The sequence below is a fragment of the Serinus canaria genome, chromosome 19 (assembly GCF_022539315.1).
Source record: "Serinus canaria isolate serCan28SL12 chromosome 19, serCan2020, whole genome shotgun sequence".
NCBI classification, from domain to species: Eukaryota; Metazoa; Chordata; class Aves; order Passeriformes; family Fringillidae; genus Serinus; species Serinus canaria.
In genome coordinates, this window is record NC_066332.1 from 7,361,834 (window position 1) to 7,595,014 (window position 233,181).

Sequence of the window (233,181 nt, forward strand, 5' to 3'; positions counted from 1 at the left end):
CTACCCTAAAAGATGTATTTAAAGCCCATTAGCTAAAATGCCTTAATTACCATATTAAAGAGGTAGAGCAGGCAGGATGGTGTTTCCTGAGAAGGCTGCAGTGAGTCCTGGCTCTGGGCAATCTCCAGGCTCTGCTTCTGGGTCTGAGGGCCAACAGCTGAAGCAGCCAAGCATCTGGGCTTCACCCAAATCCTGGAGAAATCAAATGACACAGGATCAGCTACAGAGTGCAGCTCTCACTTCACAGCATCAGTTTATAACACAAATAGCTTTTTCACTGTGTACTGTTGCAGGTTGTTAGGTCAACTGGCATTTTATGGCCCTAATGGCTTGTGAGTTTGCTTAATATGTCAGAATTGGTGGAACAGACTGTGTTTAAAATTCAAATAATCCATTTTCCTATGAAATCTGTGTGAGATTTGAGCAGTGGCCCAATTAATGCATGGCACATTTGAATACTGACAAATTAGACTTAACAAATGAGTAAGAATTGAGCACTGGTGAGAACTAAACCTATTAAAGAGACAGAATTTTATTTAAAAAAAAACAACAAACCAAACAGGAGAAAAAAGCCCTGACACTTGATGTTAGTGTTTTCCATGCATAGAGATTTAAAAATGTTGATTAAAACAATGACCTCTGGGATAAACCTTGGCTGTGATATGCAGAGCAGCAAGGTAAAGTCTGAGTGAGAAAATAACAGGATTAAAGTCCTGACTGATACAGCACAAAGCTCAGGTCCTTCTCTGCTGAAGGATTTATTTTCCAGACAGTAGCAAGAGGAATGAAGTAATTGCTTTAAGGACAGACAGATTGTACTATTGATGTTTTAGAGTGGCCCCATCCATCCTTCTAGGGCATAGTGAATATTGGATTCCAAGCTAGAGCTGGCTGTTTTAAACCTCTGAAAGATGTGGTCCAAGGAGTTCCTCTTGGGTTTTCTCAGTGATTTTTGCAGTGCTTAAATGGTCATCTGATAGGAAACACCTTGGGATCTAGGATAAAGTCCTGCAAGGAGAGACCAATGGAAAAAGACTTCAATAAAGCCTCATTTTCTGTCATTAATAATTTTAGAGCTTCTGTCAGAATATGCCTTATACCCTGGACAGGATGTGTCTGAGGCTGATTCACTCAAGGTTGTTGTCTCAGCTTGCATAAGTTCTAGCATCATCATAGCAAACAAAGATTTTGTATTATCAGAGCTTCATACCTTCTTGATGTTCCTCACGGGCAGCTCCTCTACACACTGACTGTTCCAGATCCTCACAGCAATCTGACTCTCCTCACACCTCTTTCCTTACTCTTATCTAGCACTAGTTCTTATTGATTACAGGTGTGGCCTGTTAAGATCAGGCCCACCTCCAATCTTCAGCAACTGACCCAGCTGCAACTCACTGGGGGACAAGATCACCCTCTACAAAGGTTTCTTGGCAGCAGTTCTGCAGGAGGGGTTCCTTCTTTGGAACTGAGCTGCTCCAAACTGTGAACAGGAAATTCTTTATCTAGATATCCTCATTTTCTACCAGTGCCCTGACTTGCAAAGCCCACAAGCAGCAAAGTTCTTCCCTTTCAGCCGCTGCTTCTCTGCCATGATGAGCAATCCCAAACACTTGAGAATATCTGCATTGTGTGTGGAGCTGCAATTGGAGGTGATATTCTCATGCTGCAGAAATTAACTCCCATTGTACTTGTTTTTAAGTTAGACCTTGCTGTCTCCTAAGAGTTTCAGAGCATTAAGTTGTGTCATTAATCTGACAGGCTAAATGTTGTGACACAGAAGCACTTCAGACTTTTACTGACAGCATTACTGTACTGGGAACACCATGTGAGGAGGTTTTGTCTTCCTTTCTGTCACTTCCAACAAAGCATCAGAATGGGGTGAGAGTAAAACACCTTTGCTGTCCCAGGGACATGTCTTTGACTCAGGCTTTCTGGTTTTGTCTGCTTACTGCAGCTTTACATTTTGGCACCCCTGGAGGATCCAATTGGCAGAGGCAAGGCAGGAGATTATTGAGTGGGTCACATTTAAAGCAAAACAGTCTCAGAAGAGACACAGGGGACTCCAGCCAGAGGCTCTCTGGGCTGTCCCTAGGTGTAAATCTGCAATGTTCATGGTTTTCACTGCTCCTGTGAGGTGCAGCCCCATGTGTGTAACACTGTTTGCATCTCCCAGCTTGTTCCAGGCTGGCAGAGAACAGGCTCCACCTGAGTTTTCAGTACTCATAAACATTTAGCATCACATCCTCATGACACTGCAGGACTATGACCCACACATGATATTTCTGTGTGTATTCTAGACTAAGTAGTAAAAACTTACAAACAACTGCACAAAAATGTTTTGGTAAAGAATTTTTCACTTAGAATGTTGTAATTTTCTCTGTGTGTACAATATTAGTTGCAAGTGCATTTATATTTCTGTCCATGTATATAGTGTGTTAAAGCCTATTTGTTGTACACCCACAGGACTAGGGTAAAAATTTGCATAAAATATACAATTCTTCACATTAAATAGGAAAATGAGTGAAAGACATGCACACCTTCCTGGAGCCATTCCTGATTAGTTTTCACTCTGGGTTTTTTTTGCTTCCTATTACAAAGAACTTACTCAGGCTACACCTGGGACTACTTAATTTCCCACTCTGTTCAGTTGCACTGTAAATCTGAGCTATTTCCTTGGAGCTGTTGTTCCATGGTAATGTACCTCCTGCTGCACAATGGCTAATAGACCCTGGATAAAATCCTCTCAGGGGTTTCAGAAATTAGCCTCAGAGCTCAGAAGAGGACTCAGCTGGGCAGCCTGTGCTGAGCTTGTGTTGAAATCTCCCCTAAAACCCAACTTGAGCCAGTACTGATGAACACAAGGCACCTTTTTCATTCAGGTAATGCAGGTTGTGGCTCTGGGTTCAGATGTTTAGGGACAAAGGTGCAAAGAAATAAAATAACCTTGGAACTGGTCCAAATGGGGTGGGAGGGTGAAACAGCTCAAAACACTTGGCATCAGCATCCATGGAAGTCCCAGGTAGCATGGATTCCATGGTAGCAGGATTTCCAAAGCTGAAGGGAAATTCTTCTGCTCTCCATGCCCAGGTATGGAATCAGGACAGCCCCTGTGGGAGGGAGAAATGATGAGGAGGAATCCATGGATATCAGAAGGCTAATTAATTACTTACTCTATATTATTCTGTACTATATTGCACTATATTACATTACATCTAAACTGAATCTGCCAAGCACTCAACCCTGCACACAATCTGGTGATTGTCATCCCACAGTCCTGACACACACACACACCTGGCCCTGACAGGGCAAGGAACCAGAACACCATCACTGTGGGCAAACAATCTCCATGTTGCATTCTGCTTTGGCACAAACACAGGCACTGCAAGTAAGATAAGAATTGTCCTTCCCTTCTCTGAGGTTCAGAGAATGTGAATCCCAGAAATATTCTTGGGAAGATGTGCCTTGCTTTTCTCTGTGAAGAGAAATGTGGTGACACCCAGGTGCTGCTCAGCAATGACCAAGTGACCCCAACCTGGCCAGTTTGGGGCACAAGGTGCCTTTCACCTCCAGTGGGTCCTGCAGGCTGAATGCACCATTTCTGTCTACTCCAGTCCTAAAGCTGTAGTGAGGTCAGTAACACAGGGCTAGCACAGGGCTGACTCAAAGGCTGGAAATGCAGGTTTGTACCCTGGGCTCAGAAGTGTCTGGGGGACACCAGGGAGTTGGGCTGTGGGGTCAGCACAGTCCTGGAAGATGAGCCAAGGTGGCAGGCTGGGTGGGTGCTTCTACCCTAACTTTGGTGTAGCCAGAAGCAATAACAGCAGAGAGGAATTGATTTGGAAATAAAGTCAGTACAGATTTATCTTCATGCTTTAAAGCATGGCAACCAGTTGGCAGGGCTCTAGAATTTAGTTACAATAACAAAAAGAGTTTAGATCATGCCTGCAGAGAAATCAAGGCCAGAGATTCTTCCCTTTATTTATTTAGCAGGAGAGATGAACAAAGGGAGGAGGCATCACAGTCTAGAAGAGACATCAGGTATTGCTAGGGCAGCACTGCCAGCTGTGCTGTGAAGGGCAGTGACCTGACTCTTTCTGTGTTCTCAGGACACATGGTTTATTGTCAAATTTGGGCCTGCCCTGGAGGGGTGTGTGATGTGAGTACTGTGCATCCAGCAGGGAATGGATCTGGCAGCTGGACCAAATGTCAGTGAGTGGCCCTTGGAGTGGTGACATTCCTACCCATCCCTCACTAGAATCACAGATACCAGAAAAGAAATTAAATAACTGATGTTACCTTTAACCCAAACAAATCATTTCAGTTGCTTCAAAGCAGTGTCTTGAGAAAAAAATAGTAGCATAAAGCTGGACACATGTCAAAATCTCATTTGGTCTCAGATAGAAGTCTTTCCTTTCCAAAAAGCACAAATGGCCAAACCAGCCCTGCAACAGCAAACTGGGGCAGGATAAGTTTTAGGAACAGGCAAGTGAACCTCAGAATTTCTGCATGGATACAGGGTAGCTCTGAGGGGGAATGGGGCCTGATGGGCAGCTGCCAATTTCTGTAGATGTGTATCCAAGAGCTTGGGATGGTCACAGCACAAAGAGATCTGAACCATGGCAGCTGAAAATGCCTCAGCAGCTCTGGCTTGGCTTCCACCGAGCAAACCTGGGCTGAGGATCCATTGGTGAGGAAGAAACTTTAGCTCTGAGGAGAATATACTGGATCTCACTCATCTCAATGGGCTGGGATGACAAAGGTTGAAAAAAATCTCTTCTAGGAAAGTTCGTGGATGAAGGCAAACTAATAAAATGCCTTGCTGGAAAACCAACACTTCTCTTTTTGTACTTTCTGTAGGAAAGCTGGAATACTCTGTGCTCCTCCATGCACCCTCTGCCCTCACCTTGGATGGTTTCTTTTTACAGATGTGATGTTCAATGGTACCTGCCAAGTCCTGTGTGACACCTGGATGTTCTGCAGGTGTGTGACTAAGGTGCAGCTCAAAGCAAACTGGAGGTCTGTTGCATCAGCTTCCACCTATGTATCTTTTATTCTGACACCAGAAAATGTATTTTGTAGTGGAAGGTAATTCCTACTTACCTCAAGGAGCCCTGTGTGATGCCAGGAACAGGGAGAGTTTAAAAAACTGATTGCAAAGAAATTCAGGGGAAAATTTTTGTTCTCTTTCCATTCACAAGGAGATCTCAATCCTGCAAATGGTTTTATTCTTACCATTACTGACAAGTGCATGCAGGGACTCCTGCTGACATCTGAATGTTTTAGACATCACCTGGAATGGCTCTGAAGGCAGTCTGGGATCTGCCTTTTTGGCTGAAATTCCAGACTTGAAGCTGGGAAGGAGAGCAGGTCCTTGGAGTTAAAAATACAGAGAACACCTCTTTTGTCTTTTACTGACAATAACAAACCTTTTCTAGATTCCTTTTCCCACTTTTCTCTTGCTATTTACTACATCATATGTGCAAGGAGATTATGGGAAATCCATTTCTAAGTCAATAGCAACTTATGAGCCATTGACTACCTGGAATTATTTCTGGTTAGAAAATGCAGAATCCACTTCTTTTGTAATCTTTCCCACACATTGGCATGTCCATATTTGTGCCACAGAGTTTTGATTGCTAAGGCACAATGACCTTGCAGGTGTATTTATAAGCAGTGCATTAATTCAGCAAAGAAATTGGATATTGGGCATGTTCTGGTTTGAGTCTTAGTACTTTATAAAGTATCCAGACTTATACAGTGTCCTACACAACCCTGCAGAAGCCAACAGGACTTTGTGTGTCCATGGCACCCTCCACCCAAAGCCCAAAATTAAAGCATGCCATGTTTGCACTCATTTACCTGTGCAAGAATATTTCCTAGGCAATCACCTGTGGGTTACAGGAACATGAATGTTTTAACTGTTAAAACTGGCTGTTTTAAATGTTTTAATTGCTGAGCTGCTGCATGTCTCTGTCCCTGTGTTATCTGGGTTTGTAAAGCACCTTCCCTACTCTTTCCCTCCCCTGTTTAGTCTGCAGGAGGAACAGACAAATCCCTTAGAAACCTGCACATGCCTGAGCTTAGGAAGGGCTAAGCCAAGGTTAATATTTCCTGTGAAAAGTCTCCTTTGCTTTCTACAGGAACAGGCTTACAAATAGTAAAAACAAACCAGGCTTGTCTAGTTCAAACTCTGCAAGTTCCAAATGGCTTTTGGAGGTGGTTAGGATCCAGTTCCTTTTTATAAACTTATTCTGAGTAGAGAAAGACTGCATTTTACTGAGCCAGAACTAGCAGAGTCACTTGTCACTTCAGCTTAGTAAGGCTTCTCTTTGAACAGAGCCTGAGCCACTAGAGGTCAGGGGAGGGATGGACAGGGAGAGATTCTGAATAATGAAGGTAGGGATGGAATTTGCCAGGGAATGTATTTTCATCCATGCCAGTATCACCTAGGTGAATTTTTACAGCCTTGATTTTTAGATTATCCTCCGAGGAAAACACAGGAGTGACTGGTATTTGACATCTTTATCCAGTCCTTGGTGTACTACAGACTTAGAGTGACACCTTTAGGATGTCAGCTAATTGCTCTGTGTCACAGCCCCCATCTGCCATGGGAGGATTCCTACTGCACCTTGTGTTTTCTTCTGTTTGAATTCACACAGAGCCACATGTGGCAGTGACAGATTTTCACTATGTGTGTGTGAAGAATGGGGCCCCACCATCCAGCAGGACTGACTGGAAAGCAGATAACTCAGCACCTCCTTTATCTCCAAGCATTTCCTTCACCTAGAAGGAATATTTGTAACCTAATCTGACCTGGTTGAACTGCAGGGTGAGAGCTATCTGGTTTTGATGAAAGATCTAATACATGCTGTTTTCTAATGTTTTCCTATTTTTGCTTTTCATGTGGAGATTGTTGGTTATATGCAGAGAAGTCAGTCTGTGCTTGTCAGATGAGCTCGCACGGGATTGGGAAACTTGGTCCTTATGGAATGCTATCCGTAGGTGAGCTGGAGCTGCAGGTAACCCTTCACCAGGAGAGGGGGCTGCCCGCCCTCGGAAGGAGCAGGCACGGGGCTGGGGTTGTAGGGGAAGGCAGGACCTGGCCGTGCCCTGTCCCACCCCTCCCGGCTCGCTTTGTCACCTGAGCCCTCCAAGGCTGGAAGGAGGCAAAGAGGGAAGGGAAGCAGAGAATGTGAACGGGTCTTGCATTGGCCTCTCTCAAGGACAGATAGGTGTTTGTTCCCACAATTTTCCTGAGAGACAGTGAGGCCCCAGTGGAAGTGACTGATATTCTCTTTGCCTGCCTGGCTGGGATGGCCACCACAAAATCAGTGGGTTCAGCAATCTGCAGGGTATTAGCTTTGGGAACCCAGTAAACATGGGAAAGGAGTGCCAGCATTCACCAGGAAATGCATTTAAACTGCTGTGACTGAGCTGGTGTAATAGGCTTCACTATACAAATACTTTCAAATTTCTTTGTGTATTTTTTCTGTTGTATTTGTTCTGACAGAAGAAACTGGGGCTGATCCAGGAAAACCTTCCTTGTGTTCCATGAGGGCAGTGCATGGCTACACCCAGTGGAACATTCCCCATGAAGGTGTGCTCTGCACCTGCTGCTGCCCTCCCAGGCTGAGCACACCATCCTGGTGGTGTGCTGGGCATCTGCTCTCAGCCTCCAGGGAGCTGGGAAACAAAAGGTGAGGAAGAATCACATGGGATGAGAGATTTGGGACTTCTAATGCATCTGCTTGCTCACACTGTTCTGCAAGAAACAGAGCATTTCCTTTGTCCTGTGAGGTGGTTACAACACTCAAAGCCTTCTCCCCCCCCTTCTCTTGCTTCATGCTAATAGTGCTGTGAGCTGTCCCCTGGGGGTGCAGGAAAATACTTCACATATTTTTCCTCATCAGTGCTCTTATGTTGTAACTCACAGCCCTGGTCTCTCTGAGCTTGTAGCAGCAAGGAGCCCCTTGCAAGTGGCCAGGGAGCACTTGGGAACAGTGTTTTCTGGATTGCTGAGCAAGGGCTCTGGCTCTTGTAGTAGTGATGGCAAGCACACTTCTGTACTGAGAGTAGTGGTTGCTACTCAGAGGAGTATTAGGCATGTGAGAATGATTGCACCCACAGCTCAGCCTTAGTGCTGCTCATTCTCCATCTGCTCCGAGGAAGATCTAGGAAAGATGCCAGGAAAATATAGTGGTAAATAATGTTTCTATTGCACCTGCTATCAGAAACATGCAAAGTGTTTTGCAAGCTATGCCAAAGTCCTGCTGCCACTAGGAAACAGGAGCAAGTTCTTGTGCTTTCTTGTATTGTGCTTCATGGGAGGTGTGAGGAGAAGACTTAACCCTGGGCAGCACAGACCTGGTGGAGTCTAGCTCTGTTTCCAGACTTGCAGAATGAACTCAGTTATGAGAGAAGCATAAAAGATTAGCTGGATGCCTCAGGGCAATTTGAAGAATCTGGAAGTGCTACCAGACTGCTCAGTGAGGTAAAAATGCTGCAACGACAGAAATATTTGTGCTCCTGGGCTTGTTCTACCTCAAACACCCACAGGGCAGGACCTTGCCCCTTCCTCCACATGCCAGGATGATGGCACTCCTCCACTGGGACCCTGGAGCAGCTCATGGATCATTTCCTGAGGGAATGCTTCATCCAAAACATTGTGTGACTCTCCTGCAATTTCTTTTATGAAGCATTCAAATATTTTAACTAAAACTCCTAAGTATTACTATAGTCACAGTCTCCTAATTCCTCACTTTAACTATGACTTCTCTGCATATTTCTTCGCTCCTGCATATAAATCTGTAGCTATAAAATGTTTTGTCCTTGCAACAAGTCTCTTGGAACTGGCTTGCTTTGGTTTGTTCCCAGTGTTTTGCCTCCTCACAGAGTCATTGTTACTAGTTCATTGTGTTTGTTTGAGGCCTGACACTTGATGAGTAGATACATTCCTTTTGCAGAACACCTGACCTGAAGCTCTTTCCCACTCTCAAGGACCAGAAGGAAAAGTCAGGTTGCTGGTATGCCCTTTCTGAAGGGATCCCTTCTTTCTGCATCTACAAACCTCGATGATGATTCTGGAAGAAGTTATCCTCTAGTCTTGGATTTCCTATGTAAGGAGTTAAAATGCCACTGGGATGTCTCCATAGCCATTATATTTGTGGGAACTCCTGTTGTACCCATTTGTGGCAGGAGCTTTCCTAGTCACTTGCCTTCCAGCTGCTCAGACTCACTGCAGCTCAGCAGAGTAACCCACTGCCCACCTAGACTCATACTGGGACTGAGGGGATGCTTGAGCTCTTCTGCATCACTTTAAAGGTGATTACAGGCATTGAGTTCCCTTTGGAAATGCTCAGAGATAAGCTGGAGATTGTCAGTTGTACAGGTATAACCTATAGATGTTTGTTTGGACCTGTAGATGTTTGACCCTTGAAAGGGACACTACTGATTTATTTTTTAAGTGCCTGTGAACAAGAGAGCCTTCCTGTGGGTTTATCTGTGCAAAGCCTTGCACTCACCTGGCCTCATTTTTTGACATGTTTCCACCAAAATGGTCAGTCTGATCTCTTTGAGGGCACCTTGGCTGAGTGTCTATTGAGTGGAGGAACAAAGGAAGTGAAGCAGCTCCTCCAGGGACAGGAATGGAATCTGTCAGAACTGCATTTATTTATCTGGTGTAATTTTCCCCAATGCTGTGCCAAAACCACACCTCTCAGGTGAGCTGGTTGGATGGAGCAGAGCATTCTTACAGCCTGGAGTCAGCAAGGGTTCTGCCTCCTATAAAACTAGTTTTTCTCACCCTCTTGCTGATAGCTGACAAAAGTAAATCAGCTCCTACCTGTGAGACCCAAACAAGCTGTAAATCAGCTCTACCATGTTGCTGTGGCAGGAGGATGGTTCCAAGTGCTTGGGAAGAAAGCTGCAATTCAAGTCAGTTACTTAGCATGTTGTTTTAATGGCACACTTCTCCATGGGCTGGATGCAGAGGGCAGAGCTATTCCCATGGTGTGAGAAAGTTCATTTCATTCCACCACCTATTCCTCAGGGAGTGCAGTCCACCAAAAATCAGGGAAAACCCAAATGCTAAAAATACTTGTATGGAAGAGAAAACCCACAACACATTCATGTGGTATCAAGGGCCAGCTGCTTTGTGGTGATAAAAGTGCTGTGGCTTGTGTATTGTGAAGGACTTCACAGTTCAACAAACTGTGGCTTCTTCAGAGAGAAAGATGTGGCAGCTTTTTTCAACAATAATATTTCCAAGGCCTTGGTTTTGCTCTTATAAGCCAAAGCTGGAAATTCAGATTCAAGAGAATCACTAAGACTATTTTTTCATAATGGTAGAAAATGTTTTGTGAATGAATAATAAAATCAGCTTTCCCAGCTATTCCCTTCTGGCTGAGGCAGAGTCTAGCACTTGTGCAAACAGAACTAATGGCAGGTGCCCTGTTATTTGTTTGTTCTAGCATAAAAGGTTGACTCTGTGGTGAGGTTTCAAACTTCTCAATCTTCCTTGTAACCCAGATTTTGTCTAAATTACTTCTCTGAAATCCATCTGTATTATCCAGAAAATTCAAAACATGACAACTGGTCCCCTTTCTGTCTTTTGCTCAGGACAAGGCACCTGGTAAGGACCCATGGAGGACTGCATGGATAAAACATTCTGCCTGTTGGTGCTAGAAGGCTTCTCTCCTTTAGCAGAATTATATCTGGGTAAAATCTGGTGTTAATAAAGAGCCATATATTCCTGGGGACTGCTGCACAAAGACAAACCTCCCAGATAATAGACTGGAGAGCAAATGCTCATCCATGGGAGGTCAGATAGCCCTGGATGTAATACCTAATAGATCTTCCTCATCAAAATGTGCCTGAATCAACAAAGGAAGGTACGACTTCAAATGTGATTCTTCTAAGTGTTAATGATATGATAAAGAGGTTGCTGAAAAACATGCTAGCTGGGGTAATCATAGATTGATCCTATTTAAATTAACTGTAAGGATAAACAAAAGTCGGTTTGTGATTCAGATTTTCTTCTTTCAAAGGGAGAACTGATTAGGGAAACCAACATAGTTGAATATGGATAAAAGTTTGGAATTTCTTTGTCAGCTGTTGTACAATTATTACCAGGATCTTACCCAAGTATAGGACTTTTCACTCCAGCATTCAGAAAGAACTGGAATATAGCAGCACAAAGGGTTTGAACAGACTTGTCCTCTGAGAACATAGAACCATACAGGTGGAGGAGACAAACCAGGCTGCATGGAAATGAGAGTAATGATGTTCCTAACAATGCACGTGATTTTAATATTTGTATTGGTTTACTTTCATGGAGGATTTTAAAATGCAATGGAATTGAAATGGATACAATTCAGCAAGACAAAACATGTGATTATGAGTCCACAGATCAAGAGAGATTTCTGCTGTACGTGGCAGGTAAGTGTAATCAGATGGGGGAGAAGGATGGGAGGGCCAGTCAAAGTCTGGATCTGACCTGCCAGGTGGGAAAAATGCAATTGCAGACCTGGTAATCTGGGAAGGATGAGGGGTTATTGATGCATTGTACAAAGCAGGAATGAAGTTTTAACTAGCTTTGTAGGTACTTAGCTCTGAAACAAGTGCAGGAAAAGGTTATTAATTTTCCCAGTAACCCTGGAAACCCCCTGGATGAGAGAAGGAAAGAGTCTACCATCTATAAATACACTGCAGGAATGAACAACAGGAAGAGAAACATTTTTAAATCAAAGGATAGCATTAGTCAAGGAGCAAAAGGGTATGACTGGGCCAGGCATAAACTTGGTTTTGAAACAAGATAAATACCTATAACACTCTGAACAGAAAGACTTTAAAAGAATCTACAAACTGATGCTGTGAAGAGAAGAAACTTATTTCAGAAAATGGAGGTCTGGAAGGTCTTTCCAGCCCCATGATTTATGGAAATGATAATGCAGATATAGCTGAACAAGCTGACATTAAAAGCACCAGGTGCCATCAGGAGATAATAATTTTGTTCTAGGTGGCAGGAAACTGAACTATTTTTTTAGAAGTGACATTCAGGTAGAGTCTGGTTATCTCCATCAGTGTTTGCCAAAGGCCATTCACCTCTGCTTTTTGGGACAACAGGGCAAGTTTCAGGCCAATACACATTTTGCCACAATGCTTTCAGACCTGCCTGGGAACCAGTGTTGAACATAAGCATTCTTACTGAACACGTGCCTACATTGTCATGCCCTTGGAGTAGAGAATATGTTTCCTGATTCCACAACCTGGCTCCAATTCAATTAAAGGAACTGCTGATGGCACTTTGTGCAGTTTATGAATGGTAGGAAAACGTGAGCTACAGTTGCATTGAACCAGATCCTCCATTGCAAGACATGGACCTTGCTTGCAAAGGTTTTATTTTTAATGTCCTTTACAACTATAGTGATGAATGTGTGGAATTTGTAAAATAAGCCATAGGATACATCTGTGTGAATACTGATGCTTGAGTCATTTTAGGAAATGATGCAGGTTGGAAACTTTACATTATTCTTCCTGCCAAAGTAGGTATTTCCCAACACACAGCCCAGCCCTCTTTACAGTGAAGTTGTCTGCCAGTCAATGCCCAGTTGTAAACTGCAACAAGGCAAGAACTGATCTGTCAGAGGCTACATTACCTCAACTGTGTCTGGGATCTGTGCTTTGAAGGGAAGGAGGGTTCTTGCAGGTGTTCAGGCAGCTGTCCCTGAACAGCAGGAGAGTGACAGTTTCCAGTGCTACATGTGCAGATATAGTTTACCTTGTTCCTTTTACCTGGCTTGCAGGGTTGTGTGACTGGTCTTGCTGCAGGTTACATTCCAGGATGAGGTTTGAGCCACTCCAGCAGCTCAAATGAGCAGTAGCTACACTGATACACATCTTAGAAGAATTAACTGCTAAAAAGAGCTAGTTTGAAACAGCAGTCCTGAGAGGTTTGTTCTATTCTTGAGAATTAAGCACTTAAGCAATGCCCTCTAGCTTTGTTCTGACTGTAATTCTCTGTAATTCAGCAAAGCTTACAAACCTTGCCCTCTTGCCACTTATCAATTGTGGTTCATTAGGTTTTGCAGCAATGAGCATAGAAATAGACAAGTGATAAGAAGAGTTGGCATTTGTGCTCTTCAGTAGCACCACTTGCCACTGCAGTTAAGCCATTTTTTCCATCTTTACACTTACTCAGAAAGAAAAAAGCATTTGAACAAAGAGAAACACTTGCCCTAAGATTATTTGATATGTATATTACATTCTTATTTATAATGTATATATGTGTATGTACAAATACATATATACATATGCGTATATGTATTTGAATTTGACTCTATTTAAAAACAGATTGTCAGAGCAGATGAGACCATTTCTGCCTACTTAATCTCTATAAATAGATAACCTCTATGTTTTAGCTGTAGACTTCTGTAAATTTTCTTTCTGTTTGAACTACACAGGTTTTCAGAAAAAGATCTAATTTTGAGTTGAATAATTTGTGGTAAAGTAGAATTGCTACAATTGCTGGTGAATTGCTCCAGCTAATTATCCTCATTACTAATAAACATGTGCCTTGTTTGCTGTTTGTATCCAGCTGGTGAGGGCTTTTTTACAGTTTTGTCACACAGACAACTGTAACAATTGAATTGGTCTTCCTATATACATGAACACAACCCTGTGCAAATCAGCCGTTGGCCTAAAGATCCAAAGCCATGTGTGCTTCTTGAATCTGTTGTTATCAAACATCATTCCCAGCCCCTTCATCTTTCTTGCAGCTGTTTCCTGAGTGCTCTTCTGTTTATCAACAGCCTTCCTGAGTGGCAGTCAACAAAGCTGCACTTGCTGTGTCTGGGATAGATGTGACACTGCAATTGAGCAGTGACAGCGCTCGCTGCCTGTTCCACTGCTGAGAGCCCATTTCCCTACAGCTCTGTGCTGGCAGCTCCTGAAGTTTGGGCTTCTTGCTGTCAGCCTAGTCACCCTTCCAAAGAGACTGCTTTCCAAAGCAGGATCCTTTGGCTGTAAGACTCAGATCTATGTTCTTAGACACTAAAACATTCCAACTTGCCAAGCAACCCACATCATTCCAGCAGTGAGCTCTGTTGCCCTCATTTACTAAAAGCTGTAGCATTAGGATGGTGTTGATTGTCCTCCCTTCTTGCTATCAATTAATAAAACAGAGCTGAAATTCCTGAGGAACTCCTTCAGAATCACACTAAGTAAAATATACCCACTTCTTTTGTGTGGCATGTTGTATAGCCAGGTTTAATTCATTTAATGTGTCGTGGTAAGTCTCAGCTGCCATATTTCCCTGATCAGCATGTCACATAATATCAGTGAAGAGTGCAAGAGTCCAGTCCAGTGACACTGTTACCTTTCAACAGGCAAGGAAACTTTTGATCCCTTTAAAATAAAAATCAAATTCATTTGGCAAGTTCTACCTTCTGATAAACACTTCTTTGTTGGTACTAATTATATGACCCCCCCTCTGTTTTTCTATTAATCAAGTCAGCCCTTACACTATTTTACTCAGGACAGGCCAGCATTTCTGTTTAAAATATTGGCACAACATGAGCATCCTTCCAGGCTCCTAGAAGTTCTCTCAGTGAACAGTTATCAGAAAGTCTTGTGTCAGTAGATCAGAGCCCCCTGATCCAGCTCTTTTTACAGCCTGTAAAGTTCTGTCTAGGCCTCCTTAGCTTCAGCCTGCAGCCTGGCCTACTGCTGACAGCTCTATCCCATCAGCTAATGAGGAGGCAGTACGCTGTCAGCACTGCTCTTATGTTAAAACTGACAGGAAAACAAAAATATTGCTTACAGAATATTCTGTGTCCTTTGTTATCAACTTGTTTTATGTTTATAGTCCAAGTTAACAAAATTTGTCCCTTCTATGGTAATAGTATGCTTTTTGTAGCCTCTTTCTCAGTAGATGGCTTTTTATTGTTACTGTTCTCTAGCCCTTCTCTTGGCCAGTTGGACTCATGATTGTTTCAGCTTTGTGAAACAGTCCCTGTTAAAACACCAAGCAGTCAGTGGCTATATTCTGTTTGCATACAAGAAAGATGACCCAAGTAAAAGCACACCTACACAAATCACAACCAACATTTAAATATGTGGTCAGTTCCCTCTGGTGTCAAAAATGAAGCCTAATTTTTAAAGCTTCTCTTATTAGGATACAGAATTATTTGCACTAAAAAATAGAAACTGCAAATAAGGTCCAGAGTAGCAAAGCTGTAATTGGCAGCATACATCCCTTTACTTAGTATCTAATTTTTTTTTCTTTCCCTTATCTCTCCATTCTGTAAGAGGTAAGTTCAAGTGTACCTACCCCTTACCCTATGCTATTTTACCTAGACACTTCATTGAGAACCTCATTCTTTCTCTTTCCTTTTAAGACATGAATGATCTGAGAATAATTTGGATGTTCTTTCTCAAATTGCTCTTAAATTCCTTGATCCTAGCTATATTCAAACTGTGATCCCTTCAAAGCTCCTCACTAGTACCTGCAACCACTGCTACCTTGGGTAGAAACCTAGCTCAGCTTTCTAAATTTGGAGTAGTACTTTGGCTTTGAAGAACAACTGCCTTTCATTTTCTTTCTTTTCTTTTTTTTTTTAATTTTAATGCTCATAGTATAGAATTTGCTGTGATGCACAAAGAGCTCTTTGACAGATGTTCTTGATCTCTTTACAAGCTGGGCAGGGCAACACACCGGTGAAGAAACCCCTGCATGTTCTGTTCTGTTTGATCAAGTGAATCAGTCCCCAGTGTGGACTTCAGAGTTTGAAACTGCAGAACTAAGTGTAGAACCACTAGGAACAGCTGCTGGTTCCTTCCATCCTATCTATGTGGTTGTCAAATCCTGTCCCACAGAATTGCCAGCAGCCATTCAGTCCCAGGATGTAACTGCTGGTCGTCTAGAAGGCTGCATTCCCAATATTCTATTGTAAACCAAATGGCTTCACTGTAAATACTGAAAAGGCATGAAAATTACTAAGTGTGAAATAAAATAATCCCCTCTTCAGAAAACCCAGATTGACTCTTTGGGTGATGAGGTTATAGATGTATTTTGTTTAAATGAAAATGCTTCAGTCTGCTTAGAGCCCTCTAAATTCAAGTGACCCTGATGATGTACTAACATAAAGCACATGATGTTTTGGGACTGGGCTTGCAATTTTTATGACAATGTCTGGGGCAATGAATGCTCAGTCCTAATTAGATCTGTAGTAGTATCTAGTATTAATCCAGAATTTTCCAAGTTGCTTGAGGAAATTTGGCCTTGAAATGAGTTAAGTCAACTCGATTGAGTAAACCACACAGTTAGAGCTGTACAATTCCAGCCTGTTCCAGCCTGTGACTGCATCTTTTACCTGTCCTCACGTGGGCAAAGCAAAGAATGGAGTCATTTCTGTTAATGTTATTGCATCCCCTTCTCATGGCTTGAACCCTTTTGTAAGATGCCAGGAAGCTGTTTATGAATTGGTAACTGCTGGGTCTGTCCTTATTGGTTTAGGATTCCTCTGCTCCCACATGGATCTGGCAGTCTCTTCCTAAAATGCTGGGGTAGTGCAAGAATGCTATTTCTGTAGCTATCCATTCCACACTGGGTTCTTAAATACTAGTTAATCAGACCTCAAGTATTTGGCAGTTCTGAGAAGTGGGGCTAAAGGCAAAGATGCATCTTACCATCTGCAGAATCCGACTGCTCCAGTGGGCGGAGGCAGAAGTTCAGAGTCTACATCCTTCACTCAAACGGAACAAAACTTGCCAAAAATGTGGCACACTAGTAATTGTAGTCCCTGCTGGGACTTGAGGTGACACCACAAACTCCATTTATTTGGAGCATCAGGATTCCTCTGAGTATAATGAAGGCAAGGACTTCTAGAGATGGATCATGTCATCCAACAAACCTGAACATCAAAGGCCATTCACTAAGACATCACAAAGGGCAGTGGCAGTGTTTGCCTTCTGTACCAAGTGCCTCTGGGAATGGAGAGAACAGGGCTGTTTGGAGTGCTTGGGGTTTTTTTGTGGGGGACTTTTTTGGTTTTTTTCCCTTTAATTTGGTTTTGGCTAGCATGAGCTATTCTATTCCAAGCAGCCTGGAACATTATACAAATGTTGTAACTGAAAAAGTCACAAACAAATATTCCAGCATTTATGTAGGATTGTAGTGGAGGGTGAGAGCAGCTGTTTGTATTGTTGCAAAAGCTAAATGTTTTCATGGAAATAGAGCTTCTTCTGCATTCAATTTATCTTTTCAGGCACAACAGTGTGATGATCAGAAAAGAACTGGGCCTGGAGATGCCAGCTCCTGTTCATGGATTTTTCTTTTGATTCACTGTTTTGCCTCCATCATGTTTCTCTTGCCCTCACAGCCTCCATGACCACCTGATGATATGACTTTTCATGGAATTTCATCAGTTTGAGGCTCATATCTGGATAACCCAAAATCTGGGGTTTGTGATCCTGTAGTGTGGTACTCTGTGTAGCTCTTTTTTTTTCTCAAGTGAGAAACTGTGTGTCTCTGTGTGTCTGTATTTGAGTCTTGATTCTGAAGCAGATAAAGCAAAACAGGAAAAGGACAATAATAGCATTGAGTCATAATTATTTACAGTTGGACATGTTAGACTGTTGTATGCAGTTACTGCTCCTGATAATGGTGGGGGTACACGGGTGTACATTTTGGCAAAGCATTACTTCAGGGAAGTAATGCTTTGCCAGTTGGCAGTTCTGGTTTAGAGAATGTTGTGACTTTCTGAAGACAAAAAGGTGGGTTTTTTTCCCCCAAGATTTTTACTAACTGAAGAAGAAAACTGGACTTGAAGCAAGCTAGGCTAATTTACATTATTTCCAAAAGGGCAATATGATGTTCTCATGATGGGCCAGTTCCTCAGCCTCCAGTAACTGCTTAAACTAGGTGAGCTCCAGCCTGGTTATCAATCATCAGGGTTTTGCCTTCCACAGGTGGTCCAGCTCCCCATCCTTCTTTGCAAACAGCCATGTTCCCTTGGGAGAGAAGGTGGAGTCTGCTCACGACCTTCTGCAGGCCAGGAACAGCCCCTGGATCAGCTCCTGGACTATGTCACTGAAGTTAATACTGGTGCACTGGCAAATGTGGGTTTGTTTCCTCAAAGATAAGTTCTGTTGTCAAACAGAAGTACTTCTGCTCATACTGACCCTCTCTAGAACTCTGGAGATGAGGAAAAATCAATAAGTGCAGGCTAGGATAAACTAAAATAAACATTTTCAAGCTTTTAAGATACTAACAAAATACTGAAAGGAAGAAAATAATCCCTGAAGGGATACACTCGGTTGACTGCCCTGGGAGAGAGGAGGGCTACTAACAAGTGAGTCTGTTCTTTCCTCACTGAATATGCAGCCAGATGCCTGCAAGTTTCCTCAGCACAGGACTAGTGCCTGGTTTGCTTTGGTCTCACCCAAACATTGTGTTTGTGTCCACTGGCACCAGACAGGGATGGGGTATGGGCTGAGGGGCTCTCAGAGGCCAGGATGGCTGCTAATTCTATCAGTCCTACTAAGTTCACTTGATTCTGCACGAACTGGCCAGGGCTCATTCTGGGCCAGAGACATGCCTAATGTGGAAGAAGCTGGAAGATGAGCTAGCTGAGTTCAGACTTGCTTTTCAATGTATCCACATATCTCTTGGTAGTGATCCCAGTATGAAGGAGACTCCTAGCTTTTAGACAAAACATAGTATCCCCAGTACCAGGAGGATGCTGTCCATCTTTGTCACCTGGGCTATGTGGACACTCTTGTTGGGCAGTCACCATTTCAAGGCTAGGTTGTTGTCATGTGCTTTCCTAGGGCTGTTCTCAGATCAATCTAATGACTGAGGTAGGTGCAGAAAATGTGTGCTTGGTAAGCAAAGTAAGAACTGGTATCTTCAGGGCTAGGACTTCAACCCACCTAGCCTGAGCTCCTGTATCATCAAATTACAGCCCATTCTCTCTGCAGGGAGTGCAAGAGCTCATCTTGAATTCAATAATGCACTTTCTAGAAAGGCAATCAAACCTGGATCAGAGGACAGAAAGTGACAGAGAATACACTCCTTCTTTAGTATTTTGTTCCAGAGGATAATCACTCTGTAACAAATATGAACCAGATGATTCATTAGAATTTTTCTAACTCCAGCTCTCAGTATTGTTCTGGTTCTTGCTATGCCTTTTCCCCCTTGATTAGAGCTCTTAAAACTGGTGTTTTTCTCCCCATGTTAGAACTTGCACAGTGTAATCAACCTGCCTCTCAATACCCTGTAACAGCCAAGCCCAGCAATGTCTCTGAGCTAGAATCTGTGCTGTTCCTCTTAAAAGCAGTTCAGTTATATGATTCATCCTGCCAGTAAAGACCATTCTACTACACTTCTTCCAGTTCCCTCTGCTTTCTCTTCACATAAATCTCGTGACATGGATTCACTGGCATCATCTGGGTTTGTCTGTGAGTTTTCCATGTACAGTTGAAGGTGTTAGGGTTGGCTGCAAGACTCTGTGCGTCCACATAACTCACTGCCCAGCCAATGTCTTTGTGCTGTATCTGTGGTTGTCTCTGAGCTGAAACTTCTCCCTACATCAGGAATAAAAGGATGCTCTTGCATGTTCCTTCAGATTGGTCCTGCATTGCTCCATGGCCATCAGAAGTCTCCCTAATGTTTGGAACATAAATGTTGACCTTTAATAGTAAGTTGGTGTTTGGGATGATTTTTTTTCTTTTCTTGGGGATTTGCTGGATTGAGGAGATTTGGAGGAGTCCCTCCCTAGTCTTTTAGGCAGTTATTCTAATGTGCATTAAGCCATCATGGCTCCAGTGTTAGCTGTGTTTGTGTTCTTGATACTGGTTAAATGAAAAGGAAAAAATGAAATTAAACACCTGCTCCTTAAGAAAACCGAGCTTTCTTAGCTGCTTTCAGGAGAACCATCTGACTCAAGAGACTAAGATCTTTAATTTTACCCTACCTTTTAATCTCATTGACGTTTTCTGAACATTGCTTTCTGTGTGCAGAGCCTGGAGTAGACCAAGCAGTGTGAAAATAGGCTGTGAGAGTCTAATAGCAAAGAGTAAAATAGACTGTGGAGCAGACCATTTGTATCTGAGGGCTCCTGGACACTTTGGCTGCTCTCTGTGGGACTCCTTGAAGTGGCACTTCATCTGTGTTTAGTGCCTGATAAGTTAAAAAAACCATGAGTTTTGCCTCCACTGCTGAGCAAGCCAAGTGGTCGTTGTGAAGCCATTTCATTTCTTTTTTCCTTTTTCTTATTTTCTTCCTTTTCCTTTTTTTCTTTCTTTTCCTTCTTTTCAGTTCTGCCATTTTCTGTTGGTTTTGGTTGGTTTGTTTGTTTGTGTTTCCTTTTGGACTGTATAACATGTGAGCGCTGTGACTTAACCAAATTAGGTACACCACTAGAATTCTGAAATTAGTGGGGGCATGAATAAGCACTTTTGTCAATATAACTGTTCCCATATACATCTGAACTGCAGATGCTGCTATGGAGCAAAAAACCATCCCCTAGAGTTCAACAAGTCAACTTGAACATTATCATTACACCAGATATGTTGTTTCTTTTACTGAAATGAACTCTGGAACATCTGTGCAGGCCCATTCCCAGTGTTAAATTGTCACCTCTCACAGTTTGGGAGTGTCACCTATCACCGGAAATGGTGTTTGCTCCTTTCCTCAGCAGAGTTGCACAAACAGCCCTGAATTGCAGGTGACTCACCAAAAGTGTCCTTTTCTCTGGTAGCATCCTGAGGGTTATGTATCCCTTATGTATCTTGAGGGTGGTATCTCACCAGATTTCTGGCATAGTCTGAATCTGGTGTCATTGTTGGGCAGGGTGTGACACAGCCAGGTATGCTGAGCACACACACATGGGCTGTGCTGCAAGCAGCTCTGTGTTCCTCAGGGAAAGGCAGGGGGGATTTCTTTAAATACTGAGAGACAAAGGCTTTAATCACAACACATTTTCTTGGGTAATATCAACAAACTGAGAGAAATCTGAAATTGTAACATGCTGGTTTTGGACATGTGTTGGTTCTCCAGCAGTCTTTTTATTTCTCTGGTTTTAGTTACCTTTTGTAGTTTTATGACAGGTATGACAGGCTGGAGCCACTCTGCTTGTGAACACTTTTATCTCTTTGAAGATTCTCCTTTTGAAATGAAATGTTTCTTGGCCGTTCTTTGCTCAAAGGTGGAACTTTATAGGGAGCGGGATGGAACTGTTTGCAGTGGGGGGAACTCCAGAGCAATTTTACTTCCTTTGAAGATGTGTGTTGTTCCTGAAGCTACTTTTGTGCAGTAGGAAAATCATCTGGGGCCAAGCAGGAAGTTGTGAGGTCTGTGGCACATCCCAGTGAGCCGAGCCCTCGCCCTGTGCCGCACTGTCCCTTCTCTGCCCAGGAGACAGCTCTGGGCACTCAGGACAGGCAAGGAGAACTTTTGGACAGATTTATTCTTAAAATCCACATCTGAGGGTGGGCCTGCACCTCCCACAGGGAGTTCATTGTTGGGTACAAGCTGGTAGCGCTGGAGCCATTGGCTTTGTTTGGTGGGTTTGTTTTTCTTCGAGCTACCTGCACACTTCCACCCACCCGTGTGTTTGAAGCTCGTTGTGCAGTGCTGAAGAATAATAAAGGTACATAAAGGAAATCAATTACATGACCCACTGGTCTGGTGATACTGGGTAGGTAAGAGCCGGCCTCTCCCGGCCTGAGGGGCGCGGCTGAGGTGAGCTGAGGTAGAATCCCCTCACAGCCGGGCTGAGGGGGATCCCCTCAGGGCCGAGCTGAGCTTTCTGAGGAACCGCCCGTCATGGCCAGGCTGAGGCGAGCTGAGGGAGGACCCGCTCCTGGCTGGGCTGAGGGATTCCCTCAGGGCACCTGGGGCGTACTGGAGGACACCCTCATGGCCACACTGGAAACAGATGAAGTGCCAACCTAAAGCGGCTGACGGACCGCTCGGGGCCGGTCTGAGGAGAGATGAGGAGGCGCCCCGAGGCGGGCTGAGGGGATACCCCTATGGGCTGCTGCGCGGACGGCTGAAGGGCCGGTGCAGAGCACGGCTGAGGGAGGCACCTGTTCGGGCCGGTTCAAGGGCGGCTGAGGCGCCGCCCCGCTGCGCCGCCCCGGGCCGGCCGCACGGACCCCTCGGGGCCGCTGGGGCGGGGCGCGCACGGCCGGCGAGGCGGGGCGGGGCGCGGGGCAGGGGCGGAGCCTCTCCCCGTCCCCGCCCCGCCGGCCCCGGCCCCGCCGGGCTGTCAGAGCCGGCCTGTCCCGGGCAGGCTCGGGGCGACCGCGGGATGCGGCGCTGAGCGCGCTCCGCTCGCTTTCTCCGTCCGTGTATCCGTCCGTCCATCGGTCTCCCCGCCCGGGCTCCCGCACGCCGAGATTCTCTCCCGCAGCCCATGATGTGCCTGGAAAGCGACGGCTCCTCCGGCAGCAGCCCGGTCTGCGGCGGGCGGCTCCGAGCTGGCGACGAGGAGGAGGAGGAGGACGGCGAGCGGGGCTGCTGCGGCCGGGGTGCCGAGGGCGAGGTGCAGACCCTGTCGGGCAGGATGAACCCCCCGGCAGCCGGCAAGCACCCCGACCGCCCCGCCGCCCTCCGCAAAGCGCCGACCCTCGGCCGGGCCCGGGTAGCGGCCGCCGGCATCCTCAGTGTGGGCAACGTGCTCAACTACCTGGACCGGTACACCGTGGCAGGTGAGCGCACCCCGCGGCTGTGAGGGCATCCCCCGCTGTCCAGGGACAGCCCTTCCCGGGCACGGTGCAGCCGCCGCCGTCCCCGGGGTTGTCCCGGACTCGGGTCAGCGGGGCTCGCCCGCCGTGCCGGGGCTGGAGAGGAGAGATGGCGTGAGGGATGCGGCGCGGCCGGTGCCCATTGTGCGGCCCCTCCGGTATTGTTCTCTAGTTTGTGTGAATTTTATCGAAAATAAGGGGAGCGCCCTTTGTTTGTCTGGGCTCGATGGCGGAATCGGTGCTCGCTGGGATTCGGGAGGGACCGGTGTCTGCAGCGCGGTGAGAGCGGAGGGCGCTCGGCGAGGCTCGGGGTGATGGCAGACGCGTTATCGATCCCGGCACAGGGTGAGCGCTGCGGGCGACAGGTGCAGCTGCGGCCGGAGAGACACACACAGCCTGCTGCCGCACGGGGGGAGACAGCGAGCGAGGTGTCCTTGGGTGAAAATCGCAGCGAAGCAAATCCCCTTTGCTTTGTTTCTGCGGAGCGCGTCCAGCCTGGAGCAGCCGGCTGCCCTTCAGCCCTGTGCCAAGGAGGGTCCCTTCCCTGCAGAACTCCCGAGCAGGTGACAGCAGAGCTGGCAGGAGCGGGCGCAGGAGGAGCGGCTAGGCAGCTGCAATGCACTTTGCAAAGCTCGGTTTTCTTAAAGTAAACACTTAAAATCATGCGCTGGTGGATGTGTGACCAGCCGTAGTGTGTGAACCACTATGTTCCTCAGTACTTACTACTACTGTGGAGCTCAGCTCCAAAGCAAATGCCTGTTTGGATGTTTACTGTGCCATCCCTAGAGAGGACTCCTTGTTTATTCTTGTCAGGCAATAACAGCAGGGAAGAAGATCATCACTGAACTTTTTCTAATTAGAAATGAAGTAGGCTTGTTGGTAATCAACTGTCTCATGTCATTAGAATATAATACATATTCTCTGTTTGGCAATACTGATAATTTTATCTTCAGAGCTTACAAAGGGGTTTGTGCATGTATAAATTTTTCTCTATGCATATATATGTTTTAATCACTAGGACTCAATGTGGTGTTAAGCAAATCCAATATTTGTTTATACTACATTAAAATAATATATGTTTGTAGGGCAGTGATAGAGAGCAAGGGACATAAATCTAAGTCACTGTTGTTAGAATAAATTGGCTAGGTTGTATTTATTTTGTCTGGAGTAGGGAGATGGGGAGGATTAGAAGGAGAATTTAGCTGGCACCATTGTGGCTTTTTTGTTTTTCTTTTTAGATGTGTCTTGTTCCTTCAGGAAATATAAAGGCCAGTATTGGAAGATGCTAAGTACTCAGCTGGTAGTCAGTCTGTTACAGAAGGAAGCTTGAAGATAGAAGGTTAACTTGTTATTATTGAAGGAAATAGTAGTGTGCTCCCTTGCCCTCAAATAGGGACCTCTCTAAGTGGAGTTTTTCTACAAAGCACCTTTAATGCATGGGAAGTTTCCTTTTTAGGAGGCTATTCCCCCCATCATGCAATCTTTAAAAAAAAAAACAAAAAACCCACATCTATTTCACTCTTTTGCTCTAGCACTTCCACCAAGACCTTTGCCATCTGATTTTTCTGCCTGCAAGAACTGAAAGCATCTTCTTTTCTGGAAAGGCTGGAAGGTTCCTGACCAAGCAGAAGTTAAAAATGACTTCTTAGTGTAATGTGGCATTGCCAAACCCAGTGCTGTGATTGCTGGTATTCCTAGGACAAGCTCTGGTATTACTGTGCTCAATAACTGCCCTGTGGAACTTATCTATTAACATTCAGCTTGATATCAAAGGTTTAAGATCTCAGACATCAGACTTGCCTTTGGGGACAGAATCAAACTTTGCATGGGCTTTTTGTCTTCTGTCAATTGGTATTTACTTTTCAAACTGGTGTAATATAAAGTGCTAATCTAAAACATGAAATAATTTAAATCCAGTGTAATGGAAGAGTTGTGGTAATAAAAATTATATGTTTTGAGCTCAAAACAGACTTGATTATAAAGTCTTCTCTAAAAGTAATCTTTACTTTTGTATTTTGAGTCTTAGTGCATACCACATGCTTATGTGATGTGCACTTGCAGATGAATCAAGCTAGCACTTTGAATATGCAGCTCATGTCTCAAGACAGGTAATAATTAGTAAATACAACTCTCCAGACCTTCAAAGTACATTTCAAATATGAATTGTTGCAGCAACGTAATAAGGGATTTTAACACCAGCCACGTTATGGCAGGGGAAGCAGCATCAGAAGTTATGATTTACCTAAGGCCAGTGGACTGTTGTGAGAACTGGAATTAATTTCTGGTTCCAGCTCTATTTGAAACAAGTGTTAGAAGAGCAGCAGTACCAATGGAAACTGGTTCCTGAGGATTTGTCTCCAGGGTGATCCCTGCTGTGGATTCTCTGATGTCAAATAAGTTGACCTTTGTCATTAGCCTTTCTCTTCTTGTCTCATAAGAGTCTTGCATCTCCCCAACCATTTTTTTAAATGAAAGTGGTGGAAGCTTTGGGACTTCTTCCTGCTGTCAGATTTAGTCAAAGGCAGGTCAGTGGCCTCAAAAGCAATTAGCAGGAAGCTGACAGACAGACATAAGCAAACAGAGTATCCAGCTGTATGGGCACAGGAACATCTTCTGTCTTACTTGGGAACTTAGTTGCAATCATTTTGGTTGGCCAAAAAGTATAAGAAAAAGCAAGTATATATTTAGGATATATATTTAGTGTATATATATATATATATATATATATATATATAAAAAATATATATATAATAAATATAAATGTAAATATAAAAATAAAATATATATATATATAAAACAAGTATATATTTCTTTACTGGGGGTAAAAATAATATGCAGAGTTATTTCCATTTGTAATTTCCTGAGTATCTTCCACTATTTTCTAACATAGCCTCACAGAAGCTGGATAGCATGTATCCAGTCAATGTAAGAGCATCTTATGTAATAGAAAGAACTAGGCTGACCTGTCCTGTAGTATATCTTGTCTTTAAAAGAAAAAGCTTTTGCATTTCTACAAAGCAAACAGCAAATGTGTTATTTCTTGGTGTTTACACTCTGGACAAATAAACATTGTGAATAATGAGTTGGTTTTGGGTAATCCTTTTTTTCAAGTGCAACACACAAGGAAGTAGCTGGCTGTTTTCCTGGTTTTGGTTTAATGACTTCCCAGTATGGACTAAATGAGTTTATGATGGGATATGCCTTTTTGGTATCTGGGACAGAGCTTGAGTGCAGTTTCCAAGATAGAGGGCATACACAGCTTCACACCTGACACTAAGTTTACAGCTTTTTTGGGAATGCATGATGAAAATGGGCCTCCACTGAGGACTGGCCTGTTTCTTAAGGCTTCAGAATAACTTTCTTCCAGTATTAAAAAAAAAAGAGTCTGCACAGCAGTAGCATGTATTTCAATAAGGTCCTTGTGTTTACAAAGAGTTGGAAATTTCCAGCATGTGTGGAGGATGCTGGAACATACTGATACTTGGGAGAAGCTGTCCCAGACAAAAAGTGCCAGTGCCTTTACTGTGCCTCTTGTAAAGAAAAGATTGAAAACTCAATCAATGCTGAGCATTACCAACTTGAAGGGAAATGATCCTCTGCAATTTTCTTAATAGGTCTTTGACCATTCTGATAACAGCTGCCTGTGGAGAAAGCATTCTTTCAAAAGCTGCGATATTTTGCTGCTATTGGGATAGCAAACAAGTGAAAAACAAAAGTAATGAAACCATTGCAGATTTCCTGTGAAACTGCAGGATTTCAGCCATCCCATGATGCTAGGACATATCTTCTTCCTTAATGAAGTTTTGGGAAAAGTCATCTTGCCTTCAGAAGCTTGGAATGTGGTTTCACAATTATACCATGGGTGACCTTTTACTGTGCCTGCTGTTGACGATGAAAATAGTCTTGCTTCATTAGGGTGTCACCTCCACCTTCTAATTCAGATGCTACTTCCTGGCATTTCTGTAGTGCTTTAATTTAAAGGTAACGATTTAATTAAGCTGGAGAACTACCCAGCAAAGTGAATGAGTCTCACTATCCCCCTACAGAAGGGGAAACCAAGTTGCAGAATGTCGGTGATTTGCCTGTGGTACTGGAGTTAGTGGCAGAGCCCTGGCTGGTATCAGTTCATCCTTGAGGTTCTCCATCCCTGTCACACAGTACGTCACAGACTTTGGTCTGCTGGTTTTGTCCTTTAAATGTCTGCAACTTGCTAGTAACTGTATTTGTGTTAATTAGCCTCTCATTACAACACATAGTTGCAAATCAAATGCCATTCTTTGAAGATACACACATGCAAATGATCGCTGAAAGTTGAAAGTCAAGTTTACAACTATGTAGTACAGACTCCAGCTGAAGGGTTAGGAAAGGTTCAGCACTAACTCTCAAGTGCAAAGACATTCAAGAGGTTGTGAGCCAAAACTGCTGCTTTTTACTTGTGAGCTCACATTTCTGATAGTAACATAGTGCCCCACTGAGTGTCTCTTAGTGAATGTAGTCAGAGAATTCACATGGAATGGGATAAAAAGAGCCCCTTCTCCCCTTGTAACAAGACTATGCTCAGTGCTCATAGCTTCAGGGAGGGAAGTATTAAGAGGCAGTGCAAGCACCCAGGACACAGCTCTGGAAGGACTGTAATGCTGGAAAATATTAGAAAATTATACTGACAGAATGCACTTGAGGCAGCAGTGCTGCCTGCTCACACATGTGAGAGTTTGTGAAAGGATGACAGTGTTTTACTTGGGCAGCAGGGACCTGCTACTGACTCAAATTCAACAAGTCCTGCTTTGGGAGCAGAAGTTAGACTTGAACCTCTTGCACTTCAAAAGCAGGAGACAGAAAGTGCTCTGCAACACGGTGATGGGGACTGTGCCATAGCATCTTGTTCTCTAGTGTTGTTTTCCCTGTGTGATGGACTTTATTGCAAAGGCTGCTGCTTCCTGTTTGCTGATTCTTATGCGAGTTGGCAGGATTTGTTCCAGAGTATTTTACATTTCAAGTGAAGTCTTATTATGTTTAATCATAGTATTTTTTTCTTCCTTGTGCTGTAGGTTTGCCAGATACTAACTATCTTTGTTATTATGTGCAGATTTTCCTGTTTGACTCTGAGATCCTCTTTCATGCATGTTGATTAATTTTATCCCCAAAGCATCCAAGGCATCACAGCCAGAGAATGTGGCCTTTATTACATGGAGTTAATATACTCATAAATATTGAGTGTGTTCTTAAGAATAAAGTAATGATCTTACTAGTCCCTTGATCTCTGTGACTGTCAACACCAGAAGCTTTTTGATAAAGCTTCTCTGGTCAAAAGTGTGGGAAATCTGTAATCATTCCTTCAGACTTTTCAAATACCACACCACACTGCAAGAGGGTTAAATTCTAATAAATGGGACTAACTGAGAACATTTACTCTTCATTTTTTCTGGTACACTGTGCATGAGAAGCAAATGAGCTGCTGATGACATAGCATGATGGGTTATAAATTTGAACAGATATTGTTAAAAACTTGTGACTTTTCCTGTAATACAAAATCCCATAGCTCTTGCTTGGTATTTCAATTGCTGAGGAACTTGTGGTTGAAAGGTGTTTTAATGTATCACTTACATCAAATAAGATTTGTAAAGGTCTTGAGGTTCCTCATAACTATCAGAAGTTTCTGGTACCTCTTCAGGAGATTCAATGGGAAACCATGACTTTATTTGACAGATAAAAATTAGGAATGCAGAGATCAGAACTCTTCTGAGTTGCTTGTTTGCATCATCATTGCTTGATGTGTATCATAGACCAGGACATTGTTGTACAGCTTCTGTGGAATCAGGTGGTGCCCCCAAAGTGCTTACAGTCCACATCTATCTCCATGTCTCCAAGATATATCAGAGAGTTTCAGGCCAAGGGTGGAGAGTTAGAGGGACACAAGAGACAGCACTGGTCAGTGGGAGGGGTCCCAGAAGATAAGCAGATGTGGCTTTTTGGTAGGCCAAGGGGTGAGGAGGGATTTGAGGGAAGAAAAGGGCAGCTTTCAACAAGAATTTACAAACAGCATCTTCCAAAAATGATGAACTTCACAGGAGAAAGGATGAAGTCTTTTGGAAATGGATAAAGGAGGATGATGCCCTTCTGGCTGAGGGAGTTTTGTGGAAATTGGCACTATGGATGTAGGGTGATGAGTGTTCTAGAAAAAATGTGTGTGTGCAAAATGAGTTCTACAAAGAACCTGTGAGGTGCCTAAGGGGCCAGGGAAGTTAATGGGAGCTGAGCAAAATGGGCTTGGGCTCAGAGCCCAGAGAGGTGTAAGTGAGGTGAACAACATCTCATGGTTTCCAGAGAATATACTTCTCTGGAGTACACACCTTGGCATGGACCTCTCCTTGAATTTTTGGTGAACTGGTCTGAAAATCAAGAGGCAAATCTGAGACAGGTAAGAGCAAAATAAGAGGAAGAAACTCCCAAACAACCTGAACCAAACAACAATCCCTCAGTCATCACTACTGAGTTCTTAAGTACTAGATGCCCCCTTGGACTTGGGTGCTGTAAAACCTCTCACCCTGCAATTCATCAACTGAACAAGTAGCCCACCTAGAACTGCTGAACTGCTGAGCACAGCAGGCATCTCATGCATGGCTTTTCTTTTCTTGACACATCTGTTTTCATTGTTATTTTGAGTGTGTTTTTGTCTGATGTAACCCAGCTATTTCTGTAGGGTTGCAGGGAAAGGAAGTGAAAGGGAGGGAGCACTAATATCCATGCTCCTGGTTTTACAACAGGATGTAAAAAATCAGGACGATGAGAATGTAAGGGATCCTGGCTGACTGAAGGGATGTGGAATCCTTCCCACTTGTGGTCATGATTTTGGACCTGTCACCAGTCAGGAGTGGCTGAAGGTTTCTTTTGGAAGGCTCCTGAATGAGCTGTTCAGGATGCTCTGGTGGCTCTTTCCACTCTTCACAGTGCTCTGTGTTTCAGGGAAGCTTCTGCACAAGGCATGGCTGGAACCACCACATTATCTCTCACTATGTAAAATTACAGAATTCTTCTGTCAGGCTGAACTTTCTAGACAGCAATGGAGCATGTTGTGAGAGCAACATCTCACCTATTCTATACTTCTGGTTTTGAGGAAATAGGTATCAATCAATCCTCCTTCTCCAGCACTGATCTCCTGCCACGACTGAAATCATAGAGCAATTTTAGCTTTAGAGAAGAGAGAGAAATACAGAAGAAATACAGAAGAAAAACTAGGCTTTATGCCTTGCCTTTCCTAAGTTCAGGCTTGAGCAATATGAACATACCAGGGTTATGTTGTTGGTGAGCAATATTATCTCCCATCGAGATTTTTTGTTTGGTTTGTTTTTTTTTTTTTTTTAATATATTTCTTATGCTTCTGCTGGTGGCCAGCAACTGCAGTAGCTGAACAGAAGAGCAGGGGGGAAAGACCAGTGTTTATCTGGAGAATAGCTGCAGTAACAGCTTGGAGTTTGGCTGGCAGAGTGAGAGAACCCCATGCTGGAATGAAAATCCTTTCAGCCTTGGCATGTGATTATTTTTTGTTTAATTTTTTTATTTTAAGGCTGCACTGAACCAAAACTGCAGTAATCCATCTTACTCCTTGTTCAGGCTTCTGCCAATAATTATGTAAATAACAGATCACAGTTAATTATTTGTTTCATAGCTTCCTATTTTCCCTATTTGTATTAGCAACATATCATTATTGTCTTAGAATACAGCTCTGTGTCCTTGGCAACATGGAAAACAACAAAAATGGGTGAACTGACATTGGCAACAGGACTGGTGTCTGTGTGAAGTCTGCAGGGCCTGAACTAAACCTGCCTGAAGGTTACCTCTGATTCCCATGGCTGTCCTGGGATTTGCTGATCTGTGCTCTCTGCATATTCTCATTTCAGAGACGTTATCCCTCAGGAGGGTTTGCCAACAAAGCAGTATGGAGCTGAAAGGTGTGGGGGGGTCTTGCCCTGCTGTTGATTTGCGATTTTCACTTCTCTCTGCCTGTCACGTTTGCATTTCATGATTTGTGCCTGTGTGGTGGTGATGACCTTGGAAGTTTTGCTTTTAATTCTGGCTTAGGCAGCTGCTTTAGTACAGCTTTCCTACCAGGTGGGCAGTTTGGGAAGTTCACAAATCACTGTGTGCTCTTGCTCTGTTCCTCTTCAGGGAGACTTTTCATTTGAAAATGGGAGACTATGACAGGATTTATTTTCTAATAATTTTGCATAAGATACTGCATTCTCATTTTCACATTGCCTTTAGTGTTGGGCGGTTTTTTCCATCAGACTGGTGCTTGTAAACTTTGCCTCAGCCAGACCCACTGGGGCTTGGCTGTCCCAAGCTGTAGGATGTGAATAATTTGATGTGACATCAGCTGACCAAGTGCCACTGCTGTCCAGGCCTCAGTCCCTGAGCAGGTTGGTGGATGAAATGTTGCTTATGGGATGCTGAATCAGAGATGCTTAAGCACTTTGGGCCAGGCACTAATTTTGTGCAGTTTCAGGCGTGTTCTCAGTGCTAAATAATAATTAATACAGAATTGCAACACTATTAATAAATACCAACAGTGCAAACTATGCAATAAGGAGAAATTATTTCTATTGCACTAGTGTGGCTCATAAAAAGGGGTCATTGCCTGTGTTGTGTTGGTGTGCCGAGCTATTAGAACTCAAATTCTGCTGCAGTTATGCCAGTGTTAAAACATTTCTAATAGTCTTGTTATTTCCGTCCAGCAGCCAGAAATGCTGACTAACTTTCAGGATAACAATCTTTTATATATTCAGGAAACAAAATACCCAAGGGCCACTGGTGACTGACAGCTACAGTGCTCTGATTAAAACTGACAGTTCCTGATCAGCTCTGTCTTGGATGTGTTAGTTCCTTTTCTCATGGGGAAGAGAAGACAGAGGACAAAAATTATTTAATGTAATAGTATTAGGATATGAGACTATTTTTTTTTTCCTTTGCAATTTTCCAGGAATTTATAACTCAGAAGTACCAAAGTGCCTGAGTAATAGTGCTTGGAAGGGCCAACATTAATCTCTCCATGATGACTTTCCTATAGCAAGGCACAGAAAATGCCAAGTGTTGGCTTCTAGTCATTGATTTTTGACTGTAAGAACAATGTGCTGATCAGTTAATATCTGGTGTTTGCCTGTTTTATTCCCAGCTGGTATTAAGACAAGGAAGATTTTTTTTCCTCGAAATGAGAGGAATTGTGATGCTTGTGCTCATCTGCACTTTCATACAGACTGCACAAGCAATTACTCAATCCTAATGAAAAACCTTGAGTCACTGGTCAGCACATGAGCTTGTTGGGAGCCACTGCTGCCCCACATAGTGAGTACATCTCCTGCTCTCCTCCCTTGCCCTTCTCTCCAACAGCATTTCTTAGTATATTGAGGAAATAACTATATTTCCTTTACCTCTATGTTTATTTAATCTCCTTTTTCCAGGGACAGAGGTGCTGGATGCTCAGGAGCAGTTAGCAGCACCTTCCCACCATTTGTTGCCGTGTGCTTTTCAGCTCTGGGGTGTACCTTGAACTGTACAGAAGAGCTGCAAAAGCAATAAAATTAATGATTTCTCTTCATTACTTCATTATAGAAGGGTCTTGGCAGATCTGCTAAAGTTTAGGGTCACTTTCTATTTCCTTCATGAAACATATTTTTAAGTAGTCAAAATTTTCACCTTTTCAATGTTGGCAATTCCAGCTGTTTAAGGTGCAGTGGCAGTACTTTATGTTACTACAAAGCTATCAAAATTTTCGGGGTTTTGGACTGTGTATCAAGAGAGTTTCAACAGTTGCTGAAGAAAAGAGAGATAAATCACTTTTGGCCTGCATTTCATTGTGCTTTTTAAACTTCTATCTGGAAGTGGCCAACATTAGTAATGTTTCTGTAGTCATATTATGATCAAAAATATGTAATGGTTTAAATGTCAAACTGCACCTTATTGAAGCTTACATTTGCCTCTCAAGTGTGCATTTAAATCACTTGCATTGCTGAAAGCCACTTAACAAGAATAAATCAGAAGTGGAGCTGATGTTTGAATAAAACCAGAAGTTATGTGAGTGGCTGGAGAAAGGTCTCTGTCTGTAAGCAGATGCAATCAAATCTGAATCAGGATTTAACATTTTTGATTTAAATATTTAGTCAAGCTCTATTATACCATCCCTTCTCATTTTCTACATGAATGGGAAACACGTTCATCACCATTTAGAAATTACTGGGCTTTGTAACCTGATTATGTTTGGTTTTATTCACTCAGACTTGTGCAACTGAAGCACAAACCACTTCAGTCCCGAGTGGGAGAGATTTCCTGGGCCACTGCTGCCTGCAGAAGAGGTTTGTGTGCACGGCATGAGCCCAGCAGCAGGAGACTCCCATTATCCAGGCAGTCATAGATGTTCCACCTGTGGTCTCTGTCCAGAGACTGCCAGAAAACAACAGGCAGGCTCAGCCATGGAGTGGACACCACTAGTTAGTAGATTTGTATCACTGATCTGATAATTAAGATGTTTGTAAATTCCATTAATCACCCTCTTGGCTGGCAAGATCTCTATTTCTCAATGCTCCAGTTCTCTTTGTAGATTAAAACAAATGCGTAAAAGTTTTTGCTTTAATGAAGGAAGCTGCTAAGAAGAAAATTTATTGTTATATATTTTTTATTTTATTTTATTTCTCCACCGTTTTCAGGTGTTTCTTTTATTCTGCAGCAGCAAGGTTTTGGTGGTTTTTTTGGTCAATGCCTTTGACATAATATAGAAGATCCCTATTTGCAGCTTCCATTCAAACATGTGGACTCCAGTTGCTTCTGCTAGTATTGAGTCATCAAGACAGAAGAACTAAAATACAGATCTTAAAGTCATGCAGGAAGTTTCTATTTAAAAAAAAAAGGTTTATAAGTATGGTGTTTCTAAAATATATTGGCTCCTTTGTAATTACACACTTTAGATATTAATACATATAATTATGAAAGTATAATTAGACTCTGGTAGGTAGTGTCATAACAATTTTTAGGTAGATTTAAAAATATCTTGTATCTAAATATCCCAACAAGAGCAATTTTTCTTTAGTGATATTCTTGGGCTTAGTCTGGAGGATCTGATTCTAGACTCTGGGTTTTTTGCTTTGGGTTTTTTTCCTTTTAACCCAGAATTCAGTAGAGTTTGAATTATTCTGTATTTTAATGGAACAGTCCCAGGCTTCTTCTATAAGATTTCAGGGCTAGAGGGAAGCAAGAGCACACTTTGGATAATTTTAGGTTAGAGATTATCGTTACCAAAGAGTCTTTTGGCAGTTCTTAGAAAGCCAGGTAGTAGAAGACGTGGTTGGTGGGAAGCTGGAAGAATGTAGCACCCAGAAGTATTGGGGACCAAGTGTCACAGTGTGTGTGAGGGGTGTTCACCCAGCCACTGCAGACCCTCCTGCTCCAGGATCTGTTTCTTTCAGCAGATTCCTTTCCCTTTAAATCCAGAATAGCATCTTTCCAGTCCAAATTGCTATGTGGCATGTGGTTTGCTGAGGGGAAAGCAAGTCATTTTGTGTCTCCCAGAGGCTCGTGCCGTGTCAGCTGCCTGGTGCCCCTGTAATTTCACGGGGATCCTGCTCAGAGCCTGCGCTCAGTCCGCAGCTGCGGGCGCCCAGTGCCTTCCGCATGGGTGCCCAGAGGGTCCTGCTCCTGTCCTTGCTTCCCTCCCCTCCCTCCCCCCGGCTCTCACTTGTGTGTAATCAAATTAAGCAGCGGCAGCAGCCAGAGCAAAGAAGAGCAGCTCTGTTTGAAGCTGTCCCTCCAGAATGTGCACACAGATTTCATCGCTTGCACCTGCCGTGTCTGGCTGCCGCTGTGACCTCCTGTGCCAGCAGCCTGTACTGATGAGTGTTCCCTGTTCCTTCCATCCCAATTAATAGTTTAAGGACACTTAATTCCTTGCCAGCCTTCTAAAGCTTGTCTTTGTCCATAAACACTCTGCATTATTTTTGTAAGGGTCCAGTAGAAGAGTACTTTCAGAGCATAGAATGAAAGCTAGAGCAGGCAGTGTTAGGAGGTTTCTGTTAAAGACATAAAGGCAGCACTTGCTGGGCAGTGATGACTGTGTGAGGATGCTGTGTCATTGGAGCTGGAGCAGTCACTCATGCAACACTGCAGACTTCTCTTTGAAACCCTTTGTAGGTCGGCAAAGCCTTTCTTGCTGTTTCTATTGAGGTCCTTGGCCGTTGTGCCTTCCCTGAGCACAAGACTGCTGCCCTTTCCCTGCGCAGGACCCTGTGCCAGCCGCAGCAGCTGCTGTCTGGGAGGGTGGAGATGCAGCAGCACAGGAGTGTGGAACAGGCACCAGGCTGTGAGACTTGCCAGGCCTGTGCAAGTCCTTCCTCTGTGCTCTTCACTGCCTGATGAACTCCTTGGAGTCAAAACAGTCCAAAACCACCATCTCCATCACTACCTACAGGGTATTTCCTTATGTCACAAAGCCATCTCATTGAAATATTTTATGTTCCAAAGTACTGACTGGTTTCAATCCAGAATTCTTTCGTTCCATACAGATGTGTATCCACTCCCTTTCTACCACTGAAGACACCAGTGAGACAGGATGAGCACAGGGGATCTATATAAGAGCCCTGCTGAGACTAACACTAAATTGGTGGTGTTTGGCTTCCTTTGGAGTTCATTGCTGCAGCCCCCCCACTGAGGATAACTTCTCCTGTGATGGGAAATTTTCATTTGTGCAGCAGAAGATGCACATCCCATGAGTGAGTGTTACAGGTAACAGTACCCATGGAAAGGTGTCTCTCTGCTGGAATTGGAGAACATTAGTGGAACTGAACAGGGTGTAGCCTCCCGCATTGATTCTGCTGTTGCATTGTTAAAAACCTGATAATCTTTTTAGCTGCTCAGTCTCTCCCATTGGTAATTGCTAAATGTAGTTGCTTATGTACAAGCAAGCTCAAACAATGGAAAATATATGAAATATGAACCCTTTCTTTGTGGGGTGGGAACATTTATCTTGCTGTGGTGAGGAATGTTCACCTCACATTTCCGAACATTGTGTTCAGCAGATGAGCTGTTTCCTCCTTCACTTTCAGGTTTTGGTCTCTCCATTGGAGACAGGGCTGAGGCCATGCTTAGATGGGCTGTTAGAGTAATTATCCAAATGAACAGGCATGGCTTTAAAGATGCTGTTGTGTGATTTTATTGTTAGTGAGCGGAGAGGGTGGAAATTGGCTCTGGCTCGGTTCTTGTTTTGTTTTTCCATAGTTCAGTCTATTGACTTGTAGATGAGTGAGAATCTCATTGGGAAAGAGCTGCCTTTTGATTCTGGTATTGCCTCCAGTTGGGAGAAGACTGAAGAATATAAGGGAACCTAAAAAAAAATCCAGAGTTGATAGCCTCCAGTCAAGCAGCATATTTGAAATTTTCATGTGGCTACTGAATTTTATCTTTGCTGAGTGACTCTGTCACTGTTCAATGGCTGAGAGAAACCTCCTTGTACAGGCATGGACACAATTTTACACATCCTAAGGTAAAGAGAGTAAATGATGGAGGAACATTGTTCTTAAATAGTCTCAGCCCAATTTCATGGAAACCTTAACAACAAAATAAATACAAACCCTCTTTTTTTTTTAAAAAAAAAAAAAAGCTCTTAAAATAGAGATGGGGTTAAAAGGAGACTATGTCTAACTTTGTTAGCGTTGTGGTCCTAATTTGTCGCTCCTGGTGACTTGAATTCCTCACAAATTGCTGGTTTGCCTGCAGATCTGTAATTCCCACATGCTGTAATTTTGCCTTTAGAAATGTTGACCATGGGCAGCTCTCTCTTTCTGAGCTGGAATTTTGAGCTCTTTAAACTCTTCAGCCTGTTTTTTCTCTGTTTGGTGGAGGGGGAGACTCCTGCCTTGCAGGGAGAATGAGCAGCTCTGGGTTTGCTGAGACAGAAAGCCCTGGGAAGGCAGTGAAGATGAGCAGGGGTGCAGGAGGTGCCTGCTGTGAGTATGGAGGCAGCACCTGGGTTGTGTGTTAGCTGTAGGTTTGTACCCTCTGGAAAGCAGTGTAACCATCCAGCAGGAGGGTGTGCTGGAGAAACAGGCTGTCCTCTTCTGCAATACTTCAGTATGCGAGATCAAGATACTGTGGGAACAATTCTAAAGCATTTGTTATGGAAAATCCAAGAATTTTCCAAATAATGTGCCCTGCTGTATAATTCCTATCAGCTGCTGGAAGGATCAGCTATTGCTCTGAGCCTTTGGCTGGTTTGAAATCATTAGCTACATGCTTTGAGGTTCAGCTAGCACCCAGTCTCTTCGTTTTATGCCATATGTTTAACTGTTCTGTCATAAACTGAAAGAATATATTATTTTTTATCTTATCTCAGAACTTGAAATGCTGAGATGAAAGGAGAGATGGATGTGAGTTGCACTTTGATCTGGTTTTCATCATTTCAGTTGGGTTTCATCTCGGTTTTGTTGGGTTTGGGGTTTTTTTAGGAGTCCAAAGAAATTTAACCTTACTCTTTGTTGTTTGCTTTTTACATCAGTTTTATCCTCTTGGCATCTGCTGTTGTGACTGTTACTGCTCTCATAGCCTCAGTATGGATCTCTCAAAAAAGAGGACATGACAAGTAAATGCAATTAAGCAACTATTCAGATCTTCAGGGGCTTATGAGGTAACTGAGGTTGTGGATGGAGGTCAGTCTCGAAGTACAAAGGTACTTTCAGCTCTTGGTATTCTTACTTTTCTGCTCAGCTCAAAAATTTATTGAAATCTTGATGCTTACTAAAGCAGTCATGGATGCACCTTGAATCTGAAATGCCTGGGGAAGGCTCTTTGGTTACACAGCAATTATGGACTGTTTCCATTTACACTCAGGAATTGCAGTTAAGGGCTCTGTCAGGAGTCTGGAGCTCTGCTTAGCACGTAGATCACCTGTGCCCTAGCCAGAGGCATGGATTCCTTCACTGTCTTTTCCTTACCTCCATCTCTCTGCCCTTGGCAGCCCTTAATGATAAGGCTGACCATCTTTATCTGCTCCTCAACACACTAATGGGTTTTATGTTGATTAACATGACGCAGAATATGGGCCTGCAGTGTTCTCTTGTGCAGGCCCAGAGATGTAGAAGGCAAAACCACCTGCTGGAATTTCATAAAAGAGAGTGTGTAATATAAGCAAAATGCTTTACTTGATAGGCTGCAAGCATCTATTTTTCAAATGTGTTGTGAAATGTTAGTAGTGGGTTTTCTATAAAGCCATTAAATTGTGAAAGAGGAATGTTTATTTTGGGTTGAAAAAGTTTCAGAAAGGAAAGGATATGCATATCTTGATCAAAGTTGAGTAATGTATAGTTTGGAAGGAAAATAGCTGGGCTCAAGTCTCTTCATGTTAGTGTGAATAGAGGGCAGTTGCAGAGTGTTTATATTGTACCACTGAGATCTGGATTTCACTACTTTATTTCCTTGTGTTAGGATAAATGGGCGAAGGGACAGAGAGCTCAGGCTTGGTTTTGGGCACTGTCACAAAGTGTTGCTGTTTGTATTAGCCCAGAGCCCACAGGTCCACAGGGGCAGATCCTGTTGCAGAAGTCTCTGTGCTCTCCAGCTGCTGCACCCTGGCAGTGGTCCTGGCAGCAGGACAGCAAGGGTAAAAAGGAGAGAGGGAAGGCTCAGTCATGTCAAAGTCCTTCAGCAGGCACACAAGGAATGGCCCTTCTTCCAGGGACACCATTCTTCAGGGCTGCTGTATGCCCTGGGATAACTCAGCACAGCCTCTCTGTGCTTTCCCACCAAGCACAGCAAGGCTCTCTAGCACATAAAAACTCCTCCCAAATAATCAGTACTCACAGTGGCCCTGGAAATCAGTTGTTTGTCATTAATACTGTGGTGTTGGTGATGATGCTGATGTCTGCCTTGGAAACTGGGAACAGCAACCAGGAGGAGTTGATCGTGAAATGGCTTCTCAGAGAAATGGAGGTATCTGTCATCTACCTGCTCCAGTTGTTTCCAGGCTGTTAGAAAAGCACTGCTGCTCACCTCCTGTTATTTGGCAGGGCCTTCCAGTGCTCCTGCAAATGAATAGGCACTTGATTTGTGAATGAGCTGACTTGCATGCCTAATTTCCTTTCACACCTCTTGTTTGCAACTGATGGAAGTGTGCATTAAAACAGGAAGCTTTCCCTGCTTATTCTGAGAGTGTATGTGTGTGAAAGGGAGAAAGAGGGCAAGGGCTGTAAGTAAAAATAGGTTGATGGAGGGCTTTTAAATACCTGTACTGTGACAGAAATGGATGTGCTTCAGAACATTTCAGTTGGTATAAAGGACTTGGAAATTGATGCAACTCAGAGCACTTTAGGAGGCTCTGGGACCAGTCTGTATCTACCTGGAGCAATGGAGGTGAGGATTAGGACATGCTTCAGCTGGAATAATGTGTTTGGTCATTTCTGAAGGCTTTCTGGAATTTTTTTTGGCAGGAGCATTGTTAGTTTTGTCTTATAAGGCAAATCAGTAATTGTTTTCTGCAGGGAGGGGAAAGTAATGCAATAACATACCTCCCCCTCTCCCTTCCCTTTCCCTTCCAGGTGATTTTGCTCCCTCTCTGCTCTGGGCATGGCCACACAAGTAGTTGCTTTGGCAGGTGACTTGGGGAGCAGCAGTAAGAGGATCAGGGCAGGGCAGGTTTCTGGGAATAAGCAGATGATAAGCAAAGTACTGGGACACTGCTGATTGGATAGGAAAGATTAGGCAATTAAATTTTTGTGGGGGCAAAAACCCCAGACAACATCCTTAAGGCATGGAAGTATTTTGTTAACAAAGCAAAAGGCAGAGGATTTTATTTACTTGCAGCTCTACGGCTGCAGAGTTTGTTTTGCAGCAGTTATATTGTAAAAAAAAAGCCCTGAATTGATCAACATAGAATCATAGATTCCTTCAGGTTGGGAAAGATCTCCAAGGTCCAGTCCAGCCATTCCCCCAGCACTGCCAAAGACGCCACTGCCACATGTCCCCAAGTGCCATATCCTCACAGCTGTTACATCCCTCTGGGGATGGTGCCTCCACCACTGCCCTGGGCAGCTGTGCCAGGGCTGGACAACCCTTTCATGAAGACATTTTTCCTAATATCCAACCTAAACCTCTGGATACCTGTCAGAGGGACAGAAACATGCATTGTTTTCTTGTGTTCTCCTTTCATTTGTGTTTATATTAATCTGTGGCCTTGTTGTCTCATATCTGAGCAAGATTTTTGTGTCAGGAGTCATCATTTGTCTGTTTACAAAAAAATAAAAGATATGGTGCTGAAGTCTGATTTACATCCTACAGATAGTAATTGCCACAACTGTGGCCACTGTAATGAGGAGACCTTTCAATTTTGCTGTGGAACTTAGAGATAAATAGCTTTTGGATGTGACAGAGTTGTATTCTGGATTTGGAGCCTGTTTTTTTCCTGTTTGGAGGATTTTTTTTTGTACAACCATGTGGGTTTGTAGAGCTCAGTCCTATAGTATTCAGTAACAGCTGTTTTAAGGAGAATGCCAAATCTCATAGGAGATGGCATTTCTTAAATCCTACTTCTCTAAAAATTTGGTTTGATTCTGTAAGTGCTTCCTTGGAAAGCCATGGCATGAGGCAGAGCGTGTGCTGCTGTCAGATGGAAATTAAACACAACAAATGTTTGCTGGTGACTTAGGGAAGATTTGCCTTGTGTGGAACTTCTGTGAAGCTTCTGCTTTCCTTGCTGCAGTGGGGAGGTTTTTCAGGGAATCAAAGAATTGTTTAGATTGGAAAATACCTTTAAGACCTTTAAGTCTCACTGTATTTCCAGCACTGCCAAGGTCACCATGTCCCCAGTTGCCACATCTACAGATTACTCCATCTACCTTTATTAACCTCCTTCCTCCAGTTCTACTTGCAAACTCATCTTACCCTGAGTTGGCATATTTTCCTAAAATTTGCTGTAAAAATAAGTACTTAAAAATTATATAAGCATGAAGTTTACTTACAGAAAATATGTAGCAGGGAATCAAGAAATCCTTTGCATATGTTTAAGTAGTGCTTGCAGTGTGACTGCCATTAGGCTTAGACTATTTTGTTGATGCTGTTGCTCCACCACAGCAGAAATCTCATTCCAGCTGCATATATGAAGGGTGTAAATATCAGAACTAGCAATTTTCCTCAAGCATTTTCTTTGCATTTGAATGGAGCATAGAAAAAAAAGCATCCAATCTGACAAGGGAACCTGATGATAGCTCCAGGAAAGCAGTTTTTTGTTTTTGTTTTCAAAGCAATTTCTGTAGTTTTTCTCCACTTCTCTATTGCACCATTTAGCTGAATGGTGATATACTCTGCCTCCAGCACACAGCAGGAACCTTATGTCTATAGATGTTTTATGCAGTCTTTTCTTTTTCATGTATCCTGGGGAGGTGTGCTTGAAGTGAATATTTTTTCCTCCTTTCTCCCCAAAACCAGCATTAATAACAATATAAAAAGGAAGAAATTATACAAAAAGAAGGTAGGAGGAGGATGGAGTGTGTCTGCATTTGATAAATGTCTTTTTCATTTCTAACACTTGAATTTTTAACATCTAATGTCTATTGTCCCTCAATATCTGCAGTCCTCCTCTGGGGCCTTAGTGTATCAGAAGAGAGGGAAGAGCAGTTTGTGACCATACATGAGAGGAGGTGAATTAATGGTGTTCTCTGAAATTACAGGTCATTTAAAATGCATTAATTACAAGAGATTTCTCAGTCTCTGCCACTGAAGATATCAAGCTGTATTTTCTTACCTGTAGCAGACACTAATAGGGACACAGCTAAGTCAAAAAAGGAACTGAAAGTCAGTTCCAGGTTGGAAAAGGCTGTGTTTGTGTTTTTAAATAATGGCCATATAAAAGTCAAAGTGCTGATCATGTTTCTGAATACAGAAGGAAAGCCTGCTCTCTTTTGGTTTCAGTGTGTCAGGAGCAGCTCTGATTCCTCAGTGTCAGTTCCATCACAAAGAAAAATGAGCAGGAGAAAAAACAAAAATGAAACCCATTGCATGGGAATTGGAGTTGACATGAAAGTCAAGTTTCTTCATTTTGGTAGGAGCACCCCAGGTTTCTAGTAGCAGGGAAAGAAAAAACTTAAACTGATTTAGGGTATAATTTTTCTGAATATATAATATATTTCCTACAGTCCGAATAAATATAGGATTTTAGGATTTGATTATACTCACATGTAGAAATTTCTCATGGTTAAAACAGAGTCTCAAGGAAAGATGGATGGTAACTCTTTCCCAGCCCAACTTCTGCTCTGATTAAATGGGTGACTGTGATACTTCTGGCTACTAGTTCTATTTATTAAGAGGCTGATAACTTTCCATGTGTTTGCTACATCTCAGATTTCATGCAACAAGTGCAGCACGGTGATAAGGATTTAAAAGCAGTAGATCCATGTTAGGCACTTCTCCAACCATTTTTGTTCTCTGTCCAACTTTTCCAGATCAACTAGCTGTATGACAGGTCCTCAAAATTGCATCAATTTCCTTGAGGATCAGCAGATGCCCTCCAAGCATGCCATGGGTATTTCAAGCAAGGTGTTAATAACACTAATTTCCTAGGCAGATTGCTGTTCCAGGTTTATATATGCATTAGCACAAATTATTTCCCCCTTCCCCCTAGGTAACTTCTAGTTTTCTATACATATTTTTGATCCTTATTAAATTTAAGTCTGTGGTTGGGGATTGCAGGAGTCTGAAGAAGTATGAACAAGACTTTCAAGGTGATCTACTTGTGAGTTTGTGTTCCTTATTACCATTGCTGTAATGAATGAACAGGTGCCTCACAGAATGAGAAGTTGCACAAAGAGCCGTTTTTCATTTTTCTAAGATTGCATGGAAGATAAAGAAAGCCTATTGGTTTGTTTCCTTTCCCAAACCACTTGCATTTGGTCCTTCCTTACTTCCACTTTCTCTTCCCTACCAAACCAGGTGGAGTAGAGGGAATGTGCAGTTTCTCAGTCATGCACAAAGCACTTCCAGGCTTGCCAGAGGAAGAAATTGGATGACATAGATGGAATTCTCTTTTGTTTGATTTCCTTCCTCTCATTGCTGCTGTCATGAACATGTGAAAATTACCTCTAGCAAAACACTTAAGCTGAGATATAATCTGCCAAGGGAATTTGGGCATACAGTACCTGCTTAAAATAACAATAAATTAGACAGTTGGATGCCTTATTCTCAGTGCAGCTTTGAAAGTCTCTGGCTTTAAGTATAATTACAAATAAGATTTAAACAATGTCATTATTTATACAAGCTGGCTATGAGTCATGAATTGCATCTTTCTAAATTAATGAAAAGATTAATTTTCTCTTGTTTTCATTTCCATCATCCCCAATACCTTGCGGGGAAGAGCTTAAGGAATAAACTGCTTCTGGGGCCCCAGCTGAAAACCATGGCAGTGCGGAGGCTGCTGAGGAATGCTGCACTCCCTTGGTGGAGTGCATCCCTCCTGGGGGCACCTGGCTGCCTGTTCAGACCTGCACAGGGATCTGCTGGCTTTGGGTGGCACTCACAGCAGGGTTTGGACTGAGTTGAAAGCACCCTCGCTAGCTTGGCTTTGGCCTGTTTGAAAACAGCTCTTTATGCTGGGGCAGCTCACCTGTGTCTCTTGTCAGGTCCTGGTGGATTTACCTGCTGCCCTTATGTGCTCAAACATGTTCAGTGGCACCTGTGTCTGCACCACAGTGTGTTCTGTACTTCCCTCTAGAGCAACCTCCTCTTTCTCCACAGAGGGACTGATGGGAGCAGTGGTCAGCAGCTGCTCTACAGCCCAGCAAACCCCTCATGCAGGGGAGGAACTGATGGGAGCAGTGGTCAGCATCTCCTCTACAGCCCAGCAAACCCCTCATGCACCAGGAGGGACTGATGGGAGCAGTGGTCAGCAGCTGCTCTACAGCCCAGCAAACCCCTCATGCACCAGGAGGGTGCTTGGAGCCAGACATGATTCCAGCCAGTGGCAGGAGCAGGATAAAGTCAGTGGGACACACCACCCTTAGGTGAGGTCTTAAGCCTGCTCTCCACCTCCAGCATGCCCCACAGCTTGGCATAGAGTTTCTTATATCCAACAATCACTTCTTCTGATGGTATCAATCTCAGTGCTCAGAATTTGCAGTACTTCCTGAATCCTCATTTACTGTAAATTTACTGGCCACACAAGCATTTTGCTGTACTGTGCATTGCCTTCAACACCCAAACAGCACTGAGGCTGCTTTTCCCTTTGCTTCAGACTGGCACTGTTTTTATTTCCTCCCCTACATATTATGCAGCATTCTAACAGGCATACAGCTCAGGTGTTTCATTTTCTGCTTACTGTCTAACTCAAGAATAAATGAACAAAAGGATTGACATTTTCCCTGAAAGAAGTGCCTTTGATACCAGTGGTTGAAGTGCAGGACCAGTGTGTGGATTACTGACTGTCCAGATTTAGGACTGAGTTGCCTTTTACTTTTGAAATAGATCTTTTCTTATTCTTCTCTCAGTGAGAAAGCAAGTTCACAGGACACCAACAGGGCTTCTTCATCAAAGCTCTGCCTTTTGTGTTCCATTTGGTGGCTAAGCAGATTCTTCCTGACCCCATGTCTTCAGCTGTTTAGGTATTTCTGTGCAAAAGAAGGGTGTAGGGAAAGATTCTGTTTGCTTTATTTCAGTGTTAGTCCCTTGTTTGCTTTATTTCAGTGTTAGTCCCTTGTGTGCAGCACCTGTGACTGATCTCGATTATCTTTAAATTTTTAACAGCTTTCTACTTCTTACATAACATCCTGAGATAAGGAATGGGAGCTAGGGACTACCCCAAAAACCAACCACCATCAAAGTTATGTGGTGTTTATCTTACTAAATGACTGACAGTGTTGATTAACAGAAGAGAGAGTTGTAAGAGACAAGGCCTAATGCACACATTTCCAAGTTTAGAGATGCAGTGGAATAATACTGCTTCTGTATGGAGAGGAGGAGCTGCTGTGGCTGACTCTGGACCTGTAAAGCAGATGGCTGTTCTGAAACAGGAAAGTCACTATGGGAGAGAATGGGTAATAGAAAATAAAAGAACTACAGCAATTCCATTAAATGGGGACATGAATTGCAATGGAAGCAGTTTCTTTTAAACAGAGAGTATTTTGTAAGTTGGTTTCTCTCTGGATTATTCATTATTTCCCTCCTCCCTAACTGTTTTAATCCATTGGCAATTTTGGCCACACTAGAAGGAAGATTTCTGCATGATACAATACTGCTGGAGGTTTCACAGACACTTGGAGCCAGGGAAAGGAGGGAGTCCCTGGAAGATGAGCTTAATGTTTATGAGATGTGAAAGAAACCACAAAGGCAAAAGATTTTAAATATCCACCACCTCTGAAAAAGCTTGGAGATTGCTGTCTCAAGCATAAAGCCATAGAAAACCAGGGATCATTAGTTCTGCTTTTAGGAAATAACCTTTTGCTATAAACTTGCTGTGAACTGGCTTGTGGGACCTTGCCAAGGCTTTCTTTGAAAAAGATGTGGGCTTCTCTGGGCCCTGTAAAGTGGTTAACTCCTGATCTAGTGATTAGCTGTCCTGACTCCAAGGTTCACCTGTCATTAAGGAATTAATGCACATTTCATGAGCAGAACAAATTAGAGCCTTTTGCTGTTTATAGTTAAGGGGTGAAACTCCTTCTTTAGCTGTATTGCAGTGTCTCCTGAAACAAGTGGAGGCTATGTACTTTATTTCTTCTACTGCATTGTTAATTACCACAAATTAAGGTGTAGGTGACTTGCTGACAGCAATTTTCAAAAATCTGACTCTTGAGAAATCAAGGGTTCAATACCACCCTGGTTTTTTTAAATCTGAAAACTTTCTGTGCAATGTGAAAGCAAGGAGTTTGTGTGTCCTGGAAACTATGTGCAATTATTAATTTTTCCCAGGTTCCTGTACTCATCTATTTTTTAAGCAATTCATTACTGAATACCCCAAGGGATATGTAATGAAATTTGGTATCACAGTGAAGTTAGAGTTGGAGCTGTATTTGTCACTGGATGATGCTGAATTTATGTTTGGTATTCATTGAGGGGCTACAGTGTGTCCAGAGAAGGGCAATGGAGCTGGGGAAGAGTCTGGAGAGTCAGTTATATGAGGAATGGCTGAAGGAGCTGGAAAGGGGCTCAGCCTGGAGAAAAGGAGGCTCAGGGGGGACCTTCTGGCTCTGCACAACTCCTGACAGGAGGGGACAGCTGGGGGGAGTCAGGCTCTGCTCCCAGGGAACAGGGACAGGAGGAGAGGGAGCAGCCCCTTGCACCAGGGGGTGTTCAGGCTGGACATCAGGAGGAACTTCCCCATGGAAAGGGTGCTCAGGTGTTGGAAGGAGCTGCCCAGGGAGGTAATGGAGTCCCCATCCCTGGAGGTGGGGTCCAAGGACTGACTGGATGTGTCAGTCAGTGCTCTGGGCTGGGTGACAAGGTGGGAATCAAGCACAGGTTGGATTCCATGATCTGGGACATCTTTTCCATCCTCAGTGATTCTGGGGTGTCTGGGATGCTCTCAGCAGGCTGCAGGAGGAACAGGGGTTGATCTCTGGCAGAGGAGGAAGGCACCTCCAGGGGAGAGCAGCCCAGGCTGAGGCTTGGGGAAACTCTTGGGTCTTTCTGGGCTGTGCTGCTCAGTTAGATGTGAGCTCAGATGTATCACTGTGCCTTTCCCTGTGTCCCTTTCCCATGTTGAAACAGGCAAAGATAATAACCTAAATGAGAAATACTTGGTACTTCCTGAGACAAAATCATTGTAGGAGGGATGTTTCCCTTTGCACAAGTTTTTATTAAATACCCAAGTGCTTGTTAATATAATTTCTGTGTAATGTTTCTCACTATGACTGTGCTCACTATGGTGTGTTTAGCCACAGGAAATGCTTCCTTTTCTTCAATCCCAGTCTTTCCTTCAGAGTGGCAGTAAACTTTTGGTTCCTTGTTTTTCCTCACAACAGTAAAAACACAGGCAGGTCTGTTATATCACAGACAGTGGTTACTGTGAAATCAGACCTTCAGCAAAGGCTTTTATGTCTGCAGTATCAGAAGCTCAGCAGCCTTTATCACTTACCCACCATCTACAAATAAAATTTGAACGTGGAAAGGGATTAAAATGGGTCTCCTTTACCAAGAGAGAAGTAAAAGCTGGCCTAAATAAGACAGACTCTCCACTAATAACAGCAACAACAATGTTCCTGTCTGGTTTTTATTTGGGATGCACATCTTATAATTAATCTTCCTTCTCCTAATTTCCCTTTCATCTGGGGCTCTTCCAAGCACTTCATGAGAACATAATAACCAAGCCCAACTGTATCTGTGACACACATGATTATTGTTATTATCTTCATTAGGCTAATGCAGACTCTGAAATTCTGCATGATCAAGTAACATGCCCAAGGTTAAATAGTGATGTAGTGTCAGGATTGAGAACAGAGCAGCCCTGTCTCCTAATTCAGGGTTGAATTCAGGTTTTGCTCTGTCACCTAGGAGTGTGCATCACTGTCCTGTTACCATGGCCCTTCTCATGGAGGTCCTGTGGCAGTGCAGCTTGGCAGAATCAGAAACCTTCCTGTGAAGAGTGATTTAGCTCCAGAAACCACTGCAACTTGCACTGAATAAACACTGAATAAAACACTCTATTAAAAAAAAAAAAAAAAAAAAAAAGGACAAGCCCTTTTTGTGAGGACTTCTGGTCTATAGCCACATGCAGACACCGTGAGTCCTGGCAGGTCTGGAGAAGCCTTCCCTGTCATGCTTATTTTAGTGTCCCCTGTTCTCATCTGAGTACACACTCTCATGCAGGTACAAGGTGTTATCCACAGGCTTTTGCTCTATCAGCCATGGATCTATTGTGGAACATAGTAAATTCTTTACTAGGTCATTTAAAGAAGTTAGACCAAGGCATTTAAATATCTCCTGTGATAACTCCAGAGCTGGTTTCTTTTCTCTAATAGTGCTGTGGGTAAGCTGTGGGTTTCTTAACAAGCTTTTGTGCCCTACACAGATCTTTGAAGACCTGTGTGCTCTTACTAATTACCTGTACAAAGGCACTTGCTTTGTCAGTGAGATGAATTTAAAGCCACTTTGCTTAGAATAACTAATGGACAGTTGGGCACCATACTCAGCTGTGACCTAACACAGTTTGACCCGGACCCAGAATGAAATAAAAACACTTAGTGTGTTTCTGTGGGAGATAAATGCCTGTGAGGAGTGTCACATTGCTCTGTGTTCAGGGAAAGGTGTTTTAATCTGAGGGAGATGTTGGAATGGGCAGTGACAGGAGGGCATTTCCACTCATACATAAATTAAAATAGGCCCATGGTTAGAGCTCTGCAGTGGCTGCTTTAAACACTTGTGACAGAAAGCTCAAGGTGGTTCCAGGAACCAAACATGGGCAGTGTGTAGGAATGTACCCCCATTCAGTCTCACCTGTGGGAAAAACATCTCCCTCAGAGCATGTGAGGATTAATCAGGACCTTTTTGATTTATTTACATCATGCAGATAGTGGGATTCTTACAGATCAGTGCACTTGTGATGGGAGAGTTCCCAGCTGAATACCAGGATGGAGAGAAGGAACAGGAGGAAGGGAATGTGTGTTGGATATGAGAAGCTGCTGTAGGGATCACAGTGCCCTCCAGATGAGGGTGGGCAAGGGGTCCCCAAAAGTCCTAACTATGGTGCTCTAGAGAGAACAGGGAAAAGAGGTGGATGAAAGGAAGCATTGTGTTATGATGGCCCTGGAGCAGCTTTATCCTCCCTTCTTAGCCTGCCTCTTGTGAACACAGGCTGAGAGAGTTGGGCTTGTTGAGCCTGAAGCAGGCTCAGGGCAGTCCTCAGTGCCCCTTCCAGGACCTACAGGGGCTCCAAGAGAGCTGGAGAGGGATTGGGGACAAGGGCCTGGAGTGCCAGGACAAGGGGGAATGGCTTCCCACTGCTAGAGGGCAGGGATAGATGGGATGTTGTGAAGGAATTCTCCCCTGTGAGGGTGCTGAGGCCCTGGCACAGGTTGCCCAGAGCAGCTGTGGCTGCCCCATCCCTGGAAGTGTCCAAGGCCAGCTTGGATGGGGCTTGGAGCAGCCTGGGACAGTGGGAGGTGTTCCTGCCCATGGCAGGGGGTGGAACAAGATGAGCTTTAACATCCATTCCAACCTAAACCATTCCATGATTCTTTATGCAGGATGACAGATTCATGAACCTACCTGCCATGTTCAGCAGCAGTAACAGGGGTGTTTAAATTATATGTCTAAGAGTAAAAGGCTATTCTGCATTACTAAAGTTAGGGTTAGTATGTTTAGCTGAGTCCAAAACTTCTTCATCTGGAATTTTAAACAAGGTTTAGGTAGATACTTGAAATAGTGGGGGTTTGGGTTCTTTTACAGATTTCATGTTGTCTTAAAAGAGGGTGGCAGCACCAAGTTTGTATCACAGTTTTATCCAGGTTTTAATCTGTGGATGAGATGCTGTGGACAATTCCAGCTTTTCCTGCTTGTGCACTTAAAGCCTCATGAGCCTGTCCAGATCTAGGTCACAGAGGGACATTTGTGTGGTGGACATTAGCACTTCACAGTCACTTGTGAAAATCAGTGTGCAGGAGCACTGGAGATGTGCTCTTACACCCCTGTACTGACATGAAGTTGATGACAAGAGCTCTTTGTTAGCCCAGGACGATGACAGTGGATGTTTCATTCCTTGATTGAGAAATCTGACAGTCATGCACTGCAGACACCTGCCTGGAATGTGCCTGACATTCCCTCATGGGCTGCTTTGCTCCTGTCTACTGCTCTTCTGCAGATCACTCTGTACAAGTCACCTCTGCATCTGGCATCTCTCTTGCATTCTGTAAAACATTCTTTGTGATAAAAAAGAATAGCAAGCTCCTTACAATTACATACAATATACCAATGTGCCCTGGCCAGCTTGTGATGTTCTGAAATAGCTGCAAGGCACTGCCAAGCAGGAGCAAAATGCAAATGAGAGATGAGATGCAGTCACTTGGAAGTATGTCCAATCTGAGTGCACATTTCTACAGATTTGATAGAAATCTTTTTAACTGGAGAAATTAGCTGTCATCTGCTGTAAATCATCAGTCACTAATTACCCCAGGTCATTCAGTCTCCTGTGTCACAGAAATGTGCATAGCTGTAGGAGAAAAGGAAGTGGGTAAAGAGTGCTGGAGTGGGGAACTAGAGAACATTGAGGATTTCTTCCTTTCACCTTCACAACTTTGAAATTTACATTTTTTTGTCTCTCTAATTTTTTTTTTAGTTTAACAGTTTGAATTTAATTTTATTATTTTGAAATAAAATCAATTAGCTCCGGAGACACCGCTGAACATAGAAGTGCACAAAATACCCCAGGCTTTTTGGTGGGATTTGTGTTCCCAACCTGCCTGAAAACCTCAAATCCAACAGGTGGTGTGTCAGAAGGTGTAACAGAGCAAGTTCTCATGGTCTGTGTGAGTGAGGTGGCAGCAAAGTGGTTGTGCTGGCATAGACTTGGTTTAGAACTGTTAACCTCATGCCATGCACGCTATCAGTTCCCAGTTTAGTGCTGTTAAAATATTTGCATGTGTTTTGACTGGTTCCAAGTGATTAATACCCACCTATTTACTTGATAAGGTTGTATCAAGCATTCAGTAAAATATGGTAATATGCTTCAAATGTATTTGGTTAAAATATTTACTTTTATAAAAGTAAAGGCATCAAACTGATTCTGAGAACAAGAGCCTGATCATTATGTATTGTCTCTGGAACTCATAAATGCCTCTTTCTTGATTTAATCTAGTCAGAAAACCATGAGGTTCCAACTGTGAAGTCTATAACCACATCCATACAAAGACAGCAAAAATCTCCAAAATCTCTCCAGAAAAGAGATTTTGTAGATACTTGTTTTAATTTCCTTGTAATTTGTGGCTCATGCCAGTTTCCTGACTCATCGTCACCCCGGTGTAGTGATAAGCCAAGTTTTCCAATAAGGAAAACAAGGGAGCAGTGAGTCACTGACTGAATTCATATGCACTTGATTTGCTCTATCATTATCCATACTGGTTTTATTTATTTTAATTAGTTCATATACAAAGTCTCAGATATGTTTCACTGCATGCATTAGCTCAACTTGTTCGTCTTGTCTAAAGATTAGAAAGGCAGAAGACAGGTAGAGCTTCTGGTGGCAGGCCCAATTTTTTCTGCTACAGAGTACACGAGGAGAATGTGAATTGGGGAGTATCTGAATTTTCTGAGATTTGAATAATTGAAATAATAACATTAGTTTTTGAGGCTCTCCTCTTTGATGTGAAGATCTGGTGAGGCTGCTGCTTAGATCTAAAATGTCCCAAGGGTAGTTTTTTTTCCTCTGGTAAAAAATTGTGTTTCATTCTGTGTTTGCATGAGATAAAAACCCCCAGAAATTTGGTCTAAACTGAGTCCTGAGCTAGAGATGCTGGGTGTGGGAGAAAGCATTGTCTGAAAGCTGGTAATGGTTCCTATCCTTTCAGATGACTAATATAAACCTCAGCTACTACTTCAGTTTTCTGTTGGTTTTTCACATTTGTAAGAGGTTCTGATTTTTCCCATTCCACATAAAGGAACTGTTCCAAGTCTCAATGAATAAGTTTGGTTTTAAGTTCAGGTCTAGGTGCCAATTCATTTTAGTCTGTCCTTTGAGCCAAATCCTGTCACTTATCTCTAATTGAAGTCTTCCCTTGGCTTGTGGGAGCTGCCAGGCTGATTATATAGGCTAAGCAGGAGTCTGCAAGTGAGATGAGGCAGGGGTGAAATGAGGGATCTCCTTGTAGGGAGCTGTGTCCCAGGTGGAGAGGACAGTGAAGTGACACTGTGAGCTTCTCCTCTGATTTGGCCCATGTCATTTTAAAGTCTTACTGCTGAGAGCTTTTGTTGAAATGGGTCATAAATGGAAAATGTTCCATGTTTTGGAAATTATTTAAGCTGTTTGTTTCATGCTGTTTGTTTCAAGTATCCCATGTTGCCTATTTGACAAGGACCTCCTTCCCAGCCATAGTCCTGGGAACAGACATGCACTGTAATTAAGGAGATGAAGGATTTGATTAGGGTGTGGGTTTACCAATGAGGCACCCAGCATTTGGCAGCCATGGTTGCATTCAAACTCCTATTTGTTTTGTTTTGTTTTTTTTTTCCCAACAAGACTGGCTGTCCTGTGCTGCCTTCCCCAGACGCCCTGACCCTGTGTTAATTATGCCTTGTGCTAATCGATTCTACACCTGATGAACTTTTTTATCTCCTCCCAGTCTTCCAGGCAATTTTGTGCCCAGACTTTGCATACCACATTACAGTGGAGTTTGAGCTGTGTTAGAGAAGCCATCATTTATTACTGCCAGAGCAAGAAGTTGCTTTTTTAATGTACTTCTCCTCCATGTTCTTGATTAATCACATTCCTTATTTTTTTCCCCTGATGCTTAATTACTTGTTACATACTATGCAGGTAAGCCAGTAGTAGCCTTTGGGAACGAATGAATAAATGAATAGCTCAGATACTTCCCTGCTGATACTATAATAATGACAAAAACAGTGAATGGAAAAAGTGGCTGTGACAGGTGGTGTGAGTCTCTGAGGATAACATTGGTTTTGATTCAGAATAGGAATGTCACCTCAGACAGGCATTTCTATTTCATTTCCCAAGTAGTAGTGTCTGCTTTGCAGAGCTCACAGCACCTGTCCTTCCAAAAACCCACTGCAAATGCTCCTTGGAGTGAACAGCAATTCCTCTGCTGTGTCCTGACAGTCCAGTACCATCATCTCAGACAGGCCTCCACCTCATCACCTTCTGCAGGTGTGGGAAGATCTCAGTGCCTGTGAAGGCTGTGAACTCTCACACTTCCCTGGAGTTTTTTTAGGAAATGGTTGGAGCTTTGTCAGGGGAGATTTATGCTGGATATCAGGAGAACTTTCTTCCCCCTGAGGGTGCTGGCACTGCCCAGGCCCTGAGGAATGGAATGGTCGTGGCCCTGAGGCTGCCAGAGCTCCAGGAGAGTTTGGACAATGCTCCAGGGATGCACAGGGTGGGATTGCTGTGTGTCTGTGCAGGGCCAGGAGCTGGACTGGATGATCCCTGTGGGTTCCTTCCAGCTCAGGATATTCTCTGATTCTATTCTGTGATTTTTAAGCAACTGTTTCATGTCCTGTGAATGACATCAGGATCCTGGCTCACTCTGATCTTCCGCTCAAGCTGCTGTGATTGTCTCTTCCCAGCACTCTGCTCTATTACTCAGGGAAGCCCCTTCCAAAGGACGCTGCTGTGGGTGTTGGCAGGTGCTTTTCAGTGCTTTCTAGGTCACAAGTTTCATGCATACCAGTGTGAGCAGATCTTAGGAAACCCTTGTTTTGATTTGTCTAATTGCTGGGTTTGTTTTGTTTGTTTCTTTTTAATCCTGCAGCATTATTTCGAAACCAAAGACTGTTTCACCAGTGTGTATTGTCATGTCATGCAACAGTGGAAACTAGTTTTGCAGAAGGAAAGTTGGTGTCTATGTCCTAAGGAAGCTCCTGTCAATGTTTTCAAGCCAGATGTCACCAGGCATTTATCAGTACTTAAAGAGCAGGCAGGGAATGCTTTCATGGCAATCCAAAGAAGGTAATACTGCATTTATATTCTAGACTTGCTAGTTCTGGCAGCAGTGGGAATTTATCTTGAGGTACAAATATCAGTAGGGCTACCACGGTGGTTTTCTGCAGCTGAACATTTAAATAGGACTCAAATTGTGACGCTGGTGTTTAATAGCTGGTGGGTGGCTGAGCTGAAGCAGCTCGTTTGAAGCTCAGGGATCAGTGTGTGAACTGCTGCTACACCTTGGGGTTGCAGTGAAGATACAATCACAGAGGCTTCAGAATAAACTTCTCTCCACCTAATCTTTTCACATGTCTCTGAAGAGACAGGTGTGTTGCACCACCCCTCTGCCTCCTTAATGCTTTATTTGAAGGAGGTTGAATATGGCTGCAGGCATGAGGAGGAGCCTGATGGGAGGAAGGTGGTTTGTGTCTTTAATGGATAGAAGGCCAGGGCTTGGCTATCCCTGCTTAGCTACCTCCCTCTGAGGAGGATGGTCCTGGAAGTATCAGGGACCACAGTCTGGGAAGAAAATACCTTTGTAAGGAAGAGAGGGAAGAGGGAGGCAGCAAGAGGTAATAAACAGTATTGTCAGTACAGAGTCTGCACTGGCTCTCAGGGAATTGAGAGTGTGAATCTGGGTTCCATGAAGAGAGGTCCAGACCTGCAGTGGGGCAGGAGGGAGGATGCTAGGGGGACAGATCCTGTATCCTGTGGAAAACCATGTGCTGGTTCATTTCAAGCACCATCCTTTGTCCCCATTCAAAAATGCCTTTAAAAATGCTTTCTTAAGTAAGTAGTCATGTTGGCCAGTGGTGTTGCAGCACACACACAGTATTAAAGAATGTGAGCTGCAAACCTGTGCCTGTACTTCTATAGCTCTGCACTCTATGCACAGGCCAGCTCTACATTTTGCACTTGCCTTGGAAGCAGTTTGAAAGCAAATCATGATGTTTTGGTGACTAGAAAATGGGAATGTCTCAGGGAAGCTCTAATGTGTATTTGCTTTGAAATTGTCATTTCACTGTGGTTTGGCTAATGGACACTGTTTCTTATCACTGCAATGTATACAGGCAGAAGTATTTGGTGAAGAGCTCACATGCCATCCTGCAGCTTTTGATGTGTTGTAGCTCAGATCTGGGACACAGAACCTATTAAGTTCAGGGACACAAAACCTATCTAGGCAAGCAGCTTGCCTCATGTCTCATCTGGACCACTCACCTCCCTGTTTGAAGTGTGAACCACAGGCTTCCAGGAAAATTCGGCTTTCCCAAAGTATTTCCCCTAAAACAGAGATAACCTGGGCCATTAAATGTGGATTTGCATTCCAAAAGCCTCAGAGTCAGGTCGTTTACAATCACTGTTTGTGAAATGATCAATAAAAATACCAGCAGTACCCTAGAAACCCTCTGACCCTGTGAGTGGATGAGGTCAGGCATGTCCCTCCCTATCTGTAGCACTCCATGACCTTTCATCCTCCAAATTGCTCCTCAAAGTCCTGTTCATGCCCAGTGCCCACAAAGTCTCATAGCTGCCTTGGTGTCTGTCAGGTTCTTAGACATTAGGCCTGGTAAAAGTCCCCTGGAGATGGCTGCAGTAACCAGTCTATGCTCTTCTGTCTGGCTTCCCAGTAACTCCTGTCCCTGTGCCCATCTTGATCAGCACTCCTTGGCTGGGTGCTGCCTGTGTTTCATCTCACTGAGTTCCAAATCTACATCAGCATTAACAGTGTCTGGTTCAGCTGCTGAGATGCTTTGGGAGATTGGCACCATGTTTCCTGTATGTTTGCTCAGCCCTGAAAAAGTAGAATGTGCTTAAGAAATAATAGGTGGGAGAACACAAGCTGCCATGTCATACAGACATCCCAAATGGCCAGCAGCCCTCCAGAGAGGTTCTCAGGAAGACTGGTGCCTGCTGGCTGCTCTTGGCTATTTTGAGATCCTCCTGGGTCATAGGTATGAGCTTTAATCCAAGGAAGACCTTGCCAGCCACGTGTGGTGGCTTCACCTCTTGGATTGCATCAGGTGCTGTGAGACACAGCACTGCAAGCAATGTGGTCATTTTCTGGAGCCTGGCTCCAGCTCCCTCCCTTCCCATCATCTAGAAGCAGAAGGGAAAGTCAAAATCTCTATCATTTTCCTGTATTCTCCCCTGGTCTATCATTGCTTAATTGTATCCCTAAATCTTATTAAATTCTGAGGTGAGTCATTGCCACAGCGAGGTGGAAACAGAGCTGAGTGAATTCAAGAGAGGAGGAGTGTCTTCCCAGGTGAGTGGCTGAGCAGGAAAACTCCCACAGCAGACAGCTACCATCACTTCACGGGTGTGTTGCATCATCTGCCCACTGTTGCCTTTAATTTAATGCTCTAAACCCAAATCAAAACACCTGTAGTCCAAAGAGAATATAAAATAACTTGGAGTAGGAAATCCATGCCATTTAGACATGCAGATCTCTCTTAATTATCTGAGACCTTCTTCCAAGGCCACACAGGGCTTATAATTGTGGTTCTGTATTGTCCTGTTGCATTGACTCCCCACAGAACCCACTTTCCACCACCAGGATAAAATTGTAGGATTAATCCAAGTGTCTGCACTATGTACAAAATGTATTTAATTTGTGGCTACAGGAGTTCAAGCTTGTAAAACTCATTATGGTCTGTAGGATGGCAAAACCACTGTCACTGGACAAATAACTTGTCACAAACTGGAAACTCTCCCCTGGTTTTTTGTGCAGGCACCATTATACTCCCCTCTACTTTCTCTTCTGGTTTGTCATGCAAATCCACAGAAGTCTGTTTTCCATCACATCCCAGGCTCCTGCTTCTCATAGCTTTAGAAGTTTAATGTGCCTCTTTGGCATTCTGTCATGGCTGGGAATATGTTGCTGAAGGTAGGAGAGGCACCTTTCAGGGTGCTGGATGGAGCTCTTGACATGTGAGTGTATTCCCTTGTTGGAATATATTCCATCTAGTCCAACCCCCCGCTCAGCTGCAAGCAATGAGTAGGATATTTGATTTCTATGCAGCACAACTGAGTGATGACAGGAGAGCATGAGAAAATATTGTACTTGGCATTTCCTCTCTTCTTCCACATTGTTCTTGGGGATGTTAATGAGTTCAATGTCTCTAAAATTGGGATTATAGTGCCCAGGAGTTGTTTTGACTTGTTGAGCTTTGCCTGATGTGGCAGTCTGGGACCAAGCAACCCAAAGTGCTCAGAGCTGATTAAGCTCAGTGAGGTTTCTACGTTGGGTGGCATGAGAAACATTTTTTTTGTGGAAGGATGGAACACTAAGGGGAGCAGGTAAGTCAGCTACACCACTGGGGGGCTTGCTAGCAAATGCAAATTTGTTTTTGCTCATCAATTGCTGCCTGGATAATGGTATCTCAGTTGTTAATGGAGCAAACTAGGGAAGCAGAGTCAAGAAATGCCAGAGCACTTTGTAAATGGAGTTAAATCTACCATCCAAGAAAAAGCAGAGAAATTCCTACTACAAATTGAAATTGTAGTAGACAGCAATGTTGCAAAGGAAAGGAAAGGCCAGGGGAACACTGTGTCAGGATGGATGTAAGCAGGCACTTAATACTTCAGAAAAATATAGAATCACAGAATAATTGAGGTCAGAAGTGACTTCTGGAGATCAACTAATCCAAGCCCCCTGCTAAGAGCAGGGTCAGCTAGAGCAGGGTGCACAGGAGTGTGTCCTGTTGGGTTTTGAATATCTCCAGGGATGGGGAACTCACAACCTCTCTGAATGTCCAAGCTTGACCTCTCTGACAGTAAAAATTCATTTCCTTATGTTTACCTGGACTTTCCCAGATTTCAGATGTTGCCCTTTGCCTCTTTAACTGGGCACCAGTGTGAAGAGCCTGGCTGTGCATCTACCCACTTTTATCAGTAATGTCATACATTAATTAGGTGCACACCCTTCCCCACCCTCAGCCTTCTTGTTTGGGGCTAAACAGTCTGATGAGAGAATAGGGAAGTGGGAGTTGTTGCAGGAGGTTGAACTAATGTTTCTGGGCAGATACTGAGGCCTAAAGGCCACCTGAATGCTGTCCTGAGTAAACAGTGATATACAAATAGTACAGAATAGCTCAAATGAGCTTTCTTGCTCTTTCTTTCCTTCTCTCCATCTTCTTCTTTTCCTTTAGTATCTTTAATTTATGACTGTTCCCTTGGCATTGTCCCAGATGTCTTCTGGGAATAGTTATCTCTGGGTCTTTTATCTCTCTGTGTTTGTCATTTAGTGTGATCTTGGCAGTCCCAAAAGCTGGGACCTTTATGGTGAGTGATTCAGGTTGGTGCTCAGCTGATTTCTGTAACCTGCAGAGATGAGAAGAATGACTTTGGATGAAGCCTTGGATCAGAGTTTGAGCTGGAGGTGAACTTCTATGGATGTTCAGTGTGGTTAGAGAATGGTTTTCTTGTTTTTAGAAAATAAACTGGCATATCCTCAGGTTTGGGGAAGACAGTGGTCGAAATAGGGAAGTCCCAGATCTAAAGAGAGCAACAGCCTCAATTCCAGACCCAGGCAGTCAGATGCTGGTTATTTGGACCACTGACAAATATTCAGGCCTGTGGATTTGCATCTGAGACCACTGGACCATGTAGAGCTTGGCAAACCTCTGTGTCCCCAAATGAGCTATTAAAGCTCTGCTCTGGGTTTTCCTGTTGGTTTGCTGGTTACAAAAACATGGCTGTCCCACATACCTGATGTTACGTGTGTCAAAATGTTTGGTACAAAAATGTTAAATCTAGTTGAATGTGTAAATACTTCAAAACCTGTTAATTTTGCTTGCCTGTGCCAATTAATATATTGAGGTTCAAGGAGGAAAGAGGATTTGGTTTGGTTCTGCTTGTAGTTGCTTTAAACCTGAGCATCTGGTCACTTACCCATCTTTACTAAGGTATTTTAAATATATTTGTTATATTGGCTTTGAAAGTAGAAACTCCCCAGAACTAGTTAAATATGAAACCTTTCATCATTGCTATCAATCTGTCATATCTCCTCCCAGCAGAGATTTGTTAAAACTTGTCTTGGATTCAGTCTGTCTTGTCAAACCATTAGAAGCACCTTAGGTGCAGAATCAGTTTCCCTGTATTTCTGTGAAATAACAGAAGTAAGAGGTTTGGATTATTAAAAAAAAAAAAAAAAAACCCACAAAAAGAAAAGCCTGATCTTATTTAAGTAGGAAGAAAAGACCAGGTTCCATTCATGAGGATTTAATTCCCAGGCTCATTGTGTGGTATTGCATCTGCCCACCTCTGCTTTTGTTATAGTAGCCCAAAATTACTGAGAGTGCATGTATAGGGGAAAAAAAAAGTACAGCCTGTAGAAGTTATGTGTCTAAACTGGAATTTGAAGCTTTGCTGATGCATCACAAAAGGTTTGAGTTGAATGCTGGTCAAAGGCTGGAGGCACTGAGCATATTCTCTGTTTTCCTTGTAGGTGTGTTACTAGACATCCAGCAGCACTTTGGAGTCAAAGACAGTGGGGCTGGCTTGCTGCAGACAGGTAAGAAAGTGTTTCTTGTCTCACTGCTCTTTGTAACATTCCATTTGTCTGATGGGTGCCTACAGATTTCTTCATTCTGATGCATGGGCATACTGGTTGTGAAATCTACTCTTAGAAAGGTGAATAAATACACTCCTACTGGGAAGTTAAATGAACATGAGGGAGTTTTCTTGGCCTTGATTTGCTGTTGGGCAGGAGGTTGGGTCTCAGAATTACCTGAGTGTAGAATGGACCAATAATTATTTTATTTACAAGAACTAAATTCAAACAGGAGATGGTTCCTTCCCCTAGATTAGAAAACTCATGATAAACCAACACTAGGATCCAGTTCACTTCTTTAAGTTGGTAATAAGTGTGATGTACTTTGCCCTTCAAGTGCTTGACAGAGAATGTGCTGAATGGACAGTCCCTGGGCATGGTGTGGCATGAAAATGTAAAACTCACTGGGGCAAGAACCTGAGGATGAAAGCTGTAGCAAGGCTGACAGCCACTGCATCCATGAGAACTCATGGATTAACAACAGCCCTGGAATTCTGCTGTTAGCTTCCAGCATTTCTCTTGTGTAAGGAAGGATCATTGCAATTCTGATGTCTTTTGAATGGAGCAGGCATTTTCATGTCTCAGACATCTTTAGGCAGGGCTGTACAACCCCAGGAGAACCTCAGCTTCTCTGGCCTCTAGTCCTGAGGGGGCTTAGAGGAGGGCCTGTGTCAGTGAGCTGCACAGGGTGACATTGAGCCAGTCTCCTGCAGACACCACAGCACAGTTTGATCCTCGTGGAGAGCAGAAAGGAGTAGCAGGCTTTTTAAGAAATGCAGTATATTAAGAAAACAGTGTGCTTTGAGAAGCTCCTACAGAACTATTAATTAGAGTCACGGATTTGTGGTGCTGTAGCTGTCTTGTCACTGTCATCTGTCTGAGGGAGCCACGCTGGAACAATTATATCTCTGAAAAAGTGAGAATTCTGTTAGGTTTTGAAATAGTGTGCCAGCATGAAATGTTTTCCTGTGCTATCATGGTGGGTACCAAACAACTGTCAGGAGCTTGTCTGTGAAATTGTGGCCAGCACTGAATTGTATAAAATCATTCACTCTTTATGATCTCACTAAAGGTGAGACTGTTCTGGAGCTCCATCAATTGGTCTTTGATTTCAAATGATGTGAACCACTGCAATATCCCCTCTTTTTTTATTCCTGCAGCCTGTGGCACAGCAGGGTCCTCATCTGTGGTTGCAGCTTCTTGGGAATGTTATAATGCAAACAATTAATAACAATTTATATTAAATGTTTAAAAAATGCTGTCCTTGTGGGACAGCAGAGCTCAGCTCATCTGATGTGAGCAGCATGCGTCCAGAACAGAAGGTTTCAGCTTTACAAGTGTCACTGATTATACATAGCATCAATCAGTCATGCCCAAAATGGCACTGCCTGTCTGTCAGATTCTCTTCTACAGCAATTATTTGTATTTATTTATTGTACTCAGGGGAACAGGTCCTCAGTGTATCATTAGACACAAAGTGCTTTCAAGAAAATATTCTGGTGGAAAAGGACACTTGCCAAAGCATGTATTTAATCTTCATTCACTTCAGTGGATGAAATCCTTCTGAAGATTATTCATTGGCAGCAAGTAAAAGCTAACTTCAGCAGGATAGTCATTTGTTAATTGCGAGATATGTTATTTATTTCTCTAGCAAACACACAGGGCATCTGAAAGCAGCATCCCTGAGATATTGCAGGATTTCTCTTGAGTGTGTCAAGTTTTCTAACAGGTAATTGTTGCTTTGAGAAAAGCAGCATTTTCTCTTGGTTTTTTTTTCTTCTCTGAAAACTGAGGACTTGACTTGGCTTCTGTGATGTAGATAATAATGTACTAATCACAATGCTAACAGAGGAAAAGAGTGCTCAGAAAATAAAACACCATTTCATGTAAATAAGAATAGAGGCATGTAACTGAAGGCTTATTAAATCTGTTCCTCCAGTTTACCAAGTTTCTGTGTTGGCAGGTGGCCCATGGCCCAGGTATCCTTAATCCTGCTTAAAAGATGCTGCCCTAGACCACCACAAACATTGCTTCTAATCTTTTGTCTTTTCTCTAGACCAGACTTCTCAATGTTAAAATCAGGGGAAATGGTGCAGTGTAAAAGCACTTGCCCAGGGTGCAGAAGAAACCTGGAGCAAAGCTGGGGCCAGGCCAGGTGTCTCCCACTCTTCTGCCCTAACCCTGAACAGTTCCTTTGCCAGCAGACATACAAATATTGTTTGCTTCCCATGAGATGGTCCTGCTAACTAATTGAGTGATGTGAGACGAGAGACTGTTCATCCTGATTATGCCCTCTGAATAGAGAGTGGATTAGTCCTCAGGTTGTTAATCCTGCATCTAAATCAGTCCTAAATTAATTTACAACACTAATGAGAGGGAGCAAAATGTAGTATATATGCAGTTCATATCACTCATCAAAAAGGCAATAAAATAAAAAACTTTAAAAAATTTTAAAAGTCTTTTAACTGAGAAACAAGGTTGCACAAAATTTTAGGGGGAAATGGTTCAGAAAATCCAAACAGAAAGCGGGGAAAAGAAATCTAGCAAGGATAATGTTTGACCCTGTGTTCATCCCACAGCCCACTCTTTGCAGGCAGGGAGAGATCTGGTATCTCTCTCCCTCTGATCATTCCAAACCAGTCCATACTCTCAGCTTCTGATGCTGTCTGGAAAGCAAAGGTGACTTGTTCCTTAGGAATTGCAGACACAAACAGAATTTTTGTCTTCATTTATATTAATCCTGACATTCAAGCTGCTCTTTAACCAAGAGAAAATGTAAACTGGTTAGAGAGACACTGTAACTCCCTGTACAGAAAAATCACATCACAATCCAGCCTCATCCATAATGGAAAGTAGCAGACCATGGTCTGCTCTTCAGCAAGCATCCTGTGACAGCAGAGGACACACTGACAGATGGAGCACAACTGCTGCTTGCTCAGTAGCATTCTAGAGTAGCACACATAAAACTGGTGATCTGAGCTTCACTTAGCTCCAGATGATGCTGTAACTGTCTGCTGATCTTCCCTTTTAAAGCACTACATATGCAGTTGTGTAAATATTGGTTTAGTTGACCATCCCACAGGTCTGCATCCAAGCTTTCTTGTGCATTTCAGTTCTTACTGGCTGCTTTTCCCAGCCAGAGAAAGGATAAACCTGGCTGAACTCAGAAGGTGGTAGAGCATCTCGTGCCTACTTGAGCTATACAGCTGTAGCCAGTCAATATGTTTATAAACCAAACCATACAAAAAGTCTTATCTCTGTGTGGAATTAGGTAGGAGCAGCTACAGAACTACAGGCCACTAGGAACACAAAGACTAAGAAGATGTACAACTGGATTTGTACTGCTTCAGCTGGATTTTAAACTGCTTCAGAATAGTGTTATCCTTCCATATACACTATACCATGGCAGTAATGCCCCAGTGCTGTGCTCTGGTTTTCACTAGATTATTTTCTCTTCCTTCTACAATTTTTGTGCTTTATTGCTCTGTCTGCTCTCTGTGCCCTTGAATTTATTTTGCTTTTGTGTCTCTGTAGCACACAAGAGCTCTAATAATAGCAGTGGTTGGCTCATGACACAGTTTGTTGTCCAAAGATCTCAGGATGTTTTATATCAGGAGGGCTTATAAGGCTGGGCCTTATAGATGGAGAAACCAAGAAAGCCAAATGGGAAAAATTACCTGCCCAAAGTAGCACATCAGAGCCAGGATGAGAACTACAGTTCAGTTCCTGAACATGCAGCACTAGTGTTATGAGTGAATGAATTAATGAGGTTAATGTTTAGACCCAGAGATTTGGTCCTTGTTACTGGGCACCTGAATCCTCCAACCCAGACAGCTCCAGCTCAGGGATTTCTGCAGGTGGAAACTGAGAAGTATCAAATGGAGGTTATTGCAAGGGTTCCATGGAAATGCAGAGGGGGAAAGTGTCTGTCTTCAGGGACAGCAGAGAGATGTCATTAGAGGAAACCCTGGCAGGCAGAAGTGAATGGTGTAAGGTCACAAGCCAGGAAATGTAAGGAGGTGAGAGATCATCAAGGACTCATTGAAGGTGACTAATCATACATAACTGGGGCTCTGAAGGAACTTATCTTTCCTCATGTGCAGAGGGATGGGCATTCCCCCAGATGCCTTTCAGCCTCTGGTTTCCCAGAAAGCCAAGCAAAGCCAGATACTTCTTTTGTAAATCTTGTTGTGAGCTCACTTTTCCTGTAAGGGTCAATTCCAACTACAATCTCTGTTCATTTGAATAGTGGAACTTTTATCTACCTGTGTTGCCCTGCCTCTTGAGCTGACATAGTGTAACCTTTCAGTAGGTTGCAACCTTACAAATACACAATCAGCTCTCTTGTGCTGTGATTGTTCCCACCAAGCTAGAAACACATGCACTGAGAAGGGGTCTTGACATAGTGGATGCAGCAAAATGCTGGGATAAAACAGACTTGATGAAATTCGGTTCCCTTTGACTCCCATCTTCTTGTCATTGGCTTATGGTGGCAGCTGTACCTCTCTAACATTTTTATTTATTCCATGCAGAAACCACATTCTGCAGGTGCTACCCCTGAATATGTGTATATTACATGAGTTGCAGGTGCTGCTTTTTTATTTTTTACCATCTGCTTCTCCCTAAATCGACACTGCCTTTCTCCCCAGCTGTGCTCTGCAGAATTGAACTACATCTTCACATTTTGCTTCCTACTCCACCACTTACCTGTTCTTCTTGCTAGAACAGAGAAAATCATAATCTAAACACTTTCTGTTTTCTATTTCAAGTTTTTGGGCTTTCCTTTTGGGTGAATGGCTTCCAGCACCTGAGCACTTCCCAAGGAGGTTGTTCCTCTGGTGTCCAAGTCAGGACAAGGTGGACCTCTCTTTCTGCCAGGAGATCCTCCAAGGCCTTTCAACAATGAGCAAGACCTTTCTTCCCATTTCCCCCTCCATACCTGACTTTGTGTCCTTTTCTCTGACATTTTTCCACCTTCTGTCGGATTCTGCTGATGTAGGGATTAAGCAAGGTCAGTTTAAGCAATGAAGAGGGAAAAGCAGGGCTCTTTCAATATGCCTTGATTAATGTTGTGACAAGGGTTGGTCATATTTTACTGGACTGAGTTGACAAAGTCCAGAGCTTGATAATTTCCTACTTACATCCTTTGCTCAGACAGTCTTTTTTTCCTGTGTGCTAGAACAGTCTGATTTCCTGAGAAGTCATGGCAGTCTGAGGGTCAGATTCATGAAAGCAGTTAAACCTATTTGGAAATGCCTCTGCAATCAAGAAGGAGAGTATTGTCTTGAATCAGTGAGCAGGTTAGAGGAAAACATGGTTGTGCCCTGGCCCAGTGCCCGCGCACCAAGCACCAAAGTATAAAAATGCCATTTACAGCCTGTGTTCTCACTGGACAGCCCTGGATTGCAAAGTAAATCTTCTTTGGGAGGGATGAAATGGTCAGGGTGGGAAGTGAAGGTGTCCTTGCTTCCTGCTGAGAGGAGGGAAGTGCTTCAGCTGGTGTTGTATTTTCTCTCTCTGCTGTTCGTGTCAGCAAGGGAGTGCAGGCTACTAGAGCAGGGAAACTCTCCAGACTGCCTTGTCTCCATTAATATCTTCACTTTATGATAATGCATGGCCAGTAGCACAAGATAACAACTCATTCCCTCATCCTGTCTTTCTGCTCTGCACAAGGAAAGTTTGTCCTCACTATTGGCCTTTCAGGTGCTTGGGCTGGGTGTTGCAAGGGAAACTTGCACTTTTGCTGCCTGTGGCACATCTGTTCTACTAGTAGAAATTGGCCTATTTTCCCTCAGGCTGTAGTTCAGACACCTCTTGCCAAGGTTGTCTTCGCTTCTGCAATTTATTATAATAATGAGGGGAAAGATTTCCCACAGATTTTAGAGAAGTAGTTATTATTCCACCCAAAGTCCCCACAGCTTTTAACACAGCCTGTCCATCCCCCCACGAATGTTCCTCGGACCTCAGAATTTCATTCAAGCACTGTAAAGTGGAAGACAGTATTTTTGTTGGTACTGTGTAATACTTTCAAACAACATTTTCCTCTTAGTACCAGCAGTGCAGTCTCATGTAACTGCTATCTGCACTGTTTGGTGCACAGATAGTTCAGAAGGGCTGGTCTGGCTCCATTGACTTTTTTTCATTACCACCATAGCTGTAATTTTGAAAGAGGGAGATGAACATTTACATTATCAGTTATTATGTATTTAAAGGCTACCAGTTGCTGGAAGGGAAGCATGGACTTATATTCAAAAACTTTTAAGTAGGTTACTTTTTTCCCTCCCCTTCTTCAGCGGAACTAAAAGCTTTTGGTATTAACTGGAAAAGCTGCTTATCTTTAATTCTTGCTTTCACTCTGCCTATAAATTTAATTTTCATGTGTGATGACCAGGGGAGTGTTTGATTGTGGCCTGAGTATCGTATCAGTTGCTGTTGATACATCTTGGGCCCAATGTAAAGGTAAGTGTTAGCTCAGAAGGGAAAGGTTTTTTTGCCTTGACCTTAAGTAAAATTGGATTAGGGTCTTCTATTAACTGAGAATGAGAAAATAGACCTAATTTTTATAGTACATTTTATATATTTATAGTACATTTTATATATTTAACATGCTTCATCCCAGGGGAGCCTCAAGTGCTCTCTCTGAAAAGATTTATTTTAAGGTTGTTTTGGTTTTGTCTTGTCTCCTACACCTGGAGAACTCTCACTTTTTTTTGGAGCATAGACCTGCAGTTCTGCAGGGTGACAGATCAGGTATGGTGTGGTGAGGATGTGAACAGCAGGGAGAGATCAGGTGATACAGGCTTGGTCTGTGCCCACTGGGAGATCCCCAAGGTGATACAGCACTGCTGGATCTGAGAGAGATCACTTGGGTAACCCAAATACTCTTGACAGAGTGTGAATGACTCTGGAGCACTGAAGGTGCTGGTTGGGAGTGAAGAGCACTCAGGTTGGTTCCTGCTACACAGCAGGCATCCAGAAGACTCTGGAAGTGCAGGGCTGTGTTTGCAGTACTGGGAATGTTGGGGTCCTGGACCAGTCCATGCCATCATTTTCCTTCTCTAATGTCCTATCTGGAGTTCCAGGTGATTTTTCCTCCAAACCAGTGCTTCTGAAACCTTTTGGGCTGTGTACCACACCACTCTGCATCCTTACAGTCAAATTTCTGTAGTGATTTATCACTATAAAAGTAGCATTGCTGTCATGTCTGGCTGGAAAAAACATGCTGTTATGTTGTGGGCTGCAGTTTTGGGAACTGCAGCCATGGCAGAAGCAAGACCAGGTCAGCAGGGCTGCAGTGATTCCCATAAAAAGACCCAAATGCACCTGAGGAGGAGTGACTCATTCATAGGCACTTGTACCTGGCTTTGAAAATGAATTCCAGGGCATCACTTACATAAAAAGTGAACATTCCTCATGGTATTGGGTAGTGTTAGCAGCCTGCAGAACTAGATTCCAATTAACACAAGTAAGCCTGACTTGCATGAATGGTGTATTGTTGTATCAATCTCCCCATGCTCTCCCCTTGCCCCCAGTACATGCACATATTTGGGGATGTTTCCTGTATGCTGATGTAAGATTATAGAGCAAAGACCCATTTTCTGCTTGCATTATGTGGGGAACCTAGTTTTGTAGAGAAAATATTACTAATCATACACCATTACTTACCCTAATTCTCTGTACATTTACAGTTATGTAAATGTTTATAAAAAATTTTTGCTAAAACTCTCTTCAGTTCTTGTCAAGGTAGTCAAATGACTGTGGAAGGCTCAGGTTTTTAAATAAAGGTGAAAAACAAACAGTTCTTTGATGGGATGAGTAGTAGAAGGAGGGGTTCACACACATTCTTGTGGTCTTTGCTGCTGCAAGCAGGGAAGTGCTTTGGTTTTCAGTGGAAAGGACATTTCTAGGGAAAGTTCAGTTCTGATGTCTTTTATTCCCCCACTCAGTTATCCATTAGGTTGTTAGCAATTAAACATTTGAACAGTTTTAACCATTTGCTCCTTCCAAACTTTTCATCCACTAATGTTTACAGAAGACTTACTTTACATATTCTCCTACTGCATCATTCCCCTTGTTCTTTGTAGGTCAGCTGAGTTGGAGATGAGGCACCTCTAATTTATTTCCTTGTGGGACAGTGGTGTTGAAGAGAGAACATTGACAGTAATACACCTTTCCTGCAAAGAGTTGCCCTAAAGAGGCAAGGAATTACAAAACATGCTTCTTTGGGGCTGCACTAACTTTAAATGGTTGGTTACAATAAATTACTGGAAGTGAATTAGGGAGGCAGTACAGGTAAAACAGTTTGAGCTTTGATTTCTTTGTTGTAAATTCTATGAATTTACAATTCAAAGAATCATAGAGAGTTCTGAGTTGGCAAAGACCCAAAAGGATCACGAAGTCCAACTCCTGGCCCTGCACAGGACGCCCCAACAATCCCACCCTGTGTCTGAGATCATTCCAGTGACAGTGGTGGCCAAGGTGCTCTCTTCTCTGTGTCATTTGCCTGTTTCCTTCTTTGTCTGGATCATCAGTTTGTGGAGGCAGGATGATGCCCTGTCAGCCTCTGATGAATGCCTGTTAAAACTGACCTTGCTAAGAGTCACACATTGACATTTTCAGTAGAGGATTTGAATCTCTGGGGTTGGGCTGGATTTGTTTTGTTTTCCTTGAAAGATGTTTGAAATATGTTCTGAATTCTTTGTTTTTAATTCTGCCTTAGTCACAATTACTGTATTTTTCCTTGGCTCTGCCTCACCCTGGGATGTGAGTGGTCCTGGTCACCCCAGCAATTGATGGTATCAGTTGTCAGCGCTGTGTTTGTGTCTTCAGCATCCTGTGGTTTTGTCCAACCTACCTGGCAGTACAAATAACAATAAAATTATTGTAGTGCCCTTGGCCACACCTCTTGAGCACTGGAAATCATTGACAAAGTCTGACAAAGAAAGGAATTGTTTCGTGAGAGCCTTTGTGATAGAATGAGTCATGTTAAGAAAGATGGGTGAGTTAAGGAACAACTTTACCACCAATTAAAAAAAGGAAAGAAAAGAAAAAGAAAAAAAGTCTTTACTGATTTGCATTCAATTTAACCCTATGGGCTTTTTTGAAAAGCAGCCTTCCATTTTCCAGGTGTAGTTTAGGATATAGAAATGCTTAACTTACTAATTGTGCCCACAAATCAAAAAGAAGTGGCACTAATTCCACCTGAAAAATTGCTCCCAGGGTAAATTAAAAGCTCAAAATTAGTGATTGAGCTAAGAATCTTTTAAAAGCCTGATACTAAAAATAGATATTAGTTCAGAAGAGCTGATGTAAACAGTTATTACAGTGAGAACCATGCAGTATTTCACTAGATCAATCCATCTCCTTTATCTGTCTTCTTGAAAATAAAACTACAGAACAGGAGCGTGAAAATGTCTCATGATTTTTGCTGGTTTAGTTCTCACCATCTCCTGCTTTATTTTTAAATTGGCATCTCCCACCATCACGTTGGAGCAGCAGTGAGGTACCACTGCTGTTATAGCTCAGGGAGCTGAGACTGCCTCAGCTCTGTGGCTTAGTCATGGGGGCCTGGAGAGAGGCTCTTTCTCCAAAGTTATTGGGTTGAATTTCTTATAAAATTCTTATAAAAGTGTAGGTGGATTCATTCCTGCTTTACCCACCCAGAGCCATCAGTGACTTCTAGCTTTTGGCTGATGTAGCAGCCCTGCTGCCTGCCAACTGCTTTGAAACCCATGGATGTGATAATGGGGAAAATTATTAGCAAGTGTGACAGCAAATATGTCATATTGAGGGGGAGGGAGGCAAAAGAAAGAGAAAAAATCAAAAGAAAATATCTCTGGGGGGAAAAAAAACCCCCAAAAAACATGAAGAGAGCAAACATTTTCCTTAAAAGCAAGTTGTCCAAAGTTGTCCTAGTTCTCATAGAGGATGTTTCATGGCAGAAGAGGTATAATATAGAATATTATACAATGGATATTGAATTTTCACTAAAAGTTCCCCAGTGATTTATTTGTACCAGCTGCTAATATTGCACCTTCCAGAGACTTGGACAGTGTATGACACACTGAGCAGAGAAAATATTTGCATTGTATATAAAAGATGTGTTAAATTTGTACTTACTGAACTTATTCTTTCTGGATTCATAATCCAGAAATTGGTTTCTTGTCTAGTCACCAGACAAATAAACTTCAGGCATGCCAAGTTTTCCCCCAAGGTTCGGTTCCAGCTGAATTAGGACTGTGATAGCAGAGCTCAGCCGGTGCCTCAGGGCATTTCTGGTCTCCTGGGAGGGGAGTGGAACAGGCACTGAACACAAACCAACACCAGATGGGCCACTGGTCTCTCCTCAGGCCCACCTTCTACATTTTTAGACCTAATTGAAATGGGCTTCTTTAATACCTTGACAATCCCTGGATTTACCCAATATTGCCTTTCCTTTTTTCCATTAATGTAATTGATGATGCATGAAGGAATTGCATTTGCAAACCTTGCGCATTGCAGTATTTGTTTCAGGATGGTTTTTTCCCAGTGGTACTTGTTCTCCCAGAAAGATACTGGTCCAAAGAAACTTAAACTGAGAGATTATTTAAAACAGGGTCCAGTCACACTCCATGGCTATTCACACTGGGATTAACCCTGGAGTCTTCCACAGATACCATGTTCTTGTATCCATAGGAGCAAGTTCAGTTGCAAAGCTTACTCCTGGAACTGCAGCTCAGCTTGGCATTAGAATATTTTTCCGTGTCAGGAATGACACATGGGTGATAATCCTAGAAATAATAACTGTAAAACAGAGATTTTGTAAGACTCACAGAGATTCATTCTCCAGTGTAGCTGTGATCCTTTTCCAAACCGTGGCAAGTTAAACATGGGATATGCCAGTATTTAAACAATTTCCTTAAACTAATTTGTCCCTTTTTGAAGGCCCCCCAGCCACTGTGAAACACTTGCTCTTTGTCTAAATTGTCATTTATAACAGCAAGAGGCAGGAGCTTTTCTAAACACTGCACACAACATTGACTTAGCAAATAATTCTGTTGCATAGCACCTACAGTGGTGTGACAGGTTTCCCTGCATCCTGGGACATCTCTTCACTGTGGGATGAAGGCTGCTGTCACTGTAGGTGTTTATTTGTGGCCTGCTGGTTGTTCAGCTCTTGTCCTAGTCCTCAATATACAGTTGCAAATGGCAGTCAATGATGATATTTCTTTGAATTTACTTTGTGATACAAAAGCCTTTTGAAATGTTACTGGCATCTGGAATAATAGATGGATCAGCCCATGGAAGTGCTGATGGGCATCGTGTGGCATTGGATAGGAAGCAGGAAATATTTATGGTCCCTGGGCTGTTCTCAGACCACTGGTGCTTGAATGATGAGTCTCTCTATTGCTTATTGGACATAAAAAACTGTGGGAGATGAGGGTATTCTGGATGTCCTAAGGTCATCTTCAAAATGCCTCTGGCTCTCTTGTGGATCTTGTTACTTGGGGTTTGGTGGTTGTCTGGAAAGCCTGTTATATTTTAAAGTAAATATATGTCTTTATTTATATATCTATATCTAGATAGATGAATCAGTAGATAGTTTTTGATATCTGTGTTGTAGTTTAGGTGCCAGACTCTCAGAGGTTGAGAGTCAACTCAGGTTGAGTTACCTGGTGTGCTTTAACACAGGAGAAAGCAGCTTGACAACTGCTGAGGGGCTGGAGCCTTGTTTTCTGCCAAAGGGAGATCTTGCTGTCTGGTGGCTCAGAATCCTCCCTGACCCTCACAATGCTGCTAATCAGACCAGGAAATGGTTCAGCATTTTATTACCTGTCTCTTGCAGCTCATGCTGATTGTTTGTGCACACGGTTTCTGTGGCTGGGTGAGTTTAATGATGGGTGATAAATGAGAATCAGCTCAGGGTTCAGGGTAAGTGAGAGCAAATGGTTTCTTCCTTGCCTGGTAGAGGATTTGTGATTCATAATGAAACCAGACAGTGAGTACATTTACACACAAACCACACTTTGGGCCAATATGTCTGGTCCAGAGCATCTAGCCCTGCTGTACTCTCACGTACACCCTCCACTTCCTTGTGACAGGAGAAGTTTCAAAAATCATTATTTCTATTTTGCTTGTTCTCAAAAATAAGAGGGGGATAATGTAAAATCACATAACATAATGAATGTCCTGAAAAGGATGTGGGCTGTATGTTTTTCTGAGGGGTCAGTTTGCTGGAAAGCATTCCAAAAACTTCTCAAGGAAGAGTGGAAAGCTTGTGGAAATGAATGTCACGAGGAATATTTCAGGACCTGAGCTTAAAAGATCAGATCTTTGTGTGGATAACACATCAAAATTCTTGGGAGTGCTGAAGGCAGCCTCTGAGTAGTGCAGCTGCCTGTGTAGGAATTCTGTGTACTTTCCTCGGAAGGATCTGATTGCTGTCCCTGCCACAGACAGGATGCAAGACTACATGGTTTTCTGATCTGTTGTCATTGTTCCTGTGTTCTTGTGAAGTGGTCTCCTGAGGTTAAATAAAAGATATCTTACTGGGGGACTTATTTATTTACTGGCAATGCCTCAGGCAGAAGGATGGACACGGCTGCTAGGGAGAAACTGTGAGATTCCACTGTGAGATGAGTTTTTTTTCTCTTTCTGTGTTGATGCTTTGAATTGAAGCCCACTCAGCACTGCAGAAATTTCCCCTCTAAAGTTAGTGTGGTTTTGGGCCAGTCCCTAATGGGTGGTAACTTATATAGAAAGCTGTCATTGCACAAGATAATTTGCATTTTACAGGCAACCCAAAAAAAAGTAGGTAATTGAGCAGGACAAAATACTGAAATTCCCTCTGTGACCAGCAAACAACTCTTTAGAAGTAAGGATTGGCTGGGCAGTGTTATGAAATGTGTGTGTTTCCTCTGCAAAAAAAGGTGAAGCTATCAATAGCACTAATGGCCCTGGGAGGAGGGAAATCTTTGAGGAAAATAAGACAATTCTGAGTTGTTGGATAAGCATCAAACCAAAGCAATTACCCTCAATGGCTTTTATATCCATATCTTGTGTGAATTTTAGCATATTCTCATTCCACAGTGATTTCTATTCCTAAAAAAAGTGAATTAGCATAAGGCTGCAGATGGCAGGATTTAAAGAGCAGCACCCCTTGCTGGCACCACCTACATCTCAAAGCAAGTGAATAAAAATCAGATATTTTAGATGTCCTCTTGAAGTTTTCATGATGAGAAATAATATGTTTTCATCCTTTAGAATTCAGTTTAATTTGACAAATGTTTGCCTTCCTCCAGATATCTAGAGGCAGGCAGTGTGAAACCAGGGTGAAGTCAGTGTGTTTAGAAATTCAGAAAGATGTGAACTGACTCCTGTGAAGGAAGTCAGCTCTAATACAGAGATGAATCTGTATTTTTTCCCCTCAGATTGATAATTTCCTTAGTTATTGAGTTTTACTGATTTTTGAAGATGGCATTTTACTGATCTGCTGTAAGCACTCTAGAAGATGTTTGGCTTGAGTTGGAAAGGGAACAGTTTTGTGAAAAATGGTGTGGAAGAAGTTTGCTACCAAGTTCTGACACACTTTTATCTGCACATGCACAAACACACACTGTGAATGTGATTCCTTGTCCTTCCCTCTCTGGACAGCAGTGCTTTGCCCCTGTGCCTTGGTGATAACACTGGAATGAGATCTGGGGTGTCCTGCATGTCTCTCATTGACCCCAGGGCATTTCCTGCCCACTTGCCTGTGCTTGTGTGCTTTCCTGAGTGAATTCTGAAGCACATAATCTGCAGAAATGTCTTCAGTTGCAACTCTAAGTTGGACAGCTTTGGTGGGTGCCAATGATAGACATTAAAATTGAGAGGAAACTCTCATTTCCTCCTTGTGTCCTACCAGATGAGATGCTGTCCAAGGCTGTGGGTGCTGTGGTAGTTGACAGCCAATTCCATCATTAAAATGCAGCTATGGCCATTTTCCCTTCCAAAGAGGGAGCATGTGTTTTGCCAAGCCCACAATAGATGGTACAACAGCCCCCTAAAGAACTGTAAAAATAATTAAAAACAAATCAATCAGTGCCACTGCCAGCCTGGGGAGAATGTCAGCAAACAGCTGTGTCCCCCTCCCCATTCCCAAAGCACAGCCCTGTGCATTTCAAGGCTTTGATGCAGCTTTTCCTCACTACTCTCAGCATTTGCTTGGCTCCCAGCAGTGCAGCCATCAGGACTGGTAGCTCCAAGATCCCCTGGCTTGTGGCCCTGGTGGAAGGCAGGGGCTGGGGGTCTCCTTCTGGCCCAGACTGCTGGCAAAACCAGCATCCTGTCCCAGCCTTGCCCAAATCCCTCGGGCCATGAGGGACCAGGGAGCTCCTGTGTCGGCTGCCTGGGGCCTGTTTGGGAAGAGAATGTTTGGTTCCTGCAGAGTTTGTAACTCCTTGTAATGCAAGCAGCAGATGTTGAGAGCTGTGTGTGGAGGTAAGTGAGGCATTCCCACCGTGGAATAGTCATTTATTTAGGGTTTTCATTTAAAAAATAAACCCAAACAAACCTTAAGTCTGAAAGATGTGGGATGAGAATATATCAGATGATCTCCCTTAGTAAGTTGTCACAAATACATCAGGAGCTCTTGATTCAACTCTAAAGAGAAGGGGAAGCACTTCCTGTTGCCTTGTTTTTCTTTTCTTTTTTTCCTGAGGAAACTGCTGTTGTTGGTAAATAACAAGTAGCAAGGACTTTATTAGTAATACCCAGTAAAAGTGTCTCCTCTCTATCCTGTTCTCTATTGCTGCAGGAAGTAGGTTTTGAGATTGAGACAGAATAATTCTTATTGCATCCTAGTTAATTATTTGAAATTAAAATGTTCGTTGAAGAAGGATGAAGGATTAGTAGTGCTGTTGTAAAGAAGGATGGCAGAGCTCATTTTACAATGAAAACAGTCTTCCCTCTCTATCTCAAATTAGGAGACAGGAACATTATTTCTCTTTATAGCAGATACAAATGAAGCATCATTCTATTATGAGAATAACAGATTTAAAGTATTTTATTGCTAGTTAAATCTAATTCATGGCACTCAATGCAGATTTCAAGGATCAGGGGATTTAGATTATCCTGCATTACCAGCTTTAGGCTGTCATTTCTTGATGTGTTTAAGTGTCTGCTGTGCTTGAAAAGGCTTTGAGGGCGAAGGTGCACATCCCTGTCCCTGCCCCAAGGGACTCGCTGTAGTTCCAGCCACCAGCTCGTGCTGCCTCTCTTGGATCAGGGAACTTGCCAGAAAAGAGACAAGATTAGTTCTCAGCCCTCAGCAGGTCCCAGGTTTTGCTCTCCAGATGGTCCCACAAGCTCTGTACTGGCACAAGGGAAAGTCTGAGCAGTTCCTTGAGGAGCTCTCACCTGCGGATGTGGCGCTGTGCGTGTGCCCAGAGTCATAATTGCAATGGCAGAGGAAAGAGCTCTTCAAGTGGAGGAAGGGAACAGAACAAAATAAAGCTCCTTTGGGGTTTGTGGTTATTTAAATGCTTTTTTAAGTCACCTTTCTCTGGCTGTGAGCCCTGGGTGTAGGTGTTTCATCCTTCTGGCAAATAGGAGCAGCCTCTTCCCAGCTGGAGGGTTATTTGTGACTGCAGCTCTCAGAGGGATGGAAAACGGGCAGAACATCCTGGAAAACTGCACAGAAAGGGAAAAGCAAAAGTGCTATTTGTTCAGAGCAGGCTTTGATGAGTGCTAGAGTGATTGCTGGCTGTGTCTGTAACAGCAGCCAAGACTGGTTTAGGTATATTTTGGTCCTGTTGTAGCAGTGTCACTCATGATGCTGCAGTGCTGCACAGCTATTGACCAGTCTCTGCACCTCTGGGATCTCATGTCTAATTCAGGATTGACCAGAATGGATACAAATCCATCCTAATTGGCTAACTGAGTTAATGAACTTTCCCTGCAGCTGATTGCACAAAGGCAAACCGACCCTGTCACGCACTGGGTGAGCACTGCAGCTGGGCAGGGCTGACACATCCTGCTGCCCTGTGCAACCAGAAAGTTCTCAAACTTAGAGCTGGTTAAGCCAAAGGGAGGAGAAACTGCAACAGGACAAAGCTCTGATTGGGAACTTCAGAACTGTGTATATACAGGGTCAAAGTAACTTGTGCTTTTAGAAATGTGACTGTGAGCCACGTTCCAGCTTTTAGAAATAAGTTAGGTGCAGCTCAGAGATCTGTTAATAAGTTATTGCCTGATCAAGCATGTGGAAATGATGCAGATGCAGTTTTGTCCTCCTAAGTTTTGTTTTTTTTTGTTTTGGTGTTTTTTTTCAGAATACTGTGGGAATAGTTGTAATTTCCATGACCACACGTCCTTTTGGTGTATTAGCCAGTCTTTTGTTGTTATCACATATGTAGGGAAGAAAAAGATGAACAGGACAAGATTATGGTGGTAGTTCCTGGGTATACCAAATCAACTGGCTAGCTGAGGATGTCCTGAACAAGAGGAGCTACCTTTAGCAGCCTTTCAGTTAGTATTCCTACTATTCCTATTTTGTTCCATCCTGTTTTGTAAAAACATAAACTCTTAGCTCCTGGGCATCCTGTGAAAAAATTCCCGTGTTTAGTTAAGTTTGGTGAATTAAGATCTTTGATTTGTATTTTTCAGCTACCGGTCTTATTTGATGCCAGCTGGCTGGTCCATCTTCTAAGATAGGATGTGATTCAGTTTTCCCCTTTTCCTTGCCACTCCTGGTGTTAGATCTCCTCCATATCCCACACTGGTGGTTCCTTTTCCAGTTGTTTCATGTTTTACTGTAGAAGGACTTGGTTTGCCCTTTTGGCAATTCTTTTTGATGCCCGCTGTGCCTTTCTCAGCAATAACCTTAAATATTACAGTGATGCAGTAAACTTACTAGTGCAGAAGTGTTTTTACTGGCACAGAGGTTCTGATCTCTGCTGCCATTAGAAGCCATAAGCAGTTCTATCTAAATAAAATTCTCAGCTGTAATGCCCACTGAATCAAGGAGTCTTCCATCAGCTTTGGTCAGGAGTCTAAATGAAACCACACTGAAAGCATTTTGCAGGAAAACAACTCAAAGTGGAAGTAGCTGTAAAACAGAATTGGCCTTGGCTTATTTAATCCATCACTTCTGAGCAGTGAGAAATGCAAAAGCAGAGTTTAAACACTGCCAGGAAAGCACGTTTTCTGGGCTCTGCTGTCAAATGCCAGCAATCTAATGCTGTTTTAGGCAATAATCTGCATGGCTTTGTATGGCACTGCCATGGAAACCCAGCTGTGCCACAGCCTCCTCCTCCCCCTTCATGCAATGAACCAGATTGTGGAACTGACCCCACTGTGAATATTATTTTTTTAATTGATGAGGAGAGGTGGTGTCTGCTCCTCCTCAAGTGTTCTCATAGCCACAGAAGACGTTCTGCTACTGTTATTTCTTTGGAAAAGCTGCTCCTCAGGGCTGGATGGCTGCTGCTCTCCCACTGCAGGGTCAGGCAAGCACCAGTTCAGGCACAAGGAAAGTGATGGACTGGGTGCTGGATGCTGGAACCATCCCTTGAGGTACCAGTTTTATTGATGTTCAGGTTGCCCAAATCCCCTTAAAACAGTGCTAATGTGATCACTGTAATTCCCACAATGAAAAGCAGAAGCAGAGGGTTTCCTCTTTTCTATTTAAATGATGCTGTCTCTGTACAGCTGTTCAAAATTTATTCTTGTAGCATGTTAGCTCCTGCTCCAAGTAAATTGGCTGGACATCCAGAGAGATAAAACAGTACAGTAGAATTCTGGTTTTTCTACTGTACACTTAGGTAAAAATTTTGAAGTACAGCAGGATGGAATTGAACCTCAGATGTATAAAAGGGTTGTGAATTGATAACTGTGAGTAATTATGTCCTTATGACTTCAGCAGTGAGGAAGATATGAATGGTTGAATCTTTAAGTGCAGCTTCAATGGACATAATGTAGGAAACGAATAAAAAAGCAGTTAAAAATTTGAGTGCTGGGTTTCTGGATAGTCTTATCTTACTTTCTGTTTCCAAGGAGTGGATTTCCCAGCAATTCCCACTGAAGCAATTATTCTGGTTAGTTAAGGTGAACAAAGCAAACTTCAGGATATCCTTTGCTGGGAACATAGGGGCTAACCCTTGGAAGAACCTGGTTTCTGCAGTGAGGAAAAGGAGGAGAATTATCAGTACTGAACTCTTCCAAGCACTGCATCTTGTGTATTATTGAGTGAATTGTGAACTTGCCAGACAAGCTGTGTTCAGGCCTTGTCTGGGTTCTGAAGTGGTTTTGTAACCAGGTTCTGACCCTGTCTCAGCAAATGGAACTGAGTGGTGTTGTACCACAGCCTCCTTCTCTGTGTAAATGTGTGTGTCAACTGTGTGTACATATACTCATCCTAAACATGTTGTTTACATTTTGCATCAGCTTGTGCTAAGGAAAAAACTGGCACCTCATGGTGCAATGTTCTCCCTATGGAAAAGACAAGACTGGAGCTTGAATACTGATGAGTGGCATTTGCAGTGAGGGAAACGTGGTCTAGAGGGTCCTGGGAAACAGAAACACACTCTGGAAAACACAGACTGTGTGAATAGTTACAGCCACACCTTCAAAACACATTCTCCTCTCTTTCCAACTTCTGATCCATTCCCACCTTGTCACCCAGCCTAGAGCACCGAGTGCCACGTCCAGTTGATCCTTGAACATCTTCAGGGAAGGGACTCCTCCACCTCCCTGAGAAGCCCCTTCCAAGGCCTGACCAACCTTTCAGTGAAGAATTTCCTCCTGAAGTCCAGCCTGAGTCTTCCCTTGCACAGCTTGGGGCTGTTTCTTCATGTCCTGTCCCTTGTTCCCTGGGAGCACAATCCAAACACCATGGGCTGCACCCTGTCAGGGAGTTGTGGAGAACCAGGAGGTCCCCCCTGAACCTCCTTTTCTCCAGGCTGAGCCCTCCCCCAGCTCCCTCAGCTGCTTCTTATCATCCTTGTGCTGCAGACCCTTGCCCAGCTCTGCTGCCCTTCCCTGGGGATGCTCCAGTCCTTCCATGCTGTTCTATCAGTGAGGGTCCCAGAACTGGATGCAGCACTCAAGGTGTGGCCTCACCCATGCTCACTATGGGGAACAGTGTCCCTGCCCCTGCTGGCCCCTTTTCCTGGATGCCATTGGCCCCTTGGCCACCTGGGCACATCTGGGCTCATCTTCTGCCCCTGCTGACCAGCACACCCCGATCCTTTCCCTCTGGGCAGCTTTCTAACCACTCTGTCCCCAGCCTGTGGCACTGTCTTGGGCTGTGACTGAAGTGCAGGACTTCTCACTTTGCCTTGCTGAACAAGCACAAGGACACAATGAGGCATTTATAAAATTCTCCATTTTGTCCTGTGGTCTGTTCTGGGAGAACATTTCAGACCACATCCAACCCAAACCTTCATACACCTTACTCCAATTGATTTGATACATTCTCAAGCTTTTTATTTCATTTTAACGCTCCTATGTTCGACACTGTCAGCGTGTGACAGCTTTGCATGGCATATGGAACTGATGGTGTTTCAAAGCTCCTCACACTTGTCAGAAACTTCTTGTCTGCATGAGTCTGGAACCCGGTGGTCTCGTGTTTTGCACCCGGCAAAGCGCAGTAACACGATCCATCTGTTGGCTGTTGAATTAGCAATGAAGTAAAACAAAGCCCATGTGCAGAGGGATGTAACAGAGCACCTGTAATAATGCCGGCAGGAATGGTTTTCAGGGTGGTATTTTCTGAAATCAATTGTGTTGTATTAATTCATCCTCCCTCAAAGGATGAATGTTTTAAATCATTTTGCTGAGGTTCCTGGGGTCTTGGACTGCCCCACCATTGGGTATCAACTTTACCTTGGTCATATCATACCATACAGGTTGAATCATACAAATAAGGTTGAAGACCTCTAAGATCATCAGGTCCAACCATTGATCCAGCACTGCCAACTCCACCACTAATCCATGCCCCTCAATGCCACAGCTACACAGGTTTTGAGCACTCCACAGATGGTGATTCCATTGGTGCCCTGGGAAGCTTCTTCCAGTGCTTGACCATCACCACATTGTGCCTGAATTGTGGCACAGTTCAGGTTCAGTGGTTAAGTAGCATGAAAGGATCTTTGTTCTTTCTTAGCTTAAATGATGCTGGAAAAAAAATCACTTTAAATTGTGGTTGTAGACCTTCAGAAATCCTTCCAGCATAGAGATAATCATAGAACGAAGACACTGTTGAAGCTGGAAGACCCATGTGGGTTCCAGATGTCTGTAGTTCATCATGCACAGGTCACTTTCCTGTGTCTTAATTTCCTTAGCCATAAAGCAGAAATTGATGTTTAACTTTATTTCTAAATTGTCCCATGCCTCACCATGATTAAATGTGCTGTGTTGTATTTGCTGAGTTTATGCTATTATTACAGCATAAAATCATAGAGAAAATAAAAATGAAAAGAGGGAAGCATTTCAAAAACATGTCTTTGGAGAGAAGCTAGTTGGGATGTTGGAGAGTTTTATTCACCTTTGCAGGTAGATGGTAACTGGTGTCACAAGCAGCTTGAGAAACACGTGCACTCATGACTGAAAGTCCCTGGGGTACAAGTGACTCGACCAAATCCCAGGGTTGCACTTGCACACACCCATAAAGCATCCCATCCAGGGCAAGCTGCCTGTTTAGGTGTTCTCATTGTTTGGAAATTTGTTGTTGGGAAGATGTTATCAAGCTCTCAGCACACAGTTCTCAGCAGTGTCTCAGTTGGTGCCAGTCCCTTGAGGCAGAGGCTGTCTGGGTTTGCCTTCCACAGAGCCAAGCTCACTGTCAGCACTCAATTAGATGTGTACACACAATTTGTGCTGACTCAAAGCTCAAAGATACCCACCAGGGTTTTTTTTGTTGAGCATCCTTGTGTAGAGAAAGCTATTTTCACCTGACCCTGAACCTTTCTAGCATTATTCCTGATAGGAAAAAATAAGCCCTGTGTGCTTAAAGTCAAAACCAAAAGAAGGGACCTCTTTTCAGAGGTGCCTGTGATCTGCTCAGACTTCCAGGAACTGAGGAACAGCAGCCCCTGTGTGTGCCTCTGTCACTGCCTCTCTTCCTTCTTGATTCTACTCTGTGGATGACCTGCTGGCAGGAGAAGCCCCTCTCTGAGGTTATCTCTGGGTTGAGAAGTCCACTAAACAAAAGTCCACTAAAGAAAAGAGCAGTTGAGATGGAGGCAAGTGTCTTTGGAATCACAGGGTGGAGAGCTGGCAGGTCAGAGCCTTTTCAGGGAATAGCTGTAAAGTCAAGCTGGTAAAGTTTTGTTTGGAGAGAAAGAAGAGAAAAATAAAAGTGCTGGCGTCTAGTTCCAGGAGGCAGGAGTTTTTTTGTGACTGTTAAATATAAAATTTACAGTTCCTTCCTCTTCTCTCATCTCCTTTGCTTCCACTGTTGGATTTATTTTTCCCCTGGGTACACAGGCAGCTCTTGAGAGGAGAAAGTGGGTCTGAATAGCAGCTCCTGGCCATAATCCTGAAATAGGACTGAAGCTGCAGCACATGCAGCAGCAATAGGGAGGATGATTTCCTTGTCTGGTGGGTGTTTGGGTGGGACATGTAAGACTTTTTATGCTGCACATTGTTGTAATTCCAGCCATGCACAGAAAAAGCTGGGCAGTGCTGGCTGAGAAAGTGCTTGTGCACCTGTACAGGGTGGGACAGGCATCCACAGGCAGAAATAGACACCAAGCCATCCTGTTTGGGCAATTACACTCTTCCTGCCTTCTCACCACAGGCAGTGTTTCAGTGGCTAAGCCACAAAGGGAGGAATAAAGACAAATGGGTTCTCCTTTTGAAAATACCTGTACTTAAGAGAACCTCCCTCCTTGATGGCATTCCCTGTGTGAATGTTTATTCATCCTTTGCTCACATGATAATTTACTCCTGCAGAAATGTATCTCAGCTCCACCCTGTGCTGGGACTGAGCCACATTTGCTGGCACTGCTGGAGATCATTTACCAGGAGAAATGAGCTGTACACATCCATAATGGGCCTGCCAGAGCTATACCTGCCCACAGCTGCTCCCAGTGCCATCACTGCCTTCACAGTAGCTCATCTTAAATCCCAGTGGGTTTCTGACTCTGCCCTGACTTGCTCTCTATGTCTCTTCAAGAGCTGTAATAGTCTATGATGTCTTTAAGTGAAAATGGGAAGAGGAGCTGTTGATTGGGAAGAGGAAAGTGCAATGCCAACCTCTGTCCCACTGCTGCCCTAATAGAAAAGATTTGTGGCTGTGGTTGAGCTGAAGCAGCAGCTGGTGTGGTGTCACTTCAGTTTTATTAATTTGGGAGTGAGTGAATGCAAGGAACAGAAAATACTGTGGAAGAAGGGGGAGAAGCCAGAGAGGAAGAAGCTGGCACAAGTGCCAGGCTCCTTTACTGGAGTGCAACCCTCTGCCTTCTGCTCAGCCTCTTCCTACAGATGAAACATGTTTCTGCTGCCCCTCTCTCCCACTGAATGTGCAGCAGGTTTGTGTCTTCTGGATGAGGTCTCTCCTTTGTGGTGTTTAGTTGTCACAGAACCTCCTGTTCTAGAGTAACTCAGGTTTCCATCCCACCTGGGGATGGGCCCTACTTTGGTTCACCTCTGTTCTGCCAGCCCAGGCTGGGTTCAGGAGTCTCGGCTGTCACTGGCAGGAGTAATTGCAAAAATTGATTCATGGGAAATGCCTCTAACAGGAAAATCCTTTTGACAGACCACACAGCCATCATACTCTGCATTTATTTGAGTCAATCAATGCTCTGATGCATATTTGGGTCATAAATATTTTGATATAAATTGTGTTTATTCTTGTGACAGCTGTTCCATTACCTGTTATTCATTTGGCTCTGTTGTCCTTTTATTTACACCTTGTGGAGCTGTCAAGTCAGCTGCTTACCACTGACAAAGCTCACAGCTCAGTCTTCCAAAAATAAATCTTCCAAAGGGATTTGAGCAGCAGAAGGATGTGTATTGTTGGAAAGTCATTGGACAATCTTTCTTTTTTTTTTTTTTTTTTTTTTTGGTTTGTTTTATTTGAAAGAGTAGCTTTGTCCATTTTGCCCAGATTCCAGAATTAGACTTTTCATTTATGTTCCAGAGGTCACTGAAGCTAATAATCCCACTGATTAATATGAGTTTTGACTCACACCCTGCATGTCTCAAAGTTGAATTAACCATATTATTTGATATTTGAAATGGTGGGATGCTGACTTGGATGTTTCTCATTTTCCCTTGGAAACTTTTTCAGTTTTGTGTCTTTTTACATCATAAAAATGGCAGAAAATGGGATTCTGAGATGAATGAATTGTAGTGTCCTTCCAAGAGAAAGATCAAACTGCAGTGATCACACTGGTCTGGACGAGTCACAGTCATTTTCTGCTTCTCATTCCCAATGAACAGCCACGTATCCTTGGTGCCAGGTTGTTGCACTAGCTTTGCAAGGTGCCGAGCCCTTGGTGTTAATTCAGGAAAGCACTTAATCATGAAATTGATGACTCTAAAGTGCTTAATATAAGCATGTGCTTAAGTGCCTTGTTGGAGTGGGGCCAGTGCAGATGTGCCCTTGCTGAGCAGAGATTTGTGAGCTACTCTGGTCTAGTTTCTCTGTAAAACAGAGATGAAACACTGCTTGTAGTTTTATTCATAGGTTTTGTTTGCACATGGATTTTGGGATAGATACAGGGACTGAGTTCTGTCTGTAGGGTTTATGTATGAGCTAAACAGCAAAGCTGTTCATAGCATTACTACTGAAGTATGTGTGATGTGTTACATGTGCTGCATTTCAGGCCTTAACATTTCACTATTATCTTGATTTATTTTGCTCTAAATGTAAAAAGAGTAATCCTGTAATTTAGTTCAAATATCACAGTGCAAAATACATACACACTCACATGGGTCACAAAACACAGATGCAAATGAATGTGTATTATTTATAAAGCAGCTTTGACATCTTATTATACTAAAAAAAAGATATTTAGTCATAGTTCAGCATTCTGCACATTTTTGTACTATCTTATATCATCATCTGTGAAAAAGTAATTATTTGGGTCTTAACCATTTTAATCTTATATGCACATTTCACCAAAAAGGGAGTGTGTGCTCTGCTCTTGTCTTTTTTTTTTTTTTTTTGGTATTTTTTAAAATCTATTCTATCCCCCCACCCTATTTTATATAATGAAGAGTAGACAGCTGGGGTTAGGCTGTGCCAAAAGCCCACAGTGCCTTCCAAGACCTACCTGATAACAAATGAGTGTCAGGACTGTGTGACTAAAGAGAGACCTCCAGGTATTCTGGTGTCCTACCCAAATCCTTCTGGATTTGCAGAATCCCAGACAGGCACTTACAGTCAGAGTTCATACTACACACCAGGAAAATCCATGTAATTGCCCTTGTCCAGTTCTATAATGTGGACAGACAAAAGCCAGGTATAAATCAGCTTAAAACATGGTAATTTCTGCCAAAATCCAAATTAATAAGGAACATGGTGTGAATGTCCCATTTCAGGTGTTCTCAGGGGGTTCACAGGCCAGGTTGTTTTGAGATGGGCAGAGGAGTGAACTCTGAATTGAGGTGGTTTTGCAGAAGTTACTCTGTCTAGAGCCTCATTCCTACATGACAGGAGCTCTTAGGTGAATGCTTTGGGGGTTTTGGAGGGAACAAATGGTCAACTTGAAGTCTTCCAGATGAGGACAGTCCTGGCCTGTTTGGACTTTGTAGGTTAAAACTCTTTGTTATAGTGAAGCTGTTGCTCAGTGGTGGGTTTAAATACAAGTTTAGTGATGGTGAAAGGACCTAGTGGGGACACAGGGCTGGTGTCAGTAGGATGAGTGGTGTTTACTGGTGTTCCTCACTGCTTCATAATTTCTTTAAAATTGAAAGGATGGAAGGATGAAAGAACCTCAGCTTCTGTGGCCCATTTCTCTCAGGTCTCTGCTGCAAGAGCCAGCAAGGAGCCCTTGCCTTGTTTTCTGTTTGCTTGAAACTCCTTCCAACCTCCACTTCACCTTCTCAGTAATATTTAATCAGAAGCTCTTAATTTATTCTGCCCATCCCCAGATCTGAGCTCAGCTGACTGTGAGGGGCTGGTGCTTTCAAGTAATATGAGTTCCCTGGTCTGAAGTTTCTCTGGGAGTGCAAAATCTGTTTGATTAAGGAAGCACTGACTTCAGAAAGCCTATTGGCCTGCACAACTCTGCAAGGCAGGGCTGCAGAATGGCTAATTATTTGGAACTGTTCTCTAGAGGATTTGGCTTGCAGAAAATTACTCTTCCTGTTCTTGGTGTGATGTTTATTAAACATTTCTCTCTTTTTTCTCCCCTTTGCAGTTTTTATCTGTAGTTTCATGGTCGCGGCGCCGATCTTTGGTTACCTTGGTGACCGGTTCAACAGAAAGATCATTCTCAGCTGTGGCATCTTCTTTTGGTCAGCTGTCACTTTTTCAAGCTCCTTCATCACTGAACAGGTAAGATCTTTGCAAAGACACTTTGCAGGTTGTCCTGAAAAGATGGGCAATATATTCCTAAATAACTCCCCATTGCAGTGTGCCCAAGGGGAACAGATCCCTCCTGTGTGTATTTAACATTTAGCAGGTTGTATTATCTGACCTTTTGTGGGAGAAGTGTGCTCTGTGTAACTGTGTTTGCTTAACTGTGAAAGCTGTCACCCTTTGATCGTGCATATTCATAAAAGGTAACAGATGAAGCATATCTAAGCAAGGGTTTCTGTTGACATAAGGGCTTTGTTTTGAGGGAGATCCTAAAGAAGCTTTAAAAGGCTTTATAAAAGTCTTGGGAAAATGAATCCATGGCTACACAGTGGTTCTTTTGTCTTCTGATATGTAACTGAAGCCATTGGATTTTGCTGTGAAGGCTGCTCGTGGTATGTGGAATAACAAAATGCATCCTGCAGTGGTTTTACAGACACACTTTGGTTTCTGTCCGCCAAGGCAGAGAAAGTGGATGATAAGACAGAGATCAGACACAGTTTCAGCTCCTTTAACACTTGTCAATAGATTTGTCTGGGGAAACTGGTGGTGGAGTTGTCAGGCTCACCTAATTTTGTCAAGCTCTGCATCCCTCTCCTGCTCCCAGGACAGCTGCAGTGCCCCGTTCTGAGCACTCCTCACTGCATTAATTTTCTTGTCAGAGGCATTTGGAGGAAACAATGATCTGGCAGTTTCTGAGGGGAAATATCCCCTTGTTTAAATCATATTATAGCAGAGATTTAATTGCTGCAGGTGGCAACATTCCTGCAGAGACAAATCACAGCTCCTGGCATCATCAGACTGATTTCCCCAAGGGAGGCAGGGGCATTCCTCATCTTCTCTGTCCAGCTGCGTTCCAGAGATTGCAGCATTGTGGTCACACCTAAAGAATGACAACCAGGGAGTAAACCTCTCCACCCTTCTCCATCCTGCCCACCCACATGCTCTTCAGTTTTTTAAAAAGAGAGTTTCCACTTAAAGCAGGCAGTGGCACTTATGTTAGTGTGGCTTTCACCAGGATTGGTTGTTGCTGCATTTCTAAAGCAAGATGCATATGGCCAAATGTGGAAGCCTTTAACTCAGGAAATTGTTCTGGGTTACCCTAGGCCAGGAAGCACCTTTTCCAGAGAAAGAATGTCTCTCATCTAAAATAAAGAAGGATTTTTTTTTTTTGTTTTCTCTTTATTTTTTTTTCTTTAAATGTTTCTCATAACATTCTGCAAAAGCAGCTTTGATCAGAGCCCAAAGACAGAAGCATTTTGGAGAGAACCAGTGACTTTCTTATAAACACTTCCTGTGTTACAGACATGTATTTATGCTTAGGTTCTCATTGATCTCCCTGCAACTGGGTCCCACAGCTGGAAGCAGGAGAACCCTGGAACTGGACTGATGTTTTCAGAGTTGAATTTCAGTTTAAGGATTTGGGGCTTATTAGCTGAAGTAGTTCAGGGATTAATATATGTGGTTATTTGTACACAGGGGCTCAGAGTGGCAATAGCATATGTCTGGAATCCAAACCCCAATGTTTTGGAAGTCATAAGAGAGACAAGATCAAAATAGCCAGACTTGCATTAAGTCATCCTGGATATGCATCAGTACTAACTTTGGACTCAAGACCATCTTGACAAAAATCACCCTAGTATTTAGAAAAATCCCCTGTCCTAATTTTTATTTTCTAAGTACAAACACCTGCTTAGAGACTTCCCCCCTTAAACCTGACTTTAAATCAGGTCTGCACCTACCAGCACAACTTTTGGCACTTTCACCTACAGAACCCTTTCTTGTGTTGTTTTTGGCTTTTGCCAGGCACTTGGGGAAAACACTTGCTGGTTGTTGGTTCATGAACTATAATAAATCAACAAGAATACAGTAGGCTTTTGTGTGGCATAGAGTCATATCCCAAAGTAATGAACCAAGGGCACTATCTTCATAGAGTTTCTTTACCCAGATGTGTTTCCAACCACACAAAAAGCTAAATATATGTTTGTCTTCCTCTGTATCAATATAAACTCTGATTTAATAAGTAACCAGTTTATTTCCCTAGGCAGCATTTTCATGAGCACAGTGCCTGATTGCCTGTGGTAGCTGATCACCCTGAGGTGGTTTATATTCCAAGATGTCCTTGGGAAGGGTCTGTAATCCCAATTGCACCAGTTCTCTCTTTCTGAACAGTTTAATATGAAGCAACCTGGTTATCAGGAGTGATCATCTATCAGGAGAGTTTGTTTCTGGCTGCTTGGATATCCACATCTATTAGTCATGATAAATGTTCTCAGCTGGTTTGTCTGAGCAGCAGATTGTCTTAGGTGAGCCCTGGGGTTGGTGCTAAACTTCCTGCCCCTCTCAGCACAGCCCTCTGGGACATCAGGACCCCTCTCCCTCGTGGGCAAACACCTCTATCTTAAAGCAAAAAAGAGCTTGGAGGTGAAAATTTGCAGACTGTTCTCTAGTCTTCTAAAATACTGCTATGTCCATGTAAATATCTTGTATCAAGAATATTTCTGTGTAAAAGGCATGCTGGCTTAAAATGAACCAAGGCTTCTGCTCCACCAGGCTGGGAGACCAGCAGTACCTCATAAGCAGCCAGGGCAGGCTGTGCTAATGTGGGTTGGCTGGGAGACACCAGCCAGAAAATTGGGAAATAGAAAAGCAAAGCATTGACAAGGTAAACCAGGAATGTGCTTTTGAATTCTCCAGTTCTGGGTAAATATTTCTGTTCAGACTTTGATATAGCTAACATGATAAAACATTTTTGCTCCCACTGCAATTTACCTCTGGATAGGTATTTTTCTTAGTGTTGTTTTCTTTTTGTTTTATTTTGATTTATCTCAAATTGCTCACGGTGGAGTTCAAGTTAGTCTGCAGTGCTTGCTCAAGTCCTGTCTTTCAGACTTGCCAGATGTATTTTTATTTCCAAAACTTGTCTTTCAAGGAGTTTCTAAAAGAGAAACAACAAATTGTGTGCAGTATGGAACAAATGGTTAGCTGGGTTAATTTTAAAAACATAAATATAATCCAACCACCCCCTACACATGATGATTCACTGTAGGAAAAAAAAGCCTTAGTTTTAAATGCTCCAGCAGAAGTTGTAATATAAAACATACAGCTCCTGTGCCTGTGGTTCCACTGTGCAAGATAAATACACAGCCTGAAAAACATAAACAAACAAAACTGAAATCCCCAGGCCAACATTTTATATGTAAGGAGACTGAGTGTTGTCTTTGAAGTCCCCATGAATGACTGGAATGTTTATATCCTACTGTTCCGGCCTATTATTTCTGAGCAGAACTCTCTTGTAGAATAAAAAGGCAAAAGGGATTCTCCCAGCAGCTTTGGGAGGTCAGCTGCATGTGCAGGCAGTTCCCAGCAGTCCCTGTGGCTGTCCCACAGGTGATGCTGGACTACCTGAAGAGGGTCATGGCCAGAGCTCCTGCCTGGCTCTGCTGTGGCACAGGAGCCCTGCAGATGAGCAAGTGCTGTTGACATTTGGATTTCTGCACACTTGGCCTTTGCTAGACTGCTCAGGAGAAATGCTACCTGCTGTGGACTCTGTTACCAGCATCAGGTGGGTACTGGTGCTCTCTGTGTAGGTGGTATCAGCTCCCAAATCCCTCTGAGCTGCAGTTCTGCCCCTTTGTGCTGCCCCAGTGCCCCTGCACCACAGGATACCCTCAGCCTCCTGTGTGGCTTCTGCTCTCTAAATGAGAGGTGGCAATCTGTGCATCTCCTCTCCTCCCAGCTGTCAGAGCTCCCTCCTCCCCACAGGGCAGCTGCTGTGCCAGGGGCACTGGGGTCACTGGGTGCCAGGTGCAGGAGCTGCTGGGCTTAGGTGGCTCAGAAGTCCCAGTAAGAGAGGGAAAGGATAAGGGCTGTCATCTCTGCCTTCCACTGCAGAGTGGAATTCTGTATGGATGATTCTGCCCCACTGTCCTTCCCTTGTATGTGTGAGAGGAGGTAATTTAAAGAGAGATAATTCCCACATTCCCTTTTAGAATTATACAATTGTTAAGGCTGGAAAAGACCTCTGAGATCATGAAGTCCAGCCATTAACCCAGCACCACCACCATGTGGAAATTGAAAAGCTCCATTTCTTTGACCCCTCACCAGCAAGAAGGCACCTGCTGGTCCTTCCAAGTGCTGTTCCCAGTGCTCTTGAAAGTTTTACTGTCTCACTTCTTTTCATATGGATTATATGAGGGGTACTATAGGAAAAAATACACTATTGCTTATTCCTTTAATAATGGAGCACTGACTGAGCTGGTATTAAGGTATTCTGGGTATCTGTCAAGTCTGCTATCATCTCCAGCACAGCTGATCCAAATACTGTATGAGAAACTGTGTTTCTGGAAGAACATCTTCTCTTGCACAGATAAGTGCAATGATTTGAACTCTTGAATCTTGGGTCCTCACTGTTCCCTCAGATTTTGCTAACCAAGGATGGAAGCATTGGGAAAAGATTTATATAAATGAAATAGTTGTAGAGTGCAGAATTACTGTCATGTGTTTGTCTCCTTTATGTTCTTACCTTGTCCCTTTGTACCTGTCACTCTTCTAAGGGAAACTATAAATGAAAACCAGATTAAGGTGTTCTCAGAGCATCAGACCCAAAAAAAGCCAATCTATGAGAGCAGGAAGCTTTTCAAAGGTGTTATCAGAAATTGAAGTGGATTTTCTGCTCAGTGTTGGGTTTTTCCATCCAGTATCTGTGTCCATGTGTCTGTGAAGCATTTGGGAAGAGTTATTGAAAACACAGCTGGTGATGGCTGCCAGGAGAGAGGCACAGCACAGTTCCAAATAAGAGAGCTTATTCCTGTGATGAGAAAAAGGAACTTCAAGTATTTATCATAAGGAATATCTCTACCACACATTGCATTTCCCATCTGCAGAGTGTCTAGAACAGGAATGGTTTTGTTCTCCCTTCTGGGACCTGTGAGCAATCAAGATGCAACCCCCCATGTCCCACCCTCCCCAGGTGGGGTCAGTCTGGCACCATGTCCTATTCAAATTTCTCCAGTCACCCCAGCTGTGTGTCCACAAATGTGCCTCCTGCACCTCCTTTTAGGTCATTCATTGGTCTGAAATCACAGAGTATCTGAACCAAGCACTGTGGATATGAAAGAAGAGATATTTCCATTGCTTAGCATCAGAACTCATTCACTGTGTGCTGCAGCAGAGGCTGGGATTCCAGTTCAGTGGAACGAGGGCAGTTCCTTGCACTGGAATGTCAGAGCTGCCTCTCAGAGCTCAGGCATTTTCTAGAGCAGGTGGACAGAGGTTTGTGCTGGGAGAGCAGCCAGGAGCAGGCTCAAAGCTCAGTGCTGATGTGCACAGGGTCTCAGGGAGGGCCCTCTGTAATTGCCTGTCCTGTTTCAGAGCACTGTTTGTTATCTGGGTTACTGGAAGATGTTGAAACCTTTATCACAGGGTCTGTGATTGTGGCTCTGATTCAGCTCCTTCTTTGGAAGCCTGTGGGAACCTTTTGTGTGTCTGTGGCAGTTGAGTCAGACCCTACATCATTGGTGCTGCTTCACTGGATCATGCAAATGCCTGGAGACAGCAGCATGGTGCATGAAAGATTTTTGCAGGTCAAAGACCTTTACAGGTTTGTCCCATTTATTTCAGAAAGCTGAATTCATAGTCTCTGTGTTGAAGAATAGGAAGGGTAATCTGCTGTGTCAGCTGATGGATGGTGTGGAAGCAATGTAACATTCCACCTGTCCTGCTTTTGTTGTGCCTGAGCAGGAAATCTCACCTGGGCCAGTTATTTGCAGAGGAGGCAGAGGGAAGAAGGCATGATTGTTTTATTTCCAGGCTGTGTGTGTCTTGGAAACATTCCTTCTTCTTGTGTTGTCTGTTAAAATGTATATTCTGCTTGTCATGCTGCAGCAGAGGCCTAACCCCAGGGCATGATGATGGAACACAAATAATGTCTTATTTCTTAACTGTGTGTGAGTGGAAATCTCTATAATGCTTTAGCATTATGTTTTATAAATAATTATGGCAGTATCTTAAGCTCAACCTTGTTCAAAACATTGAAGGAATGGAAGAAAGGGAAAATGAATGCTTCTTAAATAGACTGGGGTTTAATCAGTTGATGTGGAAAAAAAAGGGGGGGACAAAAAGTAGTAGTGCTGCATGTAAACTTACAAGCAAACATTAAAATATAAAGGAATTGTTAAATTTCCTCTCAGCCTGGCAGGATCCTTGCAGCAGTGCTGTGGCCTGAGGGACACAAGTCATTCCTGGTGTGGGGTCCATGGCTGCTTGCTGGGCTTCCATAGGGGGATGCCAGGCTTGGTCAGACGAGTTCAGAAGGCAAAGCAAGTCACTACTGCAGTGCCTGGGTGGTCCTGTTATTCTGGGAATTAGCTTCCCAGCCAGCTGTGTATTGAGGGTACAGAGAGGGTGCCAAGTTGGTGGTGTAGAATGTGTGTCTTCATGATCCACTGGGATGGTCAGATATGGGTCTGGAGAAATGATGCCATTTTTAAAGGCTGTAAACTGATGTGTGGTTAGCATGGATATATGAGACACAGCTTATGGATGGTGTTCTTGGAGCTTACGCCTTGGGAGGAAGCACAGTGTTTCATTTGAGTTTGGTTAATGATGCCTCACAAAGAAAACAATCCATTCATCCCAGGTTTAGGCTCATTAGGAGGCCTGGAAACAAATCTAAACTTTCTATTAGCAGGATGGTTCCTGAAGGTTGTGTGTATTGTCCTGAAAAACAGGATGCAGGAGAGAGAGAATGTGTTATTCAGGCTGTGGCTTCTGTTCAGATGCAAAAGTATAGATTTGAGCTTTTCTTTGGTTGAGCTCCTGGCTACCTGCTGATCCAAAGGCATCAGTCTCTCCTTGGGAAGTGTAAGTGCTTCCTCAATGGCCACACACCCTTGGCCTCCTGGGTTGTGCATAAAGGCTGAGAAAAGGACCATTTTGTTCTAAGTCATGTGCAAATAGTGGGGAAAATGGAAATGTTTTACAGTACCAGGTGCTAAATTAGTCTTTTGAAGTGTTGACATTTCTTTTAAATGTATAAAGTTCCCAGGCTACACAAAACACTGCATTTGCAATTCAGATAAGTCAAATTAGAGTACTAATCTCAACCCTCCTTAATAGATTTTGAGCTGGAAATCCCTGGGAGTGGTGCTGATCATCAAATCTGAAAACATGAGTGATGAAGCCTCATGAGAAGATAGTCACAAAACATCCAAATGTGTTTAGTGTGGTTTAATAGGCTGTCATTTTGTCAGATAGGCTGGATTTCAAGAATGAAATTAAGCTACAGCACGACAAAACCTTGTCAATTAATAACACTTCAGAAAGGAACATGACAACTGCTCAAGGAAGTTCATGAATAAGAAGCAACTCTGAAGCAGAAGGAATTGGTAGATGCACCACTTTCTCTCTGGAAATCTGATGCTAGAAGAGAGGCATCTCTCAGCTATGGGCCAAACATACTGCAAGGTCAGCCTTCTGCAGGGTTCTTGGAGGCCTCTGGATCTTGATTGAGTCAGCAAGCCCAGGGAAGCGTGAAAACAGAAAGCAGGAGCAAAAATCAGAGTTTGGAATCATTTAAATGGTTCTTAAGCAAAGCTGCTGCAAGAGCTGACCTGCTGGTGTACTTGATTTTTAGCATATGCAAAGCAAAATATGCCAAGAATCAGCAGAACCAAGAGTATGGAAAAAGTTTCAGGGACTGTAACTTTGTGCTAATTTAATTTAAACCTTGAGGGATTCCCTTAAAATGTGTCCTTCATGCACTCTCAAAACTTGTTCTGCACTTGAAAATGTGTCTAGTGCAGGCAGAGTGTTCACACCTGGGTGTCTCAGTCAGTTGGATGAAGCTTATTTCAAAGGGTGCTGAGAAATCAGTTTCTGCAATGGTTTCAGGGATAGGGACATGGGGTTGTGCTCTCCAAGAATCTCCAATCCAACCTGATGCATTTGACTAAATTTTTGCTTAAGAATTGGTCCAAACCAAAGAGTTTGAGCCAAGACAGCCCATCATGTTCAAGGGGTTGGGTCTCACACATTTCTGTAGATATCACTGGAAGTGGAGATGTTCTTAGTGCTAGGTATCAGTGCCTCATAATGTTTGTTCTACAAAATCTGGCATCTCTTTGTTGGAGATTTAGGGTTTAATCTCTTGGATTTAGGCTTTGCTTGTGGCTCATCTGTGGCTGGGACACAGTAGCCCATTACTGCCTGTGAATATCCTTTGGTCAGTGAATGCCACCCCATATTCCAGCTGCATTTGGGAACCTGAGGCTGTCAAAAACCTTGCAGTGTTTCCACAGTTGCAGAAATACATTGTTTTTCTTCCAGTCCCTATTTTAGTGATTCTGGCTGTGTTTGCACATCTCAGGAAGGAAACTGTGATAGTGCCTAATGCCAGAGATATTTGAGGCAAGTGCTAGAGAGTGTGTCCCACCTGACAGATCTGGAACAAAAAGCAGCCATTTGCTTCCGACCCAGAACTATCAAAGTTCTTAGGGGAACAGTTTTGGAAGACACATTCTGGTGTAATGGTTTTGTAACAGGGATAAATGACCACTATTTCAGCCATGTGAAGGGCCATGGGCTCCTCTGGGCCTTACACCACAGCCAAGGATGAAAAGAAATGTTTTAACTCTGTCTTCTACCAGGCACTGGGAACATGGGGCTCTTTATGAACACTGTGATTTATTTGAACATCAGCCTTCTTCTTTAAGGTCTATTTTACAGCAACATTGCATCTGCTCCATGGGGTCTGGTGTGTGAGTAACCTGGTACCTCCCTCCTCATTTCATCCCAGGTCCCTGTCATTAATCCAATATTAATGACCAAGAAACTAAACTGAGTAAATCCCAGCATTTGCATGTTGCAGTATTTTTACCACGGGCAGGTCAATCAAATGAAAAGCCCTTCAGTTAGGCAGTTGAAATGCTGCTTTGTCTTTACTCAGTTTATAGTCAGGATCTGGTGGTGCAGCTTCATCACCCCATGTCTTGTAATTACACTCCCTAATGGGATGGAGAACGGGAATTGGGCTTGCTCTTTTTTATCTTTTTTTTTTTTTTTTTTTTTTTTTTTTCTTTTGTGCTGCCCAAAAATGGCTGAAAATCAACAGAGGATTCCCTCAGGACTGCCACAGCTTTGGAGGGAGGAGAGTGATGGGAACCAGGATTTCAGACACTGCAATTTTAGTGTTGAAAGGGATTTTCACATTCAACATTTGCAAATAGCTCAGAAAACCTTGCCATGGGTTTTTGTCCCAGTGAAGCACAAAGCAACTCTGTGGAAGATGTGCTGTGGAAATCTTGCTACTTCCAGGGTCCTTTGGGTTTGTTTTTTATCTCCAGAGCACTTGATTGGGTGTTTCACTTTAGAGCCTCCCTGTAGGTTTGCAGTTGTTAAACACTTTAGTTGCTGATTGAAGGGTGTGATGACTTGAAAAAGGAGTATCTTCCTGTCCTTATGGGTTATTTTTATATACTAAATAATAACATAAATCTCTTAAAATAGGGATGCTTTAATCAGCCAGAATCTTAAATGCATTCCCAAATAAAACTTTCCAGATTTTTTAAGTGTGCCTGAACAGGCTACCTGGGAGAGCTATCTCTAACAAATACTAGAGACAATCAAAGGAAAGGTGAGTGGACTTTGCTTCATCTCCCTTGCTCATTTTTATATTTAAATACGCATTTTGATCTCTTTCTGCTTGCTGTGGTCTCTTTTCTCCTCTTAGGGCTCTGAGTAGCAGCTGAATTTTCCCAAAAGGGAATTGTTCAAAGGTGAGGTGTTCAGAGCTGAGAATCAGTGAGACACTTAATGCATCCAAATGAGCTGAAGTTTGGAAGTGTTTGACAAAGTGTAAACAGGTGCTGCAGAGGAATCAGACCTGCTTTGGAAGCTGTTGTATAAGTCCATCCTAAATGCAAAGGGTTTCAGTATTGACCCTTGAGCAAATAATTAATCAAATGCATTAAGGTTTCAATAAATCAGTAGCTTGCTGTTAAATCTTGGTGTGTCTCATCTGTAACACAGTTATAAGCTCCAGCCAGCGTATGTGGAATAAATACATGTGAATAAAACTAATGTGAATGTGGGAATAAAACCTGTGAACACTTGAAGGAAGAAAGCCTGGGGCATTTGCACTTGAATTTTAGTGACCTGCTTGTGAGAGTTGAGGGGAAGATCTTTGGGTAAGAGAAGCATCCTTTGCCAGACATAAATATTTAAACTAGTATACTTTCTGTGCCAAGCAGGCTTAAGGGAAAAGGAGTGAAGCAAAACCTGGCTTGCGTGAATGTGGCAGAGACAGCAAATGTGAGATGGTGTCTGCCATATGGATTTAACTGAATTTAAATACTTTACCTTTGTCAAAGTGGCATCCTCACTCTAGAAATGCTCCTGTCCCCACAGAGCTGCTTTGGTGTTATTGATACCTGATGGGAGCTGTAAAGATGCAGCCAGACTGTCTCAAAGGTCCCCAGTGAAAAGATGAGGCAAGGGCACAAACTAAAATACAGAAATTTCACTTAAACATAAGAAGAAGCAATTTTTGAAGATGGTCCAACACTGCAACAGGTTGTCCAGCCTGGCTGTGGCTCCTCCATCTTTGGAGATACTCAAAGCTCAATTGGACATTATCCTGACCAGCCTGTTGTGGATCCTGCTGTGACCAGGGGACAGGGACCAGACTATCTCCAAATTCCTTCCAGTCTCAGGTATTCTCTTATTCTCTGAGTGCTTGCAAAGGAGAAGAGCAGTTAAAAAATGGTGATGGATGATGGACTTGGCATCAAGGGCTCTGTTTGAAGGGAGGAAACTGTAGAACTTAAATAGAATCCAGTGGTGATGGAGGTTCTGGGAAATGTTGTGTGCAGTAATGATTTACAGAGTAGTTGTGATGGAGGAGATGGAGAGTGAGAAGTAGGCATGGGTGAGTGACAACACACACAATGAGGGAAGAAAAGAGGAATCTAAACCCAATCACTTCCCTGCAGTGGGACAAATGGCAGAAGAAGCAGCAGCTGCCCTGGGCTGCCCTGGGTGCAGCACTCAGGGCTGATAAGGGGAGAACTCTTGGTGGAGGTGAGAAGGGCGGTTCATAATTAGATTTATCTGACAGGTAGCTCTAGCATCAACTTCTCAGTGCACTGGTATCTCTACAGCAAACAGATAAACACTGATAACTCTCAGCATTGACTCAGAGCTGATAAGCTGAGCATGTGCCCTGCTGGTCCCTTTGTACCCCCCAGACTGAGCATAACCCACTCCCTTTGGTTGTAGGGAATCCTGAAACCAGTGCCTAGCCAACCCCTGAACAGGGGAGGAAAGCACTGATCAACAAAACTACTCAGTGCACAGTTTTGCCCTCATGCTGGTTTGTATTTTGGTCTCTTGGCTGGAAACTCCCATGAGGGATTAGGTAAGATTATTGTCAATAAAGAAAAAGAAATTCATCTTCCTTTGTTCCTGCTCAAAGATCTCCCAGATGGTAAGACATCAGATGGCCAAAATTTGGAATGAATATTCAGTTACTTAAAAATCTGGGCTGAACTTGACAGGAGGACATGTTCTTCAGGATTGGCATGGAACAATTCACCAGTACTATGCAGTTCCTCTCTGGCTCTTTACAATATTTATTCTGCTTTTATTAGAGAAGAGTTAGAACCATTGATGTTTGAGAAGGTGAGGCATGTAACTTTGAGTTTCATATCTAGATTTGACATAGCATTCCCATCAAGTATTTGTGCCCAGAACTTCTATCCAGCAATGGAAGCCAGGTGCCTTGCTGATATATATGCAAACTTCTTAAAGCTTTAGGGGTGCACAGTGCTGGAAGATGTATTTAAGCTTATCTGTTCTGCTGTGGCCTTTGTCATCCATCCAGGCACAGAATGGAATTTGAAACATCAGCCTCATTGTTTAATGTCAGCTTGTCTCTCATGCTGTGTCAGTGTCCTTGTTTGACTTAGAAACTCTCATATTTTTCAAGGTGAGCCCTCATTCCTGGGAGGGCTGAGAGAATTGGAGCTTTTGGTGTTTAAGCAAATATGTAATGTCATTCCAGTGCTCAGCTCTTCAGTGACTCTCAGCTAAGGAGCTGGAATTTGAGCTGTGACTGTGCAGGAGGCAATGCTCTTAGTCACCACCCCGATACTCAGAGCAGGTTCCTGGTTTGCCTTACCTCACAGTTAATGGTGCATCTTTTGGCAAAAGGTGTGGTGTGTCATCATTCACCATTTCAATCCTGCAGAGTGCTGGGAAAACTTACTGGAGCAGAGGAGGAAGGGGTGTTTGCCTGGCCAGAAAATACAGGGTCTGCTCAAGGAGGGCAAATTCTTGCATGTGAGTGCAGCTGTCAAAGGGAACCACTGTTGTGCAGCCCTTGAATTGATACTTGAGCCCTGTGGGCTTTGCTCTGTTCAAATGGCTCCTGCAGTGTCTCAGATTGATCCAACTGATCACTTGTGACTGCTGTGCTATCCTAGCTGCCTAGTGCAAGGCTCAGCCAGCTGGAGAAAAACAGGAGTGAAACTCAGGGAAATTAGGTCAATCCCAATGCTTTCTCCTTAGTTTATTGTCATTTCACCACATTTTAGGCTCTATGTGGCAACCCCAGCTGCCTGTGGTAGGAATGACTTCATGCCCATCTACTTTCAAAGGATGCAAACCCTGATCCTATATTCTTGATTTTTGCATAATGTTTATAAAAGAAAAGAAAGAAAATATGGCAAAACTCAGCTCAAAGAGGAATTTAATGGTACTGAGTCCTCTTTTACATCAGCTAAATGCATTATCCACAGGAGTTTAACTCAACATCCTCACACAGGGAAGGGTGCAGGTGCAGGTGCTGTAGCAGTATAAAAGATCCTTCCTTTAGACCAGCAACAGCAGTTTTAAACATGGTTTGCGTTGGTGCTGTGCACACACAGGAATTCATGACTCTGGAGTGTCTCTGTCTGTGGGATCTCCTCAGTCCATGTGTCCCTCATCTGAAAAGAGCATGTGTTCAGCTTCTTTTGAGACCCTGACAAGCTATTCCACATTCAAATGCAAATACTTCATAAACAAAGCTTAAGGATCATATGATTCTTTAGACAGTAAATCTCGTGGCTCAGAGTTGTACACATATTTTGCAGATTATAGGTTTACCACTGGCAGATAATCTTTTAAAGAACCAGTGGCTTTACTCCTTTTGTTAACTAATTAAAAAAGGAGAAAGAACTTCAAGCTGTAATTAGACCTCTTAAAACACATCCCTGAATGGTCTATACAGCTAGGATAAATGTATAATTAGGAGGTTTTACCAAACATAATTAAAGCCAGTCATGTGTCCTAGGCTATCAAACATTTATGTGTGCAGGAGACTGAGAGTAAAGTCAGTATGAAGGTGTGAATAGAAACCACATTGTACATTTTATCTGTTGGACCTGATGTTCTTAGAGGTCTTTTCTAACCCAAACAATTCAATGGTTCTGTATCATAAATATTTAACTCCAACCATGAAAGCTTTTTTTCAGATGTAAATTCTGGAAGGACTGTCACATCCATAGCTTCTAGTGTTGGTGACACTGGTGACAGTAATGAGACCAGGTCCCTTGGACCCCATGATCTGCCACTCTTGTTGTCTGTTCTTGCTGATAGTTTAAGAAATGCAGAAGTTTGTAGGTAGAATTTTCTAGTCCTTATTGGCACATCCTCAAGGCATAAAGATTTGTATCCCTTCTGAAACTCACTCCTATTTTGGGGAATTGGATTTCTTTTGCTTAATGGCTAGAGGCTGTTTTTTCCTTCTGTATATCTGGGAGATGGGGAGAAGAGAGCCCATCCATTGACCCTCTGTACCTCCCATTGATAGGTGTGAGTGCTTTCTCCAGGCATTAATTTCTGGTGATGTCATCTCTTGAAGGGAAATTCCCAGAAAGGCTGTGGCAGTTCTGGGTCTCTGCAGCCAACATTTTTTCCCTATGCTGATGGTTTATTGTGTACTGGAATCTTCCCTGGCTTGTGCCTCACCAGCCACACAAGTTGCAGAAAGGGACTGGAAGCCCTGAGCCACACAACCTGCCTGCTATGAGTTCCAGGAGCAAATTTTGCACCCTGACTTGCTCCTGGAACTCATAGCAGCCAGGTTGTGTGGCCCAGGTGTCCCTTCCCAGTGCCACAGCCAGGCTGGTGCCACAGAGCTGCTCTGTGGCTACAGAATCCCAGCACACCAGGGAGCTGCACCTTGGGCTGGCACACAGGCAAGGAGGGGGATTGAGGCTATGAACCCATTCCAAAAAACCCTCTGCATCTCTCCAAACCAGGAGATGTTGGCAGCCCTCATGGAGGTGCAGACAGTCTCTGATGTGGCTGCTTTCCAAAATTAAATACAAATTAATTGCTTGCCCTAATAGCACCTTGTTTCAAAATAACTTCAGTTTCAGGCATTTTATTTTAAGGAAACACTGCTGATAAGTGTTGAGGTTGCTGGGCTTAACCTATGGGGAAGGAATTAGTTCAGGTCCTGAGAGCTGACTCAGATATTTTCAGTTTTCCTGCCAGAAACCTCCTTGCACAGATGAACAAATTACAGCAGAGTTACCAAGTCATAGAGAAAGAAACTAGCTTCTTCAATATATATCAATTTCTGCTTGGGGAACAGTGAAATTCAGTTAAAGTCTGAGCTGCCTGTTCTGCTTTTGAGCACTGGAGAATTGAGCTGGTGTCAGCCCTTTTTCTTTCATTAAACTCCTGAGAACCCTGAGGTAGGACATAGATGGAAAAGCAGTGGGGGGAAAATCCAGAGCAGAGGAAATGGCAGAGGTGTTCTGCTACAGCTGTGGAGGAGAACAGAATTTCCCTCAGCATGTGGAATGTCTGACTGTGCCATGTGCTTGTGCAGGCTGTCATGTCCACATGCACTTGGAGAGGAAAAGGGATGTTCTATGGGTGTATGTGTGTAAATGTACACAACTGGCAGCTGTCTGTATTGCATATGGAGTGGTTTTGGGACCAGTTTCTGAGTGGGTCATGGAATGCCTGTGGTCCAAATGAGCACCAGCATAGGAATTTTAGAGTTGTTTTGTTGTTTGTATTTTTTCCTTCTTTTATGGAAAACAAAAAGACAAGGCCTGTCATGGATGGGACCACTTTTTGACTTGGGGAGCTCCCCAGCTGTCCCTCTTCAGAGACAGCTAAAACATAAATTTTGAGTGACTGATTAGAGGTGGAAGATGGGGGTCCCAGTTCATTTTAGCAAACTAATTTTATCATATGAATTCCAACAGAATGCATGCTAGCCAGAGATCCCAAAGAACTGGTAAGAAGAGGAATGAACTTTTTAATCCTAGATATAGAGCTCCAAAACCAGGCACAGTATAGAACCAACTATAAATAATTCCCTAAATTGTTTTAGATTTTTGTATCCAGATGTCACAACTTAGTGGTTGGATGGTCTGTAGTCTTAAATATCTGATCTCAGAAGGCCAATACCATTCAGGTCTTTATGTGGATTATGCTTTTTAAGACTGCTTTTATTCCCAGATGAAGTAAAAATCTTATTACTTAAGTTTGAATACCACTGCTTCAAAAAACATAGTTTAAACAATAAACAGATATTTGGATTGTTTCAGCATGGGATAAGTCAGGGAGCAGGATTTGCAGAGGGACTGAGAGAAAAGAGAGGATGTGTTGGCATCTGATTCCATGCTATTGATGAAACTGAGTCACTCTACCACAAAAGGAATACTTGGTACAGTTTTCCTGCTTTGCACAAGGATTGTAAGAGGAACCTTCTCACAGCATTGCTAGGAGGAAATTCCTACCCAGTGCATCCACTGGGGGCAATACAGGCTGGTGAGCACAAAATTGTGTCATTTTTCTGTAGGTATTTCAAATTTGAGGAACACCCAGTGCATTTACAAACTTGTCATTCTTCAGCTGTAGGTAACACTGTCCATGCTCATCCCAGGCAGGTGACTACTTTGCCTGTCACCCTCTCTGTGATCCAGATTTAAACTTCCTCAGAAACCACAGCCAGCCTGCAGTTCCCTGCTTTCTAATTCTGCATGACTAAGCCTTTCAGCACGTTATAAATACTGTTGCTCATTCAAAATACATTGGTTACCTGTGCACCAATGACTGCCAGCATATTTCTGCAGTGGAGTGGTTGAGCATTGGGAAATTGACAGAAATTAAATCACTTGAGTCACAGTATTGCCCTTTCTGCTCACACCCACGTGTGTGAGTTAGGTATGTGCAGCTTGTGGGAGATGTATGAATGTGAGCAGCACTGCACACACCCTGCCAGCAAACAAGGAACTTGTATTCCTGCAGAAAATGCATATTGCTCCAGAATTCACACCAAAATATGAGGAAGTGAAGGGTACACGAAAGTATTTTGTTTTTGTGGCTGTTGGAATCCTCAAAATATTCTTTTCAACCAGGGATTACAGTGAGGAAAACAATGCAAATGTGTCAGTGGTAGATTTTTGTCCTCTGATGGATATATTTATGACTGAGGCACGTGGCTTGGAGTCTGCATGGCATTTTCCATGTTTGTGAATGAGACTTGTACTCTAGCTTGGCTTTGCTGTAGGGCACAAATTCAGTCATTTCCCTTGACTTTTTCCTATCTGAGGAAGGAGAATTGATAATTGCTCATTTTTCCCAAAGCACTTAAAGGAACTTTAAGTTCCCAAGGAACTTAAAGTCCATCCCACCCCCTGCCATGGCAGGGACACCTTCCACTATCCCAGGTTGCTCCAAGCCCTATCCAACCTGGCCTTGGACACTTCCAGGGATGGGGCAGCCACAGCTGCTCTAGGCACCCTGTGCCAGGGCTGCACCACCCTCAGGGAAGAATTTCTTCCTAATATCTAATTTAAACCTGCCTTCCTTTAGTTTAAATCCCTGCTGTTCTTCTCACAAATGATCTACAGAATAATGACAGCAAATTGAGGATTTGTAGAGGTTAAATTTGTAGAAATAGATTTCCCTGTGCTTACAACTTTCTGCATTGACTGCTTCATTTCTGTCCCTGCAATTATTTCTGGGTGTAGCTCAAACTGCTTAGATGGCTGAGAGTTTGCTTGTTCTCATGTATCTGGTATTCAGCCATCAAAGCATTGTGTCTTAGCAGCACCCAGAAAACTGCAGGGGCAGTGAAACTTAGGTTGAAAATCAGGTTCTCATAGTTCATGAAAGTGTTGATTGAAATGAGCCATTAAAAATTCTATTGGATAAGCAATTCCTTTCTGACCATTTTAGATTGTGTAGTGCTGAATGTGAAGTGTATCCTTGTGGCATTCACATTCTCTGAACTGAGAGAAGAAAGAGAAAACAATTCTTATCTTTACTTGCTGCTCCTGTTGTTTTTGCACATGTGGAATATGTGAGGAAGATTGTTAGGAAGATGGAACTGATTTGTCAATTGGATTCTACTGAGGATTGTTTTGTTTCCTTGGCCAATTGGAAAAAGCTGTGTACTGACTGGAGACAGAAATGAGTTTTCTTTAGTATGTATCTTTGTATAGTATCCTTTTAGTACTCTTTAATAGGGTATAGTATAATAGTTTTAATAAAGCAATTGTTCAGCATTCTGAATCAATGGAGTCAGATGTGTGCACCAATCATTCCCAGGCCTTGGGGTCGCCTGTTTTTCCATATATCCTTATCCTGTGGGACTGCCCTTCACCCAGAGAGGGAGGTGCTCCCTGGGCAGCTGAATGCCTCCTGCCTGCCCCTGCCCTGTGTGGCTCTGGGTCACTCCCTGCAGGTCCTGCTTACAGAGGACACTGATGTTCCAGGGTTCCCAGTAAAGCTCAGGTCTCCTCTGACAGTTTTGGGGAGGTGCCTGCTGCTGTTCAGGGCAGGTGGAGTGAGATGGGTGATTAGCACCTCTGAAAGATTCTGTTACTCCATAGCTTTTAGTGAAGAAGGACATTTAGTTTGAGGGATTTCAGGTTCCACTCTTTCCCAACTTTGAAGATCCTTTAGGATTTCCCAGTAGAAGCAGTCCTTGGCACACTGGGGAGGATGGGTTGTGCTCAGCAGGAGCTGCTGTTCCTGGATCCCAGAGCAGGGTTTGTTACACTCACCCACCTCCCCCGGCCTTCCCAAAGCAGCAAGAGTGAGCTGGGATCTGGGAACAACCTGGGGGTCTTCTGCCTCTTTTAGGATAAATTCTTGAATGTCCGAGTAATGTTTTATTATTACTTTTCTTTCATGCCTATAAATCTTCACAAAAAATACCGTCCCTTTCTTCTGGGTAAAAGACAAATGAAACAGCTCTGAAGTTCTAAAAATAAATGCATACAGGAGGATCATTTTCCAGTCACATGAATTTGTATTTCCCTGACTGCTATCCATCCTGAAATAAAAAAGCCAAGGGGGGACCTGCTAATGTTTCTATTTCTTTTCTCAGTATTTCTGGCTCCTTGTGCTCTCCCGGGGTTTGGTTGGCATTGGTGAAGCGAGTTATTCTACTATTGCACCAACCATCATTGGAGACCTGTTCACCAAAAACACAAGGACCCTGATGCTCTCTGTTTTCTACTTTGCAATTCCTCTGGGCAGGTAAGTGACACAAAGGTTCTTCTATCTGCTTATGGCTTTCCTCCTAAATAATCCCACATAGATCTGAAATTGCTAATGATGATAGTTCTTGACTTTGGCTGAAATGCAGACAGGAAAATATTGTGAGCAGTGACTAATTAGTTGCAGGAATTAGATTCTTTTGTGGCCCTGTTACTGGTTCATGTGTGACTTTTGGGAACTAATGGGAAGTTTGTTGATGGTTTATTTAGGTTTTTTTCCGACTTTTTTCAGCAATGGGGTGGAAATGGAATAAAAATATTTTATTCTTTTTGGGTGACTGATTTCTTTCAGTGGAATTTCTTTATCAGCCCAACACAGTATCTGATTGTTGGGACAGGAGGGAATCTGTCATTATTTTTATTTTTTAAAATAATTGCTGACCCTCTATTGTGAGATTGTCAGCAAGGTGGCTTTGCATAGTTTGCATACCATTTCCCAGAGCTGGACAACATCCTGGGAAAAAGGGCAATATGGGTTCATTTCCAGCAGGGAATACATGGCCAACATAGTCCAAAACAGAGAAAAACTTCTGGTGGTGCATTTTACAAGCTGGAGCACTTACCTGTGAGATAAAACTCACAAACATCCTTTTGCTCTTGAGGAAAAAGAGAGAAACAGATCCTTAACTGGTGAAAAGAATGTTTTGCCAAGAGGACCAAGAATTCCAAGTATTCACATAGAAAATTCAATGAACTAAAAAAATTACAAATATTCATCCTGTTGAGCCTGATTCTAGGACTTCAATATCTCAATGTCTCAATAACCAGCAGCAGTGTGGATTACAAAGCCATGGAGGATAGAACAAGGGCTGTAAACTGAAAGAGGTTTTGATTGGATGTTAGGAAGAAATTCTTCCCTGTGAAGGTGGTGAAGCCCTGGCACAGATTCCCAGAGCAGCTGTGGCTGCCCCTGGATCCCTGGAAGTGCCCAAGGTTGGACAGGGCTCAGAGCAACCTGGGCAGTGGAAGGTGTCCCTGCCCATGGCAGGGGGTAGAGCTGGATGGATTTTAAGGTCTCTTGCAACCCAAACCAGTCTGTGATGATTCATGGTTTGATTTTGGGGCCTGTCTGGGTAAGATGTCCAGTTCTAGGGAGGTTTTGCTTGGCAACCTCCAAAGCTTAGCAGACCCTTCTATAAAGGAAGGGGGGGTTGGAGAGGGGGGATCACAGTTGCCCCGCTGCAGTCCTGGTGACTTTTAGCCAAGGCGATCTCAGCAACAAATGCAGCAGTTTTGAAAAAGGGTATTTACCTTCAGTTCATGTTGAGAGAAATGTGGCTGTGTTCACCTTTAGTCCCTTGTGATGCACCTTTTGTCATACATGTGGCTGAAGGTCTCCTGTTAAACTTCTTGCATGTTCTTCTTGGTTTTTCTTCCAAGCTAATAGAAAATAGACTCTTCCTGCTTAATTAGAGCCAAGTATTATTTAGTGTCAAGAAGAAAAAAAATCTAATGATGGAATATGACCTGTCCTTGAATGGCACTTTTTAACTTAAAGCTTGAACGTAAAATTGTTTAATATTCATATTAGTACAGAGAAAGGCCTGATGTAGAAGTGAAATTGGAAAATAAATTCTTTTAAAGTCTTTCTTTCCATCCACTGTAGATTGAAAGGTCAGCTATAAACCTCCAAACTTCCATCAGATTTGGACATTTTTAGATCAGCAGTGCTGGGTAGAGTCACATACTAGCCACCATCTGCTTCAATCCCCATATTTCTTCCTGTAGGACCAGAGAGCTGAGGACACACAGTTGGCTGTGCCTCTCTTTGCCTTTGTCCAAGAACAGCTGTGAGTGTGGCACACTTAAAGCTCTGACCAACTCTCTCTTGGCCTTTCTTGCAGTGGCTTGGGGTACATCACTGGCTCGAGTGTGAAGCAGGTTGCTGGGGACTGGCACTGGGCACTGCGGGTAAGTCCCTCCTGATGGCACACCTTAATGAGAATTGGTTGGTTGATTGGTGTTAGGAAGAGTTCCATCACACAATGGCTCCACCTGTTATTGTATCTGAAAGGTGGAGGACTGGAAATGACATCTGTGGGTGTTGAGTGCATGGCAGATACACTCTCTAAGCAGAGATTTGTGGGCTTGGCTTGTGGGACTTGGAGTTTTCCCTGCTTGGAAGCAAGAATTTTCCAATCACTTTGTTATCAATCAATCAATCAATCAATCATGACTTCTTGATGGGGGCAGGAAGAGGAGGCATTGGCCTTAAATCAACTCCACAGTCTTTCAGTCTCCTGCTGTCAAGAAACTCTGAGAATGGCTTCCGGCTTTGAGGAAAAAACACTTTGTTCCAGTTTCCGCTTGTTTTTCTGCCCTGAGACACTCCATTTCCTTCTGTTTTAACCTCTTGGGACCCTGATAAATGGGCTGAAAAGATAATCCACTCCAATCACATGCTCACAAACAGCTTCTGCACACAAAGATGTCTTGAAAGAGCTGAGAGGAAGTGGCCCAGCAGAACTGGTGTCTGACCTTTGGTGCTGTGGGTGGCATGTGAGGTGCAGTCTCTGGCTCTGGCACTTCGTGAAGAGCAGGAATCTCATGAAGCTCAGGCCAGCACTGTTTATAACAGTTGGTGATGAAATGCAATGATTCCCATCTGAAGCAAATATGCCCTCTGTGACACAGGCCGTGCCCAGGGTAAGCCAAGCCAGGAGCATCACCACGAACTGTTCATTTGGGAGAGTGGAGAGGAGCTTCCAGCTGTGCACCTGGAGTGGGAAGTGGAGTAGCCTAAAGCTTCCCACCAGGAGGATGCTGCCTCATTAGCAGAAATATTTAAGAGTAACATGAACTTTTGAGCAGAGGTAAACACAAGGAGTGAAAACCCCAAAGCTGTCCTCTGGTCAGTGGGCTTTAACTGGAGCACTCTTGGAAAACCCAAATCTGTCTGTAAAACCCAAATGGCTAATCTGTGAAAAGAGATCATCACTAGCACTTTTCAGGTGGTGTCTTCATAGTTATTCTGAGAAATCCAGGCTATCTGCAAGACTGTGCTCCTTACAGGTCATGATTTCCGCTATAAATGACACATTGGTGCAGGATTCCCTGGCTGTACCAAAGTTGGGAGATCTGATGAGCTGCACACATTCTGTGGGAGTTGCTTTGAACACCATTGCTCAGTCTTTGTAGTCACACAGCACATATAAAAAGCATCCAGACCTCAGTGCAAAGCAGCTTCCATCCCTATGGCAATTATTGTGCTCTTGCAAGATGGGAATGATTCCCCAAGATGATGCTTCCCTCTGTGATCTCCTGTGGGCTCCAGATAGAGAAGAGGTCAGGAATAATCCACTCTTCAGTGGGCTGAAAAAGACAGAAGGGCCCATGGACAAGTGGCAGCTTTGTCTCTGGATCTAACAATAAAACAAGTGTTTAGCTGCAGCATTACTGAGTGCCCATGGATATTGTCCTGATGGGCACTTAAAGCTTTTAGGAAAAAATCAAAGACACAATCATCTGGCTGTAGAAAAAACAGCATTTCCAATATTTTTTACCAGTTCTGTGTCTTCTGTTCAGCTGTCATAAGGATGGTATATCAGGCTTCAGTGTATTCCTGGATGAGTGATTTTCCTGACTTTTAAGTTCTGAAATACTTTTGTCTTTCCTTCCCTAGAAGGACTGTGAGTTTGTCATTTTTTGGACATGAAACACTGCTCCATGTGTAAAGGCCATACTCAGGTTAATAATGGGAACTTTTTTTTTGTTTTTGGACAGGAATTATTTTTTAACTAGCATGTCTAGATGAGATGATAGTTCAGTGAAATCCATGTTCCTGTTTTCCTGATGGAGCTATTTTCCATTCTGACAATAATGGAATTTCAGTGTCAAAACAAGAATAGCTCTTATAGCTTACAAAATGCTGTGGGATCTTTGTGGTTTTGCCTAGTGCTTGGGAGGAAGGGTTGGATATTGTCAAACCAAGCCCTTGAATGTGTTGTTTCCCTATCTCCCAGCCTGAATTTTCAATGTTTCAATGTCTGTTGTACTGAGGAAGACGCCTAAAACAGGAAGTCATTGTGGGTTAGCTGGAAGAGGGATGTGTATCAAGCAAGGGTTTTCAAAGCCAGCATGTTTCCCACATCCAGAAATCTTTCAGCTGGTCTAATTGCCTTTAAAAAGCCTCTGCACTCACCCAGAAACCAGCTGGTCTCTCATCCCAGCTGGGAGTAGGTTTCCAAATCACTCAAGAATCATGTTTAGATGAATCTTGGTACTTATTAACACAATGGACTGCCTTACTCAGGGTATTTTCAAAGCTGCATGTTTCCAGAGTGAGATAAGAGAGTCCAGGGAATGACATGGAGGAAGGAAAGGAGCAGATACCTCGGTGCTTACAGGTTCTGACTGGCTGTGAGGAGCAGTCACTGAAACCAGAAGGATGTATTCTGCTTCTTCCTGACCAGTCAAAGCAAACCCTCCTGACTCCTGTGCTAATTCCCTGCTCCTTTCTTGCAGGTATCTCCACTCCTAGGAATGATAACAGGGACACTCATCTTGATATTTGTGCCTGCTGCTAAAAGAGGAAATGCTGAACAGCTTGGGGGGCAGCTGAAGGCTCGGACCTCATGGCTGAGAGACATGAAAGCATTGATTAGAAAGTAAGAGCATGAGTAAAAACCATGTTTTGCTTCTAATGCTTAATTGGAACATCCAGTGGTCTGGATCTAGCACAGTGAGACTGGAAAGTGATGACATGCAGGGAGTTGCAGGAAGTTTAGTCTGTGGACCTAGGGAAGAAAATCACAGTTACATGAGGTATTGACTGCTGTGACAATGATGAATTCCAAGTTTTGCTCTAACCTTTCCAAGATTGACATCTAAGAAAAAGCCTGCTTTGTTTGGCTCATACTTCACAGAAATCAGGGCTTTTGAAGTGTAGAAATTGCTGTGTTCCTGTATTAATTGTTGTGCCACTGCTGTTCAGACACTTAGATCCTTTTTCTTCTTTAAAAGAGCTGTTCTGCTGAGGGGAAAAAGAGAGTTTTAGCAATTTAAGATAAAAAACCACACAGAAGCTTGCACTATGGCAAGTTTAAATATATGTGAACAGCCACATGTGGCTGAATCCATGAGAACTGAATATGCTTGGGCACTTTATGTGTGCATAAAGGTTCACATGCTCACAAGTGCTTCAGCAGCTGCACTTCCTTCCAGAAATCTGACCTGTGAATGTGCAAATACTTTCATTTGTGAATTCAGGGTTACCTTGTAGTTCTGATGGGGAACTTGTGATGGAACTGCTGGCTAGAATACCTCCCTGGTGTTGTCATCCAGTGCCAAAGGTCTATGAAAAGTGATGTGAGCTAATGTATCATTATTTCTGTGTTACTGCCTTTGGTAGTTTATGTAAGCAGGAACCATGTGGTGGCATGGATGGGAGGGAGAAGTGAAGCTGCTCCTCCAAGCAAACAGGTGACATTAGGGTGAAAGCCCTGTAAGTCACATAGCATGTCCTAGTGACCAAGTCCTGATTGTCTTCTCAAACAGCCCCTGTGTAACATCTCTGATGAGTTCAGTTTATTATTATCAGTGGAGCATCACACGTGAACCTTCCATGCTTCTTATTCTCCATTCCTTTGTACCTTGTGTTACCTCTGCCCCTTGGCAAAAGGAGGTGGCAAACTGGGGGGACACTGGGCTTTGTCCCTGAAGCCCTGGCTCCTCTATGGGGGTGCTGCTTTTCCATTTTCTTCATTAAACCTTCTCCTGGTTTGTGTCCCCAGCCGCAGCTATGTGTTCTCATCCCTGGCCACCTCAGCTGTCTCCTTTGCCACGGGGGCCCTTGGCATGTGGATCCCTCTGTATCTTCACAGAGCACAGGTTGTGCAGAAGACAGCAGAGACCTGCAGCTCCCAGCCCTGTGGCACCAAAGATAGGTGAGAGCCAGAGTCAGCTGCTTTCCACAGAGGGGGAGGGGGTGGGGGTTATTTACCAGAGGAAACAGGCCAGTCCCACAGAGACAAGGTACTAGAATGTTTGTAATTTCCTCTAGGTCCTTGTAACAATGATAGGAAATGCTGGGATTGTAAACTAGGCTTTATTTCTCTTCTTCATTGCATGAAGTCTAACCAAGGGAGAAGCAATGACCTCAGCTCTGCCTTAGTTCCCAGGCTGTGGTGCAGAGCAGAAAGGAGAAAAGAGAAATCCTCTAAGGAGGGTGTTTGGAGAGCTGAGAGTTTGGTTCCTTAAGACCCATCTGTGATAGCACAGAATAAGCTGGCAGGTTAGGAACCCCAGTGGTGCCTGTAATTCAGAGGTTGGAATGGTTTCCCTAAAGCTGCAGGGACTAATCCTGCAGGCTTTTGTTTCTGAGTGAGGCAGGACTTCCCTGTTTTATTGCTCTGTAAAATGCTGTGTGTGCTGAGTTTTGCTGAAGAATGTCCCAGAGATCTGGGACACTTTGGGCTGGAGTTTTTGATGTTTTACAGTGGTTTTGTTTTCACTCCTGGTTATGGAATATCACTTGCAACACATAAGCTGTGAAAAGTAATTCTTCATTTTGTGATTTACAGTGGTGGCACAAACTATAAAAGCATTCCTCGAGGTAAATAAAAGATACTGCAAGAGCCTTTTGTCAGATCTTCTGCTTTTTAGCTCATGAGGGAAAATAATCTTAGGGAAACCTTCTTGCCATAACAGACATAATCCCATCTCAATTAAAGTAGTTAGTGGTGTGGAGTCCAACAAGTAGAGTGTCCAGCAGGCAGGCTCAGGCTGTTCCACAAAAATGCAGTGAGCAAAACACACAGCTCCAGCCTGGCTGCCTAGCTGCTGTTTGCAAAGAGAAGCTCCCCCTCCTTGGTGACACCTCAGTTTTGAACTGTCCTCAAGCTGCTCTAATGTGGTTGCCCAAGACCCTGTAATACGAGTCCTGCTCCTATCATATGGAGAATCCTCCTGGCTCTTTAAATTGAAATTAACTCATTTCAAATGTGTAACCTAACAGCAAAAAGCTTCTTTGAAGTGGCCTGAAAGGAGTTATAAAGTTAAAGTATGTTGGAATCACTGGTGTTTAAGAGTCTTGTTAGGTTTCCTTGCCCTGAAGCTTCCTGGTACCTGTCATGATTTCCCCTCACATGATCAATATACAGGTTATTAATTAGTTTTGTGCATACATAATTAGCTGTCCAGGGCTCTTCCTAGGAATCTCAGTTCTACCCAAGGAAGCAGCATGAGCCCTTTGCACCCCTTTGCCCATGGATCAAAACCTGTTTACAATGATAAATTTCATAAGCTGTGTTTTTCTTAATTGCTGAGGAAGATAGCTAAAATCACAAGCATTTATTTTATTTAAAATTTGTAAATCCATTATGCAAATTGTGCAACTTTCCAGTAGTCAGTTTACCCTAATAATTATATTATTAATAAAAAATAATAATACCTAATAAAATAATAATATCTAATGCCTAATAAAATAGTAGTACCTAATAAAATAATAATACCCAAAGACTATGCCAATTTTGGGGAAAAAAAAAAAATCCTCCCACCTTTTTCTTATTTTCTTTCTTTCTTTCCTTTTTTTTCATTTTTTATTTTTGGACAGTTTGATCTTTGGAGCAATCACGTGCTTCACTGGCTTCCTGGGGGTAATCACAGGGGCAGGAGCCACCAAATGGTGCAGGTCCAAGACCCAGCGAGCTGATCCCCTTGTCTGTGCTGTGGGAATGCTGGGATCAGCCATCTTCATCTGTCTGATCTTCGTGGCAGCCAAGAGCAGCATCGTGGGGGCCTATGTAAGTAAAGTCCTTTCCATATGCCAGCCCCTACCAAACCCCGTAAGGGCTGGGTGCATTGTGCCCTGCAGAAAGCCTGGCATGTTCTCTTTGCCCTTCTGAATGTCCTTCTTTCTGCCTCCTGGCATTCTGGCACTAAGTGTGCCTGAAGTCTCAGCTGCTTATCCCTGCTGCCATCAGAACTCAGAGCTCCATGGAAACCCTCAGCCTTTGGGCTGTTCTATCTGCACCTCAATCCACACCTTTATTGCTCTTGCCTAATGTGTTGGTACAGGAAAATCGAGCACTTCCCTTGCAGTGAGGGTAATGTAGCTGCAGTGGTACCAGATGACAATTACAGTGTAATTTGTCTGTGGGCAAGCTTCTGGCTCCCTTTCAGTGCCATTCATTTCCATAGCCAGGTGGATTGCACCAGGCCAGTATTAATAACCCAGTAATTTCAATTTGTTATCTCTATTACCATAGCCCAGGAACATGCAGTTCTTGATGCTGCACAAATGCAGATTAAAATATGGCCCCTCCCTGAGTGCTTATAATTGAATTATATGAAAAGATATCAAATAGATCCAGATAAATAGAACGGTTTGGGTTGGAAGGGACTTTTGAAGGTCATCCAACCCCCACCTCCACTAGACCTTCCTGCTGAGAGCCCACTCCAGTCTGGCCTTGAATATTTCCAGGAATGAGGCATTCACCACCTCCTGGGCACCCTGTGCCAATGCTTTACCACCTTTTAAAAAACTCCTTCCTTACATTCATCTAAACCAACCCTCTTTTGGTTAGACTAAAGAGAAAAAGAGAAGCTCAACTGCAATAATCCAGCCTTGGGCTAGAATCTTGCTTTCAGTAGGGAGTAAAAATCCAGGCACTGAACAATTCTCTGGTTCTCTTTTAATGTCAGAATGAGAGAAGCCTGGGACCTGGGAGAAGTTTATGAAGGGGAAGTATGAGATGTTTGGAGTAGTGGGATCCCTTCTGAAAGCCCACCCTTCCCTTCCACACAGCAGCACCTGCTCATCCAGCAAGGAGAATTCCTGCACAAGTAACCAGCCAAGTGTGAGGCTGTTCCTCATTCCTCTGTGTTTCCAGCACTGGCCTGGCCATGGTTATTTGCTGAGCCTTTCAGCAGCTGCCACACTTATGGGGAAGCACAACCAGAAAGAGTGGAAGTTCAAAATCACTAAGACACAGCCCAGAATACCTCCTCTAGCTGTTTAAGATTCAGGTCTCTGGTTTGTGACCATGAATTAACATTTGAACTGGCAGAAAATGGTCACTTCAGACAGCCTGTGAGAGAGTGTTACTGGTTGGTGAATCATTAACCCTCCTTTCATTGATCTATCACACCCTCACCTGCTCCCTCCACCTCTTTGTGCAAACAGAGCTGTGATTTTCTCCTTTCTCAGACCTAGTGACAGACATGTTCATTTGTGGTCTTCAGTCTCTTTATACAGAAACTTCTCCCTTTCTAGGCTGGAAATACTGTTTTCAGAAATTGTGCAGCAGGAGGTGGCTATTAATCTCATTTTTATCTTTTTTTTTTTTCCTATTTTTTAATAGCTATGACACTATTCTGCATTGTTTAAGTATATAAATATAGATGGTATCATTTAAACAATCCTAGAAGCAATTTATTTTATTATGGATGAGCAGTAAATCTAATAAAGAGTCAATGATTTGCAAAGGAAGTTACAGCTGCCTATGGAGGGGGTGTAGGGAATATGAGCCTGTTTGTGATCTATTAGGCTGAAGCAAGAAGCTCTGGCTCTCCTCAGCCCTAAACACTCTGCTGCTGATGCCCAGAAAGAGGGGACAGGTCTGGGTTGGAGCTACCGCTGCCTCATTATTCTCACACTGAATTGACATTCCAAGGCAAGTTTCTAACACAAATTCATTTCCCATGTCGTTCAAAGAGCTGTTGCAGTCTTGCAGCCTTCCAGAGAGTTAAATTCCCTTGTGTTTCAAGGAGAATAGGAGTAGGACACCTGCATTGCCAGGCTGCATGGTGTAACAGTTTCTCATTGCTCTTTGTTTTAAGTCTCATTGGTCCATAATGAAGAGAAGAGTGTTCTGTGGCTGGTGGACAGAATGATGGGCTGGGTTACCTTCCTTATCTCAAAATCCAGGATGAAATCCCCTCTGGAAACAATACAGTAACATTTATGGGTTGGTTTTCTTGTCTCTGATATCTTCCTTGACAGCTTGTGCTGGCTCCCATCCTTGAGTTCTGTGTCTGTGGAAGGCAAGGCAATGTCTGTCCCCCAGCATGGTGGTATTTGCCAACCTTCTGTACTGTGACTGTCCTCAGGCTTCTGCCATGGATCACACCGTGCAAAAATTGACAGTGAATGTTTTTGCAACCCGCCTTGGCTCAGAGCCTTAAAGTTCTCACTTCCAAGCAATTAGGTGGGATCCCATGAGATGATGTTCTCTCTCACTGTGAGAGAGCTGCAGTGGCCACCAGATCACCATCTCTCTCCCTGCTTTAGTTAACAGCTGAGAGCTTTATTGCTGACTGATACAGGCATCAGCTTAAATGAAGTGTTCAGCACTCCAGCAAGAGCCTGCAGAGCCCTTGCTTTTTCATTTCTTGCTTTTATAGGTTTTATCTTTTTGGAAAAGACCTGCATTTCCATTAACACAATCACCCTGGCCCTTAGAAGCTGTGTGCTGTCTGCTCTCTCCCTCCCCTGAGCACATGTACTGTTTCTCTCCTGCTCAGCCCTTCCTTGCAATTGATTTTGGTCCCTGGGGGCAGTTGCTGTTCCCATTCTGTAGCAGCCACTCCCACCTGAGGCAGGTAGACAGGTGACTTTTTCCAGCCAGCCTTTTCATACTGATCCAGCAAATCATTAGCAGTGGTGAAGTGGCTGGCAAGGTGGACTAAAACAGCAATTCTGTATAATTTAGCTGCCCAGACACCTGTATTTCTCTCTTTTATTATCTTGCTTGGCTGTATAGCCCAATCACCTCTTACTCAGTTTGCCTTGCAGTGTGTGGATTTGTGTGTTGTAATCCAGCTCCTTAAAGCACCAATTTGCATATCTGTAAGTCCCACTTTTCCTGAAATACAAACTCTTTGAAACTTGGTTTTCAAGCCTGTCTCTGGAAACCCATTATATGTGTGGCATCATCATCTCACACTGCTGAGACATTTCAACTGCAGATTTTACACTTGTTTAAATTTCCAGTCACTGGAGAGAGATGCTCTGCTTTGCCTTCCTTTGACACTGTTCCAAATTCCTCAATTTCAGTATCTATTTCAATTCCTCAAAGACATTTTATGATCTTGCAGAAACAGCAAATCCCAGGGTAGAACCTTGCCAGAGAGCTTTTACAGCATCTCAGTCTCAACCCCAGGGACTTTCTGTTGTCATGTTGTTGGTGACCTGCCTGCTTCTGAGGCATCAATATTGCCCAGAACTGAGCTGGAGATAGAATTGCTGCAAGGTCTGGAGTACATGAGGGTGTGTTACCCACCGTTCCAGAGAGAAATACAAATAATGAAGATATTGACAGATACACCCTTTGCAAACAGTCATGGAGGGCATTTGTAACCTGCTTAGAACTTGCTGGGAGAGCTGCTGGTGTGTCCACTCTGAAATCTGCTTTATTTATCATTTTTGGGAGTCAGAGTTGGCTAACTGATCACTTAAACAGAAAAGCACAGATGAGCAATCAGACACCAAATGGACCTGGTGAGATCTTACACAGCACAGCTGGAGTCAGAAACAGATGTAGATGCAGAGATGAAGTCTCAGTGTAAAATGAGGCTTCAAAAAGTGTGTGAGGAGTCAAAAGTGAGCATTTCAGGAGCTATGATCTGCTCTGGGGCTGGCCTATTTGCTGTAAGCTTCCCTAGAGCCTCCCTTCTGCAGAAATGCCACATATCCTCACATGCCCTTTGCAGTGGGTGAACTCATTTTTACAAGCCCCCATCAGCAGCTGAAGGACAGACATTTTTTAATGCATCTTCTATCCTGCTTTTTGATCTTCCTCTTGTTCCTCTTTTCCTTTCACCAGCACCCACCTATTAATCTCATGTTTCATGGACTGGTTGAAACACACATTCATCAGCTCAGAGCTGGTGTGCTCTGAAGTTTGCAGCATTTCAGTGATTTATTTAAAAGACTTGTGCCAAATTCCTGCACAAGGGACAAGTTCTTGCTGCCTGTAGCAATTCAAATGTGTGCAGTTCATCCAGCTGAAGGCAAGCAGTTGCCTGTTTGCAGTGCTGGCAGCAGGCAGGGCACGTTGATGCTGCATTGAGAAGTTTGATTCCATGTTTCCAAGCTCAGTTTGGTCTCTCCAGCCACAGAACCCCAGCAGCAGCAGCTGCAAAGCTGTAGCAGGACAGGTTTCAGAGCAGGTCTGAGTGTGTATCTGGTACCCATGGAACACGTGGCTTCATCTCCTGAGAGCTCCTTGGTTTATTGGATGTGTTCCTGCCTTGGCAGTTGTCATTTCCAGGGAGAGCCAGTCTCAAGGCAGACCTGTGGGCAGTGGGAAAATGGAAACAGAGATTTCCTAACTGCAGCTGGGCTGTAATGGCTGCCTTGGACACCATCACAGAGGAAGCAGATTCAGTCACAGAAAAGGGGGATAGGGAGGGAAAATATTTGGGAAACAAAGACAATTTTAGAAACAAATAGAGGAAGCTTCTGTAGGCCAGTGCATAAGACTTGCTAAATAAAGCACATTATTCCTGGCAGTGGCAGGGTGGTCTGAGGGGTTTAGGCAGCCTCAACTGGTGTGTGGGAAAGACAGTGGCAGTGGTCACACCATGGCACAGCTGCCACTCTTGCAGTTCTGTGGCTTTTAATGTCTCATGCTGACCATCTCCACAGAGCCAAGGATTGTATTTCACCACCAGACACTGATGTTGCAAAGCCCAGAGTTAATTCCAGTCTCCACTGGACAGATATTACCTGTGTAAGGCTGGCAGGGAGGGAAGGGATCCTCCACAGCTCTCTGCAGAGAACCTCAGCTGGTTTGCTGCAGAGCTGAACACAAAACTTGGTTCCCAGGAATGGAAATAGCTGTGCTTTGGGGAGTTGTGGCTTTCTTGCCTTTTCTAACTAGCTTTTTGGAAAGGAACAGTGCAAGTTGGACTTGATGATCCTTAAAGGGCTTTTCCAACCTCAACAATTCTATGATTCTAAGTATGCAAGCCTGGGGCTGTCTCTTCATGCGGGTTTTTCATGTTCTTCTAAAATCAAATGTGTCAGCCTTTAATTTAGATCCTCTGTAGATCATAAACTTAGTTTACAATAACAACATTTCAGCCCTCTAGAGCTCTGATACAAGTCTATGGTTTCTTGATAGTCAGGATAAACCACAACAGCAACAAGGGGTGTGCTGTGTAGGTATGAGAAAAATAAGCAACAAAAGAAAGTTTGTGACAGGTTATTTTCCCTCTGAATGTCAAGTGAATAAATCTTCTCCTTTTTGTGTGTTTTGTTACAACAGATTTGCATTTTTATCGGAGAAACTCTTCTCTTCTCAAACTGGGCTATCACAGCAGACATACTAATGGTGAGTGCACTTTGGAACAGCATCTTTCTGTGCTTAGAGCAGTTTGGCAACTTGCAAGAGGAACCTGAAGTTCACAATTTCTTCTAGATCCTAGTCCCTACTTCAGCCTATTCTGGTTTTCATAATTATTAATTTTGCTTACTGAAAAGTGACATAGGGAGAAAGAGAGAAAAAAGATCTTTTTTGTCCTTTGGAGAGATGACCAGAAAGGACAACATTTCCGAATTCAAATAATTTCCCAAAATTTTAAGTATTTGTGCAAAACCCCACATGCAGAAAATTCAGGCAGCATTTCCTAAAAGTCAGCAGGTTTGTGGGCTTTGTTATCAATAACTCAGCTTTGTTTTGCAATAGGAAATCCTTCCCTCCCTCCCTCCTTCCCTCCGTCCTCTGGCCACAAAGGCAGCCCATCTACCTACCATTCAACACATACACAATAGCAACCCACCTCTGGGAGAGCAGAGAGGAAAAGAAAGTATAAAGAATTTTTGGACCCTGTTCACCTTGTCCAAGAGGAAACTGTCAGGGACTTTTCAACTCATGTCCTTCATTTTCTATTCTTTCTCCACCACAGAGCTTTTTAAGTCTTTCAAATCAGCAAGCTGACCTCAGCAGCCCCATTTCACATGAAATAGGCTGGACATTTGTTCAAGAGCTCTGCATGTTTTTCCACCAGAGCCCATCAAACATAACTCATGTTAAAGCCCTGTTGTGAAGGAGGTGTTGCTAATTGTATGAAAAGAAAAGCACTAAGGCACAGGACCATTACAGGACTTTCCTGAGGTCTTTTGTCAGCTTGTTGACAGAACTAAAAATATAATCAGTCTGGCATCAATAGAAAACTCCCTTGACTTGTATTTGCTGGTTATGCAAACACCAGCAAGGAAACAATCAGGTTCAGTATTCTGAGATGTAAAGATAATGGTGTTGATGTATTGATTCAGCAAAGAACTTCAAGCCTCTGTGCTTAAGCTGTGTTTATGTTGTTGTTCAAGGTTGTGTTTATATTTTGAAGTAGCTCTGCAGTTGCCATCGCGGCATTGCCTGATGAACTTTCCATCTTTCATTCCTTTGTGCAGGGAACTCTTTGAGGGGTGCGGTGGTTAAATCCACTCCTCTCAGTGTGGGTAAAGCTCAGAGAAACAAAGGTTGTCAGTGGACTCTGGCAGCCTTGGGTGGCTTTTAATGCTCAAGGTTCCTCCTGCCAGGTCAGCAGTGGTGGGACAGAGTTCTGTGCCTTCCCTGGGACTTCCATGGCCTTTTGCAGCTTGTGCTGAGTTCAAGGCTGCTGTGGCCATTCAGAATTGGGATCTCAGCACTTGCACAGATGTGCAGCCTGGAGACAGCTGTGCTGAGGAAGAACTTACAGTACAATGTGTGTAGCTACTCATTCCTGCCTCCTGCCAGAGCTTCCTGTTGCATCCTGCCTCTGGCTGTGGTGTTCCCAGGAGCAATCCCAGCTCTCTCCACTCAGAATTAGTGGAGAGGTTTAAATAGCAGCTGGTTTATACCCTTCTTAACATTGGCTGGCACAGGTAAGGGCTCAGCTGAGGTGGTCCCAGCTGCCAGGAGGGAGGATCCTGTCAGACACGTTCAAGGTCTTCCAGAAAATCTGTGCCAGAGACAGACCTGAAATTTGACCTGTGTTGTCTCAAGGTAACCCCAAAAGATATTTTCAACCAACTGCTCTGTTCTATCAAGGGTGTTAGGGCTGCCATCAGTGTCCCATTTAATTACAGAGGTTTTTTGTGTTGATTTCAATGTGACTTCAATATCCTGTAGCTTTTTAACAGCCTTTATAGGATTTGCCATCTGTCTTACCAGCATCCTATAGTCAGTTGCATTTTGTAGGGATGCATTTGCAGTTATTTATGTTGCTTTAGTGCAAAAGAGTTCCATAAGAAATGATTGGAAATAACAGCTCAATTTTCCAAAACACAGGAAAGAAAAGCCATGTTGAAAAATGGATTTTGGTAATTGCTGCCAGCTTTGCAGCTCCCTGTTCTCTGGTCTGTTTAGGAAAATGGACTAAGTGTTGTAAATAATGCCCAGCTTGATGCATTAACAGCATGAGTGGATGTGTGAAAGTTTTAAAGAAATAAATGTAAACATCACTTAGATGAGGCCAGAGCTAGAAGCAGACAGGCTGGAGTGCAGACAGATCCCACAGGGGATTAGAGGGGGCTCAGACTGACAGTAGGTGAGAGTCAAGGCTACAGCCACGTTTGACAGACAGCTTGGTGGGAAGTCCTTGCCAGAGAAAGATGTGGAAATGCTTTAGCAGATGCACTTTATATGTTTGGCAAATTAATTTTCCTGATTACTATTTATTTGGTGTAATCAGAAGTGTGGCTGTTCTTGCCTGAAGCTGGGAAGGAGTTTAAAAGCATTATTAGTGTAAGCTTAACAACACTTTCATCCTATACATAAATATTACCCTGTTTTCATGGATAAAAGCTCTCAATACTGCCTGACACTGTTCTTGCTGGTTTCATTATGCCAGGAGTGAGGCTTTTTGGAAACTGCCTCCCAGATGATCTCTCACAGCTCTCCCAAGTTTTACAGATCCCATGACTGCTTAAGAATCCTATTGGGCAAGTTGTTAAGGACCTCCAGAGGTTTTGCAAGTTTAATTTCCATGGCAAAACAAGGATGTTTGCTTATTATCTTCCAATTTTATTGTTGGCTCTTCCTAGCTGTGTGCTTGCATTGCATCCCCTGCTCCTGTTGTTTCTGCAGTCCAAGGTGCCAAGTTCTGGCTCTGATAAGCTGTCAGTGCTGCAGAGCTCTGCCCTGCCTGAGATCCTGAAAGGCTGATATTTGTTCTGAATGCAAATTGGTACAAAGCAGGTCTGATTCTCCTGAGCACAGCTCTCCATATCTCCTCCCAGGCACATGCTCAGATGGTGCTTGGGGAAAGGGGGGATGTTTTGTATGGAGCTGCCTAATTATGAAACAGATTTCATCAGCCATCTTTGCAAATTGGCCTTAAAATTACCAGAACCCCAAAGCAGCATTAAAACTGCCTTGTACCAGCAACAATGAATGAGCTGCAGTGCAGCAGGCAAGTGTGGAGCACTCTGAGACATGTGCAGTGTGTGGGGCTTTGTGGGAATCTGGTGCTAATAGTGGGGGTTTCATCCATACCACTTCTCAAAAGCAGAGATGATGGGCAGGGGCTTGGAATTTTTGTGTAAGAGCCACGAAGCTATTTAAAGTGCCTCTATTTCAATCACACTTTAGGTCTTTGCTGAGAAAAGGCATCCTCCAGTTTATTCATAGTGCTGACATTCATGCAAAAAAAATTGCTCTGCATATTTCTGTTTTCTTTTAAACCAGTAGTTCTTTCTAAATGGTCACGACCTGCCATGGAGAGGCTGCTTTGATGCTTTGTTGTAAAGTCAAAGTCTTCCTTTAGGCTTGAAACAGGCACAGACTGGTGCTCAGCTGTGCCATAGGCATGTAGGAATGTTGCTTTTATTCTGATTACCTCCCCTAAAAATAAAGCCCAGTTATTTTTGTAGTACAAAATGCTGCCCTATTTTTATAGCCAAAGATAAATTGCATTTCCAGAGGTTCTTCTTGTTGTTTCTCTGAGTGTCTCCATACAATACTCCAAGTGCTGCAGGTTATATTTGAAGGCAGGTGAGGAATGCCTGGGAATGAGGGAACACAGCCCACCCCAAACCATGCAAGGGCTGCAGGTGGAGGTGTTCTGCTCCATGCTGCTGGGAGCTGCGAACCACAGCAGCCTCCCTTCTCTTCATTTAGGAGCATTTTTTTTAGACAGTGTCTGCCTGGCTTTTGTGGAGGGTCTCTCTGGATCCCAGCCTTCCCCTTTTCTGAGCAGCAGGGACAACTGGGCTGTTTCCAGGTTCTGTCAGTGGCTGAACAGTGCTAGGGCATGTTTTCTTTGTCTTTGGTGCTGAAAGAGGCCAGTTGGAATTGTCCTGACCCAGAAAGGGCAGAGACTGCTTGAGAGAGCAGAGTTTCTATTCAAGCTTAGACAGAAACATCAGAACTTCCCTCTTTGGCACCTGGCCTTTCCTGGGAGAGGGGTGATCTCTCCTTGGCTTTCCCCATTATCTTTTCTCAGACCATCTCCTGCTGGTTTCATCACAGGCAGGAGATGTCAGCAGCAGTCCCTGGCCTGTCTGAACCTCTATTTAAAGAGCAGAGCTGCTTGGTCAGCCACCCTGCCCATCCTCTGTGCTGCCTCTGAACCTGGAATCAGGGATGAGCCAGGGCAATCCCACAGGCTTCCTCCTTGGCTGCTGTGGCTCTCCCACCTCCAGTTTCTGTGGGATGTCCAAACCAGGCTGTGCATGGTTTGAATTTAGGTCTATTTTAGTACTGAAATGCCCTTTTAGAGTTATAATTTACTTCTGTCTTCCAAGAACAGTAGATGTTTGCTACCAACTGCTTCCTGTCCATCAGAACAAAATGTTTTTTTAAGTAGGGATAGGGTGGAGTATTTTTTGTTGTTTTTTGGAGGTGCTGGTTTACCCTTTTTTTTTTTTCTTTCCAATATTTTTTCAAGGAAATCATATTCATTTGCTTGACTACATGCTGGGTTTTGCTTTGAGGAAGGTTTTATCTCTTGAATTCCAGAACAAATATTCCAAGTTTTAGCACTTTGTGGTGTTTCAACCAGCAATAACTTCTTCAGTTAAGCTGGAAACTGTACTCCTACTTGCAAAACTGTGTTTGCATAATACAGCTACACATGCAAAATTATGTCTAATATATGTGTGTATTCATGTGTATAAATATTTATATATGCATGCACACATATGATACAGGGATCATTAAGTTTTCTTCCTCTAATTAGCATCAATTCACTCCCACTCCCTGAAAGTGGTAAATGTTTCATAAATCTCTTTTGTCCTTTTGCTACAAAAATTGATAGAATACAGAACCAGGCAGATTATTTTCTCCAGACTGGTTAACATAATCTTGGCAGAAAGAAAAATATTTTAGGTTGTAAATTTTGATTTTCACATTTATGTACAACTCTTGAATTGGGTAGAATTTCACTTTATCTACTCAGATGCCCTTTCCCAAAGAGCTCTTGCAGAAGGTTTCTCACTGCCCCTGTGTGAATTGGGCCAGGTGGGAAGAACAAAAATAACTCACTCTTAATTTTATTTTTTTCTTATGTCTGGTCTATCCAGGTTGCATCCATTATCTGCCTCTTGGGGGAGTGGGAATGAATTGTGGGTCTCTCCTACTGTGCACATCCTGACCTTCAGCACATTTCTGTGTCTCTAATGAAGTTTAGAGCTAATTTTCCTCTTGAGATTTCTCCCTTCAAGTCGTGTTCTGAGTTCCTGGATGCAAAAGGAGGGCAGGGCCTGACATCCACAGCTGGATGGGTGCTCTGGATCTGAACTTATCTTGCTCTTCTGTTGCACAAAAGAAGTTGAACAGGGTGCCTGCTTAATACATGGCATGAAAGTGCATTAGCAGTGTGCATTTGCAGCTTTGTCAAAGCAGGGATGAAAGAACTGCCAGGACATCTGAACACACATGGCACACCCTAAGGAAAAGCATTTAATCTAATTTTACCCTTAATTCAGAATTGTCTGTGTTTGGAATGAGATCATAATTTTAAATAAGCAGCAGTTCTCTTTTAGTGTGGATTTTCTCAAAGCTCTTCCTTTTGTTCCTGGTTTTCTGGTGATTCTTTCCACTGCAGACAGGGCAACTCCCCTGCCCTGTGAGGAACAGTTCAAGCACTGCAGTGTGCTTTAGTCCTGTGCCCTGCCAGCCAGTCCAGGTAAAGGATCTCTGGTGTCTCTGGCTGGGGATGGGCCACCCCTGAAATGTCACATTTAATTAATAAATTACTTTGGGAAAGCATTGCAGGATCCTGGCAGGGCAGGAGTTCTAAAGAAGGATGAAGGCAGCCCATCAGAGAGAAGGTGGATAAATAGAAGGGATCATGGTCTCCAAAAGGCTGAACAAGAGTCACTGCTGTCACAGCAAAAGGCACAGTGAGATCAGTGCTTACAGGCAGAAACAACACTCCCTTGGATTCAGAGACCTATTGAATTCTTCATTACTTCCAGCCTTTAAATCAAGACAGGATCAATTCATAAACTGGGATATGTGGACTTGATGCAGACGTCCTTAGCCAGTGTCTTTAACAATTTATGCCAGAGACAATTACTTTCTTCTGCCTCTAAAAAGTATATTATAAAATTAAGGTCATTCCACAGGACAGGGGATTGCTGGGGTTTTTTATTTTTTAATTTTTCATCCCTTTCTGTGGTTAAGGCTCTGTTATCTGTGAGCTCTAGTCCCTTCATGGGGAAGTAATTTGTGTTTTCCACTGCTCCTGTGTAATCTGACTGATTCTGCATGACCTGGCTGAGGGTGTCATGTCCAATTAAAAGAGTGGAGGCCAAAATGCAGTATCTTGGCTGTGGAAAATTTTCCTAAGGTGACTTTGTCACTTTTCACAAATGGAATCACAAATTTTTGAGAAAAATGTGAAGTGGCCAGAGATGGAGAGGGAAGGGAGGATGTGTGACCATGACCTTTCAGACTGATGTGGATTGCTGGTAGTTGAGGAAACAAAATAACTTCTGTTATGGAACAAATCAAATATCCCAGGTTACAGCACAGTCCTTGGGTGGAAGGCTGATGGTGCTGAGTGTAGGAGCATGGGGGGCAGGATGGTGGGGACAGATGGGGACAGAGCTCTCTGAGGCCAGGGCTTGGAACTCGGGGTTTATTGCCAAGGGCCTGGGTGCAGGGCCCTGCTGGGAGCTGCCAGGCACAGCTGGAGCAGGGCTGAGAGAGGTAAAGGCAGTGGGAAAGAGAGAGAAGGCAAGAGAGTGGTAAAGAGGATGAGAGAGTGAAAGAGAGGATAAGAGGGTGAGAGAGCGAGGTTCCTGTCACAATACCATAAATCTTCTTCTGTGCTGAATATTCTAATTCTCACTGAGCAATCTAGTCCAAGTTACAAATCCTACAGCATTTACATACAGCCTATAAGAATCATTACATTCCCATCCTGTGTTACATTTTAAACCCTAAAAACTCCTCTCTGGGCCCTCCTGCCAAGCCAGCAGGGTCTGCTCTGCCCCTTGGAGCTGTCAGCAAGCAGAGGGTGTTGTTCCATCCAAAGGGATTCCCTCCAGCTGGCCATGCCATTGTTTTCCAGGTGTTCAGTAACTGAGGCATCTCAAAGCTGCTTTCATTTCAATCTCACTTACAGTTTCCATATTGTCAAAATTTTTTGCCAGGCAATCATATTCATAAGGATTTCCTGTTTCATCTTCCCCAACAGTTGAGCAACTTTAAATTTCATTCTTCCCACCAGCAAAGCAAAATGCAGTCTGAGGAGCAACAGCAAAGTGTCTTGTGGGCAAAGCTGGTAATCCAAGCTGAGAGTGGAGCAGAGAGGGCAGAGATTCCTTCCCTCAGCCAGGAAGGGTATCTGGGGCTCCAGCTGCCTGAGCCAGCCATGGACTGGCCAGTGGCTCTGTGTGGGTGGCTGCTTTGTTTTGTGCTGCCCTGGGCATGAACTGAGCAGTACAAGCAGATGGGCAGGTTCTTATTTCAGCTTCTTCACCTATTTTTGTTTCTTTCCCCTTCTCTGCAGTACGTGGTCATTCCAACTCGCCGTGCGACCGCGGTGGCCTTGCAGAGTTTCACTTCACACCTCCTGGGAGATGCTGGCAGTCCTTATCTCATTGGATTTGTAAGTGCTCACAGCAGGCTCTGGCAGGGCTTGCTCTGGTTTCCAACCTGCTCATCTGAAATGCCAGGTTAGATCCTGCTGGGAAGGAAGGCCTGTGCTTGTCAGCAGAATGGGAATGCTGCAGAGCAGTGCCACTTTCTTTACCTGGTTGGGTTGTTGTGAGCTGCAGTTCAAGCAAGGGGGTGGGTGCAGTTCAAGCTACTTGGGTGTGGGAAATGAGCTTCCACATCTTTTTAGCCTAAGGTGTTTCCAGCTCTGGAAGGAGAAAGTGTTCTTGCTGTGGTGTGGACATGGGCCCCATAGAAATTGGGTTGGAAGAGAGTGATGTGTGTGTTTAGCTGTTAACTGACCTCAGAAACCAAATACCTGGTTATGGGCAGCAACACACAGCTGTACCTGCTTTGTGTAAATCACAGAACCACAGAATATTCTGGGCTGGAAGGGACTGACAGACTGACAAGGATCATGCAGCCCAGCTCCTGGCCCTGCACAGACACACCAACAATCCCACCCTGTGCCTGAGAGCATTGTCCAAACTCTCCTGGAGCTCTGGCAGCCTTGGGGCCATGGCCATGCCCTGGGGAGCCTGGGCAGTGCCAGCCAGGGGCTTTTCTTAGTGTTCCTTCCCGGGGTGATCACTTTGGGTTCCTTTCTGTGACTGCTTCAGTGGCTGGCCTTGTTCTGACTGAGGATCTCCCTTCCTATGCCACCCTTACCCTCCTGCAGAACAGAACAAGAGACCCAGATCCAAAATCTGGCAGTCAGAGAACACTCACAGTTGAAAATAAAAAGCCTGGGAAATGTAATGAGTAAAAGAAATCTGGATATACTGGGGAAATGTCTTTTTCCTTCAGTGGAGTTTGCTGCATGGAGTTTCAGAGATCACAGATCATCATTTATAAAATATAGTAGCTTCCACAGAAATCCATAAGTGACCCTGCTCCTGGTGTGTTCAAAGTGCTGCTTCCCAGGGATTAACTGGGATCCTCACTGGTCCCATCTCCTGAGAAACAGGACTTTGATGTGCTCCTCCAGCTCAGACACAGCTGCTGGGTGCTGTGGGGCTTCTTTATTTTTTACAACCATCATTGCTCATCTATTCATCCTGTAGACACCAGTGTGTGTAGCTACACGTATTTATTTATATATACACTTAATTTTGTGAGTGTATCTGTTTAAATATACATCAATGTTTACTTTTGAGTGGCAGTGCTATGGCTGCTCTGTAGCCCTCTAAGCACACAGGAAAAGGCAGACAGAGATAAGCCTGAGAAGACCAAAGAAATGAGAAATCTCTCAAGAGAATAAAAATGCACAATTTAGCTTAACTCTTTATTTTCTTCAATGTTCTGGGCACCTGGGGAGGAACAATCTTATTTTAGAAGTTATTTGAAGATGAGAAGAACAAAGGAATTGCAGGAGAGGCTGCTTCATGCAGGGCAGGTGATGTGGGGAGTGTGGCAGAGGAGAAGGAGCCAGGCAGGGCTGGGGCAGGCCAAGCTGCCTCAGGTGACTGCTGCAGGTTCATCCTTTCCCTTACAGAAGAGGGATGTCCAGGAGGAATACCTAGGGCCCTGAATGATTGCAATTATTCTTGAAAGTTGCCTGGGGCTCTTCAATGTCATAGATTAAAAATAAAAGGGCTTTGGTTGTAGAAATCATGTGCCTTGCCCTCCTGGTACTCAGAGATCAAGCAAGTTGTGAGTTACTTAAGGATTTCTGGCTGAAATATATATAGCCCCAATTTAATAACTACATTGGGCTTTCTTTAGACTGGGAAAATATTTGTTATTATTTTGAATTATTTCTGAATTCATTATTATTTTTGAATTATTTTCCTTTTCTAATGCTGTAACTGCTGGGCAGTTGTGATTTAGGAGGAGGGGGTGCAGGTCCAAGGCTCTGTGAAGAAGATGAGGAGTGAAGCCCTCATGCCATGAAAGGAGCCAGCATCCCTTTGTGCAGCCTCTTTTCTGGCTGGGCTGATTCATCCTCCCTCTGCTACCAGGACTGAAAGGTCAGCTACAGCTCCACATAACCCAGAGAACAAATACTATTTAAAGTGAAAGGACAGCCAACTTCTGCACCAGAGCTAAGGCAAGCACTGGACTTGGGGGCTAAAAACCACAGGAACTGTCCAGCTGCAGTGCAGGATGCAGAAACCCCATGCAGCATTGAACCCCACCTGGGCAGGCTGCAGAAGGGGCTCAGATTCTGACCAGGATTTTCAAGGCAGTCTGTGAGGGCTGAGTACCCTACTCCTGCTGGATTTAAGGGAAATTTGGGAACCTGATTCCCACAGTTCTTTTGGGAATTCCCACCCTGAGGGCATCAGCTCCTGCTGCTGTGACTCCAGACCTTCACAAGGCAGACCAAGAGCAGGGATGGGTTTTGAAGGAGAGCAGCAGAAGGCCTTGGAGGTGTCCAAGGAACAGCTTGATGTGGCACCTGGTGCTCTGGTCTGGTTTACAAGGGGGTATTCAGTCACAGGTTGGACTTCATCATCTCAGAGATCTTTTCCAACCTTAATGATTCTGGATTCTGTGAGCTGCAGCAACAGGCAGGCTCAGAATGGGTGAAACTCAACCTCCTGATCACCTGGGGTCACCTGGGATCTGCTGTGTCTTCCAACTGCTTACAGAATTGCCCTGGAGTTCCCTCACTAAATGATCAGTGCTTTGACCAAACATGGCTGGAATCCTGCATGGTCTGGGTGAGTTTATAGTGAGATTCCCTGAGCAATGCTCTAAATAAAGGACTGGGGACCCTTCTCCTTGTGGGACCGAGCTGTGGCAGGCAGTTATCTCTGCTGGATACCAATAATGTGGTATTGATCTTAAAGTCCCTGTGTAAAACACAGAAGGTGCTGATCAGCCACAGCCTCAGGTGTGCAATTGCTGCTGTGCTCTATGCAGTGTCCTGGAGCTCAAGGTCACACTCAGACTTTCTGTCACTTCACCCCATTCCAAATCTTGCACTGCAGCTCCTTAAACCACCCAAAGCAGCAAATACACATTAGTGCTTGAAAGCTAAGTAGTAGGGAGCACATATGTGTGGCTATTTTTCATGTCTCTTTAAATATTGATAACTTTTATTATGGTAAAAAGGCTTGAGATTGTCTGACAAAGGAGTTATGCAAATACAGCTTTAGGGTGGCAGCTGCAATTTACATAAAGCTTTCCCACATGACAAGCTCTGAGATCATTCACTGTAAATCAGCACTGCCTGATCATTTCCAAACAGGAACAGGCATTGCTGCAGAAGTTCAGTAGATGAGACACCTTTTATTCCTAGAGAGCTGTAACTTTTTTCAGGATCTTTGTGATAACCAACCTGTAGTCTAAATAACTCCTTTTGAACACCTCCAGAGTCACTCCACACTTTATTCTTGAGGCAGTAGGTGAGAAATCTCACCTGCTCAGTGCATTGCACCCAGACATGCTTAGTACTTTTCTGTCTCTGACCACTCCCACGATTTCTGGAGCACAGAAGTGTTAAGAGAAATGCCCCAAATCCCACCATTAATGTTGAGTATCAGATAAAGCTCTTCAACTGCTGCCCAGACAGCATTTCAGACTCAGAAGAGCAAGCAGGTGAAATAGTTAACTCTTCTCAGGCTGCATCACAACTCCAGCTCTTTGTATCACTAATTCTGGTTTGATCTTGGTTGCCCTTTAAAATAAAACAGCTGTAAGCCCATGCTCCTGTGTCCATCTGTGCACAGGCATGAACCTGTTTTCCCTGCTCAGGGTTCACATCATCCTTGTGTCCCCCTCCAGTTCCTGACTGCTCTTCTGCTTCTGGAAATCTGAATACAGGCAAAAGCAGGGGTTTATTTCAAGGCTGTGGGTTGGGACTTTTTCTTTCCTTCCTCCAAGTCTGTGATTTGCTGAGCACTTTGCTCTCCCACCCTTGCCTTGCCTGTGATGCCAACAGGACCTGCTGCAGGAGGTGCTGTCCCTGTGTGCCAGGCGGGTGCTGTGTATGCACACTCTGCCCTCACTGCCCTGCTGCTGCTTGCTCTCCTGTTTGCTTCAACTCCCTCTCATCTCCTCTGTGCAGCTCTTCAGAAGGTCTGAGGATGAAAACCAGTCTGTACCTCCTTGTCACCTGGCCACATCAGCCTGTGAGAGGATGTTCTGAAGTGCCAGAGGCAGCTCTCCTCCAGGAGCCCCTTTGGATGGGCTCACACTGCTCCCTGGACCCCTCTGATGGTGGCTCCCATCTCTCCTGCCCTCCTGGGCTGTTCCAGTTTCACTGGAGGGACACCACCTCCAGCCTCTCCATGCCAGCTGGGCTGTGGGAGCCTTGGCTCCCTCCACTTTCCTCCTTTCCCCAGCTTTCCTCTGAGCAGGTTGATAAACCTGATGAGCTATTTAAGCAGCAAGAATACTAATGACCTTCCTTTAGCAAGTAGTTAGCAGAGCAGTGTTAATTATCCTGGTGCAGAGTATCAGGGCAAGCAGATCAACAATTCATTAGGGGCAAGGCAAGAAAAACTGTAGTAAATGCAGCAATTGAGATACTTTTTAATGAAAGTTATACCTGGAGGTACAGATTTCACAGGGTTTTGGCCCAGTTTGAAACAGCCTTTTTGTTGATTTGGTTTGAAGGTGTTTACCTCACCAAGTATATCTGTATGGAAAGAAGCTCTGTGTGTAAAGACTTGCCTGCCTGAGAAGGCAAAATTCATGTATTATGGTTTAAAATTCATATTTTATGGCTTAAAATGCTATGGCTGCTTCAGAGTAGGACATGCTTACTCTGGAAGGACGCTTTTCCCAGTTTAGTTTGCTAGACTAAAACAGACCTCAGCCCACTGGGAGTCAAATCCACTTCTGTCTGACTTAAAAACAGAGTATAGCAATAAAGTGGGTGGTTGGGATGAGATGCTGCAGTCTGGGTGTTCTGTCCCTGGGTGACCCATGCAGCCATTCCTCAAACATGGCCCATTAGGTGCCTGCTGGGGGTTACACAGCCCTGTCCCTCCTGCCAAAGCAGGCTTAGAGATGAGCTCAAGGTCAAAAAGGCAGGAATGTCCTGGAACAAAAATGTGCAAAATACTCTCCTGCTGTAGCGTTCACATTCTTTGAAAAAATCCTCTCTCCCAGGGTTTTTCTACTGGGAAGCTGAGAAGCCTCAGAGGAAAGGAAAACAATTCTGATCTCATTGGCTTCTCCTGTGCTGTGCTCATGTGGAATGTGTTTGGAGATTGTTCATCCACAGGTGATTGTTCCAGTGCATTCTGCTGGGAGTTGTTTTCACTCTTTGGCCACTCAGGGCCAGGCTGTGTCAGGGCTCTGGAGAGAGTCAGGAGTTTGCATTATTATCTTTTTAGCCTTCTGTAAGTGTCCTTTCTGTATTCTTTATATAGTATAGCATTCTTTAATATAGTATAGTATAATAAAGTAATAAATTAGCCTTCTGAGAACATGGAGTCAGATGCATCATTCCTGTGTTTGTTGGGACATTCCCCAGCAAATACAATATCCTGCCATCCCTCTCTGGTTCATGGACCACCAGGAGATATTCCACTGCTCTTGTGGGGCTGAGGATGGAACAGAGGTCTCTGTCTTGTTGCCTTTTGCAGCATGTTCCAATATAGTATACATGAGTCTGTATAAGCAGCATCTCCCATCACCTGATAGAGATGGCAGATGAATGGTGATACACACTTGTGGTTTTTATTGTTCTTTCTGTCCCAAGTCCCAGCTGCCTGACAGGTGTGGTGTGACCCTGATGGCACCACTCCTCCTGCAGAGATCTTTCCCCACGTTCATGCTTGTGTGTGACCCACACTGTGGTGGGTAAAATGGGACCTGGCCTTGCTAGTCTGAACATCCACTGTGCTTGCCAGGGAAATGATGTGAGGGTGAGAGCCTCCAGCCCCTCCTCCTTATTACCTGTTTCTTGAAGCAGTAAGTTTAAGTTGAAGATTTCTCTGATCCTGAGTAATTAAAAGCCTTTTGCATAGTGCACTGAAAGGCCAAATTTTTGACATAGCTGTCAGCTGCAAACAAAGAGGAGAATTAACCACCTGGAGACCAGTCCTCATGGGATTGATCTCCTCATTGCAACGAGCTAACAAGCTTCCCACTGCTGATGAGTCAGGAACAGATAAAATTTAAGTCTGTTAATAAAATACCAAATGACTTCCCATCTCTAAAATGCTCTGTACCCAGGGTTCACAGCCTGCTTTGGTGTTTTTTCAGAGTTCTGTGCATCTGTCATGCTCATGACTTTGTTAGATGTTCAGGTTCTCAGTACTTTTGATAAATGTTTAATGCAGGTGAAAGTATTTCAGTAGAGAAAGCCCAGAAATCCAAAGCAGGTCATTGTTGCACTCGAGTATTTAAGCTCTGTCTCATCTGCTCTGTCACTCCTCTGTGCACTGAAAACCTCCTTAAATAAATGTTTTCTTCCTCTGAGCTGCCATGGATCTTCAAGGTCCCAAGATGGGCAGTTTTCCTGGTGGTGAGCACCTTTCAGAATGTGTCCAGATTCTCTTCAACACAAGGAATCCCTTTGCTTTTGTGGGATATACAGACAAGGAAGGGGCCCATGCAGCCAGGAGAGGTCCTAAAGGTCCTGTGCCCCAGACCTGTTTCTGCATGGGAATGGGCACCCCCATCCCTACATGTTCACCCACCTGCCATGGGAGTTCCTTCCCATTCCCCATGGTATGGGGCATCTCTCTCTGGGATCAGAGAAAGGCCAGTCTCAACTTAGAAAACCCCTGGGCAGGCCAGACCAGAGAGAAAGGCAATAATGACTTGAGGAAAAGAGATTTCAGCTCTCTGCAGGGCAAATGGGGCAGATATTGCTCTGATGTACCAACTCCATGTCCTGGCAAAGCAAGCAGCATCCCTATGGAGCATCTTAATTTACTGTAGCCTTTTTCAGGGTAGCACCATGTATTTCATGCAGCCTGGTCATCCTGGGAAGGGAAAAATATCAGTTAAAAACAGATTTACTTCCTCTTACTATGAAGTGTTCCTCAAGCCACTTAGCACAGTGTAAACTCTTCTGCTCCCCCAGGCCCAGAAAATTGTTTACTCTATAAAATCCCTCCTTTTTGCTTTCTCAGCTTCATTTGCATTCATATTCCATTTTTTTAGAAAATTGAAGAAACCTTTCATATTCACACTGACTTGAGAGTGGGTGGATCTCAAACCACTGTGGGCTTACAGGGAATACTATGTTAAGGAACTGTACTGAAATGATCAGCCAGGGAGAACCTGGCTTGTATCAAACTGGTAATCACGAAAATCAAATATTTCTGCCAAAAATACCCTTTTGTGTAGCAGGATTTGTGCCCAAGTGGCAACATCAGAAATTTAGAGAAGCCAGTTGCAGAGGAATTGAGATATTGACTCAGCAACAAGAGAGAAGGAAATGAAACAGTGATTTCAGAGATGGTGTTACCATTACACTGTGTAATTAATAAATCAGTTAATTTACCCACCCAGACTGTTCAGGAGAGACAGAACATGCAATCCAGATGCCTTTCTTGGGCTCCAGCCCACCTTGGCATCTCCTGTCTCCATGGCCTGTCCCCTGTTCCAAAGCACACACCACTCTTCCCAAGAAAGCAGTGAAGTTTCCCTTTGTTCCCCTGTGTCTCCTGCCCTCAGATGGAGACACAGTTGAGATTTGGGGCTGGGATGGTGCCCACTGCAGCTGCACTGCTGGTTCTCCAGAAAGCAGGAGCTGCCTGCAGCTGGACTCCATCCAGGGGGCTGCCACCAGCCAAGCACAAGCTGTTCTGCTGTGAAAGAGCCTCAAGCTGAGGTTTATTCAGCAAAGTCATTCCTCTTGCTCTGAGCCCTGTGCTGCACAGCCAGGACGAGATGGGAACTTCCACAGCTAGGTTGGTTATTGGGAAGGATTTGACAAGAAAGTCTCACAGCTATGTGTGCTTGGCAGAATGATTATTAAATGTAGAATCTGAAGAAGGAATAGAGATGGAAGCAAGTTTTGATACAGAAGAGAAGAATTGCTGAGCCAGTCTTACTGGATAACCAAGAAGGCAAGGGGTGTGTTAGTTAGAAGGAGTTTTTATGGCTTAGAGCAAAGGATAAACCCACCCAAACAAGAAGATGTTTTTACCAAGCAGAAAGAGAGCACAGGCAAACAAGTAGAAAAAAGGGCTCAGAATTTTCCACTGCAAGAAAACTGAAAAACAACTTCTGGCTTAAACTGTGATGTACTGACTGTGAGTGATTGGAGAGCAGTGACATGAATATGGTAATTACAGGAGTTATGATGGGCTACAGGTAAAAGTTAAGGTATAGATTGGTTCTGCTGTATGCAGATGCTCAGCAAAGAAAAGTCTATAATGCAATGTAACCTAAACTCAGGGTGTCCAGGCCTGCCTGCAGCTGGAGCTGCCAGCTGTGGGCACAGCTCTGTCACCCACCACCCTGCACTGCTGTAACACCTTGGGTCCAATAAACTGCATTTGGAGAGCTGCCAGGAGTCCCACATCCCTCACTCAGGCTCTTACAGTTGGTATCAAAGACTTGTGGTTAGACTGCAGAGCAGTAACAGGACTTCCCTCTTGATTTTTCCACCCCCACGTTCTGCAGAGATGTTTTGAAGCTTTTTGGCACCTCCCAGCTGGAGGAACAAAGGAAGGAATCCCACACACGACTGCGTGCTGCAGAGCTGGCACCGGCCACGCACAGCCCCCGCAGTTTGTTACTCATCTTAGAGACAAGACACCAAGAATTATGCTTGATTGGGTCCTGCCAAATCACAGTTGGCCAGCTCAGGATGCTGTCATTGCAAGGAAAACCCAAAATTGGCAGTACAGAGCAGAGCATTTGGCAAACGGTGTGTCATTCTTGGAGCTTAGGTCTGTAATTATGTCCTGTGTCCTCTCGAGAGGAGATGCCAAAGTTCCAGCCTTAGCAGGTGGTTTGGAGCAAACTAACAGAGAGCAGTGACTGCTAACAGCAAAAATATATTTGTGGACCCTGATAAAATCCTAGAGTTTAGAGATGAAGACACTGGGAGTGAATTATATGGAACCTGGGTGAGGAGGCCCAGCAGGCTTGGTGGAAAGAATTATACCTTGAAAGGGAGGAAAGGCATTTTTTTCTAAACTGTGCATTTACAGAATGTGTTTGGTTAAAAATGAAGAATACAGCAGATTTAATAATAACATGATTTGTTGCTAGAAAAGGTCAACACAATTTGTTGCAATAGAAGGGAAGGTGTGAGACAAACTGCATTGGGAGATTTATCTTTTGGAGACTACACTTTCAAAGCTGTTTTTTAGCCTAGAATGTCATGCCATCCATGGAGAAAGCAATCAGAACCACATGCATTGCTTTTCATCCTCTGCTGCTGACTTACCATGTCAATTTGTCAAGTGATTTATTGTCTGGTCCTTTTAGAGAATAATTGTATCCATTCCCAAAAATGAAAAGTGGTTAGAATGTCTAGATTTCTGTTTTAGAATATCCTAAATTCTGGCTGTTGCAGCCTGACAGAGACATTGACTCAATGCCAAATTCTGGTTCATAATGAAGAGTAAGGAAAATGTTTGGAATTAAGGTGTGTGGATAAAAAGGGAATTAATGTCCAGCTGATGTCCCTGTCTCCTGAGTGCAGAGCACATTCTGCTACTTTCCTGTGGGTGCATCCTTTTCACATTCAAGTCTTGTTGCTGTTTTTTAATAACTCTCTCTGACTAATGGTCACTTTCTCTGGCATCTCCTCACACACATTTACCTTCCAGGTCACTGCAGAGTGTGAGCTGCTGATTTCTCCTGCATGTGACAGTTCTTCTTTTCCCTGTCAAGATTTAAGCCTTGAATGTCAGAACTTGCTTGTAGGTTGTGTTGGACTCCAACTTTTCCATTACCAGTGATGTGGCAGTTTTGAAGTTGCTGCACAAGCTTTGACTATTTCTGGAGCTGATTTGTGTGTGTGCACAGCAGCAGGATTTTTTGTTCCAAATTCCCTGCAGTCTTTTGGTATAAATTAATGTTTCTCCCCCAACAAAAGGTCATGGATAAAAACAGAGCTGGACATTTAAATACCCAATGCCTTGAGATCCACCCCAACTGTTGCTACCTCTCTGTTGGATTTATGAAGAGTAAAATTATTTGCTGGGCACTAAATATTAAAATGTGGAAGTTTAAACTACAGACATGCTTTACATTTTAGTGAGTTCTAGCAAAAGCTTTTCATAACAAACTAAATAGTGCTGTTGCATGTCTCTGCTCCTTTGTGTAGGTGTAAATAATTTGTGTTTACTTTCATGTAATGATGCTTCTTGGTTGTCAGGAGGTGCAGATTGCCTTGATCCATTAATTTGGTGGTGTGCAGTGCCAGCACAGCCCCATGTCTGAGCCTGGGACAAAGCCATGTCTTGCACACAATTACACTTCAGACTTGGGAGGTTGGAAGAAGGAATGAGCCCATATACCTCAGACATGGGCATAAACCCCCCAGGTTCAAATTCTGTTTCCCCAAACCAGATGGGATCTCTGGGGTTTTTTTGTTCTTTGGAAAACATTTCCCCCCTTCCCACTCAGTACACAGAAATGGAATTTAATACCTCCCTTGGCTGAAAGGTAGATCAGGTGTGGGAGTGAGCAGGACTTGATAGGAATTGCAGAAGATTGATCACTGCCTCACCCCTGAGCAGCACCAGCATGGCCCTGCTGGCTCCCCAGGGTGTTTGGGCAGTGCAGCAAGGTCAGACACCACAGAGCTGTCACTGCCACAGCCTGGGAGAACATGGAAGGGGCTGTGGGGATAATATTAGATCAGGCCAGAAGAGTGACAGCCAGAGGAGACCCCTGCCGAGCCTCAGAGCATTCCCCAGGCTCCTGTGTGGAAGGCTGAAGGGTGTGAGGGACATTCAGCTTGTGCTGAACACACAGTTCCATTTTAAAGCTCACACATGGTTGGTGGGTGGCTGTTTCAGGAATCCTGTTCCCTTCTTATCACGGTGTCTCTTTTTCATCTGAGTGATTCATTTTTTTGCCTCTCTCTCGTAGATCTCCGACCTGATTCGACAAAGCACAAAGGAGTCCCCAGTGTGGGAGTTCCTCAGCCTGGGTTATGCTCTCATGCTCTGCCCGTTCGTGGTTGTCCTAGGAGGGATGTTCTTCCTGGCCACAGCCCTCTTCTTCCTCAGTGACCGAGCCAAAGCTGAGCAACAGTGAGTAGCCTGGCAACTGCGAGCGGGGAGGCACCACAGCCTGTTTGCTCTCTTGAACCTTATGCTTGTACTCTTCCCCTGGCTTTGGCCCTTCCAGGTAAAGGATGTTGGGTTGTGTGTTCAGAACCTGGGCTCAGCAGAGTGCATGAGGCTGCACGAAGCACAGGGGCTTGGGTCATGCTGGCTGGGCATCCTTCACACGCTTCTGCTCTGGTGGATCTCAGTTGTTGGCCACGTGGCTCGGAGGGGAGCACAGGCCCCTCACACCCTTGCCTGAGCATGTCACAGCCCAGGCTGTCCGTGGTGAGGGGCTGCTGTGTGCTGGAACTGATGGAGGGTGAGGTCAGGAGCAGGAGGTGCTCCCCAGAGCTTGGTGGTCAAGGCTGCACCCACCTGCCTCCATCCCCAGAGCCCCACTGACCACCTCTGGCAGTCAAGAACATGAGGCAAGGAAGCAGCAAGCTGTGTGTGGGGACATGTGCACTCAAGGGTTGCTATGATAAAGAGTCTTTCCCAGTCCCTTCTTGCAGCTTCATGAAAAGAAAGCTACTGTTTTTCAGTAAAGAAACCGATTCGGATCACCTCACGGTTGGCAACTACAGTAATTCAGAAGACGCTTCCACATGACATACAAACTTCTGGGGTTAGTCTCTTTCTCATCATTGTTGAAAAATAAGAGTTACTATGTGTCATGCCATGCTGAATATTTGGGTAGGTGACTAGTCTGCTTTTGCCTTTGCTTTTCCCCCGCTGGAGAATGGAAGCCTTGATTTACCTTAAGGAGAAGGGCCCTGGAACATCACTCCAGGTGTAGGAGAGGCTGAAGGAAAATTAGGTGCTTGGAGTTGACATAAGTGTGTGAACAGTTTGGGTGATACTTTCTGGCTCACACTGTCTTATCAGATGGATGAAAGAGATTTGGAGGCAGTGCCACAGATGGTGCTGTGGCCCTGCAAGTGCAGTTCCACCCTCCTTTTACTAGCATACATGAATACCTGAGAAAAGAGAAGTTCCTCTATAATGAGATGTTTAAATTTTGTGGAAAAACAAAACCTCATATCATGAGGATGGGAAGTCCTACAGAGTTGAACTTCAGTGTGGCTTTGGGGACATCACATCCTGGTTTTGCCAGGATGTATGTGCCTGGTTTGTTATCTGCATAGAAGGGTCTTAAATGGCAGGAAGGGAGGTTGGAGATTAGGTGCTAGGAAGGACTTCCTAAGGGAAAATAGAGGTAAATCCTACCGCAGATTATTTGGGTAAGCCATGAAAGCTGTCCCTTGTTTCTGATGGCCTCCCTGGCGTGGCATGAGGCAGGAAGGTGGGATCTGCTCTCAGCTGATGGATCTGCTCTCCAGCTTGTGCTGTGCTTGTGCAGATAAGCTGTACAAGCCAGTCCAGGCAGTGACCACCTGGAGACATGGCAAATGAACAGAAGTTTCTGGGTGCTCAGGGTGGTTTTTTTCTGCAAGGAGCCAAAAGTCCTACTTGGTGTCAGTGCAGCAGATGAAACCCCCTCTGTAGCATTTTCCTTTGCTCAAGGTGGTTACCTGATAATAGGAAAGCTTCTGGGCTTGTCTTTCCTGTGTTCAGAGAGGAGAGTGCTCATTCCACTTCTAACTGTGGTGATTTGTGTCCCTTTGCATCACACCTGCTGCCAGTGTGGCATGATAACACCTCAGGTGGTGAAGGAGGGACTCAGGATTCAGAGAGTGATGAGTCCCAAGTCACTCAAGTTTTTAGTATGTCAATCTCACCTGGACCTCTGTGCTGAGCAGGGCCCTGTGGTATCCAGCTGTTCTCAGCTCCAGTGGAGACCTCAGGGAGGAGGGTTTGGTTCACTCAGGAGACACCACAGGTCACAGGCTGCTCACTAGCTGGGTGACTCTGCTTGGCTGCCAGCACTGGTGTGTCTTACACAGTTGTTCTGCCAAAGCCCCAGCTTTCACAGCAGTCTTAATGTGGGAGGGAGATCACTCCCACACCTCTAATTGCTCCTGCACAAAAGGGATTATTCCTCTGTTGCCCTTAGCAGCTTTGGTTGTACTCTGTCCACGTCCAGAGCAACCACCCCTCAAACAGCCACTGCTCCATTCTTAGAAGAAAAACATTCAGGTTTCAAATCTGGTTTTGTTTCTCTTTCAGCAACATTCCCTTTCCCGACTCACATTTGTTTGTGAATTTTTTATTTGTCAGTCACAGATATTTTGTGTTGCAAACCGGGGAGAACAAGTGTCATAAATAATGGTTAGCAAAATAATTTCTCTCAAGTGACTCCTAGGAAGGGTACTCTTTCTGGGCTGTGCCCACTCCTATGTTAAAAATACACTGTGGCATCCTGCAGTGAGATTCCTGGAGTGCAGCTTCACTCAAGTTACTGAGAAGTGAGAGTGAAGTAAGAGAGAAGTAAGGCTGGAGGCTGTGGAGGGACCCTTGTGCAGCAGGGTCTGTGCTGCCAACCAGGTCCCATCCGCCCCTTCCAGCAGCTTCAGAGGCTCCTCAGAATTTATGGGGCAGAATTTATTTGTTAGCATCTCCACGCTTGCCTGTGAGAGGAAAGGTAACAGCATTTTGCTATTAGTGGATAAAAACCATCCAGCTCCCAGCTGTCAGTCCATCTGCCCTTGGCATCACACACCTTTGGCAGGGCCTGCTTTCTGCCCAGCCAGTCCTCCCCTCCATCCCACCTATTCCTCGCTGGGTGCAGAGGAATTTCTATTTCAGGCTGCCTTGTTTTCCCTGTGCAGTCAGTCCTGCTGCTCAGCCACCAGGAGCTGGAAACTGGCTTTGCCAAAAGAAATCAATTAACCTGCGGGAGCGGCGTTCGCACGCCAGAGATTAAAGCCATCCATCACTGCCAGGGCCAGGGCACAGGGCAGTGTCACCACCCCTCCAGTGACCCAGCACAGAAGCAGAGGAGTGGAACACTGCTCTCACAGCTTATGGAAACCAAGCTGTCCCTGCTTTAGCTGCCACACTTCTGTGAAATGTCATTCAGGGATTTATTGCTGGGATTTCTGGGTTGGTTTGTTTCTTTGTGTAACCGTCTCTGGGCATTTGCTTAGAAATAATTTCTTCTTCCAGGCAGGGCAGATACGAGGAAAGCAACTCTTTCCTGTAAAGCTTCCTCCAGTTTCCACCATGCTTCCTTTCAAAAAAAGAATTTCCAGGCTTTCACACTACTTTTGTCATTGCCACAATTCCTGGCATATTTTGTATTTTTTTTTAGCACAGGAATTCCAGTCAACACAGCTGCTCACAAAACACAAATGAAAAAAATTCTTTCCATAGAACTTCTTTTTTAAAAACAAAATTCTTTTAAGACCATTTTCATGCTGCTCCAGAAGTCTGACATGTTAAAGAGGCTTTTAGAAAATGTAGTACTAGCAGAGAACAGGATAGCACATCACTCTGTGCTGATAATCCAATCATTTTGGGGACTAGTTCCATAATACAAATTTAATCCCACCACTCCAAAGTGATAAGAGAGAGAAAACAGTTAAGAATGGGTTCTGTAAGAGGTCCTAGGCACTAGCAATGATAAATACTTCAATTGTTTTTTAAACCACTCAACTACAATTCCTTCTGTGATATCACTCGACTGTGTTGTTGTTTCTTTCCTGCTCTGCACCTCTGCAGAGGAGATTTAAAGCAGTTGAATTTTATTTCCAAACATCACCACTCTGAACTGTAATTCTCTTACCTGCTTGAGGGATATTGGTGAGACCCAAGCTAGATTTTAGACTCTCTGGAAGATAATGCAGTCTTGCCATGGCAGAGCCCTCTGGAGTGGATCAGAAATCTGATCATTGCACTTTTATCCTCAAGCTCCATCCCAGGTACCCGTGCAAACCTGCCAAGGAGCCATTTCCAAGGCTGGGAGCAGTCCAGGTTCTTCACTCCATGGAAGGAAAAGCCCAACACTGCTGAGAGCTGTAGTTTGTGTCCATCCCTTCCTCACTCACAGTGTGGAGCACTGGGACAGACAAAGCTTCACCCTGGAGGGCTGCAGAAGAAAAGCCCACACTGGGTACTTGATAGAAGCTCCATCAATAATTAGGAAAAATGTGGGGGGTTTTTTGGTTGTTTTTGTTTTTGTTTTTTTTTTATTAAAAGGGATTTTAAAAATTCAAAAAATTTTATGAAAAGGGATTCAAAAAAGGAATTCAGTCCTTCTCCCAAGCTGTGACAGCTTTTGGGTACCAGGGATATAAATCACCATAATTAGTGTGTATCAGGGTCCTTTCCTGGGCAGTGGGTGCAGTGATCCTGCAGCTCTGTCCCAGCCATGGCCACTCCCAGCTGCTGCTGAGAGAAAACCAAATTCATCTGGATTCTTCCTGAAAAATCACCCTGTGCAGGTGTGGGATGCTCTGCTCCTCAAAGGATTTTGTTGTTTTAACTTGTTAGTTGGTTGGGGTTTTTTTTAAACTTAATCCCTGGTTTTACCTGGAAACATTAGATTATCTGTTTTTTCCAGAGGTATGAAAAGATGCTTGGGATGGGTGTCCAAGTTTTATACTGGCTCAGTCCCTCCCTGCCTGATAGAGGCTGATATTTTTGCCAAGGACACAGCAATGCAGATCAGGCAGCAGGATGCAACTGCAGAGTGGATCCCTGGTGCAGCCAGAGCAGGAATAAACAGCTGCACTGATGCAGTATTGAGAACAAAAGAATTCAAGTCTTTAACCAGTGACCACTCAGCACCTGAGAGCCTGCAAGCCTGAATCGTTCACCCCTTGGTTTGCATAATAGGAATCAGGTTATTTAAACAACTCAAGCAGGTATTTCTTTTCTCCTAAAATGAAAATTAAACATTTAATAAGAAAAAACATTTTACTCTTAACACCTTTGGTCTGATGGGGAAGCTCTTGCTGAGTAGAAGTGCTGATGGACATTTCATTTTAAAAGTGGTGTGTACAAACACTAGAGAAAAAAAATCCTCTTTACAGAGGAGATAGCAAAATCCATAAAAAGAACCATCCCTAGTCCAGACACTTCTGCTGTCTTAAACGTGGCACATCTTCAAATTGCATTACAGGAAAAATGAGAATAATCCATTTTCAGGCTCTTTCTTCTGCCTCCTATCAGGCTTATTTTTAGCCTTTTGCAGAACTGGATATAAAATTATCTCCCAGTTCTCCTATTGCAGCAATTTGAAAGTGTCTGACCTTATTTTTGCTTTGCAGATTCTATAATGTGGGACAGGGGAAGGACTCACAGAGTTGTCAGACCTCCCTTTCTCTCATTTTTCTGTGGCAGCAGCTGGAGACAGAAGGGACCCACCAGGTGACCTGATGTTGCTGCCATTAAGCATTTCCCAGGTATTGAAGTGGCAGCTGACTGGTGCTGAGCCTGCTCCATTCTGGTAGTTTGCATTGCCAAAAAGAACATTCCTTCTCTGAAGTTGCTGGAGCTGTATCACAGAGGGGTTCAAGATGCTGGACACTTATTTTAGAGAGATGTGTCAGTGCTGCATCGAGGCAGAGTTTGGATTGGAGGATTTCAGGAGCTGCAAGTAGATTTTTAAAACTCCCAAAAAGGGATTTTTGAGAACAGTTTGCTCACTGCTGATACTCAGCTGCTTATGGGGAGGAATATCATTGCTTCATTTGTTTTGACTTAACAAAAGAACAATAATTAAACACTTCCTACAGTGGTAGAAACTCACAATGCTTTTTTAGCCCAAATAAGATATAGTTGGCCTCTGAAGCCATGTGAATTTACAGCAAAAAGCCTGGATTAAATGCAGAGGATCTGTGGTGATGGAAGGAGAGAGGCAAGGAGTGAGGTTTGAGTATCTGAGAGTGGCATGATAGAAACTCACAGGCTGCAGATGGAACCAGATTAGACTATTAGATGGTTTATATGGAATCTGTGGTAAGAATACAAGGGGGAGAGGTGGTGAAAATGCAAGTGGTTCTAGTATTGGTTGGAAAAGCTCCTTGTAGAGCTGTTGGTTTCTCACCTGTTTACTGGCCATGTTTGTAACTCCATAAACAGCAAAACCAAGAATGGAACTTGAATTTTAAATGCCAACTTGGAACTTGAATTTTAAATGCTGCTGCAGTTGGGGGCTGCTGGTGTCATGCAGATGGAGAACAGTCTCATACAGAACAATTGCTGATTTGTTGTGCCACTTCAGCCAACCTGTGGATTTCCTGCTGATGGTGCAGGGAGGTGGCAAAGGTCAGTGTGGTTTCTCCCAGGCAGCTGGAGCTCAGCTGTGGTCCTTACAGGGGGTTTGAAATGCTCTGTCAGAGTCCAGTGTTGGCAGCAGGAGCTTTGCTTTAGCCCAGGCAGAAGGATGGGGGCAGCTGGTGCTGGCACAGCTCTGGGAACTCCTCATCTGTGGAAGGGGCTGTGGGCAGAGCTCCAAAACCACCCATTCCCCACCAGGCTGACCTTCCCAGGTCCATCCCCTGTGCCACAGAAAGGAAACAATATTCCTACACTATTCCCAGCTCCTTAGCTCTCCCAAGCAAGAGTGGAACATCTCCATGTGCCTAGGAAAGGCAAAGCTCACTCTTCCAAGAGCTCCAGATCAAGAACAGTGTGGGAGTCCTCCTGCTGTCTTGGCTACTGACTCTGCTGTGAGCCCCAAGAAGTCAGAGGTTGTGCCTAGAGTGCTCATCAGCTGTAAAACAGGACTGAAGGCACCTTCCCACAGTGTGCAGGGGGCACTGAAATCATCTGCTACCAATGGACCCAGCATGTCAGTTGGCACTGGCAGGGCAAAGGAAGATTCTTGGCATAGAGGGACTTTGCCAGGCAGGAGGAGATTTTAAATTCTCACTGAGACAGATCCTTTGCTAAGGCTGCCCTGGCACAGAGACAAAATCTGATCAGATCCCACACAGGTGACTGGAGCTCTGAGCAGAAAGCAGCAGCCTTCCAAGCAAGAAACAATCTCTGACACAAGGAAATGGAAGAAATCATGAAAGATTCAGCCATGCTGTTTCCTGATGTCAGAGCATTTTGCAAAGGCATTGGCTTTTATGAGCAGCAATGACCTCTCCTTGTGCAGCAGTGTGCAAGGCAGGTCCTGTCCCTGTGCATTGGGGACAGTATTGTCCCTGAGCATTGGGGAGAATTGGAAGGGTAAGAGCTGAAAAACCTGGGGGTTGAGTACAGTTTAATAGGGAAAGCAAAAGCTGCAAAATAAACCAAGGAATTCCCTCCCCACTTCCCATGGCAGGTGGGTTTTCAGCCATCCCCCAGGAGAGCAGGGCCCCTTTACATGCAAGTTACATGAAGGACAAACACCTTCACTCCAAACATGCTCCCTTCCTCCTTCTTCCCCCACTTTATATCCTGAGCACAGTGTCATGGGCTATGGAATATCAGTTTGGGTCTCCTGCCTGGCTCTCTCTCCTCCCATGGACACCCAGTTCCTCAGCAGCATGGCAGGACAAGGAGCAGGAAGGGCTTTGGCTCCATGCAAGCCCTGTTCAGGAATAACAAAAATATCTCTATTTTATCACCCACGTTCAGCACAAACCCAAAACACAACCCCACTCCAGACACTGGGAGGAAAATTCAATTAAATCTACTCCAGCCAAACCCAGCACAGGCTGTGTGACATCTTTTAGAGAAACAGGGACAAACTGTTGGAGTCTTACCTCCACTGCTCCAGGAAGGAGTGGCTGAAGTGCTCTGGCTTGGTCATTCCCAAAGTTTCTGCCAGACCACTCCAAGCCACATGGGGATTGTCAGGACTGTTACAGTGGAGGGAAATTGATGGATGTTTTCTTCAGGCCTCCAGGCCTCTTGGACAGGGCTTGGAGCAACCTGGTCTACTGGAATGTGTCCCTGCCCATGGCAGGAGTTGGAATGAGGTGGTCTTCCAGGTCCCTTTCACCCCAACCCCTTCCCTGGCTCTGTTATTTCCCACTCCTGGTAGCTCAGAAGTTGGTGAAAAGAGCTGTAGCTTGAGCAGTTATTTTGGAGGATAAGTATGTTTTTAATCAAGTGCCATCAGGAAGTTCTACAGGATTTTCTATTTTAAGATTTAATTCGTTCTTATCTGCTTTTTATGTCATGTTTTCTCCCCCTTGCCATCCAATCATTCAATCAGAAGTGAGGCACTCCACTGCCTCTTTTCTCCATTATTTCAGAGGACATAATTGTATGTTGTTACACACATCTTCTGGGGCACTAAAACCCTCCACCTCAGTACTGAGCCCATCAATATCTGGCAGAATTGTACTTACAGAGACAGACTCAGGCACAAAGTTTCAAGACCCACATCTTCACAGCCTTCAGGGGTCTGTGGCAGAGCACCCCCACAGACTGGTGAGCTCTGGAGCTGATTTCCACCCAGGTCCTTGGGACCCTGATTGATGCTGTAAACTGCTCATCTTCACATCTGTTCTGCTGCCTGGGAAAATAGCAGGAAAGGTTATTGATTTTTCCTTTATGCCAGTTTTCTCCTCAGTAAAGATGTGTGAAAGAGGAAAGAGTGAAGCTGACCCATGTTTCTGCCTCTGGAGACAAATCTGCACCTGGATTAAATGAACAGATGGAAAATACTGACAGTCTGTGCAGCTTTAAAGGGCTGAACCAAATAGAGGGGAAAACATATTTGCTGTCCATGATTATCATATTTTGTTTACTAAACCCACTGACATGCAGGAAGAAAAGGGGATTTCAGCCAATTCATTTCTTCAGTGCAGCTGGAGGAGCTCCTGTCCCCAGCAGAGAGCTGTCACCCTGCAGTGACAGAGCAGTGCAGAGGGAAGGGCACAGCCAGCTCCTGTGTGAGCCTGGGATGCAGAGCTCAGAGCCCCTGGCTGGGCAGGCAGCAGCCACAGTGAGCACTGTTCCTGCTCCAAAGCAAACTCCTCCTGTGCCAGATTGTTGGCTGAGTTTTGTTAGAGTTCTCTTAGCATCCTTTTCCTCCAGCAAACTGACCTCAGCTCCATCAACAGCCTGTTCCTGCAGGCTGGATAACCTGTCAGATGCATCAGGAAGCTCAGTGCTTGGACTATTTTTAACAGAGCCATCACTGGGAGCTCCAGGCTGATGGATCACTGTTGCTCTCCTTCCCTTTCAGTCACTGTTCCCAGCTGCAGCCTGCTTGGAGCCTGAAGTTCTGCAGGAATTCATGTTGTCAATCACACCTTGTCCCAGAATTCCTGACTTCACCATCAAAGCAGCTTGAGGTCAGTCAGAGCAGGAGCTGCTCTCTGGGAGCAATCCTAGATTCTGCTGTTCTTGCTGAAGGTGTCAGAGTGAGGGTTAATGTTCTGCAGCCTCTTTTGGGGAGGAGTTGGAGGCTGTGGCAGCTTGTTCAGCATCCCAGGAGAGCTGCTGTGGAGCAGGGAACCAAAGCCATCTCCTTCCAGCTGCAGGTGAAAATGGGAACTGTGCTTAGCTACTGCAGGGCAGCACTGGCTAACCCAGCTACCTGCTGCACTGTTAGCAAAAACTCTGTCAGGAAGAGCAGAGAAGGTACACACTGGACCTGGAGTGTCCAGCCTGCTGGGTCTGCTCCTCCTTAAGTGTCTGGTGAAAAGGTGCTGCAGGACTGGCACCACTGTTTGCACTCAGGGTGTGGCAGAGTCCTGTCTGGTTTGTTTTGGCTTCTGCAGTGAGCAAAACAGGGAAAGAATAGCTGTGGCTTTGATGTGTTACAGGGGCTGCCCCAGCTCTCCTGCTCCATAACTCTTTCAGCAGTCATCTGCAGGTGATAATTAGTGATAACAGCAGCATCAGTGCAAGTCCTTCCTGTGTTCATGGATCAGGTGATGAAATTCACTCTTACAGCAGCTGTGGAGCTACAAGTGACCATCCTTAGCCTCTGTTTTCCTTGTCCAGTCTCAGGCAGCAACATCAGCTCTGAATGCTGCTGTTTCAGTAGCTGGAATTTCAGCCTGCTGTATTTGGCTGGGCTGCTCATCATCCCTGAGGCACAGCTGGAGGGTGATGTTGCTCTGATGCAAAAAACACCCTTTAGCTGGCAGTGTTTGAAAATAGATTTGTTTTTCATAGATAAGGCCAGAAAATCTCCTTACCTTTCAAGGATGTCTGGCCATGGACTTTTTATCATCTAAAATTTCATGTTTTAATGTGTTTACAAGACCTTTTGGAGATGTTTTTAACCTCCCAACATCTGAGGAAGTTCAGACAGGAGGAATCTTCTGGGGGTTGCCACTTGTGACTGGTGCCCCTGTGTCCCTTCCTAAAGCACTGCTTCAGACAGGCATTTGATGGCACATTCCAGTAGAAAAACACAATTCTCTCCACTGAAATTAAGGACAAGGATCCTTAATCACTGGCAGGAATTGCTGCTAAGTCCAGTGGTCCAGCTGCCTCTGTAGCCCCTGTACTTCTGTCTGCTGAATGAGGTCCAGCTCAGCAACTCAATACTAATAAACTCCTGCTCAATAACTCAAAAACTGATTTATTTTCAGGCTAGAAGGACCCTACTGGAGCATTTTATTGTTGGTTGTAAAAATTAAGTGATGTTAAGTACAGCAGGCTGTAAAAACCAGGACAACATTTCCTAATGTGCTTCTCAGATACAAAAACCAGAGTCTGGCTTGTTTAGACAGCAAGAAAACTAAACTGGGCTTTGGGAAAGCTGCAGGGTACTGAAACACAGGTGGTGTTTAACTTAGGCATGAAACTTGCCATGAACCAGGCTGGCAGCATTCCCTAAAGCTTTCTGCAAGCACAGCCTCTCTTGGAGCCTTGGGCACAGCAGTGCTCCACACACTGAGCTGTGTCCTCCTTCCTGGCACCCTGCTCCTGGCTGGAGCTCAGGGACAGAGGTGACACATCCCTGGAGCTCAGCAGGAGCTCAGTGGCACACACATCCTCACAGCTGGAGCAGACAGGTGAGTGGGGCCATCTGGCTTCTCCCCTTGCTGCCCAGGGTGGAGCAGACGGTTCTTGCCCTGCGTGTAGGCAGCAGGAATCCTTTCAAGTCCCTGGGAGTGCCCAGCAGTGCTGGCTGCACTACAACCTGTAATCTCCATTAGCTGCTGGCCTGGGGACCAGCAAGGCTGGAAGGCATAGAGCATCTGGAGAATAATCCTGCCCAATTCCTGAAATAGAGCATGGCTGACCTGTAAAAGATCCTGGCCAGTCATCTGTTATCTTAAATTGGCTGTCTTGTCCCCATGCAGGTCTCTAACCGGCCGAGGTGCAGTGAAATTAGATCCATTTTACATAGCATAAATATTTAACAGCTCTAGAGCATGTAGTTTAATATTAAACAGACAGCCTTATAAATACTTCAGAATTATAGATGCTGTCACAGTGCATGGAAATGGCTTGATAGGATCTAGGAGAAATATTTAGGTTTGACAGGAGAGGAAGTGATGGAGTTAGAGAGAATCAGCCACGTTTTTAACTGCTGGAGGAGTCTGTAAAAAAAAAAAAAACCACTAAAAAAGTTGCACAGCTTCTGTTCTTGAAAGGCAGTTTGGGTGAGTTTCCTCCTCCTCCAGAAATAACAGACTGGTTCCCACCCTACTCTCTTCAAGGAATGAAAATATTCACAATCTTATAAAAACACTGCAGAGCAAACAGAACAATTTGGGAGCCAATGTTCAGTGATCCATTCAGTGTGGGATTATCGTTATTAGAAAGGCAAGTGGTACTTAATGGGGGATTTAGATGCTCTTGAGCCTTGTTATTTTAAGCCCATGTACTACATTTTGTCACCTAAGAGATTTTAAAATTTATTATTTGTAGATTTGCTTTTAAAAAAGTAAACAAAATCCCACCTGACCCATAAACTAAGCCCCACTGCCACTGGTGGTGGCAGTGACCAGTGTCTGCAGCACAGGGCTTCAGAGGGACTGAGGAGGCACTGTCCCAAATTTGGGGACTATTTCAGTTCTCTCTCCTGTCCACCAGCTTCCTGTGTGATCCCTGAAAGCAATTTCTCTCCCCAGCAGGTTCACAAGTCACATGCAGTCTAATTTCCCATCAAATCTTTGAAAAGCATTTCAGGATTAGCCCCTCCAGGCCTCTGTTCCCATCTGTGAAACAGAGATAAAGCAGAACTTGAGAGAAATGTGTTAAAATAAAAGGGTGCTACATTTTATCCCATAGGAGGCTAAACTGTTAAACAAGCAGGAAAGTTGTGTGTAGTTCCAGTTGTGTCAGCAATGCAGGTCCATGCTAAAGTCATGGCAAAACTAAATTTTTGTATGGATTCTGTGTCCTCTAAGAACATGCAATGATGTGCCAAGGGATAGGACTTTCAAACATTGTGGCTCACTCAAACCTCTGGAGTTCCAGTGTTCTCTGAATGTTTTGTGACATTCCATGGCTTGCTTCCTACTTTCACAGTTGGCTGTAGCATGCCCAGGTCGTTTTCTCTGATGTATTCTGCACAATTCCAATGTTCAATACAATGTGATTTCCAGTGCAGTGGGGTCACCAAGAATGGGACTTGCATGAAGAAACTTGGGTCAGCTCTTCCATCAGAAATGTTTCAGTTTATAGCCTGGAAAGGCAGAAAAAGCACAGAGGCTTCTGTGCACCTTGGAGACCTGTGGGGTTGGTGTGAAGTTAAGAGCTGTGGGCTGAACTGGACCAATTCCTGATGCAGAGATTTCTTGGAAGGTGTCCCCTGAATACTGTTTTAATGTGTTTACAAGACCTTTTGGAGATGATTTTAACTTCATGACATCTGAGGAAGTTCAGACAGGAGGAATCTGCTGAGGGCTGCCACTTGTGACTGGTCCCCCTGTGTCCCTTCCTAAAGGGAAATTACAGGCTGGATTCAAACATGTTTTATCCTGGAACATGTTTGAATCTATTTCAGTGAAAAACAGCATTCTGGGTCAGGTGCAAAGTGTGGTGAAGAGCCACAACTAAGTGTTAATGTGTCCAAAGGAGAGTGATGTTTCCTGAGAATCTGTCACCTGACAGGGCCTCTGATGTGTTGTTCACAGGGGTCTTAGGATGAGGGAAGAGATGAGAAAGTTAATTCTATGTTCAGAAGGCTTGGTTTATTATTTTATGATATATACTATATTAAAACTATACTAAAAGAATAGAAGAAAATATTTCATTAGAAGACTTAGCTAAGAATAGAAAAAAATGAATAACAAAAGTTTCTTTCTGACCAAGACAGTTTAGACACGTGGATTGTGATTGGCCATTAATTAGAAACAACTAAATGAGACCAATCACAGATCCACCTGTTACATTCTACAGTAGCAGATAAAAATTGTTTGCATTTTGTTCTTGAAGCCTCTCAGCTTTCAAGAGGGAAAAATCCTAAAAAAAAGATTTTCCATAAAATACGTCAGTGACAGGCCTCGGGCAGTGGCAGCTCTGCGATGCTCCCTGTGCACTGTCCGAGGGTTTCAGTGCTGCAGAGAGAAGCTGCCTGTGACAGCAGATTTACAAACCCCTGCTGGGGTGGCGTGGTTCCTTTGAGGGTCCCTGGGGAGTCCTGGGGTCCCCCTGAGCTCTGTGTTCCCTGGTAGCAGCAGGAAGGCAAGGAGACTCCACACGGCTTCTGAGGCTGCTGATTAGGTGAGGGTTTATCGGGGGTCCCAGCCCTGGGAGCAGCGTGGTTTCTGAGGGAGAAGGGGGGAACGGGGAGGGAGGGAGTGAGAGCCTAGGGAGAGAAGGGCCAAGGGAGGATCTGTTATCCCTCGCACAGCCCAACAGGGAGATTCAAAGTGGGAGCAGAATAAGCCTTGGGCCAATGGATTACAGATGCATGATACTGCAGGGGAGGATCACAGGCTTGGAATAAACCGTACATTTTCGAGGGGTGAGACAGAGCAAACCATTTAACTAAAATGTAACACCACACTGGGGCAGTTTGGTTCTTACTTTGAAAGACAGGTGTCTGCTAAGGAAGGCAGGAGCCTCCCTTGGAACGAAAAATGTAACCCCCTTCCCTCTGACTTATTATAGTATTGAAATTAAGGGTCTTTCAGGCCAAGATATGGGAACCAACAGTTCTTTTACTGGAAGATGTGTATAACAAACCAGCCAGCAGCAGCAGCACAAGCCCAGCCCAGCCTTGTCCCGCTGCAGAGAAGGGACCTTCCCCTGGGTGCAGTTCCTGGCACGGCCACCAGGGGCGCTGCTGGCTCCCGGCGGGCAGGGCGGGGCGGGGACTCCCCCGGGCCGGCAGGGGGCGCTGTGGCGCGGGCTCGGCCTCACCTCCCTCACGCGGTAATGGCGGCTCGGCCGGCCGGACAGGGTGGAGGAGGGACTTCTTTGAACCCTCAGGGCAGCTGAACCTGGTACCCCCTCAGAACAGCAAAAGGAGATGTAGCAGGAACCTCGGAGCAGCAAGGTGGAAAGGCAGGGAGGATCAATATCCCGGGGTGGTAGATGAGATGTGTCAGAAATTCCGCAGCTGTCACTGCAGGCCAGGAGTGTGGGCTGCAGTGTTCAGAAAACCCTGGCAGCAGCAGCCCAGCTCCCTAACAGAGCCAGAAGAGGCTCCCTAGGTGAGGGAAGGAGCTCAGGGATGCTGAGGTCTCCCTGAGGCACCCCAGCAGATGGTGAAGGATCCTTTGGTGTTCATAAAGTGCCAGTTCCATGGCTGCTCTCACAAGCAGAGGTTCACCCACAGCAGAAGAAGCAGGACCGGGCTGGGCTCCAGCTGTGGCAGCGAATTCCCTCCCCCAAGCAGAGCTTGACCCTCCTCCTCCTCTTCCTCCTCCTCCTCCAAAGAGCAAGAGAGCCAGCAGCTGACCCAGCCCCTCTGTTGTTTTTTTTCCCCAGCCCAATTCTCTCGTTATCTCTGCCTTTCCCAGAGAAACCCCCAGGTAAAAAGAGAGAACAGCCAGCTGGACCCCTCCCCTGAGCTGTGGCCACTTCTTTTGCCTCTCTTATAACCTCATTGTTATTATCTCCTAGCAACACATATAGCAGAAAATTTTTTAGAGAATTAAACAAAAAGAAAAGTCCTAAACCCCAACACCGGCACAGCTGATTTCCATTGGTAGATGGAGACTCTCCCTTTGTAACTCAGGTTTATTTAAGCTGCTGCTGCTGCCCAAGTGCAGCCAGAGAGCCCTTGGGTAAAGCACTCACACAGCCTTGTCAGGGCAGGTCTGTGGGTGTGCTGGTTCCCAGTGTTGTAAGAATCCAGGTGTTCCCACTGAGGTCCAAAGGTCTCAGAGTGCAAGGATGTCACCTCTGACAGTTCACAGGGGACCCTGCTGTGTGTGACACTGTCAAAGGCACTCGCTCCTGTCCCCTGCCACGCTCCTTGTTACTCCCCTGAGTAACAAGAACAGCGTGGCAGGGGACAGGAGAGGAGCTGATGCTGAGGAAGGTTGAATTTTCCAGGTTGGATCTCCTGCAAGGACAAGCAGCAGGAGCAAGGGATGGCCTTGGCAGGACTATTTCTGCTGTCCCTGTGTCCCTCAGAGCAGACAGGAGCTGTCCCCTTGCTGCCCTCATCCCAGGAGCTGCAGGACAGCTCCTGCCTGGTAACACAGCAGTCCCTGCCACACACTGCCCATCACCTGGGAGCAGGTGCCTGGAACAGCAGCAGGTCTTCAGGAGCTGCAAACTGAAAGACAACTCACTTTTCCTTAACTTCATTTTTATCAGTGATGACTGTTTACATTTGTGCTGTCAGTCTGAAGGACACCAACAGCCACTGTACAATCTTGTACTGTCTTAGGGAAATAGCAGCTACCTGGAAGCCTTTGGGACCTTCCCAAATCCTTGTCAATTAGTGCCAGCAGTGCTATTTGGCATGTACCAGACATTGTCAGCATTGCTGTCAGGCACCCCCATGTGACAAGGTTTCAGCTTTATACCGTTGTGCAGGACAATTTTTAATGTCCCACTTCTTCAGACACTGTTAAGCAACCAAAACCTGGATTTACCAGGCTGGTATGTTATTAGGAATCTGTTTTTTTGCTAATTGCAGCTCTCACACAACACTTTTGTTTTCTCTTCACCAGGGTGAATCAGCTTGTGATGCCACCAGCCTCTGTGAAAGTCTGAGACGGTGAGTGACCCAAACCAGCTGCAGGTTTCAAGCTACAGCTCTGCTCCAAACCCCTGTCAGCCCATTTCTTTCCTTCTTGCAGAGAAGTTTCCTTAGCCAGCTCTGGATTGCACCTTTGCCACCCTCAGCCCAAAGCAGAGCAAATCAAGAACAGGGAAACCAGGGGTCAACTCAAGTGTCCTTTGTGGTACTGAGTTGCTTCCAGAACCTGGTGTTCCCTTCTTTGAGCAGAAAAGCCCATGTTACCCATGTCCCCTTGACCAGTGTGACTGTCCCAGGCCAGAACTGAAAACCTTTTGGTGTTCACAACACCTCCTGCTGCCCTGCTCAGGGTCAAACATGGGCTGCTACCAAACCACCATTTCTGGCATAGTCCAGATTGTCTGCAGAAAGTGTTTCCTGGCAGCACCTGACCCTGTCCCCTCTGCAACCCTTGATCCAGGGCAACACCTCTGAGCCAGAGGGACCAGGGACCGTCCCCTTCCTGCTGCCCACCCTGTCCCTTGTGTTCATGCTGCCCTTATCACTCCCCCACAGCCACAGCAATGCTGCTTGGAGCTGCCACCAGTGATAAACACTTCCCAGCATTTTACTGCAGCCAAAATTAATTACAGCAAGTTTTTGAAGAGGAGATTTCTTTCCCATAAATTAAATGCATTGAAAGACTAATCAGAAAATCAGAACTCAATAAGACACTTCAGAATGGCCTTTTGAGGGAAAAGATTTCATGCAATCTCTAGCACAGCAGATGTGTTATTTCCACAGAGGGGAGAGGATTTGGGCATGGGGCTGCCTGGAGTTTGCAGGTTCTGGGCTGGATGTGTATTCACACAGTATTATTTAACAGTAGCTTCTAGATAAAGTTGGAGGGTTGTTTTAAAAATGCCATCAACCAATCTGGGAGGAAATCCTTGGTGCTGTTACTGAAACTTGCCTTATAAACCAGTGACTTACAAACCACACTGCCTGTGTCCTGGGCACGCCAAGGTTTTTACACTGCACTTTCATCTTTTTTGGTCCAGTTTTATACAGCTTGAAAGAAACCAAGGCCCCATCATAGGGGAATTTTTCTGTAATGCAGCAGCCACTAATTTTTAAGGTGAGGGGCAATTTCCTGCATAACATGGAGCACAAACCCTCTCACAGGAAATCCTGCAGTGAGAGAACAGGTATTCCTTGCCCCATTACCTAGGACAGCAGTTGGCTGCTAGAGAGGCCCCCACAGTGGTACCTCAGCAGAGAGGAGAGGGGCTGACATGCTCCCTGAAGCCAGCATGGGCCACAGGCAGTGCCTGCTCTGCTGTGCCAGCAGCACACTGAGCTGGGCTCTGCTGGGCTGGCACCTGAGCTGGGCTTTCCAGGGGACAGCTGTTTCTAAAAGGACAATTTAGGGCACAAGGCAGCCCCTCTTTAGTAAACTGAGGGGGTCAGAAACAGTCCACAGGAATGGAGCCTGTCCTGTGCTGAGCTGCCTCAGCCCACAGCAGGAGCAGCTGTGCCTCCAGAGCTGCCCTTAAGGGCTACACAGCTGCCAGTCACCTCCTGGAGCAGGCTGGGCCAGGGTCACAGTGCCTCTGTTCCCATTGCAAATGGCTTCAGCACATCCCCAAGTACTGCCTCCACAATGGGCAGGCTTTGCCACCCCCTGCTTGCACAGACACCAGGGGTCTCTGTCATGGTTTGACAGAGTGCATTGCCAGTGACCCCGTGAAAATATATTCTCCTTAATGTCTGCTGTGAGATGTGACTAGAAACAGAGCAAAGCAGGCTCCAGCTTAGGAATAAAGGGAAGGACTTCATTAACTTACAATAAGAGAGAGGTCTGACCTCTTTCATGGACCAGAACCAAGAGAAAGTTCCCCTGGGAGTTCTCTGCTTTTAACCCCCTGTGTTCTCAAGGCATATCCATGTCCTCAGTGGCCACACAGGTGCCAATATTCAAATCTGAGTGCCCATTGGTTTGACCACAACCTCCAAACCAGCTCACTTCCTTTTCAAACCAGGACAGTCTCTTAGCTGGCCCCCACCACCCCAGGATCTGCTGGGCTGCACCACCAGCAATCCATACCTGGAGCTTCCCCAGTAACCACCTTCTGTTCCCTGTTTGCAGCTGCCAGTGAAGGCCAGGACACGTGGACTCCTGCTCCCACCACACCAATCTCAGTCTGGAAGCCCTCCTGTGCTGGGTATCAGTGGATCCTTCAGCTCCACATCACAGAGGGGGTCTCCACACCAAGTCCATCCCTCTCTCCAGCCTGCAGGGTCAGGCACCAGGAGATGAGCAGGGCAGCCGGCAACATGGCAACTTCTGGAACGTGAGGACATTCAGGGGGTCCCCTGAGCATGGAAACCAACTGTCCACTGAGCCCAGAAAAAGCTGCCCAAGTGAGCAACTGTAGATTGTGTAAATGGTTTTAGTTGTAGCCAATGAAGTCACATTGTTTGTAGGGCAGCTGGTGTCCTATGGAATGCTGCTGCTCTGCCAGCACTCCCACTCCCACAGACTGCACTAGTTGAGGACCTGTTCTGTACATCACCTTTTCTTTGACACTGAAGGCTTGATTCAGATTATTATTTTTTATTTAAATATGTTATAAGATGCTTTATCTCTGCTGGAGACATTAGATGAGATATATATATATATACTTAGATAGATTTTTTATTTAAACATTTGAAATCTGGAGCTGCCTGTGCAACCATAGCAGACATAAATAACGTCCATAGCTCTCCTCCTCTCAGTGCTCTGGTGCCAGGTCCTGCAAGGGCACCACAGGAAAACTTCCAGGGGCTGACCTACCTGTCACTGAGACTGGGCAATGGGACAGAGGAGAGAGTTTCACTGCACTGGGTATGCTGGTGGTTGTCACAGAAAGGCCCAGAAGAACGTTGGACAGAAATCCCTACAGGCTCTGGAGTTTTCCATATGCTAAATTCAGCCTTCCTAGGAGGTTCACAGGCTTTGAAAATACCAAAACCCACCTGGCTGAATGACTGCCCCTTGGGCCTGGGAGTGCAATACTGCTGTGCCAGTGACCTCGTGCTTTGTTTACATGATACCATATCACTCAGACTGTCAATGCTAATTCTCCCTGCCAATATCCCAAAGCAGGTGGCTGACACTGCCTTCAGAGCAGTGCCTGGGTTCCTGCACACCCAGCCTGACCTGGCACTGGGGTGTACTTGTACCTTTACAAAGGTGCCTTTGAGAGCTTTCAGACAAGGCCAGTCCTGCACTGGGTGAGACTGAAATGCAGAAGCATGTCATGGTGCCATTGCACTGGAGTCTTGTTTCCTGGACCTGGCCTCCATGAGCCAAAGCTGTGCTGTGTCAGCTGGAGGGGGGAGGAAGGGGAGCACAGGTCCTGAAGAGGACCAGGCTGCTACATGAAAGGCACTTGGGGTCCAAGGAGGACTAAATCAGCTCAGGAAATGTCAGAGCAGAACTAGATGTGAGTTAAGGCTGGAGCTGCTGTCCTGGTTGTGCCAGAAGATTTCTCAGGCACAGCAAGGTACTGTTAGTAAATCTGGGTTTATCTCTCTCCCATTCCCTGCCAGGATGTGCTGGGGCCTACAGCACTGCAGCAGACATGGTTCTAATTGCAGGTGCTCACCCCATAGCAGGTCCCTGCCCAGGCTGGGGCTTCCTGTCATTCCCTGAGCCTTCCCTCCTCCCAGACCTCCCAGGACTCCTCTGCAAGGGTTCTGTCACCTGAAATTCCTTAACAGTAGCTCTAAGACTTGGCTAAAGAACCAGAGCCAGAAGTGTTCCTCTAGTGCCTGAGCAAGCAGGTGCTAGAAATAACAAAGCAAAGCAAATCCCAACAATGCTTCACTTCCTACCTCGTGCCACTATTTACACTGGGAGGGGAAACACAGCAGCTGTAGTCTGGGAGCCAAACTCTTGGCTTTAAAGGCACATGAATTTCTGATTCCCATTAAGACATTCCTTTTTAAGCTGTTTAAAAGGAAACAAAAAGCAACCCAACAATCAGTCATTTCATCTCAGAGACCAAAGAAGATTAACCACATTTTCTAAATTGCTTTTCTGATAGGCTCTCTGTTGTAGTATTTATTGTCAACAAAATGGAACATTTCTGCTAAGGTTCAGAGATTAGGAATTCTCCTTAAACTTAATTCTCAGGAGTCAACAATGAAAAGGGAACTGAAGTGTTCTGTAATGTCACTGGCAATCCTTGTTTGTGACAGGCTCCAGTCCCTGCCAGAGCTCAGTGCTGCTTTTATCCTTTGTGCACATGAAGGAAATGCTGTGGATTCTGTTTAGACAAGAACAGAGGGAAGGGAGCAAACAAAGGAGTAAGAGTGAGTCCTACCTTCACCAAGGGATCCCTGAATCCCTGCTCTCACATGTTCCAGGCTAAGAGAGGGAGGCTCAGGCTTCTTCAGATCCTTGCTGCATTCAGCAGGGTCTGTGCAAGTGTCCAGAGGCACCAGGGAGGCTCCAGCTGCCCCTCAGTTAATCACGAGGGTTTTCTTCTACTCCACTCCATAAAGGGGATTTTTTTAAAGCATTAACCCCCCCCAGCTGATCCTGCACTGGCAGTCGGGTGGTTTGCACACTGTGTGGGAAACTGAGGCAATGGCACCTGCCCAAAGAAGCAAGAGAGTGACCCAAAAGGCAGCAAGCTGCCAACCCAAGTGGCTCCTGCTGCCACCGCTCCCAGAGCAGGTCTGGGTGGCCCCAGGAGTCTCTCCCCTTAAGTCAGGGTGACTGAACCCCAAAAATGTCTGGCTGTGCTCTGGGAAGCAGAGTTCTCCCAAGCTCCACCCCAAATCCTTCTTCTCTTCTCCATTGGCTTTATTGTCTGGTAAACCAGCACTTACAATCACTTTTACTATGTGAGGTATGGGAGTATTAGTGTATTTTCTTGTTATACAAGGGAGGAGTATAAAATAGTTTTCTGATTTCTTTCAGAAGCAAATGACTATTTTATTTTTTAAGAGCAATTGATTGTGAATCTCAGAGTATAAAAAAAAAAGATAAGCCAAATATATACCTTTATGTAAATTAAGAAATAAAAGTATTTAAAATGTACCCCCTGGCTCTTTTTCTTGTGTCGCCTCTTGGTTGTGCACTCCTGTGGTCCCTGGGATGAGGATGCTCCAAGCTCCAGCAGCCACAGGGCTGCCAAGAACTTCCCTGGACACCAGCCTGCCTGGAGTTTGTGGAGAAATAACACCAGGAGTAGGGAAGGTGGTGGATTACAGCCTCCTTTTCGCCAGAGCTGGATCCAGCCAGGAGCAGAGCTGGAGGAAGGAGTCAGTGTGGGCCTGACAGAGGTGGGGTCCTGCTCCAGCCCCATTCAGGCCCCTCACAGCACAACAGAGGACCTGGCTGATGGACTGATGAAAATGGGTCGGTGCTGATGGGCTGGGTGCTCAGGAAGGCAGGAAATGGTTCCCAGGTGGTCCCACAGCGGGCATCAAGGCTGCCCTCCTCCAGTGATCCCACAGCAGCCATGCCCACCAAGCTGACAGGATAGCAGGAGAGAAGGGGCTGGTCCTGCTGCATTGGGAGCAGCTCAGCCTTGGGCTGCTGTGACACACAGACAAAGGTGTCTGAGGCTCCCCTGACCAGCTGGGAGAGACCCTCCCACAGCAGGGCCTCCCTTCAGAGTCCTTCAGCACAGGGCAGTGTCCAAACCACAAAACCACAAAAGCAAAGGCTCTGTCCCTTAAAACAGCCATCCCTGATGGCCTTTTGTCAGTGCTCCTCGGGGCTTTCAGCTTAATCATTCTTGTAAATTACTTGATTAAGAATAATTTTCCAAATTCTGATGTTCCAGCAGATATATAAGCTTTGAAGCTCAGCAGCTTTAGCTTCCATCCATCAACTACTGCTAAGAAGAGTGTGCTGTGCACACTGGGTTTGGATCAGAGCCATATCCATGTGTGTGTGTTATGCATGTGCCCCCACACATTTGTTCACTCCCCATCCCTGCTTCACAAAACCTCCAAACCCCTGACTGCCTGGAGAGCTCACAGGGCCACCCACGCTGTGACAAACAACAGCTCGTGGGCTGGCACAGGGTGACTGCCCTGACCCTCTCCTGAGCTGGCCTTGATGCTCTTTGTGCTGCAGTGCCCTGCAGTCACTGGTGCATTTACACTGATCACACTGTGCAGAGGTGCTGATGGCATGGCAGCCTCTCCTGAGCAACTCCAACACTGCACCCATTGCCCAGAGTCCCTGGCAAAATCTCTCTGGATATTACATCAGAAATCACAGAATCATGGAATGGTTTGGGCTGGAAGGACCATAAAGACCAATTAATTCCACCCCTGCCATGGCAGGGACACCTTTCCCTATCCCAGGCTGCTCCAAGCCCTGTCCAGCCTGGCCTTGGACACTTCCAGGGATGAGGCAGCCCCAGCTGCTCTGGGCACCTGTGCCAGGGCCTGCCCACCCTCTTGGGACTCCCTGGATTTATCCCATGGCTTTGGCCATTCTCCAGCACTGCACCCCTCCCCGGAGCTCAGTGCCCAGGGCCTGGGGCTGCTCTGCACCCAGAAGAGCCATGGAGCTCTGAGCTCTGAGCCCAGGGCAGCTGAGAAGAAAAGGCTTCTTTTAAATCAGAGCATGCTCAGTCATCTAAAGCCCTCATGGTCAAGCAACAGACAGGACCTGAAATCAAGTAAAACAAAACCTTTGTGATTATTAAAAGGCCCAAATAAGAGCTGGTGAAGCACAGTTTGAGTTGCTGGATTAGTGACTGCATTCTATAAGCAGTGCATCAGAGCCAGCCCAAAGTCAGGTAATTTCACTGGCCAAAGAGAGCAGCATGACTTGCACTGTGCCCTGCAGCTCTCCTGTCCCTTTTCCCCTTGAGCACTCTTGGACACTGAACACACCCATGGGCACAGAAAGGAGAGGCCAGTCAGCCTCTCCAGCCTGACAGCTGGCACTGCCCAATGGCCATCCCTGTGTCAGAAACAGCAGCTGGCACAGCTTTGGCCTCGTGCTCTGCCCTTCCTGCAGTGACAGTGACGAGCTGATCCACACCAGCTCTTCTCTGCAGTGACCCTGGCAGGTATCCCAGAGAGCTCAACCAGGCCCTGTGGCCTCAGTGTGGTGGCTCTGGGTGCCACAGCTGCTCTCTGCAGGCAGGAGAGGATTCCCTCCCTGTCTGCCTGGACAGAGCTCTCTCCTCCAGCTCACTCTTACCTCCCACCCACCACCCCTGCCTGCCGTTCCTCCTCTGGTTCCCCACAGCAGAGGCACAAAATCCCAGCATGTCCTACACAACAAGCACAAAGAAAGAAATCATTAGTGAGACACTTCAGATCTGAAGCCCCTTGTCCCCTTTGGAGCCCCTCTGGATCATTAAACCAGGGACAGCCGTGACCTGCTGGCCTCCTGTGTGCTGCATTTGCATAATACATGAAAAGTCATCACTGGGGACAGCTGGAGGGGCTTAGCTGGGATTGAGGTTTTAACGAGGCAATGAACCAGCTTTCAGCAGTAAATGGCAGAGGCAGGGCAGCATCCCCAGGGTCAATCCCCAGGCCCATTTGGAGCAGAGGTGCCCCTTTTCCTGGAGACAGGACTGGCAGTTTTTGCCAACCCCTTCTGCCTGGGAACAGAGAAGAGATTTGCAGCTCTTCTTTAGGCTGCAACAGCAGATATTCCAGCCAACAGCCAGCTCCAGATGAGGAAGTGCTTTGGGAGAAAAGGTCCAGCAGGGTGAGTGCAGCCCTGAATTGCTCAGACAAGCGTGGGGGCACCATGGAGAGCAGGAACCAGCCACCTCCTGCAGTGTCCTGGTGACACACCTGCACCCAAATCTCCACCTGGCTGGGTACCTCTGCAAAGCCCTCAGAGGCTGGAAGCCAGCAGCATCCAAGGTGGGCACAAGGAGAGCTGCCCTTCACCTCCTGCCCAATCTGTGCCCATCTTGACCTGGAGAGCCCCTGCCAGCTCCTCCTCATCCAGCCTGCACAAGGGCTGTGTCCTCCAAGGCAGCACCACAGTCAGTGCCCCTCAGTCCTGACTGCCCCAGTGCCAAGGGAGCAGCTGTGGGAGCACAGGTGAAAGGCAGGCACAGGAAGGATTCCCTGCTGAACTTGGGCACAGAAACTCCAGCTTCACCTGCTGCTCCCAGGAGCCAGCACACACCTTGGATGTGCAGCTCAGCTTGGGGGAATCACTGCTGGGCAGGGAAGGTGGAAGCTGTGGGTCTGCAGTGGGATGTCTGTGCTGCTGTCGCCCAGGAGTTCTGTGCCATTTGAGCAGAGAATCGTTGCAAAGGCAGATAAATAGCCACAGGCAAACACAGCCCTTTGCAGCTCTTCTCTCACTCCCTCCAAAAGCAGCATGACATTTCCAGTGCCCTTATCTCTGCCTGGTGGTACAGACCCACCTGCAGGATGAGAGCTGAAGGCACAACAGGCACAGCCCTTCCCTCTGCCAGCAACAGCTTCTGCCAGGAGCCAGCACCAAACTCCTCTGCTGCAGGGAGAAGAGCAGTGAGGCCTTCAGAGAGTCACAGAATTACTAAGGTTGGAAAAGACCTTCAAGACCATCAGGTCCCAGCATTAACCCAGCACTGCTCCCTCAGCTGCTGGAGAGGAGTCAGGGCCAGGCACCCAGACCCATGTTCTGGATCCAGGAGCAGGGGGCTGGGCAGGTGGGGAGGAGCAGGGGAGGCTTTGGTGGCAACTGCAACTTGAGCAGCATTTCAAACACTTTGAGCCTCAGCTCTCAACAAGGACAGGTACCCAGCACTTGGGAGAACTTGCTCCTGGCACTCTCCAAAGGGATGGTGGCATCCCAGCATTCAGGAGCCTGGGGATAAATAAGCAGATGCAATTCCAGGCAGTCACCTCCAGACTGCTGCAGGCCTGCTGTTCCAGGTGCCTTGCATGGCTGCACACAGGCCTGGCTCAGTGGCCAATCCATCAACCATTTCAATTGTTTCACTCATTTATTGATTCCCTGCACTACCACAGGGGCCATGACCCCTCCAGCACCCAGCAGCAAAAAGGCAAGAAAAACCAGATCATGGTGGTTATGGACAATAGCAGGGTGGTCCAACTGGGAATAGCTGACCCCAGAGTTTGCCTGTGCAAACCCATTTCACCCCAGCCATTTCAGAGGCTGCATCTCCCCCACCGGAAAAGCTGTGAGCACTGCTGGGCCTGGGCAGGACAGGAATGAGCCTTTAGGAGTCACTTCTGAATCTCCCACAAGGCTTGACCACTAACTCAGCAGTGCCAGCACACCCACCCCAACTTCCCAAGGATTCCAAAGCAGACTCTTGCTTCTGCCTTGGGAATCATGGAGACAGAATTCTCTGGCACTGCCAGAGAAGAGAGAGTGGCCATCTCCCACAGTCTGGAGGGTATGTAACCTCCTGAAGCTCTCTGTGCTCTAGGCTGAACCCTTCACACAAGCCAGACCCACAGCTTTAGAGCTCAGCATGATGGAAGGTTTATTTAAAAGTCATGGAGAGTAAAAAAACTATAGATATTAAAGATAATTCAGCAGTCTACTGAGCCATGCTAGCCATGCCAGGCCTGGCTGAGTCCATGGAGTTTACTCCTGCAGCACCGGAGCTTGTTTCACTTTTCTTTTCTTCTTGGCTTTGTCTTGTTTCTGCTGGGTCTCCTGGACAATATTCCCCTTGGTTTTCTTTGCTGGAACCTGCTCAGCTTCATCACCTGCAGCACCTTTTCTTTTCCTGTTTTTCCTCTTCCTTTTCTTCTTCTTTTTGTCAGCCACAGCATCTCCTCCATCAGCAGTGGGGAGTTCCCCACCGCCCGCCTTTGCCACCCCGTTCTCCCTGCCCCCCCTGTCTGGGTGCTTTTTGCTGCCACCAGACACGAGGCCTTTCTTGTGCTTGGGGGTTTGTGTTCCCAGGGGCTGCTCCTCTGGGGCTGCTTCTCCATCCTCCCCTGCTCCCACCCCGTTCTCCTGGGTGCCTTTCTTGCGATTCTTGCGTTTCTTGGTCTCTGGCAGGAATCCTTTCTTCTTCCGCTTCAGCGGCTCCGCTCCCTGGCTGGGCTTGGTGGCTGTCTTCTCCTTCTTGGGCTTCCTGCAGAGAGAATGCCAAAAACCAACAGCAACTTAATTTACAGCCAGGGAACAGTGTGACCCATGTGACAGGCAGTCCATGAACAGGCAGCAGCAGCAGAAAGGTGCAGGAAGCACAGGCTGAGGATGAGGGCTGTGAGGATGAGTATCACCCAGGGAGGTGAGTGATGCCTGCTGTGGCCCTGGCTTGCTTGTCTTCTGGCAGCACAGGACAGCAGACATGTCAGTCACCTGTACAGCCCCTCCCACCAGACATGTCAGTCACCTGTACAGCCCCTCCCACCAGACATGTCAGTCACCAGGTACAGCCTCTCCCACCAGACATGTCAGTCACCAGGTACAGCCCCTCCCACCAGACATGTCAGTCACCTGTACAGCCCCTCCCACCAGACATGTCAGTCACCAGGTACAGCCCCTCCCACCAGACATGTCAGTCACCTGTACAGCCCCTCCCACCAGACATGTCAGTCACCTGTACAGCCCCTCCCACCAGACATGTCAGTCACCTGGTACAGCCCCTCCCACCAGACATGTCAGTCACCTGTACAGCCCCTCCCACCAGACATGTCAGTCACCTGTACAGCCCCTCCCACCAGACATGTCAGTCACCAGGTACAGCCTCTCCCACCAAGGACAAATCCCAAGATGTAAGCACACGGAACAATGAGCCCAGTACTATTCCAAACAAGCATTCATGAGGGTCTCAACCCCACCAACCAAGGAGCTCCAATAAACTCCACCCTGAAGTTGCTGCCTCGACTTCCCTTCCCTCCCCAGCTCCCTGCAGAGCAGCAGGAGGGGCCCAGAGAGTGGAATGCCAGGGAGCCAAGCCCACGTACGTGTGATTGAGCCAGCGCATGACGTTCCAGTAGAGAGAGTCCAGCCGTGGAGAGCTCCCAATGTCCTCCAGCTGCTGCAGGGAGAGCAGCACTTCCTCCACCCCTGCCAGCTCCACACTCAGCTTCTGTAAGAGGCAAGGAGAGGGAATCTGCAGAGTGGGCTGGGGAGGGGCACTCACAGCAGCAGGGCACAGGCCATTCCTAGGGAAGGCTATGGCAGGGATTACCAATCCTGCCTGGCTCCTCCTTGAGCCTGTTTGCAACACTTCACTCTGGTGAGTCTCATCACACCATCAGCTACTGGGTTTGCCTGAAAACCTGAGTTTCCACCAGGAGAGGCAGGAGTCTAAGAGAACTGTAGTGGCATAAAAAGAACTGGAGGATGCTTCAGTCTGCTCCCCTCTCCTGTCCATGACTGGGAGCAGGGAAAAGAAGACACAGGACTCTGTACCCATCCAGGGGGAAAGCAGCAGCATGTTCAGTCTGGTTTTTAAAGATCTGGCACCCTTTTCGGTAACCCAGTGCATAGCCTCAGTCAAACCAGGCAGAAAGGGCTGTCTCAAAGGCTATTCAGCTCCTACAAGAGCCTTGGAAACAATCTCTCTGCTCCACCCATTTTCCTATTAGTTCTTCACAAAGAAACAGGCTGTGGTCTGAGCTCTGGGCTTATCAGTAGGAAACTGGGCTTCAGCAATTCTGCTGCTTATGGTGTTTTCCTCCAGTAAATAAGACCACATTAGGGACATATTTTGTCACCTACAGAAAATCTATACATGCTCAAAAATATTTTTTTATTAGGGACAACAAAGGCCCAGAACAAAGCTTCACCTCTGCTCTTAAAGCTATTAAGTCTGGTTTTGGGAACCATGATCTCTGGAGTTCAGGGGAGAGGAAAGAGCAATCCTCTGGGATAAAACCCACCCTCACTGCACCTCAGGCTGTATTTCTGCTGCTAAGAAAGCAGATGCCACAAGTGTTTGCTGAACATTGCACAGATTCTCTCTGGAGTTCAGCTCATGAAGACTGTGGATCACTCCTTCAGACAGGAGGGCTTTTCTGCCCTCAGATCCAACCAGGCATTCCCTCTAGAGGTACTTTTGGTAGGAAGTGAGGTGGGATGTAGCAATCACAAGCCAAAATCCAAGTGTGACATTTGGAAGATCTCAGAAAACAGCCATTTGTCACATACTGGGTCACACACTCACCTGCCCTTTCACAGTTTTAAGGAGAAAGTTCAACAGCTCCAAACTCTTGGCAACTTTCTCCTTCTCAGCCTTCATGATGGGTTTTTCAAGTGTTTTCAAACACTGCAAATTAAATTAGAAGATTGAGAAGAAACAGACATTAGATGGGGAAAGAAATCACACTTCACAGGAGAAAGCAGAAAACAAGGAATGAATGACAGGATTCACCTGTCAGCAAAGTAATTCTGGAACACAAGCCCCACCAAACTCTGGAAAAGCTCAGGAAGGCACTTGGTGAAAGCTGCTGATACCCAGTTTAATTAAGAAACAATATTACAGAAGCATGACCTTGCTGCTGTGGACAGCTTCTAAGCTAAAGCACAAGTGGAGATGCTGTGCTGGAGGAGAAGAGGTACAATACTCCCTGACCCCACCCTGGAAAGGCCAAGAAGCTGCCAGACAATAGACACTGATGGACCACAGCTTCTCAGCTTCAGGAATGAGATTTACACACAAAGCACTACTGCAAAAACCCAGGAAGACTTATGCCCAGGAAATCCCAGTGCCAGCCTCCAACAGGGCTTGTCAAGCTCAGGTTCCCTGAAGTAACTGAGTGTGTGCTGCAGGGTTTCTGAGACACTGAAAGGTCTGGCTTAGGGGAAAAGCATGCCAAAGACAGGTCAAAGAGGCAGCCCAATGGCTCAGGGGCACTGATCCTCTGCCTGCAGCTGGTCCTCCATCCATTCCTGTGTGGCACACACCACAGCAAACCCCAGGCTGATATCAAACAGGATTTGAGCAGACAGTGGCTGCACACAGGGGCCTGTCCCATCACAGCCTGTGCCTCCAGAGAAGGCTGCACTTGTGGCCAAGCTCTCCTTTCCTTGGAATTTGGACATTTCAGCACAGCCAAGGGGCAAAGCCCATCCTATGCTCAGCATCCTCAGATCCCCAGGCTGAGAAGTGCCTGCCCCAAACCTGTAGCCAGCAGTGGTGTGTCATGGTTCTCCCACAGATCCTGTATTCCAGTCAGATGGGAAACAAGTTAAGGACTCAGCAACCTTTTCTCGATCTACATCAGCATCAAGTTGGCAAAGAGAATAAAAAATCCTTGCAGACACTGAGAGATGCAGGACATTTATTCCCCAAACAAATTCTTTCAGGAGTGACACTCACAACAGAAAAAATAATGATGGCCAGCAAGAGTGCAGGGAACACTTTCAGCATAGAAAGTGGGGAGACAAGGTAACCTGGCTGCAAAACCAGCAGCCTTCAAGTAGAATTATTATATCTGTACAGGCTCCCCAGCCTGGGAGTATCATTTTTAAATAATAAAGATACAGTTATGTCCTGTTCAGGATGGTCCACTCAAGCCCTGTATTAGAAAGCCATTCTGCTGGCTGGAATTCAAGCTGCAACTTCATCTGACTATCAATAACTTGCTAATTACTCCCTCCTGATATAGACAGATGCACTGCAACTCTATTCCAGAGCTGTCATTAGCCTACAAGGTCACACAATTCCACAGCTCTGAAGTCTCCCAGGTAAAAAGAGAGACAAATACAGGGGGTGTGATTGGAAAAAAGAATAAATCTTTACATGTAGGATGTAACACCCCATGGGTCAGGCACATTCAGTTTATTAGGCTTCCCACTAATAATAAAATAATAACAAACAAAAAAGGCTGATTTACATAAACATCCTCTTTAAACATTTTTTTTCTTTGTAATTTGAAGAACAAAATATTGCCAGGCTAATGGTCTTCCTTGTGGTTAGATCACCTTTCAGAGAGACTATCAGGTTGAGATCCTTATTTTGCTAAGTTGTGGACAAGTTCACAGTGTGAGAAAATCAGCATGGATTGTCAGCTCCTTGGGACAGGAAGAATCAGGGCAGTGCTGTGAGATGGAGCCAAAGTGAAGTCAACTGTCATTTCATCCTTTCAATACACAAACACTTCAGAATTAAAAAGGTGTTACAAATAAATTGCATTCTCTCTTCACTGTACATGAGTGATGTGGACAAGAGCATTTAAATCATGCTGGCTTGGCTCTGCCTGTTCTTGCTGCCCTGATGCTTTGAAGGGTTTGAAATAAATCCAACTGAAGTCAACAGAAAAGTTCTGTAGCTCTGAAACAACACCTGAGGGGCTGATTTTCAGCAGTACACAAGTTTTCAGGTGCTGGAGAAACTAGGACATGCATCCAGTGGGGGGTACCCAACCAAATTCATGCAGACCTGTGAAAAGAAAAGAGTGGCTGGCCCAGCTGGAGATGGAAAACATCACTAGTCTAGTGACCAAACATCTATATTTAAAGCAGGGTTTTGCATGAATATGCAAAAGTGTGGAACATAACCACACTTCCACCAGTATCAATAGCCAGAAGCAAACTGGTACAATTTAGATGCTCTGCAAACAAAGAGCTCCCTGCTGAAATGGAACAATTTAAAACAGCTCTCCAAAACCAGGAAGGAACAAGGAGGGTGAGTGGAGAAGCCAAAGAGGCAGCAGGTAATTCATCCCTACAGACTGTACAATTTTGTCTAGCCCTAGAAGGATTGGCTTTAAGGAAACTGGATTCAGATTAAGTTTTATGTTTCTCAACATTTGCCTCCTCCCCGTCCCTTCTGCTACAAAGGGTGGAAACCAAATTTGCTACTAAAGCACAAAACCACCACCAGCTCTGTATGTGGTAGGCAGAGACAGCCAAGCCTCCCTAAAGACCTGAGCCCAATTCCTGCCCAGCCCAGAGTCTCATTATCTGGATCTCAGCACTCAGGGCAGTTCCCATTAGCATTCCATGAGATGCTATCCCTGATGAGGCATTGCTTCACTCTCCTCCTCCAGCAGCAGGAGTGCACAGAATGGAGCATTTGCTTCCATGGGATTTGTGCTATCTGCATTGTTTTCCTCCATGGGATTTGTGTTATTTGTGTTAGCATGGGACACCAACACAAACATGCTCACTCTGGTTATGTAAAGGAAGCTGACTTTGGGTGGGAGTGCTGGCAACCCTGAGGAAATGGATCCCAGGGAATAAAATCCAAAGCCCCTTCAATGGGAACTGGGTCCAGAAGTCAACAGCAGCTTTCTATAATTTAATCTCAAGTAATTATAAAACTTCCTACATAGGACACCAACCATTGTCTGCATGCAGTGTTCTGCTCCCTCACTCAGGTCCCTGAAGATGAAATCAGCTCTGCCACCCCAGTTGCAGAGGTCAATCATGTTACAGGCCTAGCCTGATTTTATTTGGGGAATGTACACCACCCAACCATAAAATCAAAGCAAAAACTATTATGTAACAGATGGCAAACATGCCTTTAAAAGAGAAGTTGCATTTCAGTCCTCTGGATGGCCCCTGGGAGAGCCTTGAACACTGATCAGATCACAAACACTTGCACAAGGCTGGTAAAGATGTGTTTTACATAGCAAGACTGAGGCACAAAGCAGGGCTTTGCTTCCAGCTATGCTGCAGGTCAGTGCTGGAGAGCTGAAGGAAAACCCAGAAGAACTTGTCTAACCACTGTTCTGTGATTCTCTGCCATGTGCTGTTCCAACTCCCTGGCCTCTGAAAGCACCACCAACCCAAGGGTCACACAACCCAATTACACAAGACTAAAAGCAGAGAGACCTCATGATTTATACCCAACAGCTACACTGGCATCACTTGCTCATTTATGTTGCTTTTCTCCCATTTTTCTGCTTTTTCAGGAGCAGCCAGTCCCATTTCACAGGATACCTCAGTTCCAGGCCCAGCTCAGCAATGCCTCTGATGGTTAATCATGTCTGCACATCTGAGCTGTCAGCAGATCTGGGCAGGTCATTTTCCAAAAGGAAAAACTATGGAGGCAATTTTCACAGCTGGAACTCCCATCTCACCTCAAGGCAGCACAGCAACAGAGCTCCTGCCTCACCCTGTGTGGATGCAGCTGGCAGAGATGGCTCTGTCTTGTTATGTCAGAGATGCTGCTTCCAAAAGCCTCTGGCTGTTTCTGGAGGAGGGCACTCCTGGATCCAAAGCTCTCTGCTTCTCAATTTCTACAAGAAGCACTGCACACTGCCAGCATCTTAACAATCAGTGGGGTTTATTAAATCACTCATTCCTGTATCACACATGGATACCAACTACTGCAGGGTCCAGCCTTCATTCCATGTCACACTGCACTTCACAGCATTCCCCCATCTTCACAAAGTGTGAAACAAGTAGACAGAGCACAGGAGGTGAATATCTGCAGTAATTCAGTCACACAGGGAGGACAGAGAGCTGGCAGGAAGTCATAACCACACAGCTCAAAGTCCAAAACTCCACTGAAACCCATCACACAGCACAGAATCCCAGAATGATGAGGCTGGAAGAGACCTCTAAGATCATCCAGTCCAACCCATGCCCTAACATCTCAACCAGACCACAGCACCAAGGGTCTATCCAGGCTTTTTTAAAACACATCCAGAGATGGTGATTCCACCAACTCCCTGGGAAGAGCATTCCAGTACTTTATTATTCTTTCAGTGAAAAATTCATACAGCACAAGGGCTGTAAGAACACTTGGAGCCAAAGTCAGCATTGCAGCCAGGGCCCAGCTTCCCTGCAGGGGAGATGCCAATTTGCTGTTACAGGGAGCCATGCAATGTTCTGCAAGTCTCCACATCCACACCTGCCTGCACCTCTGCCCCTTCCACAGGGACCATGCTCAGCCCAGACTCACAAAACACAGCAGAACTCCAAGGGCCACAGAGTGCTCTGCCACCAGAGACAAGCTCAGTTCCCAGCTGGGAGTTTGAACAGCATTTCATATTTATGTGTGGCATTCTCTGAAAAAATTCCTTCGCCCAGGATGTTTCCCCTGGGAAGCTGAGAGGCCTCAGAGAAAAGGAAAACAATTCTGATCTCATTTGCTTCTCCTATGCTGTGCTCATGTGGAATGTGTTTGGAGATTGTTCACCCACAGGTGATTGTTCCATTGCATTCTGCTGGGAGTTGTTTTCACTCTTTGGCCAGTCAGGGCCAGGCTGTGTCAGGGCTCTGGAGAGAGTCAGGAGTTTGCATTATTATCTTTTTAGCACTGAGTAAGAATACTGAAGAATCTTTTCTGTATTCTTTAGTATAGTTAGTATAGTATTCTTTAATATATGATAGTATAATAAAGTAATAAATTAGCCTTCTGAGAACGTGGAGTCAGATGCATCATTCCTGCCTTTGTTGGAACATTCCCAGCAACTACAATATTTATGCATTCCCAGTATGTCCTTCAGCCTAGTCCATTGCTGAAAGAAGCAGCTCTTCCCTCCATGGGATCAGCCTGACAGGTCCATCACTGGGAGCTGCAGAAGCCCAGCCAGCCTGCATTCCTGCTGTGCTACCTCCCCCCATGCCCTTCTCCCCCACAGCATGCCAGGAGCTGATGGATCAGAGTGTGCAGTCATGGCTGGACACAAGTCCTCCTGCAGACACAGCCCTGCAGCACCTCACACCACTGGACAGCCTGGGGCTCCTCAGGGAAAGCCTCTTCTCCAGCAGCAGAGCTCAGCAAGGATCCACCCCACAGTGCCAGAGGTCTGAGCTCCCAGCTGTGCCCCAGCTCCGTGCTGCACCAGGATCAGAGCACTGGCACAGCCTGGGATTTTGCTGTGGTGTGGCTCAGGTCTCTGGGCTGGAATCACACCCAGAGGGGCCCAGCAAGCTCACCTGGGGTCCTACAGGCTGTGTCCGGTCCCTGACCAAGGCCCAGCATTTCCCACGTCACCAGACAGGAGAGGTTCAGGAAGGGCAGGGCCCTCCTGTGTCACTGAGAGGCTGAGCACACACTGAGCACCAGCTGCAAGCCTGCAGTGCTCTGTGTGCTCCCAGCTCCTGTCACTGTCCCAAACAGAATGCTGGATGCTCACTATCCCCTCTCCTGTCACTCTGCTTGTGCTTCTCCTGAAAGAGGCAAGCCAGCATCATCCCCCATTCACAGAGGTGCTGCCACACAAACCATGACAGAGCCAGGAATCAACTCTGAGCTTCCCAATCCCAGACAAGCCAGCCCCAAACAATTCCTTCCATGGTAATATTCACTGTGCAACAGATCCCAAACCAGAACTCAGGGCTAAACCATGAAGACAAAGAAGAGAGGAGGGAAGAGCAGGCTTGTCTCTTCACTCCAGTTTTTATCTGTCCAGAGCCACATCCATGTCCAAGCCCATGGACACCAGGTAACAGGAACACAAAGGCAGAAGAGAAGCACTGACAGTCCCTCCTCCATCCATTTTCTCTCACTAAGTTTCTGAAGACTGAAAGTATAAATGTTCAAAACTTAGTTCCTTGCATGTCTAACACAAACAAGTCATGAAGAAATGCTCCCAAAGGGGGGAAACCACCAAGTCTCTGCTTGAAGAGAAGGCAGGGGACTAAGCAGACCCACATGCTGAAGGGTGTAAATAAAGACATTTTTGGTGATGTTTATTTTGGCAGTTTTTAGAGGGAAGAGACAAAAAATCCAGAAGCCATCCTCACAGAAGATGTCAACACTTTCCCAAGTTTAATGATCTTGATTTTTTTTTTTCCAAAGGCCATATGAAAATGCAGCAGAGAAAAACCACACAGGACAGCTGAGGGAACAGAGGAAAAGGAAATCTCCACAGAGACATCCAGTATTCTAAAAGCTATCAGTTAAATCAGTACTGGCCTCATTTTACAAGCTAAGAGGCTGAGAAAGGGCAATGAATTAAGAATTTATAAAGATGAACAGATAAAGGTTCAGGCAATCTTCAAGGAAAAAAAATGAAGGATGGCTTTTTTAGAGATTTGATGAAGCCATTTTAATAATTTATCTCACTACAAATTAAGACACTGATAATCAAATGTGATGCCCTTCAGAAATTAAGGGCATGTCTACACTGGAAGGGCAGATAGTGTGGGGGAGAGAGGGATACACTTTCTCAGTAGCCCCAGACATTATTTTAAATCCCTTGCTGAACACCACCAAATTAACAAAACCCTGGAATGCTGTACAACAGTGGTCTTCAGGGAGCACACAGGAATTTCCACATGCTATGGAAAAGAGCTCTGGGGTTATCAATGCCATCCCTTCCCAGGCCATGTCATTCCCTACCTGTCCTCATCCATGCCTGCCCAGTCCAAGCCTAAGCCACCACCTGAGTGTATGGAGGCATCAAATGCATCTCATGGGATTTTGTGAATTATCTGAATTGTCCAAAACTGGTGACTGGGAGGGCTTTGGTCTTGCCCTGAAGGCAAGATTGGATTCAGGTATTGGATTCTGTCAGTGCAGGAGCCTCAATCCCACCTGGGTTCCACAGCCAAGTGGAACCCTGTCTGCTCTGCCCAGTCCTTATGGCACCGACAAAACAAGCAAAGGGGAAAGCAGCAGTAAAGTTTGTCTCTTCTTATGATGCACTTATTGCAGAAGAAAGACAAAGGAAACCCTCAGGAAATCACTCTGTTCAAGCCAGAGAAAGCAGTTTTAAGAACAGCTTTCTGAGGGCTGTTCTGTTTTGAAGCTCACAGCCATCAAAAGATGTATTTTCTGGACTATTCCCACTCCCTTTGACTTTCACATCATAACTGGGAGTTTTCAGCATAAGTTGGGAGCTCCACAGAACACCTCAGTTCAGGAGGGCAAGCTGGTCCCTAGGAAAGGGATGACAAAAAAAGGTAATGAAATTATGTATTCAGGAGCTGGAACTTCCTGCCCTGAATCTGTTAGTGAGTTACTGAAAAATTGGTACAGGTCACTCCAAAGCCAAGACAGCAATTTTGTAACAAATAAAAAGAAAACATAAATATATCTAACAAGGGAAACAAACACCAGAATGTGCCTCCAGTGACAACTGGGAGAGCTGAGAGATCAAATGGAGAGATGCTGGATAGAGTAAAAAGAGTGTGTGGGCCCTAGCAGCAAACCTCACCAAAACTGGGTGAGAGCTTTCTGTAGGAATGGGGAACTGGATCTCAGGCTCCACAACTGTTTCACTGTTACTGAGGGCAGCCTCAGCCAGCACAGGTGAGCTGGGACAGAGATGACTGCCCAACACACAGGGATGTTCTGATGGTCAGATTGTCCATGCACAAAAAGGGTCTCTGAGATGTCTCAGGAGAGCCAAGTTTGATTCTTGGCTCAGCTCCCAGCCAAGGAGTGTCACCTGTAAAACAGGATGAGCAGCTCCACCAAACCAAATCCATTATGTCTTGGGGTTTCTGCAAAATACTTTCTCCATGACATCAACAACTCACTGCTTTGAACTTCCTTTGTAAAGCACTCTGAGACCAACTGATAAAGAACAAAGCTCTCCAAGAGGAAGATGCTTCTGTCAAACGTTCCAGCATCCCAGGTGAGCTCTGTCACTTACAACATGAACTCTATTTCTTTATGCCATGAACACAACTGAGCCATCCAGATCCTTAGTTAGAACAGACCTGAACAACTGCAGCAAGATTCTGCTCTGTGTAAAGTAACTATACAGGATAAAAGTGTGCCAGAGGTGTTTTTCTGCTTTCTCACCTTGGCAGTGCAGGGCTGTGGACAACACTTTCTGCCCAGGTGACCCAGCAGCACCAGCCAAGAGCACCAACAGCAAGAAGGGCTCTCACACAAAGAATTCAACTCCAAAGTACCTGGTGGGACATCCAGAGCTGCCTCACTGACTAAGGAGAGGCAAACATGGTTCCCTCATGGCTGTGATGAATGTTTTATAAGCATGCTTAAACAATTTGGGAACAAATAAGGTCAAGTTAGCTTATGTAAGCACAAGAGCCACTGCCTTGCAGCAGCTAGAGCTGCTATTTCAGGAACCTGTCTCTTCACTTAATGTTCCTGGCTGTTGATTCTTCCTCATCTGCCTCTTAGCTCTGCCTGCATAATTCAGTGTTATCCAAGACTGCACTTGTCTCCCACTGCCTCTTCCCCAGTTCCAGCTCACATCCCTGCCTAAGCCAGCCCAGATTTCCCTGGTGAGGATGCTCCTCACTGAGGGATCTCAGCAGGTATGCAGTGCAATCCCTGAGGCAAGACAGGAGAAGCAGGCAGACACCAGGAGATAATATCCTGTCCTCTGTGACAGCCTGAAGCCTGCCAGGGCAGTCCTGCACCCAGGCAGCTACAGCCTCCTAGCTGCCAGAGTGAGCCAGGACACAGAGTGTGGCACACTGTGTGACACAGAGTGTGTCACTTCAGGTGACAGTGTCCTTGTGAGCAGCAGCACCACCTGAATTACAAGAGCACATCAGGTAAAGAGCTGCAAACCTCCCCCTGGGTCTAAGAAAGGTACAAAATTCACAATTACAATTTTTTCCTCTTAAAACAGCTGTTTGTGAGGGACAGTGGCAGGAATGGCCAATGACAAATACAGACATTTCAACCAGAGGCAGGGCAATAAATATCATTTTCCACAGCATCCCACAGCTTCCAGTCCAGGTTCTCACAGGTAAGCACCCAACTCTGCCAGCACCTACTCACTCACAAACTCACCTCTAAAACCACAGCTGACCTAGAATGGCCCATGGAAAGAAGTCTCAGAAGAAGAGGGATGAGCCTGAGCTGCAGGAGAGCTCAGAGCTCTGCAAACATCCTCCCAGTCCTCCAGCTCAGCAGGAGTGTGAGGACAGCAGGGACAGGAAGGGCTCTTGTTCAGTCCAAGCTCTTCCCAAACAAACTCACCCATAACTTCAACACTGGACCTGGAACTCCTACCCCACCTGCAGCTCCTCTGTGAGCCAAGCACAGAGGGCTCATAAACCCTTCAGCAAGTTACTTCAGTGCTGGAACAGACTCTTTGACAAATACATACTTTCTACAGATTCTAAATTTATTCAGTTCCCAGCCTCTGACTTCTATTACAAGAGATTTTTTCAAAAGAGATCAGTGACACTGTGAGTATTGTTTTACCACACCAGAGCCACTACATGTTTTTACAGCTCTTCAGCAGAGAAGGGAGCATTTCTGCAGCACCAAAAAGACACAGCATTTCTTCTGCAGCTTTAGAAAGTCTTTCAGCACAAGTGCCAGCCTTTGGTTATGGATCAAAACTATTTTTATGTGGAATATGAAGTCCTTGACCCTTCTCACTACTGCAATATTGACTGTGCAGCTGGCCCAGCCCCACAGAGCCACACCAGCTGGGCCAAGAACATGGGAGAAACAGGAGGAAGGGAGACAAAACCCCCACATGTATGAACACCACCGGCAGTCTGTAAAAATGTTATCTCAGGACTTTTTCAGGCCAAAAAGAGAACCAGCAGCTATATGCCACTGCCACTTTACAGTATGGGAGGCCTCCTGCCCACAGGGTAAACCTTGGACAACCCAAACAAACTGACAGTATTTCTCAGGAATTTTTCTTTAAACACACATGACCACAGAAATGAGAGGCACTGAGGAAACTTTAATAGCAAAGCTCATCATAATCTTGGATGGTTGCAAGTTGCTGAACTCTCCCTGACGAGAACAACATAAAGGCATTGTAATGTTTGTGGTTTCCCAGTGAATCACTGAGTTCTGCATGCATTCAGCTGCTAGAGAGAAACATGGGAATGACCAGGTTGGGAGGAGTGGCAAGTTTTATGTAGCTGAGAAAAAATCATACCTAACTCCACCCATTGGATTCCTGATGTAATCTTTACATAAAAAGTGTGTAATGGAACTGAGGATCCAGATTACAAACAACATCTTTAAATTCCCTGTTTTAAACTTGCTTAGATTTTGTCCCTCCTTGACAGAAACAAACAGACCTAATTGTTCTGTTTCAATACAGCAAATTACAGAACAGCCTAAATTACCATGTAGCCAGCATCTGAATAAGTAAGTAATGAAAGGTACCCTTAGAAAGAGGTCATTATTACAGTTACACAGAAACTCCAGGACTGGAATCTTCCATGTCATCAAGTTCAGTCACCACATCACAACATTAATTTGGCTGCTTGGTTCTCCCCACGTCACTCCACAAGAATGAAAGTGAATGGCATTTGCTTCTTCCACCTCCTGTCCCACAGATCATCTCCCACATGACAGCTACACCCAAACACTGCCCTCAGGTACGATTTGCACTGGCCACTGACTCAGGAGCTCTGCAATTTCTGTCACTGTTTCTTCTGCACAAATGATTTGCCAGTGTATTTTGAGGTTTCCCTGATGAGCAATCTTAGCAAGGCAGTCTGGTCCATAATGTCTGCAAGGCACCAGCAGTCACCAGTCCAGTGCACCTCAGCTCTACTTTTGTGGCCCTGAAGTTCATTCCAACACAGAATTTACATGACATGTACATGAAGTTAATGTTCACAATACCACTCCATTCTTTTTCATTTTCCATCTTTTAACACCTTAAATTGATCTTTAAGAGTGTATTCCCTAAAATCCAAGCTCTGTCTCTTGGATGTATACACAGCCTCACTGAGCTGCACCAGGAACATCCCAGGGGTGTTGCAGGAATTCTGGAACCTGGTAGGCAATAACTCAGAGTGCTGCCATCAGGCACAAGGTCTCTAAGAGCACTTGGGCTGAGCCCAGTCCCAGACTGCAGCTCTGAGACCAAGCACCAGACAAATGACAGCAGCGCCCATCAGGTGTCACCTGCACTCAGGCATGCTGGGGTTGTTACCTGTGTCACTTGGCTGATGCTCCTGGTGATCAATTCCTCCCACTCCTCCTCTGTAATGAAGAGCTTCAGCTCATGAAGTAGCAGAACTCTGTGGAGAAGCAAACAGGCCATGGCCTGAAAGAGAAAGGGAGAGAAGAACATGAAACTCTCCAGGGAAGGTGTCAGCAATGAAAATACCCTGCTAAGTAAGCAGCTCCACTCACCACCCAGGGGAGGCCAGCCTACAGAGCTGCATATCCTCACCTAACAAGGGTCTCACACACTGATTTGGGCTGGAAGGGACCCTAAAGATCATCTCTGCTCCATTGCCAGGGACCAGAACAGGGACAGGGACACCTTCCATGATCCCAGCTTGCTCCAAGCCCCATCCAACCTTGCCTTGGACACTTCCAGGGATGGGGCAGCCACAGCTTTCCTGGGCAACCTGTGCCAGGGCCTCAGCACCCACACAGGGAAGAATTTCTTGCTAATATCCAACCTAAACCTGCCCTCCTTCAGCAAAAGGCTCTGTTGGAAACATTCTCCAGCTCATTACAGTGACCCCTCAGGAGACAGGCTGGTGGGTTTTGGTTGAAGGCACATATAGAGAAGAGAAGGTCAAAGGGGAGTGGAGGGATCATTACAGTTCTAGATTCAGGCACAAATACCCCAAATATGCTTCAACAGCTGCTCCAAGGGCATCACTGCCAGTCTCCCCAAGTTTTCAGGCAGCACCTTTGAGTGCCTGCACCCTTTACTGTGCCCTGACCAATGAAATAGGCACAAATAATAAAAAATAAGAGTTGGCAGGACAGCAAATGCTTCATTTCAAAGGAACACTAGATGGGAACTGCTGTTCAGAGCAGCACTGGGCCTTGCCCTGGAGTCAAACTTGCTCATTAAGCCTCTACATTAACACAGCAATGAAAAGAATGGCCACTAGAAAGCCAACAGTAATCTGCAATCTTCTTACATATCCTTTTCTATTCCAGAATATTTTAAGGCTTCCTTAGGTACAAGAGAAAAATGCAGCATTAGTCAAAGGCAAAATAGAGAAATGCACAAAATACAGTAATGAGGATTAGTACAAATAGCTTTGAGGATTTAAGGGGGAAATTTTTGTAGCAGCAAAGAGTTAGTGAGCAAATTCTACTCATACAATGAAAAAAATGTTGCCTCTAGCTGCCATCACACAGACCAAAACTGAATGCAGATACAAATATCAAAAATCAGAAGGATTTACAAGAGCTAATCTCATCCAAAGAAAGCAACAGCTGCTGTTCTTTAACCACATATCAGAGAAAACAAATGAGCAAAGTTTGTAAAGCTCCTTACAGAAGACATCATTGAGATTAAAAGTCTGAGATCTCAAGGATAAAAGCAACCTGGTGAAACCCAACCTGGCCTCCAGGGACACCTTGGGTCAGAGAGAAGCAACCTGACAAACATGGAGCAAGAGGATAAAAACTTCCATTGGGTCATTTCTAGGGAGCTATTTACTGAATAATTCAAAGTGAGCCAAGAGAAGAAATCCCTGGAATCCCTGGGAGCAGTGACCAGCCAGAGCTGCAGGCAGTGGAACAGAACATGGCACAAGCTCAAGGAGGTCTGTGCTCCCCACACAACACATTCCAGGCTCCTGGGACAGATGGATACTGGAACACAGGTTGCTCCCTGGAGAACATCAGCACTTGTATCTGTTTCACAACAGATAAGGTCACACACCCTTGTAAGCTTACCTCCAGTTTGCACCAGTATGGCCAGTGAAGAGAATTACCCAAACAGAAAGAGCTTCCATTACACAGAAATTCTGTTCTTCACTGCAGGTGAAGTGCAGCAGGGAAGCAGTGAGACCATGTCAGAAGATTTATGCTCATTCAGTGACAGAGAACACCCCAACACCATCTTCAAGGCAGGCAGGCTTACATATTCCTTGTAATTATGGGGAGGCTGTGTCTTACAGAACAAATTATGGCATGTGCCTACCAAATGTAGTGGAAAGTCACTTCAGTGCAATTAAAAAGAAAATGTGACCCTTGGAGTAGATGAAAGACTGTAATTCATTCTGAAAGGCCCAGGCAGGGTCACAAACCCTCAGGCACCAGCTCTTCTCTGACAATTACAAACACATTCATACTGCAAGGGGTGTAGAGCAGAGAGCAGGGCTGTGTGAAGGTATCCTGGGATATCTCAGGACTACAGGTTAACCCCTGAGGCACCAGTGCCAAGGGGCAGCTGGGGAACTGCTCCAGTCTGCAGTGGGCAGCAGCACTGCAAGCTAATGAGGAAAAGAACTGGGAGGAAATCCAAGCTGTCCAGTGGAATGGGAGCTCTGGAGACCTGAGACTCACCCAGGGCACTGAGAACCTGGATGGGACCTACTCCTCAGGAAGCACTAAGCCTGAAAAGTGTCTTTTAAAAGAAAGGGGGGAGGGAAAGCAACCAAACCACTGAGCATTCCCTTCTGTGTGACATAAACAAGGAAATCAGAGCACCCAACATCTGGATCCTGGAGGATCCTGGCTGGTGCCAGCACTCTTTAGTAATTCTGTCACACTCAGAGCTTTCACACCTCCAGCCTGTGTAGTGGATTCCAGTAAAGTGAAAATATGGTTTGAGTTTCACATAATTGAAACACTGCTACTGCTCTACTCAACATTATTCTTTTTCCTGATTGTTTTTTAAACCAATGATAATTTAGTACTAAGCACAAACAACTTTTCTTATTTGAAACACCAAAAATAAAATATTTACTTGTTGAAATAAAATTTGGTTTAAGAACATCTCAATCAGAGAGTAAGTATGACACTAATAACTACAGGGTCATCAGCACCATGCTATGCTGTAGTTTAAGGTATCATATTCATCCCAGAGTCAATGACTTCTCTGTTCCTAGAGCTGTCATTAACATACAGCCTATTCTCTCACAGCAAACTGAACAGTTCAACAGCAAAAGTTAAACCACAGGCAGGGGGACTGACAGCAGTGGACTCAGCCAAAAATATCAGGGGCAGAACCAAAACTAAAATCAAGTTCTTCAGTCCTGCTCCAAGGATAAACCCAATAAGAAAAACAATTTCTCAATGCTCCTGCTGGTGCCTTCCCACCTCAGCAAATTCAAACCAAACCAGGAGGGGCACCAAGTTTTCTTTAGAAGTTGGTGCAACCATCACACATCAGTCAGAGCATCCATAAGCACATGAAGGAGGATCCTGAATGTCATCAGAAGATTGCTGATCAGGGAAATGTACCCAGAGAAAACAATCCAGTAACCAGGAGCACAAAGCTGCCACAGCCCCTTGGAAAGCAGCAGGGCTCAGCAATGGCTTTTCAGCCACAATTCATCTGTCAGAGCTGAGAAACACCAACCCACTGGCTGGAAGGGCATGGAACAGCTCCCTTTAGAATAGTCCCTGGCAGCATTTGCAAAAAGGATTTTGAACACTCAAAGAACAATCACTTTCATGACCTTCAGGAGCTTCACCAGGCAAAAAAAGCTTTGCTATCACCTAATATAAGGAGAGCTAAGAGTATGAGTGATTTTCAAAAGTAAGGAGAGACCCAAAGTCAATCAGATCTTCAGTAGCCATCTCCTTGAGGTGGCAGAGAAACAGCTCTGCTGCTGCACATCATTTTCCTTATTTTATCTTCTCAAATACATGGACACAATGCAGCTGAAAGCCAACATGTAGAGGTATGACATCCATGCACAGGGCAGTGAACATTCATCACCCCACACCTGCTTTAGAGGGCTACTCAGACATACCACAAGCCACTTTCTTGCCCATCTCAACACATCCCACCTTTTGGTAAAGCAAACACTCAATGTTTTTCATGAAAATAGCCTAAAAGAGAAAATGAGATTGCTCAAGGGGTTTTTGAAGCCATCTCCTGGAATGAGGATCTTCCCATCCCCAGCCAGTTCTGGGAACACATCACTGGAGCACCACCAAACAGTGGCAGCAATACCAGAATACAGAAGGATCTTTCCAGAAATGGGGAACAATCACAAAATTTACCTATGTTCAGTTCTGTGATGCAGAGGTTTCACTGAGACTTTTGAAATACAAAACCACACACAGAGAACCTTAGGAGGAGCCAAGCCACCCCAGCTAGCTCAAATCTTTTGCATCAATACTTTCAACCCTTGCAATTTCTCACAGCTCATCATTTACCCTTAATATATTCATGATGTGTCTTTGACACATGACCAGCTGCATGTTTTACCAGCAAATCACAGACCAGCAGCAATCTGAAGTTTGGAGAGTACTTCCACAACATCCAGAGCTGGAGCTCAACCCCTTGACAACCCAGTTGTCTCTGTCCTTCCTGCCCTCCCCAGCAACACTGGTATTTTAGAATGCCTTACAAGCATTTGGCAATTTTGGAGGCTGGCAGAACAATACTGTCCCCAGGAATGTCAGAGAAGATTCTCTGCATTTTGTCAGTGCCAAATCAAGCCTGCTGTGCTCCTGACAGAGTGTTCTATAGAGAGAGCCAAGCATGATCAACACTTCACAAATGGACAAAAATAGAAGACTCAGGAGTCCCAGCTCCCAAACTCCAGTCCAGCTCAGGAAAGAGGACTGTCACCCCCCCATATGCACAGTCTCTGAAATGAGATGTGTGAGAATAATTACAAGCAGATGACAGCCAGATTAGAGCTTTTTCTAAAGGGACTGTATGCTGCAGTGCGTCCTGTGCACTAGAAGCCACCCAGCTGCCTAATCAAAACATTTCCTCCTTAATGTCAGTTTTTAAAAAGACCATAAAATAGTAAAAAAAAATAAAATAAATGCAAGGGAAGTCTATTGAAGCAGGCACTTACAGACTCCCACATATTATCATATAACTAAATAAGGCAGAAATGCTCATTATCAGTCCATGTGGGAGCACAGAACAAACAATAACTAAGGGCACTGCTGACCCTAAGGTTTTCTGTGCCTTTGTTCATTTCCCTCTTATCTACAACAATTACATAAAATACCACTCTGTGCAGAGGCTGTGATTTCTTTCTGAAACAGGCAATGTGCTCTCTGCAGTAACCAAGATGTGCTGGTAATTCCCAGGTGTGCTCACCCACCTCAGCCAGATACTAAAAAGGAGTGTGAGTGCAGATTGCATACAACCCAACTTTATCCTGCACAGGGATATCTGTGCATATCAATATATACATGCAGAACAATATATATGCATAACAACACATCTGGCCAAACCATGAAATATGGCAAATATGGATTAAAGCCCTACCAAAGCCCCTGTTCTCCCATGGAAAGCAGGTACCTAGCACAAGTAGGTCACAAGCTGCTCTCTCCAGTCACCAGCCAGGTGAGCCGGATGGAAGGGAACAGATCAAGATGTTTTCAATCACTGCAGTTGTGAGAAAGAACAAAACAAATAAGCCTTTGCAATACTGTAGAGATTCTGTTTGTAGTCCTGAAGAAATGAAGGCATGACCTAAATTCAGAGTTGTTTTTCCAAAGAAAAGCTCTCTGTTAATATAAGGACATTTGTTTCTGATGCAAAAACACACACTTTTCAGACCCAGGTGGTTTGGGATACTGGCTGAAGGTGGCTTTGCAAACAAGTGAAAAAAACCTGCCCCCAGGCACACTCCTGAGAGAAAAGACCCAGAAATCAGCAGCCAGCACTGCCACCACCAGAGGAGCAGGAGCCTTAGGATGTGCCTGCACTGTGACACCCCAAACCCCAGCTCTGAGTTTTCCCACAGCTGCTCTGCTAGGTGATCCCAAAGCAGTTTGCAGGCTATAGCTGAGTAACCCTTCCAAATTCCCTGACAGCCAATTCCAGCTTTCAGGAAAGAGGGTGCAAGTTCACCTGGCTTGCCTCAAGCACAGAAACTCTCATTAAACCTGACCCAGAACAGTATTAGAGCTTATCACATCTCCTTACACTTTGTAAGGAGTGGGGAGTTTAAATGCTAACCAAAGACATGAAGATGGATTTTCCTCATCTTTTTGCCTGTTGTTTTTGCAGCATGAACAAAGTTCAGCCACATGAAACTTGTCACCAGTGTGGCAAGAGCATCTCATTCCCTTTATGTTAAATATTTTATATATATATATATATATATATATATATATATATATATATATATATATATATATATATATATATATATATATATGTGTGTGTGTGTATATATATATATATATATATATACACATATATATATACATATAAAACGTTTTACCTGGAAAATTACAGGTTTGTGCAACTCAAATACATTTTTAGAAGTGAAGAGGCATCAGGATTTTTAGTAGTATCAACATTCCCCTGCTCTTGGAAGTCCAGGAGACAGAAATATCCAGCTGGTATCACACCAGAGGCCACTGGTATTGCAGAGCATTGATGTGTCCCCTGTGGCACAGAGCCTGCCCTGCCAGCACATCTGCTCCAGTGCCAGCACACAGCATAAAACAGCAGCTCCCAGTGTATAATCCTCAGCATTAAGACTATTCCACAGCAACAGGGATATGGCAAAAAATAATTGCACTTCTAGAAATTCTCTCCTCCCAAGCCCTCTGAGACTGCAATCTCATGAATCACATGCTGCATTTGTGACAAATGCTACCAGGAAAGCTGGGTAAAAGAACAGAGGCCAAGATTATGGGAAATTCTAAATGAGTTTTCTTTGAATTTCAATAAATAATTAAACTATAAATAAATTCCTCACTTATCTGTAATGTATTACATGTTTAGAATAAACCAACCAGCCCACTCCAAAATCCAAAAGCTCCACCTTAGAGTGGTATTGGTTACAGGAGAACAACCTGTCATTTATTACCACAGAGCAGGAGAGCACCAGAGTAAAAGCCTCTTCCAATTACCCTTATATATTTTTTAAAAAGAAAACAAAGAGCATCCAAAGCCATGAAGCAAGTGCCAATCTACCCCCATTTCTGCTCATACAGTCAAACTATTTTAATTTTACATTCACATTGGATGTGGGATGGAGATAAAGGCTCCAAGGGAACAGTCTTGAGTTTCAAGGCTTCTTATTTCTCAGCCATGTTTGATTCATCCATTTGAGTATTTCTGAGCCCAGGAGCTACAAGTCTGTCTGACACTGGTTTGAGAGCTGAGTCCCAGTTAGAAACTCAGCCCTGAAGATTATTCAAAAGGACAAATTCTGAGAGGGATGGGACAATAAACCACAACAATGGATGTGTTCCACCCAGAAGTTCCCCTTCCCAGCAGGCTGCTCAGAGGCAGTGGCTGTGTCAGGTGTGCTGTGTGTCCCACACAATCATGGGCTGCTTTGGCCTGCATGGGACACCTCAAAGCCCATCCTGTTCCACCCCTGACATGGCTTCCACTGTCCCAGGTTGTTCCAAGCCCCATCCAGCCTGACCTTGAGCACTTCCAGAGAAGTGCTGCCAGCTGCTCTGGGCACCCTGTGCCAGGGACCCTCACAGGGAAGAATTCCTTTCCAATGTCCCATCTATCCCTGCCCTCTGGCACTGGGAGCCATTCCCTGTGTCCTGTCCCTCCATCCCTTGTCCCCAGTCCCTCCCCAGCTCTCCTGGAGCCCCCTTAGGCCCTGGCAGGGGCTCTGAGATGTCCCTGGAGCCTTCTCTTCTCCAGGTGAACAGCCTCACTCTCCTGCCCTGGCTCCAGCTCTTAGAGCATCTCCATGGCCTCCTTGGGGGAAGACAAAAAGAGGCACAGAAGAAGATTCCTTCCAAATCTAAGGACAAACCAGAAATTCTGCTTCAAGATCCTTAACATACATCCTCACTGAACAAGCACCAAACACCAACTATTTACTTAAAACATGCAAAACTTATTTGAATGCTTTAGATATAGAAAGTGAAAGCCAGAGGTGCTCAAGGAACATTTGCCAAATGCCTTTTCCTCAATTCCCAAGGTGTCACTGCAGTCACAACATGTGCACACAGGTGTGATTCATCCACATTTCAAATCCAACAGGGAGGGAGGATAAGACAAAGCCCTGGCTGTGGCTTAGGAAAACTATTTCTGGTAACAAAAGCTAATTTTTTCCCATTTACCACCACTGAAACAAAGCACACACAAGTAGTGGAGCCAAGACTGACATTTAGTAGCTGTCTAAAAGGTTTCAGTGTGCAAAGTGCTCACTCCTTCTGGGATAAGTTAGGAGAATGTGGATGCCATGTTTAGCTGAGCAGAGCTGCCCATGCAAGGACACCTGAGCAACAACACAACTATTTCTTGGTTTAAAAATCAGACATCCATTTTTAGCCCAAATTTACCCTGTTATCCCTCTGATTAAGGGACCAGAGGACCCCTGGCCAGGCCTGGCTGGTGGTGTTAGCTACCAGTCTGAGTATTTCACTGGCAAACAACAAAATGGTGAGTGTTGGACTAAGCCCTTTTCTGACCCAGAGATGGGGCAACTGAGAGGTGTTTTAAAAACTTTTATTCTATTTTAGTCTCATGTGAAGGGTGAGACAACACAGATGTTATCATTCCTGCCATCACAATCAGAGGCTATTTCTTAATTACACTACACTAGAAGTGTTTCTTGGCCTATCAGCTTTAGCCACACCATGCTGTAAATGCTTTAAAGCCCATCATCTCAAATCACCCCTCGTGAGCATTCAGGGCTGGGGAAAACCTTGTGCTCTCCTTTCACAGAGGCCAACAGGCAGACCCTTGGGACACAGCAATGCAGATATTGGACTGCTGCTTTGGTCAACACAAAGATTTATTTTTCTCTGGGGTAACCACTCACCATATCAGAAAGGCCAATCAGTCTTAACATTTTGCTCCAAAAAAAAAAAGTCAATCTATTATTACCCTGAATTCTTGAAAAATGAAAAGATGCCATAATTAAGTGAGCCATGAGGACACAAGATAAATCAGCAGCAGAGTACAAATTAGCATCCATGAGCTCTGATGTTTTTTTTGCTCTTCCTGTAATGCACAGGAGTGAAACCCTGAAGGGGAGTACTGGTACCACAGGACACACTGAGACCAGAGGAGAAAAGAGCAGGAATGGATTCTGTGCAATGCAACCAAGCCTCCCTTTCCCACATTAAAAATAATAATCAGAAAATATGCCCATTTTCTTCTTCTCTCCCCAGTTAAGGATACAGTCACAATTTTAAAAAAAAGTGAAACAATTTGGTTTCTTAGTACAATTCTGTTTATTTTGGAGCATTTCTACTTTGCTTTTACAAGTTTCTCACTCTAAACATCAGTACAAGAAATGTTCTTTTGTGAAGAAATCAAAGCAAAGACTCTTGCAGGACACCTCAGTATCTGAGGCTCAAAGAAGAATGACCCAGAAACATCTCAGGAAATCATCTGGGACACTCTCCTCTCTCTCAACTCTGGCTTTCCTATTGAAAAAAAACCCAAACCAACCATCCCCAAAACTTTAATTTTGTCAATTTCTATTTATTTATTACTTATATATTGTAGTACTGAACACCAAGAAGCTCCACTGACACCTCAAGTTACTCACACACGTTGGTAAGACCAAGACCAAAACTGGTTTATTTTGCTCCAGTTGCTTCACCCTCACTGCTCCCAACACTTTCCAATCCAGCTGTGTTCTCTGCACAGCAAAACCCTCAATTCAGAAGAGACTTGCAACAGGATTTTCTTGAGGCAATTCAGAAGGCAGCTACAGCATAATGCAGCCTATTTAAGGAGACACTGCTGAAGTCTAATTTAATAATTTAGGAGATTTAAGAGCAGCACACATTTAAAAAAAGCCCATGTTGCCAGGCACTGTGTGCTTTTAGCTGCTGCCCCTGATATACCAGACCAGGCTTGGTGTTGCAAGAACAAAGCTTTCCATCTTTTGAGAACATTTATCAGCAGATAATGAGAAATTAGAATTCCAATTCACTCAAACATCAGCCACTGAAGTTTAGCCTTCATACAGTATAAAAAAAAGGTACTTGCATGTCAGTAAAAAACAATTTTACAATTTTTTCATTTCAATATTCCAAACTAACAAGTTTGGAATATTGAAATAAAAAGCATTGCTAAGCAAAAAAAGAAAAAAAAGTCAGAAATTGTACTGGGTTGAACTTTGAAGATTCATTGCTTTGGATGCTCACCAGCAGAACTCTTTTCATTTTGCAGAATCCACTGAGAGAGAGAGGATGACAAGGCAGAGGGCACAGTCCCCTTGGGAAGAGGGAGAGGGCTGGAAACTCTGCTCTGTGTGCAGGCTGCTGAGAAATCCTGCAGAGACACCTCAACCCCTTTCTTGTGCTCCAACTTTTGCAGAGTGGCATTTTAATAAGAGCCAAGTGAGAGCAGAAAGAGAAGCAGCCCAACCCCACTACTCCCACACCACAACAAAAATGGACCTGCCACTTGGTACACAAACACTTGGGGACATCCCTGTCGGTGAGCAGAGCCCAGATTGCTGTTTCATTTTATGCTGCAGAAGCCCTAATCTTTTTTCACTTGCCAACAAAACACCCTTCCAACACACCTCCTAGTACTCCCACACCAAGATCTCACTGTAAAGAGAACATAAATCATTCCCCAGGACTTCCACAGGATTCTATCCTGATTTTTTGTTATATTTTGCAACATTAATATATCTTGAGTCCATATGAGTTAGAGTAGCTCATTTTCTCACACCACAGCCACTTCTTCCCCTCCTGTGTTTGTCATGCCATTATTAAATGCATGGCAATGACCTTGTCTCTGAGCAAACTTCTCCCATTTGCTCCACACAAACACCTACTCCTCAAACTGTTGGAGGGGCTGTGTTTGAGAGGCTGAGCACAACACACTTGGGTGGTTCAATCTCTTTTTAAAAACTATCAACTCCCCATGTGTCAGATGGCAAGTTTCATTTAGTAGGCTAGGAAATTACTCAGAGTTGGAAAATCACTGCAATATGGTTTAGATAGAACTCAGCAAGTCCATCCTGCATGCAGGGCTGTCACTGCTCTGGAGCACTTCCCTCCTTGGACAGCTCTTACCAGCAGCTGTCTACAGCAAGAATTAGAGTTTATGTGACCTCTAAATTTTCTTATTTCTCCCCAGCAACAAATGAGAATGTTTTCTCCATTACTGAGGATTTGCTACATGATCATCAACACAATCAGCTGAACAGCAGTTAGCAGAATAAATACAGCCTAAATCTCCAGAATCACAATAAAGAGGCAAACAGAAGCTTTTTCATGTTCTGTTTGTGCTACACTGAGGATGGTGGAATACAGATAACAGGGCAGTGTCTCTGTGCCAGTCAATTAATGCCTGGTGTCACTATGGATTTGTTTGTGGGCAATGCAGGCAAGTGTCTGACACTTCTGGCAAAAGACAGAGGCCATTAGAAGGCACCAAGAAGTATAACAAACAAAAAACCCCAAACAAATCTGTATGAAGGGAAAACAAACAAACATCAACAGCTCACAACATGTGACGCTCCCAAGAGACCCTGCAGGTTCAGTGACAGGGGTCCCACATTAAACTGAAATATACCACGAGCACACTAAGATCTCAATGCAAATACAAGTGAAAACTCATGCTGTGGGATTTTGAGCACTCAGCTTTAAATGCAGTCAGGAGGACCTAAAAAATGTAAAAACACCTTTTTTAAATTTTCACCCATCTCAAACAAATAAGAGAGAAGCATAGCTTAGAAAGCAATTCCTCAGGCAGACACGTTTTGCTGTAGCATCAGACACCTTTCCAAAGAACATCAGAGACTTTTTACAGATGCTGTCAATGTTCTCCTGCTCATCAAAGGAAAATGGTTTTTCTGTGCAATCCCACTGCAAGAAACACTCTCAAAAATACAAGGTTGGGGTGCAATAATCCACATGCAGAACCATCCTAAAGGTCTGGGAATGAAAAATCTCCACACAAAAACGTAGAGCACTCTGGCTCTGACCCAGCAAAGCATTTAAGCATTGAGCTGCTTTCCCTTCAGTGGACAGTCTGCACATCTAGAGCTACTTCATGTCACAGGGCTTTGCTGGCTTGAGATGAAATAGATCAAAAATGCCCAAGAGCCCACCCATAGTTCAGCATCACCTCACAAAACAGACTCTCCTTGACCATCCCCTTACACAAAACAAAAACAGGAGCAGGACACTGACTGGAGCCAAAGCTTGTCAGTTTGACACACATTTTCCAGCTGCAAATGATTTCTTTTTATTGAGGAGAGGGCACATACTGACCCAAGGAAGATGAAAAGGATGGATTCAACAGGCAGCAGCCTCTGCATCCCTTGGATCTCACTGCCTGGGGACAATTCACCTCCTGAATCTGACCACAGTGACAGCTGACAGAGGACACAGGGTGTGTGACCTGTGCCAAGGGACAGGGGATGCTCTGAAGGAAGGCAGCCTTTTACTCATGGCCCATTGCTCAGCTCTCACCAGCTGCCTGCCCAGTGCTCATTCCTCATGCAAAGGAGGCAGAGCTGAACTGGTGCTGGTTCTTATCTGGGGAGGTTTATTTTGCTTCATTTTTAGTAACAGCTTATGCAAAATGTTCCATAACAAGCTCTTCCTCCACTACCTGCTGGCAGCTATCTGTGAGCACACAGGCAGGGCATGGTGCAATAATGTGGGGATCCATTCATCTCCCCCAGCATGAAGTGAAATACTCCCAAACACTCACACAGAGGGGTGCTGCCTTCTGAGGCTTTGCAGCACTTTGCTGCTCTTGCTGTATTAAAGTTTAATTACTTTTTAACTTAGATATTTACATAGAACATAAACTGTTCAGAAGGACAACTGTCAACCAGCCAAGACCTCTTTGGCAGGAATCTGGAATCATATTTTACTCTTCTGGTGATGGCAGCTTTGGCACAGACCTGCTTCAGTTCTGTAAAGTTCTGTCTATATATGTTTGATCCCTTTGGGGAGACTGCCAAAGCACCAAGATTAATTAGCAACTTACCTAAAATACACTCTCTATCAGATAGATCTTAAAGGGTTCCTTGTCACAGACAGCTTTGTAAAAACACATTCTGAAATACTAATGAATCTGTATGACATAAGATGACATTTTGAACTCTGTCTCAGTGCCCATTCTCATTTCCACACTAAGTAAAATTACTTTTATTAGTTTCATGACAGCTCTGCACTTACATCAGCTCTGCAGAGTTCCAGCCAAATCACAGAAAATAAACTCACTTGATGAACAAATACAGCCTCATTATGCTTCCAGCTACTGCAACATCCTCAATCAATATAGCTTTGAATGTAAATAAGAAGGCAGGAATGTATTCAAATGGATGTGTGACCATAGTGCAAAAGTAATTGCAGAGGCTCTCAGCAATTGTGTTGATGTGTACACTCCCAAAGGTTTTTTGCTTTCCCAAAGGAAAAAAACAAGGGATGGATATGAAACCATTTCTGTAAACCCATGGAAGGTTTCACACTAGAAGAGATTTTAAGTGTCTGCCATGATCAAGATGGAAACAACACCTTACTCCTGGCAGCAGTAATTTTCTTTTATTAGTGCTCATTTCCAAACTGGTTCAATACTGCTGGCCAACAAGCTGGACCTCTGAGGGAAAGGCACAGCTGTTCCAGGCCAGGCTCCAGAGAGGCTGTGCTCCAGCTGGGGGCTGGCAGGTGCCCTTGCCTGCAGGAGCCTGCATCAGCAGCACACCTGGGTACTGCAGGGCAGAGCCACACTTCTCCCTCTTCACCTGATCCTCACTCTCACAGAGAGTTTTTAGGGTAGAAACATTAGGTCATGGACTTATCCAGTCCCCATGAATGGGGATGGGGGGGTACAGCAGTGAGAAGCTCACCACAGTTACCAGGGCAGCACTGAGGGGTTTGTGCTGGAACAGCCCAGGACTGCACAGTTACAGAATGAGATGCTACTGTAGCTCTGCTCATCAGAGCTAAAAATAAACCAGGAAGACATTCCTCACCTAAGGCTCAGGAGGGTTCTGGTATGTGGCTGAGTCATGCAATAATCATTAAATTAAACACATCTTGATCCCTGGTTTATGCTCCATCAGCACAAACTAAAAAATCAGGCTTTTGTGCATACTGAAAGAGCAACACTACACCCACTGAAACAGGCACAAGGAAATCTGAAGGTCAAGGTCTCCTGGAAAGCAACTGCAGCAGTAAGAATGAACTGACCTAAGAGAGGAGGAAGTGAGGACTAGCTCACACACGTTTTTCTCCAAACAGAATTTGAGAGAATATGTTTAGTGCTTGTGGAAGACATCAGGCTGACAGGAACATCCCTCATCCATGAAACAGCACAAGCCTGTCCCATTCTGTCAGCACCACACACTTTCTGCTGGCTAACTGCACTGCCAGTGAGATCATCTGTGCCAGACACTTACCACAATTCACTAGAACTCACTAGCACCAGGACAACTCAAAGGGACAATGCAAGCTCCAGTATCATCTGCCCATACCAGTTATCCCTGGGTCTCTGTCCCCAGCTGCCACTTGTGCCTGAGCACTCAGAGCACCAGTGTGTGCCTGGTCACTGCCCTCCAGGAATGGCAGCTGCACTTCACTCTGGTGTAGCCCCTTGTCTGTAAGGGAAAGCTCTCAGACCTGCCTGGATGTACCCAAACATTGTGATGTGGCACTGGCCCCATTCTCCTGCCACTGAAGACATTTCTGTAAGGACAAGGTCACAGTGTGACTGAATCCGAGGACCTCAGTCTGCAGAACTGCATTCAACAGCTTAGATTAGACTGCACTACAAAGTAATTCTTTACCTCTTTCTTCCTTTTTTTACTTTAACTTTCAGCACTTCTCCCACTCTAAAGGTCCTCTTGAAAAGCTTCACAGTTGCTGCTTGCAATCAAGTGATTTTATATAGTTCCTAGTCACTGCTTTCTCCAACAGAGAACACTGCAGGGACACAGGGCAGGGATGAGGCAGGCTGTATTCTGAGAAGTACAGCCCTCAGTTATATGTTGGTTTAACATACATATGGGATGGCAAGGGTCAACAAAAGTTTGTGAAAGGGATCCCAACTGCTAATGTAGAAAAAAATAAATTTAAAAGCCCACCAACAAAACAAACAAAAAAACCCACCCAAACCATCACAAACCCCACCAGATTTCTCAGTTCAATAAAGGAGTGACAACCAAACACTATTTTTTTTTTAAAGCCTGAAGCATTTTAACTTTCACACAGGCATGTTTGGGACTTAAACTTCCCACTTGAAGAAAGGCAGAGTTTGAAAACAAGCCAGCCAATATCACTGAGCATTCAGAGCACCAGCTGCCACAGGCACAATGCATTTGAGCTAGCAGAGTACCAGGGTGGTCTCACCATGGGTGAGAAGTCCAGCTGAGAAGCATGAACTGCCTGAAACAAGGTGGTTTTGCAGATCCACTGTCATACACATCTTGTATCTTTCTGCTGTAGAGGTTTAAACAGGTGCTAAATTAATTCAGGGTGGGATGACAATCTCCCTTCCCTGGTTAAATCATCCCTTGCCTTTGTTTCCCCACTCACAAATAACACATCTCTCCGTCTCTTGCCTTTTCCAGGGAAACTGCTGCATCTGTGCCCCAGTAGTAACATCAGAGGAGCAGAACTTGGCCACAGGTACAAGCTTCAGTCACAGTAAGACCACTACAAATTCACCTTTCCAGTTTAAAACTTGTTACACAGGTTGAGCTTACTGCTAAGAAAACCAGCCCAATCACTGTGAGCCACACTTAAAACTGCCTTGAGAGCTCTCACCCCCCCTAAAGTGTCATTTTATCTCAGAAATTACTTCAACATGGAGCTGAACAACCTCACTGCTCCTTTAGGCATGGAGGAACAGCGTCAGAGTGACAATGTCAGTCACACTAGCTAAAGTTTTAAAGCTTCCTTTTCTTTTGCTAAACTCTGCATCAAGATGCAACCTTGGAATATCTCCAAAACACTCAACAGCAAACACCCAGGCCAAAGGAAAGTAGCTCCCAGAAAGACATGGAACACCCTTCAGTAGCTACAAACACCTCTGATTGTAAAGACACAGCACTGCCACTGAGGGTTTGCTGCTCTCCAGGTTCTAGAGGTGACCAGCTGAGGGGCACAGGATGCACAGAAATGCTGCAGCAATGCAAGACACAGTTACCTGGCTCATCAGCCACAGCCAACAGCCCCCATTTGTATGAGAGATTGTTCTCTCCTCTACAATATTCTTGTACTGACTTCACAGAAGCTCTAATTTCATGTTAATGAACGCTGCCTCTGATGAAATAAATCACAGCTTTCAGCCAGACTCTCCTGCTCCTGAACAGACTGTCCCTCTGTCCTGAGCAAGTTAATTGACTGAAGTTAACTTTAACATGGCAAAAGGGGAAAAAAAACTATGAGTGCAAGGACAAGGTAAGTTTTCAGCCATACCACCCTCATGTCCCATTTTGTGATGTAAATGCAGGAACACCTGGGCAGCAGGCAGGCAGGGAGGTACCCAGGACAAATGGCTGGGGCTGGAGAGGCCAGACTGCTCCTCTCCAAGCTGAGCAGCACCTGAATGGCTCCTGCATTTCCCACAGGATCTTCTCTGCTACCCCTGCCCAGAAACTGAGTTTGACAGACCTGCAGCAGGCACAGGAACAGCAGTGCACACACAGTCCAGGTTTGCTGCTTCCTAACCAGACCCCAGCCTTGCTGCACACTGCTGCAAACCACCTCAGCCAGGCTGGTCCAGGGCCATCACTTAATGATCAAGTTTAACTTTCCACTAGAGGCCCCAGCAAGAGCAGAGTTTCTTGAAGTAAGAACTGGGCATGTAGGCCAGTGGCCACAGAGGCTCTAAAAACAGGGATCAGTCTGGCTGAGAGGAGCTGTGGAACAGACCCCCTGCCTCCATGCTGTTCTCACAAACTTCCAGGTACAGAGGATGAGGAGGCAGGAACAGCTCCCCTCACATCCTCTTCACTGATCATTTTAATTTTGTTTACAACTACCTAAAAGTTCAACCTGAAGGTGCATCTCCTTCTCCCCAGGCTGGCTGGGACAGTGGCCAGCAGCCCTGCTGGCCCAGAGCCCCAGGGTTTGCTATCAGGCCAACACAAAACACCTGCCCAGAGCTGAGCCTCCACCTTCTGTGCAGAGCGTGGCTCTTCCCACCAGGGGTGGCCCTGGGACACCCTGCTGGAGCCATCTGCACAGCCAGGAAATCAGAATCCCAGTGGGATCAGCTGTCCATGCAGATGCAGCAGCCATTCCCAGAACAGCCACCATGAAGAAGAGGAGTGTCAGAACAGGAATTTAGCCTCCAGTCCCTGGGACTAAGGTAGTTTAATGATTAGAAGCCAATATTCAGGGCTAAAAGTGGAAGACCACCCCACCTGCCTCTCAGTCATCAGAGCTGGCCAAATACTCTGAATTTGAGAGTATTGAGAGCTTTGGTGTTTTCAGGACCCTTGAGTTAGTACAGCCCTTTTGGAAGCTGAGTCTTTCCACCTCATATTCCCAGAGGCTGCCAGGGAGAAGTTAACCCCCTGCTTTACCCACATCACTTTGCCACACCTTGCCTGACTTCTACCCTACCCACTAGGATACCACCAAAACACATTTGCATTGAGAATCAGTGAAAAAATTTAAATTAAGTCCTGACAAACTGGACATTTGATGTTGGGAAGCCAAAATTCCTGAAAAGGAAGCACTGTAAAAAATGTCAAGCTGCATCTCCAAGCTGCACAGGCTTTCCAGAGCTCACTCTCCATGTGCCTCTGTTTGAACAGCAGTATATCCATGTTCTGTACCCAGCTCCCACACACTCCACATGTCCTCCCCTACTCCTCCCACCCACTGGCAAACAGGCTCTGCAAACAAAGCTCAAGCAGCTTGGTGGAAGCCCTGGAAGAAGGAGAATGCTATTCCCTGTGGAGAAGCAAAGATAATGGAAGCTCCACATAATGGAGCTGTCTGCTCGGGATGCTGTTCTGGTCTCTTGAGGATGGGATCAAGTATGTGCCTTACAATTAATTTGTTGTTTGTGTAACACATCCTTATTACCATCCACTGAAATTATTAATAGCTCAATTCATTCTTTTTTTTTTCCCTTGGTCTTCTTTAAATCAAAGCCATTCCTGTTGGATAAAACAGTCTGAAATGCAATTTACACTGACAATGTAAAGCAGCCCTACTGTAAACACACACCTACCCCTTGACATTCCCTCAATGATCAGAAACAATAAAACAGCTATTTATGACCCAGGGAGATCAATCTAGGGTGCACTTCTGCAGGGGACAGACACAGGGTACAGCTGGGGGGTGGGAAAGTTTGAGACAGTGCTAGTGGCCTAGAGGGGTTTTGGTTATTAACTGTGTGGAAGGCCCCCCCAGTGCAGGGAAAATCCAGACAGGCCTCATTCCCTGCTCCAGCAGCACTGAGCTGTGCACTCACCCTGCAATGTTTTATTGATAAGGCTCCACTAATTTTGTGTTAGTCAGGCACAGGCAACCAACCATCAAAAATCAGATCTGTGGTACAGGTGGTTTTAAACTAAATACAGCAGCACACAGACTTTAAAATGCAGGACAGCTAGCAAGGACAACAGACTCAAGAACCTGACCCTGAGGTAGCAGGAGGAGGCAGGGACTAAAGCATACTCCATTAATACCAAGGAACATCTTACCAAGAAGAAAGTAAACAAGGAATAAGAACTGGAGTCAACCCCTACCACAATCAGGTCTCAACCCTGAGAGCTGCAGGCAGTTTTTAAAGGAGATTCTACCAAAGAACTCCCATGACTGTGGATATATTGTGTGGCACTTCCACAAATTCACACCCCAGAAGCAGCAAGGCAGTATTTGCAAAAGCACTGCCCCCCTGAAAACCACTTCCAAAACTGGGCAAAAAAAAATATTAATATGTTTATAATATGCTTTTAGGGCATATTATGTTTATAATATGCTTTTAGGGCATATTATAAACATAATATGCCCTAAAAGCATCTTATAAACATATTAAAAATCATCTGAACTGCCATGTTTAAGTTACTTCTCTGATTGACTGTTATACAGCTTTGTTTGTTTACTTTCATTCTTACCTGCTGATGTTGCCTGGCTGCTGCTGTGACAAACTCAACCAGAGTATCTACTAACGGCTTACACATGATCTGTAACAAAGAAAGACAGTCTCTCATCAGTGCTTTGTTTTTCAAGCAAAACAGTCTATATTTTACACAGCCTCCTGGGTAAGAAGAAAATGACACAAGAAAGAGAAGTGCCCAGAAATCAGCAACAGTTTATTTGAAAATTAACAGCTTTTTTCACACCAGCTCTGAGTGAAATCTTGATCACAACAAAAAGCAGCAGCAAAACTCTTCACCTCTTTCCACCTAGAAAAATCAGGCAAGCATTTTTCACCCCCTGTGCTCTGCCAAGTGAAAACTTAAGTCTGCATCTGGCTGACACTTTCTGTAGTGAATATTCACATTGTGCACAGCCCCAGTCCCAGGCAAAGAAGAACATGTTGAGTTGTTGCCAGGTGTGGGCTGGTCCCCTCCCAGGGAACAAATGACAAAAGGCAAGGACCTAAAGTTGCACATGGGGAGGTTTACATTAGGTATAAGGAACAATCTCTTCACTGGCACAGGCTTCTCAGGGAAATGGTTGAGTCACCATCCCTGGAGGTATCTAGAAAGACAGGTGGATGTGGTGATTTTAAAAGATAATTCTACAATGAACAGTTATGTGGAATCTAGAGGTTTTAGAAATCTGCAGATGGGATCTTAAGTTTGCCGTCCATGTGGGCAACACACAGCCCTGCTCTGCCTCCATTTCTCAAACTTAGGTATGAGGCATCATGGGCTGGTGCCCTAAGAAAGCTGGCAAGCAGAACTCTCTCCTGGATGGAGTCCTCAGCCTGAAAGCATCCTGCCCCAGTTACACAAGCCTGCATCTCCTCCCACCCTCCCATCAGACATCAGTTCTAAAAGGTTTGGAAAAAAGGCTTCTGGCAGCTGTCTCTAGTTTGCTCTGACCTAAAAACCCCTGAAGAATTGTATGACATTCAGGCCCATGGCCTGTTTCTTAAAAATTGGCTGTCCTCATAGAGGTGACCAGCCCCAGGCTTAGGTCAAGCTTGCAGGAAATTCATCAAACATTTCAGACACTTGCACTGTCTGAATATCAGGCTTGAAGATTAGATTTCAATTAGACTTCACACTCTTTAGCCTTCTTGGAAGAAAACTGAGAAACTGAGCATGCAGTGGGAGCAGAGCTGGACAGGAGCTACATTGGTTGTTCAAACAAGGTGGCCTGCTCTGCCTTTGTGCAAACTTTGCTCATCCATGTTGTCTTGAATACTTGTGAAAAATTAAACCTTCTTAGGCTGTGTTTTAGAGAGCAGCCTGCTGTTCACCTGCTTTCTGCATTCAGTATCCCAGTCCAAACCATAAATAAGATCCTGGCCTCCTGCAGTGCTGCTATAAAAACTGAGTCTGAGTTTAAGAGTCTGAGCAGGTGAAAACCCAAGGGAACCTCACAGCAATTTCAAAAGTCTGCAATAAAGCAGAGGAGTTTCTCTCCCTACTTTGCCCAGAATTCTAATCATACTTTGGAGCCAGAAGAAGACAACAGAGCCAGCAGCACTTACTGGGAAGCGTTTGAAGAGATCATGGAACATGGAGCATGTGAGGGGACTGTTCCTTTTGCTGAGGAACTGGGTCAGTGCCTGCTGATAGACAGCAGCCACCTTCTTCACATTCAAACAGCCTGGGTTCAAAAGCTGGAGGGAAGAAAACAAAATAAAAGCATTTCCAGTGAAATACAAGAATGAATCACTAACAATGAATAAATTAATTTTCGTCAGTTCTAAGAGGTTTCCCCAACAACTAGTTATGCTTGAGATATGACACAGAACCAATAAACAGCCAAGTGGGTCCCAAATATGCTCTCCCAGGCACTGACAGCCATATGACCTTGTCACTGAAGGGCAGCACAGCTTCCTAGCAGGACTACACACACTCCCTGCAGTGTGGGGGCTGTGCTCTAGGTTGGCATGTCTAGTACACGAGGCTCACAGGGCACTGCAACCCCATCCTGGGCTGTGCACATGGTGTTTGTTCTGAGCTGAAGAGCTACTTTTACCTGTAGAGTTTAGTGTATGTATCTATCTGTATCTACATACACTTAGCACCTATGTCCAGGACTCCTAGGTACTCAGCAGACAACCCCTAGCACTGATCAGGGATCCAGCAATCCCAAAACTGTGTCCATGCTCCAACATCCCCCTCTGGTGGGGAACAAGAATCCCAGACACACAGCAACCAGCTGAGACCTGCTCAGGCTACATGGATCTAAACAAACAGGAGTCACTGAAGAGCCAAGTGTGGAGCACTGCATCCCAACATTCCTGACTGTTCTCATACTACCAGGGAAGTACTGCTCTTTGGGAAGAGTGATAAATTAGGGCCCAGGAGGAAAAAGCTGTAATTTTCAGAGTAGTGAACCTCTGCCCAAGGAATTTTTCTACAGCCCCATGGAAATCTAAAGCCAATTAATGTGGTGTCCTGTTCTCAGGTCAAACTCCCAGTGCTACTGCAGCTGAACACAGGCTAAAGTGGAACAAGGAAAATGGGTCTTGAAATATTACCTCAGTTTTTCTAGTTGATTGTCTCTACTTAGCACTTATTTGACACACACATCTGGAGGGAAAAGATTTCTCCTTCCATGCATATATTTACTGAAAAAAAAATTCTTCTATAGTTTTTTTTTTAAGTTTGGCTACTGCATCCTAGTGTCTGCTCTAGTTCCACTTTCCTGCTTATTAAAAAGCTCCAAATTGTGCACACAAAGCAGAGCTCACTGAAAACACACCACACCTCTGTCTCTGGTTCCCCACTGCAAAACCCCCCTGGCCTCAACACAATGTCAGTCAGCAGCAGCAGCATGACATGAATTGAGCTGTCATTTCCCTCAAACTGGCAGCTCATGTCAGCTGCTGGCTCTATCCCTGCCTGGCCAGGACCAGAGCACTGCTCCCACTGGAATAAGAGGCTTCCCTCCTGTGAAACTGCACAAGGATGCTATGAAGCATGCCTCACTCTAGCCTCAGTATCAAGTATGTTGTTTGTATTTCCCCCAGATCTCCCACTTTGTTTTTCTTTCACAAAAGGCCCAGCACTGCACAGGAGCTACTTGGATAACACTCTCCACCCCTCCCTAAGCCCTAGAAACACTGGCTGTCTTTTCAGCCTCCAGCAGTAATTCCATGTGTGTTAAGTTCCATGAGGGAGCTCTGTTTATTTTTCTACCCCACAAGATGTCAGCAAGATGAAGGCACTAATTCCTGTGATCAGTGTGAGGGGTTCAGAGGCAAGGCCAGGGTCAGCTGGTGAGACTGAGACACTACTTGCTAAGTATCTAGAGGAGCTGACTGGAGTGGGCTGCCCAACATAAAGGGTCACCTACTCTGAGACCTGTGAAATGCAGCAGAGACAGTAGGTGAAAAAGGGACTAAGGGTCTCCTAGTAATGGACACCTGTAGCACAATCAGATGAAGTCTCCCTCCAAACAACTACAACTGAAATCAGGGCTGCTCCAAACACTCTTGACCCTTCACCTTAGCCCAGACCTCAGGGGAATAGGAGTTTACTCTCATCCACCACTGTTCTGTGTCTTCCTGCTCCTCAGCACCCTCTGGAAAAAAACTCAAGAGTGACTGGCAGGAGTTTAATGGAAAAACCAGCAAATCAGGGAGGAAACAGCACAAATACACATGAGGCTTCTTTGGACATCAATCTGAATCCAGTGAATCAGCAGCCCCTGTGCCTATGGGCAAGCAGGCATGAAGGGGTGAAAGCCAGGAGGGTAAGGGCCAGAAATGGATGGGGAACTTTCCAGTGTCATGGAAATCAGGTAGAAAGTAAGCAGCAGGCCCAGTGACAATGAACAAGGAAGGCCCACTCAGCAGAACCAGGTAATGCAGCTTTACTGGCAAAAACACATCCTCAGGAGCAGCCTCATGTCTTACCTGACATGCCTGCTTTGCTCTGCTGTCACTCTGTTTCTCAGGCTCAGGGGGAGGAGCAGTTGATGATGTGTTTCCTTTCAACACTTTGAGCAGGTACAATGAGGCACTATAAAAGAAAACAGGGGAACACAGCAGTTACCACAGTGCAGCTACCTAAGGGCAGAGGCACAGGCAGCTTTCTCTGTAGCAAAGATGACAGAATTTGAGAGGGACCTTTCTCTCAGTCTAACCCACTCTGGCCAGACCTAAAGACAAAGAAATCTCAGGAAGATGAATCATTTTGTGTCATCACAGTCAGATATCTCCACTGTCAGCCTGGTCTCCTCAAGCTCACGCTTTTGACTGGCACTGCTGGAGGAGTTCTGCACCTTGCCCAGGATTTCTGAGCTGCACAGCTCAGCCAGTGCTGCAGCATGGCCTCAGCCTCAGCTGCCATGTGCTGGAGAAATCTCCATTGGGAGAACATGCAGACCTCTGTGCTTGTGGAAAATGCAGCATTTACTGGGCACTGCTGGGAAGCTGTCAGGGAACCACACAGCATACACAGCCAGCCCCGTGTTGCCAGAGGTACCAAGGTTCCTGCACAGCCATGGGGGAGATGTGCTGCAGAGCCAACCATGTCCAATGGCACTGGGTTGACCATACAACATGGTACCCACTGCACACACAGCTGAGCTGAAATATCCCAGACTGAGTATGAAAGTCCTCATGAAACTGTCACAAGAGAGCCTGCTGGTAAATAACACTCCTATTTACACCACAGAACAGCAAGATCACTCATCTTTCTAACAAATATGTATCTGGTTTATCCTAATTTTCCTCTATTCTACAGCAAAGCAGAAAATACTGGAAAAAAAAAAAAGCAGAAAATGTACAGTCAGGACTCAATGGCTATTGCCCTCATTGTGCTATCATGGAGACAGTAAACACTGCATTTAAACAATCATCACAGGTTAATCAGGAAATACACTCATCCCCCACTGAAGCACACACACTGCATTACTCCCAGAGGAAGCCTGAAGAAAGCACTTCCCACCAGCAGCAGCAGCATTGCACCAGACCATTTCTGGATCACAGAAGCTATAAAAGACAATCACCAAAAAACAGACATATTTGAAAATGCTTCAGACTGCCAGAACTGACTAGTCCTTATGTAAGACACAGATGCTGGTATGAGACCTTCTGCAATGCTCTTGCTTCCCAGACCTCTTAACACACAGCATCACACCTGCTCAGATGTCACAGCATCAGTAGAGAAGCTCCTTGTGAACACTCACCTGAAGTAGTAGAGAGCCACTGCAGAGTCAGTGTGCTTGCAGGCTTTCTCGACCAGTCTCTGCACTAAAGCATGCACATCCTTCTGCAGGGAGGCCACTGTCTTGCAGTACTGCTTGCTGCGGCACAGCGAGTTCCTGCACAGCATTGAAACAAATGCAAACCATCACCTAGAGAGCTCTGGGGAGCAGACGGCCAGGAACACTTATCACTTCATCAGGGTGAGTGAGAGCAAAACCAGAACACAGTGATAACAAACAATGCTAGCTAGGTGCTCAGCAGACAAGCCCTGCAGCACATGGCTGTGGCAAGAAGGGTGAGGACTCTGAACACTCTCCACCTTCAAGCACAAATTTAGACATCAGAGATGACTTTCCTTCAGAGCTCCCACAAAGAATACTGACTACCTCAAGCTTGTTACTTCACAACTGGTTCTCAACTGGGGAGACAGCAGCACTGAAAAACCTTTAGAGAGTGCTGAGGATGTCAAGAAGTGGTGCACAGAGGACACATGTGACATAGCATGCATTCTATCTCTCTAGCTGGTATCACCCCTCACTTCTGGCCCTGAACAGAGAATTTGCACTCTGCCTGTCTCAGAAATAACTTGCTGAGAGTTTGTTCTAGCCACAGCAGCAACTCTGTAAGCCTTGGGAGCTGTTCTATGGTCTGACTCAGAGGTCAGAGGCCCATGGAGGTACTCAGTGACATGGCTCCATACCTGCAGTACCTGTGTTTGTTCTTGAGGCTTCCACCTGCAAACAGCTTTGACACTTCAAGTCCTTTAGCCTAGAAAATGCAGATCCTAATTCCTTTCCTGCAGGTTATGACTAAGCACTGTGTATGTGTGTGGTGCTGGTAATCTAACCTACACAATCTCTAAGCACAGCAAGTGCCTTCAACCTTAGAAAGAGCAGCTCCTGGTGTTCAACCAATACCACAGCTGTTTATCCAAAGCCACTGTCTATTACCTGGAGGTCTAAGGACACTTACTTGAAGATACTAGCTGTTTTCTGGAGGAAGTCAACCTCCTGCTTGTCAGAGTCTGAGCTCATGCACTGTTCAATCAACTGAAGCAGGGGCTCAATGATATCAAACACCAAGGGGTTCTCTGCTTGCTTAACCAGGAACACATCAATCAGATCCAACACCTGCAAACAGAGTTATCCATGTGAGGAGTACAGCAGACAGGGAAACAAGATGGATTTACCCAGAGCACCCACCAGTAGGCTGTGGAGCAGCTGGAGAGGGCTGAAGAAAATTATTTACAGCTGAGACCTGTACACATTCTGGTATCATTTCTAAGGCATGGGAAACTGAAAATTACAAGTTGAAACTGAAGATTGAGAGTTGTTGGTTGCAACCGTATTTCATGCAGTGACACCATTTAGAAAGAACAGTAACAAGAATCAGTGTCACCTGGCCAGACCTGCAGTCACTCTAACCAGGCACAGGTCCCTGTTAGCACCACTGACTGACAGATCTCACCCCTGCAAGCCCCCTTGAATTACAGACAGTGCAGCATAAAATCAGCCTTTTTACAGAACACCATCAGAAGGGAAATGCAGTAGAGCCAGTGGCTCACTTCACTATTCAGCCTTGGCTAACTGACTCCTGACTCTCATTTCTGTCTGGGAGCAGCTGGAGCTGTCCCTGGGTGCTGGAATGTCCCAGAAGGTCCATGCTGACACCAGGCGGCCTGACCTCAGCATTACAGTCACAACCAACCAGGGGGTTTAGCAAAACCCCCAATTTTACTGGCAAAAAAAGCTCATGTTGCAAAATGACCCGAGGCACTTTATGCATTAAGGAACACCAAGCTTGTCCAGTTAAAAAAAAACAAACTGACAAGCATTTTTGGGTAGCTGAGGGAAAGGATCTTATCAATTTAAGCATTTCAGATCAGCAAATGAAAACCCTGGTACACTTTTTGACATCACAATCCTGGTTTTCAAACAGGCCTGTGAAGCCCCAATCACTGACCCCAACAGTGCTGTGCCAGGTACTGTAAAAGCCAGAACAATCCAGTCCCAGCTTCCAGGAGCTCATGACACAGGTGAATGTCCAAGCTGTTTAGTGTTAGGTAGCTCACAGCATGCATAGGCTTCAACTGACATGCTAAGCCAGAGATCTTCACACAAACACTTGTTTCCCACCTTAGCCTTGAAATCCCTGCGCAGGATCTTCTCTTTCCGTATTCTGTCCTTCTCATCTTTCTTCGCCTGGATCCGTTTCTGCTGCTCAGCAAAAAGAGCTGAGATGTTCTTGTCAAGAGCCATCATAGCCTCATCATCCAGCTCTTCATCACTCTTATCTTCTTCCTTTTGTTTTCAGGAGAGAAAACCCAACACATCATCTCATATACTTCAGAGGGACAACGGGGAGGGAACCACAGTCAAGACCAGGTTCAAGCAGGGGTGTAGCTAACCCAGAATGATACTGTAGGGAGGGAACACAGATGCTCAGACCCATGAGAAATCTCACTTATATTTCCCATCAGGTAATCTGGCTGCACAGCACTAACATGTAGAGAGAATCAGGAGAGGAAAGAGCCTGAGGTTTTGACCTGACTCCCTCTGTGCTGTTCCTCCTTCAATAAAGAGGTTCATATGTTGCTATGCCTGCAACCTTTATTGGGATCATTAAATCAAACACTATCACTGCTATACTAGGTCTGCAGAGTGGCCTTCAGGGAACACTCCTCCACACAGGCCAGCCAACACACATAACAGTATCTCAGTGCTTTAGTTCTCATCAATCTCATTTATTACAGGCAGGAGCACAAGCTGTGTCAGGCTAGACTGAACAAGCTAAAGTGCTCAAGATATATGAACAATAAATAAAAGGACAAGTGACTTATTCTCAGAGCTCACCTAAGACCATGAGAGTTTCAAGTGCCATACAAAGATGGATGCAAGGGTCGTGACTGCATGAATTCAGGCAGGATGAGGGTTACTAGATCATCTCTCACCATCCCAACCTCCTGGCATCTGTATCAAGGCAGGCAGTGAAAACATACCAAAGTATTCCCTCCTTGGAGAACTTTCATCAGCTGACCGCGAAAATTATCATCAACTTCCTCACTCTCCTCATCTTCATTGTCAGTGCTGTCTTCATCCGAGGAGTCCTCGCTTCCTTCTTCATCCTAAGGAAGGGAAGTTCATCTCCTGAGCCCACCACACAAGCCCAACTCAATTCTCAGAAATAAAACCCCAATCCTCCCCTTTCCTACTGCCTTCCTTCTAGCCCTCAGCTCCAAGTACAGACACCTCAGATAACGGGGTACCAGGTCTCCACAAGAGCTAGAAGTGGAATACAATACAGACTTCTCTGTCACATTAAATAAGTATCAAAGAGAAGCTTCCAAGGAACAGCTCCCATCTGACCCTCCTCTCTGCTGATGCCTGTAATGGTTCATGACTTGAATCTCTACAGTCCTTAAAAACTGAGATCTGGAATCCAGCTGGCTGTGCATCACAGCCATGATTGTGTCTGTGGCTGCAAAAAGGACAGGTCTGTGCTCCTTTCAGGATGCAGCTATTTCTTCTCAGAAAGGCATCTATTCAACCAGCCACACCTACAACTGCAGGCCAAGAGGCTCTAGCATGCACTTCCAACAAGCCATTTGTGTGTTGAACCTATAAAATAAATCTTAACAGAGGGACAGCCATTTTCCTCAACTAGAGAAATGATGTTAATAGGTTAACACAGCTCAGGAGAAACATTAAATATTGAGGATATGTAGAGTGGTTGTCACTGGCAATGGCACAATTACCGTGTCCTGGGCAGATTTGGTCTTTTTGTTTGATTCTTCCATCACAACGACTGCACTTTCTTCATTTTGCTCTTGGTTAGGGTCAAAAACCTACAAAAAAAAAGGGACTTGTATTTCTTGTTTTGTTTTTAACCATTTCTTGTGTACAACAGACAGAAATTTCAGCTGAATAATGGAATTTTAAGTAAGGGCATTTATTTTCTGCTTGTTAACATGCCAAATACTTTCTGTAAGTAACAAAAAAGGTGGAGAAAACTGAAGAGGCTGGTGGCATCACACACCTTGGTTTGTTCCAAATGAAGTATTAGATTCATCACAAAGTACCTGACAGCCCATCTTTGCAATCCACATATTATTTTCTCAGTAGGCATCACCTTTCTTAGTGGTATGACCAATTTAGATTTTTAGTGTCACTTATTTTTAGGACCTCTGTGAAAAAATTACCTTTCTAGAAAAAAGAAATGCTACCATTTATACTCACATATAAAATCTACCAGCTACATAAACTGACCCAGGAATTTCTTCAGCCTAAAACTATCAAATAATACAGCTTGAAGTTAACAGATCTCAGGCTCCTGTAAAAAAACAACCAAACTCCTCCCCCACAAAAACAAAAAACAGCCTAAACACACTCTAAATTACAGCTCAAATTCAGTAGCACACATCATTGGACAGTTCCTAAATCAAGCAGACTTTAAATTAAACCCAAAATCGAGACATGCTTGTACATCCATGTGTTAGGGACAAAACAGGCAAACAGTACAAGGCCCTGCTAGTGCCTCACTTACATCCAGGATGAGCTGCAAGCCCCTCTTGGTCAGGCTGGGGCATATCCATACAAACACACTCTTGGAAACCCGACGTAAGAGGAGGCTGGGCTGGGCAAGGAGGGAGAGAAGGATTTCCACCATCACCTCAACCCATCCTGGCTCTGAGCTGTCTGCACAGGAACAAACAAACAATGACAGGAAGAGGCATTGGTATATCGGTAAGAAACTACAGAAAAATTCACCAAGGAATAAAAATTGTCTTTCTAGCTGGCTCTTAAAAGTACCACTCAGAAACACAGATCAGCAGGCTGGGAGGAAGAAACCACAGGGAGAAACATGTTTGAAATGGTCTTTTGACCAGTGCAAAGGCTTACCAGGTAAAAAAAGCTATTATTTATTAAATCATTACTTAGATTAGCAGTTCTGCAAGTCACCTGGCACCTACTTGGTCACATTAAAGCATCTGGTCAGCAAAAGTTTATCAATTTTATAGCGTTTCCAGCGAAATCAGAAGTCACAGCAGCCCATGAAAAGTGATGGCATTTGAAATTCATCCTTTAGTCCAAAAGTTTGGGAATCCTACTCTACAACCAACCAAACCACCAAAGAATTACAGCTTTTTTCTTCACAGTGCCCTCAAATTGATTTACACAGATTTCAGGAGAACAAGACCACAGCTGGAGAGGAAATCAAAAGATCAAGCCAAGTTTTTTCCTGGTCAAGTCCCAGCCTAGAGCATCCACAGGCCCTGAAAAAGGATCAGCCTCCATCTCCAAACATGCTGTGTTTACACAGAGGACACATTTAGTCTGCTCAGAACTCAAGCTAAGAAAGAAACATGTTTGATGCCTGCTGGGTGTTTGAGCCCACAGCTCTGCCAGGCAGACACCACCAGGTCAGCACCAGCCACTGGCCCACACAGAACAGTGCCTCAAGGAGAATGAACTCCCTTGGAGTGCTCACCCACACAAGGGCAGCTGTGGAGCTCAGCTCTCCTTTCCAAGGCACACAGAAACACAACCCACTGCCAGTGCACACAGAGAGCTGGAGCAGAAGTCTTAGAATGGAAAGAGAATGAAGAAGGGATTCTCCTGGGAGTAAGTGCATCAAGCCACAACCAGTGCAGAGTGCTTCACTAATGTAGAACTGCCATCCTCTGTCTTTGACAGACCACTAACAATCCCACTCCCTTTCCTTCTGTAGGGAGGACTCACCAGTCTTCTTCTTCTTGGCTTCTTTGCTGAAGGCCTTCTCTGTGCAGTTCAGAAGGTCACTCAGAACCTCCACTGTTTCAGACTGATTCTGTTTGATCACAAGCAGACAGGAAACAGGCTCAGAACTCCCCACTACCAACAACAGAAGGAATATGCTCCAAATCTAAGGACCACTCTAAAGAGATACAAATATTACAATCAAGTACTACAACTCTTTTGCAGAAAAAAACCCCCATGAAATTAAGTAAAAATTGCTCCAGTCAGCAGCAAATCAAGGGCAGAACTAATGGCAAGGCCAAGCTTTGCCCACTGCATGTCTACAGTGTAAGAATCACAGCTTATCAGCTGCCAGTTGCCCATTTTCAGAAGCCAGAGGTTCTGAAAGGCTGCATCTCTGAACACAGAGGAACTCCCCATCCTGGTGTTTACAAAGCCCAGCTATCAGCCTATTTTATACTACAGAAATATTCACCAGAGATCTTACCTTGAAAAGATAAATGGCCATTGAAAGCAGAAGCTGTTGGAAAGCACCAACTTTGGCACTGTCTGATTTGTTTTCCTTCTTCTGCAGATTCTTCACAGACTGAAGTGTTCTGAAGAAAGAAACCTCTCAGAGCTTTCACAATTACAACAGCAAATCATCTCATATGACCAGACTAAAAATGTGACCAAAACTATGGTACTGTATTGAGTACTTAACATTTCATCTATTGGCATTGGATACTCTTTTAGTACACAATCTTAACCCACTAATAGAATCTGACTAAAAGTGGGTTATAAAAAAACTGCACTTGTGCACAGACTACATTCCTAATATCATAGCCAAGGCTAGACCTTTATGGGGAAACAAACTCAGAAAAGAGCCATTGAAAAGTCTGTGCAGGCATTATTAAGAGAAAAGAGGAGCAGACTGCTACAATCATGTTTGGAGAAGGACTATGAGCAAAAATAGAAAAGGACATGGCTATTGCATAGTTAACACATAGAAGGAAGAGGAAGAAAGGAATGGGATGAAAAGAAAGATACTCTGAAACCCAGCCATGGGTGCAGGATACTCAAAGGCAAGAAAAACAACTGCCACTGCCTGTGAAATGGCTGTGCTACAGCAACCAGAACACCACAAGGCAAAGAGAACACAACCTCTCTTTTGCTGTCCAAAAGAGAAACCAAGACCAGGGCTCCCACCTTTCTCACTTCACCAACACAGCATCCAGCTTCCCAAGCATCTCACCTCTCCCAGATATCCCTCTGCTCCTTGGTAAAAGGTTTCACAGCTTTGACATGCTCAGTGGAGAGCAGCTTGTTGGCATACTCAACAAGGAGAAAGATCCACAGCTTCCCATCTGCAGTCACACCATGGACATGCTTCTCTCTCAAGGCTGCAGCCTTTGCTGTATCCCCCAAAACAGGCAGGGTGTTTAATGTCTGAAGTAACCTGCAAAGAAAGACACCCATCATGTTATTGTCACAGGAACCAAATGGCCTGCTCCCACTTTCCAAAATAATACCCACCAGCAAAGCACTCTCATCCCAGAGCTCTGGTCACTCACTGCAGCCCAGACTGACAGTGCCCAACTTTCAACCCATGCATGTGGCCAAGACAGTAGTGTAGAGCTCATTATCTTGGTGGTCCCAAAACACCTGGTGCTCTCAGGGACACTATTAATCTCAGTTTTTTCTCATTCTGTGTCCCACCATGTCCTCTGCTTTCCTACTGAGGTTTGGCAATCATCTAAAAGCATCTATTACCAACTCTATCTTCCTTAGCACAGGGAGGGCTGTGGAGTCATCAGCACCTTGCACACAGAGTGCCAGAAAGCCAAGAGCCACCAGCACACCCCCAGCACCTCTCTCTTGGGTCCTTCCCCTACCAGTTTGCAATAGAGGCAATGGAAACATTATGGGAAAAAGCACTATGAGCTCAACTCCACACCTGCCATATCATCTCACATATGCTCATCATCTCATATACACTCATTTGTCATAGACAAAACACGATCTCTGAAAAATCCATCTCCATTTAAAATGCCATTTCCTTGTGCTGGAGTCAAAGAAATGCTCCAATAGCAACCTACCATTCCAAACTTCTTGCCCCACCATTCATAAGCTGATCTTATCCTCAGGAAAAAAGAGAAATTTCCAAACTTAAAGCATGCAATCAAATCCTTACCCAAAGAAGTAGTTTTCTGTCTCTGTATGATCCCGTTCATTTAGGGGCTCTGATGGAAGGACACTAGCCTCAGCCACCTGGGAATTCTTCTTCTTAGCAACAAAGAAAGCATGGAAGAAACAAAACCTAGAACAGACAGAAACAGGAACAGAATGAAAACCCAGATTGGTCATAACAAAGCAAAATCAGCCCATGCATGCAAACCAAACAGCTCCATATTCAAGGAAGTCCAAGCACTGAAAAAAGCACTATTTACAGTGAGACTCTTTTCTTGAGATACACAGGGTAAAGAAGAGAAAAAGATGCTCAGAACTTTACAAAACTGAAGCACCAACACTTACGATCACAAAACACAATACTAAGACTGTCAGATGTGGGTCATACTCTCCAAGACACTTTAAGTGATAGATAAATACTTATTAAGACCTGGGTAAAAATAATATCTTCAAGCAGTTTAGGCAAGAAGGAATGGAAAATTTACTGAAAATAAATGGGACTAATGTGATTTTAAGCACCAACTACTTATGACACAGGTTAGTCCGATTACACAGAAGGTATTTTGAAAACAAAACTTAGGCTCCAAAATGATTTATTATGGAGCATTTCCACTACTGGATTTGCCTAGTGTCATGGGGACAGCTTATCTGGAATACTGCTGTTGAGCTACACACAATTATCCCCAGCACATGTGTCTTTATATCAGTCTCACCTGGCAATGTCCATCACAAGGCTCTCTTCTTTTCTGGTGGCACTTTCAGTGATGTTAACCAGTCGGTGGATGATCCATCTTCTCAATCGAGCAATCTTCTGTTGTGCTCTTTGCATAAGAAGGTGGGCACAATCAGCAGTTTGAACACTAACCCAGCATAAATACCCTGCACAATCCACTGCATCAGGAGGTGACTTTCAGATATTTAGAGGCTTTACACTAAAACTGGTGAAGTTATGTAGTAACAAAGCAACAGGTACAAAAGAAGAGATATAATCTTCTCAAGTTTGCTTTTTACTATGCAAAAGGTGGCCTATTTACCCCAAAGAGTCTGCAGAGTCTGAAGAGCAAAAAGCACTTCAAGAATTGCAGCAGTCAGTACAGTGAGGTTTATAGGTGCCAGGTAACACACAATCTGGCCTGAATGCCAGCCTGTCTAACACACAAATAAAAGGGAGGCACAATTACTACAAAGACCTGAGAAGCTGTAGTGAAAGAGGAAACCACCAGACACATTCTCCAAAGCAATTGTCAGGACTAGAAAAAGAAGAGAAAAGGCTCTTTTGGTGATCCAGTCTGCTTTGGGCAGGCTGACTGGTTCTCAATATGCTTGCAGAATTTGCAGAATAGAATTTTATCCCAGTGAAAGAGTCAGATTCTGGGGCTAAACTTTCAGAGACAAAGGAAATAAACAATTCTCAACTCATGGCAAGGGAACCAGCAGATGTTGAGAGGAAGGTGCAGTGCCCAGGTACTCACATGTCTGCGTTTTGCCGGTTCTGTTTCTGCCGGTTACTTGAGAAGTCCAAACAACAGTCCAAGTCTGGCCTGAGGAACATGTCTTTGAGCCAGCAGATGTATTTTTGCAAGGCCACTGCCTGCAGATGTCTGACTACCCTGGAAGTACTCAACAACACTGGCCTCCCTTGATGGGTAAGGGTGGAGAAGCCCATCATCACAGCCAGTTGCCTCTCTGGGTCATCGCAGCCACTCAGAAATGTATCTATATATCCCTCCATTTCTGCAACAAACTTAAATCCCTGGGGAGACTGAAAAACATGGTCAAAGAAGCAGGTCAGCAACTTCACACTCAGACTGAATGGCTCTGTAAATAAAAATCACAGAATCAGAGAATGGCCTGGGTTGGAAGGGACCTCTCAAGTGAATCAGGTTTATTTACTCCCTTGTTGATTAAAAAAGTAGAATCAGGAAGATAACTGCTAGTAAATATCAGACTCCAGCTTTGCCTAGCTCCATCTCCAACAATCACCAGAATCCCATAAGGATGTACAAGGTAACAGCATTTACTTCTTGAAACCTCTTTAACAGCATTTACTTCTTGAAGCATTTACTTCTTCTTATGTCAAGAAACAAAACAAACCCCAAAACTAGAATCAAATTCAAACGAAGATCTTTTCATCATTACTCTCTCATCATCAACAATATTAGGAGCTTCTTCCATTCAGTCTTGTTGTCTTCAGGGGATTTGTACATTTCAGACAGGAACCAAATAAAAAAAATTGAAGCACACGGAAGATCACAGCCTAATTTTCTGTGCAACAAGCACAGAAAGTAAGAAATAGGAAAACTACTAAGCCAGTGGATAAATCCTGGAGAAAGCCAGTCCATTCAGGGAGGCACCATGGTATGCAGTATTTGCAGAGCAAACCCACACACCTATGGCTGCTCTGATAACAGAACAAAAAGATCACACAGACCTATCTCTCCCAAGATACAACAACTATTTCTGGGCACACATGAGGAGGTTTGGGATTCTGTTACCACAAAAAGCCAAGCTAAAAGACAGTTTTATCAGTACTCCCCCTTCACTTTTCCTCTGTTTACTGCAGGCTTGTGTTGTTTGCAGGCTTCCCAGTAGGGAAAGAGGAAGAGGAGCTCCAAAATCCAATCCCAAATAATTTTTGTGCTAAAACCTCAGATGTGCTTATTGAAACAAGCACTAACAAACAAAAGCATGAGTTGTCCCTTTTTGTCTTTGCCTTCCAACGTTCATGCGACACCCAGCACAATGATCAACAAAAAGGAGCTTCTGGACACACAAAAGCAAAGAGACTGTTAAAGGACAACACATGACACTGTCAATTTGCTGAGGGCTGCCCTTCCTCTGCTTCCCCCCCCCTCATTAGAGCTTTCCTGGCAGCAGCAATGAAAGCAGGTGAGACAGTGCTGAACAGTTTCCATACCCTTAAAATAGGCAATGACAATCAAACACAGGCTCCACTGCAACCAATGACCATACAATACCCTTGCTTTTAGTAAGAGTTGAATGTCTAATATTACATAAACTTTTACTATACAAGATGATTTGAAACTAGAAGTGGGGCAGAGACCTGCTCGTGCTCAAGACATGGCCTTTAGTTTGTTCCAAGACCTACCTGAGTTGCTACCACGTGTTCTCCATAGTGCAGCATCACCTTCCCTTTGAGAACCACCTGCAGCTGCTCCAGGGACAGCAAGGGCAGAGCCCTGCCCAGCAACCGGTAGCACATGTAACTGAGTGGGAACAAAGAACATTCCCTCAGGCTAAAGCACGGCAGGAAATCCACTCACAGGGCTAAGACTGAGAGGAAGTGCTGGGGCAGGGTACAGGAGCGTGCAGGGAGATGAAGTCAAAACTTCTGGGTCAAGAAACAGAAGGATAACATGGGAAACCACAGAGAGTGTATGTTAAAACAAACCTCACAGGTCCTGATTTCTCCTTCAATAGCCCGTTCTCCACAACTTCATTCCAGAACAGTTCAAAGGCACCTTCCTTCAGTGCAACTTGTAGCAAATCAAACACTACACTGGGCAATTTCTTGTCTTCCTTCTCAGACTTGGCAGCACTTTTCAGAAGCTCTACAAGTCTAGAAGAAATAAAATAATGTGAGAGATCTGACCTGAAAGGGAATTGCTGAAGGCCAAAATCATCCTGCTGAAAGATACAGAACATTTCCCGAGAACTGCAGGCTGTGCCCCCTGGGAGAAATGACACAACTATAACTTGGGAACCTGCAGAACAATTGACACCTAACCCTTAGCAGCACCTGCAGTGGTAAATACAAGCAGGAATCAGAATCACAGCCACATTTCTCTCACTGCTAGCCAAGAGAAAAGTAATGCTCATTTAAACCTCCTTATTTAAGAACTTACCTGGAAACATTTTCCTTATTTACAACAGTAGATGAGCCAAACAGCTTCTTCAGCTTTTTAGGTTTCAGAACACCAGGGAATTTCTGCATACCCACAAGCAAAAGGTGCAGGTTCTCTGGAGATGTGAAGGCTGAAGAGAGGTCACCTTGCAAGATGTCAAACAGGACCTCCTCAAACACAGTTTCAGGTACCTAGACAGGAACGAGGGTGAGAGCATATAAGAAATACCTGAGGGCATTTTACTAACTTGCAGTGAAGTAAGCACATTAAAGTATCTGCGTTGGAGAACATTTTACTAAAAGCTTGCAGTGTTCTGGAAACTCTAGAAATAGTCTTTATGGTGACACAATGAAAAATAAATAGTGGATGTGTCCATGACTGCCAGACAGTCCCAGGTGCTTAACCATGGGGAGTAGGACAGTATGCTGTCATCAGACAGCAATTCTGGTCAACTGACTCCAGCTGCAATTGTTCTCTTGCTGTCTGACTGCTCTGCCTGTACAGCCAGGCAACCCAGGGAAAAGGAAACTCTCTGTTTTTATTTAACCCTGCTAGTCTTCATGTGTACAAATAATACCCACTTTAAAAAAAGGAAATAAACTCTTTTCTTTTACTACATACTCTGAGCTCTTTACTCCTTGTCCCTACATAATTTCATTCCCAACAGCCCAAAATTCAACCTTAGGCCCAGGTCTGCTGCATAAAATAGGTGGTTTTGCTGTTCAGAGTATTCAGCATACATCTGCCCAAAGGAGCACATGGTCTAACACATAATCCAAGCAAATGAAATGGGAAACAACAGGGCTGTGGGATTGTCCACGATGAAGTCAAACCAAGCTAAACCAGAGCACCCTTCCCAGAACACAAGAATCTGCACACAGGCAATACAGGGACAACTCCCACAGTTTACACTCACCCTTCCACACCCCCTATAACTTCCAGCTATGAACAAACTAAAGGAAAACCTGACCCCAAAGCCAAACTCTCTCTTCCCCCTGCCCCACAAGCCCCAAGGCCACATGCTGTGCCTGTACCTCAGAGGTGATGTCAATGAGAGTTTTGCGTGGGAGATCTCTGAGGTGTGTTTGGTGGTTTGTCAGCTGCTGGAGAAGCTGGATGCTCTCCAGCAGAGCTTTCCGGTCCTACAAAGGAAAGATAAGCCAAAACCAGCGGACATACATCAGAAATCAAGCTGAAGGCTCAGGAGATAATCCATACTTTAGATGTTTATGGCTACTTGTAATAAGAAACACAATTTTGTTTCTTGATTGGTCACTCATCTTTTTCCAAAATTGTGTTTTCCAGCTGAATATGACAAGATTCCTCCCTTCCAGGAGAGGTAGGAGCCTCCTGTACTATTTGACACAGTTCCTACATTCTACTCAGGAACAGACTTTAAAAAGGCACAAAGAGTGGCACAATAGAAATGAACTGAACTTGATGGTTCAAGTATCACTGCACTGATTACCCAGTGACCCAGCCTTTCTCTGTCAATCCTCTTTGCACATCAGAAGACCCAGAAGCAGAACTGACACACCTGACAGCAGTGTTACCTTCACAAGCCGCCCCGACTGGAACAGAGCCATCACTCCAAAAAAGTTCCCAAAAGCAGCATTTCTTACAAGTTTCTGAAAGAGGAAAAAAAAAAGGGAAATAAGTAAAAAATTTACGTTCCTAAGAGGCTAGAGCTCACATGCAGCTGCACAATCAGTGGATCAACAGGGCAGGAAAATCCAGCCTTGAACACCCCACCATGGGAAGAGAACATACTGAAAAGCAACCCCCTGCACAATGTTTAGGAACTGTCTCAGAGTACCTCTTCATCACACTGACAAATCTCACCTAAAACAGGGCCAGATGACAATGTCATCAACTTCCAATTTCTAGAAATATTTGTTATTTCATTATAGCCACTTGCTTTAACACGAACCCCAAAACTACACTATACACCAAGACTTCAAAGAATAGAGACCAATTAGGCAGCAGTTGGCAAATGCTGCCATGAGCTCACTTACTTTTTTCACTTTTTCCAGATTGTGTTTTTCTTTTATCTGTTCCAAAATGCTGCACAGTGGAATTTCCTCAAAAGCCTGCAAAACCTGAGGAGAGAGATGGAGTTTGCAGTTCTTCTATTTCATGACGTTATATTGGGTTAAGCTAAAATAGAACTGAAGAGTTGTTCAGCACAGCATCAGATGTGCTGCTTTATCAGGCCAGAATGAAGACAGGCAGATCAGTAAAGATGTACAGAACAGGAAGTAGGCTGGAAGAGCTGGGGTTGTGCAGCTTGAAGAAGGAGCTCTCCTTCTCTCTCCAAGGAGAGCTCAGAGCTTTTTCCAGTGCCTAAAGAGCTTCCAAGAGAGCTACAGAGGGACTCTGGAGTCCCAGAATGGCAGGACAAGGAGGAATGACTTCACATTGACAGAAGGCCAATTTAGGTTAGATATTAGGAAGGGATCATTCTCTGTCAGGGCAGTGAGGCTCTGGCACAGGTTACCCAGAGAAGCTGTGGCTGCCCCATCCCTGGAAATGTTCAAGGCAAGGCTGGATGGACTTGGAGCAGCCTGGCCTAGAGGAAGGGCAGATATCCCACATCAACCAACCAAGACCAAGAGCAAGGCAGTTTTAACAAGCAGTAATAGTACTAAATGCAGAATAATTGAAAACTTGGTCAAAATTTGTAAATCAAGGATGGTCCTTGAAGCAGGACTGAATTCTGTAGTATGAATGTGATATTGGTATAGTTCATAACTTTGTAAGTTTCTAAACCAGAAATCCACTAGGGTTATTGTGAGAGCCTTCCCTCCCATGTGCACAGAAGGGAGTCCTCCAGCCTTGCACAGACAGCAAAAGTGACCCCAGGCATGGACAGAGGCTGCCGACGGTTCTGACCCGCGCTGGGAAACACTGACCTGCGCCAAGGCCAAGCTGAAACCAGGGCGGGCGGCCTCGCGGGTGGCTCCCAGTCCCTCCACCAGCCGCTTCAGGGTGTACTTGAGTTCATCATCCTGCAAGAGACACCGAGCTGGGCGGTGTCCGGGCTGCTCCGAGGGCGGCCCGGCCGCCAGACCCCCGGGCCCGGCCCGCGCCCCGTCCGCACTGCCGCGTTCCCCAGAGGGAGCGGAGGGATGAGCCGTGTGATGAACCACTGCCCGCCCGCACCCACGGCCCCCGCCTCACCTTCTTGCCCTCCTGCAGATGCCGCAGGAGGCTCTCAGTGGCCGCCAGCCGCACCTCCTGCTCCGGCTTAGCGATGTCCCAGAAGAAGTCGAGGAAGGCGCGGCCCTGCCGCAGCACCCCGCGGGGGTCGGTCACCGCCGCGCCGCCGCCCCGCGCCTCCATCTGCCCCATCTGCCCCATCCCCGCCATGCCGCCACCGCTGCCGCACGTGGGGCCGCCCGCCCGCTCCGCCTCTTCCGGGGCAGCGCGGCTGCCGCGGGACGGGCTCGGCCGCCGTGTGAGCCGCTCTCCTCAGTCCCCCCCACCCCGGTACCTCAGACCCGGTGCCCTCATGATCGTGTCTCAGCTCCTCCCGACCCTTCATACCCGCTCCTTTCGGCGCTTCATGGCCGTTCAGCCCCGCTCCCCTCAGCTCCTCCCGGCCCCTCAGACCTCGCTCCCCTCATGGCCGCCCTTCCCACCCCTGTCCCCTCAGACCCCGCTCCCCTCATGGCCGCCCTTCCCACCCATCTCCTCAGCCCCTCATCCCACAAATTCGGATTGCTTTCCCGGTGTGCCGCAAGCCAGTCGTGACACACTGGACAGACACTTTGATGGGTTATTTCAGAGTTTCGCGAGCCGCGGTGCTCGGTGGTGTTCCACAAATCCAGCACGCCCCACCAGGCTTTTCACCCCATTATTTATACTCAGTTGGGAGTTAGAAACTTTCTAAGTATTGCCCATCTATCGGGATTGATTAGTAATTTACAAGTTGTGTAACCTCAGCTAACTTCTACACATGTTGAGGGGAAGGGTCTTCACAGCATCTTTAGAATTATAATGAACATAGATCAGCTATGGGATACATGGATCTTGAATCTTCTGCTAAGTTAGCAAAGTATACACAGACGTACACCAAAATCTGAATTTACTACATCCTTAATGCTCATTCGTTCCAGGATGTCCTTGAGTAAGGCATGCTGCCGGCCCCACGGTTTGGGTCTCCTTTCTTGCTGAAAGTATGCAAAGATCTTAGATCTTACATTGAAGAACATTACTATTGAAGACAATCTTGGCATATTCCACATATTACAACAGCCCCGCTCCCCTCAGCGCTACGTTCCCTCCCTGGCCCCCAGGCCGGCTCCTCCGCTGGACTCATTCCTGCCTCCTCTGCCCTGCCCCGAGGGCTCCCGGGCTTCCCTCACCCGGTTCGCGTCCCTGGAGGGAGGCTGCGATCCAGGATCCCGGCTGGATCCTGTCCCCGCGGGGCTGGCCCGGCACAGAGGGGCAAAGCCTGCGGGGTGAGCCGGGATCGGCAGCGCAGGGTCAGGGACACGAGCCGTGGGCATAGCCGGTTATCGTATGAGGTGTGGTTTTATTAAAAAACATTAAATTATGGCCTGGCAAAAGGAGACAAACCAGCTGGTACAAATGGTATTTTTTTAAGGACACTGTGAAGCTCTCGGGTACAGCCCGTTGTCATAATTTGCAATAAAATCCAGCACTATCCCCCAGCAGCCCTGTAAACACTGCGTGTTGCTGCCAGACACGCGCGGGAGTGCAGGGAATGGCCCCGGAGCAGGATCCATCCCTGTGATCACTGTGGATGACTGTGACACCTGGAGCAGGATCCATTTCCATGAGCCCTGTGATCCCTGCCCGCAGCGACAGCGGGATGCTCGGGGAATGAGAGCCGCGGGCTGGCCCTGGATCGGCACTGGAGTGTCCAACGCTCACCGCAGCGCAGCCCAGGCACATCCCCGGGGCTATCCCCGACAGACATCGGGCATATCCACGGGCAGATCCCGGGCAGAACCGGAGCAGATCCCCGGGCGGAGCCGCGCGTAGATCCCGCGCAGATCGCAGAGCAGACACCGACCGGATGCCCGGGCAAATCGCGACGCAGAGCCGACGGGAGCGAGCCGCGCCGTGCACCTCCCGACAGGCAGCAGCGGGGACAGCCCCGTCGGGGCGGGGAGCTGGAGACAGGCACCGCGCGGGGCAGCCCCGGCCCGCGCGCCGCCGTATATAAGCGTTGCGGGGTCCTCGGGCGCGGTCCTGTCACGCTCGCACGGGGACGAGGCCGCGGCGGCGATGGCGGATTTCGATCCCTACGACGACCGGGCCTACAGCAGCTTCGGCGGCGGCCGCGGGTGAGCGGGGCCGGGGACAGCACTTGGGGCTCCCCTCCGTAGCTGGGACGGCAGCGGGGAGCAGGGGCCCCGGCCGGGCGAGGCGGGGGCGCGGCCGCGGGGCCCGGCCTGCCCCGCTCGGCGGGGATGGCGGGCGGGGGTTGCGGGACGGGGGCGCCGCCTCTGGGAACTGTTTGGGCTCGTTCTGCCCCCCGTCCGCCCTCCTCTGGGACGGGGGGGTGCCCTTTCGCTGGTCCGCTTTGTGCGGCGGGGCGGGGGCTGCGGTCCTGGGGGGTCCCGGCCGTGCCCGCACTGCTCCGGCCGGCGCCGCAAGATCCGGGGCCGGGCGGCTCGGGAGCGCCGGGAAGGGGCGGGAGTAAGAGGGTGTCGCTGTTCCCGCCGTCCCGGAGGCGAGTGGAGGGGGGGATTTAGGGAGGTGCTGGGCCAGAGCCAAGGAAGGCCGTGAGGAGCTGTGCGGAGCCGGGATGGGCGGAGGGAACGTCCCCGAAGGACCGGAGCAGGGCCGGAGGCCGCTGTGCTGGCGGGACGAGACGCCCCCGGGAGCGGGCAGCGTTGTGGTGCCTGCGGCGGGAGGAGATGGGAGGGCTTTGTGGTGTCTCCGCACGAGTAGAGCCGGCAGCCGCGGTCCTGCGTTATCCGGGACTCCGGGTGCTGACTGCAAATCCCTGATCCTGAGGAATCGGGCTTGTCTCTGCTGGAGTGTTTAGGGGAGGAGCTACAAAGACAACAACCCGTAATTAGAAGTTTGTGTTAAATCAAGCTAGGAAGGTGCAATCAAACAATTGATTTTTTTTGGAGGCTGGTGCCGTTACAAGTTTCTCTGAAATAAAACAGTAGGCGTACATCTGTAGAATAAACTTCTTTGTGAGCAAGTCTTCCGTAGTGTGTTACTGTATAATCTTATCTTCCAGGGTGTATTTCCTCATCAAAAGTGTGTTCGTGTCCTTTTCTGCTCTTAGATAAATAACTTGGTTTCGTTTCAGACTGTTTAGGCAGCAGGGAGGAGCTGCTGGAGTTAGAACAGCAGTAAGTTTTTTCTGTCTTGGGAAGGACTCTGACACTTTAAGCTTTTCAAGCTCATTTTCATGCACTGATACCCTTTGTGTTTAATTCAGAAATGTCCCAGAGCAAACAGATGATGTAGCCACTCGCATTTCTGTTATTTTTTTAAATTCTGTAACAAAATAGCCTTGCCAGCAGCCTAAAGTGATACTTGACTCTTTATAAACTCAGATATTGCTGCACAGTCTGTCTGATCAGTGTAGGCTAATTCTGTAAAGTAATAAAATGCCAGGTAAAATATTATTTAGATTCCTGTAAGAGAACTTAAATCTGCTGTCAGGGAAGATGTGGATCCTTGCTTGGTAAACTAAAGGCATCCTGCAAATTAGTAGATGTCTTTACAGATAAGAAAATGTACTAATTCTAATTTACCTGCAGTTCTAAACTAGTATTAGAGTCCAGTGTATACTTCTCTCTAATTTATTGTTATCATTATTAAGTTACTAATAGCTAACTCACAGTTTACTCTCTGTGTACATTGTATGAAGTCCTGTAATAAATGAAGTGTAGTGAAAACATGACTGTTCTTGAAGGTTCTGATTAAAGAATCCCATTTAATTTAAAATGGCTCCTTCTCATTTTAGGTGCTCTAGGACTGTAGGAATAGCGTGACCTCAGCTGAGATGTGGTAGTTTTTGTGGAAGTTGCATTTTGCATAACCTTTGGTGTACATAGCAAGTGAGCACAGGATTTCAGTGTGACAGATGGGAAATCAGTGCCCAACAGGTTCTAACATATGGAAGTTATCTGCCTCTTTCTCATAATCATCAAAATAATGGTGGAAGAGCATCGAGATATGACTGGTGTGATGAGAGGGGATTTGCTGCACCTGAGATGTTCAGTGATGCACTGACTAAAAGCTGAATCATAACATTAGGGGATATTATGAAATCACTTAAAGAATCACTTCACCACTTTATTCCTGGTGAAGAATATGATGCTGACATAAATGGCAAAAGGCTTACTGTAAGCTTTTTAGAAAGTATTTTGGAGCCCAAAATTTGACAGGAAGACCTGTAGATAAGTATACCAAGGCCTAGTTGAAACTGAGAGTGTCTGTAGTGCTTCTCAGAGCTGAAAGAAGAGGAGTGTTTACCACTCCTAACTCACTGCTAGGCTGTTTATTTAGGTGTGGCTTGAAGTGCTGGGCACCCTACTAAAGGTTAAGATTCACCTGCTGAAGCGTGGCACAGTTCAGTGAAAGTGGGGAGTTAGTCCTTGTGCTTCTGGCAGCTTGCATCCTGTGTCTCACCCATCGAGCATTAAAAGATTACTCCTCATTTTTAGGCTGGGGTAAGCATTTTGCTGAAGGCATCTGATACTTACTCCAGACATGTCCTGGGTTGCTTGAATAAATTGGGTTTGAATTTGGTGTTGTGGTCTTGGAGGGTTGGCACTGTCATCCTGCTAATCCTTGTGCTGCCCCAGAAAAGCTCTGATGTCAGAAGCCAGGGTGGGCCATTGTCTCTGTGCTGTGCAAAAGGCAAATCTTGAGCTTTGATCTCTAGGGAAAGGCTGTTTAACTCAGATACTGACTTTCAAAATATCCTTAATTTTGAACTTCTGGTAGATCTTTTCTGGAGACCTAACTAAACTTTGCATAAGAGTAGCTCTAAAATGGGAGTTGAGTTGTTTTCTACCCAATATGGCCAAAGTCATTAACTCAGCCCACCAAAGTTTAATTGTAGTGGGGGTGTTGTTAGAAGCAAGCTTTCCTCTTCAGCTTTCTGCTTTGGTTTTCTGACAAGGTAATCAAGTCATGTCTTTCAGATTCTCACAGTAAGATGACATAATAATTGTTATTACCTAGTTGTGTCCAAGCAGAAGCTTAGAGTGGGAAGTGCAGATATTCATTCACAACTCTGGTTTGCCTAGTTCAGATGTGTTTTCAATTATTTTTTTACTTTTGTCCTACTTTGTTGCAAATGAGAGAATCTTCTTCCAATCTCATTGTTTGGTTACTGAAGTCAGCCCTTTTATTTCACTGTTTCAGTGTTGGAAAAAATGTAGAGAAGTACAGAAACAGTTGCTTTTTCTGTTGCTATACCTGAGTTCCATAAGAAACTTGGTTTGAAACTCAGTTATTGACCATTCCTGTTCTTCAAATGGAAACTGAATACCAAAGGTATAGTTATATAGTTGATAACCAAAGCCTTAATATAAAATTGGAGAAGACAATTTAATTTTGTGGCTTTAAAATCAGTCTGGATTGCACAACAGGGCATGGATTCCCACACATGCAGTCCCTGAAGTTCTGGTGCACTGTGTTAGAAAGGAGGTTTGTCTGTAGCACAGAAAATCTTTTTGGGGTTTGAGAGTGTGGTTTTAGAAGTGGCTCAGATGGAGCTGGTGGAAGTGGTAGTTCCAGCCCTTGTTCCCCTTCTCATTCCTAGCTTGGCAAAGTGCTCTTTGCAGCTGTCCTGATCACCTTGTTGGTCTGGCCACAGACTCAGCTCCAGGCTGGGGTTTTAGGTGACTGGCAGCTCAGGGAGTGTCCTGACAATCTGCACATGGAGAGAATGCTCCTTTGAAACTCAATTCTGATGTTCCTGGAGAACATAAACATTAAAATTTTCTTTTTTGGATGCAAGTTAAATGGATGGTATGTTAATAGCTGTTCCTAATGCTGTAAATGATAAATGAGGACAAAGGCATGGAACTGATTCTATGTATTATGGGATTATTTAGAACAGCAACTCAGCTTTCTTGGAGTTCCTCCTTAAAACTCAGTCTTCTGACTAAAGTAATTCAAAACTATTACAGCTTTAGTTCTCCAGTATGTTTTTGACTTGTTAATGAGACAAAGGCAGATGAGGAATATTGTCAAAAATGCTAAAATGCAAACCTGGGTGGACGCTAATTAAAGACATGTAGATTGTGGTTCAAGTAGATTTAGCAGCATGTTGATGGTGTTGGTGACAAATGATTCCTGCACGGAGCTGCTAAATAAGGCACAAATGACAGGCTCACCTAGAGAATTAAGGAGTCTTATTCAAGCTTAATGCATTATCTGATTCATTAGTAGTAAAATATTTATTCTTGAATGAAAAAAAAACCTGCCAAGGGCCTTGCTTGCCCAATGGATTTTTTTTGACTTCATGCAACCAGCCAGAATAAAAGGAAATGATAAAATTATTTGACCTTCTGGATTTTAGGAAGGACTCTGCAGCTATTTAATTGGTCCATGTCAGATTGGCAAATCCTGCTTTGGTACAAGTTATGCTCCACCGTGGTTTTAAATGCATGGGGAGCCTCAGGGAAAGGGAACAGACACAAGCAAAGCCCAATAGAAGGAAGGTGATAAAGGGAAGATGGACAGAGTAGTAAATAGATATTTCAGGTAAAGGTCAGAGGTTGCTTATGTGGGACAAATGGTGCTGGAACCAGTGGCATCCTGTAGTCTGCAAGTCTATTAGCTCTGACTTCAGGTTGTCTTGTACATACCTTGCTCTCTGTAGAGAAATTCCAAGTTGGCTTTTGAAGATTGGCCTCTGCAGAAAGTTCACACAGATGTGTTACATTAATAAAGAGTTTAGCTGGTACAATTTAGTTCCTCAGCACTCAGTGCCAAGGGTTTCACTGGTACTGAGGGACAAGACAGGAAAAGACCACCCAGTTTACCTCTGTAACTCACAAGACAAAAGAGGTCAGCATCCAGACAGCATGTGATTTTTTTCTGCCTCAGAACCCCTTGTTCAACCAAATTTATTTTGTGTTCAGTTCAAAGCAATTCAGTCCAGATATCCAGCAATTATGGCCACAGCTTCAGACTTAGGGGAAGGTGTTTCTCTAAAGTTAAATGTTGCTGAGATTATTTGGATGATTGTGGAGTGGGTATAGGTAATATACTCTTTAATTGAAAGCACTGGATCCAGCTTAATTTCCAGACAAGCTGACAAACCTGTGCCATACAAGTATTTCTTCATTGCCATAAATTATTCCTAAAATTGATTTCAAGATGGGGTTTTTTAGAGGTAATGTTTTTGAGCAGGGGACATTAGAGATAACCTTATGTTGCTTTCCTTAATGAATTGTGGGTTAAGAAGTTCATTCATCACTTCATTAATGAATTCACCTGGTACTTTATTCAGTTTCCCACTGTAGTACTGCATCAGGTAATACTGGAAAGGAGTTGAGCAGCAGTTCAGGTGGCAGGTACAGGCAAAAGAATAGAAAAACGGAGCAAAGCTGTGGGAAAATGGACTTGCAGCTAAACACAGCACCTGGGCAGGGCACCCAAAAGCAGCTGTGCTGTGCAGCTCCAGAGGCACTGTGCTTTTTCCAACAGGTCTCGTGGAGGTGGCCTTGGTTCCCGCAGAAATAAAGAGCTGCCAACAGAACCCCCTTTCACAGCTTATGTGGGAAATCTGCCCTTCAACACTGTCCAAGGAGACATAGATGCCATTTTCAAGGATCTCAGCATAAGGAGTGTACGACTAGTCAGAGACAAGGAAACAGACAAATTTAAAGGTGAGTGCTCATAGCTCTTTGGTGGTAGATGAAAAATTAGTAAGAACATCACTTTAGAAGGGAATTTCAGTCTAAAGCACAGTTTTCTGCTTTTATGTTGACTTGTGCTAGTTTTCTTATTCACTGATAATGTGTAAGTGTATCATTTGAATGAGAGTCACTGTTTCATCATCCTGAGATACAGAGTAACCTGAGTGAGGAGTCATATTTGCCCTGACATAACAGAACTTTCTCAAACCTTGTCTGGTATGAATTCTACCAGAGCTGACCCACTTCAATCCTATGATCTTAAGTATTGAGTAATTCCTTTACATCAGAAGATTCTCATTGCTCCAGCTCTTGTCTTTTTTTAGTAGACAGGGAGAAAAGGCAAGTAGATAACCCATTCAGACAGTCCTTTTAGAGGATGTAAATTCAACTGCTATGGGAATTGTTTGGAGGAAATGGCCCACATTTGTAAGTTACTTTAAGGGATGTAAAAGGCTTACCTTGGATAACAGAGTGCCTTTGAAAAGGAGTAAATCCACTAAATGATCTGATAACACAAAATCACACTGCTGACCACATAAGTATTTCAATTAATTAAAAAACTCTAAGAATGAAGTGTCAATATTCAGCTGAATAACTGTCTGAAGGCATAGATCAGATCTAATCTATAATGAGAACTCTGTGAAAAAGGGAATTAGGCTCTTGGCATTCACAGAGTGCCCAGAGTTCTGTTTCAGGATTTGCCCTATCATTAACAGGTGCAGGTAAATGTGTTCATTGTTGATGATAATTGGTTTCTAAGCCATGTGCATCTTGTATGTGCGCATTACAACTCATGTTTAGAAGAGAAAGAAGCTATTAGCAGGCATGCAGGAGGAGTAGCCTCTTACAGAGGCCTTTTGAAGTGCTATTAACTTGAGATTTGTTTCTTACAGGATTTTGTTACGTAGAGTTCGATGAGGTGGAGTCACTCAAGGAAGCTCTTACATACGATGGTGCAGTAAGTACACTTGCAATTAATTTGTGAAATCAAAGACAAGCAGAACTCTCAAACTCTTTGACAGCCCTTTTGATAGATCCTGAACAGATTCTCCCCTTGATTTAACAGCTTTTGGGTGACCGATCACTCCGAGTGGACATAGCAGAAGGCAGGAAACAGGATAAAGGTGGCTTTGGCTTCAGAAAAGGTGGCGGGCCTGATGACAGAGGTGACTTCCATTTTTCTAAGTAGTTTCTTAAATATGATGGTTGTAGTTATGGCTTCTGGTGCTGACTAATGCTGAGACAAGGCATGCAAGTGAACATGAAGATGCTATTGAAAAGTGAAAATCTGTATGTAAATATGTACGTGTTTCTAACCTGCTGCTGCTGCTCCTGAGGTGTCTGAAATTTAGCTGTGCTTTGTGTCCAAAGGCTGGATGTGTTGTCACTCCTAACCCAGGAAGTGAGACCAATACCCCTACTAATGTGTTGTGTCTTGCAGAGGACAATCATAAGCCCAACAGTCTGATCTGCTACTATTTTATGATGATGTATGAAAAGTGAGTAAGCACATGTAGACACGTGCTGATTTTGGAGTATGTCTCTTGTTCCAGTGTGAAAACATTCTTGCCTGTAGTTGAAGGTTGGTTGAACCAGACTCACCAGAGGTTTCTGTTGAATGTGTACTAAAGAAAGTTTTCTGGCCATTTATTCTTCGTGAACTTAAACTGACTATTTGTTCCTGTGCAATGGAACTTGGTTGTACCAAAGGAAAGGATTTTCCAGCAGCATAACTTTGAATATTGAAGGACTGAAGCATTGGTTTGGTATTCCCTTGCTCAGTCTTTCCCACAGCTTCAGACTTGAACACAATTGTGGCTTTTTTCCTAGGAATGGGAGGAGGTTCCAGAGAATCCAGAGGAGGTGGATGGGATTCCAGAGATGACTTCAATTCTGGTATCAGTATTAACACTTATACAGATAGGAAGCCTAAAAGGCACTGAAATGTTGTCATTTTCATTTGTCACCATTATTGGTTTGATTGAATCTACTGTATGTACCAACTTTGGACATCCTGCAGCTCTGGTGGGATTCCTCATGGGGAATCCTCTGTTGCCTTGAGAGCAAATAGAATAATGTCTCAATAGAAAATTCTTTGAAATACCCATAAATGACAGAGTTCTTGTCCAGATGTAGCCTATGAGTGGCTGCTTTAAACATTTCTCAAGCATACAACTAAGTAAATTTCTGAATAGTAGCAGAAACAGACAGATCATGTAGGAAGGCTGATACTCTGTCAGAGCAGAGGCTTTCATCTTCTCAGGGAGATGTGATGTGTGTGTCCCTGAAGTAACTGACTTCTCCAAAGTCAGATTAGTGTTCCAAAGCACTTGTAAATGCAAAATGTTCCTGAACTTTCAGACCTGTTTTGGTAATGCAGCTGCAGCAAGTGACTGAGCTTGCTGAGTGGAAGGTAGTGATGGAGCCACTGGGTTTGCTCTTAACTTCCAGTCATTTCCAGCTATTAGAATGCAGGGTGGCATTAACACAATTGCTTTTGTCCTCTGAACTCATGGGTTTGGTCCATTTTCTGATGGAGAGATGTTGGCAAGTACAACTTTGCAATGTCTGGTCTCTGCGTGAGTGGAATGAAGGATGCAGGAGAAGCAAAGTGTGCCCTTGCCCCCAGCATGGATTGGAGCATGGTGCTGGAGAGAGGAGCTTGCTGCAGTGCTGTGCTTAACCTGCCTTTGGAGCTAAGCATTCTGTGTCACAGCTTCATACCTTCCTTGGCAGCTTCTCCAAATGTGGATGCATTTCAGCCTGTTAAATGCTGGATGAGTGATTCGTGAGCCAGAAGTTTAGCATTTCAGTCTCAGCTGCTACAGAAGCTTTTCTTCTCAGGTTGTACAGCCTTGCTCTAGATCAAGTCTTTAAAGATGGCTTGTTTGGCACTGTAGTAAGTAAGGGACAGCTCTGCAACTCTGCCAAATACTGAAGTGGAAAGGAAAATGTGGAAAAAGTTGGGAACCAAACAACTTTCTCTTCCAGGCAGCCTCTGATAATCTGAGTGTATTCTGTATGCTGATAGCCTGAAGTATCCTCCTCCCACTGGAATGCAGGCAGTGGGGGCTTGGAGAGATACTCAGGAGTAGTCACTGGTACAGACTGGAACTCTGGTCAGTGACAGATAGTTCTTGATTTACTTTTTTGTGATACGTAAACTGACGAAATGCAGTCAGTTTAAAGTCTGGGGTTTTTTTTAATGGTTTTTTTTTAATTTTTAATTTTTTTTCCCTATGCCTGGCCAGTTTATAGTACAGCTAAGCAGCCCTGGGGTTTTACTCTCTTTTATAAGTGTATTTCACTATTCCCCAGCTATTTTCCAATTTGCTCCTGTGGATTTCATGCTGAGGTTGTAGCTGGTGTGATGATCTGGCTATGGAAGTACTCTGAGTACTGTCTGAGTCTGAGTACTACTCTGTAGTGCTGTCTCTCAACTCAGCTAATGATGTTAACAAACTCAAGTTGCAGCCAAGGTTCATATTTTAAACTGACTTGATCCACTCTCCAACCCTCCAGTAAGCCTCTAAGTGGATAAAGCACTTTGTGAACTTGGCATAGTATACTTGGTTTCAAATGGAACCTGAACAACTCCTCCAGAAGGTGCTAGAGCTCTGTGAAACAATCTGTCTGCAGGCAAAGGCTCTCAGTGCATCACCTTGGACTGACAGCGGTGACTAGCGAGGTTTTCCAGTCATCCAGCTAAATCTAGATTGAATACATTGCAAAAGATGCTCTTTAAATTCACTGTCTTCCATCTTCAGGATTCAAAGATGATGACTTCTTGGGAGGCCGGGGTAGAGGAACCCGCCCTGGAGACCGGCGGCCACCAGGTGCCTCCATGGGAAGCGGTGGCACCGGTCGCTTCAGAGATGGGCCTCCCCTTCGTGGGTCTTCCATGGACTTCAGAGAGCCAACAGAAGGTAAACTCCTGCTGTGTGTGGCTTGCTCTTCCTCCATGAAGGAGACTCCTGGTTTCCTTGTCAGGTTAAAGCTCCTGCCCTTCCCAGGCAGGTGTCACAAGTGGAATGTTTTTCCTTTCAGAGGAACGAGCACAGCGACCCCGGCTCCAGCTCAAGCCTCGAACAGTCGATACTCCCCTCAATCAAGTAGCCAATCCAAACTCTGCCATCTTCGGAGGAGCCAAGCCCCGGGAGGAAGTAGTAAAAGAACACGACTGAGTTTGGGGTTGAGAGGGAATGGGGAGGCGGGAGAAAAAGCAAGACAGTACAGAGTGACTAGCTCTGCTGGAATGTCAACCCTGCAGTTTACCATTCCTGCCATCTGGTATTTGTCCTCTTTGAAACCGAAAACACAGAGCTTGTGAATGCATGTCAGCTGTTAACAAGTGGTTTTTAGTACGTTCTTGGCTTTGCTGTATCTAGTGCCTGCTTTGTGCTGAGTTTCCCTCTTCTGTTTCCTTCCAAGCAGCACAGTTGCCAGTAGATAAGGCAGTGTGGCTGCTTCCACAAGTGTGGAGGTCTCTGGACAAAGGTGCTGCTTCACTTCTTCCTTTCTGGGTTTGTTTTACTTTAGAAGCACAGGTTAGACTTAGTTATTTCCCTGTATTGTTTCCTTTTACTTCCTCAGTGTTCCTCTTCTGACTTGCATGTCTCGTTCTGTATTGCTGTGGCTCTGAAGAGGAAAACTGAAGAGTCCAGATGAGTTGAACAGAAATCTACAGTTCTAACCAAGTAGTGAAATACCATTTATGACAATTGGTGATAGTCACTGTTCACAGCAGAGCCCCTTATTAAACTAAGGGGGGCAGCTGCCCTTTCACATGGGTTGCCAGGAAGGATCAATTTAATGGATGCCTTGCCTGGCAAGCCTGGTGAAGAGCTGGTGGAATCAGTATGTACAAAGCCTCTGCCAGCAGCCTCTTCCTGCTGCTGGCTCTTGACTTCCAAATGGTATGATGCTACTACAACTCTGAGCTCAAGGTTAGTGCTGCAAAGCCATGCCTGTTTGAGCACAACTGCTCACTGGCTCTTTCTGCTTACTTTTTTGGGTTTTACATGTTTGGTAAATTTTTAAATGAAGTTTCTACAAATAAAATTGACTTTTTTATTTTTGTTGAAGGAGTGTATACTTTGCCATGCAGTATTTGATCGTCACTATCCCCTGTATTTCTTTGCCCAGTGGGGTACAGTTTTAGGACCTCAGCTTTCAGAATACCTTGAAAATGGGCAGATTAGAAATCTTTCTGGTGTAGATTTTCATGTAGAAGTTGGGGTAAAAAGCATCTCTTGTTACTACACCTCTCTTCCCTTGAAATGTTTCTGGTCAGTGTTGTGTGGGAGGAGGGAGGGGAGGCTGAAGCAAAAGGAGAAATCATTAATTTTTAAAACTAAAACCTGGTTCTTCCACACTGAAGTTTGGACATGTCCAGTGTATGGGAGAAGCTTGGGCCCCCATTGCCAGTGCTGAGAGCCTTGAGATAAACCAGCCAGCACCCCAGAGTACTTGCAAGAGGAGGTTGGAAGCACGGCTGTCCCACTACCAGCACCACTGCTAGTGATGAATTTCTTCCCTAAGGTTCCCATTGTAAGTCAGAGTCCCAGCAATTTACAGAACTACTCTTTCCTTCTTTCTGCCTTTCACTTAATCTGCTTCTGAGATAAGAACCATTTGTCTAACACTAATACTTAATTTAAGACAGACATGCATTTGTGTGGTTGTATTCCAAACAAATAATTGATCTATTTACATCTTCAATGTGGAAAAGATTTTAAGAACAAATTCCCATATAAAAAACTCACTTCTAGTCAAGACAGTTGACTTTTAAATGTAAAAACAAAGGAAAAAAAAAAAGAATTCCAAACACTTAGCACATTCTGCTTCATAACAAAATAAATTTATGGATATGGTATTTTGTGAATGATCTTTTAAATAAAAGAAAACATTAAGTAATATTTAACATTGGTCTTTATTTGAGTCTACTCTACCATGTTTCCCCCCCTCAGTTTTCAAATATTGTGTTAATTTGTCCCATTCTGATACAAAATAAGGGGGGGAAGAGGAAAAGATAAAGGGGAGGAATCTAATCTAAAGAGTGCTGGAACAGTGTTGTAAAAATTAATTATGGGTGGAAATGAGCCCAACTTCTTTGTCCTGTGACTTCAGTGTCACTCGAGTGCATTGCTGAGGCTGCCAGGTGGGGTCTGGAATTCCTGCAGTGTGCAGGTGCTGCAGCTGCTCAGGCTGTGCTCCAGGTGGGTGCTGCTGCCCTGTGGCCAGCACCAGGCAGGATGTGTCTTTCCACTGTGAGTGCTGAGACAGTAAATGGATCAACTGCTGCTGTTCTGCCAACTTCCTCCAACCTTTTCCAGCTGCCCTGTTAGCCAGGAGGCATCCTGGTTAGGGAGCATCCTGCTGCCCTGGGGCTGTGGCTGTGCCTAATGTACTGCAGGGGAAGCTGGAAGAGGTAGAGCCATGTTTTTATTGAGGAAATGAGCTCTGACCTCCCTGCTGGTTTTACTGCTTTCCATAGCCTGAGAGGATGGGAAGTGTTCCTGCTTCCAGCTACTCAGTCCACCTTCTCTTTAGAGCTGCTCTTAGCACAGCTTGAGCAGAGTCCCAGTGCTGGGCTGGAGCTCGGTGTGCCAGCCCCTGGCTGTCCTGCCTGTCACCCTGAGGAGTGTGGAAGAGCAGGGCTGGGTGAGAGTTGCTCCCCTGCAGCTCTTGCCACACTTATCCACAGCTGCTCTGTCAAACTGGTGTTGCTGGAAGCAGGGATTTCCTCACTGCATGGAGAAAAGGAACCCTGATGAGTGAGAGAGGTGGCAAATGGGTCATCTTAGCTCTAGATGGCTTTTTCTGTATCTGCTAATGCTGCTTTGCTTAAGAATGCAGCCTGATCCAAAATCATTGTGTCATTTTTCTTTTCAGTAATTTTTCATTTGCAGACATTCATGCATTGCCTGGTTTCTTTGGAGCATTCCACACTGTGCTTCCTATGTGGCTCACGGTCAGACTCCTCCAGTCCTTTTTCTTTCCCTCTTTGAAAAATTCAGTGGATGAACATTTTCCTATATAGAAGCTTATCAAACCAGCTTTTGTCAGCAGTTAACTATATTTAATGTATGGATGTGGCATTTAAGTTTTGTAGCAGAAAGCAAAATTATTTTCTTCCCATCCTACTAGGAAAAGCAGTTGAAGTTTAACCTGTGATGCTTAACTTTATCTGCTGCTTAAAGCTAAGCCTGGCATGGCAAAGCCCAGACTGAGGAGGTACCAGCAGTGTAGCAAATGGATCATTCACTTTGTGGCTATTCATGTTCTCACTGAGTTATTTCTGGTAGCTGTGCAGTGCTTTCTTCCAGCTTAAACTTAAAAAAATAAACAAAACTGAAGGCAGGAAGGCACCAGGCAGGTTTTGGAGCTGAAACCAAGTTTGCTTTGCTACTGTAGAAGTGCTTTGCCTTGTTACTCCAGTTTGGTTGCAAGTGGGGAAGGTGGGAGTCTGGAAGAGCTGCTGGACCCTGCAGCAGTGGACAGTAGCATTTAATGTGCTGTAAAACTCTGCTGCCACCCACCAGAAAATAACCCCCACTGAACTCCTGAGTGCAGGAATGCCCTTGGGAGAGCTCATCCCAGTCCTCAGGGCAGCACCCAGTGCTGGCACGGGTGTGTTGCTGACTCACTGGGCTGTGCAAGCCTGGAGCAACTTCTGAGGGGGCTCTTGGTGCTTGTGGCTGCCAGGGTTGTTCTGATGGCTGAAGAAAGAGCTGGAGGAGTGTTCACACACTCCAGGAATGGGCTGGTGATGGTAGAGACACATTAAATTCATGCCCTCGCGTGGGCATGAGTGGCTTATTGACCTTCCTAAAGCAGCAACAACCTGCTCACCAGTCTGCTCTGGATCTCCTGTGCTGACTGAATTTCTGAAGTTCTCCAGGTGTCCCAGGGCTGATGATGATTGTGGCCAAGCTTGGTGTCCCAGGCAGTTTTGGATGATGCTGATACTCCTAACTTAAGAGCACTGTTATAGTTTCAATCCTGACTTTAGTACATAGTCTAGTAGAAGCATTTGCTACCTGTAGTACTAGCTGCTGACTTGTCTTCAGGAAAGATGATAAAACTGAGAATTTTAGAGCAAATCCTGTAATATTGCAACCCTTCCTCTTTGTAGGAAACATTTCATACTAAAGCCAGCAAATTTTGGAATATATGTACAACCTCTTCAGCCAGAGTGCTGGCATGTTGCAGCTTGCAGAGCAGCCCTTGTCCTGCTGCCTGCTTTGGACAAATCTGCTTGGAGTGACTTTGTGGAAACCCCCTGTTCCCCTGGGTGTGTTTTGGACACAGGCTCTGTGTGTCAGGTGGCTCCCAGGCGTAGTCACAGGTTTTCTGTGCCAACCCCATCCCCTCTCTGTGCACAGAAGCTCTCGTGGTTATTTGCACTCACAGCAAGAGCACAGGAGAGGAGCTGTTAGCATTGAGCATCTTGAAATCTGTGTTAAGTTGATGTTTTCATTCTGATGGTTTCTGTCTTTCACTACCAGTGGAGTGCAAAGTCTCTGAAGGAAAGGGACTGCTTGCCTATTCCAGCATATTCTAGTGTAGGATATACAGTTACCTTTGTACTTCTCCAGGGCTTCCCTGGGATGGATTCTCAGGATGCAATTTAGTTGGTGTTGCTTATCTTAAATTTTTAGAAAGGGGAGTTTCTGTGACTGAAAAAGAATTTGATTCCTAGCTGAGAGTGGAATTTCCTCATCTCCCTCCTCTTAAATGTCTCTTACCCACTGCAGGAACGATGTATATTAAAAGTGGCAGAGAGACATCTTTTATTTGGTGCATACATTTTATTTATATAATCTGTAATTTATTCTGTTGTTTGTGATAGCACTTGCTGTAGCAGTATTAAACCAAACTGAATAGAGCATTTAGGATGGTGTAATCACATTTTTAACCCTGCTTGCTGAAAGGCTTTAATCCTTCAGTGCCAGACACTTGACTCTCAAGCCTGATGCACATTAGTAATAGCAATACCTTGATGGCATTATGTGTTCAGCCCCTCTCCTGTGCATTAGGGCCTGCAGGGAAGCTCTGCTGTTCTCCTGTGTGTGCTCACAGGAGCCCAAGATGGACACAAGACACGAGCCATTGGGTTCTGCTGGTGTCTCAGTGTCAGCATTATTAGATCTGAAATTGTGTTCCTCATCTCACTGTACCTGTTTGACTACATCTGAAGCATTTTCTGGTTTCCTTTTCCATCGTGGCAGCAACTCTGTTCTGTGCCATCCCCTGCTCAGCAGCAGGTTCAGTGTGACATCAGCTTCCCTCATTTCTGTCCCCTCTGCAGCAAAGTGCATCCAAGGGCTTCGAGGACTTTCAGCACTGTTACAGGAACAACCCTCTTACCTGTGTGCTCACCAATTCCTGTGTAAAGCTCTAGAGTATCCCAGGGTTGATGTTTTTGGGATGTTATTGCTGGGAATGCTACCACCACCTTTCTGCCCAGTAGGTTTCAGCCAGGTTAGTGTTCCCTGTGGTCAGGATTTGCCTCCTACCACAAGATTGTTTTGTTCATGTCACCGTGCTCCCGAGATCTGCCTCTTTCTTTTGAATAAACCAAAAACTCACAAAGTACCTCTATAAACCCCTGCAAAATCTGTACTGTAACAAATCTGTATAATTTGTATTGCTGTATAAAAATTCCAATAAAAGCATTCAAACCTTCTAGGTTTTTGTCTTCAAATTTAAGGATTATTGTGTCCACAAGGATGAACTCAGCAGGATAAGAACGGGAAACTTTGTACCTGAGGGATGTTTGGGATTGCTCTTTGCAAAGTTTGCTTGGCCAAAGTTTTGTGAAGCACCCAGGCATCCTGGCTGTGAGATGACTTTCCACTGGGTAGCAGCATTTATTTTCCTTCAGGAGGAACAGAGCCACTTTCAGTTTCAGCTCAGAGAGAGACAACGTGCAGCTGGGCCAGGGGAGGAGACAGCACTTCCCCTTTGCCTGGGAAAAGCTCATTCCACTCCAGCAGAGAGAAAAGTTTCTTGGTGGATACAAAACCATCCTGCACCACTTCAGCACATCAGAAAATTTCCTCCAAGATGTGGCTTGAGTTAGAGCTGCTGTGAAAATGTTGCTAAACAAATGGAATGGATTGTAATCCAGTTAGTGGTTGGGATGAGACACATGCTCCTTCTGTCCCAGAGCAAGAGGGGCTTGATGCTGCTGCACAGCAATGCTTGACTTGCAAAGCTGGAGAGCTTGGAGCCTGTTGGAGCTTGGAAAATGTGTTGGAGCTTTCTCCAACCTGTCAGCACTGGGTGTGTTTGTGCAGAAGAAGGGGTTTCGATGATGCCCTGTTTCCCAGTCCTTGTTTCACAACTGATTTTTGATCAGTGTTAGTCACAACCCCTGATTCAAGCAAAGTCAGCTGGTCTTTGAGCAGCCCCCACCTTTATTTGAAAGAATGTAAATCAGCTCTCAGGGCTTTTGCCTTCCCAGGGCCAGGTAAGCTGAGCTGAGTAGAAGATGGTTCTGATGAGTTTTCTGGCCCCAAGAGATCTCTCTGCAGCTTGTCAGCTTTGTATCAAAAGGTGAAAAAGGGGGTTAAGTTAGCTGGTGAACCTGCCTGAAGGAGTAGGAACTCCTTCAGTTCCCCCCAGTGTTATGGGGGGAAAACAAACCCAAGTTGAAATGGGTGAGCTTTGAAAAGAACATGAACAGTGAAATCACAATGTGGTGTTTCTGTAACTTACTGCAGATGATAAGAACATGCTGCTCCTTTTGTCCAATCAGAAATTGTTTCTAGCAGCAGGTCTGGATGAGGCAGAGGGGTTTCAGGAGGGTAGAGCCTGGTTTCCCACACTGGGTTTGGCCTGAGGGGTCATTTTGTGTGTGTTGGAGCAGAGTTGGTCTGGCCTCATGAAGAGCAGAGCCCGTGGCTGTGCTGGGAAGTGCTGGCAGTGAGGACTCACCCTAAACCTCCCCATGCAGCCCTTCTTAGGAGAAATGTGAAGCAGGGAGATGGATCCACACAGAGGCTGCTGCACTAATTACCCCCAGTCAGCCTGGCTGGCCTCTCCAGGGGACTGATGCCTTTGAAGGGCATCTCTGCCCAGGAGCTGGCACATCACACTGGGGTGACCCTGCTGTGTCACTCCTTGGGCACTGGAGCAGCTTCTGCCTGCCCTGGAGAGGCTGACTGGTCCCTCAGGGGACAGTTTGGGGACTAACAGGAGGTGCAGCCCAAGCCAGCCAGGGTAATGTCCACACCACAGCACCGAGTGTCACTTGAAGCTGACACCCACCAGAGAACCTGTAAACAAATATGTGGCACCTTTTTAGCAGTGGCTGTTCCTGGTGAAATTTATTTTGGGTGCAAAAGATGAACTTTAAATGTCTCCAGCATATTTTGAGAATCAGTTCTGCTATAAAGAACTCTTTTGCAAAACTTCTGTTGTCAGCTCATGTGTGAATGCGTAAAAGCCCTGCTAGAAAGCTGTTAATAAACTACAATTGCTAAGACCTCTGCTAGAAATGCCAATTTTGTAACAACTCTTTTGGCAGTGAGAAAAACATTTCACATTTTGTAATGTCCTTTACACAGAGACCACCCAGAAAC

At 44.9% G+C, this 233,181-nt stretch overlaps 3 protein-coding genes across 5 annotated transcripts; 2 read left to right on the forward strand and 1 right to left on the reverse strand.

Moving 5' to 3' along the window:
• The first annotated feature begins 22,282 nt into the window (after positions 1–22,282).
• Positions 22,283–156,121, forward strand: LOC103820243 (sphingosine-1-phosphate transporter SPNS2). Of its 2 annotated transcripts, XR_007779167.1 has the most exons (14): positions 22,283–22,713; positions 58,797–58,862; positions 84,230–84,366; positions 102,791–102,942; positions 104,807–104,873; positions 107,427–107,569; positions 108,695–108,847; positions 110,515–110,704; positions 116,174–116,239; positions 123,852–123,950; positions 134,966–135,129; positions 135,690–135,772; positions 151,041–151,087; positions 153,198–156,121. XR_007779167.1 is itself a non-coding variant. In XM_050981941.1 (13 exons), the coding sequence occupies exons 1-12, from the start codon at positions 22,419–22,421 to the stop codon at positions 151,081–151,083; spliced, it is 1,575 nt and encodes a 524-aa protein (XP_050837898.1). In that variant the 5' UTR covers positions 22,283–22,418; the 3' UTR covers positions 151,084–151,087; positions 153,198–156,121. The 2 variants fall into 2 exon arrangements, 1 of the variants encoding a protein (XP_050837898.1); XM_050981941.1 differs by lacking the exon at positions 135,690–135,772.
• Positions 156,122–160,519: 4,398 nt separating this feature from the next.
• Positions 160,520–214,102, reverse strand: MYBBP1A (MYB binding protein 1a). Its single transcript, XM_018919184.3, has 27 exons — positions 213,894–214,102; positions 213,626–213,721; positions 212,729–212,812; positions 212,267–212,341; positions 211,748–211,855; positions 210,714–210,904; positions 210,260–210,427; positions 209,957–210,074; positions 208,320–208,609; positions 207,561–207,668; positions 206,852–206,977; positions 205,913–206,116; positions 205,166–205,274; positions 204,682–204,769; positions 203,486–203,637; positions 202,698–202,787; positions 201,942–202,067; positions 201,079–201,243; positions 199,916–200,073; positions 198,925–199,059; positions 197,648–197,753; positions 195,269–195,400; positions 193,719–193,787; positions 174,761–174,874; positions 163,183–163,284; positions 161,978–162,102; positions 160,520–161,139 (listed from the first exon to the last, which is right to left on the reverse strand). The coding sequence occupies exons 1-27, from the start codon at positions 214,080–214,082 to the stop codon at positions 160,641–160,643; spliced, it is 3,927 nt and encodes a 1,308-aa protein (XP_018774729.2). The 5' UTR covers positions 214,083–214,102; the 3' UTR covers positions 160,520–160,640.
• A 1,761-nt stretch (positions 214,103–215,863) lies between these two features.
• EIF4H (eukaryotic translation initiation factor 4H) lies at positions 215,864–227,508 on the forward strand. 2 transcript variants are annotated; one of them, XM_030231333.2, is made up of 7 exons: positions 215,864–216,028; positions 221,379–221,560; positions 222,484–222,548; positions 222,657–222,756; positions 223,421–223,486; positions 225,358–225,516; positions 225,638–227,508. In XM_030231333.2, the coding sequence occupies exons 1-7, from the start codon at positions 215,970–215,972 to the stop codon at positions 225,772–225,774; spliced, it is 768 nt and encodes a 255-aa protein (XP_030087193.1). In that variant the 5' UTR covers positions 215,864–215,969; the 3' UTR covers positions 225,775–227,508. The 2 variants fall into 2 exon arrangements, with proteins under 2 accessions (XP_030087193.1, XP_030087194.1); XM_030231334.2 differs by lacking the exon at positions 223,421–223,486.
• The last annotated feature ends 5,673 nt before the right edge of the window (positions 227,509–233,181 follow it).

What these genes read in the sequence shown, in the direction of transcription:
- LOC103820243 (XM_050981941.1), top strand. Translation starts at nt 22,419, where the DNA reads ATGATGTGCCTGGAAAGCGACGGCTCCTCCGGCAGCAGCCCGGTCTGC. An exon ending in GGACCGGTACACCGTGGCAG is followed by an intron (nt 22,714 to 58,796) that starts GTGAGCGCACCC and finishes TTTTCCTTGTAG; the next exon opens with GTGTGTTACTAGACATCCAG. An exon ending in GGCTGGCTTGCTGCAGACAG is followed by an intron (nt 58,863 to 84,229) that starts GTAAGAAAGTGT and finishes TCCCCTTTGCAG; the next exon opens with TTTTTATCTGTAGTTTCATG.
- MYBBP1A (XM_018919184.3), bottom strand. Translation starts at nt 214,082, where the DNA reads ATGGCGGGGATGGGGCAGATGGGGCAGATGGAGGCGCGGGGCGGCGGC. An exon ending in AGTCGGGGCGGCTTGTGAAG is followed by an intron (nt 211,856 to 212,266) that starts GTAACACTGCTG and finishes TTTCCTTTGTAG; the next exon opens with GACCGGAAAGCTCTGCTGGA. An exon ending in TCCAAGGAGGGAATACTTTG is followed by an intron (nt 201,244 to 201,941) that starts GTATGTTTTCAC and finishes TGAAAACAAAAG; the next exon opens with GAAGAAGATAAGAGTGATGA.
- EIF4H (XM_030231333.2), top strand. Translation starts at nt 215,970, where the DNA reads ATGGCGGATTTCGATCCCTACGACGACCGGGCCTACAGCAGCTTCGGC. An exon ending in GGAAACAGACAAATTTAAAG is followed by an intron (nt 221,561 to 222,483) that starts GTGAGTGCTCAT and finishes TGTTTCTTACAG; the next exon opens with GATTTTGTTACGTAGAGTTC. An exon ending in CTCTTACATACGATGGTGCA is followed by an intron (nt 222,549 to 222,656) that starts GTAAGTACACTT and finishes TTGATTTAACAG; the next exon opens with CTTTTGGGTGACCGATCACT.